The sequence below is a fragment of the Cervus elaphus genome, chromosome X, assembly GCF_910594005.1.
Source record: "Cervus elaphus chromosome X, mCerEla1.1, whole genome shotgun sequence".
In the NCBI taxonomy this organism is placed as follows: Eukaryota; Metazoa; Chordata; class Mammalia; order Artiodactyla; family Cervidae; genus Cervus; species Cervus elaphus.
The window spans coordinates 174,671,854-174,960,211 of NC_057848.1; the positions used below are offsets into that span (position 1 = coordinate 174,671,854).

Consider the following 288,358-nt stretch of genomic DNA (forward strand, 5'->3'; position numbering starts at 1 on the left):
TGCTATCCAAAAGTCTACAAGCAATAAATGCTGGAGAGGGTGTGGAGAAAAGGGAACCCTCTTACACTGTTGGTGGGAATGCAAACTAGTACAGCCGCTATGGAGAACAGTGTGGAGATTCCTTAAAAAACTGGAAATAGAACTGCCATATGACCCAGCAATTCCACTTCTGGGCATACACACTGAGGAAACCAGATCTGAAAGAGACACGTGCACCCCAATGTTCATCGCAGCACTGTTTATAATAGCCAGGACATGGAAGCAACCTAGATGCCCATCAGCAGATGAATGGATAAGGAAGCTGTGGTACATATACACCATGGAATATTACTCAGCCATTAAAAAGAATTCATTTGAACCAGTCCTAATGAGATGGATGAAACTGGAGCCTATTACACAGAGAGAAGTAAGCCAGAAAGAAAAACACCAATACAGTATACTATTGCATGTATATGGAATTTAGAAAGACAGTAACAATGATCCTATATGTGAGACAGCAAAAGAAACACAGATATAAAGAACAGACTTTTGGACTCAGTGGGAGAAGGCGAATGTGGGATGGTTTGAGAGAATCACATGGAAACATGTATATTACCATCTGTGAAATGGATCACCAGTCCAGGTTCAATGAATGAGACAGGATGCTCAGGGCTGGTGCACTGGGATGACCCTGAGGGATGGGATGGGGAGGGAGGTGGGAGGGGGGATCGGGATGGGGAACACATGTACACCCATTGCTGATTCATGTCAATGTATGGAAAAAAACACTACAATATTGTAAAGTCATTAGCCTCCAATTATAATAAATAAATTAATTTTAAAAAATAAAATAAAATTGGATCTCACACACACACAAATACTGGAGTGGGTTGCCACTTCCTCCTCCAGGAGATCTTCCCAACCCACGGATCAAACCTGCGGTGCCTCTTCTATATCCTGCATTGGGAAATGGATTCTTCCCCACCAGCGCCACCTGGGAAGCCCCATCTTTGTAACAATGGTTGGTTCTATGTCATATCCTTTAATAGATATGGAAACACTTTGACCTTTGCTTTTTCTTTTATGACTGTAACTTTTTTCTCACACCACAAGGTTTCCAACGCTCACCCACGATGTCGCATGTTTCAGCACTTTATTCCCTCCTGGAGAAGGCTTTCTGCACTGGGCAGGCTCCAAGTCAGGTCAAAAACAGACAAATTAACCGCCCCTTAGGAATGAGGATTTGCTCAAGGCCGGGCTGACCTTTCCTTCTGCTCCCTGCTAGGGAAGCTGGGGGCTGTTGTTTTTCCAGACTGCAGAATGTTGGATTGGCTTCAGCAAGTTACAATGCTCCCGAGACCACCGTTTTTACCGAGATCCAACCACTTTGCAGGAATAAAAGCTGCCTGGATTGCGGCAAGCCTTTGGTTAATTTCCAGATTCACGCCGAAGTTATTTCTGACGACTTTTTCCAGCTGTCTCACTGATTTTACGGCGAAGGGAAATTATGCTGGTCCTTACTTAGCCATTTTCACCTCTGTCAACTTGATTGCTTTCACTGATAAAACTTTATGAAATAGATGGTGACACTGGCCACAGGTTTTCCCTCCCTCGTATGCATGTCCTGATGTCAATCTGTAATTAGTCCCCGTGACCGCTGAAATCTCCGGATGAACCTTCTGCCTCTGGATATGGCCATGGAACTTGTTTGCAATGGAAAGTAGTATCCACACAGCCCCAGAGACTTGCAACGTATCTGCACCCAGGGTTGCCCTCGCCCACGGATGTTGAAACCACTGGGTCGGACCAGGCTTGAGGACAAGCCTGGAGCAGCCTCCTTTCTGGAGAATGAGGGGGCCACATGGAGAGGGGACCCCCCCCCCGAAGGTTCCCACCATCACAGGTGAAGTTATAATAAGTCAGTCACCTCAGCTATTCATCCACCAATTACAGATGCCGGAGCCAAGATCCGGGTAGACCGTTCTAGACAGGAAATAGCCACCCAGCGCAGCCTGAATATATGTCAACATCGGGGGCTAAATAAATGAGTATTGCATGAAGCTGGTAAGTTCTGCGATGGCATGACAGACACAGAGGACCTTGATACACTTTGTCTGTTCATCATCTTCACTCTTTACCCCTATGAAAATAAACACCTACACCCCCGAGGGAAAAAAATGTTACCATTCAGGCAGCCTATCTTGCAACTTCTGATCCAGGCATGACTATGGGAACTTCTAAAGCATCCTGACTACAACTGTATCTGAAGGTGGTAAGGATGCCTGAAGCTTGGGGTTGAGGTCACGGAGGGGTCAGTATTACAGTCTTTCTACTTCCGTGTTTTGTTTGCAATCTTCCACCCTACAATGCTTTTTTTTTTTCTTTTAAATAAGGTTAGCAATTGCCTTGCACTCTCTGTATCCTGTGTTTCCATTTGGAATAACGTCAATGAGACTGAATTTTAAAATGTCAGTGTTCACCCAGTGCCTCTCTCAAGAAACATATTACACTATTTCATTCTAAGCTTTCCTTTCACATTTCTGAGGTTTCAAAGGGCAGATTGAAAGCATTTTCCTGTCAACATGAGCCCCCTGCAATCCCATGCAAGTTATAAATAAATGATCCTTAGTAATATCACATGTAATGTAAAAAAAAATTCAGTAGGGACAGTCTGCTCTGAGTTCATGTCATATTTTGTGTTTGATGGAAATGTCTTGCTTTGCTAACACCTAAGATAATGGCTGGAAAGACTGAAGGCAGGAGGAGAAGGGGATGACAGAGAATAAGATGGTTTGATGGCATCACCGACTCAACAGACATGAGTTTGAGCAAGCTCCAGGAGTTGGTGATGGACAGGGAAGCCTGGTGTGCTGCAGTCCATGGGGTTGCAAAGAGTCAGACACACCTGAGTGACTGAACAACAAGATATTGGCATCTAAAGTGGACCACATGATAATCAGAGGGTTGAGTTCTGTGTTGGAAAGAACCCTCTATTTCTCTGCCAAGATAAGAGAAAATGTAGGGCAATGTGATTAACTCCCCACATTGGCAAATCCATATTTTATGGTTCAGGAAAATATTCTTCCACCAACTAGGGAATGGCTTAAAGTACTATTTCAGTTTGCATTTGTCCTTATAAACTACAATTAAAACAGCAGGAAAGATACATCAGAATGGGTTTTAATGTGGTCCTGCTGAAAACACTTCCTAATTAGGTAATCTTCTCTTATTAGAAGAATTAAAATGTATTCTTCGAAATTGTGTTTGATCATAACGGTGCCTTAAAATTCAGTACCCACTGACACCATTTTCCATTCTCAGGCACTGGAGTGACTTACATCATGGAAATTGAATTATTTTATGTTGGAATTCAGTCTTTAAAATTTGTGATTTAGAGTCCCATTCATTCACTTGGTCAAAACCCTTTTCTTCCATGAAAGTGAAAAGTTAGAGTGAAAGTCACTCAGTCCTGTCTGACTCTTTGTGACCCCATGGACTGTATAGTCCATGGAATTCTCCAGGCCAGAATACTGGAGTGGGTAGCCTTTCCCTTCTCCAGGGGATCTTCCCAGCCCCGGGATCAAACCCAGGTCTCCTGAATTGCAGGCAGATTCTTTACCAGCTGAGCTACAAATGTCTGTGATTACGCTCCAAAACGGAGAAATGAGAAACCCAGCCAGGGAGATAAGTCTAGATGGACACAGGAGGACAGGGCTTGCTCCATGCTACTGTGGAATGTTTCAAATTGGACGGGCAATGCCAAGTATATATGGCGCTCCCAGAGTGGGCGTTAAAAGAGCTGCCAAAGTGAAAAAGTGTTAGTTGCTCAGTCATGTCCAAGTCTTTGGGACCCCATAGATAGCCCAACAGGCTCTGCTGTCCACGGAATTCTCCAGGCAAGAATACTGGAGTGGGTTGCCATTTCCTCCTCCAGGGGATCTTCCTGACCCAGGGCCTGAGCCCAGGCCTCCCGCATTGCAGGCGGAGTCTTTACCAGCCGAGCCAGAAGGGAAGCCCAAGAATACTGGAGTGGGTTGCCATTCCCTTCTCCAGGGGATCTTCCCAACTCAGGGATCGAACCCGCGTCTCCCACACTGCAGGCAGATTCTTTACCATCTGAGCCATCAGGGAAGGCCAACACAGCCTCCAGGGCTGCTAGCAAGCCCGGTTTTGTCACGGCCATCAATTTCTAGAAAGGGCAGCTTGCCTTCCAGCTGTTAGGACTCCTGCTTGTGGCGGCTGGATCTCATAAAAAAGATAATCCAAAGGCCCTGTCACTTCCTAGGAAAAATCACCACATCTTCAGAAGGGATGTCTTGCATTTCTAGGAAATAACCGGGCCGCGGAGACACATAGAGGCCATCTTCTGCAGAGACGTATGTATTTTTAGAGCAAGGTAAGTGATGATGTGACGCTGGACCCCCTGCACGTTCCAGATGTAGGAGACACTGAGGGGTGATGGGCAGAGATTCTGGCTGCTCTGTCTGCCCCGGCGTGAAACACTTGTGTGGGTAGGCGCATTCATCAAGCGCTTTCTCCTGCATTCTCTAGGGTCACCGAAGACGGACAATTACGGGGTAATTGCCACGCTGCGACCCATGGCGACTTTGGTCCTCCAACCTCGAGTTTATCATCTTTCAAGGGGAACGCGCCATAAACAGAAGTGGGGATGATGAAGCTTTGCTTCAACATCCAACAATAATCTTCCTGTCGCTTTCCACCCCCTCTCCCGCTGGAAGACGTTAAGTCACTGTCTCATTTCCGCTTGGCCGTTCTCTTCGAACTGTCATCCTTGTTGAATTTAAGCTACTATACACAGGCAGAACCATTTATAGTCCCGGAAAACCTCTACCATTGCTGTGATGGAAATTGAACACTATGGCTTTAAATAATTTTTTTTTTTCCTAACACGAGTTGCCCTTTAAAACATCGCCATGGGAAAACAATACCATTATATAATTTTTATTTATTTTTTGCACCAGAATTCACTGAACAGTCTTGGGCTGAAAATAAAAAGGGCAGACAATACAAAGGAGAAAAGGTCAGAAGGGGGTTTACTGGCATTTAAACTAATAATAGTAGGATGCAAATAAATATCACTGTTTTGACTACGTGTTCTTTTTACTTTAAACACAGTGTCAAAAAATTTTAACATACAATTAAAGAAGGTTAAACATTTTGAACACATTGAAAAGGGCACCCAATGTAGGGTTTGTTATTATCATTAAAGCAGAGACACTGAACTTGTACAATCCTTGCCAAGTTTCCATGTGATGTAACACGTTACCCAGTGATTTTTTTTTTTTTACCTCCATGATGCCCATGCAGGAAAGATTAGGAAATGTGTACATTTCTGAAGATACAGCCAACCTAAATGTTAATTTTTGTGCTTTTTAAAAATTTGTTTGTTTTGTCCTCCTGGCCCAAAGCCATTCTCGTTTTTCCTCTCCTCTAATGACCTAAAATATCTTTCTAAGCCTGCGTAAGCCTCAACTATTCCAGTGTCCAAAATGTCCCAAGATTCCCTAGGACATAATCTCTAAGGGGGGAAAAAAGAAATGAGAGATGAAGTATTTAGGAAAATGTAATCATTATTCCTTTGCAGAAACAGAGGGGTGACATGAGTTAGTCAAAAAGAACATATTTAAAGAGGCAGTGGTGACTTTTAAACCCTCGGGCACTCAAGGAACAAAAGGATTATTCCTGGCTCACCCTAGACGGGCTTCCCTGGGGGCTCAGACGGTAGCAAACACACCTGCCAATGCAGGAGACCTAGGTTCGAGCCCTGGGTTGGGAAGATCCCCTGGAGAAGGAAATGGCAACCCACGGCAGTCTTCTTGCCTGCAGAATCCCGTGTGGACAGAGGAGCCTGGCGGGCTACAGTCCACGGGGTTGCAAAGAGTCGGACACGAGTGAGTGACTAACACCTTCACCCTAGATGGTCACCATGGGTCCTCTGAGGCTCCATTTGGTGTCATCTTCACCCAGTGGCCCAACCTCTATCTGAGGTGCTGGAAATTTCTATGCTAGCAACAGACCCTGCAGGTCTCAACTAACAAGGGCCATTTCTTCCAACACACAAGGTCACTACGTCTGATGACCATGGATCAAGCCACAGGTCTTTAGAAATCATCACAGTTCTGGTTGTATCGCAATAAATGCACACACACAAAACCACATGCCTATTTCCTTGAATGCAATAAACCAGCTCCACCGGTCTGATCTCTGTGTTAATGAGCAGGACCCTCACACCATTTCCTTCACTCCGGAAGTGACTCGGGTCTCTATGCTAGCTCATGGATTCGACGCCTGGCTTGAATTCACGCAATGCTCTCCAGTCCTCATTGTCAGGCCAATCAAAATAACAAGTTCTAGCGATGACTTACGTATCCAGCTCCTTCTACACCACAGGCTAACCAAGGCTGCCATGTATGGTGGCTCGGGTTGCGCACTGAACAAACAGGAAACAATGCTTCCTATGGCGGCGTGTGCATGTCACCCCTGGAGTTATGCAGTAGGCAGCACACACAGTCATACATGGAGACGGTGAAAATCTGTCCATTTACTTTTTACAACAAAAACATCATGGCATAAATCTGAGCATAAAGCCTATCTACATCCTACTTTTTGTACATTTCCTCTTCTGTAACAAGACAATCATAACATCTGATAGAGATGTGCGTGTGTGTGTGCTGAGTCAGTCATGTCCGACTCTTTGCAACCCCATGAACTGTAGCCCACCAGGCTCCTCTGTCCATGGGATTCTCCAGGCAAGAATACTGGAATCGGTTGCCATTCCCTTCTCCAGGGGATCTTCCAGAACCTGGGATCAAACTCGTGTCTCCTGAATTGCAGGTGGCTTCTTTACCACCAGCACCAGCTGGGAAGCCCCTGATGGAGACGTCGTGAAGATTCCAAGTCCATGAGCCCACAGAAGCACTCGGAATCAGGCCTGGGATGAAGGAGTCGAACCAAACATTGTTCCACAGGCCAGCTTAACAGAGCAACGCGTGGGCTCCTGGGACTTTTCCCACTTCACCTTCAGGGAGACGAAATATGCTGTGGAAACTCACTTATCTCTGCTTCTGATGGTACAGCTGGGAACACGTCTCCCTGATACAAGCTCTAATGGATGAGCTGTCTGATGACTCTCTCTCTCAGCAGCCGCCGACCCGACGCTTTTGATGAAATGCCACGAGTGCCCTTTTCAGAATTATCTGAGACTCTTAACTTCTCCCAACCTTTCCATATGGCACTTGTCACCTTTGCTGAGAGGCACTACACGACGCCGCTTTCCAGTCTGGCTGCAGAAATGCTCCTCAGATTTTAACACGGAACTGATGCTTTGCGTAAACTGAATGTTTTCGAGGCTGACTTTTAAAGGAAAGCACAGGAAACAGGCATCTCGTGGCTTAATTGGATATATTAAACACAAGCTACATGGCACTATTTCAAAGGTTGCTGAAAGAAGTTGTCGCAAAAACATTACATCATCTTTTGATCTTTTTTCAAAGGACAAAAATCTGATCAACAAAAACTAAAATATGACATTCACTGGACTCTTTCACATAGGCATGGGAAATATTTTTGAAGGCGTTTCGAAAGTGATAAGGTTTGCAGGGAATTAAAAAAACAATATTCCCTGCAGGACACCTGGTCCTGTCTAAAACTTTCATCAGACCTTTGGTCCAGAAGACATTTGGTCCAGAAGACGTCTGGTCCACACCAAAAAGTTCTTGAAATTCGGTCCTATTGAAAATGTCCACAAGCAGGTGTGGTCCACGCTAAATGATTTTGGATGGGACGAAACATCAAGGACCTTTTGGTGTAGACTGAGAAGCCTCCACGGGCATTTTGAAAAGGACTAAATATATAACCAATCATCAAGGACCTTTTGAGGGCTGCCCTGGTGGTCCAGCGGTTAAGAATTCACCTGCCAGTTTGCAGGGGACACGGGTTCAATCCCTGGTCCAGGAAGATCCCATATCCTGCACAGCAGCCAAGCCCGTGGGGCCACAATTCCTGAGGTCCGTGTGCGGCTCCAGCTGGCGCCCCACCATGAGAGAAGGCGGTGCAATAAGAAGCTTCCACGCCACAACGAGAGAGTCGCCCCCAACCTCGGCAACCAGGGCCAGGCTGCAGGCAGCCGCGAAGACCCTGCATGGCCAAAAATAAAAGCAGAAAATTTAAAGAGAAACTGTTGGCACGAATCAAATGTCCTATGAACACTGTGGACAGGACCAAATCTGAACATTCTGCTAACTAGAATCTTTTATAAACAATGGCCGAGTCCCTTTGGTTCACCCCAAACTATCACAACATTGTCAACTGGCTACACCTCCATAGAAAGTTTTAAAAAAAAAAGCCTTTTAAAAACGTATTCATTATGGAGTAGGAAATGGCAAACCCACTCCAGTATTCTGCCTGGAAAATTCCACGGGCATAGGAGCTTGACAGGCTACAGTCCACGGGGTCACAAAGAATTGGACACATCTGAGCGACTGAGACACACATCCAAGGAGAAGTAAAGGATATTTGACAAGAGATGGGACACCATTCTCAAGTAAAGTGAATCTCTTTAAATAAAATATACCCATTAGAAGATTTTGCTATTAGAAATAGCATCTCTCCTAAGCATAGATAATATCTTTTGAAATCTGCTATCTTCCTGTAATCAATGAAGCTAAATGTCATATTCCACCACGAGAAAGAATCTCGATGTTTAATTCATCATCCAATTGTCAGCTGTGTAAAGAAGCCAACTGTGTTTCTCACTCACTGAGACAGTAGTTGCAGAATCAGTCCTCCGTTCTGGGCCGTAGGCAGGTGGTGGTAATGCGCAGTGAATTTTTAAGTTTCTCTTTCCCACCTTCTTTGGGGTCGCAAAGAGTTGGACACAACTGAGTGACTGAACTGAACTCCCACCTTCTAAGGGTTGAAAGCCTTTAAAGAATTAAGGCATATTCCATACATCCTTGTCCATTCATCTGTCAGTGACATTGAAGATTCTGTCTACATCAGCTTATACTATCAATAACGTTGCAATGAATACGGTTGTGCAGGTATCTCTTTGAGATCCTGATTTCAATTTTGGGGCAAAATCCCCCAGAAGGGAGACGGCTGGATCATATGGTACTTCTATTTTTAATGTCTTGAGGAGCCTCCATAATGTTTTTGGGGGCTTCCCTGGTGGCTCAGCCGTAAAGAATCCACCTGCAATTCAGGAGATGCAGAAGACTTGAGTTCCATCCCTGGGTCAGGATCAGGAGATCCAGGAGACTCAGATTCCATCCCTGGGTTGGGAAGATCCCCTGGAGGAGATCCCACTCCAGTATGCTCACCTGGAGAATCCCACGGATAGAGGAGCCTGGTGGGCTACAGTCCATGGAACCACAAAGAGTCAGACGCAACGAAAAGCGACTGATCACACACCCACACTGTTTTTCATAGCAGTTACATCAATTTGCATTCCCACCAACAGTGTAGAGGGTTGCAATTTCTCGATAACCTTGCCAAGACTAGTTGCTTTTAAAAAAAAAATAATAGACACACTTGAACTTTAAAAATGAGGGAACTCTTGCGGTCAACAACAACATGGATGGATCTTAGTGGGGGCAGATGCTAAGTGAACTAAGTCACAGCAGGACAGACACTGCGTGGTCCCACGTGTATGAGGAAGCGCGCAGAGGCAGAGAGCAGAATTACGGTTTGCCAAGGGTTCACGAGTTTGAGCAAGCTCCAGGAGTTGGTGATGGAGAGGGAGGTCTGGCGTGCTGCAGTCCAAGCAAGCTCCAGGAGTTGATGATGGAGAGGGAGGTCTGGAGTGCTGCAGTCCATGGGGTCGCAAAGAGTCGGTCAGGACTGAGCAACTGGACTGAACTGAACTGAACTGTTGGAGGGGTGAGGAGAAGGGGGAGTTTCCAACAACAGATACAAAGTTTCAGTTGTGCAAAACGAATAAATGCTAGCCATCCACTGTACAATTCTCTGCCTGCGGTTAACAAGATTGTATCCTCTCCTGCAAAATCTAGGAGGGCAGATCTCATGTAGAGCATCGTTCCCATCATAAAGTCAAAATTAAAAAGAAAAATTCATGCACAGGCTTCTATTCAAAGCAATACGAGTAAATTGGAAAATAAAAGTCTTTCTGCAATCCACGTTTTCAAAAAAGTGTCAGGTTGATATAATGTGGCCATGCAGGCATGCTCAGTCGCTCAGTTGTGACCGAGTCTCTGAGACCCCATGAACTGTGCCCGCCGGGCTCCTCTGTCCATGGGATTCTCCAGGCCAGAATACTGGAGCGGGTTGCCATGCCCTCCTCCAGGGTGTCTTCCCGACCCAGGGATCGAACCCAGGTCTCCCGCATTGCAGGCAGATTCTATACCAGCTGTGCCACCAGGGAAGCCAAGCTAGTTTATTAGTTGAGACGAGGAACTCCAGCTGCTGTTATACTGACGACCTCCAAATCTCAGTGTCTTCAAAATAAAAAAGGCAGATCTTTAAAAAAAAAAAAAAGGTTGGTTATTTGGCTGCACTGGGTCCTAGTGGCAGTGTGTGGGATCGTCCGTCTTCATTGTGGCGATGCTGGATTGTTTAGCTGAAGCATGTCGGATTCTAGTTTCCGGAGCAGGGATCAAACCCAGGCCCCCTGCATTGGGAACTCGGAGACTTGGCCACTGGCCCACCCAGGGAGGTCCCCAGAGAAGATTAGATCTTGTTCACGTCTCAGTCTTCTGTTGATGGGGGAAACCAAGGTTTCTCCAGAGCTGCCCCAGGTGGTGACTCAGGAGATCCAGGCTATTTCACCACCATCATCGAATCACCCCCCTCCCCTCTTAGGACCATCTCAGAATCCTTACCTGGGTGTTCTGCATTCAGTAGCTACAAATAGAGCACGCTGTGGGAAACGTGCTGGCCGGGCCTGAGTGCCTCAGTGGCCCCGAAGATAAAAGAAAGTGGAGAAAATCTTCTTGCCCGATACCCAGTCTCACGATGACGCCGTACCTGAGACAGTTTCTGCTTCAAGCGCAGTTACAGAGGGGTCCCATCCACCCAAGCAAATGCCATGGCTTTGTGTGTGACTGAATCTTGCACCCTGTGTTACATTTAGACAACATCAATTTCAACAGGCAACTCAAAGTTCGTATTTATAAAAACATATTCATTGAAAATTTTTGTTTATTATGAAATCAATCAAAACCATGGACTGAATATATTCTTGGTATCATGGAGATGGTTACAATGCAGTTACATGAAAAAAATTATAATACAACAGGCTATAATTCATTTTTGTAACATACATCTGTGTGCATGTGTAATGTGTGTATGAAAGTGAAAGAAAGTGAAAGTGAAGTTGCTCAGTCGTGTCCGACTCTCTGCGACCCCATGGACTGTAGCCTACCAGGCTTCTCTGTCTGTCCATGGGATTTTCCAGGCAAGAGTACTGGAGTGGGTTGCCATTTCCCCCTCCAGGGGGATCTTCCGGACCCAGGGATTGAACCCAGGTCTCCCTCATTGTAGGCAGACGCTTTTACCGTCTAAGCCACCAGGGAAGTCCAGTGATTGTGGGTATAAAGTCTTAAAGATACACTCAAAAAATACCTGTGGTATTTTCTGCTTGACGGTCAGGTTAAAAGTGATTCTTTCTCTTTGCTTGTGTGTATGCTGTATTTTTCTACAACTAAATATTTTCTTGTAATAAAAAACACTTGCAGATAAATATAAGCAAGGGCCTAAAGATAGCTAACTCTTTCTTAGGACTTATAACATGCCAGGCATAGTGGCTGTGATCCCATTGAATTTACTACAAGCCTTTCATTGGAAATTGACCAGCAGCTGTAGCAATACGCAAGCGTGACGTGGCCTTGGAACCCAAGAGATGGCCAGGGCGTCCACACTACCCTCTCATCATGGAAGTCAGGGGCTACCTTATTTCTCATCCACCCCTCCCCGGAGCCTCTGACATTCCATAAAGATTTACCAAACTGAAACCCCATTCCCCATTACTTAACGTCAAACATAGTAAACACCCCGCCAGGCTCCTCTGTCCATGGGATTCTCCAGGCAAGAACACTGGAGTGGGTTGCTATTTCCTTCTCCAGGGGAATCTTCCCGACCCTGGAATGGAACCCGGGTCTCCCTCATTTAGGCAGACTCTTGACCAGCCGAACACTCCGCACGCTTGCTGAACTGAGCCCCATGGAAAACCAAGCAGGAGAGAATTTTTAATTGCCAAGGAAAAGTTTATTTTCATTCCAAGTTAACATGACAATGAGGTTCTGGGAAACCTTCATAGATGCGATCACATCACAGATCGCATTGTTCAGACACGTGACAAATACTTTGCCTGTTTCTTCCGTGGATGTCCTTTAGGGCCTCCTGACATGTGTTCCCCTTCCTGAAGCCTTCATCACCTCTGATACATCGGTCATGATTGTGCTTTTCATGCAGCGTTTATGATGCTGTCAAATCATGCCTGTCAACAGGTCACTGTTAGCTTAAGCTTTTAACGTCTGTGAAATGCTAGAAATATATATTTTTTTTTCGGAAAGAATTTGTTGAAAGCTTCCAAACCCACAAAGAACAGGACATACAAGAGATCACACCAGTGGGGATTCAAATTTCCTGTTGTGCATTCCAAGCCAAACTTTCAGGTGCTAAGTGGTAATTATGATTATTACAAAGAAACTGGATTTTTCAAATACACTGAAACATAATGGAGATGTAAGTTATTTTGAGGCAAATACTTAAAAGCTCATTGTGAACCTGGAGGTAGATGTATCCTTTGTTGGCTGTTACCGGTGTACAGATTAAACAATCAATGCTATACAAAGCTGTGTGTTAACAACATCTGTAAAAGTCCTTCCACTGATTTCAGCCTCAAACACAATGTTCTGACATCATAAAATGTCTTGTATCCATGTGCATTGACCGTGTCCAACTCTAAGCAAATATGATCGTCTTAACACGTAAGTTGGTGCCAGTGGCTTTAGATATGTTTTGCGTGATAACCGCAATAATTCTAACACACTAGTAACATGCTCATGCATTCTGTCATGAGAGTATTGCCTAAAACAACATGACATGCTTTTGGCAAATTACTGGAATGAGAAATCTGAATTAAGAACCCTGCTTGCTTTCCAACTCTGAACCATTCCCAGGGAGGCGGAAGGAATCATTTGTCTTTCTTTAAGATGAAGAAAGATTTGCAATCTGAAATAACAGGCTCCTGGTTCATCCACCTCATTAGAACTCACGGAAATGCATTCCTTTTTTATAGGTGAGTAATATTCCGCTGTGTATATGTACCAAGTGAAGTAAGTCAGAAAGAGAAAGACAAAGACTGTACATGAACGCGTTTATATGGGACTTAGAAAGATGGTATCGATGAGCCTACATGCAGGGCAGCAAAGGAGACACAGATGTAAAGAACAGACTTTTGGACTCTGGGAGAAGGGGAGGGTGGGATGGTTTGCGAGGGCAGCGCTGAAACATGTATATTACCATATGTGAAACAGAGGACCAGGGCAAGTTCGATGCATGAAGCAGGGCACTCAAAGCCGGTACTCTGGGACAACCCAGAGGGATGGGGTGAGGAGGGAAGTGGGAGGGGGGTTCGGGATGGGGGATACATGGTCACCCGTGGCTGATTCATCGGGATGTATTGCAAAAACCACCACAATATGGTGAAGTCATTATCCTCCAACTGAAATAAATTAACTAATTTAAAAAAAAATTCTGAAATAGCAGACCGTAAGGAGGAGCTCGGGAGATGCTGTCGGAGCTTAGACGCTGTTCAGCGGGGACAAAGGCCCGAAGGCAGACAAAGACTGTCAGAGAGCCTGAGATGCGCTTACACACATTTTTCTCCAAAGTGCCCGGACAGCAGGGTCCATGCGTCCGGGGGTGGGGGGTGCAGAGTATTCCACTGACCCGCACTCCCGTGGGATCGAGAAAACCCCTGAGCCAAGAGCAGAGAGACGCTGAGACATGTTCGCTACAGAGATGAAAGAGGCCGTTGGACCACAGCTCCCGTGTACAGACGAGTGAACGAATCCACATCACGTCGCTGGAGCGCCTATACTGTCTGAAGGTCACCTAGGTATTCTCCACTCAGGGGAACTCTTTGCCCAGAAGGACCTGGTGCTCCAGACTTGGGAGCTCTCTCCAGCTGTGCCCCCTGTCTCCCAGTCTCCTCCGTGACCCCGTGAGGCCTCCTCCCTGCATTCTTGAGGTCGCAGGAAATGGAATTCAAACGGAAGCGTGCATGTCGCGACCGACTTGAGGCACAGATACTGCTTACCCGCAGGGTCAGGCCAACAAAACCCAAGGACGGGCATGGACCACCATTCTCTCGTCATGAAATTCGGCATCGAGATGTCACGGGTAGGTGTGCAAGAGCTCAAGATGTCATGGGTGTGGGCCGTGGACTGCTCATGTCTGATTGCTTGTGTCTTGTGGGTATGGGTGGTGGACTGCTCATGTCTGATTGCTAGTCTCTTCAGGGGTATGGGTCGTGGAGTGCTTATGTCTGATAGCACTTATGTCTTCGTGGGTATCTTCGTGGGTAGTGTCTTTGTGGGTATGGGTCATGGATTTATTATGTCTGATTGCTAGTCTCTTCATGGGTGTGGGCCATGGACTGCTTATGTCTGATTGCTTGTGTCTTCAATGGGTATGGGTCATGGACTGCTTATATCTGATGGCTTGTGTCTTCATGGGTATGGGTGGTGGACTGCTCATGTCTGATTGCTAGTCTCTTCATGGTATGGGTCGTGGAGTGCTTATATCTGATGGCTTGTGTCTTGTGGGTATGGGTGGTGGACTGCTCATGTCTGATTGCTAGTCTCTTCATGGGTATGGGTCGTGGACTGCTTATGTCTGATAGCACTTATGTCTTCGTGGGTATGTCTTCATGGGTAGTGTCTTCATGGGTATGGGTCGTGGACTGCTTATGTCTGATAGCACTTATGTCTTCGTGGGTATGTCTTCATGGGTAGTGTCTTCATGGGTATGGGTCGTGGACTGCTTATGTCTGATAGCACTTATGTCTTCGTGGGTATGTCTTCATGGGTAGTGTCTTCGTGGGTATGGGTCGTGGACTGCTCATGTCTGATAGCTTGTGTCTCCACGGGTGTGGGTCATGGATTGCTTATGTCTGTTTGCTAGTGTCTTTGTGGGTATGGGTCGTGGACTGCTTATGTCTGATTATTCGTGTCTTCACGGGCATGGGTCATGGACTCCTTATGTCTGACTGCTCGTGGCTTCATGGGTATGGGTCGTGGACTGCTCATGTCTGATTGCTAGTGTCTCCATGGGTATGGGTCATGGATTGCTTATGTCTGTTTGCTAGTGTCTTCATGGGTATGGGTCATGGATTGCTTATGTCTGTTTGCTAGTGTCTCCATGGGTATGGGTCATGGACTGCTTATGTCTGATTGCTAGTGCCTTCGTGGGTATGGGTCATGGACTGCTCATGTCTGATAGCTTGTGTCTCCATGGGTATGGGTCGTGGACTGCTTATGTCTGATTGCTAGTGCCTTCGTGGGTATGGGTCATGGACTGCTCATGTCTGATAGCTTGTGTCTCCATGGGTATGGGTCGTGGACTGCTTATGTCTGATTGCTTCTGTCTCCACGGGTGTGGGTCATGGATTGCTTATGTCTGATGGCTTGTGTCTTAATGGGCACGGGTCGTGGACCGCTTATATCTGATGGCTCGTGTCTTTGTGGGCATGGGTCATGGACTGCTTATGTCTCATAGCTTGTGTCTCCGCCACCCCAAACCCCCCACCCGTGTGAAATAGCATAATCTCACACAGCAATAATTCTGAATTCTGTTAGAGGGGATTTCTTGGACTGCAGAATCACTGAAGTAGGACTTTTAGTTCAGAAACGCCGTTCACCCAAGGGACAGCAGAAGCCAAACAGCGTGCTACAAATGACGGGCTGGAGACATACGGACCGGAGAGGTGTGTCTCAGCCTCGACCTTCCCTGACAGAGCTCACCAAAATGCACTCACACTAACCACATCTGTGAGCCTCTGTTGCCTCTCCTTCAACACTGATAAGCTTCTAAATATTGCAGACTTCTCGAAGAAAGACACATATCCATGCACAAACATGGATCGCATGAAGAGTACTTCATACGTATTTGCAAGTAACACTGACGGTAATCGCCTTTCAGTCACCAGAAGACGGCAACTTAACCATCATCCGTGATTGGGCAAGATGCCCTTTTACTCAGGGTAAAAAAGTGGCCCATGTTAGAGTTCAGTAAACACTTAACATTTGGTTGGCTCTCATGCGAGGCTCTCTAGGGGAAACCCTGGTGGCCAGGGCATCAAGTCATCTGTGGAGTAAGCGCCGCCTCCAGCCGTAGGTCACGCTGTCTGAGAGGCCAGCAGCTCATCTGTGCCCCTTCCTGCCCTCCAGCCGCACGGACGTTGGACACTCAATGCCCATTCGTCCGTCCACGTGAACAGTTGGCCTCGGAAGACGTAACTAACATGCATGTCTCTGTTTATTGCAAACGTTGATTTCCTCCCCCCCACCCCCCGGGGGGACAGGTGTGTGTGTGTGTGTGTGTGGAGGGGGGTCTTGAGGGAGCATCCAGGTGTGTGGGAAGGAGGGAGGCAGCCAGGGCTTCATTCCCCCAGTGTCGATCCTGGGCGCTCATCCCTGATGCTGCTGGCGGGGCGCCCCCTCCCCACCCCACGCACCCCCAGACGCTGCGATAACGGCTATGGTCTCCGTCTCCCGTCCTGCTTCTCCCGGTCGCACTTGCAGGACAGCCCTGATGACGAGCAGCAGAGCTGCAGCCACGGCTTCCAGATCACGTTCCCCAGGGACAGCTGGTTGGGGACGTCCTGCAGGGTCTGGACGTGGCGGGCCACCGCCTCCTGCATGGCCGCCAGGATCTCCTGGAACCGCGGCTCCGACGCCGGGGTTAACGGGTGTCTCTCCCGGGGGTCTCTGGAAATCTCAAACAGCAGGGGTGGGTCGTGGTAGGTGACATACTCCCCGCTGCATAAACACACCTGGGTGTGAAAGCATCCGTTGGAGCCCTCGGGGAAGAACTTGGGGGTGAAGAAAAAGGCTTTCCAGATGGACGTGCCTGTGAAGGGACAAGCACAGAAGCGGCTATGGTGGGGACAGGGTCATCAGAGTCACCCCAAAGACAGCGTGCACCGGAAAACCACCCTTCCGCTTCAAGAAGGCAGAGACTCAGTTACGGATGGACTGGATTTATCACACTTAAGACTCAAAAAAGAGTAAGCATCATAGCTAAAAGGAACAAAGAAAAAGCAAGAAAACATGCATTGTTATCTAACTGCCAAGGAGGAGAAGACAAAGCTTGATTAGGCAATAGCTGTTAAAATGCAAAAACTGATTTTTTTTGGACCTCGCCTCTAGGGGGAGCCCCAAAGCTGCAACCACTGAAGCCGTGGGCCCAAGAGCCCACAATGAGACAGGCCCCCGCAATGAGAAACCCACACAGCCCACTAGAGAAAGCCCCCGCACAGCAACAAAGACCCAGGGCAGCCAGAAATAAATAAAATTAAAAAGTTTAAAAAACGTAAGTTCTTTGTTCCATTTGTTGCTGTTCTTCAGTCGCTTGGGCGTGTCTGACTCTTTGCGACCCCACGGACTGCAGCACACCAGGCCTCTCTGTCCATCACCAACTCCCCGAGCTTGCTCAAACTCCTGTCCATTGAGTCGGTGATGCCATCCAAGCATCTCATCCTCTGTCACCCCCTTCTCCTGCCCTCAATCTTTCCCAGCATCAGGGTCTCTTCCAATGACTAAATAGCCAATATTAAAATTTCAGGAAAAAAAAATTGATTCACAAACAAATAATTGTGAAATGATTGATTTACTGTTTATCCTACGATGCTATGAGCTTCTGAGAGCTGGCTCTGATAGAGATCTAGAAACTCCTTTCTACCCCTTCTGGGTAGAAAAAGGTGGCAGAGTTAATGTGTATAAACCAAGTGGAATTAGGTTCAGACTGAAAATGTCCTTTTCCGCCTTATTCTTCCAGCTTTTTTAATAGAAAACCATAGAGACTGTCCCCCTAGAAAGCACCACACACCTACTTAATTCACTCTGATCATCTGTTTGTGTCATGGAAACGGTGGTTTTGTAATTGCATGTATTGAGTGCTCACCCACGGATTCAAATGCAAAATAATTTAATGGACAACGGAAGACAATTAACACGGGTGTCCACATTCTCCTCAAACACCCCCTGGCCCCAGACAGGCATATCCGAGGGTGAGTAAGGATAAATATTCCCTGAAGGAGGGCATGGCAACCCACTCCAGTATTCTCAGCTGGAGAATCTCATGGACAGATGATCCTGGTGGGCTACAGTCCATGGGGTCACACAGGATCTGACATGACTGGGCACACACACACACACAGGTTTAAGGACCAGTCAGTAAATAAATCTCAGGCATCCTCACAGGGAGCAGACAGGTAGCTAGGACAAGCGTAGAACTAAGAACTAACTTTTCTAAAAATTTTTTTGGTATGCCATCGAGGCGTCTGCCTTTATATCACCCAATCTGGATTTTTAAAACCTTCTTATAAAAAGATACATTGTGCATTCTCTGTATAATTTCTTGAGACCACTGTGGATCTGCTCAAATGCATTTTATTACACGTGCCAGGCTCCACTGTCCTCAGAGTTTTCTAGGCAAGAATATACTGGAGTGGGTTGAAATGCCCTCCTCCAGGGGATCTTCCTGACCCAGGGACTGAACCTGCATCTCTTGCCATCTCCTTCACTGGCAGGCAGATTCTTTACCACTGTGCCACCTGGGAAACCCTAGGTTTATAAGATATGAAGCCTTAGTTCAGGGTCTGTTGTGTTGTTCACCAGGAAACCAAGAACTGATAGTCAAAGGTGTCATTTCAACAGAAAGCAGGCACCTACTGTCACCTTGCATTTCTAATATGTCTATTTAATCCTGTTTTTCAAATTTATTTTGATGGTGCATTTCATCTGGGATTTCTCCATATACTACTAAAAAATTGTTGAGTTAAAAAAAAATTCTTTTGTTTATGGTTAAAATTCCAGTGTACTCTGAAAAGGGTTGTTTTCTGTCTCTGTCACAGATAAATATTTTGACCACCACGGAATCTTAAACTCGGCTACAATTGAGATCCAATGACTAGAGAGAGGAATTAAACTTTACAGTGAGAACACAGGGAAACTACAGGCAGCATTTTTTCAAAAACAAAAGTATTCTACGTAGTGATGGGAACAATAATTTGAATTCGGTTTAAATGATGCGTTAAAATTTAAGAGAAACTGAAAGTCGCTCGGTCGTGTCTGACTCTTTGCGACCCAATGGACTACACACAGGCCATAAAATTCTCCAGGCCAGAATACTGGAGTGGGTAACCTTTCCTTTCTCCAGGGGGTCTTCCCAACCCAGGGATCGAAGCCAGGTCTCCCGCATTGCAGGCAGATTCTTTACCAGCTGAGCCACAAGGGAAGCCCAAAATTTAAGAGAGTTATAGTTAAGCCACAAAGATGTTAGTGACTTATTACAGTTGCAGACGGTAAAGAATCTGCCTGCCGTGAGGGAGACCTGGGTTCAACCTCTAGGTTGGGAAGATCCCCTGGAGGAGGAAATGGCAACCCACTCCCGTATTCTTGCTGGGAGAATCCCATGGACAAAGGAGCCTGGCAGGCTACAGTCCACGGGGTCACACAGAGTTGGACACGACTGAGCACCTAACACTTTCACAGGTTAAAAAAAAAAAAAAAGTGACTCACTTTCTTTTCATTCACAAGAAAAGAAAGCTTCTGGTCCTTTGACAAAGTGGCAAATAGAATTTAACTGAGAACAGCCTGACTCCTGAGCTGGATCCCGAATTCAGCACTTTCCAAGCTTCAAATAAGCTGTGGTGCTCTGAGATTCCCTGGGGCTCTGAGGGGCGTGTAAAGCCCAGAACAGGCACCGCTGTCGTGATCACAGTCACTTTCAGGGACTCGGCCACAAGAAAGAGTCCCGAGGTCCCCTGGCAGACAAGCCTCGAGAATGAGCACTCGGGGTCCCCAGGAACAAACAGGGGGACGATGCAAAGCCCACTGGGCTGTCCACGGAGGCATCAGAAGAACATTCTGCAGATTAAAGATGCTTAATCCCTCCTAACAGATGCCAGTCTGCTTTGCAAACCACATCCCCTTTCATGCAAGGATTCTTGTGGGTCTAGACCATGTCCTGGGGACACATCCTTTGTTCTGAGCTTGGAACAGGGGTATTGTCTTGCTGGCTCATTGAATACAATCCGCACTGCCAGGAGACTCTTTACCTTCTGGGCCACCAAGGGAACCCCTCTTTGAATGTAAAGCTGCCAGCAATCTAAGGAGACCACTGCTTTCCCGCTGGTCTTCAACCTGTGACCACTGCAATACAAGTCTTAAGACACTTTTTTCCACCCCCACCACCTTCAGCATTCTTAAAGAACACGAACAACAACATTGAAAGGGCTTCCACACACTGGCTCTTAATTTATCACTCAGATGTAGATGGCCCTTGATGAATGCGGTTTAACTGCCTGTCTTGGCAAGATTAATTTTGTCTGCGTGGGGGACTCTGGGTCTGTATCATAGCAGCCAAATATAGTCATTTGGGGGTTGAGGTCTTAGCAGCGTTTCCCACTACAAGCTGCCACCTTGGAGTGCTTCAAGAGGCGTTGCAGGACTTCCCTGGCGGCTCAGTGGTAAAGACTCCACCTGCCAAGGCCGGGGACACGGGTTGGATCCCTGATCTGGGAAGATTCCCACGTGCCTCGGGGCAACCAAGCCCGGTAGCCGCAACTTCTGAGGCCACGTGCTGCAGCTACTGAGGCCCACACACCCAAAAGCCTGTGCTCCCCAAGAGAAAAGCGGGCACCTAAACAAGAGAGCAGCCCTTGCAGCAAAGAAGACCCAGCACAGACAAAAAATAAAGAAAATAAAATTATCTTTAAAAGAAGCATTTCAAAGACGTCTCTGTTTCCCCCAACTGTGAGCCACCCATACCGTCCCCTGGGACCCTGAGCTGACCCCCTCAGTAATCTTGATGTCATCTACTGAACGTGTTACAGGGAAGGGCGGGCTTCGATTCCTCCTTGCATCTGTTTCTTTGCCTTTAACCTTTGCTCTCCATTGCTCTGATTATTCTACTCATTCATTGGAAGGACTGTTGCTGAAGCTGAAGCTCCAACACTTTGGCTACCTAAAGCAAAGAGCCACCTCATTGGAAAAGACCCTGATGCTGGGAAAGACTGAAGGCAGGAGGAGATGGGGACGACAGAGGATGAGATGGTTGGATGGCATCATCGACTTGATGGACATGAGTTTGAACAAGCTTCGGGAGATGGTGAAGGACAGGGAAGCCTGGCGTGCCGCAGTCCATGGGGTCACAAAGAGTCGGACACGACTGAGCGACTGAACTGAACTGAACTGATGTTAGTTCAGCCTCAGTCTGCAATACGCTGTAGCTGACCTTTCAGATTTAACTTCTGATCTTCAGATAAAGAAGGGTATCCAACCAAGACCCACTGGAATGATTAGTGAAGACAAAAACCAGCTCAGCCTGGCTTATGCCGTTTAATTCCTAAGACAAAAGTAGCTCTAATTAGAACGTTCTCTCTTCTACCCACTCCCGTATCCTTGCCTGGAGAATCCCCTGGACAGAGGAGCCTGGCGGGTTACAATCCATGGGGTCACAAAGAGTTGGAGACGACTTAACTGCAGCAGCTACTTTACAGACTTATATTCATCTTCTCAGAACTCTGCCCCAGAATACCAGAGCCAAAAACATTTACCAGTCTCTTAAGACACATTTGACCATAAAATCCAGTTGTCATTACATTGACTTTATACTAACATGGATGGCTAAGTCAAAACTTAAAGCCACACTTTTTGGATACACGCTGAACAGGATATTTAAGCTCAAAATTCCCATCATCACGTAATCAAAGTCATCCGCGTTCTAATAATGCTTTTTGTGAGTGCTTCTAAAACGTAATGGGAATAATGATCTCAGATGATGATCAAGTTAAGCCATTCAATGCGCTGAGACAACTAAATTACAGAATCATTAGAATTATAGAATTATTCAATTATAGAGAAGACATTGTACATAAAAGCTGAAAGGGATTCACGTTTTAAAAGAGGAGACAGTGTTCTGGCTCTAATGTTTTGGAAAAATGAGCTTTTAACAAGTCTGGAATTGTAATAAGTAGTGAAAGTGTCACTAGCTCAGTCATGTCCGACTCTTTGCGACCCCGTGGGCTGTAGCCCGCCAGGTTCCTCTGTCCATGGGGATTCTCCAGGCAAGAATACTGAAGTGGGTTGCTATTTCCCTCTCCATGGGGATCTTCCTGACTCTGGGATCCAACCCAGGTCTCCTGCATTGCAGGCAGAGTCTTTACCGTCTGAGCTGCCAGGGAAGCCCATATACATCATCCTTTTTAAAACCAGTGCTCACTCTTAGGGGAAAAAAAAAAAATGAAGAATTCTCATCACATCAATGTGCTAAGACAACCAAGTTACAGAATCATTAGAATTATAGAATTGTTCAATTATTATAGAGAAGACATTGTATATAAAAGCCGATAGGGATTCATATTTTAAGAGTAGAAACAGCATTCTGGCCCTAATATTCAATTATAGAGAAGACATTGTATATAAAAGCTGAAAGGGATTCATGTTTTAGAAGAGTAGAAACAGCATTCTGGCTGTAATGCTTTGGAAAAAATAAGTATTTAACAAGGCAATGAAAGTGTCAGTCGCTCAGTTGTGTCCAATTCTTTGCAACCCCATGGACTGCAGCCCACCAGGCTCCTCTGTCCATGGGATTCTCCAGGCCGGAATACTGGACTGGGGTGCCATTCCCTTCTCCAGGGGGATCTTCCCGACCCAGGGATCGAACGCAGGTCTCCTGCATTATAGGTGAACCCTTCACTGTCTGAGCCACCAGGGCAATGTAAGGCATCCAACCTCATCAAGGCAAACATGAGTTGGATCTCCCCAGCGCTGCCGCTCCATTCTAGTAGACGGGTTCCAGTGTCCTGCTGGAAAGCTGCGGCTTCTCTGAGCGAGGAACACGGTCGACATCTGCTGTGTTGGCCAGTTGCCATGGTGTAGACACTCCCAAGGCTGACTTCCAGGTAGGAACGTGTCCCCCGCAAGCTGGTGAGATTCCTCAGCCATCCGGGGCTGGCTCCAGCTCACTGCGGCCCTGGCCCTATATTTAGAAACCCTGATCCTAAATGTCTCTCTCCTTTTCTAACCAGGTATCTGGAACTCAAGATACTTTGGAGCTCAAGGTAGCAATACTCTAGCCTCTAAGAATTACAGAAAGCATCCTCCAGGTGGTGATGACCACAGTCTGCTACAAGCATAGATCTCAGAAGACGCAAGCCCATCTCTTCTAAACAGTACTAGTTCAACATCTGTGAATTGCCCACACTCTCCTACTAACATGGATCTGAGATGATCCAAGTGACGTCCTCCAACTAGGACTGGTTTAAGTTCTATGCTAACCCACAGTCTCTTGCTGATACAGATCTGAAAGTGAAAACACAGCGGGACCTTAAGGTCCTCAGCCTGCCTTTTGTCTGTGGAAAGCCTTGTGCCAAAGAATAACTTTAGTCAGTAGAAGTGAGAACAGGCAGAGACCAAGGAAGACAGTCCCAGGAGACCAAATAATGACAGTGTAGTTATGCAGTAAATTCAAGCAAATTCAAGGAAAGCTCAAAGGGTTTATGGAGAAGGGAATGGCAACCCACTCCAGTATTCCTGCCGGGAGAATCTCATGGACAGAGGAGCGTGGCGGGCTACAGTCCATGGGGTGGCAAAGAGTCGGACACGAATGAAGTGACTGAGTGCCAAAGGCTATATAGATAATATTCTGAGCCAGGTTTCATGAGCTGTTTTATAGATACTGAAGTCCCCACCAGGGGGAAGACGTTAACTCCATGACGACCAGACTACAGCCATGCCCTAACCTGCCCTAATTCCCAGAACTGGCCTCTAAGAAATGGAAACCAATCAACCCTGGGACTGAAGACTGTGCTCTGTTCTGCTAGGTCATCTCAGCCCTGTCTGACCCTTGGCGACCCCCTGGACTGTAGCCCTCCAAACTTCTCTGTCCGTGGCATTCTCCAGGCAAGAATCCTGGAGGGGGCTGCCATGCCCTCCTCCAGGGGATCTCCCCCACCTAGGGCTCGAACCCACGTCTCTTATGCGTCCTGCATTGGCAGGTGGGTTATTTACTGCTAGCACCACTGGCGCTAGTGGGACTGAAAGATGAGCTGTACTGAAAAGAATCAAGATGGTACTGATCAGACCACCCACGATCAGTTTCAAGATGACCGGCAGGGCTGACTGTGCTGTTTCTGCAAGGAACCGCCCCTCCCTCTGTCTATAAAAGCTTTTACATTCTGACTGTCGGGGGGAGGGGGGAGCAAGGAGTCAGCCTTTGGACATATGTCCACTCCCCCTCTGGCTAAGAGCATCCCAAATAAAGCAAACTCTTCCTTCCCACCACCCTGCCCTCTTCAGGGGCTTTTGGGCGTCCAGCAGCCAGACCCCACTTTCGGTTACGAGATGATCTAAGCCTTCTCTTCCAACGAGGACTCACGCAGTACTAGTAATCCTCACGGGCAAGGGACACTTCCTGAAACAAGTCTGCATTCCCGGCTGTTTGCCCAGCCGGCAGCACCCGCCGTCACCTAAGAGGCCAGCAGCTCCCGGGCAGAGAACTCAGTATATTTTGCCCACCTACAGGTGTCCAGTCCAGCCTAGCAGGGGGCCACGTGGTAGATGCTCAGTAAATACGTGTAGAACAAATAAGCAGACACGGATACTGAGCAAACAGCTCCAGGGAGACCCGAGGGACAGCCACAGCGGCCACGATCCCCAAAGGAGATGAGAGACGGATTAAAAAAAAAGAAACCCATGATTTCCTCAGACCGGTTGACTAGATGGATGATTCCCGCATCGAAAGACTTGTCATTTTCCCTCCTCTGTCGCTGCCTCGAGGCAGAAAGACAGTGATGAGCTGCATAACAGGAAATGTCCCTTGTGTCTGTCTTAGCAGCAAATCTGATCCCCGGGCCTGCTGCCTCTCAGCATCTGGGTCTGTTTTTCTCTCACTGACCCCTATTTTCTGCCCCTTCCTGTTTATTCCTCCACATAACTGTGTTTCCCCAGCCCCTGAGCCGATATGTTCCTTCCGGCCCCTGTAAGTGGAGGCGGCTGGCTTTACTTATATGCAATTCGGCAAGGTTCAGGACGCAACGCCATCCGTCTTTAAACAGCCAAGAGCCCCGGAAACTTGGTTCTCTACGGTTCTTTCGGGCTCGGCATAAAAGGAAGCGGGAACGTGGACACACTGCTACGTTTAAGACGCATAACTGACAAGGACCTACTGAATAGCATGGACAATTCCACTCAGTATTATGCAGCAAGCTACATGGGGAAAGCATGTGAAAAAGAACAGATACGTGTATATGCGTCACTGAATCATTTGGCTGAATACCGGAAGCTAAGGTAACACTGTTCATCAAGTATACCTCAACATGAAACAAAAAGCAAAAAAAAAAAAAAAAAACGGAGATGGGGAGGACCATATCTCTCATTTATGAGATGGCTCAGATTTAAAATAAATGGTTGGATGGCATCACCAATTCAATGGACATGAGTCTGAGTAGACTCCAGGGGTTGGTGATGGACAGGGAGGCCTGGCGTGCTGCAGTCCATGGGGTCGCAAAGAAATCGGACACGACTGAGTGACTGAACTGAACTGAACTGACTCAGATTTAAATGCTGCCAGCTGTCTAGTCTCACCAAGTCATGTCCGACTCTTTGCGACCCCATGGACTGCAGCCCGCCAGGCTCCTCTGTCCCTGGGATTTCCCAGGCAAGTGTACTGGAGTGGGTTGTCATTTTTCCTCCTCCAAAAACGCTGCCAATTAACCTAAAAAAGAGACAGCGTGCCTATGGACGTTAGGAGGGATGGACACATGGATGAGTTAGGTAAATAGGGTCCTTCCAAGCCTAGAATTGTGGGCATGTGGTTTTGCTACATTCGTCTTCCAGAAGTTGACACAAGGAAGTCATACAGATTTAAAGTAGGAAATCTTCCAGAAGTTATCTCAGGGAACTCTTCCAGATTTAAAGTATAAACTTTCCAGGGTAAACCTGGTCTGATTTCTATGGACAAAGGAAGGGTCACAATCTCCCACTTGAAAAATAATGGAACAGCTGCTCTGTAAATGCTGTAAATGCTGTAAACATCGGCTGGGTGACGAGGATGGGGTCAGGACTGCACTGAAATCTGGTATGAGAATCCCCTGAACTTAAGAATGAGCCATCAGCTGGCAGTGTGGTGACAAGATGCTCTGGGAGAATCTCGCATCTGGGAGCAGAACCCAAAACATGCTAGAGAAAAAGGGAGCTTCATTCCCTCTCTCAAGAGGCACCTGAGAGTCTAAATCAGCATCGACCTCTAAGATATACAACAGGGGTATAATAGGTGCTGGGTTCCCACAGATGCCTAGGCATCTCAGTGATGGTTTTGCTTCAGTCACTGTCGCGTCCGACTCTCTGTGACCCCACGGACTGCAGCACGCCAGGCCTCCCCGTCCATCACCTACTCCCAGAGTCTGCTCAAACTCATGTCCATCAAGTCAGTGATGCCATCCAACCGTCTCATCCTCTGCCGTCCCCTTCTCCTCCCGCCTTCAATCTTTCCCAGCATCAGGGCCTTTTCTAAAGAGTCAGTTCTTTGCATCACGTGTCCACGGTACTGGAGCTTCAGCTTCAGCATCAAGTCCTTCCAATGAATCTTCAGGGCCGACTTCCTTCAGGATGGACTGGTTGGATCTCCTTGGGCTGTAATTTTATGTTTGCGTGTATGAAAACCAGATGCGGGACTATCACTACACGTATGATCCTCGCTTGGCTCCGCCTGGTCCTTCAGGCTTGTTAGAAACGCACCCGTTGGGACTTCCCTGGTGGTTTAGTGGTTAAAAATCTGCCTGGCCATGCAGGAGACGCAGGTTTGATCACTGGTCTGGGAAGATCCCACTTGCCGTGGAACAACTGAACCTGTGTGCCTCAGCTATTGAGCCTCTGCTCGACAGCCAAGGAGCCACAATTATTGAGCCCACGGGCCGCAACCAGTGAAGCCTGAGCGCCCTACAGCCGGTGCTCTGCAAGAAGAGAACCCACTGCAATCAGAAGCCTGCAAACTGTGAGCGGAGCGTGGCCCCTGCTCGCCGAAACTAGGGAACGCCCCCGCAAAGCAACAGCGACCCAGCGCCACCAAAAACACATACCTGAACAAAGAAGAATTTTTTTTTTTTTTAAAGAAGAATTTTTAATAAAAGGAAATGTACTTTTCTATCTGCTGTCGGCAGACCCCAAAGTATCCAGTACATCTTGTCACTGACACAGACATAAAACACACCTGGTCTGGAAACCACGATGCTGTCAACGCATCTGAGCGTTGTCTTAAACATCTATGGCTAGCAGACACACACAGAGAATCTGTGACCGAGCAGATCGACAGATCGGCGGGTCGTGACCCGCCCGCTGCCTATGAGGCTCAGCGGACAAGGTCAGCTTGTTAAAGCCACCCAGCACCGGTGCAAAGCTAGAAGACCGCAGGCAGGGGAGATGGCATTTCAGGGGCATCGCGGGAGGTGGGTAAGCATTAGCCAGGAAGGAATAGAAAGTCGCTCTCAGCAGAGGGAACCGCCATCAGGGACAGGCCATGCCAGAGCAGAGGGGCTGTTGGGCAGAAACTCAGACGGAAGGTCGGACCAGGAGACGCAGCTGGCGGAGCAGCAAGAAAGGAGCTTCAGAACCCTGCCGATCACCTGGCGCGTCCTCTGTCCCCACAGGAGGAAGGAGCCAGCAAGCACTGGCATAGAGCTGGGTGACCGCCCTGGTCTGCCGAGACAAGCGGGCTAACCAGCAGGCTCGAGAGAAGAAAGTAGGGAGAGGAGGAAGGGAAAACCAAACCAAGCGTCTCTGGAGGGGATCTCGCGAGAGCAATGCCCTCTTGCGGTTTTCTTCTCTTCCCCTGCCCCTCTCTGATGCCACGCAGCCCTCGAGGCAAGGCAGGGAAGGATACCCGGGAGGAGAGCCGCGTCTACTCACCGTTGGGGGGGTTCCAGCGGACGGCGTTCAGCTGGGAGTTGCAGTAGTGGAAGAGAAACTCATGCTCCGACCGCTGGGTCTGCCCCTGCAGCAAGGGCATCAGGTCCCGGCCGTCGATGATCCTGGGGGGTGGAGCAGGCGGGGCGTCAGGTGGCCACGTCCGCCGGGAGGGCTCAGACACCCTGGCGACCGGGCTGCCCCTCAGTGCACGAAGGCGAGATGGGGCTACAACGTGGCCGTTCTGCAAGGAACGCTGAGAACACCGACTGGCCATCCCCGGGCGTCGTAGGCCGTGTTAGGGAGGCAGGTCAGCTCTGCTCAGGCGTGAACTAACTCCACCCTCAAAGCAACACTGTGAGTGGGGACCAGCGTCACCCTGGGATCATGATACAGAGACACACGGTGATTCGCCCAATGTCAAGAGTGTCACACGTCCATGGGGCGGACCCACTCACGGGCATATACTCCGAAAAAAATCCCTAATTCAAAAAGACACAGGCACCCTAGTCTTCACCACAATACTACTCACAATAGCCAGGATGTGCAAGCAACCCAGATGTCCATCGACAGAAGAACTGATAAAGAAGATGCGCTACATATATACAATGGAATATTACTCAGCCATGGAAAAGAACAAAAGTGCATCATGTACAGAGATGTGGACAGACCCAGTGTCTGTCATACAGAGTGAAGTAAGTCAGAAAGAGAAAAACACTGTATATGAAGGCACATATACGGAAGCGAGAAGGATGGTACTGGTGAGCCTATGTGCAAAGCGGAAACAGAGGTGCAGATGTAGAGACCAGACGTGCGGACGTGGTAGGGGAAGAAGGGGGTGGGAAGACCTTCTACTAGTTCTGCACCCACTTTTCTGCTTATTGCCTTGGCCGTTTATTCAAAAACTCCAGATCTGCTGAAAATAAGAATTTCTGACAATCTGTGTGTAAGAAAAAGATAATATATATAGCATGGGGCAACTTCCACTCAATAGACTTCAATGAAAACAAAGTTCTAAGTCCCAATGAAGTGATCTGCAAATAATGATGATGATGATATTAAATATCCCAAGGATGGAAATATACCTACACACATTTACATACTATATATACACAACAGGTATGTTTATGCTCTCAAAGGTAAATATATCTCTTCTACGACTATGCCAAAAGGTGGAACTTACCAGATGGCAAGTGATAACTGTATAGAGTGGGTGAGGAGCAAAATAAGACTATTTGGAGGTTTGCTGTTTATTCGCTAGGTCATGTCCGACTCTCTGCGACCCCATGGACTGTAGCCCGCCAGGCTCCTCTGTCCATGGGATTCTCCAGGCAACAATACCAGAGTGGGTTGCCACTTCCTACTCTAGGGGATCTTCCCGACCCGGGGATCAGACCTATGTCTCCTGCATTGGCAGGCAGATTCTTCACCACTGAGCCATGTGGGAAGTCCCTTTTGGAGGTTAAGTAAAGGAAAAAAAAGTCTAAACTTCTGTTTTGACTGAAACATACATTAACACCCACTAGAGAAATGGAAGGCATTGATCCTATGCCTTGATACTAGGCACTGATTCACTGACACCAAAACCTGGGGCAGAAAGATACCCGCAAAGGGTGAGATAGTTGCACTTGAGGATTTTCTTTCTCTGATTAAAAACACTCCCAAGACAAACATCATAATGATAATGCTTATATGTGGAATCTTTAAAAAAAAAAAGAAAAAAGGCACAAATGAACTTATCTACAAAGCAGAAATAGAGTCACAGATGTAGAAAACGAACCTATAGCCAGCAAAGAGGGGAAGCGGGGGAGGGATACATTGGAAGACTAGTATTGACAGACAGACACTACCATAAACAAGAGGGAAAGAAAGTGAAAGTCGCTCAGTCGTCTCTCTGGCTCTTTGCGACTGTACAGTCCATGGAATTCCCCAGGCCAGAATACTGGAGTGGGCAGCCTTTCCCTTCTCCAGGGGCTCTTCCTGACCCAGGGGTCGAACCCAGGTCTCCCACATTGCAGGTGGCTTCTTTACCAGCTGAGCCACCAAGGAAGCCCAAGAATACAGGAGTGGGGAGCCTATCCCTTCTCCAGAAGATCTTCCCGAGCCAGGAATCAAACCACGGTCTCCTGCATTGCAGGCAGATTCTTAACCAACTGAGCTATCAGGGAAGCCATATATAAAACGGATACTAATAAGGACCTATGGTATAGGACAGGGCAGTCAACTCAATACCCTGTAATAATCTGTATGGGAAAGGAATCTGAAAAAGAATAGATAACACCGCTGGCTCCCTGGTAAAGAATCCACCTGAAATGCATGAGACGTGGGAGACTCGGGTTCCATCCCTGAGTCTGAAGATCCCCCAGAGGAGGAAATGGCAACCCACTCCAGTATTCCTGCCTGGAGAACCCCATGGACAGAGGGGCCTGGCGGGCTGCAGTCCACGGGATTGCAGAGAGTCGGACATGACTCAAGCGACTGACCACACACCACACATGCATAAACGAATCACTTTGCTATGCAGCATAAACTAACGCAACACTGTAAATGAACGACACTCCAACAACGTTTTTAAAAAAAAAAACCCAACACTCTATGTCTCTCCTCTCCTACTATGAGAAATTGGAACTTTGAAAAAAAAATACTTATTTTAATCGGAGGCTAATGACTTTACGATACTGTAGTGGTTTTTGCCATACGTTGACATGAGTCAGCCATGGGTGTAGATGTGTTCCCCATCCTGAACCCCCCTTCCACCTCCCTCCCCATCCCACCTCTCTGGGTCATCCCAGTGCACCAGCCCTGAGTACCCTGTATCATGCATCGAACCTGGACTGGGGATCTCTTTCACCTATGATAATATACATATTTCAAAGCTGTTCTCTCAAATCATCCCACCCTCACCTGCTCCCATAGAGTCCACAAGTGTGTTCTATACATCTGTGTCTCTGGCTGCCTTGCATATAGGGTCGTCCTTACTTGCTCATATAATTTGGGTGAGCACTCTTGATAGGCCCGATGTCCCTCAGGCTTTTTGTTTCTTTCTTTCTTTTTTGGTGGTGCCTTTTGGTGTCACTAAAAGCCTCATAAAGTAATTATAGCCTTGCTGCTGGGTGCCCGTCCGGCACCCACCCTGAATGATCCATCACGCGCTGTGCCAAAGTCCACAGGACTGAAAATACTCCATTATCGTTAAGTTAAAAATAAGAACAAAAGACAGAATTGGCTCGCTTTCAGAGCCTGCTTGCTAGTTGCCATGAGAGGAACAGGGTAGACAGACAATTCTATCCGAAAGCTGCGTGTGTTCTGAATACCGTTTCTATGCTGAAATGGCAGGTATTGCGACATTTCCACAAAGACTCAGTCCTTAAGACTGCAAGTGAAAGCCACTGAGTCGTGCCTGACTCTCTGCGACCCCATGGACTGTATCCATGAGATTCTCCAGGCCAGAACACTGGAGTGGGGAGCCGTTCCCTTCTCCAGGGGATCTTCACAACCCAGGGATCGAACCTGGGTCTCCCGCGTTGCAGGCGGATTCTTTACCAGCTGAGCCACAGGGGAAGCCCGTCCTTAAGACTATGAGATCCTAAAGACGTGGAACAGAAGCAAGGGATGAGGAGAAAGGAGGAGAGCAGAGGACTGGAGCATGAAAAACTCTGGGCTAAAAATTCTGAGGCTGAGATGGACCCCAGCTCTGTCCATCACCTTTATGTCCACATGGAGATAAGGCCTTTCCATGAAGGTTCAAGACTGGCAACGGATCTCCTTTTCTCCCAACCAATCTCTACCTCCCTTTTTTTATTTTATTCTTTTACAAAAAATCTTTTATTTTTATACTGCAGAACAGTCAGTGAACAATGTTGTGATAGTTTGCAGGTGAACACCGCAGGACCTCAGCCACACAGCCGTGTGTCCACGTCCATCCCAGACTCCCTAACCATCCCTTCCCTCATCCTTCCCCCTGGGAACCATAAGGTTATTACAGAGTACTGAGCAGAGTTCCCTGTGCTGTCCAGCAGGTCCTTGCTGGTTCTCCATGTGAAATACAGCAGTGTGTCCATGTCCATCCCAAACTCCCTGACTATCCCTTCCCCCATCCTTCCCCCCGGTGACCATAAGGTTATTACAGAGTATTGAGCAGAGTTCCCCGTGCTGTCCAGCAGGTCCTTGCTGGTTCTCCATGTTAAATACAGCAGTGTGTACACGTCCATCCCAGACTCCCTGACTATCCCTTCCCCCATCCTTCCCCCTGGTGACCATAAGGTTATTACAGAGTATTGAGCAGAGTTCCCTGTGCTGTCCAGCAGGTCCTTGCTGGTTCTCCATGGTAAATACAGCAGTGTGTCCATGTCCATCCCAGACTCCCTGACTATCCCTTCCCCCATCCTTCCCCCTGGTGACCATAAGGTTATTACAGAGTATTGAGCAGACTTCCCTGTGCTGTCCAGCAGGTCCTTGCTGGTTCTCCATGGTAAATACAGCAGTGTGTCCACGTCCATCCCAGACTCCCTGACTATCCCTTCCCCCTGGGAACCATAAGCTAAGGCTGTGGATCTGTTTCTGTTTTGTAAGGAAATTCATTAGTTTCATTTCTTTCTATAACACATTCCACATACAAGGCATGCCATACGATATTTCTCCTTCTCTATCTGACTTACCTCACTCAGTATGAGAATCCCCAGGTCCACCCATGTTGCTGCAAATGGTGTTATTCTACCAATGTTTCTGGAAGCTGTGTGTCAACATATGCCCACAAAACTCAGTGCTTAAGAACCATTTTCTTAAGATCAGTATCTCATGACTAAACTGGGCCTTGATCCTACAAAGGGGGACTTAAGGATAAAAAGAAGTCTCCAAGTCTCAGAAACTTCCTTTCTTACTTCCAAGCAATAGATTTAAGTTTTTTATTTTTTTTTTTAAAGGAGAGAACCAAGGTCTGTTTTGCAACCTTCTTTTTCCTTGCAATGCAGAGAGAGGTCTCATTTTTAATTTTTTTTTTATATCCTGCATCTAACGTGCTCTTTCCTGGAAGCAGGTAATAAATCACACGGTGATGGAAACCACCGTTGAACACTGCTGCAGAAATATGGCTTGTCAAAAAAAGGCTCATTTCTGCCATGAAAAATGGAAAGTGATTCGACTGAGCTAAACTTTTAAACAGTGTCTGAGCTATCAAAATAGTTGGGATGGCTGGAATGGAAATGTTCCTACAACATCACGTTTCGTGGCAGAGTGGCCCGTACACTCTCAAAGTCACACACAGCATCGCCATTCCATTCAGTTCAGTTCAGTTGCTCAGTCGTGTCTGACTCTTTGTGACCCCATGGACTGCAGCACACCAGGCCTCCCTGTCCATCACCAACTCCCGGAGTTTACTAGGGAAGCCTAGCTGTAGGTACATCCCCTTTTTATGGATTTCCTTCCCACTCAGGAAACCAAACAGCGTCGAGTAGAGTTCCCTGCATTACAGTAGGCTCCCGTGAGTTATCTATTTTACACACAGCATCAGTAGTGGAGGGGCTTCCCAGGTGGCTCAGTGGTAAAATGTAGGAGACAACAGGTTGATCCCTGAGTCGGGAAGATCCCCTGGAGGAGGAAATGGCAACCAGCTCCAGTCTCCTTGCCTGGAGACTCCCAGGGACACAGGAGCCTGGCGGGCTACAGTCCGTAGGGCTGAGAAAGTTGGACACGACATGAACAATAACAGTCAACAGTGTGTATGTCTCAATCCTAATCTCCCAATTCATTCCACCCTCCCGTCCCCCCTTGACAAACCACACATTAGTTCTCTACATCTTTCTCCCGATCCCTGCCTTGCCAACGGGTGCACCTAGCTCTCGGGGCCTATGTCTTATATCAACAAAGAGAGACGGTCCTCCCTTTATTTCGAGAATCAGCTTATCGGAAGACCAGGGGGAAAGGATTTTTCTGCACGTGCCGGGGTGACGGCCACAGGTAAGCTATGGCACCAAAAGCAAACACACCCCTCAAGTAGGCCTGGGGGGCGGGGAGATTCACTGTGGATGGGAGTCCCATACAAGGCACATCTCGGGCTGAATTAGAGAAACCTCACGGCAGAGACTCAGCCACACAACAGTCTCTCTGTGTAACCCCGGGATCACTGCTCTTTGTAGCTAAGTAGAAAGCCTGCCTGGAAGGGCTTTCCATTTCTCACCGAGCTAGGGTTGATCAGGAGAGGTATCTACCAGACATGAGATGCTTCTTCACAACGACAAGGCTGTCCTTGCCCTTCCAGAGGGTCTTGTGAACAAAATACCCTCTCGTGCGACAAAACGTATGGAAAAATGCCAGGGCGCTTCATTAAGTGATTGTCCCGTGGCCTGGGTCCAACCCTCTGAATGTGCTTTTTCTCCTAAGAAAGGTCCCTTTAACATTTCTCAAGTGGGCACTCAGGAACGCTGATTCCCATCCATCAGTAGCGGGAAAGAGTTCTAAAGAGGAAACAGGTTGTTTTCTAAAGAGGAAACATCCCGGTGTCTGCTTTATAGATGGAGATGGATAAATAGGGGGCTTCCCTGGGGGCCCAGACTGTAAAGAATCTGCCCGCAGTGCAGGGGACCTGGGTTCAGTCCCCGGGTCGGGAAAATCTCCTGGAGAAGGGCATGGCAGCCCACTCCAGTATTCCTGCCTGGAGACTCCCATGGACAGAGGAGCCGATCGGGCCACAGACCACAGGCATGCAAAGAGTCGGACACGACTGAAGAGACTGGATAAATAGAAGAATGGATAAATAGAAGAATATTATCCAGTTGTCATTATTGAAAAGTTGTAATGAGGTTTTCCTGATAACAGTGACATCTAAGAGGGACCTCCACCCAGACACAACGTCATTGGGTTGAGTAAGACCATCAGCGGATGAAAGCCGTAGGAAGAACCTCCAATATTCAGAAAGGGCCCTACTGACGAAACTGGCTCACGCAGAAAAGACTTGGGTCTGATTAACAGGGGTGCGGGCTGGCTTCCTCCATCAACGGGCACGTGTGAGGAAGCCAGGATGACTTCCATCACCCTCAGGTTGGGGTGGGGAGGAGGTGCCAGCAGGGAGATTTCCCTTTAAGAATCTCCCTCTTTGCCTCTGGACTTCTGCCTTCCCTGGCCTCTTCCCAGTGAGATGGAAAACCATTTAAAGATGCTGTGAGAGCCCGTGGTATGTCCCTGGTGGTCCAATGATTAAAAATCCACCTTGCAATGACCTTGCAAAATGGGTTTGAACCCCAGGGACACGGGTTCGATCCCTGGTTGGAAAACTAATATCACATACGCCTTCAAGCAACTAACCCACATGCCACAAGTAGAATCCACAAGTCACAATTAGAGAGTCTGCACACTGCACCGGAAGATCCCACAACACGCAGTGGAGATCCTGAGGGCCCCAACTATGACCCGATGAGGCTAAAAAAACACTATGAGAGAAAAGAGCAGGGATGATATGATATCATGAGCCAAAGAATTGATGCTTCTGAACTGTGGTGCTGGAGAAGACTCTTGAGAGTCCCTGGGACTGCAAGGAGATCCACCCAGTCCATCCTAAAGGAAATCAGTCCTGAATGTTCATTGGAAGGACTGATGCTGAAGCTGAAACTCCAGTCCTTTGGCCACCTGATGGGAAGAGGTGCCTTACTGGAAAAGACCCTGATGCTGGGAAAGATTGAAGGCGGGAGGAGAAGGGGGCGACAGAGGATGAGACGGTTGGATGGCATCACCGACTCAATGGACATGAGTTTGAGCAAACTCTGGGAGCTGGTGATGGACAGGGAGGCCTGGCGTGCTGCAGTCCATGGGGTCGCAAAGAGTCAGACAGGACTCAGCGGCTGAACAAGAACAGCAATCGGAACAGTCTGTGTGCACTGTTCCTAATACTATTCACATTTATACGGAGGGCAAGAACCAGGGCTAAAGAGCAGATAAAAGAAGCGGGGAGACTTCTGACTGTCTATGAGAAAAAAACGTTTGGGACTTCCCTGGCAGTCCAGTGGTTAAGACTCCATGCTTCCACTGCAGGGGGCCATGGGTTCGATCCCTGGTCAGGGAACTAAAAATTCCTTACTCTGCAGAGAGTGGAGAAATAGATAAAATCTCTTTAAAAAAAAAAAAAAAGAGTTTTGATGAGTTCCCACTGCTGAGTTTTCCATCATTAGAGGAAAGGCAGAATAGTGTGACGGGAGGGTAAGATCATCGAAGCCCTCCTTCAGCCTTCAAAGTGATGACCGTCTAACCCCCAGTGGAGATTAAATGTGGAAGCTGCAATAACTCTTTTTCCCTATGGTGGGCGAAGCATAAAGGACAAGTATTCATGCCTCTCCACTCTGCACGTGCCGACGCTTTCCATTTTCACATCAACCCATTTGGCAGCATTCAAGGCTGAACCCGTTTGCAGGAGAAGAAACCAAGGCCCAGGAAGTTCGGGGCTTTGAAGCTGTTAAAACAGCCAAGATGCGAAGCCCTGCATGCAGTACGGCTCCAGGATCTCTGTTCTTCTCCGGAGCACCAGCTGCTCTCCAGGTGTGGTCCAGACACCCACGGGCATTCCCTGAGATCTATCAGGAGGTCTACCAGCTGAAACGATCTCCATGGCGATTCAAAACATTCTTTGATCTCTTGCATCACTGGTCTTTCACGAGTTCATGGAGGGTCTCTCCCCGGAGGCTCCGTCATCACTCTGCCAGCTGACTCAATGTCTGCTTGGGCGCTCTTGCGTTTAAAGACTCTGATTTGAAGATTTGAGTACTAATATGGCAAACATAGATGGATGCCACCCACAGAGGCAGAAGCACCTTTGGGTTCCTCGATCAGTGAAGTGTTTGTGAGGGTCTTGAGACCAGAACTCCATGAAAACAGTTAATCAGCGTGCCTCACTTGGAACTCTGCAGATGGGTCATAACACATAAGAAGGGCTACACTCTATAATTTAGCCTTTCTCATTTGTGTGTGTATATTTGTGTCTGTGTGTGATGCGTGGGCACACTTCTGGCAGAAGGTATACCCAATGTAGAAATTTGGAAAAAGGAAAAAAAGGGTAAGAGTGAACCAAGCTTGTACACAAAGGAGCTGAGCAAACCTCCGCCTGGACTCAGCTCTGGCCGAGCTGTTCTTTTTGTCCCTAGTTTTCCAGTCTCCGCTGGGTTTCCCCTGGCAGCTGAATTTAAACCTGATTTGTGGCCTGTGCACCCCCATCGCCTGCCACCTGACTAATGAAAACAATTAATCAGCACGCCTCACTCAGAGCTCTTTGGATGGGTCATAACACTTAAGGAGAAACCGTCGGCGATGTCACCGGAAGCTGTATTTAAATGGAAGAGAAAGACGTTTCATTTAGAACCTGCGAGATGAAGACGTGCTGGGGAAACAGGCCTGATGGAGGAGCCAGATCCCTTTCTCGGTGCTCCTGCAGCAAAGAGCCGCTGGGTGGGGCTGGGAGGAGGCGTGTGTGATGAGAGGAGGGGGCTTACTCTGTCCAGCTGCCCTGCTGCAAGCCGATGAGACAGAGAGAGACAGAGGGAGAGAAAATCCATCGTATGCCAAAAAGAGGGAAGCTCAGCTAAAGAATGCAATTCCATTCCTCGGCATGTACCATACACTCCATGGAATTCTCCAGGCCAGAATACCAGAGTGGGTAGCCGTTCCCTTCTCCAGGGGAATCTTCCCAACTCAGGGATGGAACCCCGGTCTCCCACATAGCAGGCGGATTCCTTACCAGCTGAGTCGCCAGGGAAGCCCATCGCAATGGTAAAAGACACATGTGCCCCGATGTTCACTGCAGCATTATTAACAACAGCTGGGACATGGAAGGAACCCAGCTGTCCATCAACAGGTGAATGGATAAAGAAGAAGTGGGACGTGCATATGATGGAATATTACTCAGTCATGGGAAAGAAACAAAACTGATCTTTCCTAGAGACGTGGATGGACCCAGGGACTAGAAGAAATTAAGTCAGCTGATACGAATACCAGATATGAATGCATATATGGAATCCAGAAAAATGGTAGAGAGGAACCCATTTGCAGGGAAGAGATAGAGACACACACAAGCGGGAGGAGATGATAGGATGAATTGAGAGGGCAGGGGGCTCAGCTCAGGGCTCTGTGATAACTTCAAGGGGAGGGATGGGAGGCGAGAGGGAAGCTCAAGAGGGAGGGGATATGTGTATCCTTATAGCCGATTCACGCTGTGGGAAAGCAGAAACCAACACACTGTCATAGAGCAATTATTCGCCAATTTAAATAATGCAGATCCAACATGACAGGGGAAATAAATTTTAAATGAAAGAACGCAAAACAAAACAAAGACGCGGAGCATCCAGCCCCATCAGGCCTCGGACTTGGTTTCCCCTGGGATAACAGGATGGACAGAGCCGTGCTTAAGTTGCTGGACCCACCACAGTCACCAGGGAAGCCCAAGAAGACAGGAGTGGGTAGCCTATCCCTTCTGCAGGGGATCGTCCCAGCCCAGGAACCAAACCAGGGCCTCCTGCATTGCAGGCGGATTCGAGAAGACTGGAGTGGGTAGCCTATCCCCTTCTCCAGGGGATCTTCCCAGCCCAGGAATCGAACCAGGGTCTCCCGCATTGCAGGTGGATTCTTTACCAGCTGAGGCAGCAGGGAAGCCCCTTAACCCACCAGTTATCTTCCATAAGTGGCCATAAGTGGCAGGCAGCCTGCCACGGAGCAGGTGATAAAGAGCTCCCTGGCCTGCAAAACCTAAGTGACAGCATCGCAGGGAGCCGGGAGTCAGGGTACCTGTCTTGAGGCAGAGGAGACCCCGCGAGTTTGGCGACCGTGGGAAAGATGTCCATGTTGCTGGTGGGCTGGTCAATCTCCAGGCCGGCCGGGATCACGCCCGGCCACCGCACGATGCCGGGGACCCGGATGCCTCCTTCCCAGTTGTTGGCTTTTCCCCCTGGAACGCAGAAGGAGACGCGTCAAGGAGATCTGTCTTTCCAACACTCGCCCTGGGGCGGCCAGTCTGGAAGAACCAAGTGCTTTGATGACAGGGATGGGACGAGAATCTCCTAGTTATCTGCGGCTTCCCCGGGGGCTCGAGTGGGAAAGAACCCGCCTCCCAAAGCAGGAGACACAGGTTCCGTCCCTGGTCAGCGAAGATCCGACTTGCCTTAGAGCAACTAAGCCCGTGAGCCACAAGTATCGAGCCCCTGCTTAAAGCCCGCGGGGCCGGAATGACTGAGCCCCTGAGCTGCAGCTACTGACATCCGAGTGTCCTGGAGCCCGCGCTCCGAAACAGGAGAAGCCACTGCAGTGAAGTCTGAGCGGCAAGGAGAGAACAGCCCGCAGTCTCCAAGCTAGAGAAAAGCCCGGGTACCCATGAAGACCCAGACGGCCAAAAATAAGGAAAATTACTAAAAACTACATTGTGCCTGTTGTGATGAAAAATATATATGTTAAGTTATATATCATTATAAAATATGCAATATATATAACGTATAATTGTATACTGGACATATATAAAGTTATCTGTAATTATATATAAACTATTTGTTTAATATATTCATATATATAAATTATAAAATATATAGCTATATATAATTATAATAGTTATACATAAAGTCATATTAATGATAATCTATAACATGATATATATTTATATATAAATTATAAAGTATACAGTTATCTATAATTATAAAATAAATTATGTTTAATATATATTCATATATAAATTATAAAATAGTTATCTATAATTATAATATAGTTATATATAATATATAAAGTCATACATAATGATAATATATAAAATTATATATAATTTACATACAAATTATAAAGTATATAAAGTTATCTATAATTATAATATATATGAATTATATATTTAATATATTCATATATAAAATTATAACATAGTTATACATTAATTTTATATAAGTTCAGTTCAGTCGCTCAGTCGTGTCCGACTCTTTGCGATCCCATGAATCGCAACACGCCAGGCCTCCCTGTCCATCACCAGCTCCCATAAAGTCATATATAATTCTAACATTCGGTTCAGTTCAGTGGCTCAGTCGTGTCAGACTCTTTGCGACCCCAAGAATCGCAGCACGCCAGGCCTCCCCGTCCATCACCAACTCCCGGAGTTTACTCAAACTCATGTCCATTGCGTTGGTGATGCCATCCAAACATCTCATCCTCTGTTGTCCCCTTCTCCTCCCGCCTTCAATCTTTCCCAGCATCAGGGTCTTTTCCAATGAATCAGTTATTCACATCAGGTGGCCAAATGACTGGAGTTTCAGCTTCAACATCAGTCCTTCCAATGAATATTTAGGACTGATCTCCTTTAGGATGGACTGGTTGGATCTCCTTGCAGTCCAAGGGACTCTCAAGAGTCTTCTCAACACCACAGTTCAAAAGCATCCATTCTTTGGCTAGTATACATAATATATATATAAAATATAATATACTATATATACTATGTATAATAATATATAATACATTATAACATATGTTTTGTGTATACACACACACACACATATATATACACCCACATATATATATATACACATACATACATATATATATATATAGGGTTGGCCGAAAAGTTTGTTCAAGTTCTCCATATGATGTCACGGAAAACTCAAACTTATCCAGTGAAGTTGCTCAGTCGTGTCTGATTCTTTGTGATCCCATGGACTGTAGCCTACCAGGCTCCTCCATCTATGGAATTTCCCAGGCAAGAGTATTGGAGTGGGTTGCCATTTTCTTCTCCAGGGGATCTTCCCGACCCAGGGATCGAACCCAGGTTCCCCGCAAATGTTTCAGCCAACCCAATATATATGGCATGGTCACTACATGCATGACACATGGCCAGCACTGCATGGTGGATATGAGTGATGACTCTGTAACCAGGGACGGTGAAATCTTGCAGCAACCAAGACTGACAAAAGAAGACTGAGAACAATGACTCTGAGGTCACGGGGTTCCAATTCCATTTCTAGTTTTTACCACCGGCGGAAGGCAGGATAATGTTGCCCCTGTATGCTGCATGTTTAGTCACTCAGCCGTGTCCAGCTCTTTGCAACCCTACGGACTGTAGCCTGCCAGGCTCCTCTGCCCATGGAATTTTGCAGGCAAGAATACTGGAGGGGGCTGCCATTTCCTCCTCCCCAGGATCTTCCCCACCCAGGGAGCAAACACGTGTCTCCTGCGTCTCCTGCATTGGCAGACGGGTTCTTTAACATAGCGCCACTTGGGAAGCTCAACAGAACTCCCATATGTCTCCAAATGGAACCTGGGGATATGGCTCCTTATATGACAAAAGGAGAGTCTATTCCAGGCTCTGTGAGTGGGTCGAATACAATCTCATTTTGAGGGTCTTTCTAAGGGAAAGAGAGAGGCGGGGGTGTTGGTGTCAGAGCTGTCGTGAGAGAGGTTTCAGGATGCTACGTGACGAGCTGTGAGGATGCAGAGAGCTGCCCCAAGCCAAGGGACGCAGCTGGTCTCTGGCCACTGGAAGAGGCAAGGAAGTAGGCGTTGCTGAGAGCGTTCACGAAGGAAGGCGGCTCTGCCAACGCCCTGATTTCAGCCCTCGTGGACCCATTCTGGACATCGGACCTGCAGAACCACAAGGTCATCCACTTGGGTTGCTCGGAACCACCAAAGCAGTGGTGACTTGTTAAGGCAGACCCAGGAAATGGAAATACGGGTTCTGTGCCCGTGGGCACTCGGATCAACCGTGCCGGGCTGCATGTTGCAAACACAGAAGATGTGAGTATTCCACGGGACGAGGACCCCCAGCCTGGAAGGCAGGCGAGCACCAACAGCGGCGTTTTCATCAGAGTTAGAGTCAGTCGCTCAGTCCACTCTCTGTGACCCCGTGGGCTGCAGCCCACCAGGCTCCTCTGTCCATGGGATTCTCCAGGCCAGAATACTGGAGTGGGCTGCCATTTCCTTCTCCAGTGGGGGATCTTCCCAATCCAGGGATCGAACCTGGGTCGTCCTGCATTGCAGGCAGATTCTTTACCACTAGTGCTACCTGGGAAGCGATTCGAAAGTAACTAAGCAGAGCATGAAAGAGCTAACAGGGGGGGCTGCAGGGAGGAGCCGGGAGTGGGTCAGAATGTCCCCAGAAGACGCTCACCAAGGCCTCCCGCTCACAGATCCCGGGGAAGGCAGACAGAAATACAGCAGCCTTGGGCTCAGAGAGGCCAGGGCTACTGGGTCCCTCTGGCAGAGAACACGGGGATGGATGGAAAAACAGACACACTACTTCACCCCACCCCATCCCCCAGAGTAGTGCCTGTTTAAAACATGCTGTGCATAACTGGGGGTCAAGAACAAGCCCAGAAAATGCCTCTTGCCTGGGGGAACACGGGCTCTAAATCAACAACCTTTGCGTTGGCTAGAGAAGGAGAAAGAGGGTTAGCAGAGCAAGGCGGGGCGGGGTGGGGTGTTGTAAGGAAGATACAAGAAAAAAAAAAAGAGGTGATGGAGGCTGGATTCATTCTTCCTGAAAACGCCCAAACAGAGGAAAGAGCACAGTCTAAATTTAAAACCCTGGTCGAGTCACTGTCAAATGCGCACGTTTAACATCCTGCTGGTCCTCGGTCCTGATGGGGAATCACAAACGGATGGTGACTGAGACAGTCTTTCTGCAAAATTCCCCCACCATTCACTCTGAGACTCTTGTTAGGAAGAGCTGTCTCCAAACCCGCCTTCCATTCCCGTCTTCGTCGAATGCTGCCACCCCGCAGGTCCAGTGCCTCTGAGTGGCAGGAGCGTATGCCTGTTACTCTTTTGCCTCATCTGGGCACAGAGTTGTACGAAGTATTCCATTTGTCATTTTGTTCCCTCCTCTTAGGCATCCCCCTGCCTAGATAACACTGCTTCCCTGGGTTGAGGTGAACCAGAAGGAAGCAGAGGCTTCCCTTGTGGCCCAGCGCCAAAGAACGCACCCGTCAATGCCTCTCAAGAGTGCCCGCCCGAATTAAATGACCGAGCTAAAGCTCCAGTGTCTCAATTTCTCACAGCAGGAGGGGACAGGCATAGAGCATTGGGTATTTAAAAAAAAAAAAAAACTGTTATTGGAGGGTAGTTCATTTAGAATATCGTGTTAGTTTCTGATTCACACCAAAGTGATTTGTCTATACACACATATATCTATTCTTTTTCAGATTCTTTTCCCACTTAGGGTATTACAGAGGATTGAGTCAAGTTCCTGTCCTATACAGGAGGTCCTTATTGGTATCTCTTTTATATTTAATAGTGTAATAGTGTGTATGTGGGTTTTCTAGGTGGTGCTAGTGGTAAGGAACACAGCTGCCAGTGAAGGAGACTTAAGAAATGTGGTTTTGATCCATGGGTCAGGAAGATCCCCTGGAGGAGGGCGTGGCAACCCAGTCTAGTATTCTTGCCTGGAGAATGCCGTGGACAGAGGAGGCTGGCGGGCTACAGTCCACGGGGGTCACAAAGAGTGGGACACAATTTAGCAACTAAACAACAACAAGGAAACATATGACAAGTGTAATTAACCCAAGCAGCATCTCACCCAAGATGCTCTAGCTTCCATTCTCCTCGATGCATTCATCCAAGAGACTAAAAGGCCACCAGATAGAGATGGGACAGGGCACAGAACTGCCCAGCTTCTATCAAAGTATTATCCACCGCCCAACAGGCCAAAAATAAAGAACAGTTGTCTGCTCACGTCACTGACGAAGAGGAAAGGTGAAGACCTGCGGAACACCCTTAAAATAACTGACCTGGTTTGAAAAGTTGAAGGTGACAATTGAAGCCAGACATCAAACAGCAAAATCATCTGAGCCAAGGGTTGGCACGTGTTCTCTCTCAAGAGCCGGGCCAGGGCCGGGGACAGTGGCGGGGGGCGGCGGGGGGGGTGCTATTTCATGGAGTGTCATTGATTTGCCCAAGTTCTCAGAAGCCAACTCAGAAACAGCAGGGCCAGACTCCAGCCAATGAGGATGGCTTTATTTCAGGAAATCCTGGTCTACCAAATCAGCCATCAGACTGGATCTGGCTCAACTACCATAGTTCGTTGAGCATCGCTCCTTTCTTTTTTTTTTTTTTTAAATAATTAGAATATAGTTAATTTACAATGTTGTATTAGTTTCAGGCATACGGCAAAGTGATTCGGTTATACATAATCCAGTATAAGCATTATCCTTTGCAATCTCTACAAAGATCAGTCTTCCTTCTACATGTTAGATCTCATTTCCCACGATCTTCTTGGAAACCTAACATCCTCATTGATTCCAATTATCTTCACTACACCTGTGTGCTAAGTCGCTTCAGTTGTGTCTGACTCCATGTGACCCCATGCACTGTAGCCCACCAGGCTCTTCTGCCCATGGGATTCTCCAGGCAAGAACACTGGAGTGGGTTGCCATTTCCTTCTCCAATGCATGAAAGTGAAAAGTGAAAGTGAAGTCGTTCAGTCGTGTCTGACTCTTAGAGACCCAATGGACTGCAGCCTACCAGGCTCCTCCGTCCATGGGATTTTTCCAGGCAAGAATACTGGAGTGGGGTGCCATTGCCCTCTCCTTCAGTCGCTAAGTTGTGTCCAACTCTCTGCAACCCCATGGACTGCAGCACACCAGGCCCCCTGTCCTTTATTATCTCCTGGAGTTTGCTCAAACTCATGTCCATTGAGTCAGTGATGGCATCCAACCATCTTATCCTGTCATGCCCTTTCTCCTCTTGCCCTCAATCTTTCCCAGCATCAGGGTATTTCCCAATGAGTCAGCTCTTTGCTTCAGGTGGCCAAAGTCTTGGAGCTTCAGCTTCAGCATCGGTCCTTCCAGTGAGTACTCAGGATTGATTTCCTTTAGGACTGACTGGTTTGATCTCCTTGCAGTCCAAGTGGGCCTCAGGAAAGTATTGCTATGAACAAAGCTAGTGGAGCTGATGGAATTCCGGCTGAAGTGGACTATTTGTCAGCATCCATTTCTGCAGACCACATTCTTCCCTGGACCACTTTCTCTCCTGGTTATCTCTCATTTTTTTCCCTGTCACTCTCTCTGTTGTCTCCTTTGTTGGATTATCTACCATCTCACCTTCTATATTCAACACATCTTCTTATTCCAAATGATCTCATATACCTCTCCATACAACCTAATATGGGTCTCTGCCCAGGAGTCCCAAGTCCTCAAGGGAACCTCTACCTATCCAATCCCACCAGCCAAAAACCATAATGATGGTTTGATGGTTGATGTCTTCTTCTCCCTCAAACCCCATATCCAATCCATTGCCACTATCAGTGGATTTTCCAACACAATCATTCTTCCGTTCCCTTCTTCAATGAGTTAAACCATTGATCCTTTGGTTTCCCTGGAATCTCAGTTGGTAAAGAATCCACCTGCAATGCAGGAGAACTGGGTTCGATCTCTGGGTCAGGAAGATTTCCCTGGAGAAGGAAAGGCTACCCACTCCGGTATTCTGGCCTGGAGAATTCCATGGACTGTATAGTCCACGGGGTCACAAAGAGTGGGACATGACTGAGCGACTTTCACTTTCACTGAAACCCAAGCTCAAGTGTTTTTTCATTTACGTATTCACTCAAAAATCATTCCTTTTTAAACATTTATTTGTATTTATTTACTTATTTATTTGACCACACCAGATCTTAGTTGCAGCATGCAACCTCTTTGGTTTCGACATGTGGGGTCTAGTTCCCTGACCAGGGATCAAACCCGAACCCCCTGCATTGGGAGCTCAGAGTCTTAGCCACTGGACCAGCAGGGAAGTCCCTCGAAAACCATTTCCTGCATGTCAGGCACTGCTCTGGGTTCTGGGGATCCAGGCGATGTGGGTAGAATGCATCTGCCAACAGCGGTCTTGCACTCTGGCAGTTACATAACCGTCAACCCTGCCCTCACCAAGGGCACTCAGGAGACAGTCTGCACACACAGCCTTTGAAATCACTGTGACGCCCTCCACAACGCTCCTACAAGGACGATCCTATCACTCCAGATCTAAAGGCAGGGAACCGAGGCTCTGCCCAGGAGTCCTAAGTCCTCAAGGAACTGAGTCTCTATCCACCCGGTCACACCAGCCAAAAGCATGAGATGTTTTGTATTACTCCTCAATTCATCCTTATCCTCACTCCTTCAGCGTTTCCTTATACCAGATTTGGGTGATATTCTTGGGCTCCCATTTTAACTACTACCCAAATGGAAATAACTGCATACATACATACATACATATATACATATATACATATGTGTGTGTATACACACACACAATTTGTTTCTTTCCATCCATTCATCCAACTATATCTATCCATCCATCTATATTTATCTATCCATTCATTGATCTATATCTGCCTATCCATCCACATCCATCTATTATCCATCTATATCTATCCATCCATCTATATCTATCTATCCATTCATTGATCTATATCTGCCTATCCATCCACCTCTATTATCTATCTATATCTATCCATCCACCTATATCTATCCATCCATCTATATCTATATATCCATTCATCGATATATATATACCTATCCATCCATATCTATTATCTATCTATATCAACCCATCTATCTATATCTATCCATCCATCTATATCTATCTCTCCATTCATTGATCTATATCTACCTATCCATCTGTATCTATCTATAATCTATCTACATCAACCCATCTGTCTATATCTATCTATCCATCCATCCACCTATATCTATTCATCCATCTATATCTATCTATCCATTCATTGATCTATATCTACCTATCTGTCCATATCTATTTATCTATCTATATCTACCCATCCATCTATATCTATCTATCCATTCATCTGTATCTACCTATCCAACCATATCTATTTACCTATTATCTATCTATATCTATCCATCCATCCATCTATATCTATCCATCCATCTATATGTATCTATTCATGCATTGATCTACATGTACTTGTCAGTCCATATCTATTTACCTATTATCTATCTATATCTACTCATTCATCTAATCCATCCATCCATCTATACGTATTCATGTATCTATAAATGTCTATCCATTCATTGATCTATATCTACCTATCCATCTATCTATTATCCTTCCATCTATATCTACCCATTCATCTATATCTACCCATCCATCTATATCTATCCATTCATTGATCTATACCTACCTATCCATCCATATCTATCAATTATCTATCTGTATCAACCCATCTATCTATATCTATCTGTCCATACATCCACCTATATCTATCCACCCATCTATATCTATCTCTCCATTCATTGATCTATACTTACCTATCCACCCATATCTATTTATCTATTATCCATCTATCTATCTTTATCTACCCATCTATATCTATCTATCCATCCATCTATATCTATCCATCCATCTCTATCTATCCATTCATTGATCTATATCTACCTATCCATCCATATCCATTTATCTACTATCTATCTATATCGACCCATCCATCTATATCTATCCATCCAGCTATATCTATCCATTCATCAATCTATACCTACCTATCCATCCACATCTATCTATCTATTATCTATCTACCTCTATCCATCCATCCATCAATCTATCTGTATCTATCCATCCGACTATATGTGTCTATCCATGCATTGATCTATATCTACCTATCAGTCCATATCTATGTATCTATTATCTATCTATCTATATCTACCCATTCATCTAATCCATCCATCCATCTATATATACCCATCTATCTATAAATGTCTATCCACTCATCAATCTGTATCTACCTATCCATATCTATCTATTACCTTTCTATCTATATCTACCCATTGATCTCTATCTATCCATCCATCCATCTATATGTATGCATCCATCCATCTATATCCATCTATGCACCCATATGTATCTATTTATCCATCTACCCACCCATCCATCCCCATCTATCCATTCTATTGGACGCATTAACGGGGATGCAGGACACCTCTCCTCGGCTATATCACACAATAGCCCTTGTTCACAATTTCATCTCCAGCAACACTGAGCTGCCTTTTCGCTCCCCAGAAGCATCTCGTTTCTGCCTGGAATGAACTTTCCACCTCTCCTCCCTGCCAGCCAACACTCCCACACATCAGCCTGCAAAAGGCCAACGTCTCCCGGGAGGTTCTCTCAATTCCCAGGTTAGGTGAACAGCCTCCGCTGGTCCCTTCTCAGCGCTTCCTGTCTAGTTTCTTATCTGACACCATGTCGTTAGAGCTCCATCTCAACAGAAGAATGTGATGCCATGATGTCTTAGAAGCTGCCCCGTGCCTAGCGTGCTGTGTGGACTCAATAAATGCACTCTTGTCAGCGGAATTTAACTGAAGGAGTGACCTGCTAAGCGGGGATAACATATGAGCTTCTTTCAAGGAGGAAAATCCCAGGGAACTCTTAGCACTCAAGTCCTGCCAGTAGCGAGACCGGCCAGCACTGCCCACTCTCAGGAAGCTGATGAAACTATTTGCCAAAATCTGAATGGGGCTTCCCTGGTGGCTCAGACAGTAAAGACTCTGCCTACAATGCAGGAAACCCAGGTTCAATCCCTGGGTGGGGAAGATCCCCTGGAGGAGGAAATAGCAACCCACTCCAGTATTCTTGCCTGGAGAATCCCCACGGACAGAGGAGCCTGGAGGGCTACAGTCCACGGACTGAATGATGAACCTGAATGTAACCACCTCCCAATAAACTACCAGAGCTTCTTGCTCTTATTTTTTTTTTTCCCCAATGAAAGTATCCATTGCTCTGAAAGCTATGTGACTGTATGAGGCAAAGAGATGCCAAACTCGGTGACTTCTACCTAAGAAGCTACTCAGAAGCAGTCTGGACCAAGAAATCAGAGGCAAGGAGTCCATCAGCTCCTTGCGGAATGTGCCCTTCAACGTTCAGCAATGGCAGGAGCTTCCATCCAGGACTCAGGAAGTTTGGAAAGCCTCCTCTCTGGCACACACAGGAAAACGTGATTCTCAGCCCCCACCCCTGCCAACCCATGTTTCTGCAGATGCTATCGACAGAGTTAATCCATCCACCCCACTGGCATTTATTACCTGCCTTTAGGCAGGGTAGAAGGGAGGTGGGGGTTGACGGGGGAGCCTCCTGCTGGGTGACCTTGACTTTGGAGAGGAACAAAACCAAAGTGAGAGCCAGGAATATGATGCTCTCAATCCAAGACTTCGGGGAATTTTCAACTAGGAGGAAGGGACTGGAAACTCTAAACTCTAAGACGATCTTAGGTTATTCTGGTCCCAGCTAAGGGAGAAGACTTTAGGGGAAAGGTGAAAATGAGTTTACAAATATTATCTGTTGGGCAGGGTGGGAAGTAAAGCGAACGCTTCTGCACTGTTGGTGGGAATATAAAAGCTGGTGTAGCCACTGTGGAAAACAGCATTCAGTTCAGTTGCTCAGTTGTGTCTGACTCTTTGTGACCCCATGGACTGTAGCACGCCAGGCTCCCCTGTCCATCACCAGCTCCCGGAGCTTGCTCAAACTCATGTCCATCAAGTGGGTGATGCCATCCAACCATCTCACCCTCTGTCGACCCCTTCTCCTCCCACCTTGGAGGTTCCTTAAAAAACTAAAAATAGAGCCATCCTAGGATCCAGCAAGTCAACTCCTGGGCATACATCCAGAGAAAACTAAAGATATATGTACCCCTATGTTCATAGCAGCACTCTTCACAATAGCTAAGACATGTAAACAACCTAAATATGCACCAACAGGTCAGTGGATAAACAAAATGTGGTACATGTATACGATGGAATATTACTCAGCCATAAAAAAGAATGAGATGACGCCATTTGCACCAACTTGGATCAACCTAGAGATGACCATATTAACTGAAGTAAGCCAGACAGAGACAAACAAAATATGATATTACTTACATATGGAATTAAAAATATGGCACAAATGAACTCATCTATGAAACAGAAATGGACTCACAGACATATTAAAACAAAAACAAAAAACGAAACTTATATTTACCAAAGAGGGAAGGTGGGGAGGAATAAATTAGGACTTTGGGGTTAACAGGCACATACTCCTACATATAAAATAGATAATCAACAAGGACTTACTATATAGGCCAGGGAACTCTACTCTAAATATTCAGTAATAATCTATAGGGAAAACCATCTGAAACAAAATAGATATACACATGTGTATAACTGAATCACGTTGCTATACATTTGAAACTAACAGAAGATTGTAAACCGACTATGTGTGTGCTCAGTTGCTTTGGCGTGGCTGACGCTTTGTGACCCCGTGGACGCTAGCCTGCCAGGCTCCTGTGTCCATGGGATTTCCCAGGCAAGAGTACTGGAGTGGGTTGCCATGCCCTCCTCCACTAATCCAATGATATTTCAGTTTTAAAAAAGAATGACTAGTAGTGACACTATCCCCTCAAACCCATAATATTAATTTTTTAAAATGCAGACTACAGCAGGATCTAGTGTTCCTCTGATCTTAAAAGGGATTGGCTGTTGAAATCTGGTAAAGTGATTCGATCACAGCCATTCTATCAAGGTAGACCAGTGAGACAGATCTGACTGGGGAATACCAGGGGATCACTGAGCTTAAACAGTATAGATCTTTCTGAGCAGTTCTGATTAAGATGTGAAATCAGTATTGTTCAGAAAAAGATGCTCTTTTGATCAATGAGTTTAAATGGCGTGATTCCCCTGTGTTTGCACAGATCACAGGAATGCATGTGACTTCACAGCTTTAGGAAACAAGCTGTCTTGACCTTGAGAAGTCATCAAAGACAAGTTCTTGACCTTTTTTTTGCCATTTCCCATAGATAAAAGAAAGTAAAATCTTTTACTTCTTTATTTTCTTTTTTTGAGAGCATGATATAGTAACCATGTTTCAGGTGAACTTGATTTCAACTAAACTTGACAAAGGGATAATGCTTTGCAATAGAGTAGTGACTACCGTATTAATACCGTGTCACACATCGATGGTATTTCTAGGAGTCAAGAAAAGCATTTCTAACACATCCAATACGTTTAACGCTGGAGAGGATGTGGACGAAACAGAACCCTCTTGCACTGTCGGTGGAACTGTAAATTGATGACAGCCACTACGCAGAAGAGTATGGAGATTCCTTAAAAAACTAGGAATTGAACCACCATACAACCCAACAGGGCCCCTACTGGACATATGCCCTGAAAAAACCATAATTGAAAGAGACGCATGTACCCCTAATGTCCTGAGAGTCCCTTGGACGGCAAGGAGATCAAACCAGTCCATCCCAAAGGAAATCACGCCTGAATATTCATCGGAAGAACTGATGCTGAAGCGTCAAGACTTTGGCCACCTGAGGCAAAGAGCTGACTCATTGGAAAAGAAGACCCTGATGCTGGGAAGAACTGAGGGCAGGAGGAGAAGAGGGCGACAGGGGATGAGACGGTTGGACGGCATCACCAGCTCAGTGGACATGAGTTTGAGCAAACCCTGGGAGACAGTGAAGGACAGGGAAGCCCGGCATGCTGCGGTCCAGGGGGTCGCAAAGAGTCGGACACGACTCAGCAGCTGAACAACAGAGTTCGCGGCAGCCCGTTTGACAACAGCTAGGACGTGGGAGCGGCCCAGATGTCCGCCGACAGATGACTGGACACAGAAACCGTGGTACTGTGGAATGTGTACTCAACTATAAGAAAAGAACGCATCTGAGTCGGTCCTAACGAGGTGGGTGAAGCTAGAGCCTATGGGGCGCAGTGAAGTAAGGCAGAAAGGAAAAGATAAATATATTAACGCACGTATATGGGATCTAGAAAGATGGTACTGATGAACCTATCTGCAGAGCAGTAACAGAGAACAGGCTTGTGGACACCGTGGGGGAAGGAGAGGGTGGGATGATTTGTGAGAACAGCATAGAAACACATACAGTACGGTGTTTAAAATAGATAGGAACTTGCTCTGTGACTCGGGGACTTCAAGCCAGTGCTCTGCGTCCACCTCGACGGGTGGGATGGGGTGGGAGGGAGGTTCCAGGGGGAGGGGACGTCTGTACGCCTGTGGCTGGCTCGTGTTGATGCGTGGCAGACACCGACACAGCGTCGTAAAGCAATAATCGTCCAGGTGAAAAAGAAGACAGGGAGCATCAGTGAGCACGCCTTGCAGACTATATGAAAACCGCAAGCCCACAGGCATCTCTCAGACCTTGGACCCTCTCTTTCTGACCCAGCCTCACCATCCACTTGTGTTTCTGAACACTCAGCTAGCATCACGAAATCCCAGTACACCCTCCCCCTTCTCTGCTCCATCCGGCTTTCTCAGAGTCATCAGCTGGGGGTCCTCTGTCCCCAAACGGGGGCTCCGTCCCACCATGTCTATGAGTTTCTTAAATAATGTATCACCTGCTCGCCAGTTCTATTACTGTGATTTATGTACACAGCTCAGCAACAGCCGCTAAGCTGCTTTGGAACCTAAAGGACCCTCTTCGGGATGCTGGAGGTTGGGGGGGGCTAGCACATGAAATTCGGTCTGTGACTGCATCTCAAGAGAGGCTACCATCTATTGAAATAACAAAAACAACTTTCTGCACACAGCCCATAACCTCGTGGAAACAAGGAAAAAGCAACTCATCATCTAACATAACTCATCATCTAACATAGGAATATAAGCTTCCAACTTCTCCTCACTTTAAATTAAGAGCGAATACAGGAGGGCTGGCTGGATCATTTTACTAAAGAGTTCCTGGAGGGCTTTGCTGGTGGTTCAGCGGGGGCTAAGAAAACGTGCTCCCAAAGCAGGGGGCCCAGGTTTGATTCCTGGTCAGAGATGTAGATCCCCCATGCCACAACTAAGAAAGAGATCATATGAAAAAGTTAAAGTGTTGGTCGCTCAGTCGTGTCCGACTCTTTGCGACCCCATGGACTGTAGCCCACTGGGCTCCTCTGTCCGTGGGATTTCTCCAGGCAAGAATACTGGAGTGGCTTGCCATTTCCACCTCCAGGGGATCTTCCCCACCCAAGAATTGAATCCGCATCTCCAAGTCTCTGGTTTGGCAGACAGATTCTTTACCACTGAGCTACCTGGGGAAGCCCAAATACATAAATAAATATGCATATTAAAAAAAAGAACAGGACTAAGGTCCTCCAAGGTCCAGAAGAAGGTGAGTGAGGGCTGAGCCGGGGTGCCCAGAGATGATAACATGGGCACTGCCCACCCGAACACATTTCTTACCTTTGTAGATTCCGTTACTGCCTCTGTGAACTTCATCTTTGATGGTCACCTCTTCTATATGAGCTCCTTGGTCCGAGGAGAAGTAGACCAGGGTGTTATCAGTCAATTTCAACTCATCAAGGACATCCAAGATCTGCCCTGGAGGGGAGGAAAACACTCCACGTTAAAACAGCGCGAGCTTTACAAAAGAAACAGAGACCATTTGCCCTTGTGCACTCGTCTGGGAATTGGTGATGCTGAGGAGGAGAGAGTCTGAAACGCCGAGTGCTCCCGCCCATGCGGATTCTAACACGGGATGCACCATAACCAGAAGGACCAACAGTGGCTGGGCACTCGCCAGAGACAAGGAGACAGGTGAGTCACGGAATTAAGTATCATCTGTAAGCATCGTTTGAACCTCTAGGCATGGTGGGGCGATCCTCCAGGGAGACTCGACAAAGGATTCTAGAAGAACCAGGCTCACGGATCATAAGCCCTTTGGAGGAAGATGCTAGCAGACAGAGGGAAGACTATTGCAATCATCGGCTGGCCTTGGTCTTGAGGTCATGAAAAAGTCTACTAGATGCCATCAATATGTGCTAAAACACGATCTTTGTTTTTCTCCTTTGAAATTACTTTACTCTGTATAAGAGACTCGAGGTTCATCCCCATTACTACAAATGACCCAATCTTGTTCCTTTTTCATGGCTGAGTAATATTCCACTGTATATATATATGCAGCATGACTTCTTAATCCATTTGCCCGGAGGAGTCAGATGAGGGGGTGGGGAGGAGGTTCAAGAGGAAGGGGATGTATGTATACAGACAGCTGACACGTTGTACAGTATAAACTAACTCATCGTTGTAAAGCAATCATTCTCCAATTAAAGAAAAAGAAGTCTACTAGCTTTCCTCATCGACTGGGAAAAAACTAAACCATCAGTGGTCCTCTTATATGAGGAAACATCTCTATAGATACTTTTAGATGAAGGACCTTTCTAAGAGTTACCATAGATACCCAGGTCTAAAACTGCCCATCATGAGAAATCCATTTTCCTCACGCTTTCCTTCTTCTTGTCCTCATCTTGTTTCCCCAAACTTTATGTTCTAGACTAACCCTAACATATTGTTGTTGCTATTTAGTCGCTAAGCGGTGTCCAATTCTTTGCGACCTCATGGACTGTAACCCGCCAGGCTCCTCCGTCCATGGGATTCTCCAGGCAAGAGTACTGGAGTGGGTTGCCGTTCCCTTCTCCAGGGGATCTGCCCCACCTGGGGATCAAACCCGAGTCTCCTGCATTACAGGCAGATCCTCTCCTGTCTGAGCCAGCAGGGATGCCTAGGAGGTCGCAGACACAGAAGAAAGAGTGAAGTCTGATTCCAAAACCCAGACTCGCAAAGCCAGCACAGCTTAGCAGATGAACAGACCCGTGGATGGCATGGTATGACAGCTTCTCTGGTCATCACATTCATCCAGGAAGATGGGAAGTAAGTACAGAGCAGGGATGAAACTACATCAGACATGACTTCACTAACCGGTAGAGGTGGACCCAGGACACGTGGCACTGGACTGCACTTTTCTCTCTTTATACCTCAAATTTTTCATAAGAAAAAAAACAAAACAGAAGCGAGCTGAAGATGGAAGAATGGGCTGAAATACACCCTCTCTGATTAGGAAGCTCTTGTCTGGGCTTCCCTCATAAGTCACTTGGTAAAGAATCTGCCTGCAATGCGGGAGACCTGGGTTCGATCCCTGGGTTGGGATGAGCCCCTGGAGAAGAGAAAGGCTACCCACTCTGGCATTCTGGCCTGGAGTATCCCATGGACTGTATAGCCCATGGGGTCGCAGAGAGTCGGACACAACTGAGTGACTTTCACTCAACTCACTCATCTGCTCTCAAATCAGAAGAAAAGATGGTCAGACTAGAGGTATCTAACTTATAATTTCCACCGAGATCCCGTATAGTCCCATGAGGCTAGCTTCATTTGGTCAATGCATCCAGGTATCTATACTGTGAGGTATTAAAGGGTCTGAGTTGGTTTTCTGAGGTCTGCTAAGAGCTTTAAATGCTTCTCAGGTGGCTAAGCCATAAAGAATCTGCCTGCCAATGTATGAGACGTGGGTTCGATCCTTGGGCCGGGAAGATCCCCTGGAGAAGGAAATGGCAACCCACTCCAGTGTTCTGGCCTGGGAGAATCCCACAGACAGAGGAGCCTGGCGGACTGCAGTCCATGGGGTCGCAAACAGGCGGACACGACTTAGGAACTAAACAGCAAGCACAAAGAGTATTTAGACCTCATCTCTGCCTCTTCCATTTGCACCCAACAAGCTTACAAGAAAGCCTACAGGTTCCTTCCCTTAGTGCCCACGGAGGGGTTCAAACTGTACCAGCTCCTACCCACATGCAGGAACCCACATCCAGGAGCCAGCTTCTATCCCCCATGACGACTTATTCATCTCCTTTTTCCCATCTTCCGCAAGCCATCTTCACACTGGCCTAGCAGCTACCCTGCTCTGCCCAGAAAGTCTCATCAAGTGGGAGTTACAACCCTGTCCATATCGTCTTGGTGTGGCTCAAGGATCACTCATGTCGAAAGGGGACCCACATTTTGGGGTGAGGTCCAGTTCGTCAGTGTAGGATAATCATAACGGGAACTCTACAAGGACACGGGGCATCCTTGGCAGCAGAAGTAACAATTGAGGAGGCTTCCCTGGTGGTCCAGGGGCTAAGTGACTCAGTGGTGAAGAATCCGCCTGCAAGGCAGGAGACTCGGGTTTGATCCCTGGGTCGGGAAGGTCTCCTGGAGGAAGGAAATGGCAACCCACTGCAGGATTCTTGCCTGGAGAATCCCCATGGACAGAGGAGCCTGGCGGGCTGCAGTCCGTGGGGTCGCAAAAGAGTCGGACAGGCCTGAGCGACTAAATCACCACCACCCAGTGGCCGACACTCCACGCTCCCGATGCAGGGGGCCCGGGTTCCACCCCGGATGAGGGAACGGGAGCCCATCGGCCGCAACTGAGAGTTCAGAGGTCACAACGGGAGACCCCCACAGGCCACAGTGAACACCAGCCAACCCTGTGACCTCGCGTGCGGCAACTAAGATCCTACTCAGCCAAGTAAATAAATATTAAAAAAAAAAAGACAATATCCAAATATGGGTAATCGGCCAAATAAATAAATATTAAAAAAAGACAATAACTGATTATGGGTAATCGGCCAAATAAATATTAAAAAAAGACAATAACTAAATATGGGTAATTGGCCAAATAAATATTAAAAAAAAGACAATAACTGAATATGGGTAATTGGCCAAATAAATAAATTTTTTTAAATATTTTTAAAAAAAGACAATAACCGAATATGGGTAATGGGTCAAATAAATAAATATTTTTAAAAAAAGACAATAACCAAATATAAGTAATCGGCCAAATAAATAAATGCTAAAAAAAGACAACAACTGAATATGGGTAAGCCTATCCAGCAGACAGATCACGCCCCGCCGTGGAGTCAGGCCCTCCACCCTGGGGCTGCACCCTCACTGATTTCATCCAAATAAAGGAGGTAAAAAGCTACAGAGTCCACCCTCTGCGGAGGTGGCAGACATGATTTCCAAAGCAAAAGCAACATCTAACTCATCTGTCACCAGACAAATTTTTGCTATCTGATTGCAACGGGCTAGAGGCCGTTCAATCTCTCTCAGTGCTTCATCCCGTATGATAAACATTCCTGGAAGCCGCGCCGCGGAGAGGAATGTCATCCTCAGGATCAAAGGATAAGACGTGCAGGACTGTCTCAGCGAGTTATCTCCCGTGATCAGTCACTGCCAGGCAGACATTTATTGGGCTGTGCTTTGGTTCAGCTCCGCAAACCACCTGTGCCCCCGGGGATTGGGGTGATTGGACTCTGACACTAACTTAAGGCTCATCACTTTGCGAATGCTAATTAGTTTAATGAGCTCACACAGGAAGGAGCAACAAGGCAGAGATATAACCCCCACGTACACTCTGACAGAGACGGAAATGGCAACCCACTGCGGTGCTCTTGCCTGGAGAATCCCAGGGATGGGGGAGCCTGGTGGGCTGCCGTCTATGGGGTTGCAGAGTTGGACATGACTGATGTGTCTTAGCAGCAGCAGCAGAATACACTCTGGAGGAAGAGGGCCCCTTTGGGGGCCTTTCCTGGTGGCTCGTTGGGAAAGAATCTGCTGGTCAATGCCTTGGATCCCTGGCCTGGGTCTGATCCCTGATCCAAGAAGATCCCGCATGCCGAGGGGCAACAAAGACCGTGTACCACACTACTGAGCCTGCGCCCTAAAGCCCTGGAGCTGCAACTCTTGCATCCCATGCAACCTACAGACCGTGCTCCAAAACTAGAGAAGCCACCGCAATGAGAAGCCCACACCCCACAACTCGAGGGCAGCCCCCTCTCCCTGCAACTAGAGAAAAGCCCGTGCAGCGACGGAGGAAAGAACTGCAGAGAGAATGTTTTAAAAAAATTTACAAAAAAAAAAAAAAGCAAACAACAAAAGACGAATGCCCCTTTGGGTGCATATAAAAATTTGTAAGTATTAATAAAATGACACAGATCAGCGTTTCACTTCCTTGTACTGTAACTGGTATTTGCAAAAGGGCATACAACCATGCACCTCTGTTTCAAACAAAAGTATTCTTGAATATACATATATAGAAGTACCTTAGTATAAAGAAAAATGCTATGAAGAAATATCTTTTTGAAAAATGCAGCTTCCGTGACAACAAAATATTTAAATATTTAAAAATATTTACAGCTTGTTTATTTATAGTTGACAAAACCTTGGAAATAATCACCTTGGCCATATCCCCAGGTTCCATTTGGAGACATATGATCCCAGAGACCCCTGGTTGACCGCTGCCTTTCCTCAAGGCAGCTACATCCCCCCCTGCTATCGCCGCCGCCCCTGTGTTTATGGAACACGCAGGAGGAGTGGGTGCCTGGGTGCTCAGTCATGTCTGACTCTCTGCGACCCCGTGGACTGTAGCCTGCCAGGCTCCTCGGTCCATGGGATTCTCCAGGCAAGAATACTGGAGTGGGTTGCCACGCCCTCCTCCAGGGGATCTTCCCGACCTGGGGTCTTTCTAAGGGAAAGAGAGAGGCTGTTTTCAAACCCAGACTACCCAGCTGCCGCACTCACCACACACAATCCTTCTACTAAAATATATCTCACGTCTTCCCTCATCTTCACACTCCTCCCTAGATATCTCCTCCAAACTCCAATATTTCAAACGACCATGATTTCCTTTGCCCCTATCCATTCTTTCGATCCATCGCCTAGAGTGACAACTTGATCATTTTCATGGAAAGGACCGTATGCCACTTGGCTGGGGTTAAGGATCCCAGAAAAGCTAGCTGATGCTCCCATGCATGGATACCTGAAGAAGCATCACGTTTCTGATTCTCTTTCAGTTCTTTTTCCCCCTGAAAGAGGCACCCTCGAATCTCATACTATTTAGGTCTTAAATGCCAGAATCTCATTCGAAAAGCCCATTAGCCGTTAGATGTTTCTTGACACTGATCCTATAAAGGTCTAACATATTTCTCGTCTAAAAAAATTCTGCAGTGAAATCTCCTGTGGGAACAAACGCCGCTGTATTATTCTTGCTTTCAGACCCACATGCTGCAAGTCAGAGGTCTGCAAATATTATCTTTCAGAGGTTCTCAAGGTATAATGATACCAATTTATATGGGATGATAGTTCTGAATTACCGGTGGAGGGCTGCAGGAGAGCGTATAAATGAAATGTTTTATTTCCAAAGCTTCCCCACATTCTTCCTGAAAATGAAACAAATACAGAAAACAAGCCATTTTCAAGAGCACTTTGTTATCTAACTGGAGACAGCAAGATTGAGTGTATCAGGGGAAAAAAAAAAAAAGAGGGCTTGCTGACGAGGGTTCGGTCATTTTAAAGCAGAAATCTGGAAGGTGTGAAAATGACGGTCCCTCCTCCCACAAGTGTGAACACAGGTTGAAAGAAGCCTCGGTTCTGGAGAGTTTGTTCCTTCCACTGATTCACGCCACAAGCAAGAGTCATGTCACATTCCGCTGTGATGAGTAAAGTGAGATAGACGGTGTTCCAGTCCTGGGGAAGAATCCTAGGTCTTGCCTGAGATGGAGGTGCCATCATGGGAGAATTAACTGTTCAGGGTCTGGCTTCCAGGTCCCAAGTCCTGGGTCCCTGGTTTGCTCACTGCAGTTCTTGACCTCCGAGTGGGTGCTGAGAGCGTGCTAAGTCACGTCCAAATCTCTGTGACCTTATGGGCTGCAGCCCTCCAGACTCCTCGGTCCATGGGATTCTCCAGGCAAGAATACTGGAGTGGGTTGCCACGCCCTCCTCCAGGGGATCTTCCCGACCCGGGGATCGAACCCAGGTTTTCCTGCCTTGGCAGGTGCGTTCTTTACCGCTAGCGCCACCCGGAAAGCCCCTCTAAGTTGGAGGTCATAATATATAACGGTAGATGGTTGCCATGAGCGATGACAGAGAACTGCATCGCAAACTCTTAACCCAGGACTCTGAGTACTCAATGCAGCTGACCTCTTCTTACAGTGGAGTTAGAAGTCAAAGTCAAGCCATCAGCTTGCCTGACATCAAAACTACAACGAGGTACTACCTCCTACAGGCCACAAGGGCCATCATTAAAAAGTCTACAAATGTTAGAGGGGTTGTGGAGAAACGGGAACCCTTCAACGCCACTGGTGGGAATGTAAGTTGGTGCAGAACAGTACGGAGGTTCCTTTAAAAACTAAAAACAGAGTTCCCGTGTGATTCTGCAATCACACGCCTGGGCATATATCCAGAGAAAACCATAATTCAAAAAACATACATGCACCCCAATGCTCACAGCAGCAATACGTGCAATAACCAAGAATGGGAAGCAACCTACAGGTCCAGGGAGACAGGAATGGATAAAGAAGAGGAGGAACACATAGAGAATGGAATATTACTCAGCCATAAAAAAAGAACAAAATAATGCCACCTGCAGCAACATGAATGGACCTCAAGCTTGCCATACTGAGTGAAGTTAAAGAAAGATCGACATCATATGATATCGCTTTACGTGGAATGCAAAAAATGATACAAATGAGTTCATCCGTAAAACAGAAATAGACTCACAGACACAGAAAACCCACTTGTAGCTACCAAAGGGTTGGGAGAAGGGATAAATTGTGAATTTGAAATTAAAAGATACACACTACTTTACATGAAGCAGATAAACCGCAAGGACCTACTGTGTAGCACAGGGAACTATATTCAATATCTTGTAACCATCTGTAACAGAAAAGAAATCTGAAGAAGTTGTGTGTGTCTCTATAAAACTGAATCACTTTGCTGGATACCCGAGATGTTGTAAACCAACAATTACTTCAAAAAAAAAATTTTTTTTTTAATCAACAAGGCTTGCTAATTCAGCAAATCTGGCTTTTCTCTCGTTTCCTATAAGGTGGGTCGATTCAGGCAAAATATGGAAACAAAAATGCCGTGACGTCACTATGCACCCTTCTGGAGACACCGAGCTCTTTAAGGAAAGGGATTATCTCCTGAAGCAGATGCCCACCATGAATAATTGAGAATTTCCACCTACTCACTGTAATTCAGGGAACACAGGAAACGCTAAAAAGTTCCCCTAAAACTATTTCAGTAAGTCACTCCTGTGATCAACAGGTCAATGATGGAATGCAAATGTCCCCAAAGAGGGTAGGATCTGAAGATAAATAAGAGAGCAACTACTAATAATTCCAGCAGCTGGTGATGGCTACAACTCTCTGCAGGGCTTGCGGAAACACTAGATGTTGTTTCAGGGAGCAAGCTTCACCCTGTGGTCTGATGCACCCCTGAATCAGTTGCCTAGAGAGACAAATCATGCTGTCATTGACCCTACAAAGCCAATCCTTCGTTTTCTCGGGTTCCTTCCTGTCTGAGTCCACACTGTCTCCAGGAAATTCATCCTTATCCTGGGTTGCCCCTGGTTGCTATGATTACATGGCGATTTCCTCTCTTAAGCCCATCTCTGCCCTCATCCCAACTCTACTGTGAGACGGATCCCCTCCTCCAGCATATGTTCTCCACCACTTGGGATGCTTCCAAGGCTCTGCTTAGCCATCTTCTCCGATTAACAATAAATTCTGTGTTTCTCCCCCCCCTCCACCTCCCCAGGGTGCTGCACTCGCTGGAAATGATTTGAATGACTCCTATCAGTCCTCATTCTCAGCGAGCACACCCGTGTTTTTGCTCATGTACACAACAGCAGCATCACCATGTCTTTTCAGCGGCGTCGCATGTGTGAGTCTGGGGGGAAACCGAAGTCAACATGCCCGTGGGTCGGAGGAAGGCTCTGCAGTCAGTGTCTGTGGCCGTCGCCTCCCCGGGAGGATAAGCGTCACAGAGAACTGGTTGACCTGGGCATCGGGCGCTCAGACAAGCAGGCAGTCGTTTGTTTCAAAGGGCAGCTCTCGGAGGCACACAGGTCTCCCCACGTTTGATGTAGCTATACCTCTGTATCTGCTGGTCTTCACTGGGTTGCAGAGAAGAAAGCCTGCATCTCGTTTGCTCTGTGCAAACGGCCACCGATTGAACTTGCCAGGGGAGGTTATCCCAGCTTTGTGATGGAGACTGACATTGCCCACTGGTCCAGGGGCCGCTTTCTATGGTCCAAGCCGGAGCAGAACTCTAGAAAGGGATCGGCCAGAACTTCTCCAGCAATGGGAGAGAGGACCCTTACACTTCCCACCTGAGCTGGGCTGTGAGCAGTGCACGTCCAGAGGCAATGGACAGTGAACGACCAAGGAAACCAAGCTTTTCAGAAGGCTCTTTTTCTATGATGCCCTTCACACTATCCCTATTCATTTTCTTTTCAAACTTTAAACTTTTTTATTTTGCATTGTTGTTCAGTCGCTAAGTCATGTCCAACTCTTTGAAACCCCATGGACTGCAGCACGCCAGGCCTCCCTGTCCATCACCAACTCCCGGAGCTTGCTCAAACTCATGCCCATCGAGTTAGTGATGCCATCCAACCATCTCATCCTCTGTCATCCCCTTCTCCTCCCGCCCTCAATCTTTCCCAGCATTGGGGTCTTTTCCAATGAGTCAGCTCTTCACATCAGGCGGCCAAAGTATGGGAGCATTTGGGGCACAGTCAGTTAACAATGTTGTGATAGTTTCTGGTGAACAGAGAAGGGACTCAATCACATATATATATACATACACATACATGTATCTATTCTCCCCTAAACCCTCCTTTCATCCAGGTTGTCAGATAACATTGACCTACCCATTTTTCTAATCTCAGGACTAGATTTTTTTTTTCCCTTTGGCATTGGATTGGACCATCTGTAAAGCTGAGGATACAAAATGGAAAATAATGCCTCTGTTTGCAGACAGCTTTACATTAATCACAGGTTCAACTCCTCCTCACCACTCAGTAAAACCTGGACATGCTGGGACTTCCTTGGTGGTCCAGTGGCTAAGACACCACACTCCCAGTGCAGGGGGCCTGGGTTCGATTCCTGGTCAGGGAACTAGATCGCACATGCCACAGTTAAGAGTCTGTATGCCACAACCAAAGACCCTGCATGCTACAAAAGAGTTTGCATGCCTTAACAAAAGACCCTGTGTGCTACAAAATAGTTTGCATGCCACAACAAAAGATCCTGCTTGCTAAAACTAAGATCTGGTGCAGTCAAATAAATAAATATGTATAAAAAAAAAAAGTGGGTACATTGACTACCATCCCACCAAGGTCCTCTCTTATGTCCAAGTGACCACCTCCAGCTCGCTGCCCGCAGTTCCTGAAATGTTCATCTAACTCTGGGGTGACACGCTGCATTCATGGGGATAGGTCAAGCTCTCAGAAGCAATTCAATTCTGTCCCTAAGATCCTGAACACCAAAGCCACGGGCAGAAGGGCTCTGCAGGAAATGTGAGGTCCAGAGTGAACATTTCAAATAGAAGAGGAAATAGTGACAGTGATGTAAAAACCCACAAGATGGTCCAAATACCTGCCTCCTTTTCCATCACGGACATTTTTTTTTTTCCTCATCCATGACTTTTCTACTCAATATAATGTGGGTATATGTACATTTTCAGCAAACATGCTCCACCCAATCTGTGAAAGGGAGAGCAATCATAATAGCAATAGTAATAATAAAAATAATAATAGCAGCTAGCATTGATCGAGCACTTGTTGCATTCTAGGCACTGTGCTAACTCTTTTAAATATGTGATTTCATTTCATCTGATTAATTCAACTCATTCAAGCAGGTGTTAACACATGGACACAGGAGGATGTTCTTTATGTCTGTAATGAATTTGTTACACTGTTGCTTCTGTGTTATGGTTTGGTTTCTTGGCCTGGAGGCATGTGAGATCCTAGCTCCCTGACCAGGGATTGAACTCCCACCCCGAGCAATGGAACACAAAAATCTTACCCACTGAAACCGCCCCCCCCAGGGGAAGTCCACATGCATGGGAATTATTGCTTTTGACTTTTTGGCAAGCGTGCATTGGGTGTCACGACTCCAAAGCAACACGTATTCAAATCTGCTCCTCACCCCTAATTTTGATCTCACCTTTCAAATACAGACCCTGGTCCTCAGCGGAATACCATGTAAACATTGCTTTCACTCCATCTCTCAGATCCTAGCTTATCTTTTCTTGCTACGCCTAGACATATTTGATGAGCAAATCACATGTGCTCATCGGAAGAGGCTGAGGGAGAAGGCAGTGTTATACAGGGCACCCCTGTGATACCCAACATGCACACCCTGTTATTTTCTGCATCTGTTTAATTTTTTCTGTTTTTTTTTTCAGTTGGAGGATAATTTGCTTTACAGGTTGTTGTACAAGTTTCTGCTGTAGAACAAAGTGAATGAGCCATATGTAAACATATACCCCCTCCCTTGTTATTCTTCCTCCCACACCCCCCATCCCAACTCTCTAGGTCATCCCAGAACCCCGAGCTGAGCTCCCGGCGTTATAAAGCAGCTTCCAACCAGCGCTCTATTTTACGCATGGCCGTATATATACATGTCAGTGCCACTCTCTCAAATCGTCCCACCCTCTCCTTCCCCCTGCTACGTCCACAAGTCTGTTCTCTACATCTCTGTCTCTGTTCCTGCCCTGGAAATAGGCTCAGCAGTATCATTTCTCTACATTCCATATACATGTGTGTGCGTGTGAGTTAACATACAACATTTGCTCTTCTCTGGCTGACTTATTGCACTCTGTACGACAGAGTCTAGGTCCATCCACATTCCACACCTGACTCAAATTCTTTCCTTTTCATGGCTGAATAATATGCCACTGTATATATATGTACCACAACTTCGTTATCCATTCATTTGTCTGTGGACATCTAGGTTGCCGCCATGTCCGGGATACTGCAAAGAATACAGACATCTCTAGAGCGTGTGAGACAAAGTCAAGAATGCAGGGATGGATGAACTCTGTCCAGGATAAAGGAGCTGGAGGAAAACCGTTGGAGGCCATTGGTCCAAAGAGTCTTAGAGATAAGCCACAGCTGGAGAGGAGGCAAGTCTCCTTTCTCAATTAATTCAACAAACTAGAAACCTTTTCTGCTTACAGAGAAGCAGTGTAGGCTAGTGGTGCCCGGGCAGTCTTCCACAAGTCACTGAACCTCTCTAAACGTCACTTCCTCACCGGTAAGGATGATAAAAGTCTCTTAGAACACCATTGTGAGGCCTCCACTACACTATCCGTGTGAGACGTTGGATAAGTGACTGCTGCTGCTAAGTCACTTCAGTCTTGTCCGACTCTGTGTGACCCGGTAGACGGCAGCCCAGCAGGCTCCACCGTCCCTGGGATTCTCCAGGCAAGAACAGTGGAGTGGGTAGATAAGTGACTAGCATATACCAATTTTAGATTTTAGCTATTGTGAGTCAATCAACATTTACTATTCTTGTGATAGCTGTTGTTGTTCTGGAGCCAGAAATTTCATTAATCCTGTTTGACTCAATTGGGCAACTTGATTCCTCAATAATGTATGGTGTTATCTTCTTTAGGGAAATGATTTTGTGGAACAGTGTTAAAACATACTCCTTTTAATTTGAGATGTAAATTCAACTTAAGATAATATCCAACCAGGGCTCAAGAACATAAAAATTAAGCTTCGGGCTTTGCAAAAAAAAAAAAAAAAAAAAAATGGTAACGTGATTACAGAGTTTATGAAACCCAGAGGTTAACGATTTATAGGATAAATTAATTTGGAGAATGAAAATCAATATTCTACATAGTGAATTTCTAACTAAACCTTATGGCCAAAAGTCTATAACTTTTCATGGCTGAAAGTATTAACAGACTTCAACTGTTCCTGTCCCAGGGCTCTCTCCCCGTCTTAACTGCCTGACTCTGTACTGTCTGCATGTCTAACCTGAGGCTACAAAAAACTGAATCTTTCTGAAGAAGATTACTGTTTTGTCACAAATACTGGAAACTCACACAGGAAGGGAAGATAACTTGAAAACATACATAAATTTTGTATATAAAATTTATGTTTTACATATATATATATATTATGTGCTTCCTTGCATGCATGCTAAGTCGTGTCTGACTCTTTGTGATTCTATCGACTGTAGCTCACCAAGCTCCTCCGTCTATGGGATTCTCCAGGCAGGACTGTTGGAGTGAGTTGCCATTCCCTTCTCCAAGGGATCTTCCTGACCCAGAGATCGAACCCATGTCTCTTACACCCTCTGCATCTGCAGGCAGGTTTTTTTTTTTTTTATCACTAGTGCCACCTGGGAAGCATATATATATATATACATCTCCAGTGGTCAAGTATGGATGTGAGAACTGGACTATAAAGAAAGCTGAGCGCCAAAGAATGGATGCTTTGGAACTGTGGTGTTGGAGAAGACTCTTGAGAGTCCCTTGGACTGCAAGGAGATCCAACCAGTCCATCCTAAAGGAAATGAGTCCTGAGTGTTCACTGGAAGGACTGATGCTGAAACTGAAACTCCAATACTCTGGCTACCTGAAGGGAAGAACTGGACTCACTGGAAAAGACCCTGAGGCTGGGAAAGATTGAGGGGAGGAGAAGAAGGAGACTACAGAGGATGAGATGGTTGGGTGGCATCACTGACTCGATGGACATGGGTTTGGGTAAACTCTGGGAGTTGGTAATGGACAGGGAGGCCTGGTATGCTGCAGTCCATGGGGTCACAGAGAGTTGGACATGACTGAGCATCTGAACTGAACTGATATGTACTATATATATATACACACACACACATATATATGTATATATATATATATGTAAGCAGATACATTTTGCTACCCTATCATTTGATTTTCTGATATCTTAATTTATATGAAGCTTTCCAGATGTGCATACCTCATAGGCATATAAAGTCAAGAATAGATTAATAGAGAAAAATTGCAGTTTGGCAGATAAAAAGATTCATTTGCAGGAGCAAACACTGAAAATGAATGCCATTGGTACAGATGGCCAAGAGGCACACGAGAAGATGCTCAACATCACAAATTATCAGAGAGGCACAGATCAACACTCTTAATGACGCATCCCCTCACACTGCTCAGAATGGCCACCATCAAGAAGTCCACAAATAACAAATGCTGGAGAGTGTGGAGTAGAGAACCCTCCTACACTGCTGGTGGGAATGTAAATTGGTTCAGTCACTATGGAGAACACTATGGATGTTCCTTAAAGAACTTAACATACAGCTACTGTGTGACCCAGCAGTCCCACTCCTGGGGGGATACATCCAGAGAAAACCACAATTTGAAAAGATACGTACTCCCCAGCGGTCATTTTTGTTTCTTTAGCGGCTCAGTCATGTCTGACTCTCTGCAACCCCAGGGACTGTAGCCTGCCAGGCTCCTCTGTCCCTGGAATTCTCTAGGCAAGAAGCAGTACTTATAATAGCTAGGACATGTGTGCTAAGTCACTTCAATCATTTCCAACTCTGTGCGACGCTATGGACCATAGCCCCCCAGGCTCCTCTGTCCATGGGATTCTCCAGGCAAGAACACTGGAGTGGGTTACCATAGCCCTCCTCCAGGAGATCTTCCGAACCCGAGGATCAAACCCACGTCTTCTGTGCCTCTTGCCCTGGCAGGCAGGTTCTTTACCACTATCTAGGACGTGGAGGCTACCCAAATGTCCATCGACAGATGAGAGGACAAAGGAAAGAAGAAGAGGTGGTCCATATATACACAGCAGGAATGGCACTCTGCCACACACACATACAAAAAGACTGAAATAATGCCATTTGCAAGCAACACGGATGGCCCTAGAGATTCTCACACTAAGTGAAGTAAATCAGACAGAGGAAGACCAGTATCATACGATATCACTTGTACGTGAGGTCCAACAGAGAAAGACCAATATCATGTGATATCACTCATATGTGAGGCCCGACAGAGAAAGACCAATATCATGTGATATCACTCATATGTGAGGTCTGACAGAGAAAGACCAATCTCATGTGATATCACTTGTACGTGAAATCTACGAAAACAACACAAATGAACTTGTCTAGGAAAACAGAGACAGACTCACTGAAATAGAGGACAGACTTCTGCGTGCCGAGGGGGAGGAGGGGCAGGGGGAGGAACGGGCTGGGAGTTTGGGATCAGCAGAGGCAAACTATTTTATATAAGACGGATAAACAAGAAGGCCCTAGTGTACAACAGAGGGATTGTACTCAGTATCCTGTGACAAACCATAATGGGAAAAGACATGAAAAAAAATATATACACACACACACACATATATATATGTATATATATGCAAGTAGAACAGCATCAATTTGTTGTATGGCAGAAATTAACCCAATACCATAAATTAACCATACTTCAATAAAAAAACAAATCAGGAAAAGGACAAATAAAAATGTATGGAGAAGGACTTTATGGAAATAAGTTCCTTGATGACCCGGCTTGGCCCATTTTTCTACTGCTTGGGAAATTAAAAAAAAAAAAAAAAAAGTCAATCCCCTGAAAAAAAAAAAAAAAAAAAAAAAAAAGACTTTCCAAAAATGTCTCAGAGAAGTCAGTCCCCTGTAAAGAGACTTTCCCTCCCAAACGCATGATGTGTAGTTCTGTGCGTGCACGCTCAGGCGAGTACACACACACACACACTCACGCAGGTGAGTGTGCATTCTGCCCTGGAGTCATCACCAGCCACAACACCTCTGGCTGGTCACAACTGCATGCATACGGTCCTGCTCACAGGTTCCCTTTCCTTCAACCCAATCGAAGGGACCACAGTGATGCCTGACCCAGCCTGGCTCCGGAGTGCAAGAACTTTTTTGTTTTCGCACACAAGCATCCCCGTGTGGGGTGAGCCATCAAAGAGCAGAAGCATGTCCTCTATTAGGACCCAGAGGCACTCCCTCTATTCCAAAGTCGACAGCAATGCCCTTTCTGGAACCCTCCTCTCTACCCACCACCCCCACCCCACCCCGCCCCCGGCTTAATTAGAAAGCAACACCAAGCAACAACGCAAAGGCCACGTTGTTGAGACAAGGCAAAATGACTTTTCTCAAAGTCAGCGCTCGAAGCTTCCGAGGTCGGCAAAGATGCTCATTTCTTGTAGCTTTCTCTCTTCCGAGCGCACGGCTTATTTACTTGCCGGAAATCAGATGCACACACGCATAAATAAGGTGGTTGTTACCGATGAGATCTGGCAGGCAGGTGGTGGGGTGTTGACAGAGGTAGGTGACGGGCAATTCTGCCTTCAAATGATCACCGTTAAAAGGCTCAAAATGCCGTAATGCTGCCATTTTCGCTCTCTTCTGGCTACTGTCTTACTTCCGAGTGAAAAAAAAATATATTATGACAACAATGTTCCTTCCCTAACAGTTTTGTGTGAACTGGAAACATGAACGTGTTGCCCACATCACAGTCTGTCACGGCCGACTCCCAAGAAGAGTGTGCAGGTGAATGCCACTGAGCGTTCATTTTAAAATCAAAGGAACTGATAAAACAGGCAAACGCCTCCTTAGAGTCGACGGGTGGGTCTGATGTCAGTGACCTTAATGAACGGAATTTTGTGTTAACTGCAGCAAGCACTCGAAAAAACTCCAGAAACAACGGAGTTTTGTTTTGAGTTTTCTGCATCACTCATATCTGGGGTACCCGATGGACAAGATCCATTTTGGAGGGAGAAAGGAGTTTGTTTATGGAAACAGGCTACTTGAAGACCTCACCTCTCTTTTCTTCCACTGCTTGGGAGCAAATAAAGTGACTGACACAGTCCTCTGTAAAGAGGCTTTGCTGCCAAATGCTTCCATGCTAACTGAAGAGTGTAAAGTCAGGGGCTTCTCTGACTGGTGGCCCAGAGGTCGAGACTCTGCACTTCCAATGCCAGGGGTGGCCCAGAGGTCGAGACTCTGCACTTCCAATGCCAGGGGTGGCCCAGAGGTCGAGACTCTGCACTTCCAATGCCAGGGGTGGCCCAGAGGTCGAGACTCTGCACTTCCAGTGCCAGGGGTATGGGTTCAAAGTCTGGTTGGAGAACTAAGATCCACATGCTAAACAGTGTGGTCAAAAATTATTGTTGTTCAGTCGCTCAGTCGTGTCCGACTCTTTTTGACCCCACGGACTGCATCATGCCAGGCTTCCCTGTCCTTGTCTGTCTGAGCAGGCACATATATGTCTGTGTGTGTGTGTCTGGGTGTGCATATACAACTAAGTCACTTTGCTTTATAGCAGAAATTAACACAACATTGTAAATCACCTATGTGGTGGTTTAGTGGCAAAGTTGTGTCCAAATCTTGCGACCTCACTGACTATAGAGCACACCAGGCTCCTCTGTCCATGGGATTCTCCAGGCAAGAAAACTGGAGTGGGTTGCCATTTCCTTCCACTTCAATAAAATTAAAATAAATAAAGGTATCCTCCGGTAACACGATCCCATTTATTATTTTCCAGAAGCCTTGCATTTCGAAATCTCGCAGTAAGCTCTCCCAAATGTCCCAACAACACATTTCCTTAAGTTTCTTTGGCACACGTCCTAAAGCTTAGTCTCTATGTTTGGAAACTGAACAGGGGATCTTTTTTTTAATCCTGCCTTTTTATTAGATCTATTTGACAGCCGTGGAAGGAAAATTGGACATCGGTGGGTCTGTATTAGTCATTTTGTTACAGGGCACAGGTTGTCCTCGCCTCCTAAATGTTTTCTTGAAGTTCTGAAACCTCATTATGTATCTTGCAATTCAGGTAAACAGTGGCCTGTAATGGAAAACAGGTTCATCTCTCTCCTGTCTAGATCTGCTTGAATAAAAAGCCTGCTCATTAGGCAGAGGTTTCTGTAATGCCAGACCCTGTCAAAAGTGCCGGCGAGGATGTTTTCTGCAGCCTCTGTTTCCTGATTATCTGGGTAACCAGAGATGATGGCGATTGCAACAGAGGTCATAGTCTATCTATCATAGAGCTAAGCTGCCATCCCGAGCACATATCCAAGATTTGATACTCTGGAATCAACTGGTGCATTTACTTTAAAAAAAAAAATTCAGTTTCCACTTTGGGTATTTAGAATCCCACGGAACTTACTGAATTAAAAGCAAATTTTTACAAACTCAGGCTTTTTTTTTTTTAGGGTGTGTTACTAAGGATACACAGGAGGAGAAACTTTTTTTTTTTACCTTTTTTGTCTGGATTTTGTTTTTCAAAGTCCTTTTTTAAAATGAGCATGAGCACTGTTATATCAACAATTATTTTAAAACATCTTACACATCAGATTAAGACTTTAAAAATAGACTTTCAACAGCTACAGTTTTATAAGCATTTTTACTTGGTATCTTTCAAATTTAGGAAGAGAAAGTTAATGCAAAAGGACAAGTGTAAACACGTACCTCTCTCTCTTCCCCTCAGAGAACTTAAAAGTCTTTCGAAAATTCCAAAAGGGAATTTTTCAATAAAGGAGAGTATCAGTGAGAAGATAAGGTCCAATTTGTTGCTTGAGTTGAGTTTTAACGACCGTGTCATTGATCGTTCGAGAGTCAGAAAGAAAAAGTGCTTGCCGAATATTTAAAATACGTTTTGTAACGTAATCTTAGAGGTATGATAAGCAGAGGAGAACTCGTGAAAAATTCAGCCGTTGTAGTTCCTTACTACAGGAGGACGGGGCTTGTGAAATGTTCTGACTCCACTTGATAAATAATAGATTTTTTGTTGTTGTTTAATTTTTTTAAAAAATGAAAGAAAACTGCCTGACCTCTTTAGGAATCAACGTGTGCGTGCATGCTAAGTCACTTCAGTCGTGTCCGACTCCTGCAAACCCATGGACTATAGCCCGCCGGGCTCCTCTGTCCATGGGATTCTATAGGCAAGAATACTGGAGTGGGTTGCCATTCCTTTCTCCAGGGGATCTTCCCAACCCAGGGATCGAATCTGTGTCTCTTATGTCTCCTGCATTGGTAGGCAGGTTCTTTATCACTAGCACCACCTGGGAAGCCCTAGGAATCAACACAGTAACTTTCAAAAAAAAAGACGCCTTCTTTCAGTACAAACTATCGTGCACAAAGTAAGGTATAAAGATGTATCTCACATCATGGGGAATGTATGAAATATTTTATAATAACTATAAATGGAGTATAACCTTTCAAAACTGTCACTGATGACTACATGGTACACTTGCAACTGATATTGTATATCAACTACATTTCAGTAAAAAATTAAATTAAATAAAAAAAATAATAGAGTTATCCTGTTTCACCCATCCTAGCAACATGTTATCCATGTGTTCCTCCCCCAAAGCTTTGCTGCTGGGGAATTACTTAGGGTTGAAAATCAGACTTGGCAACAGAGCCGCAACTGCCCAAAGGCTTCCCCAGAAAGTGTGTCCTGCTGAAACGGTGAGGCAGGCCACTGGCCACATATGGGGACTGGTCCCTAAACCTCTCCAGAGTCAACTGCACCTCCATCCAGACATTCATTCATTCCTCCTTCCTCCGGGTCATTTCAAAACCACTTGGAAGAATCTTAACTCCCTTGGTGCTATTCCTCAGTTGCTAAGTCACGTCCAACTCTTTGCGACCCCACGGACTGCAGCACGCCAGGCCTCCCTGTCCATCACCAACTCCCGGAGCTTGCTCAGATTCATGTCCATCGAGTCAGTGATGCCACCCAGCCATCTCATCCTCTGTTGTCCCCTTCTCCTCCTGCCTTCAATCTTTCCCAGCACTGGGGTCTTCTCACATAAGTCAGCTCTTCGCATCAGGTGGCCAAAGGACTGGACTTTCAGCTTCAGCATCAGTCCTTCCAATGAACACCCAGGACTGATTTCCTTTAGGATGGACTGGTTGGATCTCCTTGCAGTCTAAGGGACTCTCAAGAGTCTTCTCCAACACCACAGTTCGAAAGCATTGATTCTTCCAAGCTCAGCCGTCTTTATGGTCCAAACCTCGCATCCGTACATGACCACTGGAAAAACCACAGCTTAAGACTGTACAGACCTTAACTCCCTTGGGAACCCCTACATTCCGTTAAGCCAAGGTCTTATCATATATTAGGCACACAATGGCATGTATTAAAGGTGATGACCCTTTTCCTGTGTCTTGCTGAGGACTGCACACCATTCTGATGGAAAAGGAACACTGCCCTGACCGCTGACATCACAAAGGGAGGGGACACGTGTGAAGGCAAGAGCAGGTGCAGGGCACGCCCTTCGCAGACAGAGACCGTGATCAGTAGAACACTGCCCACCTCTCAAACTGCATGGTGGTGTTAAGAGTTTCAGGATTTCGGCCACCCTTGTGGACGTTTACTGCCAGCCGCCTCGCATCGGAGCTTCCCTGGGGGCTTAGTGGTACAGGATCCACCTGCTATAAGAGATGTTGGGTTCCCATCTCTGGGTCGGGAAGACTCCCCTCGAGGAGGAAATGGCAGCCCACTCCAGTCTTCTGGCCTGGAGAATCCCATGGACAGAGGAGCCTGGCGGGCTACAGTCCATGGGGTCACAAAGAGTCCGACAAAGACTTAACATCTAAACATCGACACCAACCCGTTGTGTAGAGTTTACACCGTATGTCTGCGGTCCGTCCTTTCTGGGTCGTAATGACAATACAAGCAACAGCGATCACACAGCTGAGAATAAAGCTGTCCAAGCTCCATAGTGTGGGGTGAGATTGGCCGTGGCGGACCATTAAATAAGAAAGGATCTTTTATGAATATGCTTTTACGGGTATGGAGAAACTCGCAGAGGGGAAAGGTATGCTCTGTATAGTTACGCTGTGTCCAAACATTTAGAAAGAAAACACCCTAAACTTTAGAGCATTTTAGAGTCTAAAGGACGGAGCTCCAGCCTGTCTGCTTGATGGCTTCTAGCTCAGCCTCCCATGGTGCTTGAGGCGTTTCTTTTAAGCCGATACCTCCCTGTCATTTTATTACACAATCACCCAGACTCCCCTTCTCGGTGAGAGAGAGAGAGGGTCTTCCTGGAAAGAAGCCATATTCTTCAAAATGCTCAGAGGTATTGAGTTTGTAAAACAACAGAAACATCCTGAGCCATGAATGTAATGGCTTAAGGGGAGGATTTTATTTTGGGGGCAAAAAAAAAAAAAATCGAAGAAAACAACCACCTATTAATATGATACCAGGGTGTACTGTAGATCTCAAAGATTCAAAAAACATGCTTCATTTTACTCACGACGGGTGAATAGCAGAAAAACACTGGAAGTTAGACTTGTTTTTAATGAGTGAGGGTAGGAATATGTGTTGATGTAATTAAATAAAAAGTAATCAATACGTGTGATGATACTAGCAAAAGCCTGCTTGCCAGCCAAGACACGTCAGAGAGCTGGATACAAAACTGCATACATTAACATACAACACTCATTAAAGAGATAAAATATTCTACTGGCTCGCACTACGAAGGACTATTCTACTGATTTACACTACTAAGGTGTGGAAAATGTAAACTAATTTACATGCAACATTTTAAGAAGCAAAAATGAAAGAAGGTGGGCTTGTATGAGCTGTATGTCAAAGCCCTGAGTATAATGAATTCTTCTTACCGATCCCATTAGGCAGAATGTTCTGGCTGCCTTTCTTTTTCCCAGTTCGTGTTCATCATTTGACTCACTTGTGCTATCCGGGAGCATTACAGAGAAGGCTAGAAAGAAACTCAGAAGTTGCTTCGTCTGAACTCATCAGTCACAGAGATTTAAGACATCTGTCAAGTTCACACAGATAGGGGAAGAGCTAGAAGCTAGAATAGGGCTGCAGTCACCTTGTCCAAAAGACGATGCTCCTCCCAAGGTTTAAATGAAACAACGAGACAAAAGCTGTTCTTGTCATCGTCACGGTCGGTGACCCTCACCAGGTTCCGTGTGCTCGTGACGCAAAGCAAGAAAGAAAACTCTACAGCCACGTTCTAGAGGATCTCCTAAACACCTCGATGAGAAAAACGCTGAATTCAGGGTACAGCAAGGAAACGAAGGACGACAGAAGGGGCAAAAGAGGGGAAAAAAAAAGGAAATGTGGCGAAAATCTTGAGCAGCCTGTTGACGGTGCCGCTGACTCACTTTTGTCCAATTTTGTGCAGAAGGAGCCAACGCCCTGAGCACCCGAGACATGGCTGGAGCACGCAGGGACTGAATGAGAAGTTCAGAACTCGCGGATTTTCAGTCCCTCTGATTTACCCACACACTGTGGCCTCCCCTGCACTGTGAAGAAAAGGCCGGAGGCTGCTTAGCTGTGCAAGAGAAAAGCGCAGGCGTGCACACTCAGCCGTGTCCAGCTCTGCAACCCTCTGGACTGCAGCCCGCCAGGCTCCTCTGACCACGGGATTTCCCAGGCAAGAATACTGGAGCGGGTCGCCATTGCCTCCTCCAGGGGGTTCCTCCCGCTCCAAGGATCAAACCCAGGTCTCCCGTGTCTCCCTGCATTGCAGGCGGATTCTTCAGCCGCTGAGCCATCAGGAAAGTCCCAAGAGAAAGCGCAGTCAACATGATTTCATGTCGAGGTGCAAGGCACAGTTTACACAGAAACCCCTCAGGGACTTCCCTGGAGGTCCGGTGGTAAAGAATCTGCCTTCCGATGCAGGGGACACGCAGGTTTCGATCCCCCGGTTGGGGGACTAAGATCCCACATGCCGTGGAGCAACTGAGGCCACTCGCTGCAACTACTGCGTCTCCACACCCACAACTAGAAAATCCACGCACTATAACAACAACAACAAAAAAATCCCAGATGACACAGCTGAGATCGCAAGGGTCACAAGGGAGACCCGATGCAGCCAAGTGAAACACACATTGAAAAAATATCTTCTGGAAAGGAAAAATTCACTAGCAAGTCTCTCGGGCTGCTCCGGAAAACAAGCCACGTCTCTCAGGAAATAGGGTAACCCGTTTAGGGAGGAGGGACAGAGAGAGAGACAGGGAACCCCCGCCATCCTTGTAGAAGCAGCAAGAAAGACACAAGCCGGAGGAGAAGGAGACACAGGGAGGGCTAATAGGATCCCCAGAAGAAGACGACCTCAAGGCCACCGCAGCGAGACTGTCCACAGCGGTAACTGCGGGGCCAGCCTTCTGTCTCCCAAACCTGCCCTGTACCCCACTGTGCTGGAGACAAGGGGCTGCTCAGATTCAACTGCTGAAAGAGTCAGCGGTGGGAATCCCCCGGCGGTCCAGGGATTAAGAATCCGCCTTCCCGTGCAGGGAGGGGACTCGGGTTCAATCCCTGGCCGGGGAATGAAGATGCCATGTGCCACGGGGCAACGAAGCCAGCATGCAGCAACTGCTGACCCCAAGCTCCACACTCCTCGCTCCGAAAGGTTCCTGCTGCTGCTGCTAAGTCGCTTCAGTCGTGTCCGATTCTATGCGACCCCACAGATGGCAGCCCACCAGGCTCCCCCGTCCCTGGGATTCTCCAGGCAAGAACACTGGAGTGGGCTGCCATTTCCTTCTCCAGTGCATGAAAGTGAAAAGTGAAAGTGAAGTCGCTCAGTCGTGTCCGACTACTCGAGACCCCATGGACTTCAGCCCACCAGGCTCCTCCATCCATGGGATTTCCCAGGCAAGAGTACTGGAGTGGGGTGCCATTGCCCTCTCCGAAAGGTTACTGAAGGCATCGCAATGAGATGCCCGTGACCCTCAATTAGGGAGCAGCCCTCACTCGCCCAGCAATGAAGACCCAGAGCAGCCAAAAATTAAAATAAATACATAAAAAGAGCGTAACGGGAGGAACGAATAAATGTTGACTCTTTGTCCTTCATTCATCTCTTTGATCACCAGCCCACAGACCCAGACTCCCTGGCGCTGTATCCGTCGGCAACCTCAACCACACCGGGGTTAAGATGCTTTTAATATGCTGGTTGTGGGATGATCTGAGAAAACAGCATCGAAACATGTATATTATCAAGTGTGAAACAGATCGCCAGTCCAGGTTGGATGCATGAGACAGGGTGCTCAGGGCTGGTGCACTGGGATGACCCGGAGGGATGGGATGGGGAGGGAGGTGGGAGGGGGGATCGGGATGGGGAACACATGTACACCCATGGCTGATTCATGTCCATGTATGGCAAAAACCACTACATTATTGTAAAGTCATCAGCCTCCAACTAATAAAAGTAATTGGGGGAAAAAATATATATATACTGTTTACCTGTTGTTTGATCCCTGAGTTGCGAAGATCCCCTGGAGGAGGAAATTGGCTACCCACTCCAGTATTCTTGCCTGGAGAATCCCCCGGATGGAGGAGCCTGGTGGGCTACAGTCCATGGGGTCGCAAAGAGTCGGACACAACTGAGCGACTGACACTTTCACTTTACCCGCCACACTTAGTGTTTGGTGACTTTTTTTTTGGAACACAGAAAACAAAGCAAAAAAAAAGAAGCACGTGCCGTCTCTGATGGTATCAGACACACAGGCAGACTCTCAGCAGAAATAAGCTAGGAGGCAGGAAAAGTCTCAGCCATGTCTGACGTGCAGACTGAAGACCCGGGAAGCCCACAGACGGAAGATGCAGGGATACATACCAACGCTCCAATCCATCTCCTCAGCGGCATCCCCATAGGCGCCGTGTTTACTTTTGCCGGCAAAGTTCTTCGAAGAGAAGAGAGCCGTGTGCACGTGGAGGAAAGACATGACAAGCAGGAAAGGGGTCTTGGCATTGCTGGAAAAAAAAAAAAAGTCAAGGGCAAAATAAACACGTTCGATGCCGTTTGTTATTGCTGTTTAATCCTGAAAGTGAAAACGCTTATTCCCTTGATTAAAAAAAAAAAAGAAGGGAAATATCCAGCTTGCAAAAATAAAATCAGACTGTGAGGATTTCCCCCCCTTAGTTAAAAAAAAAGAAGAAGAGAAATATCCAGCTTGCAAAAGTAAAATCAGACTGTGAGGATTTCCCCCACCTTGGTTAAAAAAAAGAAGAAGGGAAATATCCAGCTTGCAAAAGTGAAAAATCAAATGTGAGGATTTCCCCCCTGGGTTAAAAGTGGAAGAGAAATATCCAGCTTGCAAAAATGAAATCCAACCGTGAGGATTTCCCCCTTGGGAACAGAGGTATCATCAGTGGAGCCTGGGGAATGTAGGCTGGACAGATCAGTCATTCTGCCCTGCTCACATCCTCGGGTGTGATGGACAGCTTGCTTGCTGGGAAGAACAAAGATCCCCTGGACACAGGAGAGGCAACCCACTCCAGTATTCTTGCCTGGAGAATCCCATGGACAGAGGAGCCTGGCGGGCTACAGTCCATTGGGTTGCAAGAGTTGGATATGTCTGAGCGACTAAATTACCCACTCTGGTATTCTGGCCTGGAGAATTCCACGGACTGCACAATCCATGGGGCTGCAAAGAGTTGGACAAGACTGAGTGACTTGCACTTTCTTTTAGAAACCTATGCTCAGCTGTCCTTTCAGAGAGATGGCAGGAAAAGACCCTCACAGTCCCATCTCTCTTCCTCTCTATGACCTTGAAAACTAAATGAACAATTGAGCAAGCTGGCAGGAGGGAGTTCTCCCCATAACAGCTTCACTCCATTTTTTTTTTTTATTAGCTGAAGCACTTCAGTAAACAACTCTTTTGAAAATTTATTGCGTCCAGCCACGAAGGCTGTGTGAAGAGACAGAACTTTTCGGCTGCTACACGCCCTCTATTTGTTACAAATACAGAAGGCGGCTCTCTGCACCTTGCCAGCAACCCAGGATCATGCCAATCTCAGAATCACAAATATTTACACCCTGTCCTCAGGCGGGAGTGAAATCCAGGCAGGAAGGCAGCTACAGTGTAATTCTTTTCCTGCCCGGCACAAAGGTCTTGCATAGTTTATTCGTCTTTTGAGAAAGTGTCAATCGTGTCCCACTCTCCCACTCTGCAACCTCATGGACCATAGCCCGCCAGGCTCCTCTGTCCATGGGATTCTCCAGGCAAGAATGCTGGAGTGGGTTGCCATTTCCTCCTCCAGGGGATCTTCCCGGCCCAGGGATCAAACTCGTGTCTTCCTGTGTCTCCTGCATTACAGGCAGATTCCCTACCTGCTGATTCATCCCGCTGAAATTTGTTGACATAGTCACTACGTCATGTCCGACTCTTTCAACCCCATGGACTGTATGCAGCCCACCAGGCTCCTCTGTCCATGGGCTTCTCCAGGCAAGAATACTGGAGTGGGCTGCCATGCCCTCCTCCAGGGGATCTTCCCGACCCAGGGATTGAACCTGGGTCTCCCGCATTTCGGGCAGTTTCTTTACCATCTGAGCCACCAGGCAAAGCAACCTCTTCTGAGAGTCTGAGCTTTATTAATCACTGAGCGTTCCCATTTGTATCAGCATCGGGAATAATCGGAATGCAAATACAGATGTCTACTCATTGGAAAAGACCCTGATGCTGGGAGGGATTGGGGGCAGGAGGAGAAGGGGACGACAGAGGATGAGATGGCTGGATGGCATCACCGACTCGGTGGACATGAGTCTGGGTGGACTCTGGGAGCTGGTGATGGACAGGGAGGCCTGGCGTGCTGCAATTCATGGGGTCGCAAAGAGTCGGACACGACTGAGCAACTGAACTGACTGACTGACTGATGAATGGCTTCCGAAGGCCATCAAAAGCTGGCAATCGGACTAAGGTATAAACCAAGAGATGGTAAAGGACAGGGAAGCCTGGCGTGCTGCATGGGGTCGCAAAGAGTCGGACACGGCTGAGCGACTGAACCACAACCATAAACCAGACAGCGATAACAACAGCCAGCCAGCCGGAGTTCAGGTGACCAACACTCTCTGCACTTGCAGATGGACACGTCCCATTGTTCATTTCATCCACTGAAGCCTCTGGCAACTAACTCTGCCCACGCGGCACCAGGCACTCAGAATATAAAGCCAGGATGGACCATGCCCTGCCATCGGCCACCCAAAGTCCAGAGGAGGCCATTCAGAGTTGGTTGGTCTGAGCTGCTTAAAGTGCTGTGACCGATCGTATCAGACGATGGATACAGACGAGGAGCGTGACCTTCAAGCTGGCGGTGGGCAGAACCCACTCCTGGAGAGATCGTGCAAAGTTCCTGCCGTGCGTCAGTGTGTGCGAGCGCTTTCCATAAATCTGCCAGTGTCTGAGCCACGACCCCCCAAGCCTTGCTGTTCAGATACGGAAGTGGTCGATGGCGGAGACATAACCCGAGCTCTTCAAAGCATGGTTTCCCAGGCTCTTCATTCCAACACACCTCAGAATACACTTTTAACAGATTTTTTTTTTTTGATGTGGACAATTTTTAATGTCTTTATTGACTTTGCTACAATATTGCTTCTGATTTATGTTGTGATTTTTTTTTCTCCTGGTCACGGAGCATGTGGGATCAGCGGTCCCTGACCAGGGATCTCACCCCACACCCCTTGGCTTGGAAGGCAAAGTCTTAACCACTAGAAAACTGTTGAGTTTTTAAAACCAAAAATTATCTATATAGATTTTTACACTGCCTGAAGGATACCACTAATGGGGCTTCCCAGTGGCAACAGGGGTAAAGAATCTGCCTGCAACGCAGGAGACCCGGGTTGGATCCCTGGGTGGGGAAGATCCCCTGGAGGAGGGCATGGCAGCCCACCCCAGTATTCCTGCCTGGAGAATCCCATGGACAGAGGAGCCTGGTGGGCTGCAGTCCACGGGGCCACAGAGTCGGTCATGACTGAGTGGCCACATGCGCAAACACACACACACACTCTTATAGGAAGCCCAATACTTGAGGAGCAAACCCTGCCAACAATTTAAACTCCCCAGCTTTTTTACATCTTTATACCGCTTTCATGTTTTTCAGAGTAGCACACGCCATTTTCAGAACCGCAGAACAATGAAGATACATGTTAAACATAAAAAGGAAGACAGGATGGACTACCCTGGTGATCCAGGTGATTAAGAACTCCATGCTTCCAATGCAAACAGTTTGGGTTCAATCCCTGGTCAGGCAACTAAGATACCTTCTGCTAGATGGTGCACCCAAAAACTAAAAGTTAAAAATAATAATAATAATTTTAAAAAAAATGAGGACAGGAAAACCAGGCCAGCCACCTCTTCCCCACAAAAACAGAGGGAGAAGATACAGATCCCTGGGTCTCAAGGTCAGCCTGTGTAACGAGATTTCAGATAATGCTCTGATTTTCAGTTCTGCGGGCGTCCCTCCACCTACAACAAGAACCTTAGCTTCCCCAGAACGGTCTCATCTGTCAACTGTCCCGACGGGTTCTGTCTGTGAGAGGACCCTTTCACAGACAGCCCTGCCTGCGACTCTGTATTATTCCTACAGATCAGGGGTCCCCAGCATCCAGGGTCTAGTGCCTGATGATCTGAGGTAGAGCCGACGCAATCACAATAGAAATAAACTACACAATGAAGGAAACACGCGTGAGGCATCCGCAAACCACTCTACGGCCCCCAGTCCCTGGAAAAACTGTCTTCCATGAAACCGGCCCCCGGGGGGCGGAAAAGGTTTGGGGACTGCTGCAATAGAGCCTATATGGCTTTGCACCCACAAGTAGACTCTGAGGACTCGACTATGGACATCATCCATGATGGGGCTGACCCTGGCATGCCCATCTGAACCTCAAAGTGCCGGAGTTCAGCCATAGGTGCCCACTTCCGCCCCCAGAACACAGCGGTGGAAAATCCTTTGATGTTTCCGGTTTTAAATCACCCGGCATTCATTTGTTAAGTATTCTAACCCAGAGACTGGAAGGTATCGAACGTCTGTTGAAAACCAAAAAAAAAAAAAAGTCAAATGTCTTTATGCTTCAGGCAATAGGAAAGAAAGTCTTAGTCGCTAAGTCCTGGCTGACTCTCTGCGATCCCCATGGACTGTAGCCCGCCAGGCTCCTCTGTCCCTGGGATGCGCCAGGCAAGAAGACTGGAGTGGGCTGCAACGCCCTTCTCCAGGGGAGCTTCCCCACCCAAGGACTGAACCCAGGTCTCCCACATTGCAGGCGGATTCTTCACCACTTGGGAAAGAAGTAGCCATTGAAACTGTTGCAAGAGGCCAGTTGATAGTAAGAAGCGTGAGTTCCAAATGCTTCCTCTGGTTTTACTTTTTCTTCTCCTCCTGTTTCTGCTTCATCTTCTTGATTTTTTTTTCCTTCTCCTCCTTCTTCTCTTCCTTCTTCTTGTCTCCCACTTCCTCCTCTTCCTCTTGTTTCTTGTCATCTTCTTCTGCCTCCTCCAAGTCTTACCCGAGGCCCCTTGGGTCCCTGGGCAGAGAAGACGGACTCACGACAAACTGATTAGAGTCACTGTCCACTCTCAGCTCCCCTCCTTCCTCTCTGGAGGAGGCCCTGGTTAAGTGGATGCAAGGGTCCTCACAGGCTGTCTCTGGGGACATTGCAGGTGAGGACCACATAGCCCGCGGGTTCATCATGACTTGCTCTGGAAGCAGCGAGAGGCACTATGGTTGAGTGAAGGATGCCAACCACTCAAGAGGGCCCTAAAAGGTTTGGGGTGCATGGGTACAGCAGAGTGTAGGGGCGTAGGCCCTTGGATGGATCGTCCCAGGAAAACACACAAGACAAGTAGCATCTACCTTACTGAAACAAGACACCTCAGTTCAGTTCAGTCGCTCAGTCCTGTCCGACTCTTTGTGACCCGATGGGCCTCCCTGTCCTTCACCAACTCCCGCAGTTTACTCAAACTCATGTCCATCGAGTCGGTGAGGCCATCCAACCATCTCATCCTCTGTTGTCCCCTTCTCCTCCCGCCTTCAATCTTTTCCAGCATCAGGGTCTTTTCAAATGAGTCAGCTCTTTGCATCAGGTGGCCAAAAGTATTGGAGTTTCAGCTTCAACATCAGTCCTTCCAGTGAATATTCATGACTGATTTCCTTTAGGATGGACTGGTTGGATCTCCTTGAAGTCCAAGGGACTCTCAAGAGTCTTCTCAACACCACAGTTCAAAAGAATCAATTCTTCGGCGTTCAGCTTTCTTCACAGTTCAACTCTCATATCCATACATGACCACTGGAAAAACCATAGCCTTGACTAGATGGACCTTTGTTGGCAAAGTAACAAGAGAAGTCTTTATTTATTTACCCACTTCTGTTGCTTCGCTGATAGCTCAGCTGGTTAAGAATCCACCTGCAATGTGGGAGACCTGGGTTTGATCCCTGGGTTAGGAAGATCCCCTGGAGAAGGAAAAGGCTACCCACTCCAGGATTCTGGCCTGGAGAATTCCATGAGCTGTATACTCCATGGGGTCGCAACGAGTTGGACATGCCTGGGCAACTTTCACTTTCCACTTCCAAACACATGTGTGTATGTCCCCGTGTGTTGCCCTTAACCTTGCGTCTGATTGACTCTTCTCTCCGTGAATTAAAATCAATATGGCCCCTCTTCCTTTTTGGCTAACATTCTTATTTAAACTAATAAAATCATCCCAAGATCCCTCTGCTCCAAAGAAGCGGCCACACAAGACATATCCGGAAATGAGCTTCAGTGAAAATGGTTAGTATACATTTTACCTCTCATTAATACACTTTAAAGATATATATATATAAAATCAATGAAAATGGTTAGTATATATTTTACTTCTCATTATATACTTTATAATCAATGAAAATGGTTAGGATGTATTTTACTACTCATTATACACTTTAAATATTTATATAATCAATGAAAATGGTTAGGATGTATTTTACTTCTGATATATCTTTAGCGTATATAACGAGAAGTAAAATTTATCCTAACCATTTTCACTGAAGCTCATTTTCAGATATGTCTTGTGTTTCATAAAACATATATACAAAGAGACAGGTATATAGATATTTATGTAGATATAGCTGAGATATTTTATATGTCTGAGATTTCTGTCTCTCGGACAGATGATTTATGTCTCTCCACATATAGATATCTGTGCTGTGCTGTGCTAAATTGTTTAATCTTTGTCCGACTCTCTGTGACCCCCATGGACTGTAGCCCACCAGGCTCCTCTGTCTATGGGCTTCTCCAGGCAAGAATACGGGAGTGGGTTGCCATGCCGTCCTCCAGGGGATCTTCCCAAACCAGGGACTGAACCTGCAAACACTTACGTCTCCTGTACCGGCAGGCAGGTTCTTTTCCACTAGCACCACCTAGGAAGCCCTAAGGACTGGACTATAAACATGAGCTTATCAAAGAATTCCCAGGTGTGGTCCCCTTTTGGGGACTGGGACCTGGCCTCATCCATTTGGAGCAGGGGTGTTGAATTTTGTCGGGTGTTGAATTCTTCCAAATAATCCACACTCAGACCTTGTTGGAAAGTCTGCAGTCACTGCAGAAGCAGAGAAGGCATCAAGCGTGTTACAGGCCACTCGGGAGAGCCCTCAGCGAGTTAGATGTGCGCTTTAATCCTCTATGGACCGTGTGCTTGTGTGGCTTTGGCTATCACTCTCAACTTCTGAGCCTCAGATTCCTCCACAAGAAGACCTCTGGTCCCTCATCTCCCAGCATCGTTTTGTACCAGGTAAGAGGTGAGGGAGGGGACTTCCCCTGGCGGTCCAGTGACTAACACTCCGCATTTCCAATGCAGGGGGGCTGGGTTTGTTTGCTGCTTGGTCAGGGAACTATATCCCACACGCTGCAACTAAGAGTGTGCATGACTCAACTAAAGATCACATGCCCCAACTAAAGATCGAAGATGCTATGTGCCTCAACTAAGACCTGGTCCAGCCAAAAAAATTATAATCAAAAAAAAGAGGTGATGGGTATGAAATGTGCCCTAGAATATGTGTATATGCACAGCGCCTGATGTGTAACTAACCAGTATCTACTAAAAACTGAACATGCCCCTAGGTGGGCACCCAACCTCGATCTATTTTATACACCACGGAACAGAGTCATAACCGGGTAGAAACCTACAATGAATGAAGGACCCTTCTTCAGGACAGGTAAGGAGAGTTAAGGATCTCTAAGAAATCTACAAGTCACTCCTGCCTGTCAGAGCAACGAGGATTTCTTGTTAATTAAGTTAAGTGTGTTTTGGGTTTCCCTGGTGGCTCGGTGGTAAAGAATCCACTGCAGGAGGTGCAAGAGACCAACTGAGTTTGATCCCTGGATTTGGAAGAGCCCCTGGAGAAGGGAATGGCAACCCACTCCAGGACTCTTGCCTGGAGAATCCCATGGACAGAGGACGCCAGTGGGCTATATAGCCCGTGGGGTTGCAAAGAGTCGGACACAGCTAAGCAACAGAATGAAAACAAAATGTGTTATGATGACCTGTGACTTATCAAGCTGAAAACATATGGTGTGGGACTTCCCTCGCGGTCCTGTAGTTAAGAATCCATCTTTGAAAGCCGGAGACATGGGTTGGATCCCCGGTCAGGGAACTAAGATCCCACAGGCTGCGGAGCAACTAAGGTCCACAAGTACCCAGCTCACCCAACACAAGGAAAGATCCCACATGCCACAACTAAGGCGCAAGGCGGCCAAAAAAAAAACCACACAAAACAACACACAAAGAGCTGATAAACTACGTCCCTAACAGGAGAAGCATCTTCCCAAGACAAATTCTATCCCTAAAAGAGTAAGTTAGGGTGAGGGGTCGTGAAGTGCATGGTTATATATTCCACAGCATCACTCTCCTCGACTTGGAAACACATGTTTGTAACGCAGGGGCACGACTCACCTGGGACCATCACAAACCCATGAAAGCATCAGCCCCTGGCGCCCCTGTCATCAGAGGCTTCACATCTCAAGTCAGCATCTCGAAAACAAACGCTTGACTATAAATCATTGGAAGGACTGATGCTGAAGCTGAAACTCCAATCCTTTGTCCACCTGATGGGAAGAGCTGACTCACTGGAAAAGACCCTGATGCTGGGAAGGATTGAGGGCAGGAGGAGAAGGGGACAACAGAGGGTGAGATGGTTGGATGGCATCACCAACTCGATAGGCATGAGTTTGAGCAAGCTCCGGGAGTTGGTGATGAACAGGGAGGCCTGGCGTGCTGCGGTCTCTGGGGTCGCAAAGAGTCGGACACAACGGAGTGACAGAACCGAACTGACTGACTGATAAATCATTCCAGCCATAAGGCTCAGAGAGAGAATATAAATTTTAGCAATGAAAGTGTGAATCATTTTCCTCATAGCCTTTGACGAATGGAACCCAGGGCAAGTTGTATACCCACAAACTGTCCTTTACATCAATGCATGGAAAGAAGGCACTGGGGTCGATCGGAAAATTTGGACTCAAAAGAATCTGAATAAATTTCGCAAACACTGTCTGTGCTAGTATGTTATCCTTCTGTTACTGACTAGCCCTGAATATACATGTCATAAAGGTAGTTGTTCAGTTGTGAAGTCGTGTCCTATCCTTTGCGACCCCATGGACTGCAGCCCACCACACTCCTCCGTCCATGGGATTTTCCAGGCAAGAATACTGGAGTGAGTTCCCATTTTCTTCTCCAGGGGATCTTCCCGACCCAGGGATTGAACCCATGTCTCCTACATAGGCAGGCAGATTGTTTACCACTGAGCCAACACAGAAGCCCCATAAAGGTGGTAAGAGCTGCCTAAATTTGTCAGGATATTCTGGTGAAAGAAATAACACATTTATGTGCCTTCAGATCCTTGAAAAAAGTTTTTATAAATGTGGTAGTGTCACCACTCATTATGGTTCTCTGGTGCCATATTAAGACGATTCTCTCAAGATTCTTAAATCCAACAATTCAGCAAAGCAATTAGATATCTTCTCTAATAGAGAGAACCATGTTACCCAAAAGTGGTTTTACCTAGATGCTTCTTTTTTACTGCAATAATAACTTTTATTGGGACATAACTTTATTAGACTTATTATGGTCATTGTTTCGTAACGTATTTAAATGGAAAATCACCATGTTGTACGCCTGACACTTAGCATTATATTGTATAACTATATTTCAAAATTAATTTTAAAAGGTTTTAATGAATACAGCTCAGAGAGAAAAAAGAAATTAAAAAAAAATGAGAAAGCAGCTAACCTAGATGCTTTTTAAATCTTTCAGTCTTCAGATAATGCACATGAGAAGTTTCTTATGAAGGGCACCATGGCACAGACATGGCAGGTTTTTCACTAATATTACTCCAACATGGGCAACAGGTATTTGGGTTCATTTGGGTTTTTCATTAAGATGTCACTATACAGTCCATAGAATTCTCCACGCCAGAATACTGGAGCGGGTAGCCATTTCCTTCTCCAGGGGAATCTTCCCAACCCAGGGATGGAACCCAGGTCTCCCACATTGCAGGCGGATTCTTTACCGTCTGAGCCACAAGGGAAGCCCAAGAATACTGGAGTGGGTAGCCTATCCCTTCTGCAGCAGATCTTCCCGACCCAGGAATCCAAGTGGGGTCTCCTGCATTGCAGGTGGATTCTTTACCAACTGAGCTATCAGGGAAGCCTAAGATGTCACAGAAAAATCCAAAATGAACTTTCTGGCCAAACTGATGCATTGGAATCACCCCCTTTGAAGAAAAAACCCTTTAAAAATAACTCAGTACCCACAACCACCAACTATGGTTTTGCTAGAATATCCTACATGTTGAGTTCTGGAAGAAAATTGCAGAAACCTCAGTAAAACCAAGATAAACTGGTTGGACAACTAACTATTAGAGAAATGTAAACTCAAACTGCAATGAGGTACTTACCTGATGCCAGTCAGAACAGCCAGCATCAAAAAGTCTACAAACAGAGACTTCCCTGGTGGTCTAGTGGTTAAGACTCTGTGCCTCCAATGCAGGAGGTGTGGGTTTGATCCCCGGTCGGGAAACTTATATCCCACATGCCATGCAGCATGGCAAAAAGTTAAACAGACAAACAAAAAGTCTACAAATAATAAATGCAGGAGAGGGTGTGGAGAAAGGCAACCCCCCTACACTGTTGGTGGGAATGTGAATTTGTGCAGCCGCCACTATGGAGAACAATATGGGCATTCCTTTAAAAAAAATTAAAAATAAAACTATCACATGATCCAGAAATGTCACTCGTGGGCATGGTTTTCTGGACAAACCCATCATTATAAAAGATATATGCACCTTAATGTTTATAGCAGTGCTATTTAGAAAAGCCAAGATATGGAAATAACCTAAATGTCCATCCACAGAGGAACTGGTAATATGGAAATATTACTCAGCCATAAAAAGGAATGAAATAATGCCATTAGTAGCAACATGGATGGACCTAGAGAAGATCATACTTAGTGAAGTTAAGTCAGACAGAAAAAGACAAATATGATATGATATCACTTGTGAAATCTAAAAAAAAACAGTGCAAGTGAACTTATTTACAAAACAGAAATAGTCTGAAGGACATAGAAAACAAATGCATGGTTGGTTACAAAGCAGAAAGTGGGGGGGGGGCGGAAATTAGGAGTTTGGGATTAACAGATACACACTCTACCACATATGAAATAGATAATCAACAAGGACCTACTGCCCACAGCACAGGTGACTATATTCAATTATAATAAACCTATAATGGAAAAGAATCTATAAAGTATTATCTATCTATATGTTACATACAAAATTGAATCACTTTGCCATGCCCCTGAAACTAAGACAACATTGCAAATCAACTCTACTTCAATTTAAAAGTAAATAAAATGTAAAAAGTTTAAAAAGATAAACTGGCTGAGGTTCAATACCCTCAGGCTAATCAAATGTTTTTTGATCCCCTCTCAAGATCATACGCTGAGGAATCCATTAAAATTCCTTCTAGTCGTATGAATATTCACGTATCATATAGTTTCAATCATCTGTGTCAAAATACCAGGTGCTGCAAAAGAGTGACTCACCCTGGAAGTTGAGTGTCATTCCTGAAACCTGTCATTTTATAAGGAGCAGTGTAACATTCATCTCCTCCCAGCAGGTTTCTGGGAGATTTCCGGTGAGTAGAGACGGACACGGAGAAGGCAATGGCACCCCACTCCAGTACCCTTGCCTGGAAAATTCCATGGACGGAGGAGCCTGGTGGGCTGCAGTCCATGGGATCGCTAAGAGTTGGACACAACTGAGCGACTTCACTTTCCCTTTTCACTTTCGTGCATTGGAGAAGGAAACGGCAACCCACTCGTGTTCTTGCCTGGAGAGTCCCAGGGACGGGGGAGCCTGTTGGGCTGTCGTCCATGGGGTCACACAGAGTCAGACACAACTGAAGCCACTTAGCAGCAGCAGCAGAGACAGACATGAGAAGGTTTCACTGTTTCAGCAAGTTTTTCAAGCAAGAGCCTGTTGTATTTTGGCTGAAATGTGTAGGTCTGACACCCCCAGAGTACCACTCTACTTCAGAACGGCCTTTCTCTTATTTATAAAATAGTGTAAGGTTAACCCAGGAGATAATAAGAGCTTCGTCAGCCATGCAGACTGGGACTCCTTGCTGAGTCACGATATTAATTCAGTGTCACGACCAGATCATTGTTTGAGAAAATGAAAACGGAATCAGGTAGAAAGCATCAGAAGCAATCCCTCTGAGAAGAAGCAACTGCTTTCGGGAAAGGTTTGTTTCAGCTAAACATCTACATGTGAGACCTCTTACGGGATGATAGTGTAAAACGCACGTCTTCCAAAGTTCAAAAGCTTTTGCTGCCTTCTAGAAAAATGTAGCCTGGGAGTCGCAAAGAGTTGGACCTGTGTGTTAGTCACTCAGTTGTGGCCAACTCTTTGCGACCCCGTGGACTGTAGCCCACCAGGCTCCTCTGTCCGTGGGATTCTCCAGGCAGGAATGCTGGAGTGGGTGGCCATGCCCTCCTCCAGGGGAATGTTCCCCCAAATAGTTGGACACAGCTGAGCAACTAACACTTCCACTTTCTATTTCAGGCAGCTTAACAAGAGGAGAAACTTTCCCTAAGAGGAGAAACCCACAGAGGAACTTCCCTGGAGGTCCAGTGGTTAACAACTCTCCTGCAAATGCAGGGGGGTGCAAGAGATGCCGGTTCTATCGCTGGTAAGGAGACCACAAGCCTCGTGGCAACCGAGCCCCTGAGCAACAACTACTGAGCCTGGGACCTATAGCCCGCGATCTGTAACAAAGAGAAACCACAGCACCACAACCAAGGAAAAGCTCGCTCTCCACAACAGAGCGCTAGCACAGGCATAAAAAAAAAAAAAAAAAAAGTATGGCAAAAACCACTACAAGGTTGTAAAGTAATTAGCCTCTAATTAAAATTAATTAATTAGTTAAAAATAAAAAAGGTGAAATGTTTGACTTTCACAGTGAGTTTCCATCTTTCTCTCTCAGAATGTCCCCTAAAGTTTCAAAGCCAACAGAACAATTCTGTTTTTCACAGCAAGAGTTCCTGAGAGAGGGGGCTTCCCAGGTGAGGCAATGGTAAAGAATCCACCCATCAAAGCAGGAGACCCGGGTTCGATCCCTGGGTGGGGAAGATCCCCTGGAGGAGGAAATGGCAATCCGCTCCAGTACTCTTGTCTGGAGAATCCCACGGACAGAGGAGCCTGGTGGGCTACAGTCCATGGCGTCGCAAAGAGTCGGACACGACTGAGCACACGTACACATTCATTTGCACAGGATGGGGTGGGGGGGGGTGGTGGCGGAATCTGCCAAAGCGACCCTGGCAGGATGGAGCCCACAGCATTGCAACTCCCAAGCCCCGCCTCGGTCAGTTGAGTCGCTCAGTCGTGTCTGACTCTTTGCAACCCCATGAACTGCAGCACGCCAGGCCTCCCTGTCCCTCACCAACGCCCGGCGCTTGCTCAAACTCACGCCCATCGCGTTAGGGACGCCATCCAACCACCTCATCCTCTGTCGTCCCCTTCTCCTCCCGCCTTCCATCTTGCCCAGCATCAGGATCCCTTCCCCGACATACACACACCCCTTTGCAAAGCATGCCCTCTCATGCCCTTTGGAGACATCCCCCCGGCAAGCACAGGCGCTTGGAATCGTGGCTCGCCGGGCACCTTGGTCCCCCGCCGTCCCCCCTCTACCTCCGCCCAGACCGCCGAGACCGCACCGCCCGCGCGCCCTGGGCACCGTCGGGCCGGCAGAGGCGACGCACCGACGTAAGAAGCGTGCGGCGTCCGCCGTGAGCCTCTGCGTGAGGTTGTCGTAGGACAGGGGCTGTTGCGTGACGTCACGGTTCCGCATCAGGAAGCAGTTGAGCGGCCGGAAGTAGTACATGAAGCCCAGCAGGAGGCCGATGAGCAGGGCGGCCAGGAGGAGGAGGCCGAGGAAGACGCAGCGGGGCGTCCGGATGAGCCCCACCCACTTGAGCGAGGCCAGGGTCAGCAGGGCCACGGTGATGAGCCTCAGGGGCACGAAGACCAGCAGCCGGATGGCCGGGGCGAACACGGTGCCTCCCCTCGGCTTGCAGTCACGCAGGTTGGTCAAGGGCAGCCCGTGGAAGTAGTCGAAGCCGTGGCTGGTCGGGTGGTGACAGAAGTCGCCGCGGTCGTGGCAGCTGATGCCCAGGTGCCACTTGCCTGAGGGGACAGACCACAGGGGCGGCGAGCTTAGAGCCAGCGGAAACCCCCGCCCTCGGGGCCCAGCTCAGCTTCGGACGCCTGTGGGCTGACACCCGCTAGGGCCTCTCTGCGCGACCGTCAAGATACATCTGTTCGATCCCGTTCACCTCCATTTCCCTAAACGGTCTAGGGTAGTGCCACCAGAAAACAAGAGGCGATTTGGGGACTGGAGAAAAAAAAAAAGCCCCAAGACCAACAGCTTGCATCCTTCATGTTGCTGAGTCCTTAAGTCGTGTCCGACTCTTGGGGACCCCGTGGACCAGTAGCCCACCAGGCTCCTCTGTCCATGGGATTCTCCAGGCAAGGATACTGGAGCAGGTTGTCATTTCCTTCTCCAGGGCATCTTCCCAACCCACGGATCAAACCTGGGTCTCAAATCTCCTGCACTGGCAGGCGGATTATTTTACCACTCAGCCACTAGGGAAGCCCCATATACTTCTTAGGCAGGAGGGAAAAACTACATAAGAAAACACCAATGTTTTTTTGGGACAGGTTTTTTGTGTTTTCTTTTGTTATTTTTAAGTATTCTCTTTTCTTCTGACATGTTGTTTAGTCCCTAAGTCATGTCCAGCTCTTTGCAACCCCATGGACTGTAGCCTACCAGGCTCCTCTATCCATGGGATTCTCCAGGCAAGAATACTGGAGTGGGTTGCCATGCCCTCTTCCAGGGGATCTTCCCGACCCAGAGATCGAACCCCCATCTCTTACATCTCCTGCAGTAGCAGGTGGGTTCTTTACCATCAGGGCCACCATGGAAGCCCTTTTTGGACATGGACCACTTTCAGAGACTTTATTGATTACAATACTGCTGCTGGTTTAGCTTTTTGGCCATGAGGTATATGGGATCTCAGCCCTTCGACCAGGGATCTGACCTCTCCGATCTCAGCTCTCACACCCTCTGCGTTGGAAACAGAAGTTCTAACCACTGGACAACCTGGGGCATCCCACAGGTGTTTTTTTTTTTTTAAGGACATTTCCTTAAAAGGAAAGTCTTAGAACAAGTTGACTTTCTCCCTTAATAACCCCCGAGGAAGGAGTAAATCGTACTCACAAGTCAGTAATTATTTTAAACACCTCTAAACATTTCTTGTAACATGTGAAGTGCATCAGTAAATTAGTGAGAGCCTCACACAAGAGACAAAGTGATGGTGGCTTTATGATAAGATGTGGGAAGGAAGGGAAGGGTCATTTTGCTCCCATGAGGTTTTCCATGATTTGTCTGATGACCTATGTAGACCCAAGCTTATCAAGGGAAAGGGGAAAAGGATTCATTTCCTATCAAGGGAATAAAATCAGTGAGAATGTCAAATGAGAAACATTCAGATGCAATTTTATTACTGCCGTGTAAGATGAAAATCTTTATCAATAGTATGTTGTGGGGGTGTGTGTGTGTGTGCGGTGGTGTTTGCTGTGTGTGCACAACTGCATTTTTTTGTTATCTAGCATATATTTCAACTTTCTGCCTCTGCGTCTTATCCATCCAACATCCAACATGCATTCATTAACCATCCACCATTCATTCATGCATCCAGTCACTCACCCACTGACCCACTCACCCTTTCATCTACCTTTCATCCAGCCAGTCAGCATCCTCTGTTCATCCACCCACCCATCCATCCACCCATCTATGGATTCATTGTTCATCCTTCCATCTGATATCCATCGTCCACCTACCATCCATCCAATCCAGCATCCACCATCCATCTACCATCCATCCATCATCCATCCACCATCCACCTACCATCCATCATTCATCCACCCAGCGTCCATCCACCCATGTAACATCTACTGTCCATCCATCCATCCATCCATACATACAGTATCCAGCATCCGTCTACCATCTACCATCCATCCATCATCCATCTACCGTCTTCCATCTACCCTCCATCCATCCATCTATCCATCCGGTATCCACTATCCATCTACCATCCATCCATCATCCATCCACTCACCATCCATCCGTCTATCCACCTAGTATCCACCATTCTTGTACCATCTACCATTCATCCATCATCATCTACCATCAATCCATCCTCCATCCACCCACCATCCATCCATCCATCTATCCAGCATCCACCATCCATCCATAATCTATCTACCATCTACCACCCACCCATCCATCCATCCAGTATCCACCATCTGTCTACCATCTACCACCCACCCATCCATCCATCCAGTATCCACCATCTGTCTACCATCTACCACCCACCCATCCATCCATCCAGTATCCACCATCTGTCTACCATCTACCACCCACCCATCCATCCATCCAGTATCCACCATCTGTCTACCATCTACCATCCATCCATTATCCATCCATCCATTATCCATCTGCTTTCTACCATCCAGCATCCATTCATCCACCACCCATCCATCAGCATCTACCATTCATCCATTCATCCAGTAGCCATCATCCATGTACCATTTATCCATCATCCACCCGCCATCTACCATCCATCATCCATCCATCCACTGTCCATCCGTCAGCATCCACCATTCATCCATTTATCTAGTATCCATCATCCACCTATCATCCATCCATTATGTATCCATGCATCCACCCACCGTCCACCCAGCATCCATCCATCTATGCAGTATCCACCATCTACCTACCATCCACCCATCCAGTATCCGCCACTCACCCACCATCCATCCATCATCCATCCACCTCTCCACCAATCCACCATCCATCTATCCATCCAGCATTCATCCATCCATCCAGCATCCACAATTCATCTATCAGCCATTCACCCATCATCCACCTCATCTACTGAGCTACCTCTCCCTGTCTCTATCCCCTAACTCAACTATCCTTCCATCTGTCCATTTGTCCATCTGTCACTCCATCTGTGTGTCTATCATTATCTACCTATCATCCATCCATCCATCCATCGACGCACATAGACACAGACACATAAATAAGGAGACGCATGCACACATTCAAACAGTGCACACAGATGCCTGCTGTTTTGATTTAGAGTTGAAATGGGTTCTTCCCTGTCTACAGTTGTGCAAATTCTATCAGCCATGTCATCCTGAAGATGGCTGCAGGCATGCCCTCCCCACTCTCCCAACGACCCTGCCCAGACCCTCAGTCCCCACACCCGGCTGCCCATACCTATCAGAGCTGTGGAATAGCCTTGATCCTTCAGAAGCTTGGCGAACGTAATCTCACTGGGGGGCAGTCCTCCAGAAGAGGCCGAGAAGACGAAAACTCCCACTCGGGACCGAGATGCCATTCCTGAGCCAGGAGAACACTACCGTTAAGACGGGGAGGACCGTTAGGACTGGGAGGAGGAGGAGGAGGACCGCGGTGCGGGAGCTGGGGGGCGTTACCTGAGCGGACGGGGTACCGGCCGGTCATGAAGGCCGCCCTGCTGGGCGTGCACAGGGGCGATGCGGCCAGGTGTTGTGTGAGCTTCACGCCCCCTCTGGCCAGGCGGTCGATATTGGGAGTCCTGGAACAGAGACCCCCATCACGACCTTAAGAGAGCTTCTTCGGGGGCTCTGTACAGTGAATCACTTCTCAGTAACCCAGGGAAATAGAGCCGTGTGTGTTGGTGGGCAGGGGATGACAGAGGATGAGACGGTTGGATGGCATCACCGACTCAACGGGCATCAGTTTGAGCAGACTCTGGGATTCAGTGATGGACAGGGAAGCCTGGCGTGCTGCAGTCCGTGGGGTCGCAGAGAGTCTGACACGACTGAGCGGCCGAACCACAGCACGTGGTGGCAAGGAGGGAAGGAAAGGGAGGGGACAGAGCACCGTGGCTCTGAGTCATGGGAAAACCACAGTGAGGACTCCACGATTGGGGTCAGCCCTCTGGGGGGACCTCACTCGCCCAGGGCTCTGAGCTTCCGGTTTAGGAGGGAGAAGCCGAGTCCTGAGGATGGGCTGCTGGGACAAGGCGGGTAGAGATGTTTCAAGGTCTCTCTCTCTCCGTCTCAGCTATCCCCCCCAGTTGCCTCCGCATTCCCCCCCCCCCACCAGTCACCTCTGTACCCCACAACGAGAAAGCTCTGGGGGCAGCCTGACTCTCCTCTTCCCAACCACAGCCAAAGAGAGGCTCTTAAGGAGTTTTCATCAGTCTCTGCCTGGAGGCTCAGACGGTAAAGAATCTGCCTGCAATGCGGGAAACCTGGATTCCATCCCTGGGTCTGCAAGATCCCCTGGAGAAAGGGAAGGGCAACCCACTCCAGTCTTCTTGGCTGGAGAATCCCGAGGACAGAGGAGCCTGGCTGGGCTACAGTCCACGGGGTCGCAAAGAGTCGGACACGACTGAGCGACTCACACTTTCACTTTTCCAGGGAGAAGGGGTTGACGGGACCCCCAGGAGCAAGGAAGCAAGGGCTCCAGGTGCATCTACCAGGGAACTAGGGTGAACTGCCCGGGGTTCACAGAGTCCAGGGCAAAGCTGGAAACAGGTCAGGCCATGAGTCCCTCACACCCTCTGTGGATTCCCGGGTTTTCATGCCGAGGTGATGCTCACGTAGGGGTTCACCTCGAGGATGAGGCACTGCGCGCGACAAGCCATTCTGTGGCCTTTTCTCCAGGCAGGTCGTGGCCCCGTCACCACGGGAAATCACGCCAGACTTCCCCGGCATGGGGAGGTGGAGTTCCCACGGGACTGGGCCCACACTGAGTGGTTATCCCATATCTTTGTAGAGAAGCCCTGGCCCCTGCCACTCTGCCCATCTTCTAGACTTCAGTCGTGACCGTACGTGGGGCCCCCTGTGGTCTTCCTGTCCTGTGGGAGGAGCCTGCTCCATCAGTAGGATGTCTCTCTATCGCCCCATCTCAGCAGCTGCCATCACAGCATAAAAGGACGATGTGATTAACTGCACTCCCTGGCCTGTGGGATGGGGCATGTTATCTCCTTCACAGCGGCCCCACCCTCCATGCTTAAGTGCCCAGAGGCCAGTCATGTAACAGTGAAAGTGAAAGTGAAAGTTGCTCAGTCTGTCCGATTCTTTGTGACCCCATAGACTATACAGGCCATGGGATTCTCCAGGCCAGAATACTGGAGTGGGTAGCCTTTCCCTTCTCCAGGGGATCTTCCTGACCCGGGGATGGAACCCAGGTCTCCTGCATCGCAGGCAGGTTCTTTACCAGCTGAGCTACCAGGGAAACCCAACAATACTGGAGTGGGTAGCCTATCCCTTCTCCAGCGAATCTTCCTGACCCAGGGATCAAACTGGGGTCTGCTGCATTGCAGGCGGATTCTTGACCAGCTGAGTTATCAGGGAAGCCCGTGTGAAAATGCATACCTCAGTGGGGAAGATCGTTGTGCTGCTCTGTCATCTCAAACTCCTCTCCCATTTATTAGTTTACTTTATGCATTTAATTGTCAAGATTTCCACTTGGCCTCTGCCTTATATTACAAGATGCTGAGAATACTGAAATCGTATGTTTCACTCGTGCCTAGATTGGCTACTGAGAAATCTATTTGGGGGTGTGATATTATAAAATGAAGCATGTCATTCAGAAAGAGCTGGGTGAGGGGAGGGATGAATTAGGAATTTGGGATTAGCAGACATCCACTGTAAAACAGATAAATAACAAGGAGGTCCTGTGTAGTCTAGGGAACTATATTCAATTTCTTGTAACAAACGATAATGGAAAAGAAATGGAAAACAGAATATACACATATGTAAAGAAGATATGTATGTGTGTGTATATCGGCTTCCCAGGTGGCGCTACTGGTAAAGAATCTGCCTGCAATACAGGACACATAAGAGACAAAGGTTCAGTCCCTGGGTCGAGAAGATCCCCTGGAGAAGGAGACGGCAACCCACTCCAGTATTCTTGCCTGGGAAATCCCGTGGACAGAGGAGCCTGGCGGGTTACAGTCCATGGGGTTGTAAAGACTCAGACATGGTTGAACAACTTAGCACACAGCACACACACGTGTGTGTGTATATACGCTCATACAATATTCTGGATCAACTGTACTTCAATTAAAAAGAATTGGATGCTAATATGGAGAAGAAGACAGATTTAGGGTATTATTATGAATTTGTTATTATGAATTCTTATCTATGACTGGATAGCCCTTTTCTTCCTTGTGATAACTGGCAGACAGTGAACTTTAAAGACTTGATTGCAACTTTTTAAATTAAGACTCCTTAGTAGGGTCAGTTGCATATTACATTAGTAAATTTTAGGAATGTCACGTCTAATAGTATATCTAATATGAACTGTTGTTGTTCAGTCGTTAAGTTGTGTCCGACTCTTCCAGTCCGCCAGGGAATTCCCTACAAGGGTTAAGAAGACGAAGCTCCTGCTTTTCGTGACCTCAGAGCACCGTGGTTTACATGACTCAAGGACAGTCTTCGTTTTCACTGTCTACACATAGCCACAGAGGAAAGCATGCAGCAGGCGGGGAGGGTGGGCTTTGCATGACTCCCCGTGGCCTGTGCTCCACGAACGCCCACTGCCTGTCCCGGGGCGGCCAGCCCGTGCAGGGGCCCCTGTGTTTTACCCAGAGCCGCACCTGAGAGTTTTGTTGCCATAGCAACCAGGGTCCCCGATGCCCAGGTCGTCAGCCATCAGCAGGACGAAGTTGGGCTTTGACGCCACCTGGCTGTGGGCCTCGCAGAGGAACAGCAGCAGAAGCAGAAGGGTCATCATGTCCCTGCAAAGGGCGAGGGCGAGAGAGTCGTGAAGGACGCCGGCGGGAGGGACCACTCCCCTTCTCTGGGATTCTCCCTTCTCCCCCTCCCCCTCGAGGAAAGGGTACTGTCCACCCACCCGCCCCGGACGGTACAGGATCCAAAGCAACACAGACGTCACATGCGTGCTAAGTCGCTTCAGTCGTGTCCGATTCTCTGCAACCCCGTGGACGGCAGCCCGCCAGGCTCCTCTGTCCACGGGATTCTCCAGGGAAGAATCCTGGAGAGGGTTGCCGTGCCCTCCTCCAGGGGGTTTTCTCCAGCACAGGGGCTGAACCCGAGTGTCTGACGTCTCCTGCGTCGGAGCCGCCTGGGAAGCCTGAGACATCACCGTAGAAAGAACGGCATCCCCTCTGCCCTGTGTGTTTCCACAACAAACACACATTGCCTTCTCCCTGCATAGCACTGACCTCTCCTTCCCACCTCAAACCAAAACACAGGCTCGCTCTGGGAAAATGAAAACACAGTCATCTCGTGCTGAAAAGTGAAAACAATCATCTCTTTAAGGCAGGCTCTGTCATCAGCTAAACATTCCCTGCTCTGCACTGGGAAAAAAAAAAGAAAAAAAAACAACCAGGCATTTCAGGATAATCCACTTGTCGATGTCAACTCCTCTCTAAAATCAGCCGCGATGGTCGACTGTCAGTGGGGCAGCTTTTAAAAGGGAAATGTGTAGACATGGGTGTGTCGCAAACCGTTCCAAGTTCAAGGAAGGCCGTGTTCATTGCCTGGGGCAGCATTGGGTGGTAAGAGGTGGCAGCGAACACAGTGGAAGGAGGGAATTCATCACACCCCGCAACGGAAGATCCCACACGCCACGGCAAAGACCCCGGCACCAGCAAATAAATAAATGTAAAAACACAGCTTTAAAGGAACCGTGTCTCCTAACTTCTGTATACCTATGGGATAACATATACAAACGAGAGCTCGGAAACAATTCTGTAATTGTCCGCCTCCCTTTAGAGCATCTCTCACTCTGTCTTTACGACTCGGTCACCTTTAGGTAGAACAAAGAGGTTCTACCTTTATGTAGAACAAAGAGTGTTCTACCTAAATGCCCATCGACAGAGGAACGGATAAAGAAGTCGTGGTACATATACGGGATGGAATACTACTCAGCCATGCAGAGGGACGCATTTGAGTCAGTTCTCACGAGGTGGATGAACCCAGAGCCGGTTAGACAGAGTGAAGGGAGTCAGAAAGAGAAAGACAAACACCATATATTAAGGCATTATATACGTGGAACGTAGAAGACGGCGCTGATGAACATATGTGCAGGACCGCAATGGAGATGCGGACACGGAGAACAGACTCGTGGCCACGGTGAAGGGCAAGGAGAAGGTGGGAATCAAAGAGAGAATAGCACTGACGTATCCACATTGTCATATGTAAAACAGACAGCCAGGGGGAATTTGCTGTCTGATTCAGGGAGCTCAAACCCATGCTCTCTGACAACCTAGAGGGGCAGGATCAGGCGGGAGGTGGGAGGCAGGTTCAAGAGGGAGGGGACGTATGTATACCTACGGCTCACTCATGTGGATATGTGGTAGAAACCAACACAATATTGTAAAGCAATTATCCCCCAATTAAAACTAAATTAAGACCAAAAAAAAGAATGTCTGAAAGTTTATCTTTCTTAATAGTCACTTACGATCCCACTGCATGAAAACTATTACCATAATAACCAGAACTGATTTTTCACCCACACACATGGAGTAGAACAGGTGTTCCTAAAGATGTTTCAAACTATGAAAAGAGTTAGTTGATAAAAGTACTTAAAATGAAATAAAAGTGCTCTAAAATATTAAGAGTGTATAGCACATTAATTTTTGAAAAACAGCAAACTATCCTCCCTAAAAAAAAATATTTTTCTGAACAACCTTCATTTAGCAAAGAAGAAAAGCAAAGTTTTTTTTGAGAACGTAGCTATTTCTAAAACTGAATTATTCTGCAGCAGAGAGACAAAAGAACATTTTCATAACTAAAGATGTAATTACATCGAACCTGTTCATTACAAGAAAATTAACACTGCTCTGACATAATGGAAAACTTTGCCACAGCAACCAACAAGTTCCTGATCTCTTTGCCAGATGCAGAAAAGTTTTACTGGAAACAGAGAAAAACCTACACCGCAAACTGTCCTTTGTTTAGAAGCGATGATGTTTTGTTCAGTTTGAGCCACGTATCATCAATGATATTTCATCAAGTGTCATCTACATAGATGACCTCTTTTAAAGTCATGAAGAAAAACTGTCTGACATTAGGGCAGCAAAAATCCCATCTGAATATGTGGTCTTTTTAAAATATTTTTTTTAATATGGACACCTTTAAAAGTTTTTATTGAATTTGTTACAACGTTGCTTCTGTTTTATGTTTTGGATTTTTGGCAGCAAGGCATGTGTGATCTTCCCTCCCTGATAGGGATCCAACACACACCCCCTGCAGTGGAAGGTGAAGTCTCAACCACTGGATCACCAGGGAAGTCTCTGAAAATGTGTTTTAATAGCTGTTTTTAGAGACTTAGATATATATATATATATTTAGACTGCTTTTGGTTTTTTAACGAAGCATAGTCAAAGCTGTGGTTTTTTCCACTGGTCATGTATGGATGTGAGAGTTGGACCATAAAGGAGGCTGAATGCCAAAGAATTGATGCTTCTGAACTGTGGTGTTGGAGAAGACTCTTGAGAGTCCCTTGGACTGCAAGGAGATCAAACCAGTCCATCCTAAGGGAAATCGGTCCTGAATATTCACTGGAAGGACTGATGCAGAAGCTGAAACTCCAATCCTTTGGCCACCTGATGCGAACAGCTGACTCATTGGAAAAGACCCTGATGCTGGGAAAGATTGAGGGCAGGAGGAGAAGGGGATGACAGAGGATGAGATGGTTGGATGGCATCACTGACTCAATAGACTTGAGTTTGAGCAGACTCCGGGAGTTGGTGATGGACAGGGAGGCCTAGCGGGCTGCAGTCCTTGGGGTCCCAAAGAGTCAAACATGACTTAGCGACTGAACAACAACAAATAGGTGGAATGTTAATTAAAAAAAAAAAAGATACAAATGGGCTTATTTGCTTAGATTTCTAACATGCAGTATGAAGGAACAGGCCAACATTTGTAGGCTAGTTGGAGAGAATGAAAATGCATAATGAGAAAACAACAGAATATGAAGCATAAGCTTTGTAGCAGAAGAGAAAGGGAGGGATTTGGAAAAGGCTTGACATTCTTTTTTTTTTTTTAAGTTTTTTTTTTTTTTTTATTTGTACCACTTTTACAGTCATGAGGGATAAATGCTCCCTGACCAGGAATTAAATCTGTACACCCATGCACCAGAAGGTAAAGTCTTAACCACTGGATCACCAGGGCAAGTCCGGTGACATTCTTATTTCCCGTGATACTGTCATCTGTGCTGTGAATATCAGACAGCCTCTGGGAACAACCTAAAACTGTTAGTGAGAACAACCTAAAGGTTTCACCTGGAGGTTGAGAGGCATGCAACGCAGGCCACGTTTTGAGAAGAGAAAGAGGAACATCATTTGACCTAACTAGCATCAGGGTTTCCCAGGTTGGATCAGCGGTAAAGAACCCACCTGCCAATGCAGGAGACGTGGGAGACCCGGGTTCGATCCCTGGGTCAGGAAGACCCCCTGGAGGAAGGCATGGCAACCCACTCCGGGATTCTTGCCTGGAGAATCCCACGGACGGAGGAACCCCGGCGGGCTACAGTCCACGGGGTCGCAAAGAGTCGGACATGACTGAGCACGCCCAGGATCGGGGCCAAGCTTGATGGCTGTAACAACCCGATTAGGTCATGAGCCAAAGACGGCTCCAAACAAGCAGGATGCGTGCTGAGTGCCAGGCCAGCTGCCACTCCCAACCCCACACTCCGGCAAAGCCAGCGAACCCCTCCCCATTGCAGCCATTTCATACAAACGATCCTTAGTCCGGCCATCCGTCCAGGCAGGATGGGGGTGCCCCCCCCCTCCCCAGCTCTCACAGATTCACTGCTGTTCTTTTCGAGATTATGAGCAAGTACAGAGAACTCCTCCTATAAGCAGAATGCAAAGGCCTTTAAAAACAAAAATGCTTTGGTAGTTAAGATAGTGTGTGCAGCTGAGAGGCATGGTCTAACCACAGTCAGGATATTCTCCCAGGTATAACTTCCAGCCAGAGGACATGTTTGTTGTTGACTCACTCAGTTGTGTCCAACTCTTCGAGACCCCATGGACTGTAGCCCCTCCAGGATGCTCAGTCCATGGGATTCTCCAGGCAAGAACACTGGAGTGGGTCGCCATGCCCTCCTCCAGGGGATCTTCCCGACCCACAGATTGAACCCATGTCTCCTCCACTGCAGGCGGGTTCTTTACCACGGAGGCATCGGGAAAGCCCAGCCAAATTTAACCAGGTTAAACTTGTCCAAAGTGATGGAACGACCACATCATTGATTGTGAGTCTGCCCAGAGCCCTCCTCGAGGCGTGTGGGAACGGTGAGCTGGCCTGACACCGACAACTAGACAATGGTCTCCTCCAGCAAACAATCCTGTGTGTTCAGATGTGTGCACAGCCTTCCCTGGCTCAGAAGGTAAAGAGTCTACCTGCCATGTGGGCGATCTGGGTTCACTCACAGGGTCGGGAAGATCCACTGGAGGAGGAAATGGCAACCACTCCAGTGTTCTTGCCTGGAGAATCCCATGGACATGGGAGCCTGGCAGGTTACAGTCCATGGGGTTGCACAGCCGGACACTGTGGGCTACAGTCCACAGGGTTGCACAGTTGGACATGACTGCATTGACTTAGCAGGCACTCAGATAGTCTTCTCCAGTCCTCCGCCTGCCCATGCTGCCTGCGTTTGCTCATGTCATGGAAATGTTTGAGGACCCCACCAAGAGAAACCACATATGTCTGCAGAGGTAATTTGAGTGCAGTGTGGTAGCTGTTATTTTTCTGAATTAAAAACACAACTCCTGAATAATGCAGAAAAATCAATCAGGAGGTCTTAAAAATGTGCTTCCTTTTCGTGTGGGAACAGGTGTCATTTTTAATAAAAATGTTAAGCTATGAAAATGGATTACAGGAAAAGAATATGAATTCGCTTGCCAAACCCACCCTGATGAATTATCCTCTCTGATAACTCAATATGTCTGCATCGTAGATCAGATAATAAGTACATTCACAACATTTTTCAGCCTAACTCTGGTTAGTTCTTCAACCTAGAATTTATATTCTACTCAATAGAGGGACACCCTTGCCTTTTCTCTAGTGCTCTTGGATTCTATAGTTCTGTGTTTACTTGCAGTGGAAAAGAAAAGCTTGAATGACTGATAAATGGGACAAGATGCTTTAATCACCGCATTAGGATGAAATATTTGCAATAGCCATTTTTATTAAAATAATGGACCAGGACTTCCTTGGTGCTCCAGCAGTGAAGAATCTGCCTTCCAGGGGCTTCTTGGGTGGCTCGCGGTAACGAATCTGCCTGCCAAGGCAGGAGACAGGGGCTCAATCCCTGGTCTGGGAGGATCCCACATGCCTCAGAGCAACAAGGCCCGTGTGCCAAAACTACTGAAGCCCACACGCCCTAGAGCCGATGCTCGGCCACAGGAGACGCCACGACAATGGGAAGCCCAGGCAACACAAAGAAGAGTAGACCCTGCTCGCCAAAACTAGAGAAAGCCCAGCCACAGCAGTGAAGACTCAACGCAACCACAATCAAAGTCAGTTCAGTTCAGTCGCTCAGTCGTGTCCGACTCTCTGCGACCCCATGGACCACAGCACGCCAGGCCTCCCTGTCCTTCACCATCTCCCAGAGTTTACCCAACTTAGGTCCATTGAGTCGGTGTTACCACCCAACCATCTCATCCTCTGTCATCCCCTTCTCCTCCTGCCTTCAATCATTCCCAGCATCAGAGTCTTTTCCAATGAGTCAGTTCTTCATATCAGGTGGCCAAAGGATTGGAGTTTCAGCTTCGGCATCAGTCCTTCCAATTAGTATTCAGGACTGCAGTCCTTGGGACTACAGGACTTTTCTCCTTGCAGTCCAAAGGACTCTCAAGAGCCTTCTCCAACACCACAGTTCAAAAGCATAAATTCTTCAGTGCTCAGCTTTTGTTACGGTCCAACTCTAACATCCATACATGACTACTTTGAAAGCTATGAAAAACCACAGCTTTGACTAGACGGAACTTTGTCGGCAAAGCAATGTTTCTGCTTTTTAATATGCTGTCTAGGTTGGTCATAGCTTTTCTTCCAAGGAGCAAGCATCTTTTAATTTCACGGCTGCAGTCACCATCTGCAGTGATTTTGGAGCCCAAGAAAATAAAGTCTCTCACTGTTCCCAAGGATAAATGAGTTTCATCTAAATAAAAGTAAGACCCAGATTGGCTCTGGTCTTTTTCTTTAATATTTTTAAAGTCTTCATTGAATTTGCTACAGTGTTGCTTCTGTTTTATGTTTTGGTTTTTTGGCCAGGAGGCATGTGGGATCTTACACCCCAACCACAGATCAAACCCACGTCCTCTGCTCTGGAAGACTAAATCTCAACCTCTGGACCACCAGGGGAAGTCCCTGGCTTTGATCTTTGAGTAATCACATCAAACAGCAGAAGACAAGCAACAGCTGCAAAATCCAGAAGCAAAGTGATTTCCGAACCAGACTTTTAAACAAGCCAAGTTACGGGGGCCAGAGCTGCATGGGTCCATGAACAGGGCCCATATACTCATTGCGGGCCAATGGTTTGCAATTCAGGAGGATGCTCTCTGCTTTCAAGAAAGCTGCTACCCAGGGTGGGGAGAGAGCGGTCTTGCACCAGCTGACCACACTTGCAGTTGTTGCTTTCTCATGAATGAGATCCTCCCCGGAGGAGAACAACTGGATGCAGATGTCATACTGAGGTTGGGGGAACGTTGAAACACTATTAACAATACGTGAAATAGGGACTTCCCTGGTGGTCCAGTGGTTAAGCATCTGCCTGCCAATGCAGGGGACCACGGCTCTGATTCCTAGACAGGACAAGATCCCACACTTGTCATTCTCCTCCATTCGCTCAGTCGTGTCTGACTCTCTGTGACCCCATGAACTGCAGCACGCCAGGCCTCCCTGTCCATCACCATCTCCTGGAGTTTACCCAAACTCATGTCCATCGAGTCAGCAATACCATCCAACCATCTCATCCTCGTGATAGATAAGTACCTGCTATTCTAGACCAACATGAAGTCACAGGTATAAAACCCAAAGAGGGATCTTTAAAGAGAAGCTATTCCATAAATGGTAAACTGGGGAGCAAGTTTGAAGGCCACGAGAAAGTCCAGCCTCGCCACATTTTATTTACAATGCTGTTAGTTTCTGTCTATAATGAAGAGTATGTATACATACGTCCCTTCCCTCTTGAACCCCTCCCTTCCCCCCATCCACCCCTCGAGGTCATCACAGACCGCCGAGTTGAGCTCCCTGTGCCTCACAGAGGCTTCCCACTGGCTGTCTATTTTACACACAGTCATCTGTATGTCAATGTCTCTCAAGTTCATCCCACCCTCTCCTTCCTGGGGTCCACAAGTCCATTCGACATCCGCATCTCTATTCTTGCCCTGCAAACGGGTTCATCTGCAGCACTGTTTTAGACTCTACACGCGTGTGTTAATACAAAAACATTTGCTTTTCTCTTTCTCAGTTCTGATGTCTATTTTAAAAAGCAAAACCCACAACTAACTCAGGAAACAGCCTCTACTCGTGATTGTAAACATACATTAGCTTATGCATTTGATCAGCCCCCCATCCTGACTATCAGACTGCAGCGATGAATAAACTTGAAAGATGACTAAAAGCAACAGGCTCCCCATCCATCTGATATGAAATATTACACAGTTAAATGCACTCAGCAAAACCCGTCAGGCTCTGGAAACAAACTGCCAAAAAAAAAAAAAATCAAAGAGCTGGAGAATAATGTACAGTTAATAAAAATTTCAAATTCTAAGGAACAACACATGTTTTAAGTTATGAAAGCAGGGGATTAGGAAAACATAAAATGAACTGGTAAATTTCCATTATGCTTTCAAATCCAGAGGGGATTTTAATAAAAATAGAGAAACAAAGCACTGTAGCGAAAAGCAATATAGAGATGCCATTAAAGCTGATACATAGTAATATCATGGTGGAGCTTAAAATAGTATTATACCAACTGCTCATTGGCAATAGATTACATAATTCTAAAACCCGAACACTGCACTCCTAAAATTATAAAATCTAACTACAGACATTTTATTGCTATCAAGGCCTTCCAACCTTTTATAGAGAAAAGGAAAGAATTACAGGCTGTTGTATACATTATTTTCTGGTTTCAAATAGGACATTTTATACCTGAAACAGTATCATAGACTATCTTACCATATGATTCACCTCTAAAATGCAGACTTTAACATGTGCTTCATATGGGGAAAAAAAAATCAAAATAAGCAGAACATCTGACATGCAGTATAAATATTGGAGCTGCAACAGCTGTCCAGTGTCTGTCACTGAAACACCTAATAAAATAGATGCAGTGGAAAATTGCACAAAATCCCAGGAACTTAGTTTAAAATTGTGCTTCATTCTTTACAGGGATAAAAAAAAAAAAAAGAATAAAAGGCACTTGCTTGTGCCAGGTAGCTCTGTTTCTCTTCCGGAATCTCAGGTAGCCAAGTTGGGGGTAATATTTAACAGGTATGGCGTTTCATCACATCTGGCCAACAGGAAGACTGAGAAATCCCAGATCACAGGTAAAGATCATTGCTTACAGTGTGTGAGTTAGAGGCCAAATCAATCAGGATGGAAACTTTTTTTTTTTTTTTTTAACAATGAAACCTTCTTAGTGGATTAAAATCCAATGGGAGGATTGATATAGTGGAGAAGGAAATGGCAACCCACTCCAGCACTCTTGCCTGGAAAATCCCATGGATGGGCTGGTAGGCTACAGTCCATGGGGTCGCAACGAGTTGGACACACCTGAGCGACTTCACTGTCTTTCACTTGATAGAGCAGAGGAACCATTTTTTTTTTCATCCATGTATTAAAAAAAAATTTCTTTGACTGCACCGAATCTTCATTGCAGCATGCGTTATCTTTACATTGTGGCATGTAGGGTCTTAGTTCCTTGACTGGGGATCGAACCCGAGACCCCTGCATTGGAAGCATGGAGTCTTAGTCACCAGATCACCAGGGAAGTCCCAGGGTAAGGTCTTGAAGCTGGGACTCAGAGCAATGGGTTCAACAAGAATTCAATAATTATTTACTAATTGTCTACAAGGCACCCTGCATTGCCGGAGCACCGTAAGTGAGCCCTGTATGTTTCCTCTGCTTACGGTGGTGGTTTAGTCGCTCAGTCGTGTCTGACTCTTTGCGACCTCAGAGGCTATACAGTCCATGGAATTCTCCAGGCCAGAATACTGGAGTCAGTAGCCGTTTCCTTCTCCAGGGGATCTTCCCACCCCAGGGATCGAACCCAGGTCTCTTGCATTGCAAGCGGATTCTTGACCAGCTGAGCCACCAGGGAACCCCAAGAATGCTGGAGTGGGTAGCCTATCCCTTCTACAGGGGGTCTTCCCGAGCCAGGAATCGAATAGGGGTCTCCTGCCTTGCAGGCAGATTCTTTACCAACTGAGCTATCAGGGAAGCCATGACATATGTACACTTGTGGCTAATTCATGTTGATGTATGGCAGAAGTCAAAGCAATACTGCAAAGCAATTATTCATTAATTAAAATAAACATTAAAAATATATATGGGGGGGAAAACGGGGCCTGAGGAGCACGGAGGGTGTGGGGAGCCGGATCAGAGAGACCGTTCCAGCCATGGTTCTGGAATTCCACCTGCCTTCCATGGGAAAGGCATTTGGAGCGCTCTAGCAGGGCCAGTTAAGGACAGGGAGGCCTGGCGTGCTGCAGTCCACGGGGTCACAAAGAGTCGGACACGACTGAGCGACCGAACAACGAACAGGGCCAGGGGTAGGATCAGAGCTGGGCCCTGAGAACGTCCCCCGCCAGGGTGCTGGGAAAGGTGGTGATGGACGTAGACAGGTCACTGGAGGCATGGGTGCTACATCCGGGAGATGAAGCCGGCTCAGCCGCAGGCGTGACCGGTCCAGAGGGAGAGACAGGGGGCAGCTAGGAAGATGACCCAGGGGCTGTGGGGGTTTTCTTTTTTTAACATTATAGAGGGTTGCTGTTCTTGCTGTTCAACCACCAAGTCGTGTCCGACTCTTTGCGACCCCAGGGACTGCAGCACACCAGGCCTCCCTGTCCATCACCAACTCCCGGAGCTTGCTCAAACTCATATCCCTCGAGTCGGTGATGCCCTCCAACCATCCCATCCTCTGTCATCCTCTTCTCCTCCCGCCTTCAATCTTTCCCAGCATCAGGGTCTCTTTTGATGAATCGACTGTTGGAAGGAGCGATGCTGGAGAGGAGGCTCCAATTCTTAGGCCCCCTGATGCGAACAGCCGACATGAGAAAGCTTTGTGTCTAAACGCAATTTTTTCCGAGATGATCCCTGTGGCTAGACAGTCATGCCACTAAAGAAATCTCGGCTAGGACACAGGGGAGGCTACAGAGTTCGCCTGTCTCTATGTAAATAACTGAGCAGGCACCAGTCGTAAACGACAAACAGGTGGAAAAATCAGGAGCCGCTCTTTTTGTTTTATTGTCTTCATCATCTCTAGAGCCACAGGGATCTGGTTTCGCCAAGGACCACCCAGCACCACACTGCAGATGTGATGGCCTGAAAGAGGACCAGAACACCATGGCCAGCACAGGCTCCCCAGAGCCAGGGAAAGGAGGACACACAACATACACCTCTTATGATTGGTCCTCGGTAAAATTTTATAAACCAAAAAATCAGTGTAACAAAACCACGTGTTCAAACAGGAGCAACAAAATAAAGCTTCATATGCATTCCCCCCCCCAAAAAATCTTTAACACATTTTTTTCCAACTCTACAAAATAGTTGAAACAGTTTGCTATCCCATGGACTATACAGTTTAGTCCTTCAAACACAGGTTGAGTCCTTCACTTAGGATGGTTAAGTTTAAGTGTTGCCACATTTGGTTGCTTGCTTTCCGTGTCCATGTGTACACATGCATGTATACATACAGATGCAACTATGCATTCATCATACAGAGGAGGAAATGGCAACCCACTCCAGCATTCTTGCCTGGAAAACCCCATGGACAGAGGAGTCTGGCAGGCTACAGTCCGTGGGGTTGCAGAGTCGGATATGACTGAGTGACTGACCACATGCATACACCATATATTTTTTCTGCATCACAAGACATTAAAAGGATAGGATTTCCCTTGTGGCTCAGCTGGTGAAGAATCTGCCTGCAATGCAGGAGACCCCGGTTCAATCCCTGGGTTGGGAAGATCCCCTGGAGAAGGGAAAGGCTACCCCCTCCAGTATTCTTCGGCTTCCCTTGTGGCTCAGCTGGTAAAGAATCCACCCACAATGCGGGAGACCTGGGTTCCATCCCTGGTTTGGGAAAATCCCCTGGAGAAGGGAAAAGCTACCCACTCCAGTATTCTGGCCTGGAGAATTCCATAGTCCATGGGGTAGCAAAGAGTCAGACACAACTGAACGATTTTCACTTTCAAGGCGTGCACTCGTATTTGTGTGCCGTGATGTTTCAGAGTGAGCTGCATACACAGTGGAACTTTGCCCCCCAAGTATTTTGGTCTGGGTCTCCTAGGGCAGGGGTCCCCAACCCCAGGCCATGCAGCTACTGTGCTCCGTGATGAGTGAGGAAGCAGGCCTCAGAGCAGAGGGTGAGTGGCAGGTGAGTGCCCCAAGCTTCATCTGTATTCACAGCCACTCCCCCACTGTTCACGTTAACGCCAGAGTTCCGCCTCAGGACAGATCACTGGTGAGCTTAGATTCTTAATGGAGCACAACACGCTTTGGGTGTGACCGTCTTCCATCACCCCCAGATGGGACCTCTTAGCTGCAGGAAAACAGGCTCAGAGTTCCCACAGATTCTCCATTATGCTGAGTTGGATCTTTATTGCATTATGTATCATGATGTAATAATAATGGAAATAAAGTGTACAATAAATGTAATGCCCTTGAATCATCCCCAAAACATCCCTCACCCTGTGTCCATGGAAAAAACTATCTTCCCACGAAACCAGTTCCTGATGCCAAAAAGGCTGGAGACCATTGTCTTATTAAACTAAGGATAGCTTCTCCCCCACCACAATACAATAAAAACCGTTAAGAGGAGCACTGATTCCATCAGCAAACCTACACTGTCCCCAAATACTTGTACCACTTGGCTCTTTTCTTTCCCAATCCTGGAATCGTTCAAGATTCAGGTATCATTATGCTTCTGGGTCTTTTGAGATCTGGAACAGTCCCCCCACCCCCAACTTTTCTTGGTTGTTTTTTTTTCGTGACATTTGACTTTTGGGGGAAGAATTCATGTCGCTTGTCTTAGACGACGCAGTACGTTCTGGGTTAGTCTGCTTAGTACTCTGAGCAGATTCAGGTTGAACCTTTTTGGCAGAGACATTACACCATTTTTTTTTAAACTAATACATATTTTTAAAACTTATCTATTTATTTTTGGTCGTGCCGGGTCTTCGTCCCACAAGGGTTTTCTCTACTGGTGGCGAGCGGGGGCTACTCTCTAGTTGCGGGGTGTGGGCTTATTATTGGGTTTCCCTGGTGGCTCAGTTGGTGAAGAATCCGTCTGCAATGAGGGAGATCTGGGTTCGATCCCTGGGTCGGGAAGATCTCCTGGAGGAGGGCATGGCAACCCACTCCAGTATTCTTGCCTGCAGAATCCCCAAGGACAGAGGAGCCTGGCGGGCTACAGTCCACGGGGTCGCAGAGAGTCGGACACGACTGACCACAGCCCGGCACAGCCTTTCCATTGCAGCGGCTCCTCTTGTTGTGGACCTCGGGCTCTGGGACATCCTGGCTTCAGTAGTCTCGGCACGTGGGCTCCGGAGCAGAGAGACCCAGTCGTTGTGGAGCGCAGGGCTTTGTTGCTCCGAGGCATGTGGGATCTTCTCGGACCAGGGAGCCAACCCATGTCTCCTGAACGGGCATGTAGATTCTTTACCACTGAGCCGCCAGGGAAAACCTACACCAGTTGCTCAGGGCCATTCTTCTCAATTCACATCAAGAGGGCTGCGATAACAAGGTGTCCCACTCTTGGGGGTCTCTTGGTTAGGAGTGCAGCCTCCAGATTGCTCTATTTTATGTTCCACTGTCCCTCTTCATGGACCTGCTCCATCACTTTTTTTCTGAGACACAGAATACAGTCACTGTAATTTTTTGTTGTTTTGGGATTATCTTGACACCCAAATGTGCTTAAGATCATGGATATTTGCTGCCATCAAATATCCTTATTAAGGATTTACAGTCCACTTGAAGAACCTTTTCATCATCATCAAAGGATTAAAGAGAAAAAAGAAAAAAACGATTTGACTATCCCACCAGATAGTTAGGCAGAATAAGCAACAGACTGCTGGCAGGTCTGGTCAAATAAAATGACATCGCATTAAAAGAAGATTCGTTTTTCTCCTCTTTTTTTAGTTCATAAGAAAACTTCAATGTCTCTAATAAATCTTTTTTTTTTTTTTTTGGATGGAAAATAAATTAGAAAGAGGAGAGACAAGATCAAAGCATTTCCTGGATTATCAAAGTCTTCATCCACTTAAAGGAGAGGGACGTTTTTATATAGAAGAACCCCAAACACTGGATTTTGAAGTACACTGAAATACCCGGTGAGGGGACTTCCCTTCGGGGTGGGGGTGGGGGTCCAATTTTTAAGACTCTGTGCTTCCCTTGCAGGGCACGCAGGTTCCATCTCTGGCCGAGGAACTAAGCTCCGACATACCCTGCGGCGTGGCCAAATACCCCTCAAGGATGCCTTTATGTTGGTAAGATAGAATGGATATTGTTATTAGGTATTTAGGAAGAGGTATTTTAATCCCCAGTGAAAGATTCTCACTTTGCATCAGAACATTCAAAACAGGATAATGCATTGTCATATTAGTTTATCATGAATTAATTATGAGTCTTTTTCAGCTGCACATTTTTAATTAGCTACCAACTCTGTGAAATTTTTTTTTTTCCCAAGCTCGGCTAGCTGCGTCCAAAGAATGTCAATCTCCTTCTAGACTAAAACAATAATAATTTAAAAAAAAAATCTCAAAGCATTTCCTTGCAAAACGTACCGCTGTTTTCCAGAAGAATGAAAATAAAACTCTTACCTAGCAGGTACCTAAGGCTTTGGAAGCTGGGTTGGAAATCAAAGCCGGCTCCCACATTAACAACACGCTGAGAAAATAAAGTATCCTTTAAAAAAAATCCTCCAAAAGTTGGTTTCTCAAAGGGGAAAGGAACCCAAGATCCTTTTAAAGAACAAATCACAGAAATAACAATAGAAAATGAATCTGTTAAGCCGCTCAGCATTAAGAAGGAACACAAGCCCAGACTCGAAGCCTCTGCGGATGTTTCCTCTATGACCAGAAAACCTCTGCTTCGGGGGTTTAAATTTAATACAAAAAAAAAAAAAGTTCCTAAAAGGTCATTGTCTTTTTCTACTCTTTAATTTGGATTCTAACTCTAATCCCTCAAAGTAAAATACCAGTGACTATTTTAGGAAGAAAGAAGATTTAGTTTCCTGTTGCATGAATCGAGGTTTCTCCACTTAGCGGTCCTGACATGGGAGGCTGGGGGAACAAGTGACTGTGGGCTGTCTGTGCATTTCCAGAAGGGTGACCAGCATTTCCGCTTCCACCACACTGACGCCAGGAGCCGAGCCCCTCCACACTTATGAAACCCAAAACACCCCCAGTTCAGTTCAGTTCGGTCGCTCAGTCGTCTCTGACTCTTTGCAACCCCATGGACTGCAGCACGCCAGGCCTCCCTGTCCATCACCAACTCCTGGAGTTTACCCAAAGTCATGTCCATCGAGGTGGTGATGCCATCCAACCATCTCATCCTCTGTCGTCCCCTTCTCCTCCTGCCCTCAATCTCTCCCAGCATCGGGGTCTTTTCCAATGAGTCAGCTCTTTGCATCGGGTGGCTAAAGGATTGGAGTTTCAGGTTCAGCATCAGTCCTTCCAATGAACACCCAGGACTGATCTCCTTTAGGATGGACTGGTTGGATCTCCTTGCAGTCCAAGGGACTCTCAAGAGTCTTCTCCAACACCACAGTTCAAAAGCATCAATTCTTCGAATACATCCCCCAGACATTGCAAAATTCCCTTGGGGTAGCCTCCTCCTGCCTCTTGCCTTTTTTTTTTCATGCTCTGCCCAACTCCTACTCATCCACAGGAGTCGGCTGAGGGGCCACCTCCTCAGGGAAGCCCCCCTGTGATTTACACACTCTAAAGCAGTTGCCCCACGGTTGAGGAATCCTGGCACTGCTCCCTATCCTCCCCAGAGGAATTGTCACTATTTGCCATAGTCTGTCTGTTTGGTTTTCTTTTCTGAGGTTATCTTGTCCTTTGCATAGCCTCGAAGGCTCAAGAGGGTAGGAAGATCTTTTTCTCATAGCGGGTCCTCTGCAAATATTTTCCCAGTAGAGCTGGGCTCACAGACCAAGGAAAATGGGACTATGTCCCTGTCTGGTTTTGGAGCCAACTAAGAAGGTTTCCATATTTTTAAAAGGTTGAAAAAAGAACGTTTTTTGCGACACATTAAAAGAACGTGAAATTCATATTTCCAGGTCCACAAGCAAAGTCAAAAAATACTGCAACACTCGTTCACTTACTTATTATCCGTCTGCCCCATGCTACGAGGTCCAAGTCGAGCGGTTGTGCCAAGATTGCTTGGCATGAAAACCTGAAAATGTTTTACTATCTGGCTGTCTGTAGGGAAGGTTTTCCAATAGCTGGTCTGGAACCCCCACGTGAAATGAAAATGAACTCAAAGAGAGTCAAATCAATGGTTTTGAACACACTATAGAACATGCATGTGTGTGTGTGTGTGTGTGTGCCCGCCCGCGTGCATGATAAATTCCTTCAGTTGTGTCCGACTCTTTGAGACCCTAGGGACCGTAGCCTCCTGCAAGGCTTCTCTGTCCATGGGATTCTCCAGGCAAGAACACTGGAGTGGGTTGCCATGTCCTTCTCCAGGGGATCTTCCGGACCCAGGGATGGAACCCATGTCTCCTTGTCTCCTGCATTGCAAGACAATTCTTTACCCATTGAGCTACCTGGGAAGAGCACATACATACACACACACACACCACACACTTGTATATGTATATGTATGTATGTATATATGTGTACACACACACACCCCACACACATACACTTGTATATGTATATGTACATATGTATATACACACACACAGACACACACACACCACACACTTGTATATGTATATGTATGTATGTATATATGTGTACACACACACACATACACACACACACCACACACTTGTATATGTATATGTATGTATGTATATATGTGTACACACACACACCCCACACACATACACTTGTATATGTATATGTATGTATGTATATACACACACAGACACACACACCACACACTTGTATATGTATGTGTATGTATGTATATATGTGTACACACACACACATACACACACACCACACACTTGTATATGTATATGTATGTATGATTACACACACACACAGACACACACACCACACACTTGTATGTGTATGTATGTATGTATGTATACACACACACACACGCACCACACACTTGTATATGTATATGTATGTATGTATATATGTGTACACACACACACATACACACACACACCACACACTTGTATATGTATATGTATGTATGTATATATGTGTACACACACACATTTGTATATGTATATGTATGTATATATACACACACACACACGCGCGCCACACACTTGTATATATATATGTATGTATGTATATATGTGTACACAACCCCCACAAACACACTTGTATATGTATATGTACGTATGTATATATATACACACACACACATGTATATGTATGTGTATATATATACACACACATATGTATACACACACACCACACACTTGTATATGTATGTATGTATATATGTGTACACACACACACTTGTATATGTATATGTGTGTATGTGTACATATGTGTACATACACACACACCACACTTGTATATGTATGTGTGTGTATATGTGTACACACACACACCACACACTTACAAACACACATACACACATATGCATATATATACATATTCCAATCTAAATACATATACATTGGGCTTCCCTGGTGGTTCAGTGGGTAATGACTCTACCTGAAGTGCAGAAGACGGGGGTTCGATCCCAGGGTTGGGAAGCTCTCCTGGAGAAGGAAATGGCTACCCACTCCAGAATTCTTGCCTGGAGAGTCCCATGGACAGAGGAGCCTGGCGGGCGATAGTCCATGGCATCACAAGCGTTGGATACAACTTAGCAACTAAAGTACCACCATACACATGCACATACATCTGATATATATGCACATACATACATATATATACACACATATATGATATATATACATATAATATATATATATATGATACATTTTATTGTACACTTGAAACGAAAGTGAAAATCGCTCAGTCATGTCCAACTCTTTGTGACCCCATGGACTACACAGTCCATGGAATTTTCCAGGCCAGAATCCTAGAGTGGGTAGCCTTTCCCTTCTCCAGGGGATCTCCCCAACCCAGGGATGGAACCCTGGTCTCCCGCACTGCAGGCAGATTCTTTACCAGCTGAGCCACTAAAACAACATTGTAGACCAATCATATTCCATTAAAAAAATTAAAAGTTTAAAAAATTTTAAAATAAAATGAATTTTTTCTTTCATTTAAAAAGCAAAGCATGGGAATGATGTGATGTCAGCGCTGACCCTTCACCTCCGCCAGGCACGGTCAGCTCTCCTGACCCTTCACCCTCACACTATGTCCCCAAATTAAGATCACAAGGACGTGAATTTCAATAACTGGGTGAGTCCCCCTGGGAGCCAGCAAAGATCCAATTCATCACAATCCTCTCTCACGCCCACACCTGATATTTACAGAAAACAGATTGAGGAGATCAGCATGGAAGGACTCTGACCACTTTATTTGCCACTTTATGAAGATGAACAAGAAAAAGAACAAACAGGTCTCAAGGGAATAAGTCGCCACGCCTTTATGAAGAGGAATAAACAGATCTAACGGGATTAAGTCACAATGCCTTTCAGGGCGGTGATGCCCGCAGGAACCAGACCCGTAGAGGGAAAACAAGCGGAGGGAAGTCTCACAGCCCATGCTCAGAGGGCGCTTTGCAGAATAACAGCGGGATTTTCTGAGCCACGGCAATTTTGCCCCACGTGGGTCACTAGACAATACCTAGAGGCATTCCTGAAACTTAGACGTGGAGCAGGAAGTACTATTGGTACCCAGCGGGCAGAGGGCACAGATGTTGCTAAATATCGTATGAAGCACAGGACAGACGCCCCTGCCACAAAGAACGAGGTGTTCTCACTCATCGCTAGTGCCAAGGTGGAAAAACTGCATCAGACGATTGGTCCGGTAATCATTTAACCGGCTCTGACGCTAGAGACTCACAGGAAAAAAAAAAAAAAGGGGATTGGAAGAGGGTCATACCTACTTTGTTCAAATGACCCACAGCCAGTGATGACTGAGACTCTGCCTGTGTGTACACACTCAGTTGTGTCCGACTCTTTTTTGACCCCATGAACTATAGCCCGCCAGGCTCCTCTGTCCATGGGATTCTCTAGGCAAGAATACTGGAGTGGGTTGCCATTTCCTCCTCCAGGGGAATCTTCCCCACCCGGGGATCAAACCCGGGTCTCCTGCATTGGCAGGTGGCTTCTTTACCAGTAAGCTACCCGGGAAGCCCCCCAGGTATGCGTACAGGTGTTTTACTTATTTTGAATTGCTACATCTCATGTTTTCCTTAGAGATAGGAAGTACCCAGGGTGTTGACATCCTCACACAATTTAATTTACCACTATACGAATACACTGTAACTATTATAGCACTTGTCTTCATGTAACCCACGGGGAGAGATACGCATACATTTTTCTGCAGGAATATTAACACCTTTGATGACTGACTGCTGCCCCCGCCCCTCTGCTGGTGGGTGTCCTATGAGATCTCGAAAAGGCACATGTTGGCTTTCTAAAATATGCATAACTCAATTCCAAAGTACTGCTGGCTCCAGGGACTTCAGGTAAGAAACTGTGTGTATCAATAGTCAGGATGTGTGAGAGCTTGTAATACCCAGGACTGTGAAAATCCTGGGAGTTTAATCAGACCCAGTGCCACACTGTCATTATGTGTCAACATCTGGAATGAACAGATCAGATAGCCGCATTCCTAAGTCACAGAAGTCCCTTCCAAAGCAAAAGCCACGTGGTGTCTCCCCGTTTCGCACGGCAGAGACTCAGTCATGTGGCTGAGAAGTTGGGTCGATTTCAAATCCACAGTAGATTTCACTACGATTAGAATAGAATATTAGAATAGAATAGAATAGAATAGAAATCCACTATGATTTCAGGGCATGCATGTCTGCTCAGTCAATTCTATCGTGCCCGACTCTGTGATCCCATGCACTGGAGCCCGCCAGGCTCCTCTGTGCATGGGATTCTCCAGGCAAGAATACTGGAGTGGGTTGCCATTCCCTTCTCCAGGGGATCTTCCCAACCCAGGAATGGAACCCACGTCTCCTGCATTGGCAAGTGGATTCTTTACCAATACGCCACCTGGGAGGCCCTAACAATGTCCAATATAATCATCTGTAAATCCTGCAACTGTTGAATCTATGATCATCATCTGTAAAGTCTTCAATTATTGAATGTATCATCATCTGTACACCCTTCAATTACTAAGTTTATGAATATCTGTAAGCCTTCAATGATTGAGTCTATGACCATTTGTAACCCTTCAATTATTGACATCATCATCGTCTATAAATCCTGCAATTTTTAAGTGTATCATCACCTAAACCCTTCAACTATTTAATCTATTGTCATTTGTAAACCCACCTCATCAGAGGATGAAATGATTGGATGGTATCACCGACTCAGTGGAGGTGAGTTTGAGTAAATTCCCGGAGTTGGTGACTGACAGGGAGGCCTGGTGTGCTGCAGTCCATGCGGTTGCAAAAAGTCGGACATGACTGAGTGATGAACTGAACTGAACTATAACCACTTCAATTATTTAATCTTTGCTCATTTGTTCAGTTCAGTTCGGTTGAAATTAGAAGTCGCTTGCTCCTTGGAAGGAAAGCTATGACAAACCTAGACAGCATGTTAAAAAGCAGAGACATTACTTTGCCAACAAAGGTCCTTCTAGTCAAAGCTATGGTTTTTCCAGTGGTCATGTATGGATGTGAGAGTTGGACTGTGAAGAAAGCTGAGCGCAGAAGATTTGATGCTTTTGAACTGTTGTGTTGGAGAAGACTCTTGAGAGTCTCTTGAACTGCAAGGAGATCCAACCAGTTCATCCCAAAGGAAATCATTCCTGAATATTCATTGGAAGGACTGATGGTGAAGCTGAAACTCCAATCCTTTGGCCACCTGATGTGAAGAACTGACTCTTTGGCAAAGACCCTGATGCTGGGAAAGATTGAAGGCGGGAGGAGAAGGGGACGACAGAGGATGAGATGGTTGGATGGCATCACCGACTCCATGGACATGGGTTTGAGTGAGCTCCGGGAGTTGGTGATGGACAGGGAGGCCTGGCGTGCTGTGGTCCATGGGGTCGCAAAGAGTCGGACACAACTGAGTGACGGAACTGACTGACAGTCCCAGATGTCCCTAGTGGTAAAGAACCCGCCTGTCGATGAAGGAGATGTAGAGATACGCGGTTGGATCCCTGAGTCGGGAAGATCCCCTGGAGAAGGGAATGGCCATCAATCCAGCCTTCCGGCCTGGAGAATCCCATGGACAGAGGGGCCTGGTGGGCTACATCTACAGATCGCAAAGAGTCGGACACGACTGAAGTGACTGAGCACGCACATCACATCAGGCTCCATCTGTTACCAGGGAAACCAGGCCCCTCAGCTTAACAACCATCGCCCTTTAACAAACTAGCAGGTGGAGACATTCTGGCCAACGGGGCGGGCATGGCGCATGTCCGATCACGTGAGTAGCGTGTCCACAAAGCAGTGACTGGTCCAGCAGGGGACACGCAGCCAGCCAGAGAACAGCCATGCTGAGTGGCCTGGCGGGGCACGCAGGTAAGCGGCATCCAACTCGTGAGAACAATCTGTCAACCTTGGAATGTCGATTTTAAAATGTGGTTTAGAGGCAGACTCATAATTACTTGGTTTCAGCGTAGAAGTATTAATCTAGGATACTGGGAGAATTTATGGAGTGTGCCAGCTACCCTAGATTAATAATTTTACATTGAAAGCAACTGACAAATGACCTAACGCTCGATCAGGAAAGACTGAGGGCGGGAGGAGAAGGGGACGACAGAGGATGAGATGGTTGGATGGCATCACCGCCTCAATGGAGATGAGTTTGAGCAAACTCCAGGGAGACGGCGAAGGACGTGTATGCCTGGCGTGCTGCTGGGGTCGCAAAGAGTCAGACACGGCTTGGTGCCTAAACAAGAACAACAACGCTCATTACTGCCTGCTTCCTGAAAGTGTAGCCACATTCATTACATCACCCGCTGGCTTTAGGCTTTACAGCTCAGGATAGTTGATCTCATATTGTAGGGATTTCCGTGGCGATCCCGCAGTTAAGATTGTGTGCTTCCATTGCCGGGGACACAGGTTCGATCCCAGGTTGGGGAACTAAAGTCCCATATGATACACAGCGGTGCCAAAAAAAAAAAAATATTCAAACTGTAGCCTGGGAACTTTGCAGAATATGAGTACTGTGGCTCAAACTGAAGGAACAGACTCTATAGCATCTGTGACTTAAAATCATAAGATTTTATGTCAAGAACTGACTCCTTGGAAAAGACCCTGATGCTGGGAGAGACTGAAGGCAGGAAGAGAAGGGGACGACAGAGGATGAAATGGTTGGATGGCATCACCAACTGAATGGACATGAGTTTGAGCAAGCTCCAGGAGTTGGTGATGGACAGGGAAGCCTAGCGTGCTGCAGTCCATGGGGCCATAAAGGGTCTGACACGACTGAGCGACTGAACTGAACTGTGACTTAAAATCCAAAGAGCTCAGTTTATAGGTGAGAGCACGGATGCCCATGAAGGATGAGTGCCTGACCCAGCGTCACACAGGAAGCCAGCTGACACCGTGTAAAATCCGAGGTCTCCAGACCCTAGTTCTGGGTCATCCACATGGCATTATTTGCCTCTCTACAGGATGAACATTTCTACCTGTTGATAAGCAGTCAACCTTGGCAGCCAAGGGTAACTTATGTCACGGGCCTGTGTTTGCCAGGAGGTGACTTTAACAAGACTGCAAGATAACCTTTCTGGGTGTTTCACCTAAGGCATGTCTAAGCATTAAAGGGAGAGAGCTGAGTCAAATCTGTCAACATCCATTGGTTGGCCAATTGATTTGCTTGTTTGCGTAGAGTTGTCAGAGGCCAAGTTTCCTGCTAGGATCCTATGAACAGAGAAGCCTGGCGGGCTACAGTCCATGGGGTCCCACAGAGTTGGACACAACTGAAGTGACTTAGCTAGCACACAGGCACGCATGCATGCCTGAAACGAGTAACTGTGAATCTATGGATTCGATGGGGGTGGTGGTGGGTGGATCTGTAATGGTGGGAACCACAAAGGACTCTTAGTTCATGTTAGTAAATCTCCTGCAACCCCATGGACCCACCAGGCGAAACTGTCCATGGGATTTCCCCAAGCCAGAAGACTGGAGTGGGTTGCCATTTCCTCCTCCAGGGGATCTTCCTGACCCCGGGATCAAACCCAGGTCTCTTGAGTCTCCTGCATAAGCAGGTGGATTCTATACCAGTATCACCACCTGGGGTTCCCTTGCTAGTGATTCAAACAACACGCACTGCCAAAGACAGCTCAGGATGTGAGGCAATCCTTTGCCATGGAACAAGTGAGCATTTCCACGTGATGGTCTCAAAGAAAGTCATTACCACCGTCTGAAATTAGATGCATAAGGTGCATAGATACATGAATCCAGGTGGGGCAGCCAAAGCATCTGATGTTAAAAGCTTTGGAACTTTGAAAAGACAGATGCTGTTTTAGTGGATTTTTACCTTCCTAAGGATTAGGTCTGAGGCATTGGGTCTGCTATCCTGTCAAAGTGCACAGAAAATGCCTGGGTAGACTTGGAAACTAGAGCACCATCCTTTTTTTTTTTTTTTTCTTTCAGCTGTACCAAATGGCATCTACTTGCAATGGGGGAGACCTGGGTTTGATCCCTGGGTCGGGACGATCCCCTGGAGGAGGGAATGGCAACCTGCTCCAGTATTCTTGCCTAGAAAATTCCATGGATGGAGGAGCCTAGTGGGCTTACAGTCCATGGGGTCCCAAAGAGTCGGACACGACTGAGCGACTCCACTTTCACCTTAAGTGTTTGGATGAGTTTGTTTGGGCTTTTTGGTCTTCCTGACATGACATTTCTCTGCCACTTGCCCAGCCTCCCAAACATTCCCTTTCAAAGTTTGGCGTCTTCTTTTTCTACACCGGCTTCCTACTCTCTCCCTTCCCCACTGGGATCTTTAAGGATTTGTGATTGCCATGGCAGACATTCATGTCTGAGTCCATTCTAATGCTTGAATCATTTCTTTCTCCCAGCCCCTGGCCGGGAGATAAAATCTATTTTTATCTGAACGACTCTAAACCTCAGGGCACATGTTGACCGTTCACTATTTCACATGTTTAAGAGAGTCAGGTCACTTCCTCCCGAGAATTTCTATCACTACGCTTCACCAACCAATTCTTCCTAGTTTATCACAGTCAATTTCCAGAGCAATATTTTTATCTGCTGGAAGAAGTTTCCAGAAAGAAGAGATGTTTATCAGATACTAAGCTTTCAGCTGGGCAAGACTTCCAGCGGATGTCCGTGAGCTAAATTTTCAGATTACCAAAGTTCCAGATACGTCGGGCTCCTGTGCCAATTTTTATTACCTAGAGGTAAGAACTCATTAATCACAGTCTGGACCCGGCCTGGGTATCTATTGTATATTTCCAAATTACATCACTTCACCTTTTCTCTCTTTTGAAAATCCTTACCAAATAATGACTTCCCTGGTGGCTCAGATGGTAAAGAATCTGCCTGCAAGTGCAGGAGACTTGGTTTCGATCCCTGGGCTGGGAAGACACCCTGGAGAAGGAAACAGCAACCCACTCCAGTCTTCTTGCCTGGAGAATCCCACAGACAGAGGAGCCTGGCGGGCTATAGTTCCTTTGGGGTCGCAAAGAGTCAGATACGCCTGAGTGACTAACACTTCCACTGTGATCAAATAACACCCAATCCTGCTTCTATGTGCAGATTTAGAGTTTCAGTCTCTAATAAATAAACTATGCAAGCTGCCCATATTCAGTGTATTTTCCCTTAATCCTACTATTAGCTGTGCCTATTGAAATAATCATCAAAGTGAAAGTGAAGGTTGCTCACTCATGTCCGACTCTTTGCAACCCCATGGACTATACAGTCCCTGGAATTCTGGAGTGGGGAGCCTTTCCCTCCTCCAGGGGATCTTCCCAACCCAGGGATCGAACCCAGGTCTCCCGCACTGCAGGCAGATTCTTTAGCAGCTGAGCCACAAGGGAAGCCCTGGAATAATCACACACGTATTCAAAGGACCACAGTCTGAGTATACAAACAGTGATCATCTTGTTGACAAATCATGGCTTCCCTGGTGGCTCAGACGGCTTGGATATCTCTCACTTGTTTATAAGGGAAATGGGTCTAGAGGACCTAAGTCCAGGAAAGCGTTGTATACGCCTTTCCTTTGGAAGTGAGCACAACTAGAGGGAGCAATTTGGAGAAGACAGTGAAAGTGGCACAAGAGGGGTCAGACGATTTAGTGTGAAGGCAGACAAGACAAGCATTGCAAACAGTGAGGGGCGAGCGGGTTGACGGGACTCAAAGGTTTCATTTCCTCACGCCCGAGCGGTTAGTTCTGGGACCTTGTAAGACAAGGATTATAAGGTCACGTCGTAGAGTGATATAATCTGATGCCTGTCGACGTGTGATGACGGAGGTCCAAGAAATACGGTGAAACGGAGAAAAATACGACTTTTTAAAAACAAACTCAGGCAAGGGGTGGCGGTGGGGGTTTAAAGAAATGGGCGTTAAAGGATCTCGCTGGGGTGATGAAAAGGCTCTAAAAGTGATTTGTGTGATATATGAAATGTGGTGAATGCACGACTTGGTAATTTAATAAAAACCAATGAATGGTACAAGTGGTTGAATTTCAGAATATGTAAAGTGAAAAGTGTGAGTCGCTCAGTCGTGTCCAACTCTTTGTGACCCCATGGACTATAGCCCGCCAGACTCTTCTGTCCATGGGATTCTCCACGCAAGAATACTGGAGTGGGTTGCCATTCTCTTCTCCAGGGGATCTTCTCTGACCCAGGGATCGAACCCGCGTCTCTCGAATTGCAGGCAGATTCTTTACCGTCCAAGCCATCAGAGAAACCCTCATAATATGTAAAATATCCCTTGAAAAAGTTGTAAACACCTATCATATCATTTAAAGAAAAATGATGCAGGTGGAAATAAAATACATATAAATATATATACATCTATGTAAACTCAGAACAGCGTGTCCTCGTGTGCCCAGCGTAAATTGAACAAGGTGGTTGCACTTTCACACGTTTTATCATTTTTCTCTTTTCCGTGTGTGCGTGCTAAGTCGCTTTAGTCGTGTCCGACTCTGGGTGACCCCGTGGACCATAGCCCGCCAGATTCCTCTGTCCATGGGAGTCTCCAGGCAAGAACACTGGAGTGGGTTGCCAAGCCCTCCTCCAAGGGATCTTCCCCACCCAGGGATCAAGCCTGCGTCTCTTATGGCTCCTGCATTGGCAGGCGGGTTCTTTCCCGCCAGTGCCACCTGGGAAGCCCTTCTGTCTTTCTGCTAAACGTGAACTTCTGGGTGTGAGGCAGGTGTATCTCCTGATGTTCCCCGTGGGGACACGTCTGCTCGGGCGGACCTTCTGCAGCATCTCTCGGAGGCAGCGCCGTCAGGATGGGGAATGAACACGCCTGAGGGAAGCCAAGGTCTCTGGAGAGGTCAACAGTGCAAGGGCAGAAACGTAAGAGGGTAAAGCAAACGGGCTTTGACTCGCGGAGTAAACTAACAGGACAGAGTGTGGGGAATGGCCCAGATCAGGTGCTCGGGGCCGAGTTCACCAGTGACTGGGCTCATGGAGGCCTTTGAGACTTTGCACATGGTGTGGGCACGGTGGCTCAAAGGCACGTGGGTTTCCGGAGGGCAAGCACAGTGCTTTTCGTCGCCCCTGTTTTAAACCAGTACCCGATACTCTCTTTATGGATAGTCCAAAGTCATGATTTATAGTAAGCTCTCCAAAGACAGCAGTATCTTCAAGACTGAAAGGGAAAGTCGCTCAGTTGTGTCCGACTCTATTTGACCCCATGGACGATACCGTCCATGGGATTCTCCAGGCCAGAATACTGGAGTGGATAGCCCTTCCCTTCTCCAGGGGATCTTCCCAACCCAGGGATCGAACCCAGGTCTCCCACATTGCAGACGGATTCTTCACCAGCTGAGCCACCAGAGAAGCCCATGCTCAAGATTATTTCCATGGAATCAGGCAAGTCTTTGAATCAAAGTAGGTTTTAGTTACTGAAACCCTGCCAAGGGTGGATGATAATTCTTTCCAGTTGAATTTAAACTCAATGATTAGGAAAGCCCCAATGACTGAACAGGTAAAGAATCCACTTGCAATCCAGGAGATGTGGGTTCGATCCCTGGGTCGGGAAGATCCCCTGGAGAAGGGAAAGGCTACCCACTCCAGTATTCTTGCCTGGAGAATCCCATGGACAGAGGAGCCTGGCAGGCAACACTTCATGGGGTCAGAAAGAGTCGGACACAACTGAGCTCGCGCGCACACACACACACACACACACACACACACAACACACACACACACCATATGGTTTGTGGATGGTCGTGTTGGTAGACATGTTTTTATGAATGAAGCAATGGCAAATCTGCTTTGCTTTTCAACTGCATGGAAAGAAATTCATTTCCAGAATGTTTGTTCTTCCAGCAGCCTAGGAAGAAGCCACAGCATGCATCTTTTGCAAGAAAAGCAGAAGTGTTTTCTACTAGAGATGATGATGAAGCTGAGAATGCAGTGAATTTTGTGCTTCAGGCAAAATTCTCCTGGGACGGCACTGATGCCATAGGGGAATACAGGTTTGGTGAAGAGGGAAATCATAAGTCTTACTGAAAAATGTAGGAAAGTCTGTGAATACACGTAACTGTGGGCAGCATCGTGAGCAAACTGATAAATAATCAACTGTCACATTTGTGCATGCGTGCGTGCTCAGTCACTTAAGTCGTGTCCAAGTCTTTGTGACCCCATGGACTATAACCCACCAGGCTCCTCTGTCCATGAGATTCTCCAAGCAAGGATACTGGAGTGGGTTACCATGCCCTCCTCCAGGGTATCTGTCCAACCCAGGGATTGAACCCGCATCTCCTGTGTCTCCTGCGTTGCAGGCGGATTCTTTACCACTGAGCCACCTGGGAAGCCCTGTCGCATTCAAAGGAAAACGCAAAAGGACCACAGACATGGTTCAGAATACCTCTGACACGTAGTTATCACAGGTCTAAATGGACTTGCCTCTCCAATGTAGCTCACCAGCTGAACCAAAGAAAAACAAAGTATAACTTCATGCAGAAGGTTCATTCAGCTTAAAAGATGCAAAAGCAAAGAAATCATAGGAACGGCCATCCCATCTGAAAACTCTGGTGGCAGCTACGTTCAGAGGTGGCTGGGAATGTTTGCAATTGCCGTAACTCTTATTTTTACTTATTTTTAAAATTGGAGTAAAGTTGCTTTACATGGTGTGTTAGTTTCTGCTGTCTAAGAATATGTATCACCTACATGAAGACATACATGCCCCCCTCTTGAGCCTCTGGCCCCAGCCCCCAGTGAAATTCCTGAATTTTTAAAAGAAGGCCACCCAAAGTCCCCACATTGATTCTTCCAATGACTCTGATGCTATATGGAATTAGGTACCATGTATATTCTACATATCCCATTGTACCTGGGAGGCTTCATTTCCTTAGCTAGAAGCCCTCTTTTGGCTGAAAATAATATGTAGGTGGTCACCCAGCCTCTTTCACGCTATTACGTTTGATAAAATCTGTAGTCTTGTCATTTGCCCACTGGACCCAAGGTGGAGGGTGGAAACGAGAGTTGGAAGAGAGATGGAGATCACTGTAGTCAACCCAAAGATAAATGGTCCTGATATAACTGGAATTTGAATGTTCATACAGTGAAGAGCCTTTGCTGACAAAGGTCCATGTAGTCAAAGCTATGGTGTTTCCAGTAATCATGTATGGAGGTGAGAGGTGGACCATAAAGAAGGCTGAGCGCCGAAGAGCTGATGCTTTGAACTGTGGTGTTGGAGAAGACTCTTGAGAGTCCCTTGGACTGCCAAGGAGATCCAACCAGTCCATCCTAAAGGAAATCAAGACTGAATACTCATTGGAAGGACTGATACTGAAGCTCCAATACTTTGGCCACCTAATGCAAAGAGCCGACATATTGGAAAAGTCCCTGATGCTGGGCAAGATTGAAGGCGGGAGAAGGGGGTGACAGGGGATGAGATGGTTGGATGGCATCACCGACTCGATGGACGTGAGTTTGAGTAAATTCTGGGAGTTGGTGAAGGACAGGGAGCCCTGGCGTGCTGCGGTCCATGGGGTCTCTAAGAGTCAGACACGACTGAGCAACTGAACTGGAGAAGGGGGGTGACAGAGGATGAGATGGTTGGATAGCATCTCCAACTCAATGGACATGAGTTTAAGTAAATTCCGGGAGATGGTGATGGACAGGGCCGCCTGGCGTGCTGCGGTCCATGGGGTTGCAAAGAGTCACACACGACTGAGCGACTGAACCACAACAGCAAAGGTGATGGGTCACTGGTTCCATCTGCTGGACTTCAGAACCTTCAACTGTGTCCCTAGACCGAGGCCGGCTGGTCTGGGAGTGACAGACTGTGGGTGGAGGGCAGAGAGAGAGGCCCGTGACCTGTGCTGGAGATCAGGCAGACGGTGGGAGGGTCTCAGGAGACCTTGTTCGCTCATGGCTCCATGGCCCACTTCAAGGTCAGGAGCAGACTCTGCTCAGCGACTCACAGGGTCCTGGGATCACCGCCCCCACCTGGAACACCGGCCGCCCCACCCAAGGACGACTCCCACCCGGGAATCATCCTGAGGGATTTTTCAGGCCTGTCTGCAGCCAGCAGGACAGGTCTGATGACCTGCTTGGACCCGCGGGTCTGCCCGAGGCGTGGCCATCATTCCATGACCTTGCCCTGGGTCTCAGGGGGACCCGTTTCTGAGCTCCTTCCTCCTTGTATTACACCCAAGCCTTGGCAGTTCTGCCTTTCCCAACAGGCTGCAGGGAAGACAGAAACCAGTCTTCCAGAGGCTCCCGATCCAGAGGCTTGGCCAAGCCCCCTCTCCTGGGGAAAAGGCATCTCCTTCGAGGCAAGTTCTGACCGGAGATGCTGTCATTTTATGTCTCTGGGTTGCTCAGTCAAATCAGTGAGAACCCTTCAACAGGAGGACCTCAACAATGAACAGAGTGTGAAAAATTGAAACTTCGAGTCGAGGGGCCTCCCTGGTGGTTCGGGGTGAAAATTTTGCCTTCCAGTGTGACTCAGGGGCTCCGGGACAACCTAGAGGGATGGGATGGGGAGGGAGGTGGGAGGGGGGGTTCAAGAGGGAGGGGACATTGTGTATAGGTCTCACTGATTCATGCTGATGTTTGGCAGAAACCAACAAAAGTCTGTAAAGCAATTATCCTTCAATTAAAAATACATAAATTTAAAATTAAAAATAAATAAATAAATAAAAAGATGTTGCCTTTCTATGCCGGGGATGTGGGTTCAGTCCCAGGATGGAGAGCTAAGATCCCACCTGTTTCACAGACCAAAAAATAAATAAATAAATGAAGCAGAAAGAGCGTTGTAACAAGCCCCATAAAGACTTAAAAACAACAACAGCAGCTTGAGATGGGAAACAGAACAGCAGTTGCTCGGAAAGTGAAATACAGAATGGCCACGTGAGCCGGCCAGCCCACTGCCGCACGCACCTCTGCTCTCTCAAAGACATCTGTGTGCCCCGGGTTCACGGCGGCAGGCTTCCCAAGAGGCGAAATGCGAAAGCCACCTGCACGCTCATCGACAGAGAAAGAGGTGAACAGAAGGAAGTTCAGCCGTGAGACGCAGTAGGGTCCAGCCACGAAAAGGAACGGTGTCGCACAATGCGCTGCTGCTGCTAAGTCGCTTCAGTCGTGTCCGACTCTGTGCGACCCCACAGACGGCAGCCCGCCAGGCTCCCCCATCCCTGGGATTCTCCGGGCAAGAACACTGGAGTGGGTTGCCATTGCCATCTCCAATGCATGCATGCACACTCAGTTGCTTCAGTCGGGTCCGACTCTGTGCGACCCCATAGATGGCAGCCCACCAGGCTCCTCCATCCCTGGGATTCTCCAGGCAAGAACACTGCAGTGGGTTGCCACTTCCTTCAGGAAGACCTCAAAAAGCCAGGAACGTGGGGAGAGAAGGCAGACACAAAAGGCCACCTATGGCACGTGATTCCTCGTATGGAAAATGTCCAAAATGAGGATGGGGCACGCATGCACACTCACGGCTGATTCATCTCAATGTATGGACAAAAACAACTACAATATTGTAAAGTAATTAGCCTCAATTAAAATAACTTTTAAAAAAAAGAAAAAATGTCCAAAATGAGTGAATCCCTGGACCCAGAAAGGAAACAAGGGGTACAGGCTAAAAAGGGGTAACTCAAACCAGGGTTCTGCAACAACCTAGAGGCATGGGAAAGGGTTGGAGGTGGGAGAGAGGGAACATATGCATACCGATGACGGATTCAGGTGGATGCATGGCAGAGACCAACACACTGTCAAGCAGTTATCCTTCGATTAAAACATAAATACACTTAGAACAAAGGGAAAGCAGACTGCGTTGGGGGGATGACTCCCAGAGGGTACGGGGTTTTGGGAGGGAATGATGAAAACAGTCTAGAACTAGACAGAAGTAGCAATGCAAGAAAGTGGTTCTGAATTAAGATGCTCCAGAATGGTTCACTGCTTCAGTCCCAGGTCAGGGAACTGACATCCCTCAAACTGTGTCTTGTGGCCAAAAAAAAAAATTTTTGTTTTAATCAGTTTATTTATTTTAATTGGAGGCTAATTACTTTACAATATTGTGGTGGTTTTTACCATACACTGACATGAATCAGCCACGGGTGTACATGTGTTCCCCATCCGGAACCCCCCCCCCGCCCCGCCACCTCCCTCCCCATGACATTTAAAAAAAAAAAAAAGGTTAACTGTATGTTAGGTGAATTTCACCGCCCCCCCTCACCCCCCCCCCGCCCCCGCCCTCCCGCCCCGGGCTTTTGATACAAAGAATTTAACAAAGAAACACACGGGGCTTCCCTGGGTGGCTCCGTGGTAAAGAATCCGCCTGCCAATGCAGGGGACACAGGTTCGATCCCTGATCCAGGAGGATCCCCCGTGCCGTGGAGCAACCAAGCCCCTGTACCACAGCTACTGATCCCACACGCCACAGCTACTGAAGTCCACACACCCTCCAGCCTGCACTCCAGAACAAGAGAAGCCACCACATTGAGAAGCCTGAGCTCCAAAACTAGAGAGGAGCCCTGGGTCTCTGCAACAAAAGAAAGCCCGTGAAACAACACAGACGCAGCACAGCCGGAAACTATAATATCATTAAATAAGTGAAGAAATAAAAGAAACATCAAACTGAAGTTTAAAGAAAAAAGAAAAATACCACCAAGCTTTCTAATACCACAAGCATGATATTACATCCTGGAATGGAGATTTGGGCCAATGCCAAAGCCCCACTGGGAGTGCTTACAGGATGGGAGGTCACAGCTGGTGGCGATCTGAACCCACCAGCCTGGACCAGGGACCAGACAGACTCGGGTCCAGGGAACATTCTGAGAAGCACAGAAGGATCGGACTACTCAGAAGATAGTGCAATGAGACTTTCTGATCAATAAGAGAACAGTTTCAGATATAAGACCTGGCTGGACTGAACTTGATGGCGGGGTGGGGGCGGCAAGGCTGACCAGGTAGCCAGGCTCATAGTGGAAGGAGACTGCTGGGGTCCCCTGGGTTGTGGGAGGCAGGGTCCTTTTGTTCACAGAGACCGCATCAAGCCTGTCTGTTGTTCAGTCGCTCAGTCGTGTCCGGCTCTTTGCTACCCCATGGACTGCAGCACGCCAGGCCTCCCTGTCCATCACCATCTCCCGGAGTTTACTCAAACTCACGTCCATTGAGTCAGTGATGCCATCCAACCATCTCATCCTCTGTCGTCCCCTTCTCCTCCTGCCCTCAATCTTTCCCAGCATCGGGGTGTTTTCAAATGAATCAGTTCTTCACATCAGATGGCCAAAGGATTGGAGTTCAGCATCAGTCCTTCCAATGAATATTTAGGACTGATTTCCTTTAGGATGGACTGGTTTGATCTCCTTGCAGTCCAAGGGACTCTCAAGAGTCTCCTCCAACATCACACTTTGAAAGCATCTGGTCTTTCCTGCTCATCTCCTCTCTCTTCAGAGTGGCCACCCCAGCACCACACATGTTTATGAATAAGATGAAGACCGAGCTTCAGTGAGTAAGAGGAGATTCTGGTATAACACTATGGCATCTTCAATTATTTACTGGATTTCTCATTCCTTTATCAATATCAAATGTAAGTAAACAATGCTAAAATGAGCTAGTCGATTCTGAAGTTGAAGCTCCAATACTTCAGGCACCTGATGCGAAGAACTGAGTCATTGGAAAAAGGCCCTGATGTTGGGAAAGATTGAAGGTGGGAGGAGAAGGGGACGACAGAAGATGAGATGGTTGGATGGCATCACTGACGCGATGGACATGAGTTTGAGTAAACTCTGGGAGATGGTGATGGACAGGGAGGCCTGGTGTGCTGCAGTCCATGGGGTCGCAAAGAGTCGGACATGACCGAGCAACTGAACAATGACAACATCATTCATTTTTGCCTATACATCCCTTTCTCCAAAAGACTGTGTGTAACTAGGCTCTTGGGGTCTCAGCATGCATCTTGTAAATCCTATTGAGGTTTCCGAGGTCCTCCCAGAAAAAGGAAATCCATCATAGGCAGGATTCTAAGATGACCTCTATGACTTCCACCTCCTGGTACGCACACCTTTGTATGATTCTCTCCTCTTGAGTATGTGCATGTGAGCGGGGGCACCTAAGATGTTCTTCTAATCAATAGGGCATGGAAAAAGGGAAGGGACGTGACTGAGGTCCTCTAGTCAATTGTCTTTGTATGACTCAAAGAGGAGATTGGTGGGGGTGGGCCTGGCCTCCTCAGTGGAGCCCTTGGAAACAGACCCCAAGCCTCAGAAGAGGTGCTGGCCTGTTGGCACTCATGGGACAGTCATGGTGTGAAATGCCTGCAGGGATGGTGGATCCCTAGGAGTGAGGAGCCCACAACCACAGGGGACTGGATTCTGCCAAAATGCTGAGCGAGCTCAGAACGGAATCCCAAGCTTCTGATGGACACACACCCTGGCCACCGTTTTGCAACCCTGTAAAGAACCGTGAGCAGAGAAGCCAGCCATGTCGTGTACCGACACTTGATCTGCAGACCTGGAGATGATCCGTGGATCTTGTTCTAAGCTGTTACATTTAATGTGGTCACTGGATGGGTCAAAACATCCACTCCCAAATGTACATAAATGGTAATAACACGCTTGCATTTAACCAGGATGCAAAACCAACAATTCACAGACATAGTGGCCGCCTCTGTCAGCAACCACACACAGCTGTTTTAGTCACTCAGTCGTGTCCGACTCTTTGTGACCCCAGGGCCGTAACCTGCCAGGCTCCTCTATCCACGGGATTCTCCAGGCAAGAGTACTGGAGTGGGTTGCCATGCCCTCCTCCGGGGGATCCTCCCAACCCAGGGATCGAACCTCCGTCTCCTGCAATGCATGCAGTAGTGATGAGTCAAGTCAATTGGACTTACAAAGAATTCTCAACTTGTATTTCAAGCAAGCATGCCTGCCCCCCTGGACTCCCCCTTTGACTCTGTGACCCTCCCTCCCACCCCCTGGAAATGAAAAAAGTCCTTTTCTGGGTTTGCGCGAGGGAGATCACGGAGTTTCGGTCACTTGCAACCCAAAACCGTCTGCATGTGCAGCCGTAGCAGCTCTTGACATGCGTGACTTCCACCTCCTTGATTGCTGAACTCATCACCTGCACTCACTGGCAGTCAGAAAAGTTCCTGGAATCCCGTGCGTGTTGCCGAGTATACTGAGTCTGCCTCGGGATATGTACATTACATGATGTGACCCAGAACGCCCAGGAAGGTGAGTGGTTTTTGACACCCTTTGGATGAGTCAGCCGTGGGACATGTGACAAAACATTTTTGGGGTGGAAAAACTCTTGGCCCCAACACTCTCTATAGAATATAGTTTTTTTTTGTTTTTTGTCCACAGCCCCAAAACAGGATCCTGGGCTTCCTTGGTGGCTCAGTGGTAAAGAATCCCCCCACCAGTGCAGGAGTATTCAGCCCTTGAGTCGGGACGATCCCGTGGAGGAGGAAATGGCAACCCACTCCAGTATTCTTGCCTGGAGAATCCCATGGACAGAAGAGCCTGGTGGGCTACCGTCCACGGGGTAGCAGAGAATCAGACCCAGCTGAGTGACTGCCAACAACACCGAGTATAAGGTTGAACACACAGGACAACGTCCCACCTAGAACAAGGATGGTCAAGTCAGGGTGACTTTGTTTTCCAGGGACCATGGGCCATGGTGTGGACACGTTTCTGGTTGTCACAGCTGTGGGCGTTGCTCCTGGCATCCAGTGGGTAGACGCCAGGGATGCAAATGAATATCCCACAATGTACTGAGCGTAAAGAATGCTGTGGCCCAGTCATCAAGACAGTATGGTACTGGCACAAAGACAGAAATATAGATCAATGGAACAGAATAGAAAGCCCAGAGATAAATCCACGAACCTATGGACACCTTATCTTCGACAAAGGAGGCAAGGATATACAATGGAAAAAAGACAACCTCTTCAACAAGTGGTGCTGGGAAAACTGGTCAACCACTTGTAAAAGAATAAAACTAGAACACTTTCTAACACCATACACAAAAATAAATTCAAAATGGATTAAAGATCTAAATGTAAGACCAGAAACTATAAAACTCCTAGAGGAGAACATAGGAAAAACACTCTCTGACATGAATCACAGCAGGATCCTCTATGACCCACCTCCCAGAATATTGGAAATAAAAGCAAAAATAAACAAATGGGACCTAATGAAACTTAAAAGCTTTTGCACTACAAAGGAAACTATAAGCAAGGTGAAAAGACAGCCCTCAGATTGGGAGAAAATAATAGCAAATGAAGCAACAGACAAAGGATTAATCTCAAAAATATACAAGCAACTCCTGAAGCTCAATTCCAGAAAAATAAATAACCCAATCAAAAAATGGGCCAAAGAACTAAACAGACATTTCTCCAAAGAAGACATAGAGATGGCTAGCAAACACATGAAAAGATGCTCAACATCACTCATTATCAGAGAAATGCAAATCAAAACCACAATGAGGTACCATTACACGCCAGTCAGGATGGCTGCTATCCAAAAGTCTACAAGCAATAAATGCTGGAGAGGGTGTGGAGAAAAGGGAACCCTCTTACACTGTTGGTGTGAATGCAAACTAGTACAGCCACTATGGAGAACAGTGTGGAGATTCCTTAAAAAACTGGAAATAGAACTGCCATATGACCCAGCAATCCCACTTCTGGGCATACACACCGAGGAAACCAGATCTGAAAGAGACACGTGCACCCCAATGTTCATCGCAGCACTGTTTATAGTAGCCAGGACATGGAAGCAACCTAGATGCCCATCAGCAGACGAATGGATAAGGAAGCTGTGGTACATATACACCATGGAATATTACTCAGCTGTTAAAAAGAATGCATTTGAATCAGTTCTAATGAGATGGATGAAACTGGAGCCCATTATACAGAGTGAAGTAAGCCAGAAAGATAAACACCAATACAGTATACTAACACATATATATGGAATTTAGAAAGATGGTAACGATAACCCTATATGCAAAACAGAAAAAGAGACACAGAAGTACAGAGCAGACTTTTGGACTCTGTGGGAGAAGGCGAGGGTGGGATGTTTTGAGAGAACAGCATCGAAACATGTATATTATCTATAGTGAAACAGATCACCAGCCCAGGTTGGATGCATGAGACAAGTGCTCGGGCCTGGTGCACTGGGAAGACCCAGAGGGATGGGGTGGAGAGGGAGGTGGGAGGGGGGGGATCGGGATGGGGAATACATGTAAATCCATGGCTGATTCATGTCAATATATGACAAAAACCACTACAATATTGTAAAGTAATTAGCCTCCAACTAATAAAAATAAATGGAAAAAAAAAAAAAAAAGAATGCTGTGGCTGCAGGCGTCATCCGTGCCAAGGCTGGAGAACCCTACTCTCGGGCCAACCCTTTGTCTTACTAATTCTTAAAGGCTTTTTCTTGACCAACGGTTGTCAACAAGGGGCGACTCTGCAGTCCTTTCCCAACGCCCAGCCCGCGGAGACAGTGGTGATACCTGGAGTCATTGTGGTTGTTACAAGCAGGCTTATGCCCTCAGCATCTGCTGGACGGTGTCCAAGGATGAGACAACGAAACATCCGACAACGCGCAAGACCCGTTCCACGACAAAGAATTCCGCAGCCCCACACGTCAGCTGCACTCAGGCTGGGAAATCCTGACCCAGAGGCAGACAAGCTCGCCAAAGGACAACCGTCCTTTCTTCTTAATGAACCAAAAATGGACTTGCTCCTTTTTCTTATGGAATCACATAGCTGGCCTTTCTAAGGTCAGGACAGGCCTTTCGCTTTCAATATCAGCTTGGGCCCTTATAACCCTGTCAGTCTATTTGAGTAAAGAATGCTTTGCCTTTCAGGCACACAGGTTGGGGGCAGGGGCCAGAAGCTGTTCGCTGCTGGACCCAGGGTCCAAGGGGCACAGCTGTTCTGCCCAGTTTTTCTGGCCACATTTAGGTTTCTGAGCATTTTCATATCATCGCAAAGCTTTAGACTATAGAAAACTACTGAGGTTTTAAGTAGTAAAAGCGGCTTCTAAGGGTATATGGGAGCATAGGATGGCACAATAAATGGGTAAAAGCCCACCTAATACAAACACCATCGGATGTTCATCGTCACCACGGGCTAAAAGGCACCTGCTGGCAATTGCCATTCCTGGTCCACGGTCCTGACATGCCAACACGTGAGGCCAGGTGGGTTTTAGAATTCAGAACTGTTTGGGTTTAAGAAGGTCGTGGCTTTTATTAAAAAAAAACAAAACTGATTTATTAAAATGATTCAAAGCCACTCCCCGCCCCCTTCCGAGCTGAACTGTCTTCAGGACAGTTTACGGCACGCATAACGCAGAGAGTAGTTTTCTACAGTGACGCATTCATCTTCACACCATCAACACCATTTAACAACAAGCAAAGGCTGTAACTGGCTGAGACCATGTTCACCGAACATTATGGTGATCATTTCAGAATAGGTACGGTGTATCAAATCATTACGCTGTTCATCAGAACCGTATACAATGTGAGAGGTCAACAATACATGAGTAAAACTAAAATTATCTATTCATTTGCCATTTAATAAAGAGGGAATATATATACATATGTTTATTCACCATTACTTTCATATATACTGGAGAAAGAAATGGCAACCCACTCCAGTAATCTTGCCTGGAGAATTCCATGGACAGAGGAGCCTGGTGGGCTACAGTCTGTGGGGTCACAAAGAGTCTGACATAACTGAGCGACTAATGTTATTTATTATTTAGAACTGTATATTCACCATTACCTTCCTATACATAGATATCTATATCTATATATTCACCATTACCATTACCTTCATATAACTATAATGTATCTATATGTATATATTCACCATTACCTTCATATATATAGATATATCTATATGTATATATTCACCAGTACCTTTACATATTTAGATATAATGTATCTATATATATATTCACCACTACCTTCATATCTATATATATTCAGCATTACCTTCACATATATAGAGATGTAATGCATCTATATATGTATATATTCACCAGTACTTTTATATACATAAATATATCTATGTATATATTCACCATTACCATCACATATATAGATATAATGTATCTACATATGTATATATTCACCATTACCATCATATATAGATACAATATATCTATATATGTATATATTCACCATTACTATCACATATATAGACATAACATATCTGTATATGTATATATTCACCATTACTATCACATATATAGACATATCTGTATATGTATATATTCACCATTACCATGATATATATAGATAAAATTTATTTATATATGCATATATTCACTATTAACTTCACATATACAGATACAATATATCTTCAAATATATCACGTAATTCACACACATTTTTATTTTTTGGCCACACCACACAGCTTGTGGGACCTTCAATCCCCAACCAGGGAACTGGGGGAACACTTGCCCCCTACACTGGAAGTGTGGAGTCTTAACCACCGGCCTGCCAGGGAAGTCTCAGCGTACACCTTTAGTGAAGGTTTGGACCACACCCCGCCATCACACATTAATAGTTCCGCAGTCGTAAACACAAGAGATCTGGGCATTCTCTCGGATAAAGAAAGAGTATTCGGCGCCACATCAGCTTCACATTCCTGGATTCAGAACGAGCATTGCTGCCAAACAAGCTGTGGAAACACTGGGCTTCCAGTCTTGGCCTGTCCTTCCTGGTTACGGACAAACGGCTGGAAGTGGGAGCGCAGAGCTTGGGGAGAAGAAGGTGAAGTAGGCAGGTGCTGGCCAGGCCCGCCTAGGCTGCAGAGCATCCTGGCCCATCCCGAGAACTGATGCAACCCCAGGGTTCCGTCCTCCTCTGTGACGGAGGTGGCAGGCAGGGACCCAAGAAACCTTGGCCCAGTGACTCAGCTCGGGCAAGCCGGGACATGCTCCAGCAGAAACGACGCGCTGCCAGGAAACCTGGGGAAGACTTGCCAACAGCACACCAGGGCCGTCTTCCGGCTTCTATCATAGACCCCGGGTGCTACTTCTCATCTCCGATTTAGAAGGTCTAACGAGGGGGTGCTGTGCCTCCCCGGGAAGCCTTCGGCAGCGTCTGGAGATATACCGGACCGGGCGGAGGTACGCAATGCTGTCTCTAAGTGGGAGGTTCTAAACCTCCTACAGGGCATGGGACAACCCCATATCAAAGGGACATGCGGCCCCAAACATCACCAGCGCTCAGACGGACGACTCCTGCTCTACCCCGAAGCTCTTCATTATCTCATGAAGAAGAGTTGATGGACAATGTTGTGTTCATTTCAGGAGTATTGCAGAGTGATCCAGGGTTATTGCAGGTTACATTCTGCCAGAGGTTATTGCAATGACCCATATAATGACTTATGGTAGGTTATTATAATGGCCATAATTCCCTATGCTATACAGTAAATCCTTATTGCTTATCTATTTTGTATATAGTACTGTGTCTCCACGAATCCTATACCCCTGATTTGTCCCTCCCTATGTCTCTCTCCCCTTTATTTGCTAAATCGCTTCAGTCGTGTCCAACTCTTTTCCGCCCTTACGGACACTAGGCCGTCAGTCGCCCGTGTCCACAGGGATCCTCCAGTGAAGAATCCTGGGGTAGGTTGCCGTGCCCTGCTACAGGGGATTTTCCCAACCCAGGGATCGAACCTGGGTCTCTGGAGAAGGAAACGGCCACCCACTCCAGTCTTATTCCTCGGAGAATTCCGTGGACGGGGAGCCTGGTGGGCTACAGTCCATGGAGTCACAAAGAGTCAAGCACGACTGAGTAACTCACACAACACATCTCTCTCCCCTTGAGTAACAGTTTATGTGTCTATTTCTGTTTTGTATACATATTCATTTGTATTAGTTTTAAGATTCCATATACAAGTGGCACACAGTATTTGTCTTTCCCTGTCTGACTTATCGCTAAAGAGTAAGACCCTCTATGTGCATCCATGTTTTTGCAATTTTATCCTCTATTTATGGCTGAGTAATATTCTGTTGTGTATATGTACCACATATTCTTAATCCAGTTGTCTGTGGGTGGGCACTTCCAACAGACATGCTTCCACGTTTTAGGTATTGTAAACAGTGTCTGGTGAAGCTGAAACTCCAATCCTTTGGCCACCTGATGCAAAGAACGGGCTCATTGGAAAAGACCCTGATGCTGGGAAAGATTGAAGGCGGGCGGAGAAGGGGACAACAGAGGATGAGATGGCTGGATGGCATCACCGACTCAATGGACATGAATCTGAGTAAACTCCGGGAGTTGGTAATGGACAGGGAGGCCTGGCGTGCTGCAGTCCATGGGGTCGCAAAGAGCTGGACACGACTGAGTGACCGAACTGACTGAAATTGTGCCTTGTGCATTGTTAAATGCTGATTCTCCGTCAGTGGTTATCACCTGGAGCTAAAGCAACAAGGCAAAACACCTGGAGACATTTCTGCTTGTTGCAACTTGAGAGGCGGTCTGAAATCAGCACGGAGCATGTAAGATGCTAAACATCCTCAATGCACACGGCAGTCCCTACAGCAAAGCGTCTTCCAGGGTTGCAGCTGAGAAACCCTGGGGCAGACAAATGAACTGTAAAGGAGAGCCCCCGGCCCCCGGCCAAACTCTCCAGCCAAGACTGTAGCCAAGACAACCCCTCTCCTGGAAACACGAAGAGGAACACTGACTCTGGGACCCATCTGCTGTGACCTGGGGGCTTTCCACCAGAATTGAAAGTCCATGGGACTTCCCTGGTGGTCCAGCGGCTAAGACTCCGCACTCCCAACGCAGGGGAACCCGGGTTCCATCCCTGGTTGGGAAACTAGATTCCACGTGCCACAGCTAAAGATCCTGCGTGCTGCAGCTGAGACCCAACGGAGCCAAATACGTAAATAAAAATGTTTATTTAAAAAAAGGAGAACAGCAAATCCAGCTGCTGCTCTAGCTGAGCCCAGCGGTGTGTCTGGCCCTATACTTCCTGTTCACGATGAGTGTCTAATGACCGCTGACGTCAGCTCTTGCAGTCTTTACAAGGTTTTTATTTTCCATCTCGGACAACCCTGGAGCTCACACGGCACGTGTGTTTCATCATCGCTCCCTCTTTTTTATTACCTGGATCCTGGGGTGCTGGGAGAGAGCGTGCTGAGTCAGTGACCGAGTTTTTCAGGGCTAACATCCAAACAAGGCAGGGAGTTTAACCAGCAGACAAGCGCCTCACAAAACAGCGGAGGTGGTGATGGGTCTGGCGAACACGGCTTGGAGTTTTTACCCACAACTTCTTTTAAAAATTATCATCTCATTTTTAAGATCTTTTTTTTTTTGATGTGGACCATTTTAAAGTCTTTATTGAATTTGTTTTTTTTGCCGAGATTCCTGTGGGAACTTAAGTTTCCTGATCAGGGATCTAACCTGCAACCCCCTGCATTGGAAGGTAAAGTCTTCATCATTGGGTCACCAGGGAAGTCCCTATTCACCATCTTTTTAAAAAAATTTTTATTCATTTCTAAAAAAATTCTACCAGTTTATGGCTACCAACCCATCTCCCTCCACCCTCATGGACGCATGCTCAGTCATGTAACCCCACAGACTGCAGCCCGCCAGGCTCCTCTGTCTATGGACCTTTCCAGGCAAGAATACTGGAGTGGGCTGCCATTTCTTTCTCCGATTTATTGTTCATTGGAAGATAACTGGTTTATGATGTTGTGTTGGTTTCTGCCACATATCGACACGAATCAGTCACAGGTATACACATGTCCCCTGCCTCTTGAAACTCCCTCCCACCTCCCACCCCATCCCACCCCTCGAGGTCATCACGAAGCACCAGGTTTGAGCTCCCAGCACCATATAGCAAATTCCCACTGGGTATCTATTTTGCACATGGTAGCGTATGGGTTTCAGTGAGACTCCATCCATCCATCCCTCCGACTCCTTTCCAGAGACCACAGTCTGTTCTCCACGTCTGCGTCTCCATTACTGTTCTGCAAATAGGCTCATCAGTACCATCTTTCTAGGTTCCGTATATGTAAGCTGATATTTGCTTTTTCTCTTTCTGACTTACTTCACTCTGTACAATAGGCTCTAGGTTCATCGACCTCATCACAATGGACTCAAATGTCTTCCTTTTCATGGCTGAGTAATATTCCACTGTGTATGTGCACCACAATTTTTTATCCATCCATCTGTCGATGGGCATCTAGGTTGCTTCCATGTCCTAGCTACTGTGACTTCCCCGGTGGCTCAGATGATAAAGCGTCTGCCTACAGTGTGGGAGACCCAGGTTTGATCCCTGGGTGGGGAAGATCCCCTGGAGAAGGAAATAGCAACCCACCCCAGTACTCTTGCCTGGAAAATCTTATGGACAGAGGAGGCTGGTAGGTTACAGTCCATGGGGTTGCAAAGAGTCAGACATGACTGAGCGACTTCACTTCTTCTTCCTAGCTACTGTAAATAGTGTTTTGAGGAACACTGCCCAGCCACAATCTTTTAGAGACAGTTTCTGGAGAAGGAAATGGCAACCCACTCCAGTACTCTTGCCTGGAAAATTCCATGGGCAGAGGAGCCTGGTAGGCTACAGTCCATGGGGTGGCTTTAAAGAGTAGGACACGACTGAGCAACTTAAAAAAAAATAAAAATAAAAGGGGGAAAAAAGAGAAGAAGAAAAAAAAAGACAGTTTCATTCAACCTTTTAAGGGATCCCTGCCAGATACTGTTTACCCTTTAAATACAAGTAGAGGGACACATTTTTTTCTCTCTTCTTTTATCTCTGAAAGCTTTTACACTTCTGAGTCCTGATAGCATCAGTTGTCACGTTACAATCTCATTATAAAGGAATATGGGGCAATATCTCAGTTGGCAAATAGGAATGTCCCTGCAAACACCAATTCACAGGAATAATCTCTCGGGTATCCTCACGTGGTTAGTGAACACACAGAGTGTGTTGGCAAATAATGATGACACAGAGGAATCTTTCAATAAAACAGCCTCACCATTTTCAGTGACATCATCTTAGATGACAAGCATTTCTATCAGTCCCTCTAATTCAATGTGCAAGGGACAGCAGACAGGAGAAAAACTGAGGGAGACAGGAAGTATGTTGACCCCCAGATAAGAAGAAAAGCAAGAAGTGGACATCTTAATTCATTCTGATTATTTGTTCACAAGAGAGACATGAAGCGTCAGGCTGAATGGGGTTCACATGCATTTCTCAGCCTCTATCTCTGGGAGAAAAAGCACATATTTGGTTGGCTCATAATAAGGAGGTTACGTGTGGCATACATTGCCAAGAACACATCGTCCCAAATGCTGATTTTCTGTAACTGATAGACATGCACAGAAAAAAAATGGTTGATTTCTGAACTGCAAATGCATTCCCTGTTTAACCCAGCTCCTTTATATAGACAGACGACACAGCCAAACCCTGGAGTAATAAACAGCACGTCCAAAAACACAACCATTGCAGCCAAAAAGAACCCAAGACGAAACTGTCCTGAGGACACATTGATCGACGCGCAAGCCTCTTAATTAGGAAACATGGTTCTTTGCCATTTCTCAGGACGCGGATTCAAGTGGTTCATGGCAGACTTATTCATATATTTAAGAAAGAAAAACAGATGTAAAGTGGAAAAAAGAAAAAAAGAAAAAGCAAGAAAATAGTGGACCTGCTATTCATTCTGCCTCCAAATTGTTTTGGAAAAAGCAAGCAGTTGCTTTTCCAAAGCAAGCTGAGAATGAAATCAGTCTTTCACAGAATCTGTTTCAGGGCACATGAGTCTTGTTTATATTCCTTGTATCGAACTCAGAGGCAGTGGTTCTGATATTATGGTTGGCAAGGCTAATTGTTTACGTGTCTCTCTTGAGATAAACTATAGCACAAAACGTACCTCTCTGCTCACTTCCTTTTCGAGTTCTTCCTCCTGAGCTCTCCACTACTCTTTTCTTTTTTAACTTTTAAAAATTATTTATTTGTCCATGCGAAGCGACATGGGGACTATCAGTTCCCTGACCAGGGATTGAACTCACTCCCCTTGCCTTGGAAGCACGGAATCTCAACCACTGAACCGCCAGGATGTCTAGTCACTGTTCTTTTTACCAAACTCGTGTTTAGGGCTTTCATCCAGAAAGAAAGACAAAAGGATGAATTGGCAATTGATTCCCTCTCCCACCAGACCTCCTTGTTTCAGAGCAAAAACAAATGACTACATATCAGATAAACCACTGCAGGTGGCTCTGCGGGTTTCTTCAAAAGGTAACACTCTTTTTTTTTTTGCAAGGTAACGCTTTCATTACTCCCACTCCAGATGGTTCAGAAATCTCTGTCTCATCCTTTGGCCACCTGATGCAAAGAGCCGACCTATTGAAAAAGACCCTGATGCTGGGAAAGATTGAGGGCAAAAAGGAGAAGGGGGCACAGAGGATGAGATGGCTGGATGGTATCACCGACTCGACGGACATGTTCAGTTCAGTTCAGTCGCTCGGTCGTGTCTGACTCTTTGCGACCCCATGAACCACAGCATGCCAGGCCTCCCTATCCATCACCAACTCCTGGAGTCCACCCAAACCCATGTCCAACTGCGGGAGGCACTGGAAGACAGAGAAGCCTGGTGTGCTGCCGTCCATGGGGTCACAAAGAGTCAGAGACAACTTAGCTACTGAACAACAACAACGAGACCGTCGACTTAATATAATCAAGTCGTGACCTGTAGGCTATTTCACTATCCCATAAAAGGAACAAAACAGGAAACTGTAGACGCCCTTTGAAGCTCTGCCCTAAAGTCCCTATTGCCAGGAGCCGTTTTCAGTCATCATTTATCTGAATCGCTTGGCAGTCGAGAAGCGGGTTGGGGGGGGCTGCGGAAACAAATGAATGCAACTCACCAAGCTATTCACGGTGAAACAGACAAGGTACCCGGACTTGATTGCAGGACCTCACGCAGCTTCTCCAACTGACCGCACGGGCCGACACCCCTGGGGCCCCCTGCCTGCCCGGCTTCTGAAGAGGCACCGCACGGCCCCGGGGAAGTTATAGGGAATCGTCACCCGGCTGTAAAGTCATCCCCGGACAACCGGTGAATCTCTCATAAAAAAGTTATCTCGGCGCACCTGAGTCTCCCTAACGCCCGAGTGCCTCATGCATAAATCAGAAGAGGAGTTGGGCTTGCTGGCCTCAGTCGTCACGCCCCGGGGTGGGGGGGAAAGGAATCAAAAGGACGCGACGGTCATCTCGGAGGACGTTTATGCAGCGCACTTCGGAGGTGCGCTAGGGCTGGCCCACGGCTGACAGGCATACCCCGGGTGTGGGTGGAGAAGGGGCGTGCGGAAAGGCAGTGGGGTGGGGGCGCTTGCAGGGACCACTGACCACCCGGTGGTCCCCAGTGCAGGGTTGGGGGGTGACAGGTGAGGGCGGGCACACAGCCTGCTCCATGCACAGCGTGTAGGAAACCATTCCCACCTCCCTGCCCATTGCCCCATATGCCGCACACGGAACCCCGAGGAATGCATTCCCCACCGACACCCTGGGTGAGGATGCTCAGCCAGGTCACTCACCCGCCCACCACGAACCTCGTGGGCAGGGTGGCAAGCACCAGAGAGGAAGTGAGCCCCAGACGCCCCTGCCCACACGTCTGGGGGAACATTTCTGCCCATCACAAGACAGCTCGCCCCTGTGTCTCTCTGGGGGCTTCCCTGGTGGCTCAGAGGTAGAGAACCTGCCTGGCCAGTGCAGGAGATGCAGGAGACTCAGGTTCGATCCCTGGGTGGGGAAGATCCCCTGGAGAAGGAAATGACAACCCACTCTAGTACTCTTGCCTGGAGAATCCCACGGACAGAGGAGGCCTGGCGGGCTGCAGACCATGGGGTCGCAAAGAGTCAGACACCACTGAAGCGGCTTAGCACGCACGTCTCTTTTCTCTATTTATTTGGCTCTGCCAGGTCTTCCTTGCGACACACAGAAGCATCTGCCTTAGTCGCCGTCATGCGGGATGTAGTTCCCTGACCTGGGATTGAACCCAGGCCTCCCGCATCGGGAGCGTGGAGTCTCAGTCACTGGACCACCAGGGAAGTCCATACCCACCGTGTCTCTCTTCCTATCATCATTTTCTATTGTTTAGGTTTAAGGGAAAAAAAGACTAACTCTGTCTTTGTTTTCATGATTCCACATCTATAAATAAAACATCAGTTTTAATTAATTTGCATGCCCCGGGCATTTGGCGGGTACTCCTATAATTAATACCCAAGGCAGCGGCTGCTGACAGGTTTCCCGTTCTTTATGGAAACCCAGGAATGACAGTAAGGTGAAGCCTGAAAAAAAAAAAAAAGATTTGAGCCTGAATAAGCATGACCCGGCTTCTGCAGTGGCTCAGTGGGCAAGAATCCGCCTGCAATGCAGGAGACGTGGGTTCGATCCCGGGATCGGGAAGATCCCCTGGAGGAGGGCATGGCAACCCACTCCAGTCTTTCTTGCCTGGAGAATCCCATGGACAGAGGAGCCTGCTGGGCTACGGTCCATGGAGTTGCAGAGTCAGACATGACCGAAGCAACGTAGCACGCACGCATGCATACATGACCCAGACATCATCCAAAGCTGACATTTGGTCTTTGGGGTGGGGGGGATGTCTCTATAAAACTTACTGGTCGGAGAGATGGTTCAAAGCGTGGCGTGGAGGTCACGATTCCAGCAAACCCTGTTGATGTTTGTGGTCGCAGACTGCTGTAAAGGTCAGACCACAATGCCTTTAGATTCTAAAACCCCTGGCTTAATTCTGGGGTAAGTCAGTTAGCCATCCATTCAGGTGCCGTCTTAGTGGTCCGAGGCCCCGGAGAGAACGAGGAAGGAGCCTCTGGTATCCTCATGGATCATTCCCTACCCTTATAGGTGCTCTTGGGTCTCTCCCAGCAAGGAATATGAAGGGAGAGACGACGTAAAAGGGCAGACCACACCCCTACGACCCCGTAGTGCCCAGAGATGGCTCCAGGCCTCTGGACGCTGACCCGCCCTCGGAAGAGCCTTGGGACAAATTCTTGGGACCTGTCCCAGCAAGTTTCCTCCCCAGCGGCAATTCCAGAGCCTGACGGTGGGTCCCTCTCATCTGGAGTCTCTCCCACCCCCAGGAGCAGAAATCCCAATGGCTGCAAGATCTTGGCTCTGCCCGTCGTCAGGGGTCACCGAGGTCAGCATCTCTGAGCATCTGGGCCAGCCCAGCTTTTACCAGCGCATCCCCCTGCTTGGTCCCTCAGGCAGGAATCAGCTTCTCAGGGCCCCAGAGCTCCAGCCTGAGGTCCCACCCTCTCTAAGGGGCCTCTCTGAGTCCTCACAGGGCAGAGGTAAAGCAAAGACTCGCCCCCACTCTCATACACACCGGGAGAGTCGGTTCAGTTCAGTCGCTCAGTCGTGTCCAACTCTTTGTGATCCCGTGGACTGCAGCACACCAGGCCTCCCTGTCCATCACCAACTCCTAGAGTTTATACAAACTCATGTCCATCGAGTCGGTGATGCCATCCAACCATCTCATCCTCTGTCGTCCCCTTCTCCTCCTGCCTTCAGTCTTTCCCAGCATCAGGGACTTTTCCAATAAGTCGATTCTTCACAGCAGGTGGCCAAAATATTGGAGTTTCAGCTTCAACATCTGTCCTTCCAATGAATATTCAGGACTGACTTCCTTTCGGATGGACTGGTTGGATCTCCTTGCTGTCCAAGGGACTCTCAAGACTCTTCTCCAGCACCACAGTTCAGAGCATCAATTCTTTGCTGCTCAGGTTTCTTTATAGTCCAACTCTCACATCCATACGTGACTACAGAAAAAACACACCGGAAAGGCAGGATTCTAATACCAAAGAAAGCTGTTATCTTCTCTCTCTCTTTTAAAATTCATTTATTTATTTTCAGTGGAGGCTGATTACTTTATAACATTGTGGTGGTTTTTGCCGTACATTGACATGAATCAGCCATGGGTGTACGCCCCAGCAATCCCACGGCTGGGCGTACACAGTGAGGAGAGCAGCCTTGAAAGAGACACGCGTCCCCCAGTGTTCATCGCAGCCCTCTTTACAACAGCTAGGCTGTTCTTTTCCGCTCCTGCTGCCAGAACACAGAGCCCACCGAGGTTTTGGCTGCCTGCATTAACTATTCCTCCAGGACTTTATTCTTTTTTTTTGCCCCTCAGCCAGCCCTTACTACCCTGCTACCATAAACTAGAGGGTTTACTACCCTGCTACCATAAACTAGAGGGTGCTACCCTCCCCACCCCAAGGATTTATTTTATTGAATGGAAGGCAGACTTGAAGTCAGGCCCCAGGCTACCCGTATGACTTCAGAAAAGTATACGAGCAGCCCTGAGCAGTGGTTGGCTCTTCTCCTGCATTCAAGGCGAGGTTCCTCACCAGATAGAGAACCAGGGTGCAGTGCATGGAAGGTAAATAGAGGCTCCTTCAGGGCCAGTTTTGGGGGGCCCCCCTGGTGGCTCAGACAATAAGGAATCTGCCTGCTAATGGAGGAGCCCCGGGTACAATCCCGGGGTCCAGAAGATCCCCTGGAGGAGAAAATGGCAACCCACTCCAGAATTCTTGCCTGGAGAATCCCCATGGACAGAGAAGCCTGGTGGGCTACGGTCCTGTGGGATCCCAGAGAGTCAGACAAGGCTGAGCAACTGACTCTTGGACCAGTTTTAGAGACTGGAAGTGAAAAGATTGCACCTGAACTGTGGAAGCCACTGTGCTCTGAGGTCAGGAAGAACAGAGGCTTTGTGTTATTCACCGTTGCAGGGAATTCCCTGGCGGTCCAGGAGTCGACTCCCTGTCCTGAAGGCAAGGGATGCGAGTTTGATCCCCAGTCGGGGAAGTAAGATCCCACATTCCAGGTACCTTCCAAACCCCACCCCCCGCCCCCGGCAGAACAGAAACCCTTGTAGAGGCCTAGAAATGGAATTGTTCAAGGCGGAACCTCGGGGTGTTCCACGCCTGTCTCACCACACTGATCACCGGGGGAACCCTCAAGCTGAAACCGGACACGCCTTCCCGCTTGGGACTCAGCAGAGGAGAGTCCAGCGGACAAACAGCTGAGGGCAGTCTGCCCACCCGAGGGCAGTCAGCCAAAGACTGGCAAGCCAAGACTCCTTCTCCAAGACCGAACCGAGGCTTGGCCCTGAGGGCGTTGAGTGGAGGAACTGGAATCTCAGGGCAAATCAGGCGGCTGGGGCCAGGGCGACTGGACATTCATGGGAGGTTCCTCTCGTGAGTCGGACGGGGGGCTGGAACCTCAGGATCCACTGGGCGGCTGCCTTATGATTATCTACAAGCAGTTTCTGTTCTCTCTGTATGCCTGGGACCAAGTGGCCACATTCCCGGGGTACGTGTTCTGCTGAGAATTTCAGGATGGGCTCAGCGAATCTTCGGCAGGCCAGCGCCACCTCCAAAAGCCCAGGAATGTTCACGAGTATATACAGAAGGGATAGAAAACCAGGTCCTGTGATACAAGAGAAGGGGGAAAAGAATACAGGTGTCTAACTGAGTCACCTTGCCGTACCGCAGAGATTAACACGACCCTGTAAATCAAGGATACTTCACGGAAACGTATAAAAGGAAAGCCCAGAAACGTGAACAAGTACATATACAAGGGATAAACAACAAGCTCCTGTGATACAAGAGAAGGGGAAAAGAAGACATGTGTGTAACTGAATCAGTTTGCTGTACAATGAAGTAAGCTTCATTGAAATGTATAAAAGTAAAGCCCGGAACTGTGAATGAGCATATAGAGGATGGATAAACAACAAGGTTCTACTATAGTAGGACCTCTACAGAGCATAGGGAACGCTATTCAATACCCCGTGATAAAAGAGAAAGGAAAATTACAGCAATAGAGAGACCAAGATCCTGACGCTGGGAAAGATTGAGGGCGGGAGGAGAAGGGGACGACAGAGGATGAGATGGTTGGATGGCATCACCGACTTAACGGACATGAGTTTGGGTAAACTCCGGGAGTTGGTGATGGACAGGGAGGCCTGGTGTGCTGCGGTCCATGGGGTCGCAAAGAGTCGGACGCGACCAAGTGACTGAACTGACTGAATGGAGAAACAGACATAGAGAATAGTCTTATGGACATGGGGAGAGGGGAGGAGAGGGTGAGACACATGGAGAGAGTAACATGGAGACTTACATGACCGTATGTAAAACACATAGCCAGCGGGAATTTGCTGAATGTCTCAGGAAACTCAAACAGGGGCTCTCTACCAACCGGGGTGTGGGATGGGCAGGGAGATGGGAGGGAAGTTCGACAGGGAGGGGATATATGTATACCGATGGCTGACTCATGCTGAGGTTTGACAGAAAACAGCAAAATTCTGTAAAACAATTATCCTTCAATTAAAAAGGTAAATTAATTTAAATTAAAAAAAGAGAATGGAAAAATGTATATATATATATGTCTAAGTGAGTCACTTTGCTGTACATCAGAGATTAACACAACACTGTAAATCAAGTAAGCTTCAGTAAAAAGTATAAAACGAAAGCCCAGAAATGCTAACTATTATACACAGGAGGACTAAACAGCAAGATGCCACTGTATAGACCAGGGAACTCTATTCGATACCCTGTGATAAAGGATAATGGAAAAAGAAGACTCAAAAGAATTTATATGCATAACTGCATCACTTCGTTGTATAGCAGAAGTTAACACAACACTGTAAATCAGCTCTAGCTCACTAAAAAAAAAAAAAATATATATATATATATATATATATATATATATATATATATATAAAAGGAAGCCCAGAAATGCTAACTATTATACACAGGATGAGTAAACAACAAGGTCCCATTGCATAGCACAGGGAACTCTATTTGTATCTGTGATAAATCATAACGAAAAAGAATATTAAAAAAAAAAAGAATGGAGGGCCTCCTTGCTGGCTCAGACAGTACAGAACCCACCTGCAATGAAGGAGACCCGGTTCTATCCCCGGTTCGGGAAGATCTCCTGGAGAAGAAAATGACAACCCACTCCAGTATTCTTGCCTGGAGAATGCCACGAACAGAGGAGCCTGGTGGGCTATGGTCCCTGGGGTCGCAGAGAGTTGGGCATAACTAACACTTGCACCTTTTTTCCATACATATGTGTAACTGAATTACCATGCCGTATGGCAGAAATTAATACCACCCTGTAAATAGACTCTAGTACAGTAAAAAATATGAAAATAAAAATAAAGCCCAGAATGCTAGAATATGACAACCACTGTTACATCTCTAAGTCATGTCCGACTTCTTGCAACCCCCATGGACCGTAGCCCGCCAGGCTCCTCCGTCCATGGGATTCTCCAAGCAAGAATACTGGAGTGGGTTGCCATTTCCTTCTCCAGGGGATCTTCCTGACCCAGAGATCGGACCCGGGTCTCCTGCATTGCAGGCAGATTCTTTACCAACTGAGCTACGTCTTGAGACCCTCCATGGAGACTAAAGGGAGGTTCTCGTGGAGCAAAGAGCAGAACACACGTGGACCCCACTCACTGACTCATTCCTCTGAGGCCACATGTAACACGGACCAGAGCTGAACAACAGAGGGAGACATAAAAAATCTGAGTCAATTCAAGGTTGCTGCTCTCGGTTATTTACGGTTTTTAATTATCAAGCACGACCGGTTTCTTCACGAGCCGGGCTAATCGCAGTCTTGTCCTTGATATACTGCTTTCGGGGACTTGAAGGTATTATGGCTTTATTATCAAACCCCAAATCAAGTCCCAGTAAATCACCTTCCTTTGCGTGGCATTCCCGTGACTCCAAGAGGGGAGGGGGTCACAGGGATTGATCGCCACGGAGGTTCTTTCAGGGGAGACGGGGCTGGAATAGATGCTTTTTTTAAACGTTCTTCTTTATCCATTCATATACGGGCTGGCTGCCCACAAACATATTTGATTGAAATGTGTCCACAAAGGAACAAAATACATTTAGTGTAACTGTTTGATCCATCCCATCCACTGAAGCTGGAACAACTCTCTTTACACAAACACCCTTTGTATTACACGTACACCAAATTATACAGAAAGAATGTTCACCTACATTTCTTTTCCTTTTTTTTTTTTTGGCTGTGCTGGGTCTTCATTGCTACTCTGGCTTTTCCCTAGCTGTGTTGAGTGGGGTCTGCTCTCTAGTTGCAAGGTGTGGGCTTCTCATTACGGTGGCTTTTCTTGTTGCAAAGCACAGACTCTAACGTTCACAGACTGCAGAAGTTGTGGCTCCCGGGGTCTAGAACACAGGCTCAGCGGCGCATGGGCTGAGTTACCCAGGGGCATGTGGGATCTTCCTGAACCAGCGGCTGAACCCGTGTCTTCTGCATTGACCCATGGATTCTTTATCACTGAGCCACCGGGGAAGCCCACAACCTGTTTCTTAAGGCAACACACACGTCTATTTATCAATAATATGATGTTCATACATAGGCAAATTAAGTATGTGTACATGATATGCCTGACCTTTCCTCTTGCTTTTCTTATACCCACATCCATGCATAATTATTCATTGGAAGGACTGATGCTGAAGCTGAAGCTCCAATACTTTGGCCACCTGATGCAAAGAACTGACTCATTGGAAAAGACCCTGATGCTGGGAAAGATTGAAGGCAGGAGGAGAAGGGGACGACAGAGGATGAGATGGTTGGATGGCATCACTGACTCAATGGACATGAGTTTGAGTAAACTCCGGGAGTTGGTGATGAACAGGGAAGCCTGGCGTGCATAGGGTTGCAAAGAGTCGGACACGACTGAGCGAATGAACTGAACTGATACCACAAAAGAATGTGTGTCTTTGTAAGTTTAAATTTTATGTAAAGATAATGCCTCAAGTTGCTTAAAATCACACACACAACTCGATTCCTTACATATGTCACATAAATGTGTGTGTCTGTCTATATATACACACATCCCATTTTCAAGATCCTTAAACTCTTTACCCTTTGAGCTACTTCAGGATCTGTCTGTACAATTTACTATGCAAATTTATGCTTACTTTAATGCTCTGGGTACCACAGTGACTTGCCAGGATGCTAAGTTCATTCTCAATGATTGCTTTAGGACAATCTGGTCGAGAGAGCTGGAGGGTCCCAGTGGACCCCAAGCATACCAGTAGTCTGGCATTTCTGAAAGCACGTTCTTGGTGCAGGGTGGGGGAGGGAACAGAGGTCCAACTCAATGGGAAGTTAACAGAGGTTACTTTCTTGTTAAAGGGAGTGTGTGATATGTTTGGGAAATGCTAGGTTTAAAGAAAAAAAAAAACGAGAGAAGAGTATCCTGGACCTCAAGTATGAAGCATTTTGAGTGGACAAGGGGCTTGTGGATTTCCGAGGGACTGTACAAGCTGCCCTACTTTTTCCAGGCTTGTGTTATCTTAGGGAAGGAGAGGAGGCGACCAGCAGCCTGCTTTCCACTACTGTCTTTCTGCTGTCTGCTTCACGGTGGTCTGCTTGGTCAGGCTAAACAGGACAAAAACTGCCTTTCTGGGCGAGCCTGGGCTAAGAGTTACTTAGTCGGACACTGTGCTGCTGCTATTATAGGTTAACATTCAAATGGCAGATGGAAAAAAACCAAATGTTTCTTCATTTGGTTTATTTTGGGGGCCTTTCTTTTTCCTTTTTTTCTTACAGTTTTTTTTTTTTTTTTTGCTGGTGGTCTCCAGGATAGACAGATAGATAGAGGGAGGGAGGGGTGGATGGATAGATAGACTGACATAGATGAATGGACGGATAGATAGATATGACAATATGACAGAGCGATAGAGAGATGGATAGATAGACTGGATGGATAGATACAGGGATAGAGGGATGGATGGATACAAAGTTAGATAAACAGACACAGGTGGACAGATGCATGGATGATACACAAGTAGATAGATAGATATGATAGAATAGACAGATGGATAGATAAACAGACAGACATAGATGGATGGATAGATAGATAGATTAATGGATGTAGAGAAAGAGATGGACAGGATTGATGGATGGATAGATGGATGGACAAATGGATGGATGGATGGATAGATGGATGGATGGACGTATGGATGGATAGATGGATGGATGGATGGATGATGGATGGACGTATGGATGAATGGGTGGATGGATGATGGATGGATGGATAGATGGATGGATGGATGGACAGATGGATGGATGGATAGATAGATGCATGGATGGATAGATGGATGGATGGATGGAAGTATGGATGGATGGATAAATAGATGGATGGATGATTGATGTGATAGAGGGATAGACAGATAGATAGATAGATAGGTAGATAGATATGATAGAGGGATAGATGGATGGATAGAGAGATGGAGAGATGGATACACACACAGACAGAATCATGAATGCATTTGATTTTCTCATCAGTCATCTATGAGGGATGTGGTTTTGACTATCCACAGCAGAAGAAACCTCAAAAACACAGACAATATAAAAAGAGATAGTTCTGCCTGTTGGTTCCTTGAGAAGAAGCAAGACGGCCACTCTCCCTGGACTCAACTGATTTCCTGTTTTTTTCATAAAATCATCACAAGCCAAGATTCTCATATGTCTGCCCACCACACGCACCACGGGGCTTGGGGGTAGGTCAGTGGCCAAGATCCCTTTGGAAATCTGGGTGAAATGCAGATACTGGTTCAGGTGGGCTGGGTAGGGCCTGGGGGCTCTTCATTTTTGGCAAGGTCCCAGACGGTGCTGATGCCGCTGGTCTGTGGACCACTTTTGCCATTTACCACTGCGAGGAGGAAACGGAGCCCTCTCTCTGGTAGGCAGGTCTCCTGGGTGGTAGTCTGACAGCAAAGACGGTCAAGACGAATGACCTTCCTGCAAAAATACCCACCGCACCCAGGAGGAAAAAACCACAAGTGGTACACGCAGCCATCCACACCAGGCATCCCTCCCAGAGCTCCCTGGGCTGGAGACAAATAGAGGGGAGCGGAACCATGGTCCCTACTGCCCTGCCAGCTACGTACAGAAGCCAGAGCTTGCTTCTTTTTTCTTTGTAGTAAAGGACTACATAGCATATTTAGTTGAGTGGGGGCTTCCAAGAAGGCTCAGTGGTCAAGAATCTGCCTGCCAATGCCGGAGATGCAAGAGATGTGGGTTCGATCCCTGGGGCAGGAATATCCCCTGGAGGAGGAAATGGCAAACCAGTCCAGTGTTGTTGCCTGGAGAATCCCATGGACAGAGGAGCCTTGTGGGGCTACAGTCTATGGAGTCACCTAGAGTTGGACTCTACTGAGCACGCATGCAGGTCTAGTTGAGCACCTACTATGCACCAGGATGTGGCGGCAGAGGGAATCTTTCTCCTGAGCTTGCTGATGGTAGGTATGGGGCTCAGACATAGCTATATAAACTGCCCATTTAAGCAATGGAGAATCACAGCTCTGAACTGCTAAGGTAGAGCTCAGAGATCACATGGAGTATGTAAATAAGGAGATCTTGCCTTCAGGCAGGTGAGAGAGGCATTCCTTTAAAAAAAAAAATTATTGATGTATTTGGCTGCTGTGAGTCTTAGTTGCAGCAGGCAGGATCCTCACTACGGCATGCGAACTCTTAGCTGCAGCCCGTGGGATCTAGTTCCCTGACCAGGGATGGAACTGGGGCCCGCCTACATTGCGAGCATGGAGTCTTAGCCACTGGACCACCAGGGAAGTCCTAAAGCCAGAGCTTTTAGTTTCCCCCCTTGTCACAGTAGGATCCCCGCGTGGGCCCATCCTGACGCTGAACGTGATGTGGAAACCCGTCTCCTCGGGCTGGAGGAAGCGGGGGGCAAGGCTCGTGAGCCCCCCAGGGCTGGAGCAGAGCAGACTCTACAGGCGCCCACCCGCCCAGAGCTGCTGGGACCACCGGACTCCAGTCTGCCGGGCCACCAATCTCCGCTGAGCGGTACCCACGCCTTGCAGACGCGTGAAGACAAACGATGCGGCAGAGGCAGGTGACGCATGGCGAGACGGACGGCTCAAGCAAACCGGCAACCAGACAGACAGACCCTAGTTCTCCAGGAGTTGAGTGACCACGGCCAGTTCCCGTCAGCTTCCTTATCTGGCGTCTGGCTAAGGAAAGGGGTTAATTAGCAGGACACTTAACTGGGTTTTACAAGCGTGGAAGGACACGTTGTCTAAGCCACAAAATGAGCATGTTGTTGTCAGGAAGGTGTTGTAAAAATGAATCAGTGAAATGGTTCAGCTCTACAGGGAGCATATCTTTTTTTTTTTTTTCTCTAATGCCTCTTGAGTCCCAGACTGAGAACTCTTTGAATCGGGTCAAGGATTCTTGGAGTCAAGGGACATGAGGAGGCTGATTGCATATGCAGGGTGGAACTTCTGAGCTGCTGCTCTGAGTTCTTGTTTCAGTAGGTTCCTGGGATTCCATGTACATATGACTCCATACATGTGTGTGCATGTGTGTATGCATAGACAGACAGAAATACAGATAGATGGAGAGATAAATGGATAGATGGATAGTTAGAATATAGATGGATGGATAGATAGATGGATGCATGGATATAGGTGGATGGATAGATAGAAATATGGATGGACAGATAAGACAGGAGGAGGAGACTCGAGTTCAATCCCTGGGTCGGAAAGATCCCTGGAGGAGGAAATGGCAACCCACTCCAGTATTCTTGCCAGGAGAATCCCATGCACAGAGGAGCCTGGCAGGCTACCGTCCATGGGGTCGCAAAGAGTTGGACACGACTGACAGTCGGAGCGACTGACACATGCCCAGACGGTTGGGTGGACAGATAAACGGATCAACAGAAGACGGATGGATGAGGAGATGGATAAAGGATGGATGGATGAACAGATAAATGCATAGATGGATACATAGATAGAAGATGGATGGATTGATACACGGATAGAGAAGGATGGATACACAGACGTATGGGTGGATACATAGGAGGATGGATGGATGGATGGATGGCTAGATAAATGGATAGACAGAAGATGTATGGATAGATGCACAGATAGAAGTGGACAGATAGAAGGATGGATGGATGGATGGATGGACGGATAGATAGTGGCTAGATCTATAGGACTGATAGATGGATGGATTGATGACCAGACATACAAGAGGTATGTCTGTATGGCATATGTCATTTAGACAGTGGAGACAAGGAAGGCTGCTACATATCCTACAAGGCCCAGAAACAATCCTCCTGCCACTGAAAATTATCCTATTATTTTGCCAGGGCCGCCATAACGAAGTACCAGAGGCTGGCTGGCTTTTCAGTAACAGACTTGAGTGTGTCCTCTCCCCGTCCTGGAGGCTGGACGTTCACGATCCAGGTGCGGGCAGGCCTGGTTCCTCCCGAGGCCTCCCTCCTGGGCGTGTCAACAGCCATCTGCTCCCTGAGTCCCCACGTGGCCGTCCGCGCCGTGTGTGTCTGTGAGCCGACCTCCTCTTCTTATAAGGACCCCGGTCCTGCGGGACCAGGGCCCACCCTAGTGACCTCCTGTTATCTTCATCCCGACCTCTTTAAAGGTCTCCAAACACGGCCACATTTGGAGGTCCCGGATGTCCAACCAGGGCTCCCAAGCTGAATTTGAGGGCACAGAATTCAGTGCGTAATGACCTTTCTGCCCCAAATATGTACAGTGTTGAGGTGTGTGTGTAGGGGGATCCCTGAACTCTGGGTACACAGGTGAGTGGTCTCTGCACAGTTCCCAAACCTCGACTCACCATGTCTTTCTCTGTGTCTCTTACCTGCGTGCTCCAGGCCGTGGGGCCACCTGCTCCAAAGGCCACCCCTGGTGTCATATCAGCCCACATAGCCCCTGAGGCCAGAGGTCTGCAGCACAACCTGCATTTCCTGTCGTCGGGGGCAGAGACGTCAGCCTCAGGCACCTGCCCCTAACGACATATTCCCTGCCTGAAAGGCCTGCAGGGGCGGGCTCACGCCTGTCACGCTTTCTCTGCCTCCCCTAGGCTGGATGGTCTCCTAACTCTGCAGGATTGGGTGGGAGCTCAAGGAAGGCTGGCGGCGGGTCCCCATAAAAACCTGCGGGGGAAACGCTCCCTGCCTGAAACCGGGTAACCTGCAGTCACGCCAGGACAGCCTGGTCACTCTACGTAGGACAGAAGTAAGCAGAGAACCTGGGTTACCGACTTTTTTTTTAAAGAACAGAAGATGATATTCTATGATGGACAGAATGTTCGAGTCCCCTTAAAACTCCTAGCTGGAAGCCGTAACCCCCAGTGAGCTAGGATTTGGAGGTGGGATCTTTGAGCGTTTGCTTGTAATTTTCTTTATTTTTTTAAGCTCATTTAGAGCATTTTTTTAAACTTTTTATTTTGTATTGTGGTATAGCTGATTAAGAAATGCTGTGACAGTTTGATTGAAGTATGTGTGTCTGCTCAGTCGCTCAGACCCCCATGGACTGTAGCCCGCCAGGCTCCTCTATCCATGGAATTTTCCAGGCAAGCATACCGGAGTGGGTGAGGGTTAGGATAGTTGAATTAAAATGCTGTGTTAATTTCTGCTGTACATCAAACTGACTCACTTATACACATATATGAATACATTCTTTTTTTCATATTCTCTTCCATGACGGTTTATCACAGGATATTGAATATAGGTCGTTGGGCTATACATTAGGGCCTTGCTGTTTATCCACAGGAGTTTAGTTCTGCTATCTGCTCCGATTGCAGGGTTTTCAAGGGGAAAACCAGCCCCTCCCAGTTAGCTGCTTTGCCAAAGTCACCTTATTAACATAACGAAAGACACCTTGGAGAAACAATTCTCCAACACCACTGGGGTGTCTATATCCACAACTCAATTCTGATCTATCTACTGGGAGACAGCATTGGATCCCACAGTGTAAGGGCTCCATCCCACCAAACTGCCCCCCACCCAACCCCACCTCCTTCAGGAATCAATCGAAAGTCCAGGTAGTCACCTGTCCTTCTGACTGACCAGCTTTAGGATGCAAGTTTCTGCAACCACCTCCTTGAGTTTCATTTCCTACAGTGGCTCACAGAACTCAGGAAAACAGGTGACTTTCGTGTTCACCGGTTTATCATAAATGGATACGACTGTGGAACAGCCAGGGACGCACCGGGGAAGGATATGGAGATATGGGGAAAGGACACGGAGATCCCACACCCTCTCCAGGGAACCACCGTCCTGTCACCTCCACGGGGCTCACTGACCCACAAGCTCGTCTGCGGTTTTTATGGAGGCTTCATTATGTGGGTGTTCTGATTATACCATTGGCCATGGGTGGTTGGCTCAACCTCCAGCCCCTCACACTTCCGTGGACGCTGGGGGTGAAACTGAACATTTTGAGGCTCTCATGAGAAAATCGATTTGGGGCTTTCCCCGGTGGCTCGGTGGTAAAGAATCTGCCTGACCATGCAGGGCACATGTGTTCGATCTCTGGTTCGGAAAGATCCCACACGCTGAAAGTAACTGAGCCTGCAGTGACCCAGAGCTGCAATTACTGAAACCCAGGTACCCTAAGGCCTGTGCTCTGCAACAAAAGAATTCACTGCATTGAGAAGCCTGGACCCCACAACTAGAGAGTGGCCCCTGCTTGTCTCAACTAGAGAAAAGCCCACCTGGCAACAAAGACCCAGCACAGCCAAAAATAATTAAATAAAATTAAAAAAAAAAAAGAGAGAGCAAATTGGTTCCCCTGGCAACCAGTCCCCACAATTAGCTGCTTTGCAAGAGTCACCTTATTAACATAACAAAAGACACCTTTATCTCTTTCCTCACTTAAGAAATTGCAAGGGCTTCAGGAGCTGCCCGAAATGGAACTAAGACCAAACACGTATTTCTTAAAACTCCCAGGGAAGTAATTAGGCTTGGATGAGGTCCTGAGAGTGGTTCAGTTCAGTTCAATCGCTCAGTTGTGTCCGACTCTTTGCGACCCCATGGACTGCAGCACGCCAGGCCTCCCTGTCCTTCACCAACTCCTGGAGTTTACTCAAACTCATGCCCAATGAGTCAGTGACGCCGTCCAACCATCTGATCTTCTGTTACCCCCTTCTCTTCCTGCCCTCAATCTTTCCCAGCATCAGGGTCTTTCCCAAATAATATATGTTTATGTATATCCACACTTTACATGTATGTATATACATACCTTATGTATACATGGATATACTTTATGTATATTTCTATCTATCCATACATAAGGGCTTCCCTCGATGGCTCAGAGACTACAATGCAGGAAACGCAAGACATGCCGGTTGGATTCCTGGGTAGGGAAGATTCCCGGGAGGAGGCAAATGGCCACTCTAGTATTCTTGCCTGAAAAATCCCATGGATAGCGGAGCCTGGCAGGCTACAGTCCAAAGGGTCACAAAGGGTTAGACACGACTGAGCGACTGAGCACGCAGCACATACAAAATACATATTTTATATATACAACAGATATGCTATTCTATACATATATACAAAGACATCAAAGTTCCACTCAAGACATCGGTACTTTGGGACTTCCCTGGCAGTCCACTGATTGAGACCTTTGCCTTCCAATGCAGGGTGGGTGTGGGTCTGATCCCTGGTCAGCAAGCTAAGATCCCACCTGCCTTGGGGCCAAAAAACCAGAATGTAAACAACAGAAACGATATTGTAACAAAATCAGTAAAGACTTAAAAAATGGTCCACATTAAAAAAAAGGGGTTTAGGGTGGGGGAATGCATGTACACCTGTGGCTGATTCATATCAATGTATGGCAAAAACCACCACAATGTTGTAAAGTAATTAGCCTCCAATTAAAATAAATAAATTTAAAAGTATTCTCCAAAAAAAAAAAAAAGATATTAGTACTCTGATGCCTGTCTTCCATCTCCTATACCTTAAACTTTCAAGCTGCTCCCCTGTGAGTTCTCCAGCTAAAGGACTGTCAAGCATGGAACCCTTGCACCTGGAGAGGGCACGCTGGCATCTCCCAAACTCACCACAAAGTCCACCTGCTCCTGCCAGTAGCAGCCCCAGATGTTTTTTGCGTCTCGAATCAACAAAGCCCTTTCGGACTCGGCTCAGCCGCTGTGATGCGCTGTGATGCTCTGTCTGTGGAACCTGCAGGTCGGGCCTCACCCGTCAACCTCACGCTTGCTAGGATCAGGGCAGACAAGAGCTACGGAAGGAAACTGCAGGCCCGCTGAGGGTCATCTGCAGGGCTGGCACGGCTTCCAGAGAAAACCTGGCTTCTACACAGCTCTCCAAATACCACACACAAAAGGAAGCGTACAGCCGGAAGAAGCAAGACAGCAAGATAAGGAAGTTAATGTAAACTGGGACTGTGGGCTTCCCTGCTGGTCCACTGGGGAAGAACCCGCCAACCCGCCTTGCAACGCAGGGGACACCCGTTCAATCTCTGGTCTGGGAAGATCCCACATGCGGCGAGGCAACTAAGCTCATGGGCCACAACTCCTGAGCACAACTACCAAAGCTGGCACGCCTACAGCCCTACAAGAGAAGCCACCTCAAGGACAAGCCTGTGCACTGCCATGAGAGAGTAGCTCTCGTGAAGCAATGAAGACCCGGCATAGTCAGTAAACAATTTTTAAAAAAAGACACAAGGTGATAGCCTATGTAGAGAGGACTTCCCTGGTGGCTCAGACGGTAAAGCGTCTGGCTACAATGCGGGAAATCCCTGGGGTGGGAAGATCCCCCTGGAGAAGGAAATGGCAACCAGCTCCAGTATTGCCTGGATAATCCCATGGACTGAGCAGCCTGGTGGGCTGTAGTCCATGGGGTTGCAAAGAGTCGGACACGACTAAGCGACTTCACTTCACTCACATATGTGTATGTATGTATACATTTAGGGGGGAATCCCAGGTGGCGCCGTGGTAAAGAACCCACCTGCCAATGCAGGAGACGCGGGTTCGATCCCTAGGTGGGAAACATTCCCCTGGAGGAGGAAAATGGCGACCTACTCTAGAATTCTTGCCTGGAGAATTCCAAGGACAGAGGAGCCTGGCGGTCCTTGGGGTTGCAAAGAGTCGGACACAACTCAGGGACTCAACAGCAACAAACAGCATCTAATGACATGTATAGTAACCACTTGAATAGAACACATTTTCCTGTTTTTTTTCCCCCGTCGAGCTTGTGGCAAAGACGCGTGACTCAGTTTTCTTGTGGTTGTTGATGTTTTGAGGCATCTTCCATTGTGGGCAAGAGACCTTTCTGAAGGGTGTGGAAAAGAAGACTTTAAAAAAAGAAAAAAATGACTTGAGCCATGTTTTCAAGCCTTGTGGGAGACGTTTCCCAATGTATCTAATCTGCAACTGCACTGCCCTGAGATTTTGCCCGCTTAGCTTCGGTGAAAGGGGAACTCCCCTCTGCCAGCACATTGGTTTCCTGTAAGTGAACAAACTGGATTGTCTGCCCAGACGTGCCCAGGGTTGCAGTGGCTGAAACAGGGCAAGGGGGACCCTCCAAGTATCTCTGTGCCAGGGTATCTGACACCTTCATCACCTGCATCTATGTGTTTGCTTATTTTTGCAGCATATCATCATGAAACTTCAAAACCCAGGCAACTCCATAAGCACATTCTAAGGAGCCCCCTTTCCCTAACACTGAGCTTTCCTATAGCTTCCGCCTTACCCTTGCTGTTTCCAATTCTTAACCCTGGCATTGGAGCTTTTTTTTTTTTTTTTCCTTTCCCTTTTGAAAACACTCCTTTTGTCTAAGGAATCAACAAAGTTGTTAGAACCAGAGAAGAAGAGTAACTCTCTCATTTGTGTGTCCATTTATGTTTCCAAAAATGGAAAGAAGCCGAGCAAGAATTCTAAAGGGTCCAACAGGTGAGCCCAGGCAGACAGGAGACCCCCAGTATTTGCGGAATAACTGTGTTCCAGGTTGAACTGTGTCCCTGTCAAAAAACAAAAACAAAAACAAAAACCCTGCATAGGAGGGACTTGCGCAGTGGTCCAGTGGCTAAGACTCCCTGCCTCAATGCTTGGGACCTGGGTTTGATCCCTAGGTGGGGAGGATCCCCTGGAAGACGGAAATGGCAACCTGCTCCAGTGTTCTTGCCTGGAGAACACCATGGACAGAGAAGCCTGGCGGGCCACAGTCCACGGGATCACAGAGTCAGACAGGACCGAAGCTGCTGAGCATGCATGCACACAGGAAACTGGATTCCGCCTGTTGGAAACGCAAGATCTCACATGCTGCAACTAAAAAAAGCAAGATGCCACAACGAAGACTGAAGATCCCACAGGCTGCAACTAAGACCCAGAAGAGCCAAATAAATAACTATAATGAACATTAAAAAAATAATAGTGTAGGAGTCCTAACCACCGGTACCTCGGTGTGACTTTACCTGACGAGAAGGTCTTGACATGGGTAATTAAATTAGAATGTGGTCATGAGTCTGGGTGGCAATCCTGGATGACTGGTGTCCTTATAAAAAGGGGAATGTGGACATGGAAACAGATGCATGGAGAGAAGATATGATGATGAGATAAAGAGATAAGATGGCTATGGAGGAGCCAAGGAGAGAGGCCTGGAACCAACTCTTTCCTCAGAAGGCGTTAACCCTGTCTACCCTCTGATCCTGGGCTTCTGGCCTTCAGAACTGGGAGGCACTAACTTCGTGTCGTTGCGTCTACCCACTTGGTGGTCCTTCCATACAGCAGCCTCACACATTTGGAGGAGAAGGAAAATGGCAACCCACTTCAGTACTCTTGCCTAGAGAATCCTGTGGACAGAGCAGCCTGGTGGGCTGCCGTCTATGGGGTCTCACAGAGTCTGACATGACAGTGACTGAACTGAACAGCTTGCCCTGGCTTGCACCATGTAACACTTTCGTTTCATGCACAAGGAAAGGAAGGCACAGAGGTTTAATGCGGATGTGTGCTAAACCAAGGTGTCTGAGTGCCCAGTTTACACACTTCACCAGAAATACAATGCTCACATTTCAAAGTCTCTGCAGCTTTCTTATATCTGCCTCTTGAAAGATCCTATCTTTATGTTTAAACATGCATTTGAAAACGAAAATTGCTCAGTCCTCTCCTGACTCCTTGCAACCCCATGCACTGTAGCCTGCCAGGCTCCTCTGTCTGTGGACTTCTCCAGACCTGGACACTGGAAGTGGTAGCCATTCCCCTCTCCAAGGGATCTTCCCAACCCAGGGATCGAACCCAGGTCTTCCACATTGCAGGGGGATTCTTCACCAGCTGAGCCACCAGGGAAGCCCAAGTATACTGGAGTGGGTAGCCTTTCCCTTCTCCAGGGGAATCTTCCCAACCCAGGGACTGAATCCAGGTCTCCCACATTGCAGGCGGATTCTTTACCATCTGAGCCATCCTGGAAGCCCATTTGCCAACATGCATTTACAACACCAGCTAACAATAAATGGAAATGGGTTGGTGGAAGGTTATTTCTGAGAGTGGGAAGAAAAAAAAAGAAATGCTGCTTTTCAGCTTGCGTTCAGAAAGTTTGGGGGCGAGGGTGAAGAAAACTCAGTAATCAAAGGCAGATGGGACACACAAAGCAAAAACGGCAAGGCATTTAAGACGTCTGCCAATGGACTTTCCTGGTGGCTCAGACCACCTAGTGTCTGCCTACAATGCGGGAGACCCAGGTTCAATCCCTGGCTTGGGAAGATCTCCTGGAGAAGGAAATGGCAACCCACTCCAGTATTCTTGCCTGGAAAATCCCATGGGTGGAGGAGTCTGGTAGGCCACAGTCCATGGGGCCACAAAGAGTTGGGCAGGACTGAACTACCTCACTTTCTATTCTGGCTGCTTACCAACTGAGCTATCAGGGAAGACAATGAGTCCCTTGGACTGCAAGAAGATCCAACCAGTCCACCCTAGAGGAAACTAGTCCTGAATATTCATTGAAAGGACTGATGCTGAAGCTGAAGCTCCAGTCCTTTGGCCACCTAATGCGAAGAGCTGACTCACTGGAAAAGACCCTGATGCTGGAAAAGATTGAAGGTAGGAGGAGAAGGGGACGACAGAGGATGAGATGGCTGGATGGCATCACCGACTCAACGGACATGAGTTTGAGTAAGGTCTTCCCTCCTAGCTCAGTCGGTAAAGAATCTATCTGCAGTGCAGGAGACGTGGGTTCAACCCCTGGGTCGGGAATATCCCCTGGAGAAGGAAATGGTAACCTACTCCAGTGTTCTTGCCTGGAGAATTCCATGGACAGAGGGAGCCTGGTGGGCTGCAGTCCATGGGGTCGCAAACACTACGGCACGACTGAGCGACTAACTACTTTGACAACACACTTTCTGAGTAAGCTCCAGGAGCTGGTGATGGACGGGGAAGCCTGGCTGTGCTGCAGTCCATGGGGGTCGCAGAGAGTCGGGACACGACTGAGCGACTAAATTGAACCGAACCGATTCTGGCTCTCTGCTATCAGACTTCGGCTGCGGATTTGCTCTGGGAGATATACCAACCAGGGTTGCTCGGGGATACAGGCGCCAAGGAGGGGGACCCGCGCGCCATTGCTCAATCTCCCTGCGAAGCCCGAGGTGGGGGGTGGGGGCGGATATAAACTGAAGGGGAAACTTGCCAAGAGTTTGGAGACAGGCGCTCCGGGGCCCGGGCCGAAGCCCCCGGGGAGGGGGACCCCATGATTAAGGCCACCGTGTTGCCCATGTACTTGGTGGCTCTGAAGAGAGAAGCACCTCAGGCGCGGTTGTCCCTCCGCGCCCTCCCTCCCTCCTCAGGCGCGTTCCAAATTCGAGCCGTACGCGCTGGCCCCCGGACTAGGGACGCGGCTCTGCTCGGGCCCGTCACTGAACCTTCCGGCCAGTTTTCACGAGCGCGAAGTGAGTCGGTCTGGCGGACGCGGACAGGAGGCCCAGGGCGCGCGCGCCCGCGTCTCGGGAGCTGCGCGAGGAGGCCGGCAGCGCGCATCCGCCGAGCGGCTGTGGGGCTCAGAGCGCGCGCGGGCCGCGCGAGGAGGTGAGAGGCGCGCGTGCGCAGAGCGCCCAGTGCACGGGCCGGCCGCAGCGCGCGTGCGCCGGAGCAGCTTCGGGGGCGCGGGCGCGAGGAGGAGGGGGAGGGGAGGGAAGGGAAGGGAAGGCCCGGGGACGCGCATGCGCAGAACAGCTCAGGGGGGCGTGCGCTGGGTCGAAAGAAGGGAGGCCAGAGCGCGCGTGCGTGTGCAGGAGCAGCCCGTGGCTGGGGGATGGGGGCACGGGAGCGAGGAGGCGGCCTGGGGGCCGCGCGTGCGCAGAACGGCTCGGGGCGCGCGGGGCAGGCCGGGAGCGCGCCTGCTGGCGCCTCCTCCCCGCCCTCCCCCTATCCCCCGCCCACCCCGCGAGTCAGCAGAGAAACGGCGGCACAATGGCGGCGCCCGTACCCCCTCCTCGTCCCGTCACCCACCTGCTTTTTGACATGGACGGCCTCCTTCTGGGTGGGTAGTTTGCGGCCGCCTCCCGCCAGGGCTGCCTGGGGATTGGCCGGAGGGGAAAAGCAGGCCCTCAGCGCCGGGGTCGGGGGGCCACGACCGACCGATTGGTGTGAGGAGACCCCTCGGTCACCTCAGGCGGGTCGCTCGCCCGGGGCTGCAGTGTAGACGGCTCCCAGGGCACTTCCGGCGGCCGCGCCGCGCTTGGGGGGCTGGCGCGCTCAGGGACCACCGTGCTGGCTGTGGAGTTTCTTGGTGAGGTCCCCCACCCCAGAGGCCACGAGCGCTGCGCGCAGCAATCCTGCCTCAGTTTCCCCATCTGCGCCCCGACCTCCAGGGGGCCCTGCCGGCGCCCTGCCCTCTGAGGTGCACTCACCTAGTTGGTAGCATCCTACAGGCAGGGCATGGTCCTCCATCCGCCTATTTGGGGGTGGGGTGGGGGCGCGGTAGCCTCTGCCGACGTCTGCAGGCGTTTGGGGGTGACCTAGCCGGAAGGCGGGAGTGTGATCCAAGCCGGGTTACTGCTGAAGCTCGCTCTCTCGCAGTGCACGGGACCGCTCCACGGCCACTGCAAACGCTCCTGATCCCCAGTGTCTTGTGTGGAGGAGGAGGTGATGGTAGTGGTGGAGCCCTGCTCAGAGGTCCGACTGGACCGAGGGATTCCCAGCACGGACATCCGAGCGGGCAGCCGCTTTGCAGTGCGGTGCCCGGGTCCCCACCCCGCCGGTGCCCAATCAGAATCTGCATTTTTTTTAACCCAAGTGCCGGAAAGTTGCAGATGCACACAGCGCCCAGGGTTTGGAGTGGTTTAGCAATCCCGCGCACCCGCTCCGAATTTGTCCTGCAGTGGCTTGGTGGTAGGTGTGAACTACACCAACCGAATTCATAGCAGGATTCATAGAAAGCACTCCCTTTTTACAACTCAAGAGCCAACTAACTGCCCTGAGCGCAGCTTACAGCTTGGGCCATTTTTTCCATACCGGTGCCAAGTGTTACACAACGTTAGGAATCATGTTTCTGACTTCAGTCTCCATAATGTTTCCCAGAACTGTACAAATGTGTACATACTTTATGTAGACTATTGACTTGGTGGAGGTGTGTGTACTTTTAATGTGTGTGTGTGTGTGTGATAGTCATTCAGCCATCTCCGACTCTGCAACTCCATGGACTGTAGCCCGCCAGGCTCCCTCTGTCCATGGGGATTCTCCAGGCAAGAACACTGGAGTGGGTTGCCATTTCCTTTTCCAGGGGGGATCTTCCCTGCCCAGGGGTCGAACCCCAGTCTCCTGCATTACAAGCAGATTCTTTAGCGTCTGAGCCACCAGGTAAGACTTTCATGTACTTCACTGCTTCCTCTCATGAAATCCTGCAGCGTGGGAGAACATATTTGTGTTGACTAACTGAAAGCAAAAGATTGCACGGCTCAGAGAGGTTAAGTGACTTGCCCAAGGTCACACAGCTAATAAGGAACAGAGCTGAGAAATGGTTACAGATCGATCTAGTTCTAAATATAAGTACTGTACTCATCCTAAGGAGGGTGAGTGTGACCTTGCCCCTGTGATCATGTAACTTGGTTCAGTAATGGGGCTGTTTTTTTTTAAAGGCACACAAAAAGCAGTCTCTCATTTCTTTTCACGGACCCAGGGCTTCCCAGGTGGCTCAGCAATAAAGGATCCGCCTGCAGTGCAGGAGACTCATGAGATGTGGGTTGGATCCCTGGGTGGGGAAGATCCCCTGGAGGAAGGTATGGCATACCCACTCTGAGAAATCCCATAGACAGAGGAGCCTGGCGGACTACAGTCCATCAGGTTGCAAACAGTCGGACGTGACTGAGCAACTTAGCACATAGAGTAGCACAGAATTGTAAACCAGTGAATTCCTAAGGGAGAAAAATAAGTTCCTGTCGAGATCACTGACTGGATAGAACAGTGTATGCAGCTACTAAACCTGATATGACTCAATTTCAAAAAGACCTCTGGGATTCATAAGTATAATTTGTGGACATGAGTTTTCCTGCCCAGGTGGTCAAGTTAAATTGTCAAATAAATGCTTTACCCTCTAATGACAGGTCTAGAGAACATGTTTTGGGAGTCTTATGAATTTTAATGCAGACTGAGGTGTCTCATTAAAGTTAAATTTCTTAAACTTGTAAATGAGCTTGGTGCTTCATCCCCACTCGAGACAGACATACGTGTTCCCTGGAGCCATGAATGTGACTTCTGTGGTGGTAATTGCAGGGGTAGTTATCAACCAGGGGCTTCCCTGGTGGCTCAGCTGGTAAAGAATCTGCCTGCAATGTGGGAGACCTGGGTGAGGAAGATCCCCTGGCGAAGGGAAAGGCTACCCACTCCAGTATTCTGACCTGGAGAATTCCAGGGACTGTGTAGTCCTTGGGGTTGCACAGAGTCAGACAGGACTGAGCAACTTTCAGTTATCAACAAGAGTCTCCAGTTCGCTAGTTAAGGCAAGTGGAGTGATTTGTCAAGCGTTGGCCTGGCAGTTGTGTTACCCAGTCTTCTGAACAAGTCAGAGAAGCAAGGATTAGGGGCCTTTGGGAACACAAGACCCTTTCCTCCTTTTTACCTCATACTGCCCCGACTTCCTGGAGGTGGTAAGGCCTTGCAGAACTTTCTCGGAAATGCGCCTTTGGTTATTCTGTCACTTTTTAGAAACATCTGGTATAAAACACCAGTTTCCAGAATGCAGTACTTTACTCCCTTTAATCTGCTTGATTATACCTGTTCTAGGGCTTCCCTGGTGGCTCAGTCAGTAAAGAATCTGCTTGCACGGCGGGAGACCTGCATTCGATCCCTGACTTGGGAAGGTCCCTTAGAGGAGGGCATAGCAACCCACTCCAGTATTCTTGTCTGGAGAATCCCATGGACAGAGGAGCCTGGTGGGCTACAATCCATGGGGTGGCAAAGAGTCGGACAGGACTGAGCGAGTAAGCACATACCTGTTCTAATTTTCCAGGGCCTGACTTCAGTTAGTCTGTTGTTTGCGTAACAATGCGTCATCAGTTAATAATAAGTTCTTTTTCCGTCTGCCCGCTTTTCAGAATTCCAAATGCATTTCCCCAGGGTGTATCTGTTTGTCCCTGTATCCCCAGTACTTGAATTTTCCAAGAAGTGCAACAGAAAACAGTGAGTTGGGTGAGGAGTTCTTAGAGAAGGGCGAAGCTTGTGGACAATGAGGAAGTCTGGAGATTCTTGCAGGAATGCTGACAAGAACACCAGGCTTACTTTATAGTGCTTTTGAAGTGTTTGCTGCTGTTGTCTTTTCAGTCTTTGGAATTCGATTTTTGTTGACACAGGTAACAATTATCTGTGAGCTAGGTAGTAATTTTGGCCCTCAAATGCTATTTAGACACAGAGACAGAGGGGACTGAGATTGTTTATGATCAAGGATATGATTTTGAAGGAAGAAGATACAAGTATTAAATACTCAGCTCCTGAACAGGAAAGATTTTCTTGTTGATTAAATAAGTGAAGTTGCTTAATGACTTTAGGAGCACAGGAGGTTCTCTTTAAGAGAGAGGAAAATTGGTGGTCCAGAGTTCTGCAGTCTGCTAGGAGTAGGACCATGTAAGATGTTCTTAGAGCCACATTAACAAAGGAAAAAGACTCAGAGGAAGTGAGCATGAATAGAAGCTTTTTCTGTCTTAACACATCCACAATATTGTTACTCAACACATGATCAATAAAAAAAATCAGTGAGGTAGTTTACCTTCATTATTGTTACCTAGCCTTTGAAATCTGTGTGTATTGGACACTCAGAACGCATCTCCACACAAACTAGCCAGGTTTCCAGGCTTTACTGGCCACATTTGGCCAGGGCCTACCTTGTTGGATGACCCAGGTGCAGGGTTTTAGGAAGCAATTTATTGATGATTGCTGTTGATAACAGGACCAGGTGGAGGGTGGATGTTAAGCATATTGAGAATTAGGAATTCTGCGATGTGTAAAATGTGGTATACATAAAAAATGCTTTTTAGGAGTCTGATGCAGTAATTATAATCCTTAAAAAGTCAACCTTAGGAATATAACTTATTTTCAAATTCTTAAAAATAAATCAGAGAAATAAATAAATAAATCAGAGAAATAATAATGTGATAGATGGATGAGGGAATATATGATTATTTGCAGTGTTGATTATAACTGACCGTGTCTCCATAAACACACAGATATTGCAGGATTTTTTATTTATTTATTTTTAATCCCACAACATGTGAGATCCTTGGCCCAGTGGTAAAGAACCCTCCTGCCAACGGAGGAGATGTCGGAGATGCAGGTTCAGTCCCTGAGTTAGAAAGATTCACCTGGAGGAGGAAACGGCAACCCGCTCCAGTATTCTGGAGAATCCCTTGGACAGAGGAGCCTGGTGGGCTGCAGTCCACAGGGGGCTTAAAGAGTGGGTCGAAACTGAGCGCCACGTGTGGGGTCCTCGATTCCTAACCAGGGACTGAACCTGCACGCCCCGAGTCAGAAATACCGCTTTTAACCACTGGACCACCAGGAAGGTCCCAAGATTGCAGGATTTTGAGCGGTGATACCTGGCTTCTGATTCACCGTCACATCGAGGAGCAGATGCCCTGTTGTGTACCTGTTTGCACTCCCAGGCTTCGTCCCTGCGCAGTAGTGGCCCTTGAGATGGTGTCGGAGCGCCCGGTTCCCTGGCTGCCTCTGGGTGACGGCAGGGCCTCTGTGGAGCCCAGCAGCTCACAGCCGTGCCCACACTCAGCAGCTCGGAGTCCCCTGCCGCCTGTCATCCTGTGATTCACGTCCCCTACGCCAGCTTCTTGAGACGCCAGAGCTTCCACACAGCGGATGACAGAGTCTTCTTAGATGGCTTTAGCACATCCCAGGGCGCTCCGAAGGTCAAGAATCTGCCTGCAGTGCAGGAGACATGGGTTCAGTCCCTGGGTCGGGAAGATCCCTCGGGGAAGGAAATGGCAACACTCTCCAGTGTTCTTGCCTGGAGAATCCCAGGGACAGAGGAGCCTGGCGGGCTATAGTCCACAGGATCAGCAAGAGTCAGACACGACTGAGCAACCAAAGGGCGGGCGAGGGTACCAACAGACCGTGTTGCTTGGCGGAGAAAATCCGTCAGGGATAAGAAAGGACTGTAGAGGGGACCAAGGTGCGTAAACTCAGGCCTGTTAAGCTGTGCTTCCTGACAGTCCCAGACCTCGTCCACCTTCAGCGTGTGCCTGCCGTTAGCAGTTCCCATCCACCACAGCGGCTCCCGTCTCTAGGATAACTGGGAAGAGGGTGAGATCAACATTGCAGAACTCTGCAGGTCGACGGCAGTTTGGTCCAGCTGGCAGCACAGCTAAAACACTCAGCGGGTTTCTGCCAGAGCAGCTGCAGAGTGTCTTTGCCTTGCTTTCTCCTGGCTTCCTTCTCCTCCTTGTGGTGTGCTTTCCTCTGGAATCTCAGCAGCCAAAACCAGTACAGTCACGGCAGAGGAGTCATCGTTTTTCCTCCCAGTCTGTTTTTCCCTCCTTCTCCTTGGAAAAAGCTGTGTGTTGGGGATTCTTTGGTCCCTTTAGTCTTTATGATGATTCTCTCCTTTCTCTGTTTAAGTTCCTTTTTTTTTTTTTTCTTACATTTTGTAAGCTGCTATAATTTATCAGTTACATCGTGTCATTCTTCATGGGTAGGCCAAGATTTAATGCAATGGAAAAGAGCAAGGCAAATAATGCCCCCAAGAAACGTCTGCCGAGAGCACTTGTTACACAGAGGTGCCCGTGTTTGCCGTGTTTGAAAAGCGATGGATATGAAGCCTGAGGTCAGAAGGTGCCATGGGGTTTGGGTTACATTAGAACATAAAGATCTCACCGTCAGCTGTATGCGAATACTGGCATCCCAGGTGGCGATAATGGTAGAGAACACGCCTGCCAGTGCAGGAGACATAAGAGACACGGGTTCGATCCCTGGGCCGGGAAGATCCCCTGGAGGAGAGCACGGCAACCCATTCCAGTATTCTCGCCTGGAGAAACCCGTGGACAGAGGAGCCTGGAGGTCTGTCATAGACTTGTAAAGACTTAGACAGAACTGAAGCGATGTAGCGCGCACAGTGTATTAAAAGCTTCCTAGAATTGTGTTAAAATGGGCGGCGAGAGCCGTGCTGGTGTTACAGAACACATTTCTGTGGCTTAAAATTGCCTCCCGGCTGTCTAAGGAGAATTTTCTTGAACACATAATGATTATGAACGCACTCACATTTCTGTTTCTTGAGCAGAAATGCTTAAGACGTGTTCTCCCACTTTTGGTCTTTGCAGAGGTGGATGACCATCTCATCCCAGCAGCTCTCAAGTTGCCCTCTGAGCATTTGTCAGGTTTATCCCCGATTTCCTTTAGGGTCTGGCTCCCTCACTCCCTTTGCTGTGATGCCTGCGGTCAGCAGCTTAGCGTCTGCGCACAGGGTACCTATGCAGAGGGGGGCCCACGCCTGTGCTGAGGGCGGTCTGCTCCGCGCCCTGGCCTGGCAGGCGGCTCCATCGGCCTGCTTCCTGCCCCTGGGCTGGGCAGTCGATGGCCCTTAACTCGCCTCCCTAGGCCTAGAGGCCAGGAACAGATCTAGAGGCACAGTGGGGTCTGCTTGACACCTGCTAGCCTGTCCAGTCAATGTGAGATGGGGACACATGATCATAGCTTGCATGTATGTGTGTGTGTGTGTGTGTGTGTGTGTGCGCACGCTAAGTTGGTTCAGTCGTGCCCGACTCTTTGCCACCCCGTGGACTGTAGCCCGCCAGGCTCTGTCCTTGGGAGTCTTCAGGGTGGGTTGCCATGCCCTCCTCCAGGACGTCTTCCCGACCCAGGGATTGAACCTGTGCCTCTCTTGTCTTCTGCATTGGCAGGTGGGTTAAAAATTCATAAAGGATAGTTGGGAGGATGGGCTCTGGGTAGGTTGGTTTGCATGTCAAAGGCACCCTCGTTCACATGCGAAAGACAGCTTCCTACTATCTCCAGGAATTAACTAGCCTTGGGAGGGGCAGTCTCTTCCCCTTGGTCAGCAAGTCAGAGTATCAAAAATACTCTCCTGTACTAGTTCTCCATCCCCTTCCTTGTCTTTTTCCCACTGTGTGCTTAGAGCTGGGCCCCGGGATCTCTGAAGACATTTGTGCACCACATTTTCTTTGGGTGGAGTCTTTTTTTTTTTTTAATTTATGTTTATTTGGAGGATAACCGCTTTACAGTGTTGTGTTGGTTTCTGCCATACATCAGTATGAATCAGCCGTCTGTTCAGTTCAGTTGCTCAGTCGTGTCCGACTCTCTGTGACCCGTGGACCACAGCACACCAGGCCTCCCTGTCCATCACCAACTCCCGGAGTTCACCCAAACCCATGTCCATCGAGTCGATGATGCCATCCAACCACCTCATCCTCTGTCGTCCCCTTCTCCTGCCCCCAATCCCTCCCAGCATCAGGGTCTTTTCCAAGGAGTCAGCTCCTCACATCAGGTGGACAAAGGATTGGACCGTCAGCTTGAGCCGTGTGTGTACATGTGTCCCCTCCCTCTTGAGCCTCCCTCGCACCCCCACCCCACCCCCTAGGGGACCCCAGAGCCCCGAGCTGAGCTCCCAGTGCTCTGGAGCAGCTGCCCACTGTTTCACGCGTGAGAGTGTGTGTGTGTCCATGCTGCGCTCTCCACTCGTCCCGCCTTCTGCCTCCCACGCCGGTCCACGGGTCTGTTCTCTACTGAGCAGCTCTATTCCTGCCCTGCAAATGGGTTCCTCAGTACAGGTTTTCTAGATTCCCTATTTATTCGGTAATACAGGACACTTGCTATTCTCTTCCTGACTTGCTTCACCCTGTATGACAGGCTCTCAGTTCACCCGAATCACTACAAATGACTCAGTTTTGTTTCTTTTTATCACTGAGTAGTATTTGGTTGTATATACATATGCGCGCGTGTGTGTGTGTGTGTGTGTATCACGTCTTCTTTATCCGTTCACGTGTCACTGAACATCTAGGTGGCTTCCATGTCCTAGCTGCTATAAATAGTGCTGCGGTGAACACTGGTGTACTTTGCACTACGGTTTTCTCAGAAGCATATGCTCAGTACTGGGCTTGCCGGGTCACACGGTAGTTTTTAGTCCTAGCTGTTTAAGGAGTCTCTGTACTGTTTTCCATATTGGCTGTATCAATCTTCATTCCCATCTTTTGGTGGAATCTTGAACAGCAGCTGGTATTTAGTTAAGAGGTCACATTCAAAAAAAAAGAGAAGCTTCCTACATGTCCTCCTGAAGGAGCCCCCCAGCGATACCTGCGGCTCACGAGGTGTGCCGGCCAGACCTGGTGACGGCCGTGTCCCTCGGGAACCCAGCAGCCCCGGGCGGACGTCTCTCCGCGGACGTCTGCCGCTGCAGGCCCGGGCTGGTCTCATCTCTCACTCCCCGCGGGGGAGGGAAACCTCAGGTTGGAGCTCGAGCTGGAGACAAGAATGACGTGGATTTAAAAGCAGTTCTGGCAGTGCTGGGCCAGTGCTGTCCCGGGCGTGAGGGCCCTGCGGCTGCCTTTTCACAGGTCCACAGGGTTCTCTGTCCGTGTTCACCACGGTTTCATTGTCTTGGAAACCTTTCTGCTCCTGCTTTAAGGAAAGGGGATCACTTGGTTATCGAAGAAACGCTTTGTGCCAGCAAGGTGTTACTTGGCGTTTTCTTCCGGCTGCAAACAATCCATTTCAGTTGGTCCCTGGTACATTCCAGTTTCTTCTCTGCCTCGGTTATTTCCCTTATTTATCTTAAAAGCATTTCCTTTGGTTACATTGACAGCGTGTGTTTTTTTGCCTGACAACTATGTATAATCAAGGCCGACTTCAAGTACAGCTGAGATACTGTCCTTTGCCACCATGTGTTTTGAGTTTGGCAGTGACAGCTTGATGACCATGCATCAGCTTTGCAAGTGGTATGTGGAGGTGACTGGCTCTGCAGAGGGGGAGTTCTAGTCGAATTTGAGGTGTCTTTGGAGAAACCATCGAGCTGCCTGGAGAACCCAGAGAAAACCAAGCCCGCTGTCTCCTCCTGGGTCGTTTCAGCAAGCATCTCAGTGGGTGGCCTTGGGCCGACTTAGAACGACTGCCAGGCAACTCTCACTGGTACAGGACATGCTTCCTGGGCTTCCCAGGGGGCACTAGTGGTAAAGAACCCACCTGCCAATGCAGGAGATACAATGGATGCAGGTTTGATCCCTGGGTCGGGAAGATCCTCTAGAGGAGGGCATGGCAAGTCAAGTATTCTTGCCTGGAGAATCTCAAGGACGGAGGAGGCTGGCAGACTATAGTCCATGGGGTGCAAAGAGTCCGACACAGCTGAAGTGACTGAGCACGCGCACATCCAGCTCAGAGACCGCGTAGCTGACTCCTAGTCTTTGTCTCACTCGATGAGGGTCCCTCTCAGGACCACCTGTGCTCGCTGAACGTGTTAGCAGTCACCTGGAGGAAGCCTGCTTCCTCCCTTCACCCCGGGTACCTGCTCTCCCTGCCGACTTGGTGCTGTTCCGAGTCCTCAGGCGTTCTCCCAGCAGCAGAGCCTGCTCCCACCTTTGTCATCTCAGGCATGTCTCAGATGGGGCGGGACCCTCCTGGGCCTTCAGAGGCTCATCACCACACAAGAACAGTCAGATCCAAGACGGCCTGCTAGCCGACAACACGGCCCTCAGTGCACTGGTTTTTTTTTTTTTTTAAATTGCCGTTGTTGTCTTTCAAATTAATTAATTTTATTTTTGGCTGTGCTGGGTCTTCATTGCTGTGAGGGCTGTTCTCTAGCTGTGCCAGGCGGGGGCTGTTCTCTAGCTGTGAACAAGCATGGTATATTCTCTAGCTGTGACAGGCGGGGGCTGTTGTCTAGTTGTGCACGTGCTTCTCTTTACATTGCTTCTCTGTCGCACACTGTGGGATCTGGGGCATGTGGGCTCTGTAGTTGTGGCTCGCAGGCTCAGCTGTTACACGGCATGTGGGAGTCCTCCGGGTCCAGGGATCAAACCCATGTGCCCTGCATTGCACGCTGGCCTCTCTTCCCCTGGGCCACCTGGGAAACCCTTGTGCAGTGTTTAATGCGACTTTGCAAAAGAGCTTTAGTTGTCTGAATATGATACAGCCCTTCTTCATAGCATTTCTGTCTGTTATGAGATCAGGTAAAGGCATGTCCTCCCTTGGTGAGCAGATGGCATGCGTGTGAACTTAACAGCTTCGTGTAGCTGCACCTGTGATACTGAGTAACCGGTGCAGGGTGTCTGTCTTGACGTTTATAACATCGTGTCTGGTGTTGGGCTGGAGAGAGAGTCAGGCCCTGAACTGGAGGGGGTCTTTTCACACCGGCCTCTTCCTCAGTGCCCTGGCTCGGGGTGACTGTGCAGTACTCTGCAGGCATCGGTGTCCTTCCCATCCAGGAGCGAAGTGGTCTTCCTGTTCAAGCTGATGCCCCCACATGGGCTCAGCCCTGGCCCTTCCTTCCTCAAGGGAGGGAAGGTTTGCCTTTTCTTCTGACGGTCACCGGCTCCTTCTCCTGCTGCGTCTAATTCTTCTGTTGTTGTTTAGTCGCTCAGTCGTGTCCAACTCTTTGCCACCTCATGGACTGTGGCCCACCAGGGTCCTTGGTCCATGGGATTCTCCAGGCTAGAATCCTGCAGTGGGTTGCCATTGCCTTCTCCAGGGGATCTTCCCGGCCCAGGGATTGAACCCACATCTCCCGCACTGGCAGGCGGCTTCTTTCCCACGGAACCACCAGGGAAGCCCAGTGCTCTAGATTCTCACTGAAACACAATCTCCCTGCTCTCTTGTTCCGTCCTGCCTGCCAGCTTTCCGCCCCCAACGCAGGAACGTAGTTGGGATGCAGGGAACAGTGACTTCAGAGTGGCCGGCTTGGTGCTGTTCACTCACTCAGTCGTGACTGACTCTTTGCGAGCCCACGGGCTGCAGCTCACAAGGCCTCCCTGTCCATCACTGCCTCCCAGAGCGTGCGCAGACTCACATCCATTGAGTCAATGTGTGGCCGGCGTCTTTCCCTGTCTTTCCAGGACTTGGGGCTTCCTGGCCGCTGCTGCCCAGCCCTGTCCTGCACTTCTCATCTGCCTGTCCTCCTCTGTCCGTGTTCAGGGGCCTGGCCTTGGCCGTGGACCCCTTCCTGGCGATATCTCACAGACGTGTGGCCTCGAGGAGCCTTCTGCTCTACATGTCTGCAACCCTGTGGGTGCCCTCGCCTCCCTTTCAGCTCTGCCCACACTTCCCAGTGCCCACGGGCACCCCACCCAGAGGCCACCCCCAAGACCCAGGTTTCACGCCGAAGCCAGACCAGTCTGCCATGCTACGCTCCCCATGAGCCATTTGTGGCCTTCCTGTCTTCTGATCCTCTGCTCTCTCTTCCTGACATCATGTCCTTCCTGTTGGCCAAAGATGCACGGCCAAGCTGGTGTCTTCAGGCCCTGCATCTCCCTCCTTGGGTGACAGTGTTTCCCGGGAGCCTTCCCCGTGAACCCTGCCCGCCTCAGCCGGTCCCCTGGCAGGGAGCCAGGCACGCTGTTCCTGCCCATCTTCCAGCATTTCGCGGCTCCAGGGACCTCACCTTGGGGACAGAGCCTGACCGGCGTCGCCCCCCGCCTCTTCCACAGCCTGAGAGAAGAGAGGCAGCTATTTAGACTCTCGTGTGCTCGGGGCAGGTGTGTCCCCCCAGACACATTGGTGGCGGCAGGTGAGTGTCGGTGCTCACGTGGCTGAGACGGTGTGAGGATGAAGGAGGCTTTGCCCAGAGGACCCACCCCAGCAAGAGTTTTCCCCCCAAGGGCCCCTGCTTTGCCTTCTCAGAGGGATCTGCACAGAAGCGGGTCCCTGAACACTTGACGTGAGGAAGGGCGTCCGGGCCCATAAAAATAGCCTTTGACTCTACCTGTCGTGGTGCATCTGACTTGCCTTCCCGTGTCCTGGCTTTGTGAGAGTGTCTGTGTGTGTGTGTGTGTGTGTTTATAACACAAACACGTAAGTCATCTCTGAGTCTGCCAGGTGCAGCGGACAAGCGTGTTCCTCCCAGAAGCCCGAGCCGTAGCTCAGCCCTCATCTGGTTCAGCCAGTCTGAGAGCGACCTGATAAAAGCATGCAAAGTCTGACCCCGAGTGATTTCGGGCCACTTCCACCCCCCACCCCCCCACCCAGGAGGAACTGTGGCCTGAAGCTGGCAGCCTGGAGCCAACCCGCCCAGTCGGGGAGGCTGCTTGGAGACAGGGCTTTTTGTTGAGACGGCATTTAAGGTCACCATGACAGCCAGGGCGGTCTGGGGGAGAGACGGTCAGGGCCTCGCCTCGCTTGCTGAGCCTCACGGTCTTCCAGAGCAGGCCCACCGGATGCCAGGTGCCCAGGCCAGTTCAGGGAAGGACATACCACTCAGCTGACTCAGTTTCCCTGGGAGCCGGGGGCGGGAAGCCAGTTGCAGTTCAGCTTGCCTCTCGGGACACCGGACTCGTCCTGAGCAGGCCTGTGGGAGGCCTTCCCTGGTGGCTCAGCCGATAAGGAATCCGCGAGTAAAGTGGGAGACCTGGGTTCCATCCCTGGGTCCGGCGGATCCCCTGGAGGAGGGCGTGGCGACCCACTCCAGTATTCCGGCCTGGAGAATCCCATGGATGGGGCAGCCTGACGGGCGACAGTCCACGGGCTCGCAGAGAGTCACACGCGACTCGAGTGTCTGAGCACACCGCCGGGGGCTGTGGGGGCCAGCTGGGCGGCGGTCAGGAAGGGGGCACCACGTGCAAATGTGCACACGCCGAGGGTGGGGAAGAGCCGTGGCCGCCGTGCACTGAGCCCAGAGGCCTCAGGAAGGGCTTCCGGGGCGCAGTCCGCCTCGTGCCAGACCCAGGAACGTAGGCCTCACCTCCTGCCTGCCACCCGGCCCTGCAGGTGCAGGGTGTCAACGCAGGGCAGAGCCCTGGTCGGGGGCGAGCGAGCCCGCGAGGCTGGGACCTGCCTAGGGGCTGTTGCAACCGTTCCGGAGAGTGAGGCAACGCACACACACTCTTGGTAGGCCCTCGGGGATCCCCGTGGGCCCTGCCGTCTCACCGGACGCGTTCCTGACCTCTGCTCACGTCATCCTGCCTTGGTGTGCACACTGGCGTGTTCAGGAAGGGCCTCAAATAATCCAGGCGGCCAGTTGTCAAGTAACCTGAGCATGTTTTCCCCAGGTGTGAGTGTCACAGGCGGAAGCTAGATGCCCAGCCTCTTGTTCAGCAAACCCGCCCCGCACCTGCCTGGCTGCCGTGTGTCCACCGCCGCCCGCCTGCCTCCTCCTGATCACGGGGAGCTCCGTCCTGGGAGGGCAGGGTGCATTCCTCTGCCCTGGGCAGCAGCTCTGCCTCTCAAGTGCCCACAGGTTCCCCTTCTTACCCCCTGCTCTTACACACACACACACACACACACACAGGTTCCCCTTCTTACCCCCTGCTCTTACACACACACACACACACACACACACACAGACACACACACACACACACACACACCGTGTCACGGAGGCGTCATGTTACTGAGGAGGCTTCCTGTGTGCCGAGTTGGCTCCTGGGCTCCTGGACACTGGGTTTTAATGTTCCCTGGTGGCTCAGCCTGCAATGCAGGAGACCTGGGTTTGATTCCTGGGCTGGGAAGATCCCCTGGAGAAGGGAACAGCTACCCAGTCCAGGATTCTGGCCTGAAGAATTCATGGACTATAGTCCATGGGGTTGGCTGGGAGGCTCTAGAGAGACGGGATATATGTTTGCATACGGCTGATTTACATTGTTGTAGGCAGAAACTAACACAGTACTGTAAAGCAGTTATGTATATTTCAATTAAAAAAAAACTATCAACTCTTAAAGTTTCAAAATCATACTTGCCCCTTAAACAGTTTTGCTTATTCTGTTGAGAAATCTGGTAGATATTAACCATCACTATTAAGAGGCTATTGATGATATTTGACTCCGCTTACACGTTTTTTTCATCAGCATAAACACCCTGATGCTTGTGACCCTCCATTTATCTAAGGTCTTCCTGAAAAATTTTTCTTGCTCTGTCATATTTGCTTTGGTGGTTCTTCACTGCCGTGTGGGCTTTTCTCTAGTTGCGGTCAGAGGGCTTCTTCTCACAGAGGCTTCTCTCGTTGTGGAGCAGAGACTCTAGGTGAGCGGGCTTCAGTAGTTGCAGTGGACTGGGTCATTTGCCTTCAGCATGTGGGGTCTACCCAGACCAGGGATCGAACCCTGTCCCCTGTATTGGCTGGCAGATTCTTTACCTCCATACTCCTCAGGAAGTCCCAAATACTTAATTTGTGCTTGTTCTGTTGATAGCTCTGATATTAACCATCACTGGTTAGATGGTTAGATATTAACCATCACTGTTAAGAGGCCGCGATAGTGTTTGACTCTGATTACAGATTTTTTAATCCACTTAACACACCTTTCTGCTTGTGAAGCTCTGTTTTTAAAGCTAGTGTGTTTTATTTCCCGGTTCAGTACTTCCCTTTTCTGAATTAACACACACATCCTTTCTGAATAGCCAGCGATCACTTTAAGACCTAATACATGAAATTTATAAAACGGATGAGCATCAAGTCCACTTAACTTTTCCAGTAGAGTTCCAACAATGTCATCTTTGTGGAAATTATTTGACTGTGCACCGTCTTAGTTGTGACGTGGTGGAGTCTTTAATTGAAGCCCGTGGGATCTTAGTTCCCCAACCAGGGATCAAACCTGGGCCCCCTGCTTTGCGAGCACAGAGTCTTAGCCACTGGACAACAAGGGAAGTCCCCTGATAATATTGTCTTAAATGGCAGGTGAAAATTAGTAATCTCAGTGTGTATTTCAAAGTTTATTTATAGCATTGTTGCCCCAATAGGCCACATTCCATTAGAGTACACAGAAGAAAATGATAAATAATGTGCAAAAAACTTACTCCACATTTACATGTCTGTCAGTGTTTCAGGAGTTCAGAGGTGCCTGCCTGGAAACCCTTTTCCCACCCAGCTGATTAGATTTTTGCATTTCTTGGCATTTATGAGTGTTTTCCACATAAATCCCATAATCTTTGAACCTGACGAGAATTCTGCATTTGTTCAGTAGATTTCCCAGGTCCGTGCAGGTCCCGGGGGCAGGGCCATGAAAACGATATGTGAATGGCTGAAGGATTTCTTTCATGTCCTGTGTCTGACTTGGAGTAACACCGCGTAAGGCTGTATACCCATGGGAGTCAGAAAATGAGCCTTAATTGTGCATCTGAGGAGCCTCTGCCTGTCCCTAGAGGACACCTCTGGGTCCTCGGAGCTCCAGACCAAAAGGCACTTACGTTTGAGAACAGGGTGGGCACTTGTGTCTCCTTGTCTCTCAGAGCCCCTGAGGTGGGGGGACTTGGACTGGTGAGCTCCGCCTCCTGTGGTCTGGACTGGTGAGTTTCTACCTGTGTTGACCGATCTCTGCCTCCTGTGGTCACAAAGGCTGCGCTCTGCTTGGAAAGGGAAGGGACGCTTGACTGCTTTTTTGTCTTTGCAGAAATGCTGGGGTAGAGGTAAATGAAGTCTGAGATGTAGGAACCAATTTTCATTATGTGAGCAGATGTTCTTGAAAAGAATATTGACCCTTATTTCCTGGGGTCCGTCTCTAGTCCCTTCATATAAAGAACAAGACACAGAAAGATATTTTTCATCGGTTGCCCTTGCCTTTGATGAGGAGGGCATGGCAACCCTCTGCAGTATTCTTGCCTAGAGAATGCCATGGACAGAGGAGCCTGGCGGGCCACAGTCCACGGGGTCGCAAAGAGTCAGACATGAGTGAGGTGGCTTAGCACGCACGCCTCATACACACACACACCTTGCCTTTGACAGAAATGCTGCGTAGATGAAGATCAGTAACTCAGAGTTGTGGGCTGCAGTGCGTGCCACCAAAATTCGTATTTTGAATCCCTGACCCCCAGGGCCTCAGAATGGGGCTATACTTGGAGTCCAGGTCTTTCCAAGGTAGGTAGGTAAAATAAGGACATTAGGCTGGATCCTGACCCCTTAGGTGGAGAAGGGACTGGCAGCCCTCTCCAGTGTTCTTGCCTGGAGAATCCCATGGCCGGAGGAGCCTGGCGGGCTACAGTCCCTGGGGTTGCAGGAGTCAGACACGACTGAGCGACTCACACACACAACTTTGACCCCTTAGGACTGGTCCTTGTAAGAAAAGACCAGCACAGAGACACACAGAGGGACAAATGTGGGCTGACACAGGGAGGAGATGGCTGTCTCTACACCCAGGAGAGAGGCCTCAGGGGCAACCAGTGCTCTCCACACCTGGATCTCCGGTTTCCAGCCTCCAGGGCTGCGGGAAAGTAACTTCCTGTTGAAGCCCCCCAGCCTGCGACGCGTTGTCATGGCAGCCGCAGCAAGCGAGTCCCCCTGGAAATGTAAGGTGTTTGGTGCGGGAAGGGGTCGAGGGAGCTGCCCCGGCGTCTGACAGATCTCCCAGGCAGACTGCGGCCAGGGAGGTACCCCGTGGACGCCCAGCGCCGTGCAGTCAGTAGCTGAGACACCAGGATTACTGCCGTATGATTTCCTCCAGCCTTACTCCTGTCATCGCTTCCCAGTTGAGCTGTCTGACAGTTCTCCACCCCAGCCACACGTAAGTCAACGGAAGCGCACATAACAGCTAAAGAAATAACGCCGGTGACACAATGGCTTGTGTGCTTTCAAAGGAGAAGAATTGCCTCCTTTTTTTAACCTCTTTCCATTTCAGTGCTCTTCCTGGATTCCACAGTGCTTTGCATTGTTCTAAATTAAAAGTGCTTTTGGCGCTGCCTCCATACCAATGCATACACCACGGGTGATACAGTCCGTGGGGAATTCAATCCACTGTACCCACAGGAAGGATAAAAATGTAGGGGTAACAGGAGCAGCCGCTGAAGGAAGGTCTTGCAAAGAAGTGGAAGCTGTTCATCTGGGTGGGAAAGGAGGGCTCTAAAAAACTGTGTGTCTCTGGGTTTCAGGGTGAAGTGTTTCAAATGACTCCTGAGCTAGCAGGGGTTGATGGATAGACCCATCTCAACACATGAATTTCAGGGCAACACCTGAAAGAACTCCTGTTCTTCTGCAACTTTTGCTTTTTCAGACCCACTTCCGTGGCAGCCTCCACGTTCTTCTTTTGTTTTTGGCTCTGCCGGATCTTTGTGTCGTGTACAGACTTTCTCCACTTGCAGCGAGCGGGGGCTACTCCCTAGTTGCGGTGTGCGGGCTTCTCATTGCGGTGGCTCCTCTTATCACAGAGCATATGGGCTCTAGGACAGGCAGCCTTCAGTAGTTCACGACTACAGACCCAGTAGTGGTGGGTCCCCAGTTCTAGAGTGCCGGCTCAGTTGTGGCTCTTGCTGTGTTTCTGCTCATCTGTCTCTTATAAGGACCCTGGCATTGGATTTAGGGCTACCCTCAGCCAGGAGGACCTCATCTCAGACCCTTCACTTCATCACGTCTGCAAAGACTGTGATGTTTCCAGAGAAAAACCAACCCCCTTGTGAGTTTCCAGAATGGTGTTCAGTGCTCTTCGCATGTCACTTCTTCTGGTGCTCATCAGACTCCTCCAGGTGAGGGCAGTGAGGAAGGTGAGGTTGCCTAGGAAGAAACGGAGGGTGGAGGCGAGTGACTCAGGGCTGTGGTCCCCCAGGAGACATCAGTGACCTGGCGAGTGGTAGAGGTTTCCCCTGAAAACAGGGGTGTCTTTCCCAGTATTACAGTTCATAACAGGAAGTTGAAACCACCCAGGTGTCCATGGATGGGTGGCTGAATGGATCAGTGGGTGGATGGGTGGACAAGTGGGTGGATGGATGGATTAGTGGGTAGATGGGTGGATAAGTGGGTGGGTGGGTGGATGGATGGATGTATTGATGCATTGATGTGTGTGTGGTTGAATGGCTGAATGGATTAGTGGGTGCATGGGTGGATGGATGGATGGGTGGAAGAGTAGGTGGGTGGATGGATTAGTGGATTTTAGGGTGTGTGTTAGTTGCCTGGATCTGCTGTAACAAAATGCCACAAACTCCCTGGTTTGAAAAACAACCCAGATGCCCTTTCTCATGGTTGTGGGGGTCAGAAGTCCAAGAGCAGTGTTCCTGGGCTGAAGTTGAGGGCTGGTTCCCTCTGTGGGCTCCAGGGCAGAGTCTTGTCGTATCCCACATTCCTTCCTTATCTTCAGATCCTTCAGTGCTTCACCTCTAACCATCCTTTTTTTTCTATTACAGACATTTACAGCCATCCACTTCCCTCTAAGCACTGCTTTTATTATACCCCATACCTTTTGGTGTGTTGCCTTTGTATTCTCCTTCCTCCCAACCCATCTTATAATTCCCTTGTAATTTTACCTTTTCACCACTCACCATTTAGGTGTGTATTTGTTTAACTTCCCCAAAGTTGTGAATTTCCCAGGCTCTGCTTCTGTGAGTGAGATTTCTCATTCTGTTGATCAGGGAGATACTCGGCATGATTTTGATCCTCTGTGAATTTATTGAGCCTTGTTTAGTGGCCTAGCTTATCGTCTTTTCTGGTGAATGCTCCTTTCTGAATGTGAGAAGAATGAATTTTTTTTGTCATGTTTGGGTGGAGCATTTCCATAGTGTCATAAAATTCAGTTGGTTCATGGTATTTAAGTAGTTCAGTTGTATGCAGCAGTAGTTACCTATAGTATTTAACTAGAGTTTTACCTATGGAGTTTTAAATCCAGTCTTGTGTTCCTTGTGAATTTTCAGTCCAGCTGTTCTGTCCATCGTTGACAATGTGTCATTAAAAGTTCCCAGCTACTGGGGTTGACATGGATTTCTTCCCTCAGTTTGGTCAGTTTTTGTTTTAGGTGTTTGTGACTTTGTTGTAACTTTCTTACATGATTATAGTTGTTGCATCTTCTTCGTTAAATTAGCCCTGGGTCCTTATAAAATGCTTCTGTCGAGCTTTTGTTTGTTTATAGTAGAAACATTTGTCTTAAGTCTGCTTTGTTGGACGTGGCCAGCGTGGCTTTCTTTGGTCACCGTGTGCATTTAATATCTTCATCCTGTTGCTTTCAACCTTTTCGCACTTTTCAACCTTTGGCACATGGTGAAGTGTGTCTTGTAGACAGTATATAATTAGATCATGTGGTTTTTCATTTTTAATCCATTCTGCCAGTCTTTACTTTTTCAGTTCAGTTCAGTCGCTCAGTTGTGTCCGACTCTTTGCGACCCCATGAACCGCAGCACACCAGGCCTCCCTGTCCATCACCAACTCCTGGAGTCCACCCAAACCCGTGTCCATCGAGTCGATGATGCCATCCAACCATCTCATCCTCTGTTGTCCCCTTCTCCTCCTGCCCTCAATCTTTCCCAGCATCAGGGTCTTTTCCAATGAGTCAGCTCTTCGCATCAGGTATCCAATGTATTGGAGTTTCACCTTCAACATCAGTCCTTCCAGTGAACACCCAGGACTGATGTCCTTTAGGATGGACTGGTTGGATCTCCTTGCAGTCCAAGGGACTCTGAACAGTCTACTCCAACACCACATTTCAAAAGCATCAATTCTTTGGCGCTCAGCTTTCTTTATAGTCTAACTCTCACATCCATACATGACCACTGGAAAAACCATAGCCTTGACTAGACGGACCTTTGTTGGCAAAGTAATGTCTCTGCTTTTTAATATGCTGTCTAGGTTGGTCATAACTTTCCTTCCAAGGAGTAAGCATCTTTTAATTTCATTGCAGCAATCACCATCTGCAGTGATTTTGGAGCCCAGAAACATAAAGTCAGCCACTGTTTCCACTGTTTGCCCATCTATCTGCCATGAAGTGATGGGACTGGATGCCATGATGTTAGTTTTCTGAATGTTGAGCTTTAAGCCAACTTTTTCACTCTCCTCTTTCACTTTCATCAAGAGGCTCTTTAGTTCTTCTTCACTTTCTGCCATAAAGGTGGTGTCATCTGCATGTCTGAGGTTATTGATATTTCTCCCGGCAAACTTGATTCTAGCTTGTGCTTCCTCTAGCCCAGCGTTTGTCATGATGTACTCTGCATCTAAGTTAAATAAGCAGGGTGACAATATACAGCCTTGATGTACTCCTTTTCCTATTTGGAACTAGTCTGTTGTTCCATGTCCGGTTCTAACTGTTGCTTCCTGACCTGCGTACAGGTTTCTCAAGAGGTTGGTCAGGTGGTCTGGTATGCCCATCTCTTTCAGAATTTTCCACAGTTTCTTGTGATCCAGACAATCAAAGGCTTTGGCATAGTCAATACAGCAGAAATAGATGTTTACATTTAACCTTTTACATATAATGCCACTATTGATAAAAGATTTACATATATGGTTATCTTATTTGTTTTCTCTTTTTTTTTGTCACAAGGCATCAATCTGTGTTTATTAACTCGCATTCTGCTGTAGAGAAGACTTTCCTTCGTCCACATTTATTTTTTTATTGCAGTGTTAGTTCACTGGCAGTATTGTTTCAGATGTACAGCATAGTGATCTGATAATTGTATAGATTGCACTCTGTAAAGTTATAAAATATTGTATTTCCTGTGCTGCACTTTACCTTCTTGTAGCTTATTTATTTTACCACTAGTAGTGAACACCTCTCAGTCCCCTTCATCCACCTTGTGTCTCCCCCACCCCTCTCCCCTGTGGTAGAAGTAGTGTGTAGTTCTCTGAACTGTGTGTCTGTTTCTGCTTCATATTAGTTTGAAATCTGGCCGTTTGCAACAACACTGGTGGATGTAGAAGGTAAATCAAAGAAGGACACATCCTGTATGTTTCCATGTATCTGTGGAATCCAAAAAAGAAACAGATCTATGTCTTTTCCTTTCCTTCCCCTTTCCTCCATCACCGTCTTCTATTATGGTAAATAGGTATTTTCTTGTGTACATTTTAGCTGTTTATTTCTCTGACCTTTTTTATTTTTTAGTTATTTCCTTAGTGGTTGCTCTGTGTATTACAGTTACCAACTTATACCATCTAGTGTGCATTAATACCAGTGTAATTTAAATAGTATATGAAAACTTGGCTCCTATGTATCTCCTTTCCTACCCTTCTTTGTGGTGTTATTGTCCTAAAGATGACGTCTTTACACATGATGTATATTGTATCTTTATATATGTTATGTGCCCATCGACACAGATTTGTAATTATAAATTTATGCAGTTGTCGTTTAAATCAGATTGAAAAAATGATCCACAAACAAACAACAAATTTATCTTGTCTTTTAAGTCCCCCAAGGGCAAAAATCACCCTGATTATAAGTCATCACTTTAAGGATTGGAAAAAAAAAAAAAGTGTTATCACATCACCATCTATCAGCTCATTTTAAAGTAACTTTGCATAATTTAGAAACATTGCCAAGGAAATTGTTGAATTGGTGATTGGCTAATGAATCAAGAGTGTAAAACACACTGCATACTTAACTGTTTGCAAATCTTGCCTGCTGATCTTTTCCAAAACAAAAGATACAGTAAAAATTTGCTATGATTCTTGGGTTGAATGCCACCATCAAGTTAAAACTTTGGTCTGATAAGTTCTATTCAAGTATAGAAAATACTGTTGACTGAGCTTCACTGACCTAATGGACGTGAGTTTGAGTAAACTCCGGGAGTTGGTGATGGACAGGGAGGCCTGGCGTGCTGCAGTCCATGGGGTCGTGAAGAGTCGGACACGACTGAGCGACTGAACTGAACTGAACTGAACTGAGCAGAGGAATAGATACAAAAACCATGAGTTGACTCTAGTAGTAGTTTCAGTTTGACCTTCTGAGAAGCCTTTCTGGAGAAATCATTGACTGTCGGTTGATTCGCTATTGCTGTTTTTTGTGGGCTGCATGGTTGGGGGGGGGTCACGTACTCTGAATGTATTCTTACACTGTACCTTCTGAATATACTTTGGTGTGTAAGTTGGTGGTCGGAACCCACACCTGAGCCCGCCATGGGGGCCCAGTCTTTTTCATATGCCGCAAGTCTAAGGATGGCAACATTCCCGAGTCCTCCCCTCTCTTGCCTAGCCGCTGTCCTCAGACCCGCTGTGGCCCCTCACGAAATGATGTGCTGATGGACTTTCTTAAACTTTATTATGTATTATGAGAAAAAGAGAAAATAATTCTTGACTCATACCCACACCTGTTAAAGGAAGTAGTTGAGAGTGCCACTGACCATACTAATGCTAATCAAAAGATTAGCATCAAAAAATGCTAATCAACAGTTTCTCCTGAGAAAAGATCACTCGGTTAAATCATTACCAATCGTCATTTAAAAGAGTTGCGTTTATTGTTACTCCTTCGCAGTTGGAAACTGGCTAGCTTTCAGCCACAAGAAACAGTCCATCAAACCCTTAAATGCTTGTCCTCAAAGCCTCCGAGAGCAAGCAAGCTCCTAATTTGAAGCAAATATTACCGGGCCTCGTCATTTCACGCTTGTTAACTACTCATTTCAGTCTCTTCCATTCCTAAACACAAGGAAGTTGCTGGCTCTTGCAGGCAAGTGCGTCGGTAGAGGTTAAACCGCACAGACTAGACAGGCTTCTCCCGTCTCTTCCGTGTGTGCAGACAACACGCAGTGCCGGCGGCCCCGAGAGGGAACACCAGAGTGTCCCCAGGCGTGGCCACGAGCGCTGTCTGGTGGAGGCAGCCTCTGTGACCTCCCCATCCTGTTTTCTCTCTCTGCGCCCCAGAACGCCCAGCCCCTCTCTCTGTGGCGTCTACTGCGCCATCTGCCACCATTCCAAGGTCTGAGAGGACTTCCTCAACTCCCAGGGCCTTGGGGTCAGCACAGGGCTACGTATCCCTGGGTCTCAGTGGAGAAAAATACCCTGATGCACATACTGCCTTTTCAGTCGCGCGTTCTGCAAAGCCTGCTCTACCTTCCCAGCTGACTCTTCCCTTTGTGGTTTTGGTCAACAAAGTCAGTGAGCTTTTCAGTCGCAGTCACCATTGTTTAGTAAGTTGCTCAGTCGTGTCCAACTCTCTGCGGCCCGTGGACTGCAGCATGCCAGGCTTCCGTGTCCTAAATCATCTCCCGGACTTTGCTCAGACTCATGTCCGTTGAGTCCGCGATGCCATCCGGATGTAGAAGCGGGATTTAGAAAAGGCAGAGTAACCAGAGATCAAATCGCCAACATCTGTTGGGTCATAGAGAAAGCAAGAGAATTCCAGAAACACATCTACTTCTTACTTCATTGAGTATGTTAAACCATTTGACTGCAATCTCTGAGTTACATATTTAACCTCGCAAGAATGTTTGTGTCTCATTTATGCTGTTTCAGTGCGTCTCACGGAACAGGTACCTGATACACCTCTGTGTATTTATTACTTGGCGGGGAGAGGTGAATGGAGCTAGCTAGGGAGTGGGGGTCCTGCCACCGGCTGGGAACACGCGAGGGTTGGCTTGTGGAGGTCAGGTCGCTGCAAGGAGACAGGGATCACGGGGTTGGGCACACAGGATTCTGTGCCTGTTTCTTAACAAATATTTGTGGAGCTACTCTGATGTGCTGGGAACATGTGATAGATACTTTTGTGAATGGATTCCCAATGGGTACCCCCCCCTTTTTTTTTTGTGGAACATTTGGAACAAGGAACTCTCTAACTTCTCAGATCATATGGCCCTTGCCATTGCAGGACCTGTGTGTGAGCTGTGGTGGACGGGAGAAAGCAGAACTCGTAACTGCCTCTTAACACACAGAGGATCCCTAACCTCCTTCCTCTTAACTCACAGAGGATCCCTACCCACCCTCCTGTTAACTCACAGATGATCCCTAACTGCTCTCCTGTTAACTCACAGAGAATCCCTAGCTGCCTTCCTCTTAACTCACAGATGATCCCTAACTGCCTTCTTCTTAATTCATAGATGATCCCTAACTGCCCTCCTCTTAATTCATAGATGATCCCTAACTGCCCTCCTCTTAATTCATAGATGATCCCTAACTGCCCTCCTCTTAATTCATAGATGATCCCTAACTGCCTTCCTCTTAATTCATAGATGATCCCTAACTGCCTTCCCCTTTACTCACAGATGATCCCTAACTGCCTTCTTCTTGATTCATAGATGATCCCTAACTGCCTTCCTCTTAATTCAAAAATGATCCCTAACTGCCTTCCTCTTAATTCATAGATGATCCCTAACTGCCTTCCTCTTAATTCATAGATGATCCCTAGCCTCCCTTCTGTTAACTCCCAGATGATCCCTAACTGCCTTCTTAATTCATAGATGTTCCCTAACTGCCTTCCTGTTAATTCATAGATGATCCCTAACCTCCCTCCTGTTAACTCCCAGGTGATCCCTAACAACCTTCCTCTTGACTCACAGATGATCCCTAACTGCCTTCCTCTTAACTCACAGGTGACCCCTAACCACCTTCTTTTAACTCACAGAGGACCCCTAGCTGCCTTCCTCTTAACTCACAGTTCAGTTCAGTCGCTCAGTCGGGTCTGACTCTTTGTGACCCCATGGACTGCAGCACACCAGGCTTCCCTGTCCATCTCCAACTCCTGGAATTTGCTCAAACTCATGTCCATTAAGTCGGTGATGCCATCCAACCATCTCATCCTCTGTCGTCCCCTTCTCCCACCTTCAGTCTTTCCCAGCATCAGGGTCTTTTCCAAAGAGTCATTTCTTCGAATCAGGTGGTCAAAGTATTGGAGCTTCAGCATCAGTCCTTCAATGAATATTCAGGACTGATTTCCTTTAGGATGGACTGGTTGGATCTCCTTGCTGTTGCCTTCCTGTTAACTCACAGCAGATCCCTAACTGCCTTCCTCTTGACTCCCAGAGGATCCCTAACGTCCCTCTGCAGAGGTGATGCTTCACCCCCTAGGGGCTCCAGCCGGTGAGGCTGGGCCCGGCACTTTGCTCAGGGCTCTGCACAGATTCCCCGCTCAGGTGACACAGACACCCAGTAGGCGTATCCTTGTTCTTGCACCCCCAGCGTACACATAGGTTAGCCGAGGCCCAGCTGGGCCCTGAACACAGGTCCCCAGCTCCCCGCCGCTGGTCAGCCGCAGAGCAGGGCCTCCAACCCAGACTGCCGGCCCCCACCTGAGTCCTCGGGAGCACCCTGGCCTGCGGGCAGAGGCTGCTCCCTGTGGCCCCCATCCCCCTGGCAGAAAACACAGGTCGGGGACGGAGGCCGAGGACATACCTGCTTCCTCCAGGCGTGGTTCGGAGAGGAAGATGGGGTGTGCAGAGAAAGCAGGTCTTACCCTGCACGCTGGTAACTGAGCGTCTGCTTGAGGTGTTTTGCTATAAAACAACGCAAGTCCCGGTCGTCCAACTGAATTATAAGTGGAGAACTACCCTCCCTCCTTCCCGTCTTCATAGGATAAAACACAAACTGATACCGTTCTCAGAGGCCGGGATAAATACGTGTAAATACGTCCTCTGTGATCAGAGCTGGACTCAGTACCGTGCAGTGATGGAACCTCAGCCCCAGACCAAGTGGAGAGCAGCTCCAGGCGTGCTGAGGCCTTTTGTGGTAACAGCTCCATGCCCCTGAAGGTCAGTGCGTGCACACCCCACCAGCTGGGGGCCCAGCCTGCAGCTCGCGAGAGTACATGTGGGGTTTTCTGGCACACTGGGGGAGGGGAGCGCCCTGTGTGGCTGTGGCTCGTTGCAAACCACGCGTGAGCGTCCCGTGAAAGATAACCCAGGAGCCAGGTGCAGAGCTCGGGGCTTCGGAGGCCGTGTGTGCATGGGACAGTGGGGCGCAGCTACTGCACGCTGCTTCCCTTGAGTTATTTTTTCACTTTTATTTTTTAATGATCTTATTTAGTGCTGGCCGTGCTGGGTCTTCCTTGCTCCGTGGGCTCTTCTGTAGTCATGGTGAACACGGGCTGCTCTCTAGTTGTGGTGCTCAGGTTTCTCCTGTCTCTGTTGCCGAGCGCGGGCTCTGGGACCTTGGGCTTCCGTAGTGGGGGCGCACGTGGGTTCAGTACTCAAGGCTCACGGGCCCCAGAGCAGAGGCTCAGGAGTTGTAGCGCACAGGCTGAGTCGTTCCACGGCATACGGGATCCTCTCAGACCAGGGATCCAACCCGTTTCTCTGGCGTTGGCAGGGGGACTCTACCGCTGAGCCACCAGGAAAAAGACTGACTTCATTGGAGAAGTCCCTGATGCTGGGAAAGATTGGAGGCAGGAAGAGAAGGGGACGACGGTTGATGGTTGGATGGCATCACGGACTCGATGGACATGAGTTTGGGTAAACTCCGGGAGTTGGTGATGGACAGGGAGGCCTGGTGTGCTGCGGTTCATGGGGTCGCAAAGAGTCAGACACGACTGAGCAACTGAACACCACCACCACCAGGGAAGCCCAGTGCTTCCTTTTATTTTAGCTTCTGGGAGAACTTTCCCCTTTGAAGAACTTTCCCCTTTCATTGATTGTACGCTGTCATCCACTGGTGTACTCTTTGCCAGATCTGAGGCGTTTTAGCAATGTGTTGAGATCCTTGCTTATCTCACCGAAGGTTTTCATCTAAATTGTGAAGAAGCGTTAAGTGACTGCACAGTCTTCTACAGATTCATAATCCCACTGTTCTGGTCCTTTTAAGTGAAAAGCACCAGCTTTAAAGAAACACCGTGTCACGCGTTTTAAAAGAATATAGCTCTTTTCCGTCTTTGGAATTTGTCTTTTCTCATGCTCATTTCTTCTTCCTCCTGTGCTTGGCTCATGGCAAGTCCCGAGCGGTGCTCCGCGCCCAACCTCTGCTGTTTTTCTTGGCACTCTGCGTGCTTTCCAGACCCAGCGATCGTTCCTCAGTCGCTCGGTGCCTGCAATGTCTCGTCAGTCTCTCTCTCCCAGCTGCTGGAAGAAAAGTGTTCACAGGAAGAAAGTAGAGTATACACAGGCTGCCTGCCAGGCCCTGCCTCTCCACGCCTGCAGAGCCCTCCCGGTCCTGGGGGAAGCAGGATGTGAGCAAGCATTTGATACGGACTCCTCATTGTCCCCCTGAGGCATGGGCCAGCCCTGCCCTCTCTGCTGGGACTTCTTCAGGGAGAGGACAGGCAGGGGGGGCTCTGGAAGAAATCTGAGCCTCTCAGGTTATGATGCAAACACTGGCTTCCTCCGCCAAGGAGTCCAGGAAGAATTAAGTCTCACCTTCTTTTGTCCCAGAAAGGAAACCACAGCAGGGATCTGTCACCCAACCCCTGGGTCATGCCTGAGCAAGGGCAGGCAGGTGTGTACCAGGATGGAGGGCTGAGAGCTGCTTGGTAAGTGTCAGTGATAGTCGCTCAGTTGTGCCCGACTCATTGCAACCCCATGGACTGCGACCCACCAGGCTCCTCTGTCCTGAGATTTTCCAGGCAGAGATACTTGAGTGGGTCGCCATTTCCTTCTCCAGGGGAATCTTCCCAACCCAGAGATCGAACCCAGGTCTCCTGCATTGCAGGTGGATTCTTTACCGACTGAGCTACAAGGGATCTGCTTGTGTGTCTCTTACGGTGCCCCCCCCATCCCTCACCGTCTCCCCAAATCCAGCCCATGGTAGAAAAGTGAGGACCTAGATAGTTAAAGCATTGAAGATGAGTTTGTACTTGATATGCAGCAATATGTGGTTTCGCCTTCAAAAGCAGAGGAGAAAGCAAAGCCCTTCTCTGCTGCTGCTCCTTGTCCAAGGCTAGGTCCTGCCGCCATGTGGCCAAGTGTCCAGGGCCCCTTTCTAGGAAGCGGGCTGCAGGCAGGGAGGACCAACCAGAGCATAGCAGGTGAGGAAGGGCGGGTCAGCTGCCTGGAGATGCTGATGAGGGCTGGGGGAGAGGGGGTGGTCTCCTGGGACCGAGCCCTTTGACACAAAGTGTAGAAATCAAGTTACCTTGCAAGGAAACCCTGCTGCTGCACGATCGCTGGTGGTGGGTGGTGGAAACGGAGAACACGGGACTTGTGCCTTCTTCCTGGGAGCTGCGGGCGGGAGTCTGTGCTCACATGGGAGCGTCCTTCAGAGCCGCACGTGTGTCCACACGCTCCCGCCGGGAGGGATTCCAGGGGGCGCAGAGCACTCCGACGGTCCCTCGCGGTGGAGGCCCTGCACGCAGACTGCAGCATGCACACTCGGGGTGCTCCATCAGGACGCCAAGTCTCGGTAGTGGTCAGGCTCAGTGGAACGTGCCTGTCAACGGAAAAGACACTTGAACCATGACGCAGACATTTCTGGGCTTCCCTGGTGGGTCAGCGGTTAAGAATCCGCCTGCAGTGTGGGAGACGAAGGTTCGATCCCTGGGTCTGGAGGGTCCCCTGGAGGAGGAAATGGCAACCCACTCCAGTATTCTTTTTTTGGTTGTTGTTTTCCTAAATAATTTATTTTTGTCTGTACCGGCTCTTCCTCACTGTGTAGGCTTTTCTCTAGTTGCGGAGAGCGGGGCCTACTGTGTAGATGCGGTGTGTGGGCTCTATTTTCCGGGGCACAGGCTCCAGAGCACGCAGGCTTCAGTAGTTACGGCACAGGGCTCCGTAGTTACAGCTCCCGGGCTCTGCAGCCCAGTCTCCGTCAGGGCTTTAGTGGCTCCGAGGCAGGTGGGAATCTTCCCCAGTCGGGGCTCGAACCCATGTCCCCCACATTGGCAGGCGTATTCTTTCACCACTGAGCCGCCAGGGAGACCCCCACTCCAGGATTCTTGCCTGGAGAATCCCACAGACAGAGGGGCCTGGCGGGCTGCGGTCCGTGGGAGCGCGGTATTGGATGCAACTGCGCCCAGACAGCCTTCCTTTCCCTCCCACCCTGTAAGGTTCCAGAGCAGCAGAGGGCAGGCCGCCAGGGCACCGTGTGGTCCTCCGATCCCACCAGCGTCCCCTGCACATCCACAGGCCGCCCCGCCCCCCACCCCGCCAGAGCTGTCTGCCCGGAACGCGGGCTCTGCGCGCTGTGAACACATCCCTCAACGCCGCTGTGTCTCTGCCCCCTCGTCTCCGCAGATACCGAGCGGCTCTACTCGGTCGTCTTTGAGGACATCTGTGGGCGCTATGGGAAGAAGTACAGCTGGGACGTGAAGTCGCTGGTGATGGGCAAGAAGGCGCTGGAGGCGGCCCAGCTGATCAGAGACACGCTGCAGCTCCCGATGTCCGCGGAGGAGCTGGTGGAGGTGAGCCAGGCCAAGCTGAAGGAGGTCTTCCCTACAGCCGCGCTCATGCCAGGTGAGGTCTCCGGAGCGCGCTCGGGGCTCTGAGCGGCCGCTCTCAGCCTGCAGCCGGGCGCGCTATCGTTCTCCTCTGCCCTGATAACCTCTCGGAAGATCCCCTTCCCAGTAAGGCTCCGAGGGACTCGTTAGCGACTTTGGAGGATGCTGGCACGTGCTGTGGGCTTTCGCGGGTGGCCCAGTGGAAGGGAACCTGCCCGTCGGTGCAGCGAACTTAGGTTCAGTTCCGGGCCGGGAAGATCCCCTGGAGGAGGCTTGGCCACCCACTCCAGTGTTCTTGCCTGGAAAATTCCACAGACAGAGGAGCCTGGCGGGCCACAGTTCAGGGGCTCACAAAAGAGCTGGATGTGACTCAGTGACTAAGCAGTAACAGCATCATGTGCTTGTCATTTTTAAGCTTTCTTAACATACATTCTTCTCTCGCTTTCCTGAGGTCTGAAAACATTTGCATTTTGTTTGTCTCAGTGTGACCTAGAGATCACATTCCTGAGAGAATTGCTTCCCAGTTTCAAATAGGTGGACTTTGCTTTTCACAATCAGATAGCGAATTCATGTTTCACCAGCTATGCAAACTTGAGCATGTCGATGATAGGCAAGCAGCTAAATCTCCCTAAATAAGTTTAAAAAAAAAAACTTATTTTAAGAGTTAAAGGTGTAATTCAGTTCTAACATGTCTGTTTGTGTGGCCTTTACTTGTTTTCCTTTGAGAGGAAAGATGACTTTTCTCCCCTGGGGCTTGTTAGCTGAAGATGGAACAACAGAACTGCCTGCTATTTCTTACTATAAGTGAGAAGGTCAAGAATGTTCTAGGTTACAGGGACAAAAATGGCATAAAAATGGAGTGTTATTTTAAGATTCTTCTAGGAAGAAAGGTGAATTCCTCAGTCTTTAGAATCCCTGGTGCTCAGGGAGAAAAAAGTTTATAGTCACAGCAGTAATTTTGGATTCAAAATGGTGTTAACATGAGTCATAGTCATTTTTGAAACATGTGTAATTATCTACGTTTATACATATATCCAGAGGGGCAGATTGAATATCCCCTGGAACGAGTGAATTTCCTGGAAAGGGCCCTGCTATTACTGCTGCGTGGTGTTATAAAGAAACCGTGTGGGCTGTTCTTGGATCACACACACACACACACACACACACACACACACACACACACACACCCACCCCTGTACATTACACATACATACACATGAATGCCACACACATGTTACACACACGCAAATATTTGTCACACACAAACACGTCACATGTATGTCACACATATACACATGTATGTCACAGAGATACACACACGCACACACACGTACCTCAGCATATGAGCACAAACACCATGATACACACTCCCTTCACCAGCTGCCTTTCTGGGCCGTTTGCACACGTTGGAATGCTAACAAGCGTTAATGATGGAAGCACGGCTATTAATCAGTGTCACAGGAAGCACTTAGCTAAAAGTTTACCAGCAACAGCATCCATCTCTCTCCACCTTGTACCTCGAGGAGCTGGAACTGTGTCCCCAGTAAACCCTAACTTCCATCCCTTCCTCTGTCTCTCTCTCCGGCTCCGGGGACCTACCCTTCTGCTTTCTGTCTCTGTGAATTTGAACTACTCTCGGTATCTCACATGGCACTAGTGTTAAACAGCCCACCTACCAGTGCAGGAGACGCGGGTTCAGTCGGTGGGTCAGGAAGATCCCCTGGAGAAGGGAACAGCAAACCCACTCCAGGATTCTTGCCTGGGGAACCCCATGCACAGAGGAGCCTGGCGGGCTACAGCCCATGGGGTCACACAGGGTCAGACCTCACTGAGTGAGCACGCACACACAGGTGTCTCACACAGTATTTGTCCTTTTGTGACTGACCTCGAGGTTCATCAGTGCTTTGATTTCACATGTTGTAGCATGTGACAGGATTCTCTGCCTTTGAAGACAGAATCATACTCTGTTGTATGGATGGGCCTCACTTAGCTTATCTCTTCATCTGTCAGTGAATACTTGGGTTGCTTCTGCCTCTTGGCTACTGTGAAAACCACTGCTGTGAACATGTGTATACAAATACCTCTTTAAGACCTTGCTTTTATTTATTTTTTGGGGGGTACAGTCCCAGAAGTGCAATTATCAAATGATAAGGTGATTCTCTTTAGTGTTTTGAGGGTCCCCCCGACTGTCTTGTATATTGGCTGTGTCGTTTTATTCTGCCTCCAGCAGTCCACCAGGGTTCAAGTTTCTCCACATTCTCACCAACTCTGGTTAGTTTCTCTCTCTTTTTGATAGTAAACGTCCTAATGTGTGTGAAGCCATTATCTCTTGGTTTTGAATTTCTTGAATAATTGATGACATAGAGCGTTGTTTCCTGCTGTTAGCCATTTGTGTGTCTTCTTTGGAGAAATGTTTATTCAAGTCCTTTGCCCATTTTTTGATAGTTTTTTTTTTTTTCTTGTTGAGTCCTAGGAATTCTTCATATAATAAATTCTAGATACCACTTATCAGCTAGGTGGTTTGTAGGTATTTCCTCCCGTTTCAAAGGTTGCTTCTTCACTGTGTTGAGTGTGTCCCTTGATATCCAGAACTTTTTAAGTTTGATGTACTCCCATTGACTATTCCTGCTCTTGCTTGTGTTTTTAGTATCATATCCAAGAGTTAAAAAAAAATTCCTGTGTCGTAATGCTTTCTTTCTGTTTTCTTTTAGGAATTTTGTAGTTTTAGCTCTTACCTTTAGGCCTTTAATCCATATTATATTAACTTTTGTATATGGTAGAAGGGTCCAGCTTTATTCTTTCCATTTGGATATCCATGTTCCCAAACACACTTTCTTGAAGAGACTTTCCTTTTCTCTGTTGAGTAGTCTTGGGCGCCTTGTTGAAAGGTCACCTGGGCATTATACCTGTGAAGAGTTATTTCCAGGCTCTCTATTCGATTCCATTGGTCTATATGTCTGTCTTTATGTCAGCACCAGACTGTTTTAATTACCGTACCTTTGTAATGTGTTTTGAAACCTGGAAGTGTGAGATTCTCCAAGTTTGTTCTTCTTTTCCAAGATAGTTTATGTCTATTCAGGTTCCACTGAGAGTCCATATAAATGTTGGCATTGATTTCTGTATTTCAACAAAAAGTGCCGTTGGGATTTTGGTATGGATTCCTCTGAATCTGTAGACCACTTTGTGTACTATGGGCACAATAAAAGTTAGATCTTCTGGCCCATGGATATGGGATGTCTTTCCAATTTATGTCTTCTGTCGTTTATTCTACCAGTATTTTGTAGTTTCAGCATTAGAGGTCTTTCACCTTCTTTTATTTCTCTTTGACATAGTTGTAAGTGGATTTGTTCAAATGTTCTTTTCAGATTTTTCATTGTTCGTGTGTAGAAATGCGACTGGCTTTTGTATGCTGATTTTTATCACCTGCAGTTTTGCTGAAGTTTATTAATAGCACTAGTAGTCTTATGTATATGTGTGGAATCTTTAGAGTTTTCTACCTTTAAGACCATTTCACGTGCAAACAGATGACTTCACTTCTTCCTTTCCGGTGTGGATGTCTTTTGTTTCTTTTCCTTGCCTCGTTGCTCTGGCTAGGACTTACAGAGCTGTGTGAAATAAACGCAACAAGAGAAAGCATTGTTTTCTTGTTTACGATCGCAGAGAAAGCTTTCAGCCTTTTAACACTGAGTATGATGTTAGCTATGGAATTTTCATATATGGCTTTTATTATGTCGAGGTCCTTTTCTTTTATTCCCAGTCTGAGTGTTTATATCATGAAAGGGTGTTGAGTTTTTTCCAAATGCTTTTTCTGCATCAGCTGAGACGATCCTTTGGGTTTTGTTCTTCATTTTGTTAATATGGCGTCTCGCGTTGATTTTTTTTTTGTATGTTGAACCATCCTTAAGACTCCAGGAATAAATCCCTCTTCTTCACGGTGTAGAAGGATCCTCTTAACATGCTATTCAAATAAGTTTGCTAGTATCTTGTTGAGTGTGTTTGCCTCAGTTTCTGTCGTTTCTTTGTTTGGCTTTGGTGCCCTGGTAATGCTGGCCTGAGAGGATGAGTTTGGGAGTGTATCGTCCTCTTTTAATTGTGGGGAAGAGTTTGAGTACTATTTGTGCTAATTCTTTACAGTCTGGTGGAGTTCTCTGGAGAATCCATTTGGTCCCGTTTTCCTTGTTGGACGGCTTCTGATGACTGAATTAATCTCCGTAATACTTAGAGGTTTGAACAGACTTTGTTTTTGCTTTGATCTCGATAGCTTGTATATTTCTAGCAATTCATCTGTTTCTTTCAGGCTATTCACTGTGTTTGCTTACAGGTTTTCACATTATTCTCTTTGAATCCCTTTTATTTTTGTGCCATTGGTTTTAATGTACTCGCTTTCATTTCTAGTTGTATTTATGAGTCTGGTTTTGTGTTTTTTTTTTCCCTCACTAATCCAGCTAAGTCTATATCATTCATATTTGACATGGAGTCTCTTTCATTAACATACAAAGCACCCTTGATGGTTTAGGCACACAAATATCCTCTTCTTTTTCTACCCAAGCCTTTCCAAGTGGTTTTCCTTCCAGAATTTTGGTGTTTTTTTCTAAGATATGCCTGAGACATGGTGGTAGTGGTTTAGGCGCTGAGTTGTATCTGACTCTTGGAGAGCCCCATGGCTTATAACCCACAGCTTATAACCAGGCTCCTCTGTCAATGGGCCTTCCCAGGCAAGAACCCTGAAGTGGGTTGCCATTTCCTTCTCCAGGGGATCTTCCCAACCCCGGGGTCCAATCCATGTCTCCTGCTCAGCAGGCAGATTCTTCCCTGCGAAGCCACCAGGGAAACCCATACTTGAGATATATTCTACTACAGTTCCAAGAAAATGATGTCTTATGCAGCTAGCCTGGTAGTCTGGCCGGAATGCCAACAAGTCTATATCATGAAGGCTGCTTGGTGATCCAGTCCATGTAGTATCCTCTTCTTCTCTTTCCCAGTGACCAGGTATCATTTAAATGATACCCAATCCTGTAATCACTGAAGAGAACTGAGCCCCAAAACCAGCTCCAGCACAGAAATGAGGCAAGAACTTGTTCTTCCTAGACAGTTCAGTCCTGCTGAAGTTGCCCGGAAGACTCTTCTTTGTCTCTGCATGTATCACATGCCAGTCACAGACACAGGAAGGACAGAGCTCTAGTTTCTACTCAGAAAGACATGCTGCACCCCCGAGTTCCCATCTATGCCACCTTCCCCCCATCACCTCTTTCACGTGATCCAAAGCTGAGTTCCACCACAGAGCTGACCTCCCTACCATGGAGTCCGGGGAGTGGTGACCATAGCCAGAAAAAGTGCCCACTGCCCTCTCTGCAGATCCAGGTGTCCCTCTTGTCCTCTTTGTCCGCTTTGATTTCGTCATGCAGCTGAGGAAGGTAGAGTTGGGGCCCTTGACTTCCGTTTCTTTTCCTTCTGCAGGTGTTTACTGGTGGGGCATTTTCGGCTGGGTCAAGGCACCTTGAGCCCATGAGAGAAAGGAGCCTGTCTGTAGAGAGGGTGTTATTATGAATTCTGTATCCTTCATTTTGGAGGATGAAATGGCAGCCCACTCCAGCATCCTTGCCTGGAGAATCCCCACAGACAGGCGGGCTGCAGTCCATGGGGTCGCAGAGTCGGACACGACTGAGCGACTAACACAGACGTCCTTCATTCTGATGCCGCAGCTCTGCCTTCAGGTGAGCGCTGTGGCCCAGCTGGTCCTTAGTGCGGAAGCGAGGGCAGGTTGCCAGGGAAACAGGCCCCACCATAGTGATGCGGGAGGTCTGCCTGGCCCGTCACCAGGGTGACCGGCTCCCCTAATTGTGAGGTGGGCATGGCTCTGCCTGGGTCCCGCCTCACCGAGGGTCGGGCTGGCCCGTGCGGCTTGGAGGCCAGGCACGGGTGACTTGATTACCTTCTCATGAGCTGTGGACACCTTTCTTTCTTTATTTTTTTTTTTTTAATTTATTTTTTTGTCATACATTGATATGAATCAGCCATAGATTTTCTTTAAAATGGGCCGTGTGTACTGCCCCGTGACATGGACCCCTCGGGAGCGCAGGTCCACCTCCACCTTGGAGTGTTGCCTGTGTGTCGCCCATGGGGACAGGTCCAAGGTGGAGATGAGTCTGACCCGAACTGGTCCTTGCTGGGGCTTGGAAGTACTTTTTTTTTTAAACTTTTTATTTTATATTGAGGTATAGAAGATTAACAATATTATGACAGTTTCACGTGGACAGTGAAGGCACTCAGCCATACATGTGCATGTATCCATTCTCCCCCAAACTCCCCTCCCATCCAGGCTGCTACATGACATTGACCAGTGTTCCCTGTGCTGGACAGCAGGTCCTTGCTGGTTCTCCATGATAAACACAACAGTGTGCCCATGTCCATCCCAGACTCCCTGACTATCCCTTCCCCCATCTTTCCCCCCTGGTGACTGAAAGGTTATTACAGAGTATTGAGCAGAATTCCCTGTGCTGGACAGCAGGTCCTTGCTGGTTCTCCATGTTAAATACAGCAGTGTGTCCGTGTCCATCCTAAACTTCCTAACTATCCCTTCCTGCCATCAGGACAGAAGTACTTCGTTCAGTATGTCCTGTAAGCATTTACCACATCCCTTAGTGATGAAATATAGAATGTAAGTCAGCCAAGGGTCTAATTATTTTCTGAGAATAGACATCTTAACTGTGGCAAAAGTTTTTGACAAAAAGAAATACTGAAATGTATCTGGTTTTACATAGGAAAAATTTTGACACGAATGTAAGGAAACTGTCAGAACAGTGTTCCCCATGAAGGGTGCTGGTAACCTCCGGTGTATTTTCTTTTTAATTATTGTTTTTTAGTTTTAAAAATTACCTCTTTAGTTTTGGCTACGCTAGGTCTTCGTTGCTGTGAATGGGCTTTGTCTAGCGGAGGCGAGCCTAGGCTACTGATTTTGATGCGTGAGATTCTTACTGCGGTGGCTTCTCTTGTTGATAAGCACGAGCTCTAGGCCATAGCTGTCTCACAGCCTGTGAGGTCTTTTCTTCCTAGCCAGGGCTAGAACCTATGACCCCTGCACTGGGAGGTGGGTTTGTAACCCCTGGAGCACCAGGAAAGTTCACCTCCACTGTCTTGTGGAGCAGATAGCTTCCGTCACAGGTTCTTGGAGATACATGACGGGAATGTGTTTGGGCATCATTTAAGCAGGAGAAAGTTGGTTTGGAAAGCCAGTAAATAAAGTCGGTGGTTTTTAATGGTGTGAAGTCCCCGAGAAGGTCTCCTGTTGCCATGGCTCTCTGCTCTTCCTGCTCTTTTTCCCTGGGGGTGGGGGTGTGGGGGGATTTCCCACGGAAAAGCCCAGGACGTGACTCTAGGGCCTCTGGAGGAGACTGGGACAAGGCCCCGCCCAGGACTGCTGGCCCGTGTACACTGCCCTGTGATACGGGCCCCTCAGGAGCATGGGTCCACCTCCACCGTGGAGTGTTGCCTGGGTGTTGCCCGTGGGGACAGGTCCCAGGTGGAGACAGGTCTGACCTGGGCAGGTCCTTGCCGGGTCTTGGAAGTTACTCACGCCAGGACAGGCTCGGAAGTCACTCACGCTCCTCTCCGGGAGCGCCCTAAAGACTACAACGCAGCCACCCAGCAGGCAGCATTTTCCCTGGGGGCCGCCCTGGGCCCAGTCCACCCAAGCCCCTTTCTCCTTGGCCAGGCACCCGAGCCTCATGTCTGTTTCCACCCGTCTGCCTTTCGCTTTTCTGTTTTGTTCTTCATTTGTCTTGCGCCTTTAGTCCCCCATGGCCGTCAGCTGGCATGACCATCTCCCGCCAGCGCACTTTGTGAATATGCCTTCCACCATCCTGGCAAGAAGGCACTCACTTTCTCAGGGTGTCTCTGTAACTTCCCCCTTCCTTTACTTAATCGTTATGTGCACCTGCTGCTGAGCGGGTGCTCAGGGAGACGCAAAAGAAAGGTCTCCTTCTCCAAGCAGTCCATAATCAAGGTAGGACACACGCATCTCAGTTCAGTTCAGTCACTCAGTCGTGTCTGACTCTTTGCGACCCTGTGGACTGCAGCACTCTCCTTTGCGACCCTGTGGACTGCAGCACTCCAGGCCTCCCTGTGCATCACCATCTCCCGGAGCTTGCTCAAACTCATGTCCATTGAGTCGTAGAGTTGACTAAAATGTCTTCATCTTTTTTTTCTTATACATAAATAAATTTCAGTTCTTATCAGGTCAGTTCAGTCGCTCAGTCGTGTCTGACTTCTTGTTAAAACCACGCACCTTATAGTCTGTGGGATTCTCCAGGCCGGAATATTGGAGTGGGTAGCCGTGGGAATCTTCCCAACCCAGGGATGGAACCCAGGTCTCCCGCATTGCAGGAGGATTCTTTACCAGCTGAGCCCCCAGGGAGGCCCCATTACTTACTGTTGAACAGGGATTCCCAGGTGGTGCTAGTGGTAAAGAACCTTCCTGCCAGGTTCAATCCCTGGGTGGGGAAGATCGCCTGGAGAAGGAAATGGCAGCCCACTCCAGTATTCTTGCCTGCAGCATCCCATGGACAGAGGAGCCTGGTGGGCTACAGTCCCTGGGGCTGCAAAGAGTCACATACAACTGAATTGGCTTAGCACGCACACACTGTTTAGCCATTCAGGGTGCCTCCCTCCAGACCATTTCTTAGGATACCTCTGTGATGCATATGTACACACTCACACACACACACACACATCCCTTAAAGGAATAAAAAAAAATAAATTTCACCACCATCCAAAGCAAGTAAACACGTGATGCACAGAATGAAAATCCTGAAATATTTAAATTACATTGCTTGGCCGTTTTCATAGGAAGTGACAGGTGTTAAGGCAGTGAGAGCTTTTTTTTTTGGCTTGTATATGAGGTGAGTCTCCTTTAAGAGCCTGAGGAGTGTCAGGGTCTAGCTGAGAGCCAAGTCCTCCGTGTGTTCTCACATGTGCCTGCGTGTCAGCCTCGGGTCATCTTAGCACAAGCACTGTACAGGCGATGCTCTGCATTCCTGCGAGGTGTGAGTGACCCGCCCAGAGACGCTCGGAGCTGCCCTCTGACTGGTAGGGGCTCCAGTCTGCAGAGCCGCCCTGTGTCCAGGGCAGGATTTGGAGAACAGGCCCGTCAAAGGCAACGACCCCTCACAGGAAGAGTCCCCTTCCAGGCTGTGCCACGCCCCAGAGCCTGAAATTTCCACCCGCCCCACTCTTTTTAAAATTTTTTTCTTTTTGTTCCCATTTATTTTTATTAGTTGGAGGCTAATTACTTTACAATACTGTAGTGGTTTTTGCCATACATTGACATGAATCAGCCATGGATTTACATGTATTCCCCATCCCAATCCCCCCCTCCCACCTTCCTCTCCACCCGATCCCTCTGGGTCTTCCCAGTGCACCAGGCCCGAGCACTTGTCTCATGCATCCAACCTGGGCTGGTGATCTGTTTCACTATAGATAATATACATGTTTCAATGCTGTTCTCTCGAAACATCCTACCCTCACCTTCTCCCACAGACTCCAAAAGTCTGTTCTGTACATCTGTGTCTCTTTTTCTGTTTTGCATATAGGATCATTGTTACCATCTTTCTAAATTCCATATATATGCGTTAGTATACTGTATTGGTCTTTATCTTAACTGGCTTACTTCACTCTGTATAATGGGCTCCAGTTTCATCCATCTCATTAGAACTGATTCAAATGAATTCTTTTTAACAGCTGAGTAATATTCCATGGTGTATATGTACCACAGCTTCCTTATCCATTCGTCTGCTGATGGGCATCTAGGTTGCTTCCATGTCCTGGCTATTATAAACAGTGCTGCGATGAACATTGGGGTGCACGTGTCTCTTTCAGATCTGGTTTCCTCAGTGTGTATGCCCAGAAGTGGGATTGCTGGGTCATATGGCAGTCCTATTTCCAGTTTTTTAAGGAATCTCCACACTGTTCTCCATAGTGGCTGTACTAGTTTGCATTCCCACCAACAGTTTAAGAGGGTTCCCTTTTCTCCACACCCTCTCTGGCATTTATTGCTTGTAGACTTTTGGATAGCAGCCATCCTGACTGGTGTGTAATGGTACCTCATTGTGGTTTTGATTTGCATTTCTCTGATAATGAGTGATGTTGAGCATCTTTTCATGTGTTTGTTAGCCATCTGTATGTCTTCTTTGGAGAAATGTCTGTTTAGTTCTTGGGCCCATTTTTTGATTGGGTCATGAATTTTTCTGGAATTGAGCTTCAGGAGTTGCTTGTATATTTTTGAGATTAATCCTTTGTCTGTTGCTTCATTTGCTATTATTTTCTCCCATTCTGAAGGCTGTCTTTTCACCTTGTTTATAGTTTCCTTTGTAGTGCAAAAGCTTTTAAGTTTCATTAGGTCCCATTTGTTTTTTTTTTGCTTTTGTTTCCAATATTCTGGGAGGTGTGTCATAGAGGATCCTGCTGTGATTCATGTCAGAGAGTGTTTTGCCTATGTTCTCCTCTTGGAGTTTTATAGTTTCTGGTCTTACATTTAGATCTTTAATCCATTTTGAGTTTATTTTTGTGTATGGTGTTAGAAAGTGTTCTAGTTTCATTCTTTTACAAGTGGTTGACCAGTGTTCCCAGCACCACTTGTTAAAGAGGTTGTCTTTTTTCCATTGTATATCCTTGCCTCCTTTGTCGAAGATAAGATGTCCATAGGTACGTGGATTTATCTCTGGGCTTTCTATTCTGTTCCACTGATCTATATTTCTGTCTTTGTGCCAGTACCATACTGTCTTGATGACTGTGGCTTTGTAGTAGAGTCTGAAGTCAGGCAGGTTGATTCCTCCAGTTCCATTCTTCTTTCTCAAGATTGCTTTGGCTATTTGAGGTTTTTTGTATTTCCATACAAATTGTGAAATTATTTGTTCTAGTTCTGTGAAGAATACCGTTGGTAGCTTGATAGGGATTGCATTGAATCTATAGATTGCTTTGGGTAGTATAGCCATTTTCACAATATTGATTCTTCCAATCCATGAACATGGTATGTTTCTCCATCTATTTGTGTCCTCTTTTATTTCTTTCATCAGTGTTTTATAGTTTTCTATGTATAGGTCTTTTGTTTCTTTAGGTAGATATACTCCTAAGTATTTTATTCTTTTTGTTGCAATGGTGCATGGTATTGTTTCCTTAATTTCTCTTTGTTTTCTCATTGATAGTGTATAGGAATGCAAGGCATTTCTGTGTATTAATTTTATATCCTGCAACTTTACTATATTCATTGATTAGCTCTAGTAATTTTCTGGAAGAGTCTTTAGGGTTTTCTATGTAGAGGATCATGTCATCTGCAAACAGCGAGAGTCTCACTTCTTCTTTTCCTATCTGGATTCCTTTTACTTCTTTTTCTGCTCTGATTGCTGTGGCCAAAACTTCCAACACTATGTTGAATAGTAGTGGTGAGAGTGGGCACCGTTGTCTTGTTCCTGAATTTAGGGGAAATGCTTTCAATTTTTCACCATTGAGGGTGATGCTTGCTGTGGGTTTGTCATATATAGCTTTTATTATGTTGAGTTATGTTCCTTCTATTCCTGCTTTCTGGAGAGTTTTAATCATAAATGGGTGTTGAATTTTGTCAAAGGCTCTTTCTGCATCTATTGAGATAATCATATTTTTTTATCTTTCAATTTTTTAATGTGGTGTATTACACTGATTGATTTGCGGACATTAAAGAATCCTTGCATTCCTGGGATAAAGCCCACTTGGTCATGATGTATGATTTTTTAAATATGTTGTTGGATTCTGCTTGCTAGAATTTTGTTACGGATTTTTGCATCTATGTTCATCAGTGATATTGGCCTGTAGTTTTCTTATTTTGTGGCATCTTTGTCTGGTTTTGGAGTTAGGGTGATGGTGGCCTCATAGAATGAGTTTGGAAGCTTACCTTCTTCTGCAATTTTCTGGAAGAGTTTGAGGAAGATAGGTGTTAGCTTTTCTCTAAATTTTTGGTAGAATTCAGCTGTGAAGCCATCTGGTCCTGGGCTTTTGTTTGCTGGAAGATTTCTGATTACAGTTTTGATTTCCTTGCTTGTGATGGGTCTGTTAAGATCTTCTATTTCTCTCTGGTTCAGTTTTGGAAAGTTATACTTTTCTAAGAATTTGTCCATTTCTTCCAAGTTGTCCATTTTATTGGCATAGAGCTGCTGGTAGTAGTCTCTGATGATTCTTTGTATTTCAGTGTTGTCTGTTGTGATCTCTCCATTTTCATTTCTAATTTTGTTAATTTGGTTCTTCTCTCTTCGTTTCTTAATGAGTCTTGCTAATGGTTTGTCAATTCTGTTTACTTTTTCAAAAAACCAGCTTTTAGCTTTGTTGATTTTTGCTATGGTCTCTTTAGTTTCTTTTGCGTTTATTTCTGCGCTAATTTTTAAGATTTCTTTCCTTCTGCTAACCCTGGGGTACTTCATTTCTTCCTTCTCTAATTGCTTTAGGTGTAGAGTTAGGTTATTTATTTGGCTTTTTTCTTGTTTCTTGAAGTAAGCCTGTAATGCTATGAACCTTCCCCTTAGCACTGCTTTTACAGTGTCCCATAGGTTTTGGGTTGTTGTGTTTTCATTTTCATTCATTTCTATGCATATTTTGATTTCTTTTTTGATTTTTCTATGATTTATTGGTTATTCAGAAGCATGTTATTTAGCCTCCATATGTTTGAATTTTTAATAAATTTTTTCCTGTAATTCAGATCTAATCTTACTGCTCTGTGGTCAGAAAAGATGACTGGAATGATTTCAATTTTTTTGAATTTCCCAAGGCTAGATTTATGGCCCAGGATGTGATCTATTCTGGAGAAAGTTCCGTGTGCACTTGAGAAAAAGGTGAAGTTGATTGTTTTGGGGTGAAATGTCCTATAGATATCAATTAGGTCTAGCTGGTCAATTATGTCATTTAAAGTCTGTGTTTCCTTGTTAATTTTCTGTTTAGTTGATCTATCCATAGTTGTGAGTGGGGTATTAAAGTCTCCCACTATTATTGTGTTACTATTAATTTCCTATTTCATACTCATTAGCGTTTGCCTTACATATTGCGGTGCTCCTATGTTGGGTGCATATATATTTATAATTGTTATATCTTCTTCTTGGATTGATCCTTTGATCATTATGTAGTGTCCTTCTTTGTCTCTTTTCACAGCCTTCATTTTAAAGTCTATTTTATCTGATATGAGTATTGCGACTCCTGCTTTCTTTTGTTCTCCGTTTGCGTGAAATATTTTTTTCCAGCCCTTCACTTTTAGTCTGTATGTGTCTCTTGTTTTGAGGTGGGTCTCTTGTAGACAGCATATATAGAGGTCTTGTTTTTCTTTCCATTCAGCCAGTCTTTGTCTTTTGGTTGGGGCATTCAACCCATTTACATTTAAGGTAATTATTGATAGGTATGGTCCTGTTGGCATTTACTTTGTTGTTTGGCGTTCACGTTTATAGAACCTTTCTGTCTTTCCTATATAGAGAAGATCCTTTAGCATTTGTTGAAGAGCTGGTTTGGTGGTGCTGAGTTCTCTTAGCTTTTGCTTGTCTGTAAAGCTTTTGAATTCTCCTTCATATCTGAATGAGATCCTTGCTGGGTACAGTAATCTAGGTTGTAGGTTATTCTCTTTCATTACTTTCAGTATGTCCTGCCATGCCCTTCTGGCCTCAAGAGTTTCTATTGATAGATCAGCTGTTATCCTTATGGGAATCCCTTTGTGTATTATGTGTTGTTTCTCCCTTGCTGCTTTTAATGTTTGTTCTTTGTGTTTGATCTTTGTTAATTTGATTAATATGTGTCTTGGGGTGTTTCGCCTTGGGTTTATCCTGTTTGGGACTCTCTGGGTTTCTTGGGCCTGTGTAACTATTTCCTTCCCCATTTTAGGGAAGTTTTCAGCTATTATCTCCTCGAGTATTTTCTCATGGCCTTTCTTTTTGTCTTCTTCTGCTGGGACTCCTATGATTCGAATGTTGGGGCATTTCACATTGTCCCAGAGGTCCCTGAGGTTGTCCTCATTTCTTTTGATTCTTTTTTCTTTTTCCCTCTCTGCTTCATTTATTTCCACCATTTTATCTTCTTCCTCACTTACCCTATCTTCTGTCTCCGTTATTCTACTCTTGGTTCCCTCCAGAGTGTTTTTGATCTCATTTATTGCATTATTCATTTTTAATTGACTCTTTTTTTATTTCTTCTAGGTCCTTATTAAACATTTCTTGCATCTTCTCAGTCTTTGTGTCCAGGCTATCTGTAAGTCCATTTTGTTTTCAAGATTTTGGATCATTTTTATTATCATTATTCTAAATTCTTTTTCAGGTAGATTCCCTATCTCCTCCTCTTTTGTTTGACTTGGTGGGCATTTTTCATGTTCCTTTACCTGTTGGGTATTTCTCTGCCTTTTCATCTTGTTTAGATTGCAGTGTCTGGAGTGGCCTTTCTGTATTCTGGAGGTCTGTGGTTCCTTTTTATTGTGGAGGTTTCTCCCAGTGGGTGGCGCTGGGTGTGTAGCTTGTCGAGGTTTGCTGGTTAGAGAAGCTTGTGTCGGTGTTCTGGTGGGTGGAGCTGGATTTCTTCTCTCTTGAGTGCAATGGAATGTCCAGTAGTGAGTTTTGAGATGGGTATATGGGTTTGGTGTGACTTTGGGCAGCCTGTATGTTGACGCTCAGGGCTATTTTCCTGTGTTGCTGGATAATTTGCGTGGTATGTCTTACTCTGGAACTTATTGGCTCTTGGGTGGTGGTTGGTTTCAGTGTAGGTATGGAGGCTTTTGGATGATCTCTTACTACTTAACCTTCCCTGTAGTCAGGAGTTTTCTGGTGTTCTCAGGTTTTGGGCTTAAGTCTCCTGCCTCTGGATTTCAGTCGTATTCTTCCAGTAGCCTCAAGACTTCTCCAACTATGCAGCACTGATAATAAAACTTCTAGGTTAGTGGTGAAAAGATTCTCCCCCGTGAGGGACACCCAGAGAGGTTCACAGAGTTACATGAAGAAGAGGAGAGGGAGGAGGGAGATAGAGATGAGCAGGAGGAGAAAAAGGGGGACTCAAGAGGAGAGAGACAAATCTACGCAGTTGTCTGTTCCCAGAGTGCTCTCCGTAGCCCAGACACCCACAAAGATTCACAGAATTGGATTGGGAAGAGAAGGGGGATGGAGGAAATAGAGGTGTTCTCAGGTAGAAAAAGGAGAGTCAAAAGGGGGAGAGAGTAATCATCACACTCCTGAGTAAAAATGGGTACTGAATATTGGATTCTTAAATGTCCAAAATTGATATCATATACTGAAAAACAAAGATTAAAAATCTAGAGTAGAGGTTAGACTCTTAAAAATACAATATTAAAACAAAAACACAAAAAATTTAAGAAATATATATGAAGTTTGGTTTAAAAATAGGGCTGCCTTTTTTTTTGCAAGGTTATAGTGAAATAAAAATGAAAATTAAGGATTAATAGAGGATTTTAAAAAAAATAAGAGAAAAAAAATTAAAAAAATTTTTTAAATTAAAAACATAGTAAAAATATATGAAAATGGAAGTTAAGGAGTAATAGAGGAGTAATAGGGAATTTTAAAAGAAAATAAAAGAAAAAATAAAAATTAAAAAAAAAAGAAAAAAATTTTTTTAATTAAACAAACAAACAAACAAAAAATGTAAATATATATCTGGGAATTTCTTTGGAGCTGTTGCGGTCAGTGTGGGTTCGGTTCAGTTTCAGATAGCTCCTCGTTCCAGCTACACTTCTCGATATCTACAGGCCCCTTCCGGTGTAGTCGGTGTTACCTACAGGGCTTTTAATCTGTTGCCCCTGTCACTTCTGAAGCTGTTCCCTTTGTGTATTTGGCCTCTGTTTGCAGGTCTCTTCAGTGCCTAATTTCCGCCCTGACACAGGCGGGCGGAGGTGGTCTCTTGTTCAGGTTTGCTGGTTCAGTCCTGCTGCGGGGAGGGAGGGGCGCTGCAGACAAATGTCACTGGCGGGTGTGGGGAGCACTCGCCGTGTTCCGGCCACACTGGCTTTGCCCCCGCTCATGGGTGTGTGCTGTGGTGGGGAGAGGGGGAAGGGGCACTGCAGACAGATATCGCTGTGTGTGTGGGTAGCTCTCACAGTGTTCTGGCCACACTGGGTTTGCCCCCGCTCACGGGTGTGTGCTCTCCCCGTCTACACTGCTCAGGCTCCCGGCTGCTCTATATGGAGCGGGCCCTGAGTTGCGAGCGGTTCCAGTTTTTGGGTATTCCACAAAAGCGCGGACTCAGTTGTGCCTGCGTTTTTTGCCTTCCCCGCCTGGAGCAACTCAGGCAGCCAGGAGCTTGACGGGCCCACTCTCCCCGGGTGTGGTGCGCCTTGTCCCCTCTGCGGGCCCAGCCTCAGTTTCCGCGCGGGACAGTCGGGTGCGTGCGCCTTGTGTCTGGTCTCTAGCGACCCTCCCGGCAGATGTCAACCATCCAGAATCTCAGGAAGTCTTTGGTTAGAAACTGGGAGCCTGTTTGCAGTTTGGTAGGGGATGCCGTCTCTGGGGCTGACTTTGCCCCTTTCCCCTCCCCCCTGCCTCCTGCCTCCGGCAGGGGATGGGCCAGTCCGCTGCCGGCTAGCTCTTCTCTGGGATCGCTCAGTTCTTCCTTTGTTCTGCGAACAGGCCCGCCTTTGTTCTGCGAACCGGCCCGCAGCCTGTTCGGGCTGGTTAATTTTCTCTCTCTCTCCTGCTATCCCACAGTTTAAGTTGCTATCTCAAGTTAGCTCCCTCCGATTGCCCTCAGGGCATTCAGGCCCAGTCCTTGCCCTAAGCAATGCTGCCCGCTCCTCTCCGTTCGGCCCCCACTTGCTGGTGGTGGATGCGGGCGTCTGGGGTACTTTTCTGCTTTTAGGCACGTCATCTGTGGGTTTTATTTATTTTTCCTCCCGGTTAGGTTGCCCTCCAAGATTCAAAAACTTCCCCTAGACCCGCCAATGAGAGGGTTTGCTGGTGTTTGGAAACTTTCTCTATTAAGACTCCCTTCCCGGGATGGGTCTCCGTCCCTAGCTCTTTTGTCTCTCTTTTTACCTTTTATATTTTGTCCTACCTCCTTTCAAAGACGATGGGCTGCTTTTCTGGGCACCTGATGTCTTCTGCTAGCGGCCAGAAGTTGTTTTGTGAAGTTTGCTCAGCTTTCAAATGTTCTTTTGATGAATTTGTGGGGGAGAAAGTGGTCTCCCTGTCCTTTTCCTCCACCGTCTTAGCTCCTCCTCCACCCGCCCCACTCTTGAGGGTGACTTCCCTGGTGGCTCAGACGATAAATGATCCTGCCTGCAATGCGGGAACCCTGGGTCACAAAGATCCACCGTTGAGGTCGTGCCAGTGGTGAGGAACCCCCCCCACTGCCATTGCAGGAGATGAAAGAGACCCGGGTTCAATCCCTGGTTCGGGAAGATCCCTTGAAGCAGGGAATGACTACCCGCTGCAGTATTCTTGCCTGGAGAATCCCAGGGACAGAGGAGCCTGGTGGGCTGCAGTCCATGGGGCCGCAAAGAGTCAGACGCCACAGTTGGAAGCAGAATGGCCCTCAGAGTGAGCCAGCAGGAGGTTATCCCCTTTACCTGCCCTGGAATGAGCTCGAGCTTGTGGCCTGTGGTCATGCCATTCCAAAGTGGCCGATTAGAAATCCGTAGTGAGGTTAAAATGCAGGCATTGCTCAGCGTGCCCTTTGAAGGGGCACAAGTGTCAGCTCGGATGTTGTTTCGGGGGGCTCCGAAGAGCTCCGGTACCAGAGTCCTTCTGTCACAGTACAGAGAGGAGTTCAGAGAGAGCAAAGTGGTGCATAAGATGTGGTTAATTAGAATAAGAGGCCTGTGAGGCTTACAAGCAGGTGGATGTGACTTGCCACGCCCCGAGAACTTGGTGGGCCACAGTTGTATAATCAAAAGAAAAGTAGGGAGGAGGAGGAGACCACCTTTTTCCTCATTCTTGAGTAGATGTCAGGCTTCCATCATCAGCTCCTCCTCCAGGTTGGGCAGGGGAGTTTTCTTGTCTTGCATGGTCAAGCTAGTTCACGAGGTATTGTCTGTTCATGTGTGGAGAGCATGACTAAATCTCTGAGCTCACTGGGCGGGACGCAGGCCTCACGCCACCAGCCTTTTATTGTGAGGGGGCAAGTCTCCTGCTTCCGTCCCATGCTTTTGCCGCTCAGTTCCAATCCTCTGCCCACCTGATGGGAAGAACTGACCCATTGGAAAAGACCCTGATGCTGGGAAAGACTGAAGGTGGGAGGAGAAGGGGACGGCAGAGGATGAGATGGCTGGATGGCATCACCGACTCGATGGACATGAGTTTGAGTAAACTCCAGGAGATGGTGATGGACAGGGAGGCCTGGCGTGCTGCAGTCCATGGGGTCGCAAAGAGTCCGACACGACTGAGTGACTGAACTGAGTAAAGCCTGCCTGGTTTTGTGGTTAAGCAGCTCTCCTTTTGTGAGTGATCATTTAACCTGCAGGGTCTCCCATATTTTTTGTACTTGCTCTTCCAGCTTCTGGGGGCTCCAGGTGTCTGTCCCTGGGCTAGTGGCCGCCTCTCTCCACCTTCACATGGCTTCTCCTCTGTGCCCGTTGCCCCTTCTTCTCTTGTGAGGACACCAGTTACTAAGGGCCTCAGTTGCTGTGTTAGGAACGTCTGTGGGTCTCTCCGAGTTCATATAGTTGAGGTCCTGACCCGCGGTGTTACTGCATTTGGAGGTGACCCAGTTGAGGGGTGGTGAGCTCATGAGGGTGGCGCCCCAGGAATGGGATTAGCACCCTTCTGCGAGAGGCCCCGCAGGGCTCGCTCACCCCCCCAACCTGCCCACATCAGGACCCAAGGCAGGTGGCCGTGAGCCAGAAAGAGGGCCTGCTCAGGAGACCCTGGGCATCTGGGCGCCTTGGTCTCAATGGCAGCCTGCAGACCTGTGAGAAACAGATTCCCGTGTTTACACAGCAGCCAGGCCGGTGGGGCCGCGTGACAACAGCTGGAGCAGAGGAAGGCAGACGTCACTGGGTTCACGCGTGCGTTGCTCAGGCTCTCTCTTTCCAACCCCCATGGACCGTAGCCCGCCAGGCTCCTCTGTCCATGGGGTTCTCCAGGCAAGAATACTGCAGTGGGTTGGCATTTTCTTCTTCAGGGGAATCTTCCCGACCCAGGGATCCAACCTGAATCTCCCGTGTCTCCCGCATTGGCAGGCAGATTCTTAACCGCCGCGCCAACTGGGAAGTCCCACTGGGTTTAGGGCTGACCCTAAATCCATGCTGATCTCATTCTGAAGGTCCTTCATCACCTCTGCACAGACCCTCATTGTCCCAGCTCAGCTCAATTCAGAAGCCCCAGGGGTGAGGACCTCACCTCTGCACAGACCCTCACTGTCCCAGGTCAGTTCACGTTCAGAAACCTCAGAGGTGAGGACCCCATGTCTGCACAGACCCATGTCCCAGGTCAGTTCACGGTCAGAAACCTCAGAGGAGAGGACCCCACGTCTGCACAGACCCATGTCCCAGGTCAGTTCACGGTCAGAAACCCCAGGGGTGAGGACCTCACCTCTGCTCAGACCCATGTCCCAGGTCAGTTCACATTCAGAAGCATCAAGAGTGAGGACCTCACATCTGCACAGACCCATGTCCCAGGTCAGTTCATGGTCAGAAGCCCCAGGGGTGAGGACCTCACCTCTGCTCGACCCACTTCCTAGGTCAGTTCACAGTCAGAAGCATCAGGAGTGAGGACCTCACCTCTGCTCAGAGCCATGTCCCAGGTCAGTTCACAGTCAGAAGCATTAGGGGTGAGGACCTCACCTCTACACAGACCCTCATTGTCCCGGGTCAGTTCACGGTCAGAAGCCCCAGGGGTGAGGGCCTCACCTCCCTTTCGGGGCCCGCCACTGGACCCACTGGCGTCCCCTGTGACCTGTGCCTCCACATGACAGCCAGTCACCCCCCAGGCAGTGGTAAGGCCACCATCCAGGAGGAGTGGTCTCCCTTCCACACGCGGGCTGCGAGGAGGAGGGATCGAGCCTCGTGTCCAGCAATGCTCGGGTTGGAGGTCCGGGCCGGTGAAGCCCGTGCCAGGACGGCGTGGTGTCTGCTTTCCCCCCCCCCCCCCGTGGCTCCGTCCGCTGAACGCTCACCCCGCCGCCTCCCCGCAGGACTCTGGACTCCGCGGCTGCTCTGCGGGTCCCGGGATGCGTGCCGAGCCCATCCCTGGGCGGCGTCTCCTCCCGCCACGTCCTCTCTGCTCCCAGCCACAACGCGTCTCCCAGTTCAGGTGAAGTGTCACAAAGGACTCCTGAGCTAGCCAGGGGGCTGCTGGGTACAGCCCCCCAGCACCTGAGTTCTAGGCAGCAGCTGAGAGAACCCGTGTCCCGTCGACCTCTTCTGCATGCTTCCGTGTTCAGACCCACTTGCCTGGCTCTTGCGTGTGCAGACCCACTTGCCTGGCTCTTGCGTGTTCAGACCCACTTGCCTGGCTCTTGCGTGTGCAGACCCACTTGCCTGGCTCTTCCGTGTTCAGACCCACTTGCCTGGCTCTTCCGTGTTCAGACCCACTTGCCTGGCTCTTGCGTGTGCAGACCCACTTGCCTGGCTCTTGCGTGTGCAGACCCACTTGCCTGGCTCTTGCGTGTTCAGACCCACTTGCCTGGCTCTTCCGTGTTCAGACCCACTTGCCTGGCTCTTGCGTGTTCAGACCCACTTGCCTGGCTCTTGCGTGTGCAGACCCACTTGCCTGGCTCTTCCGTGTTCAGACCCACTTGCCTGGCTCTTGCGTGTGCAGACCCACTTTCTGGGCAGCCTCCGTGTCTCTCCTCACCAGCCCGAGGCCTCTCGGCTGAAGTCGAACAGAAACACCTCTCAGCATCCCTGATCCTCAGCGTTTCTTCTCCCCTTCCCTGTAGATCACTCCTGGGAGTGCTCATTCTTTGTAGCAAGAGCGATCTGTCTGTGCCCAGCCGTGAAACCCAGTTGAGCACCTCGAGGTTACCAGCTGTCTGCTGGCTGGGTGTCATTTATGTACCTAATTAATGAGCTTCTGTGCAGGACAGAAGTCCCATCATGTTTCTAGTCTTCTACGTCTCAGAGAGACTGAGAAAAAGTCAGTGTACAATATTTAAAGGACAAAAGTTTTTGAAGGAATCGGGCAGTAGTGTGTTAATGTCAGGAGATTTGCGTGACTGATGAGTGACTGTAACCTAAATTTGATGCATCGGTGGCAACCAGGGCTGCTACCATCTCGTGGGGCCTTACCTTGCCGTGTGAGCCTTTATGGGCGGGACCTTTTACAGGCTTTCCTTCACAGCATCACCACCAGGAACCCTAATCGTTGCTATATGACAGGACAGAACCGAGCCCCAGAGATGGGGTCGACTTGCCACAGGCTGTGGTCAGCCTCCCTGTCTCCGGGCTCATGTGTGTGTCCATCTCAGACATCTTCATGGAGCTCGTCTGATTTTAAAAGAGTCGTTCCCGGACTCCCCTGGGGTTCCAGTGGTTAGGAATCCTCCTTCCAGTACAGGAGCCACGGGTTTGCTCCCTGGTCTGGGAAGTAAGTTCCCATGTGCCGTGGGCCAGCTAAACCAGGGCAATGCAGCTATGGAGGAAGTCTGCACACTGCAACAGAGATCCTGCGTGCCGTGACTAATATAAATATTAGTCAAAAATAAATACAGCCAAAAATAAATGCATCAATAAAAGCTATAAATCTTAAAAAAAAAAAATTGTCATCCAAAAACGTTTTCATTCATTCCCCTGTGGATAAAAATGTTGACTATATTCCAATATAGGCTTCCTTGTATGTATTTATTTTGGTATAGTATTGCACCGTTATGTTAGTGCATTACAAAGTATTCACAGAACGAGAAGTATTTGAAGGATGAGCTAAAATGACATCAACTATGTTTAAATTTTTATAATCAATAGCATCAGAGAACTCTTCCAGCAAAATTTCTTTTTCGAGTAGGTTTTCAAGGAAAGCGTATATTTAAATTTGCTCCAATGTTTAGTATGTTGGTTTCCTATTGGGTCATACAACTTGAACCTTTTATTTTAGATGCATATCATGTTGATATTCAGTTTTAATCACCACATCCAGGGCAAGATGATTATTGGATGTGTATTTGTCATAGGCATTCTTTCATCCTTTTAATTCACCAGTTCCATGAAGGTTTTTTATGGAAATTTAGCTAATGTAATTCTACATATTGGTCGTTAGTTGTTGCAAGCTAATTGAATAGTGTGGCTTTTTAATATTTTGAAATAACAGGTTCCAACCCCATAGCAACTCTTCAAGTAGAATTCTTTCATTGTGGTTGTAAGTTGGCTTCAGTGTGAGGTTAAGTGTGTGTGTTCACAAGACATGTGGGTCTGTAATTTTTTGTATGCCTTTCTCCAGCTTCGGTATCAGAAAAGTGCTGGTCTCAAAAAAAGCAAGTTGGGAAATAAGTGTTCCCTGTGATTTTCTGAGGTTTCCTTAGAATTGGCATTGTTTCATCCTGGGATGTTTGGTTAAGTTTGCCAGTGAGGGCGTGCGGTGCTAAGTCTGGGACGGTTCTTAGCTACAGATTCAGTCTCTTTCCCATGGATCTAGGGCTAATTACATTATCGCTATGTTCCTGAGTGAGCTGGCAAAGATCTCTTCCAAAGAACTTCTTTCTTTTCGAAATAACTTGTCCATTTCCTCTACGTTGTCAAATTTATTGGCAGCTCCCCAGGTTTGCTCTGATAGTAGTAGAGCTTTAGTCACTCAGTTGTGTAGAACTTTTTGAGACCTCGTGGACTGTGGCCCACCAGGCGATTTCTCCGTCCATGGAATTTCCCAGGCAAGAATACCGCAGTGGGTTGCCATTCTCCTCCTCCAGGGGATCTTCCCAACCCAGGGATCAATCCAGCATCTCCTGTGTCTCCTGCATTGCAGGTGGATTCTTTTATTTTTAGTTCTTTAAATTTATTATTTTGAATTGAAGGATAATTCCTTTACAATAATATTTTTATTCCCGCCTTACATCCACATGAATCAGTCACGGTGTACATGTGTCCCCTCCCTCTTGAACTCCCCTCCCACCTCCCACCCCACGCCTCCCCTGAAGGTTGTCACAGAGCCCCAGGTTGAGTTCTGTGACTCATCCAGCAAATTCCCCCCGGCTGTCTGTTTTACATACGGTCATGTATGTGTTTCCATGCTCCTCTGTCTATTCCTCCCACCCTCTCCCTCTCCCACTGTGTCCACAAGCCTGCTCTCTGTGTCTGCGTCTGCACTGCTGCCCTGCAAATAGTTCATCAGTACCATCTTTCTAGAGGCCCACGCATGTGTGTTAATATACGATAATTTCTTCTCTTTCTGACTGACTTCCCTCTGTATAAGAGACTCCAGGTTCATCCACCTCATCAGAACTGACTAAAACGTGTTCCTTTGTATGGCTGAGTAATATTCCACCGTGTGCATGTACCACGGCTTCTTTATCCATCCATCTGTGGATGGACATCCAGGTTCCTTCCCGTCCTAGCTATTGTCTGTAGATAGTGCTCAGGTGGATCCTTTACCCGCTGAGCCGCAGGGAGGCCCTCGCTCCGTCAGGGCTGGCGAGCAGAGCACCGGCAGTCCCAGCACAGTCGCCTCTGGTCCTCTGGGAAGGGCCATCCCCGTGCCCTGAACTGCTTTCCCACGTTGGTGTTGAGTGCAGATGGCCCCGTGCTGACATCCCCGCCCCGTGAGGACAGCGATGAGATCAGAGGAGGCTGCAGGCTTGGGGGGGCGCGGGCTGCCCGAGGCCTGCCCACGCCACCCCAGACGGTCTCCCCCTCCCCCTGCCCCAGGCGTGGAGAAGCTGATCTGCCACCTGCGCAAGCACGATGTGCCGTGCGCCGTGGCCACCAGCTCGGGGACGGCGTCCTTCCAGCTGAAGACCAGCCGCCACCAGGACTTCTTCGGCCTCTTCCACCACGTGGTGCTGGGCGACGACCCGGAGGTGCGGAGCGGGAAGCCGGAGCCGGACATCTTCCTGGCCTGTGCGCGCCGCTTTTCTCCGGCTCCTCCCGCCGACAAGGTACGCGGCGCGGCTGGGAACGGGGGAGACACCCGGTGCGGGTCGGGGGGCTCTCGATGTCCACGCAGACGGCTGCTGCATGGCTCCTGAGACTGGGGTGAGGGCACTGCGGCAGAGGGGGCGCCGTGCCCGGGGACGGCCCTTCACTTCGTTGGGGGGGAGCGCGGCTGCCCCGAGGCACCCACCAGACAGAACCGCCCGGGGCGCCCGGGTGGGTCCCGGGGCGCCTGGACCTGACCAAGCGCTGCCGACGGGCCCCGTGCGGGGAGGGGCCTTCAGTGACGCGGGTCTCCCGCGTCCTCGTTTGTGACGCGCACGTGCAGCGCCGTTCGGCGATTGTGACGTCAGTCAGCCACCCTCGCCGCCCCTCTGCCTGCGCGCTTCTCGGAGATACTTGGTCACCGCCGAGCTGGTGCCCGCGAGGGCCCTGGGTTTTCCCTGAGCGGTCGCCAGGCTTCTGTGTGTTTCTCCCGCTGGAAGGGGCTGCAGGGGGAGCTCCACCTTGCATCATGCAGGGTCCCCTGTGGGGAGGGGAGGCGGTGTCTGAGCCTGGGGGAGGCTGTCGGCGAGCGGTGGTGCCTCGTGGCGCACCGGGGCTGCCGAGGTGCGGGGCGGAGCCTCGGCTGTCCGCAGGTGCAGATTCCGGAGCATCCGGGGGCTTCTCCAGAGGCGTTGCTCCTGGTGACCCCCGGTGTCCTCGCCAGGCAGGGCGTGTATCCAGTGGGGGTGATGGCGTTCCCAGCTGGTTCCTGGATCCTGGGTCGGGTGCCTTGTGAGGGACTGGAGCAGGGAAGAGCGTTTCCCTGGAAGGTCTTCTCACTGTTGTGGCCTCTCTCTAACCAGTGAGCCGGTGATGGGACCCAGCCTGGTGCCACAGAAATCACAGCCCCACGACTGTTACTCCAAAACCGGCCTCCGGAGGCAGCTGAGATGGGGGAGTGTTCTTGAATGACCTGCTTTTGAGGTTCAGAACCTGACTTGCTGCCTTCAACCTGTAACGGCAGTCGAAACACAGAACCTCTTCCCCCCACTGGGTCTCCCGTGATTCAATATACCTACGACGTGAGCTCCCTAGAGTCAGTGCAGACCTCGGGTTCTGGGCTCAGGCCACCCCCACCCCCCACCCCCGGACGTACCCCACTTCACACGCCAGTCACGAACGGAGGCATCCGGGCCACTCACAGTTCTCCCTGGCCGATCCCAAGCTTGGGGATCCCACAGAGCCCCCTACCTCCACAGTTGTAATTCACTAGAATGACGCAGAAGTCAGGAAGATGCTGTGCTTGCCTTCACTGGCTTACCTTAAGAATGCAACTCATCGAAAGTCCCCTGGCAGCCCAGTGGCTAAGACTTGGGGCTCCCAGAGCAGGGGGCCTGGGTTCGCTCCCTGGTCAGGGAACTGGGTCCCACATCGCCGTCATTAGGAGTCTGCATGCCACAGCCAGAGAGCGAAGCTTCTGCCTGCCACAGCTAAGAGGCAGTGCAGCCAAATACACATTTATAAACAGCCCAGGAGCCCTGCAGAGGAAGAGCTGTGTGGGGCAAGGGGTCGGTGGCTGGCCTGCTGGAGCACTCAGCCTACTGGGGTGCACCAGCCTCCAGCACCCGCCTTTCTCCAGCTCCAAGGGCCTCCTTGTTTGCCAGGGGTCTTTGTGGAGGCTCCATTGCCTCGGTGAATTCACTGGTCCTTGGTAAATCAATGCATCCTGCTGGCCCTGGAGATGAGGGGGTGATTTACAAGTAGCACCCTCCAATCAGGGCTTGGGGTGGGACACAACCAGGAGCCCATCAGCAACCCCCCCCCCACCCCGCGTCCTGAATCCATCTCCTGCCCCAGGATACTCAGGCATGCTTGAAAGGGGATTTACTATGAATGACACGGAAAATGAGCTCACTGCCCAGGACGTGTCAAGGGTTTTAGGAGCTCTGTGCGGGAAAGTTAAAGTAGGGCTTCCCTGGCGGCTCAGACGGTAAAGAATCTGCCTGCAATGCAGGTGACCCGGGTTCCATCCCTGGGTCGGGAAGATTCCCCTGGAAAAGAGAATGGCTACCCACTCCCCACTCGAGTATTCTGGCCTGGAGAATCCCATGGATAGAGAAGACTGGCGGATACCAGGGGCAAAGGCCAATATTTTTATTTTTTATTACATTGCAACCGAAAGCATCATTGAGTGTCAGTGACGGACAGTGATTCACATACACGGCGAGTTCAGCTCAGTACTGGACGCGGCCCCGCCGCTAAGCGTCAGAGTCGGAGCTAAATCAGCCGCAGGGCTGGCGGGGCAGGGGCTGGGGGCCGTGCGGCTCTGCTGCTTCCGTCAGGACGTGTGTGTGTGTCCGCGGGCTCGGCGTCCCGCTACAGCTTCCACACAGATGGGTTCTTTTCCCTAAGAACTATACCACCGCCCACACTTAATGTCGAGGCCTTCGGGTGATAAAGCGGCTTCTAGAAGGGCCGCCTCCTGTACGCGCTGCAGGTTGCTGTTGATCAGCCTGGCGCAGCGAGGCCCCCCCCCCCCCCCCCCCCCCCCCGGCAGACTGGTCCCTCCCGGGGCGGCTCCCAGCAGGAGCACTGTCTTCAGTCCTTCCTGGCAGCTGAGAGGACAAGATGCTGGCCCGTCACCTCCTGAATCGTGTGGCCGCGGGAGTGCAGAGAGGAGGCCGCTGCCTGCCTGCCTCCGCCTCTAGGCAGCCCTTCCTTCGCCGGGCACCCTGTTCACGGAAACACGGTGTCTACAGGTTTGCGACTGTGTGCGCAAGCAGCGTTTACGAGACCACGTTGCTGGCTTTGTGTGACGACAGTTGCAGCGAAAGCGTGGATGGGGAGGGGGGCGCGGGCTGGGGTTGGGGCTCCAGCCTGCAGGACAGGAGCTCCACCGTCCCTGTTGCCCGCCCTGACGGCGTTCGCTTCAGATGCGTCAGAGGAAGATGAGCGCGCGCCTGGCCTGGGCATAATCCAGCTCTTCCGGTGTTCCTCCGCCAGTTCCGCCAGTTCCCCCTGTTCCGCACCCACGTCTGTTCATGCAGGTGTTCGTCCTGCAGAGGGAAACCTCTCTTGTCCCGTTTCCTACACAAATAACAGCTGATGCGTTTCTGTTTTCCCCTGGGGACGTGCCGCTTGTGGTAAGAAGGCCCGTGTTGACAGGCTCCTGGGTGTGCCCCGCCCCGCGGCCCAGTCACTCCGTACTGGACTTTGGCTCCCGAGTGCAGGGGCTTCCCAGGTGGCTGAGTGGTAAGGAATCCGCCAGCAATGCAGGAGACCTAAGAGATGCAGGTTTGATCCCTGGGTCGGGAAGATTCCCTGGAGTAGGGCATGGCCACCGACTCAGTATTCTTGCCTGGGAAATCCCATGGACAGAGGAGCCTGGCGGGCTACAGCCCTTGGGGTCGGAGAGTTGGACACGACCGAGTGGCTTAGCACCTGAATCCGGGAAGCGGGTGCAGAGAGGCCCGTGGAGACACGACAGAGCTCTTAGGTCGCGTCTGGCTGCTCTGTCTCTGACGCAGTGCAGGCGCCAGCACGCGGGGGTGGCGAGCCTCGGAGTTCAAGGGCGTTTCACGCGATGATTAAGTCCCCGCAGAGAGTCAGGGCGCCAGCGCGAATTTACGGTGTTGCGCGCGTCACCGAGTGAACTCGGTGCAGGGTACTAATAAGGAAGCAGTAAAGCGCAGGTAGTGTAAAAGGGGGATTTACCGCCAAACACTGGTTACAGCCTCACTCGGAGGGAATGCCTCACGGCGCTGGCATTCCTTGTTTTCACTGAAACTGTTTTCTCCCAGCCTGCCCCCTCTATCATTCTTCTGTGCTTAAAATATGCAGTCATACCAAGTCCCGGTGGCATCTTCTGTGACCTTTTCCTGTATGCTCTTAGGTTCCGCGTCTGGGGCGTGTCAACTATACGGACAGAAAGCATCAGCCACAGAAAACACAGGTTTCTCTCTGCATAAGAACAAGGCACTGCACAGGAAATACGATTCAAGGAGACATTTAGAACCTGGGGTTTATATACCATCTTAATAGGGCTTGGGGAGAAAAAAAGGGGCACTTCTGGGAGAACAAGATATCTTTCAGGAACATAAATGGGCTCTTAGGAGAACAGATGGGACATACAGTAGTTATATGGCAGCGTCTGTTTGGGTGATTTCTTACCCAGGTGCTCACCTGTGCAGGCTTCCGTTTAGTCATAAAAGTCGACGTTCCTGGGTTGTGAAAATCCTAGGGAGAGGCTTCATGGTGGTAGAATTTCTTTCTCTTTGTATACCTATTTTTTTGAGGTATAGTTGACTTACAGTGTTTCAGCTGCATGGTGAGGTGATTCACCTATACATATGCACACATATATTTTGAGATTATTTTCCACTGCAGGTTATTATAAGATATTGACTATAGTTCCCTGTGCTATACAGTAAACCTTTGTTGCCTGTTGCATGTGTATTTTTTTTTTAAATTAGAAATCTAGCACTCTATTAATACTAAGTCAAACGAGTGGAATCGAAATGTCAAATTTTTTAGTTAGGCCCAAATTCCTGAGTTTTCTACAATATATGTTGTATTTATACACTATTTTGTTGTATCTGTTGTATTATAATACACTATTTATATATGTGTATACCGAAGCTTGTCTACTATGCTTGATAAAGACTTGAGAAAGAACATCAGAAAAAAAAAGAGAGAGAGATGGATAGGTTGGAAAATATAAATGAAATGGCAGTGAATGTGAAACAGAAAAAATGAAACAAACTGGGTAAAAGTATAAGATCATCTTGTAGTCCAGTCGTTTTCAAACGTGGCAGCTCACCAGAAACATATCTGGAGCTTTGGAGAAAAGCAAGCAGTACCTTGGCATTTGTATTTTTTAAAATAATTCGAATTTAATTCTGACAACCATATGGATTTTTAAAAGTGATTACAGGTGTTTCTATTAAATGATTTTTTTGTGATACAGTTTTGACAATACAGAATCATATTATTTTCCTGTTGACCGATGATGAGACAGTGGTATTCAGTGAGTAATAGTTATGTAATCAAAATAGTGAAAGATGTTTGTCAGTTTCCACAGTCCATAGCCGAACGAAAAAAAGTAAAAGATCATTACGGTTGCAAGCCGTAATGGTAACACGATTAACCTAACTATATAAAATAATTACATACAATGGGCGGGGGGGGGGGGTCAGGCAGAGTGATGTAGAAAGTGGAAGTGCATACATGAGCTCGAAAAGCCCCTCAAGAGTAGTCAGTCAGCACCTTCGATATTTTCCAAGCACCCCTTCACCTCCGCAGAATGGAACAAGCAGAACTGAGGTACCGGTTTGATCTGCCCAGCCAGTCCGTGTCTTTTGGTTGGAGTGTAGCTCAGTTGGTGAAGAATCCGACGGCAATGCAGGAGGCCCTGGATCCATTCCTGGGCCGGGACAATCTGCTGGAGAAGGGATAGGCTACCCACTCCAGCTTGCCTGGTGGCTCAGCTGGTAAAGAATCCACCTGTAATGCGGGAGACCTGAATTCAATCCCTTGGTTGGGAAGATCCCCTGGAGAAGAGAAAGGCTACCCACTCCAGTATTCTGGCCTGGAGAATTCCACGTATAGTCCATGGGGTCGCAAAGAGTCAGACACGACAGCAACTTTCACTTTTCACTTGGTGCACTTAATTCACTTACTTTTAAGGTAATTTCACTTTTCACTTGGTGCATGTAATTCATCTACACTTAAGGTAATTATCGAAATACATGATCCTGTTAGCATTTTCATAATTGTGTAGGGTTTATTTTCTGTAGGTCTTCTCTATGGAGGAAACACAAGAGGAGGAAGGGACCTACTGATTTTTTAAATCTTTGGCGCTCGTGGCATGGGGTGTGGGATCTTAGTTCCCCCACCAGCGATGGAACCTATGCTCCCTGCATCAGTACCGCTGCCCCACTAGGGAAGTGGAATTCTTCAGGGAGCCTTTCAGGGCTTTAAGCCCATTGAGATGGTAGAGTCTGCCTGCAATGCAAGAGCCCCGGGTATGACCCCCTGGAGGAGGGCACGGCAACCCACCCCAGGATCCCTGCCTGGAGACTCCCATGGACAGAGGAGCCTGGCGGGCTGCAGCCCGTGGGGTCACAGAGTCGGACACAGACACACGAGTGACACTCACACAGGGAGCCTCTCTTTGAGGAATCTGAGGAGGCTTTAGAAAAGAGCCTCTTCCCACTGCTGTGGATTCTCAGGTGTCTTCAGCTCAGAAGAATCCCTGGGCCCCTGTGGCGAGTTCTGGGCCTCCTTTACCCCCGAGGGAGTCCCTGTTTTTCTTTTTTTCCTCTCCAACCCCACCCCTTGTCACCTTCCTGCTTCCTCTCCCCTGACATTCAGCATCTGGCTGCCCAGCAGGAAGGCCTCTGCTCCATGAGCTCTGCATTTCTGAAGGCCCTCAAGTCCTACTCCATCCCGAGAGGTCTTAACTCCCCCATGGCTTCAGGGAGTCCTGCCTTCCAGGAACCCTTGGTCTGGCTCCCACGCTAACCAGCTGGTCCCGTGCTGGCCCCGGGGGGCCTCCCGGGCTCTGTGATACCTGCGTTGGATCCCACCTGCATCCTCCCCAGCTGAGTGGTCCCAGTGACCTCCTGAACAGGAGGCCCTTACCCCTCGCATCTCCCCCAGACCCGCTGCACTGCCTCCCCCTGCCAGCAGCCCTGCGGAGATCAAAGGCCACGCTCCGTGGCCCTCCGGATGGCAGGGTGACTTAGGCAGCGCTTAGTCCTGGGCGCTCCCAGTTGCCACGAAGACACGGGCTCCCCTGGGACTTCCCTGGCGGTCCAGTGGTCCAGAACATTGCCTTCCGGTGTGTGGGTTTGATGCCTGGTTGGGGAACGAAGATTCACACCTGCCTGAAGGCCCAAAACCGAACACATAGACAGAAGCAATGTTTACCAGGCCTTCAAAATGGTCCATGTGGAAAAAAAAACATCTTAAAGAAATGGGCCACCTACAGTCCATAGGCCTGGAATGCATAGCAAACAATGCTGTGTAATTACATTATTTAAAGATACAATGACCCACTCTCAGCTGTCCGAGATGGAACAATGGGAGAGATCTAACTCTCCTGGATAGGAGATATGACATATACCTCCTACACACACTTCTGCTCACGTCATCTGGGTAGGTGTTCATGTTCACATCCAGTATGGCTGTGTGTGTGTATGTGTGTGTGTTTGTTAGTCTGACTCTTGGGACCCTGTGATGGACTAAAACCCGGCAGGCTCCTCTGTCCATGGGATTCTCCAAGGCAGCAATACTGGAGTGGGTTGCCATTTCCTTCTCCAGCGGATCTTCCCGACCCAGGGATCAAACCCTGCATTGGCAGGCGGGTTCTTTAACCACTGAGCCACCCAGGAAGCCCCTCAAGTGTCGCCAGTCGTCACATTTGATATATTTCAAGCCCCTCGACCTCCACGGAATGGAACAAGGAAATCCAATGGCAGCCCCATCTCCCTTCGTGGGGATCTTTAAGCAGTCTCACTTGAGTTCCAGCACAAAGAACCTCTTCCTACACCCCTGGTTTTGCCTGTGGAATGTGTGTAAACCACAGCTGTGATCATGGTGCTATGGTCTTATTTCCAGTTCAGTCCGCCTGGCTTCCCACAGGACCCCATCAAGTGTATACCCTTTCACCCCCGTCACTTTCTCCCTTACTGGTTCCTGCAGAGTTCCAACTTAGCTTCTTCCTGCGTGAGTGAAAGTGAAAGTCACTCAGTCATGTCCGACTCTTGATGACCCCAAGGGCTATACAGTCCACGGAATTCTCCAGGGCAGAATGCTGGAGTGGGTAGCCTTTCCCTTCTCCAGGGGATCTTTTCAATACAGGGATCGAACCCAGGTGTCCCACATTGCAGGTGGATTCTTTACCAGCTGAGCCACCAGGGACAAGTGTATAATGGGCGGGGAAGGGGTGGGAGTCACCCTATAGGGTAAAAAAAAAAATCTGAATGCAAAGACTTATTAGGGTGTGACAATGAACAAAATGCCTGAGAAACATTGGATCAGTTGTACACTGGGTTAAACCACTTCGGTGGACGCAAGCTTGGACGAACTCCCGGAGATGGTGATGGACAGAGAGGCCCGGCGGGCTGCCGTCCATGGGGTCGGCAACAATCAGACACGACTTGGCGACTCAGCGATAGCAACAACAAAGAGTCAGCTCATACTGAATTGTTGTTCAGTCGCTAAATGTGGTATGGGGGCTCTCCAGGTGGCTCGGGTAGAGAACCTGCCCGCCAGTGAAGGAGCCTCGGATTTGATTCATGGGTTGGGAAGATCCCCTGGAGGAGGGGGATGGCAACCCACTGCAGTATTCTGGCCTGGAGAAGCCCACGGACAGAGGAGCCTGGTGGGCAGCAGTCCAGGGGGTCGCAGAAAGTTGGACACGCCTGAGTGTGCATGAGCACACGTTTCCTTCCCCACCAGGCTCTCTGTGCACGGCGTGTGCAGGCAGAGTGGGAAAATCCCCTCCGCGGGTCCGTCCCGCGATAACCCCGTTTGCGGCCGAAGCCTGCTGGGGAAGCGCGGCCAAAGGCAGGCGGAAGGAGGCGTGGGCCGGCTCCCCTGGCGTCTGCGAGAGCTGCCTCACCCGGCCAGCACGTGTTTCCTCCGCGCAGACCGCAGCCGGCTGCCATCTGAGCCGTCCCCGGGCGCCTCTTCCTCTGAGAAGGTGCTCGGTGGGGCTTGACGCACAGCTCGCCCCGGGCGTGTGGTCACAGTGTGCTCGGGCGGCCGGAGAGCAGGAGCGCAGGCTGGGGTGGGGGTGTGGGGGCTGCAACAGCAAGCAGCCCTGAGCCGGGGTCCGGCGCAGGGGGCGCTGCTCAGGGCGTCCTGCTCCCTCCTGTGTCCTCACGGGGGCGGTCCTCTGGGGGCGAGGAGGGCGGGCGGACAGAATGACTTCCCCGTCGTCTTCTTGGAGGGCCCCCCACCCTCTCTGATGAGGGCCTCTTGGGACTCAGTCATCTGAAAGGTCTTCCAGGGACTCCGTCTCCAGGTCCACTGGGTGACAGGCTTTAGCCCTGGACCTTGCAAAACACGGTTCAGCCGGTCGTGTGTATTCGGACGCCTTAGCCACCTACGGGGTGATCGTCAAGGCCAGCTCTCAACACGGGAGGTCAGTGGGGGCCTTGGGTCAGCGCTGTGGGTCACCAGTACCCCACAAAAGGCCGAGGGAGCCACCTCCGCTCACACCAAGCCCACCTTCTCTGATGCTCACACACCTCTGCTCACACCCAGGCATCTCGGATCACACCCAGCCCACCTCCTCTGACCCTCACACACCTCTGCTCACACGCAGCCATCTCTAATCACACCCAGCTCTCTCCTCTCACACTCAGTCCACCTCCTCTGACACTCACCCACCTCTGCTCACACGCAGCCATCTCTGATCACACCCAACCCATCTCCGCTCACAGCCAGCCCCCTCCTCTCATACTTAGCTGCCTCAGCTCACACGCAGCCCCCTCTGCTCACAGCCAGCCCAGGGCACAGGCAGGCCTGTCTTGTCTCTGCCTGGCCCTCCCTAGTGCCCTCAAACCCAGGCTGTCAGGAAGCAGACTCTCCTCCCCTCTGCCATAACGGTGACCCCGGTGCCCTCCTCGTCAGAAAGCCTGGACTCCCCTTCGCCTCAACAGGGGCTGTGTCGTCCATCAGACCCCACGTTGCCGCTGAAGGACTTCCCTGATCCCATCCACTGTCCCTTCTGTCCACCACCATCACACAGAGATTCTGTTGCATGCATCTTCATCGTCCGCACGTGGACCGTCTTAGTCCTGAGATGCTCGTCTCTAAGGGACCTCCTGAGTCCCCGGAGGCTCAGACGAGCAGCCGGGCGAAGCTTGTGGACCAGCCCAGAGGCGCTCCCGCCGAGTCTGAGCGTCTCTGAAGGAGCAGGCTCGCCACGTGCAGGTGCTCAGCCCCTGAGACGCTTCGCTGCCCCTCCCCAGTCGTTCCTTGCAAATGTCATCCCTTCTAAATTAAACCCCTCTGGCTGCAGTTTAATTAAGCTCATCTGTTCTCCTGGAGATGAAATCCAGATATATTGGAGCCCTCAGCCTGGTGAAGGGAAAAGAACACCGGATTCTGGAGACCCGGGCGCCTTCCCTAAACGCTGTGACCCGCCTGCCACTGTGACCTTCAGCTCACCTCTGAGCCTCGGTTGGTGCGGGTCCCTCACCGAGGATGGTGACAGGAGAGTGCTGGCCGGCTTCCGTCCTCCCGTGTAACGCTCTGCGGCCCCTGTGTGGCTCTGAGTCCCGAGCGGGGCCCTCGGCCCCCACCCCAGATGTAGCAGGCGCTGCTCATGTGCCCGCTGTCTGCCTGGCACCATAGCGGGTGGGCTGCCTCTCCTGCAGACCCACCTGGTTACAGCCACACACACGCTGTGAGAGGAGTGTTCCTGACCAGCCACTGCCCAAGACTCTTGGAAGTGTGTTCCACGGTGCCTGCTATGGGTGCCGAGCTCCAAACATCACCCCCGTAGGTTAAAGGTTTGTATCTGTCGTGGTTTGTGTGCAGGCTGGAAAAGACGTTCCAGACCTAGACTATTTCAGAGTCGAGTTTGTTAGAGCGGAAGACACTGTCAGAACAGTGGCTCACGGGAGAGCCGAGGATGTCAAAGGTCGGTAGTCGCTGTTTGCAGCCTCAGGACAAAGCTGATTCCTGCTGGGGGGTGGTATTAGGTGACTGGTTATTAGGGCGTTACAGGGTGAATGTTTTATCTAATACAGAGTCGGGGAATGACTGGTGTAGCTCAGGGGGCCTCACGTCAACAGTTGCTATGGAGCTTGGTCTGTTCTGGATGACCCGGGTCCACACAGGGCTCCACACCTGTGACCTGGGTACAGGGCTGCCCAGTATCCACGGGGTGTCAGGGCCAGGGCGTGAGGTGCAGGGGGAGCGGGGGAAGGGCGTTCTGCGCCCCCAGCCTCTCCACCTGCTGCAGCAACCTCACGACCCTCGCCTTAGTTACCGGGAGGGTCTCTCCGCAGAGACCTATGTGCATGTCATCCAGAGTCACATTTTCCAAGTAGGTGTGACTGAGATTTAGGTCACTTGCGACCCGTCAAGGCAGAGTTGGCAGGGCTGGGCAGGTCACTGAGGGAGCAGCGAAGTGACGGAAAGGAAGGAGGGAAGTGAAGGTCAACACCTGCTAGCTGGCGTGGTGGCTGGAAACCGCCGGCAGGCACTGAGGGACTTGCCAGGAAAGCACGTGTGTGTGTGCTCAGCTGCTCAGCCGTGCACGCGTCCTCCTTTTGTTGGTGTAAGGCGTGAGTTGTATTGCTTTGACTTGTGTCTTTCAGTGGTTTTGTGACCCTTAAGTCCTGTGATTCCTGGGCAGACTCTTTCCGGGTAACTTTCAGAGATCTGTTCTTTGATTTCAATACCTAGGCAGGCCGTGCAGGAATCATGCATGGAGTGTGCACACTTCTCGTCCCTGGCTACCTTTCCACTATGAGTAGTCCTGACAAGACCGTTCGGTCTTAGGCAGCGCTCCCTAGCCTTGTGGTCACCAGGGCCCAGTTTCATGGAAGACGGTTTTTCCTTACACTGGAGCAGGGGGGCTGGTTTGGAGACGACTCAAGCGCATTTTCCATTTACTGTGTGTGTGATTTCTATGATCATGACAGCTCCACCTCAGAGCATCAGGTCTGGGCACCCCTGGTCTCAGGAAACAAAGAAAGCAGAGAATAGTGAGCATGTGAAAGCCGCCTGGGGCATTTTGACTGCCGCTTCACAATCCAGTCGTCATTCTGGGTTGCAGTCTCGCCGCTTCTAAGAAGGCAGGGAAAGCTCACGATTCCAGCTACCGTGGAACGCCCGAGAAGCCGGTTCCGTCCCCGTGCAGCCGGCGCTGGGGTTTGTGGGCACCCAGAGCAGCGCTGCTGCTGGTTCTCAGCAGGATTGGGGCTGTGTGTTTTCTGTCCTGCGGCGAACTGCTCTGTTGGGCTTGTGTGAGGGCTAGGCCTGGGCTGAGATGCCGGGGGGCCCCGTTTCCCATAAACCACACACCCCACTGCGCACCCGCTGCCGTGTTTCCTTCCACAGTCCCCTCATACACCATCCAGTGGACCGGCCGGTTCCGTGACCCAACACAAGCGCGTGTGCCTGGCACACAGTGAGGCCAGGCAGGGCTGAAACGTCAGGGTTTGGAGCTAAGAAAGGTTTACTGCAGGGCCAGCGAGGAGATGGGTGGCTCACCCTCCCCCGCCACAAGACCCCAGACTCCCTGAAGGGTTTCAGCAAAGCATTTTAAAGGCAAGAGAAGGGAGGCATGCTTGGTTATGACCAAGTTCTGGGTGCAGAAATCCTTGGTTCTAGTAATAACATTATAAGACGGGTTTTTACCTCTGTAAGAATGGAAAGACGTCAGCCCTTTGAACGTCAGAGCCTTGAGAATGGCTTTCCTGTGTATTTCAGGCTAGGGGCTTCCCTGGTGGGGCTAGTGGTAAAGAATCCGCCCGCCAATGCAGCAGACTCGGGGTTTGATCCCTGGGTCAGGAAGATCCCCTGGGGAAGGGAATGGCAACCCACTCCAGTATTCTTGCCTAGAGAATCCCATGGACAGAGGAGCCTGGTGGGCTACAGTCCGTGGGGTCGGCAAGAGTCGGACACAACTGAGTGCGCGCGGGCGCACACGCACACACACACACACACACAGACCACGAAGTCGGACACAACTGAGTATGCGCGCGCACACACACACACACACACACCACGACCACACACACACACACACACACACCCCATGACTGCTTTTGCCCTTTGAGGACAGTCAGCATCCCAAGTGGATGGGCGCGCATGCCCCAGCCTGTCGGCTCGACTTTTCCCTGAGTCATTTCGAGGACGCAGCCGGACTCACTCTCCGGATGCACTCCCGCTGGCCCTCTTGCTAACAAGCCCCATGGGTCCCCTGCCCCCGTGGACACTGGGACTGGCCTCCCTGACCCCCGCCCCCCTTTCCTCTGCAGCCCGCGTGCTGAGCATCGTGGTTCATGTCTCCTTGGGAATCGGGGCGGTTCCTTCCAGAATTAGGCAGGGACAAATGGTGCATGGAAAAGAGAAAGCCTACAGAAAGAGCGAAACTTCCGGAAGCAGGGTGTCTGCCATGCTTCCCGGCTCGGTGCTCTAAACATCCGCACAAGCTTTAAGTCCGCGTCAGTCCGCCGTTTGCTGCTGCAGCATCAAGGGCGCGTGCACATTTCTCTGCGTTTAATGTATCGCCTTCGCGGGCTTGTGGACGGGCCGTCAGGTGTGAAGCACTGTCCACTCTTCTCGGAAAAGGACAATGTCCTGGGCCCCTGCTTTGCTCCGTGACCCCGTTTCTGACCCTCCGCTCTCTCCTCACTCCCGCCCACATGCTCGTAGGAAGGAGCCTCTCACAAATGCACCATCTAAGCTGTTTTCATAACTCGAGCCAAACACCGTGAGGCCAAGGAATCAGCTAACATCTCTTCCTCGGCCCCTCCGAAAGGTCCCAGGGGGCCCGCACCACGCTTCAGAACCCTCGTGGTCTCAGAAACAAAACGCCAGTTGACGTTTCAGTGCCTGTGCAGGTCCCGAATAAAACCCTAAGGAGGCTGAGGATCCAGGCGGGTCGTATCCTGAAAAGGCAGGGAGGGAAACAGCAGCGGCAGGAAGCGCCCGGCTCAGATGGGCAGACCGCCCTGGGCGGCCTGAGCGGAGTCCCCGCTGTCTAAGCGGGAAGGCGTCTCCGCACGGCCGGGGCGGAGAGCCGGAGTCCCCGCTGTCTGAGGGGGAAGGTGTCCGCTCCTGGCCGGGGTGGAGTGTCGGTGTGTTGTGTGTATCATATGTGTTGTGTGTATTGTGGGTGTGTTGTGTGTGTTGTGTGTATCGTGTGTTGTGTGTGTGTTGGGTGTGTTGTGTGTGTGTTGTGTGTATTGTGGGTGTGTTGTGTGTGCTATGTGTGTGTTGTGTGTATCGTGTGTGTTGTGTGTATTGTGGGTGTGTTGTGTTTTGCATGTGTTGTGTGTGTTGTGTGTGTGTTGTGTGTATCATGTGTGTTGTGTGTATTGTGGGTGTGTTGTGTGTGCTGTCTGTTGTGTGTATCATGTGTTGGGTGTATTTTGGGTGTGTTGTGTGTACTGGGTGTGTTGTGTGTTGTGTGTGTGTTGTGTGTGTTGTGTACTGGGTGTGTTGTGTGTATTTTGCATGTGTTGGGCGTGTTGTGGGTGTGTTATGTGTTGTGTATTGGGTGTGTTGTGTGTACTGTGTATCGTGTGTGTTGTGTGTATTTTGGGTGTGTTGGGTGTGTTGCGTTGTGTGTGTTGGGTGTGTTGTGGGTGTGTTGTGTGTGTTGTGTATTGGGTGTGTTGTGTGTACTGTGTATCGTGTGTTGTGTGTATTTTGGGTGTGTTGTGTGTGTGGGGTGTGTTGTGTGTGTTGTGTATTGGGTGTGTTGTGTGTATTGTGTGTGTATCGTGTGTGTTGTGTGTATTTTGGGTGTGTTGGGTGTGTTGTGGGTGTGTTGTGGGTGTTGTGTATTGGGTGTGTTGTGTGTACTGTGTATCGTGTCTGTTGTGTGTATTTTGGGTGTGTTGGGTGTGTGGGGTGTGTTGTGTTGTGTATGTTGTGTGTATTGTGGATGTGTTTACTGGGTATCATGTGTGTTGTGTGTATTGCGGGTGTGTTGGTTGTGTGTACTGGGTATCATGTGTGTTGTGTGTATTGCGGGTGTGTTGTGTGTACTGTGTGTTGGGTGTGGTGTATATTGTGGGTGTGTTGTGTGTACTGTGTGTATCGTGTGTTGTGTATTGTGGCAAGTGTGTGGGTGTTGGGTGTGCTGTATGTGTTGTGTGTATTGCGGGTGTGTTGTGTGTATCGTGGGTGTGTTGTATGTACCGTGTGTGTTGTGTTGTGTATTGCGGGTGTGTTGTGTGTATTGTGGGTGTGTTTGTGTTGTGTGTATTGCGGGTGTGTTGTGTGTGTTGGGTGTGTTGCGGGTATGGTGTGTGTACTGTGTATCGTGTGTTGTGTGTATTTTGTGTGTGTTGTGTGTATCATGGGTGTGTGGTGTGTGTTGGGTGTGTTGTGTATTGCGGGTGTGTTGTGTGTATTGTGGGTGTGTTTGTGTTGTGTGTATTGCGGGTGTGTTGTGTGTACTGTGTGTACCGTGTGTGTTGTGTGTACTGTGAGTGTGTGCCGTGTGTGTGCTGTGAGCACTGCGGTGTCCACCCCCGGGGTGCTGGGGCCGCGGTGCGGAAGGCGCCCAGGAGAGCGTCTCAGTGGAGCAGGGCGCAGCCCTCCTGACGGCCGCGCGGCTGTGGCCCCCGCAGACAGCCGCTCGCTCGCTCGCTGTAGAGGGCGCGGCAGCCCCGCAGTAGGGCTGCCGGGGCTCCGGGGGAAGGAGCCGCCTGCAGCGCAGCGGACGCGGTCCGTCCCTGGGCCGGGAGAGCCCTGGAGGAGGGCAGCCCGCTCCCGTGTTCTTGCCTGAGAGTCCCACGGCAGAGGAGCCTGGCGGCCTGCAGTCCGCGGGGTCAGGAGTCAGGCATGACCGAGCCGTCGTCACTCACTTCCGAGGGGGCCGCGGGGTCAGGAGTCAGGCATTTCAAGGGGAGGCCTTCCCTGGTGGCTCAGGTGGTAGAGTCCGCCTGTCAATTCATGAGACGTCGGTTCGATCCCTGGGTCAGGAAGATCCGTTGAAGAAGTGAATGGCAACCCACTCCAGGATTCTGAGAGTCCTACGGACAGAGGAGCCTGGCGGGCTGCAGTCCACGGGGTCACAGAGAGTCGGACACGACTGAGGGAGCACGCACGCGCGCTCTCACCTCCAGTGTGGAGCTCCAGGGGCGCAGGGAGACTTTGCCAGGAGCATGTGCTCCCGGGAGGGAAGCGGGTGTGAGGCTGACGGCCTGCTGACCCCCGGGCAGGCTCCGTCTCTCACTCGGAGCGCGGACTGATGGGAACCTGGCGTGGGCGCCGGTCTCAGGATGGCGCGCGGGGGAGCTCGCTGACCTCCGGGGTACAGACGCCCCAGCCTCCAGGCGGTGCCTGAGCAAGCCGGGACGGGTACCGGGCCCCGACGCTCGGGCTTGGTGTTCAGGCAGTTCCCGAGGCATGCCCTGCACGCCCCGGGGCTGGGCTCCTCACCTACCCGGCGTGACGTTTAATGAGCACACCGCTGCTCCTGACACGTGGCCAGCGGTGAGGTCTGTACGCCTCACCCGCATGCTTTTTTCTTCCAGTTCACAGCCTCCTCCCGTGGCTGGCACGGTCCAACAGAACCGCTTCTGAACGATTCCAGGAAAATAAATTGGTGAGCCTAGAACCCGGGCTCCCCGCTGAGCTCTGCCAGCGTTCGGTGCCACTGCGGGGCTGAGAGCGATGGGCCAGCCCGCCGCACGGTGCCAGGGCAGGCTGCGCTCGGATGAGGGGCGTGCCGGCCCCCTCCACCCCTCTCACGGGTGATGGAGCGGGCAGCCCCCCGTCCACACCCTTCATGGGTCCCGCAGAACTCCAGCCGTGCCCACAGGCGGACTCAGCCGCCGGCCACGGGGACCGTGCCCACCCAGGCGAGACGCGTGAGTACCGACAGGGACCACTCAACCCTCTTTTTTTTCCCCCTCCGTCGCCCCGCAGTGCCTGGTCTTCGAGGACGCGCCCAACGGGGTGGAGGCGGCCCTCGCCGCCGGGATGCAGGTGGTCATGGTCCCCGACGGAAACCTGAACCCAGACCTGACCTCCAAGGCCACCCTCGTGCTGGGTTCCCTGCAGGACTTCCAGCCCGAGCTGTTCGGCCTGCCGCCCTACGACTGAGCCGGCGCCCGCGCCCCACCCCGGGGGCCCCCGCCAGGAGAGGGCCCGGGGGACTCCCGGAGGAGCTGGAGGGAAGCCCCGCGCCCAGACCTCCCCTGGGTGCGGCCTTCAGCCTTCTCAGTCCGTGGAGGGCCGGGCCCACGCTCTCCATGGCGGCGCAAACTCCCACTTGACACGCAGACGGCAGACCCAGCCCAGAACACAAGATGGAAAATTCTCACTGGAATAATCGTGTTTAGTATCTGAATGATTTAGCTTCACGTCCTTTATCTTCTTTGGTGTTCTCAACCCTGGCTGGCAACTGTAAAATATGTATGCATATATGTATGTGCTTATATGTATATATATGTAGGTACATATTTATATATATTTATAGACATCGAGTACTGTATCAGTCTTCAGTGTTTTTTGGTCTTCAGGGGCAATAGCAACTGATACAAGTGAGGTGGTCATTCTGTTTGTAATCTGACTGGGAAATTCACATCACAGATGAGCTTTTAATAAGTGACTCTCTTTATCAGCAGACGTTGGCATTCTTCCTGTGTCCTTCAAAGCGCTCTGGACCTGTGGTCAGAGCCCATGACCGCTATCCATTGTTTGCTGTCGGTGTGAACATCATTGTAGCCTGAGTCTTACATCGAGGTGCATATGCACGTTCGAGAACATTTTCTACCTCAGAAAAATCATTTCCTTTAAGATCATTTATTTTTCTAATACGCTCTTTGGTACAGATAGAATTGAACTAGACAATGCAGTCTTGGTACCACCAAGAACCCATTTGGGGAACAATTTACCAAACATTACCGTCTGGCGATTAACCCCTTCTAATAGATTTCCTCCAGAAACCTGGCACGCTGCAGTCCATGGGGTCGCAAGGAGTCGGACACAAGTTAGCAACTCAACAACAACAGACTTCCTCAGCTTTTCACGATGGGAACATCATTGAAAATGAGAATAATATAATCATGGGGTGTTCCTACTGGGTGCCCCCCCACCCCCAAGTATTCTCTGTTACTGATTGTCATTAAGCTGATTTTCAACTCTGTAAGGTCTTAGAAAAATGATAGAGATGTGTGTGCCTGCAATGATTGTTCGTGATTATTTCTGGCCTTTGACCAGTTTTGCACCATTTCAGCTAATTGATCTCAATATTTCTTCATGGCCCATATACGTGTCTGTTCTTTGAATGCTCCCTAAAATCGCTTGTAACATCTTACTGTTCCCCTCACCAGTTAGTTTCATTGAATAAAAGTTTTGACACTTGTTTCTGTATTATTTGTATGTGAGTATGATTTTATCATTCTCTTTTAAAAAAAAAATTCATATTCCAGGGACTTCCCTAATGGTCCACTTCACCATCCCGTGCTGGGGGTGTCACTTCAATCCCTGGTTGGGGCGCTAAAAAATCCAAAACAGCACAGAAGCTATATTGTAACAAGCTCAATAAAGACTTAAAAAAATTATCCTCTAACAAATGTAAAACATAACTGTGACTGACTTTTTTTTTTAAGCCACAAACAGTATTAACACTGTAAGATGACATTTGCATATGTAGATTTTTTAAGTTCTTATTGAAATGTACTTGTTTTACAATGTTGTATTAGCCTCAGGTGTTCAGCAAACTGATCTGGTGATATACATGTATTTATTCGTTTTCCGATTGTTTCCTATTGTAGGTTATTCCAGAATATTGAGTAGAGTTCCTTGTGCCGTACAGGTACGTCCTTGTTATCTATTTTATATACAGTAGGCATTTACATATGATAAGTGAACCAAGCTTTCTTTGCACAGAGCAGATAAAGGTTCTCAGGGAAATGGTCACTTAACTTCATTTGTAAGTGATCACATTCTTCCCACATATTTGCATTTTGTGAATAATAAGGTCGTTTCTATCATTTGTCTTAGGTTGCACATATAAATGATATCAGACGGTATTTGTCTGTCTCTGACTTCCTTCACTTAGTACGATCATCTCTGGGTCCACCCAAGTTGCTGTAAATGGCAAGTCTTTGCATCTCTTATTAGACATGAGACCATGGGAAACATGCCATTAAATACATTTACTCACTGAGAACCTCGTCAAAGAGGTGGTGAGTTCATATATTACACAGAGGCATTTAAAATGACTTGTTTTCAAAATCCGCTTTGCGGAAGAACTGGCTTGCATTCCACATTCAGAGTCGTGTGGTCAGATAAGGATAGATATTTATTGTAAAGAATGCCTATTTCTCTGTTACCCGAGTCCATTGGTGGTATGCTCACTGTTCTGTTTCCAAGTTAGAAAAAGAAGGATTCCTCTTTTAGTACCTTTTCATCACCATTCCAGAAATTCTAGTCAATGAACTGAATGCTGAAGTGTTCATTGCTCAGCTGTGTCTGAGTCTTTGTGACCCCAGGGACTGTAGCCCGCCAGGCTCCTCTGTCCATGGGATTCTCCAGGCCAGAACACTGGAGTGGGTTGCTATTCCCTTCTCCAGGGGATCTTCCCGACCCAGGGATCGAACTTGGGTCTTCTGCATCGGCAGGCAGATTCCTTACTGCTGAGCCATCTGGGAAGCCCGAAACTGCTGCTTTTTACCCCCTGTAAGTCTTAACGTCTTGAGGAGACGAGTTGAGGCACAATTAAGTTTTGTAACTTGTGAGGCCAGTGCTGGGTTTGACTCTTAAAGGTTAACACTCAGGGCAAAACTCCAGAAAACGTCATCATTCCCCACACTGTTAACCGTGAGCCGCAGGGAAACACATAGGAATTTTTTGGTAATTAAACTATCAAGGATGTTTGGCATTGCATCACCATTGTCCGGGTGCAGAACTGACTCATATTTACTTATTTCATCGTGGGCCCACGCTGTTTAAGGCAGCCCACAGAACACACTCTTGCCTTATTAGCTGCACCATCCTTTAAATATATATATATTATTATTTTTTTTTTAATCTGGACCATTTTTTAAAGTCTGTTGAAATTTGTCACAACATTGTTTCTGTTTTACGCTCTGCGTTTTTGACCACGAAGCCTGTGGGATCCTAGTTCCCCAGCCAGGAATTGAACCCACGCCTCCTGCCCTTGCAAGGCGGAGTCTTCACCCCGGGACCCCCGGGGAAGTCCCTGAATCATCCATTTTTATTTAAGGAGAATATTTTCCCTACACACGTTTTGAGATGCCCACTGATGGAGAAAATGTGAAGCCTCTTGAATGCCAGCTCTTCCCTCTGCCTCCCACGGCTCCCTCGTGACTGCGGTCTTCAGGATTCTCGAGTTCACCTCCGGGAGGCTGTGAAATGTCAGTCTCGAGTGCTCGCTCTTGGGAAACGCCAGGCCCCCGGGTGATGAGCTGTTTGTTCTCTGCTGATCCCCTCACTAACACGCAGTCATATTGATGAGGCGAGCTGTTGGCCGGTCCAAGGCTGGATCTGACGTGGCGACGACGCGTGTGTGTTTTTAGCATCCCTGCGGGGTTCCTACTGGTCATCTACTGCTAGGCTCACGGTCCCTTGAGAAGAGCGCCCAGTTGTTTAGTGGCTCAGACACGTCCGACTCTTTCGCGACCCCCCTGTGGACTGTAGCCCGCCAGGCTCCTTTGTCTGTGAGATTTCCCAGGCAGGAATACTGGGGTAGGTTGCCATTTCCTTCACCAGGAGGATCTTCCTGAGCCAAGGATCGAACCTGTGTCTCCTGGTTACTCTTAGGGCAGGTTTTTAACCTCTTCTCGAGGACTGGGATCTGAGGTTTTTTCACCCAGCTCTCCTTTCTCTAACGGTACTTTTTTTTTTTTTTTTTTTTTATTTTTAATTGGAGGATAGTAGCTTTCCAATGCTGTGTTGGTTTCTGCCGAGCAACAAACCGAATCAGCTACATGTTTACCTATACCTATTTCCCCTCCCTCTTAAGCTTCCCTCCCACTCTCCCACCCCACCCCTCCAGCTCATCACAGAGCTGTGGGCTGAGGTCCCTGTGCTATCCTGCCCTTTCCCACTAGCTAGCTCTCTTACGCATATGCGTAGTGTATATGGGTCAGTGCTATTCGACTTCTCATTTTTGTGCCTCTATTCCTCTGCAAACCGCAGTTTGTCCCTATGACTGTCCTGACGAACCCTCCCCACCACCGCCCCCTCCCCCTCACACCGTCCAACGAGAGCTTGGCTCCCGGGTTTGGGGATGAAGGGAACTCGGCCTTGAGCCTGTTGGCTGCAGGGTCCCCAGAATGCTGCTGAAGGTGTCGGAGAGAAGCCGCTCCGGTCTGGTGAGAGTCCCTGTGGATTCACGGGCCGCCCACTCTCCTCCTGTTAGCTGCGGACGCACACCTTCCTTTCTCTGCCCAGAACTCCTTGGAAGCAGTAGCTCAAAGTATATCCCAGAAGTTTGTGGGCTAGATAACTCACAGCACCTGCTGGCTTTTGTTTCCCAGCAGTGGTAGACCAGATGGATGTGATCTGACTTCCATGCAATGTGGAACTTAATAGGAGGCATATAATAAGGACCCACAGAAATTGCAAATTGCTACACGCTGCCAGGCAGAAGAACAGTGTCTTAGGGATAACAGTGGTGGGCACCTCATTTAAGTCGGGGCCTGTAGGGTCCATGAGAGGGCCTCAATATAGAAGCGGTATTTAAGACTGAGTCAGGAGGCAGTGCAAGTTAACTTGGCCAGTTTCTTAAGAACTTACTAAACAGAGACATGAATGCGTCTTTTGTTGCCTGTCTGGAGTGTCTCAGTGTTCACTTAACAAATTGCCAGCCACAGGTGTTAGTTTCTGCCAGAATCACCTGGTCAATAAATGTGTTAAAAAGCAAAACAGAGATCGACCATACGTTCCTCAGCATTTCCAGTCTTGGGTGAGTACTCAAGAGAGATGAGAAAGTTTGTCCAGACAGAAACTTGCACGCAGATATTCACTGCAGCGCCATTCGTAATAGTCAAAAGGAAGAAACCCCAGGAGCCATCCAAAGAGGAGGGCTTGGTGGGAGCTGGCTCTGTGATAAGGTCCGAGATTCCAGTGTTATTCGTACCTTTTAACCAACACCCAAACATTTCTCTAATAACCTCACATAAAAGGAGCTTCACGTATGTGGAACAAGTTCCGTCATTTGGACAAGAGACGGCTAGAGATCTCAAACAGGGATTTAAGTCTGCAAGATGAATTGATTAACTCAGTCCATTTTCTAATGTTAAACACATGCGTTTTTAAATGTAAGTCACTGGGCCTTCCCTGGTGGTCCAGTGGCTGAGACTCCATGTTCCCAGTGCTGGGGGGCCCATGTTCGATCCCTGACCTGGGAGCTAGATCCCAGATGCCACAGCTAAAGAACATTCGTTGCTGGATGCCACAGCAAAGACCCTGCCTGCTGCAGCTAACACCCAATGCAGCCAAATAAATACACATTGAGTAAAAGAGGAAATATCACTCAGCTACATGGCAACAAGTGTTGTCAGGAACCAACGGAAGGGACAAAGTAAAAAGAGGAGGAACTCAAATCACTTCATGGTTTATATTCCATTTCCAGTGACCCAGTGGTCCTGTGATGGTGTGTCGAGGTACGCCAGAGCCTGGCTTAGGAAGTGCAGAGCTTTGGGAGAATCTGGGTCCTAACAGATGAAAAGGTGTCTGGTGAAGACTGGTCAGAAGGAAGTGATTGCAGCATCATAATGGCAAAAGTCCCGGGACTTCCCTGGTGGTTCAGTGGTTAAGAATCTATATCTTGCAGTTCAGAGGACATGGGTTCCATCCCTGTCTGGGGAACTAAGATCCCACATGCCATGGGGCAACCAAGCCTGTGCCCCACAATCAGAGAGTCTGTGTGCTCCATAAACAAAAGGTCCCACATGATCCAGTGAAGACGCTGTGTGCTGCAACTAGGACCCGACTCGACCAGAGAAAGAAATAAGGAGCAAAAGTCCGCCTCGAAATACTGCCAGGAGACCAAGGACCATCTGGACAAAGAGGTGGACACGCAGTCTGTGTACCTGTGCTTGGACAGGCAGAGCTCCGGGGGCCAGACTGGAGAAGGGGAAGGGGAAGGGCTTGATGCCACGAGGGGAGACGACGCTTGAGAAACTTGACTGATCGGGGGAGCCAAGACACGGGGCTGTCCCTCCAGGAGAAAAGCAAGCCTGGGGAGAACCTTCTGTCTCTTGTAGTTTTCTGTGGACTGAATGGTTCAAAGGGAGTAGAAAGAGAAGGAGGTGCTTTGTAACCCCAGACGGTACAGAGTTGTGCAAGGGAATCTTACTTTGATCCTAAATGGAAGGAGGACCCCTGGCCGGTGGGCAGGGTGGAAATGTCTCTTTCCAAAGTTGAGGCTGCAGATGGAAGGGGGAGGACTTGAGAACAGGCTGACATAAGGGAGGGCAAGCAGAGAGGAAAGGACTCCTGAGTGGTTGGCATTTCCCCCCGAAAGTGCATCTAATCCCGCAAATCCAGCACGGCCCAGTCACTAAAGGTCTCAGACTGTGTCCTCCCAGCTCACCGCACCAGATGTCTGTTTACAACTTGCCGAGGAGGCAACCACCGGCTTGTGTGAGTCAGGCCCCCGACAAACACTCCTGAGCCCGCATCTTGCTCCCTGCAGTGAACCAGGCTGGTCCTGCCCTTGTTCAAGTCCTTAACAAATACTCCTGAGCCCTCATGTCTCTCCCTGCCCTGAACCAGGCTGGGTCCTGCCCTTGTTCAAGCCCCGACAAACACTCCTGAGCCCGCATCTTGCTCCCTGCAGTGAACCAGGCTGGTCCTGCCCTTGTTCAAGTCCTTAACAAATACTCCTGAGCCCTCATGTCTCTCCCTGCCCTGAACCAGGCTGGGTCCTGCCCTTGTTCAAGCCCCGACAAACACTCCTGAGCCCGCATCTTGCTCCCTGCAGTGAACCAGGCTGGTCCTGCCCTGTTCAAGCCCCCGACAAACACTCCTGAGCTCGCATCTTGCTCCCTGCAATGAAGCAGGCTGATTTCTGCCCTTGTTCAAGTCCTTAACAAATACTCCTGAGCCCTCATGTCTCTCCCTGTCCTGAACCAGGCTGGGTCCTACCCTTGTTCAAACCACCGACAAACACTTCTGAGCCCGCATCTCTCTCCCTGGACTGAACCAGGCTGGGTCCCGCCCTTGTTCAAGCCCCGACAAACACTCCTGAGCCCGCATCTCTCTCCCTGCCCTGAACCAGGCTGGGTCCTGCCCTGTTCAAGCCCCAACAAACACTTTTGAGCCCGCATCTCTCTCCCCAGACTGAACCAGGCTGGGTCCTGCCCTTGTCTCTCCACGCAGAGCTCCACAGTGACTCCCCACATAGCCTGTGATTCCCCTTGTGAAAATACAGAAGCCCTGGAGAACATAAGTTCCCCATCCCACCCCTTCTATCAGAGTGCTCCCTCCTGGCTTTTGGCCGAGAACCACTAATAAGAGGGAATGACATTTTGAGGAACTGCTAATAAGAGGGAATCCCATTTTGATTTTTGATGAAAAATCACATTAAAAAAATTTTTTTTTACTTTTTTTATTGAAGGATAATTGCTTTACAGAATTTTGCTCTTTTCTGTCAAACCTCCACATGAATCAGCCGTAGGTATACATATCTCCCTTCCCTTTTGAACCTCCCTCCCACCTCCCTCCCCATCCCACACCTCTCGTTTGACACAGAGCCCCTGTTTGAGTTTCCTAAGCCATACAGCAAATCCCCGTTAGCTATCTATGTTACATATGGTAATGTATGTCTCCATGTTACTATTTCCATACATCTCACCCTCTCCTCCCTTCTCCCCATGTCCATAAGTGTATTCTCTATGTCTGTTTCTCCACTCCTGCCCTGTAAATAGATTCTTCAGTACCATCTTTTAGATTCCATACATATGTGTTAGAATGCGATATTTATCTCTTTCTGACTTACTTCACTCTATATAATAGTTTCTAGGTGCATCCACCTCATTAGAACGGACTCAAAGGCTTTCCTTTTAATGGCTGAGTGATATTCCATGGTGTATATGTACCACAACTTCTTTGTCTGTTCATCACATTTTGATGACATAGACAGGCTTTTGAGTCGGAAGCGGTAGAGGAGGAAGGTCTGGGTGGCGACTTCCTGGAACCATGGAGGAAATTTCCAAACTAACACTGTTAGTTTGGTTTAGTTTAGTTTGCACTTCCCTATTTTAGTGAAGTGCAAGATTGCTCAGTCACGTCCGACTCTTGGCGACCCCATGGACTGTACAGTCCATGGCATTCTCCAGGCCAGAACACTGGAGGGGGTAGCCTTTCCCTTCTCCAGGGGGTCTTCCCAACCCAGGGATCGAACCCAGGTCTCCTGCATTGCAGGTGGATTCTTTACCAGCTGAGCCACAAGGGAAGGCCACACACTATTTTAAGAGAGTTCCAAAATAAAGTTACAACTGTGAGATTAATTCTCAAATAAGCCGTGGTGATGACTGGCTGAGTTTATGCCCTCCTTAAAAAAAAAAAAATTGTCTACTGACAGCTGACCGTGGGCATCCACGGCCTCCCTGAGTGCCAGCTCCTTTTATTGAATTACCGGGTGCAGGAGGCAAGGCTGCCTCCACCCTGGGCAGCGAGAAGGCCGCGGCATCAGGTTGGGAAAGGAAGTGTCCCTGGGCGCTGGAGCGGCAGTGCAGGGCAGCACATGGCATTCATCTTCTCTAACCCTCTTGTGAGGGTCCTTGCCCAGGGCACTGCGTCCTTCCGTATCCACCCCCGCGGCAGCAGCATTCAGCTGACTTCTCAGGGCGGGGCCAAGATGGGACTAAGCCAACTCCCAGGACATGCTCCAAGCTCTGGGGTGACATGGATGCCCGCATCGGGGCGGGGGGGGGGGGGGGGTCTGAAGATGGAAGCGGTGCCCGCTGGACCGCTTTTCCTGGGCAGCTAGAGACGGGGCTGGTTTTACAGACCTGCTTCATGAAAGACTCTGTCTCCAGACTGACGTTCACGGTGGGGTTGCAAACCCAGAGGGCAGACAGTCAGTCTTCAGAACTTCTCTCCTTCCTGAGTGCGCACCCTCTTTTGGACAAAAGATTGACACAGTAGATGTCTGTGTTGGCTGGTGTTGGCTGGACCCCAACCCCTAACCTTCCCTGTGAGCTTCAGAGGGTCTGAGCTCACAGGGAGAAATTGACATACACCTTCTAGGACTGGAATGGCCGGTTTTCCGAATCGTAACCCAAATCCCATGGTGGCCTGAAGGACATTGAGAAGAGAAATGTCATTCTGGGCTGTTTTCTCCAGTTACCAGACTCACAGTTTAATGAGAAAAATGCCAGTGTCATGCCCCCAAAGTTAGTCACTCAGTCGGTCGTGTCCAATTCTCTGTGACCCCATGCACCAGGCTCCTCTGTCCATGGGATTCTCTAGGCAAGAATACTGGAGCGGTTTGCCGTTTCCTCCTCCAGGCGATCTTCCCGGCCCAAAGAAAGAACCAGGGTCTCCCACACTGCAGGCAGATTCTTTCTTGTCTCAGCCACCAGCCTACACTTATGCACAACAGCACTCATGAATGGAACTCACCCCTGGAGCGTCATTTCCAAATCAACATCGTTACACACTATTTCAAGAAAGTTCCAAAATAAACATATATATATATATCAGATTAATTCTCAGATAAGCTGTGGTAATGGCTGACTCAGATATGCACTTCTTTAAAAAAATAAATGTCTACTCTAAACATTCAAAAGAAAACTTCCTGCATGAAGAAGGAAAGGGCAGTCAGAGGAAAACAGAGCTCCTCATGGGATATGGAGCTCAGACTTGAATATAGGGTTCATTTCTCCTTTAAGGCTATGATGTTTTTCTTCTAAAGTGGCCCTGTTTCCGTTGACCGCAAGTTTATTATAATATGAAGTTACTGAATCAGGTGTATTAATTCCCGCACCACCAGAGTGGTATACATTCGGGGAATTCTGTTTGTTTTTCAGCGTTGAATGGTTTCCCTACCCACTGAGCAGGAGGAACCCCCTCTCCTTCTAAAACCTTTTATTTTGTTGAAATAAGTCAGCTGCTACAGGAAGAGGTATCAAAACCAATATCTGTCTTTAATCTCTTTTTAAAAAATCCACACATTTCACCTCCCTCTTCACTGTGTCTAAAAGGTGATCTTAAACCCTGAAGATGTGGAGACACCCCTGCATGTGGCACTCCTGGGGACTCCCGAGGACGATTTCCACGTCAACTCTGAATCCTTCCCCTGTCGCCTCCGTAACTCCCCTGCGGTTTCCTGTTAATATCTGCTGTGTTCATCGGGGCTGCAGACTTTTTGCTCAGCAGCATGTTGAGCTCAGACAGAAAGTGCTTTCCACAGAGAAAACTGGAAGGGAAGACAGAAAATAGAAATTATCGTAGGAAGGGGAATAAATAATGTATACACACCTGCATTTCTATATAGCTCTTCTATATATCTGTCTATCTGCCTGCCTATTTCTATTGTCTGTCTGTCCATCTCTCTATCTATCTGTCATCTACCTGTTTTTTTTTATCTATCTACCTGTTTCTATCATATATATCTCCCTGTTTCTATCATCTATTATCTCCCTTCTATCATCTATATCTCCTTGTTTCTATTGTCTATTATCTCCCTACTTCTATCATCTATATCTCCCTGCTTTTATAACCTGTTATCTCCCTGTTTCTATCATCTATATCTCCCTGCTTCTATCATCTATTATCTCCCTTCTTCTATCATCTATATCTCCCTTCTTCTATCATCTATATCTTCCTGCTTCTATCATCTATATCTCCCTGCTTCTATCATCTATTATCTCCCTTCTTCTATCATCTATTATCTCCCTGTTTCTATCATTTATTATCTCCCTGTTTCTATCATCTATATCTCCCTGCTTCTATCATCTATTATCTCCCTGTTTCTATCATCTATATCTCCCTGCTTCTATCATCTATTATCTCCCTGTTTATATCCTCTATTATCTCCCTTCTTCTGTCATCTATATCTCCCTGCTTCTATCATCTATTATCTCCCTGTTTCTATCATTTATTATCTCCCTGTTTCTATCATCTATATCTCCCTGCTTCTATCATCTATTATCTCCCTGTTTCTATCATCTATATCTCCCTGCTTCTATCATCTATTATCTCCCTGTTTATATCCTCTATTATCTCCCTGTTTCTATCATCTATATCTCCCTGCTTCTATCATCTATTATCTCCCTGTTTCTATCATCTATTATCTCCCTGTTTCTATCATCTATATCTCCCTGTTTCTATCATCTATATCTCCCTGTTTCTATCATCTATCTATCTATCTATCCCATCTTATTAACATCTGACTTCAGTGTGGTGTGTCTGTTACAGTTGATGAGCCACTATTCTTACCTGATTATACAGTAAAGCCCACAGTTTATAACCACCTGTGCTCTGCCTAACCCCTCCCCTCTTCCTTAACCCCTGGCAATCAAAGACTTTTGTTTTTTTACCATCCTTGTTGTTTTTTGTTGTTCAATCACTAAGTCATGTCCGAATCTTTGTGACCCCACAAACTGCAGCACGCCAGGCCTCCCTGTCCATCACCAACTCCCAGAACTTTCTCAAACACATGTCCATCGAGTCAGTGATGCCATCCAACCACCTCATCCTCTGTCATCCCCTTCTCCTCCTGCCCTCAATCTTTCCCAGCATCAGGGTCTTTTCCAATGAGTCGGCTCTTCTCATCAGATGGCCAAAGGATTGGAGCTTCAGCTTCAGCATCCGTCAATTCAGCCGCTTAGTTGCCTCCAACTCTTTGCGGCCCCATGGACCACAGCACGCCAGGCTTCCCTATCCATCACCAACTCCCAGAGCTTGCTCAAACTCATGTCCATTGAGTCGGTGATGCCATCCAACCATCTCATCCTCTGTTGTCCCCTTCTCCTGCCTTCAATCTTTCTTTTCCATTGGGGTCTTTTCCAATGAGTCAGCTATTGGCATCAAGTGGCCAAAGTATTGGAGTTCATCAGTCCTTCCAATGAATCTTCAGGCTTGATTTTCCTTAGGATTGACTGGCTTGATTTCCTTGCAGTCCAAGGGACTCTCAAGAGGCCTCTCCAACACCACAGTTCAAAAGCATCCATTCTTCGTTGCTCAGCTTTCTTCACAGTCCAACTCTCACATCCATACATGACCACTGGAAAAACCATAGCCTTGACTAGACGGACCTTTGTTGGCAAAGTAATGTCTCTGCTTTTCAATATGCTGTCTAGGTTGGTCCTAGCTTTTCTTCCAAGCAGTAAGCGTCTTTTAATTTCATGGCTGCAATCACTACCTGCAGTGATTTTGGAGCCCAGAAAAGTAAAGTCAGCCTCTGTTTCCACTGTTTCCCCATCTATTTGCCATGGAGTGATGGGACCGGATGCCATGATCTTAGTTTTCTGAATGTTGAGTTCTAAGCCAACTTTTTCACTCTCCTCTTTCACTTTCATCAAGAGGCTCTTTAGTTCCTCTTCACTTTCTGCCATAAGGGTGGTATCATCTGCATATCTGAGGTTATTGATATTTCTCCCAGCAATCTTGATTCCAGCTTGTGCTTCTTCCAGGCCAGCGTTTCTCATGATGTACTCTGCATATAAGTTAAATAAGCAGAGTGACAATATACAGCCTTGATGTACTCCTTTTCTTATTTGGAACCAGTCTGTTGTTCCATGTCTGATTCTAACTGTTGTTTCTTGACCTGTATACAGATTTCTCAGGAGGCAGGTCAGGTGGTCTGGTATTCCCATCTCTTTAAGAATTTTCCACAGTTTGTTGTCACTGACACAGTCAAAGGCTTTGGCATAATCAATAAAGCAGAAGTAGATTATTTTCTAGTCTCTCTTGCTTTTTCGATGATCCAACAGATGTTGGCAATCTGATCTCTGGTTCCTCTGCCTTTTCTAAATCCAGCTTGAACATCTGGAAGTTCACAGTTCACATACTATTGAAGCCTGGCTTGGAGAATTTTGAGCATTACTTTGCTAGCATGTGAGATGAGTGCAATTGTGCAGTAGTTTGAATATTCTTTGGCGTTGCCTTTCTTTGGGATTTGAATGAAAACTGACCTTTTCCAGGCCTGTGGTCACTGCTGAGTTTCCCAAATTTCCTGGCATACTGAGTGTAGCATTTTAATAGCATCATCTTTTAGGATTTGAAATAGCTCAACTGAGATTCCATCACATCCACTAGCTTTTTTCATAGTGATGCTTCCTAAGGCCCACTTGACTTCACATTCCAGGGTGTCTGGCTCTAGGTGAGTGATCACACCATCGTGATTATCTGGGTCATGAAGGTCTTTTTGTATAGTTCTTCTGTGTATTCTTGCCACCTCTTCTTAATATCTTCTGCTCTGTAAGGTCCCTACCATTTCTGTCCTTTATTGAGCCCATCTTTGCATGAAATGTTCCCTTGGTATCTCTGATTTTCTTGAAGAGATCTCTAGTTGTTCCCCATTCTGTTGTTTTCCTCTATTTCTTTGCATTGATTGCTGAGGAAGGCTTTCTTTTTTTTTTTTTAATTTTTATTTTATTATTTTTTTAAACTTATTTTTTTCCATTTATTTTTATTAGTTGGAGGCTAATTACTTTACAGTATTGTAGTGGGTTTTGTCATACGTTGACATGAATCAGCCATGGATTTACATGAATTCCCCATCCCGATCCCCCCTCCCACCCCCTCTCTCCCCAATCCCTCTGAGTCTTCCCAGTGCACCAGGCCCGAGCACTTGTCTCATGCATCCAACCTGGGCTGGTGATCTGTTTCACCCTTGATAATATACATGTTTCAATGCTGTTCTCTCGAAACATCCCACCCTCGCCTTCTCCCACAGAGTCCAAAAGTCTGTTCTGTACATCTGTGTCTTTTTGCATATAGGGTTATCATTACCATCTTTCTAAATTCCATATGTATGTGTTAGTATGCTGTAATGTTCTTTATCTTTCTGGCTTACTTCACTCTGTATAATGGGCTCCAGTTTCATCCATCTCATTAGAACTGATTCAAATGAATTCTTTTTAATGGCTGAGTAATATTCCATGGTGTATGTATATACCACAGCTTCCTTATCCATTCATCTGCTGATGGGCATCTAGGTTGCTTCCATGTCCTGGCTGTTATAAATAGTGCTGCGATGAACATTGGGGTGCACGTGTCTCTTTCAGATCTGGTTTCCTCGGTGTGTATGCCCAGAAGTGGGATTGCTGGGTCATATGGCAGTTCTATTTCCAGTTTTTTAAGGAATCTCCACACTGTTCTCCATAGTGGCTGTACTAGTTTGCATTCCCACCAACAGTGTAAGAGGGTTCCCTTTTCTCCACACCCTCTCCAGCATTTATTGCTTGTAGACTTTTGGATAGCAGCCATCCTGACTGGCGTGTAATGGTACCTCATTGTGGTTTTGATTTACATTTCTCTGATAATGAGTGATGTTGAGCATCTTTTCATGTGTTTGTTAGCCATCTGTATATCTTCTTTGGAGAAATGTCTGTTAAGTTCTTTGGCCCATTTTTTGATTGGGTCATTTATTTTCCTGGAATTGAGCTGCAAGAGTTGCTTGTATATTTTTGAGATTAATCCTTTGTCTGTTGCTTCATTTGCTATTATTTTCTCCCAATCTGAGGGCTGTCTTTTCACCTTGCTTATAGTTTCCTTTGTTGTGCAAAAGCTTTTAAGTTTCATTAGGTCCCATTTGTTTATTTTTGCTTTTATTTCCAATATTCTGGGAGGTGGGTCATAGAGGATCCTGCTGTGATTCATGTCAGAGAGTGTTTTTCCTATGTTCTCCTCTAGGAGTTTTATAGTTTCTGGTCTTACATTTAGATCTTTAATCCATTTTGAGTTTATTTTTGTGTATGGTGTTAGAAAGTGTTCTAGTTTTATTCTTTTACAAGTGGTTGACCAGTTTTCCCAGCACCACTTGTTGAAGAGGTTGTCTTTTTTCCATTGTATATCCTTGCCTCCTTTGTCGAAGATAAGGTGTCCATAGGTTCGTGGATTTATCTCTGGGCTTTCTATTCTGTTCCATTGATCTATATTTCTGTCTTTGTGCCAGTACCATACTGTCTTGATGACTGTGGCTTTGTAGTAGAGTCTGAAGTCAGGCAGGTTGATTCCTCCAGTTCCATTCTTCTTTCTCAAGATTACTTTGGCTATTCGAGGTTTTTTGTATTTCCATACAAATTGTGAAATTCTTTGTTCTAGTTCTGTGAAGAATACCGTTGGTAGCTTGATAGGGATTGCATTGAATCTATAGATTGCTTTGGGTAGAATAGCCATTTTGACAATATTGATTCTTCCAATCCATGAACACGGTATGTTTCTCCATCTATTTGTGTCCTCTTTGATTTCTTTCATCAGTGTTTTATAGTTTTCTATGTATAGGTCTTTTGTTTCTTTAGGTAGATATACTCCTAAGTATTTTATTCTTTTTGTTGCAATGGTGAATGGTATTGTTTCCTTAATTTCTCTTTCTGTTTTCTCATTGTTAGTGTATAGGAATGCAAGGGATTTCTGTGTGTTAATTTTATATCCTGCAATTTTACTATATTCATTGATTAGCTCTAGTAATTTTCTGGTAGAGTCTTTAGGGTTTTCTATGTAGAGGATCATGTCATCTGCAAATAGCGAGAGTTTCACTTCTTCTTTTCCTATCTGGATTCCTTTTACTTCTTTTTCTGCTCTGATTGCTATGGCCAAAACTTCCAAAACTATGTTGAATAGTAGTGGTGAGAGTGGGCACCCTTGTCTTGTTCCTGATTTCAGGGGAAATGCTTTCAATTTTTCACCATTGAGGGTAATGCTTGCTGTGGGTTTGTCATATGTAGCTTTTATTATGTTGAGGTATGTTCCTTCTATTCCTGCTTTCTGGAGAGTTTTAATCATAAATGGGTGTTGAATTTTGTCAAAGGCTTTTTCTGCATCTATTGAGATAATCATATGGTTTTTATCTTTCAATGTGTTAATGTGGTGTATTACATTGATTGATTTGCGGACATTAAAGAATCCTTGCATTCCTGGGATAAAGCCCACTTGGTCATGGTGTATGATTTTTTAAATATGTTGTTGGATTCTGTTTGCTAGAATTTTGTTAATGGATTTTTGCATCTATGTTCATCAGTGATATTGGCCTGTAGTTTTCTTTTTTTGTGGCATCTTTGTCTGGTTTTGGAGTTAGGGTGATGGTGGCCTCATAGAATGAGTTTGGAAGCTTACCTTCTTCTGCAATTTTCTGGAAGAGTTTGAGTAAGATAGGTGTTAGCTTTTCTCTAAATTTTTGGTAGAATTCAGCTGTGAAGCCATCTGGTCCTGGGCTTTTGTTTGCTGGAAGATTTCTGATTACAGTTTTGATTTCCTTGCTTGTGATGGGTCTGTTAAGACCTTCTATTTCTCTCTGGTTCAGTTTTGGAAAGTTATACTTCTCTAAGAATTTGCCCAATTCTTCCAAGTTGTCCATTTTATTGGCATAGAGCTGCTAGTAGTAGTCTCTGATGATTCTTTGTATTTCAGTGTTGTCTGTTGTGATCTCTCCATTTTCATTTCTAATTTTGTTAATTTGGTTCTTCTCTCTTTGTTTCCTAATGAGTCTTGCTAATGGTTTGTCAATTCTGTTTATTTTTTCAAAAAACCAGCTTTTAGCTTTGTTGATTTTTGCTATGGTCTCTTTAGTTTCTTTTGCATTTACTTCTGCCCTAATTTTTAAGATTTCTTTCCTTCAACTAATCCTGGGGTTCTTCATTTCTTCCTTCTCTAATTGCTTTAGGTGTAGAGTTAGGTTATTTATTTGAATTTTTTCTTGTTTCTTGAGGTAAGCCTGTAATGCTATGAACCTTCCCCTTAGCACTGCTTTTACAGTGTCCCATAGGTTTTGGGTTGTTGTGTTTTCATTTTCATTCATTTCTATGCATATTTTGATTTCTTTTTTGATTTCTTCTGTGATTTGTTGGTTATTCAGAAGCATGTTATTTAGCCTCCATATGTTTGAATTTTTAATAAATTTTTTCCTGTAATTCAGATCTAATCTTACTGCTCTGTGGTCAGAAAAGATGACTGGAATGATTTCAATATTTTTTTGAATTTTCCAAGACCAGATTTATGGCCCAGGATGTGATCTATTCTGGAGAAGGTTCCGTGTGCACTTGAGAAAAAGGTGAAGTTGATTGTTTTGGGGTGAAATGTCCTATAGATATCAATTAGGTCTAGCTGGTCAATTATGTCATTTAAAGTCTGTGTTTCCTTGTTAATTTTCTGTTTAGTTGATCTATCCATAGTTGTGAGTGGGGTATTAAAGTCTCCCACTATTATTGTGTTACTATTAATTTCCTATTTCATACTCGTTAGCGTTTGCCTTACATATTGCGGTGCTCCTATGTTGGGTGCATATATATTTATAATTGTTATATCTTCTTCTTGGATTGATCCTTTGATCATTATGTAGTGTCCTTCTTTGTCTCTTTTCACAGCCTTCATTTTAAAGTCTATTTTATCTGATATGAGTATTGCGACTCCTGCTTTCTTTTGTTCTCCGTTTGCGTGAAATATTTTTTTCCAGCCCTTCACTTTTAGTCTGTATGTGTCCCTTGTTTTGAGGTAGGTCTCTTGTAGACAGCATATATAGGGGTCTTGTTTTTGTATCCATTCAGCCAGTCTTTGTCTTTTGGTTGGGGCATTCAACCCATTTACATTTAAGGTGATTATTGATAGGTGTGGTCCCGTTGTCATTTACTTTGTTGTTTTGGGTTCACGTTTATACAGCCTTTCTGTGTTTCCTGTCTAGAGAAGATCCTTTAGCATTTGTTGAAGAGCTGGTTTGGTGGTGCTGAATTCTCTCAGCTTTTGCTTGTCTGTGAAGCTTTTGAATTCTCCTTCATATCTGAATGAGATCCTGGCTGTGTACAGTAATCTAGGTTGTAGGTTATTCTCTTTCATTACTTTAAGTATGTCCTGCCATGCCCTTCTGGCCTGGAGGGTTTCTATTGATAGATCAGCTGTTATCATTATGGGAATCCTTTTGTGTATTATTTGTTGTTTCTCCCTTGCTGCTTTTAATGTTTGTTCTTTGTGTTTGATCTTTGTTAATTTGATTAATATGTGTCTTGGGGTGTTTCGCCTTGGGTTTATCCTGTTTGGGACTCTCTGGGTTTCTTGGACTTGGGTGGCTATTTCCTTCCCCATTTTAGGGAAGTTTTCAGCTATTATCTCCTCGAGTATTTTCTCATGGCCTTTCTTTTTGTCTTCTTCTGCTGGGACTCCTATGATTCGAATGTTGGGGCATTTCACATTGTCCCAGAGGTCCCTGAGGTTGTCCTCATTTCTTTTGATTCTTTTTTCTTTTTCCCTCTCTGCTTCGTTGATTTCCACCATTTTATCTTCTACCTCACTTATCCTATCTTCTGCCTCCGTTATTCTACTCTTGGTTCCCTCCAGAGTGTTTTTGATCTCATTTATTGCATTATTCATTTTTAATTGACTCTTTTTTATTTCTTCTAGGTCCTTATTTAACATTTCTTGGATCTTCTCAATCTTTGTCTCCAGGCTATTTATCTGTAACTCCATTTTGTTTTCAAGATTTTGGATCATTTTTATTATCATTATTCTAAATTCTTTTTCAGGTAGATTCCTTATCTCCTCCTCTTTTGTTTGACTTGGTGGGCATTTTTCATGTTCCTTTACCTGTTTGGTATTTCTCTGCCTTTTCATCTTGTTTAGATTGCTGTGTCTGGAGTGGGCTTTCTGTATTCTGGAGGTCTGTGGTTCCTTTTTATTGTGGACGTTTCACCCAGTGGGTGGGTTGGACAATTGGCTTGTCAAGGTTTCCTGGTTAGGGAAGCTTGCGTCGGTGTTCTGGTGCGTGGAACTGGATTTCTTCTCTCTGGAGTGCAATAGAGTGCCCAGTAATGAGTTTTGAGATGGGTCTATGTGTTAGGTGTGACCTTGGGCACCCTGTATGTTGACGCTCAGGGCTATGTTCCTGCATTGCTTGAGAATTTGTGTGGTATGTCTTGTTCTGGAACTTATTGGCTCTTGGGTGGTGGTTGGTTTCAGTGTAGGTATGGAGGCTTTTGGATAGTCTCTTATTACTTAATGTTCCATGTAGTCAGGAGTTTTCTGGTGTTCTCAGGTTTTGGGCTTAAGCCTCCTGCCTCTGGATTTCAGTTTTATTCTTCCAGTAGTCTCAAGACTTCTCCAACTAAACAGCACTGATAATAAAACTTCTAGGTTAATGGTGGAAAGATTCTACCCTGTGAGGGACACCCAGAGAGGTTCACAGAGTTACATGAAAAAGAGGGGAGGGAGGAGGGAGATAGAGATGAGCAGGAGGAGAAAAGGGGGACTCAAGAGGAGAGAGACAGATCTACGCAGTTGTCTGCTCCCAGAGTGTTCTCTGTAGCCCAGACACCCACAAAGATTTACAGAATTGGATTGGGAAGAGAAGGGGAAAGGAGGAAATAGAGGTGTTCTGAGTTAGAAAACGGAGAGTCAAGATTGGGAGAGAGTAATCAACACACTCCTGAATAAAAATGGGAACTGAATATTGGATTCTTAAATGTCCACAATTTATATCACATCCTGAAAAACAAAGATTAAAAATCTAGAGTAGAGGTTAGACTCTTAAAAATACAATATTAAAAACAAAAACAAAAAATTTTAGAAATATATATGAAGTTTGGTTTAAAAATAGGGCTTCTCTTTTTTTTTTTGCAAGGTTATAGTGACATGAAAATGAAAATTAAGAAGTAGTAGAGGAGTAATAGAGGACTTTAAAAGGAAATAAGAGAAAAAGAAAAAAAAAAGAAAAAAGATAAAAGAAAAAGAAAAAAACAAGAAAAAACATTTTTTTCCTAATTATAAAAATCGTAAAAATCTATGAAAATGAAAGTTAAGGAGTAATGGGGGAGTGATAGGGAATTTTAAAAGAAAATAACAGAGAAAAAGTAAAAAAGAAAAAAAAGTAAAAATATATCTAGGAATTTCTCTGGAGCTATTGCGGTCAGTGTGGGTTCGGCTCAGTTTCAGATAGCTCCTCGTTCCAGCTTACACTTCTCGATAACTACAGGCCCCTTCCAGTGTAGTCGGTGTTTTCTACAGGGATTTAAATCTGTTGCACCGGTCCCTTCTGAAGCGGTTCCCTTTGTTTATTTGGCTTCTGTTTGCCGGTCTCTTCAGAGCCTCATTTCCGCCCTGACACAGGCGGGCGGAGGTGGACTCTTGTTCAGGTTCCCTAGTTCCGTCGCGCTGCGGGGAGCGGGGGGCGCTGTTCTCCCTGTCTACGCTGCTCAGGCTCCTGGCTGCTCTATATGGAGTCTGCCCTGAGTTGCGTGTGGTTCCAGTTTTCGGGTACTCCACAAAAGCGCGGACTCGGTTGCGCCTGCGTTTTGTGCCTTCCCCGCCCGAGCAGCTCAGGCAGCCAGGAGCTTGACTGGCGCACTCTCCCCAGGTGCGGCGCGCCTTCTCCCTTCCTTGTCCCCAGCCCCAGTCCCCGCCCGTGATGGTCAGGTGTGTTCGCCCTTTGTCTAGTTGCGACCCTCCCGGCGGATGTCGACCATCCAGAATCTCAGGAGGTCTTTGGTTAGAAACTGGAGGCCTGTTTGCAGTGGGGTAGGGGATGCGGTCCTTGGGGCCGAGCCTGCCCCTTTCCCCTCCCCCCTGCCTCCAGCCTCTGGCGGGGCTGGGCTGGTCCGCAGCCCGCTAGCTCCTCTGGACTTGCTCGGTCCCTTTGTTCTGTGAACGGCCGGCAGTGTGTTCGGGCCGGTTAATTTTCTCTCTTTTGCTATCCCACAGTTTAAGTTGGTAACTCACAAAAACTCCCTCCGATTGTCCTCAGGGCACTCAGGCCTGGTCCTTACCCTCAGCAATGCCGCCCGCTCCTCTCCGTTCCGCCCCTACTTGCTGGTGGTGGGTGCAGGCGTCTGAGGTACTTTTCTGCTGGGAGTTGCTTTTAGGCACATAATCTGTGGGTTTTATTTATTTTTCCCCTCCCAGTCAGGTTGCCCTCTGAGATTCAAAAACTTCCCCCAGACCCGCCAGTGCGAGGGTTTCCTGGTGTTTGGAAACTTCCTCTATTAAGACTCCCTTCCTGGGGCAGATCTCCATCCTTAGCTCTTTTGTCTCTCTTTTTATCTTTTATATTTTGTCCTACTTCCTTTTGAAGACAATGGGCTGCTTTTCTGGGCGCCTGATGACCTCAGCTAGCGATCAGAAGTTGTTTTGTGAAGTTTGCTCTGCGTTCAATTGTTCTTTCGATGAATTTGTAGGGGAGAAAGTGGTCTCCCCTTCCTATTCCTCCACCATGTTGGCTCTGCCCAAGGAAGGCTTTCTTATCTCTCCTTGCTATTCTCTGGAACTTGCATTCAGAGGGGTATATCTTTCCTTTTCTCCTTTGCCTTTAGCTGTTCTTTTTTCAGCTATTTGTAAGGTGTCCTCAGACAACCATTTGGCCTTTTTGCATTCCTTTTCCATGGGGATGGTCTTGATCCCTGTCTCCTGTACAATGTCACAAACGTCCGTCCATAGTTCATCAGGCCCTCTGTCTATCAGATCTAGATTTTATTTCTCACTTCCACTGTATAATCATAAGGGATCTGATGTAGGTCATACCTGAATGGTCTAGTGGTTTTCTCTGCTTTCTTCAATTTAAGTCTGAATTTGGCAGTGTAAGGAATTCATGATCTGAGCCACAGTCGGCTCCCGATCTTGTTTTTGCTGACTGTATAGAGCTTCTCCATCTTTGGCTGCAAAGAATGTAATCAAATTGATTTCGGGGGTTGACCATCTGGTAATGTCCATGTGTAGAGTGTTCTCTTGTGTTATTGGAAGAGGATGTTTGCTGTGACCAGTGCGTTCTCTTGGCAAAACTCTTTTAGCCTTTGCCTGGCTTCATTCTGTACCCCAAGGCCAAATTTGCCTATTACTCCAGGTGTCTCTTGACTTCCTACTTTTGCATTCCAGTCCCCTAAGATGAAAGGGACATCTTCTTTGGCTGTTAGTTCTAGAAGAAGCGTCAGTCTTCCTGATGAATATTCAGCGTTGGTTTCCTTTGGGGTTGACTGGTTGGATCTCCCTGCTGTCCAAGGGACTGTCAAGAGTCTTCTCCAGGACCACTGCAGTTTGAAAGAATCAGTGCTTTGGCATTCAGACTTCTATAGTTTTCACTTTTCTAGAAAGTCATCTAGTTGAACGATACTGTGCTGTACCTCTTCACACTGTCTTCATTCACTTGGCCGTGTGCATTGTAAGGTTCTAAAGATTTTTAAAACAAAGTACTCTGTTTAAATCAAGAGCAATTCAGGAATCATACATGTTTTCCATAACTGTAAACTGGACTGACTCGATTTGTCTAAATTCAACGTGAGGGCCACTAGTTCTGTAACCATTATGCACCAGTGTGGTTATATCTGATATTTAATGCCTGTCTCATTTCACCTATGCATTATTTGCATTTTTATGCATTCATTCCACACTCATGTATTCATAAAGCCCTTTCTTGAAAGGAGCTTACAATTACTTTTATTACAAATGCCATTACAAGCAGGAGCTTACAACTGTTTTTTATTACAAATGTCATTACAAGCAGTAGCTCATATACGTGTACGTTTTTATCTAAAGAAGTCAGAAAATCTACATGCCAATGTTCAGTTCAGTTCAGTTGCTCAGTCGTGTCCGACTCTTTGTGACCCCATGAACCACAGCATGCCAGGCCTCCCTGTCCATCACTAACTCCCAGAGTTTACTCAAACTCATGTCCATTGAGTCGGTGATGCCATCCAACCATCTCCTCCTCTGTCGTCCCCTTATCCTCCTGCCTTCAATCTTTCCCAGCATCAGGGTCTTTTCCAATGGGTCAGCTCTTCACATCAGGTGGCCAGAGTACAAGACTTTCAGCTTCAACATCAGTCCTTCCAAAGAACACATACATGCCAATGAACTCTGATTAAAATTCAAAAATTAGGGTGTCCTGGGAGGTTTTGTGTGCTGCATTTCATGTGCGTTCATGTTTAAAGAGTCTTTTATTCTGAACATATTTAATCGTGCCATCTATCAGAGTAGTTTTCAACTCTGAGTTTGCCTTGTCCTAAGGACATTCATCTCCCCTATTTCAGACTTCCAAAGTAGTGTGCCAGGAACAAAATTGCTAAGTACCCCGGGGGACTTCCCTGGCAGTCCAGTGGTTAAGACTTTGCCTCCCAATGCAGGAGGTGCAGGTTAACTGCCGGTCAGGGAGCTAAGATTCCCCCATGCCTCCTGGCCAAACCTCCCCTCCCCACCCCCACAGAACATAAAAGAACAGAAACAGTATTGTAACAAGGGGCTTCCCTGGTAGCTCAGACTGTAAAGAATCCACCTGCAATGAGGGAGACCTGGGTTCGATCCCTGGGTTGGGAAGATTTCCCCAGAGGAGGGCATGGCAATCTACTCCAGTAATCTTGCCTGGAGAATCCCATGGACACAGGAGCCTGGTGGGCTATAGTCCATGGGGGTCGCAAAGAGTCAGAGACTCAAAAGTGTCAGACACGACTGAGCGACTAAGCACACAGCACATTGTAACAAACGAAATAAAGGTTTAAGTAAAAGAAATACTTGTAGCCCCGCCCTCCAAATAGCCTAGTTGAATCCATCAAGAGAGCATCATATTTTGACATCTAATAACTTCCTAATCAGAAAAAGGATTTACCCCCTCACAAAGTTAAAACACATTCTCCAGCGGTAGAGAATTAGTCCTGCTGATGTAAGAAATGAGAATCCCAGTTGGACGTTTCGCGTTTTCGTGAGCAGCAGAGTGTCAGCCCGTTGGACGGGAGCTGTTTCATTTTATGTCTCCCAGCCCTGGGTCCAGAAATGTGATTTTGAAGATTAAAAAAAAAAAAAAAAGGGAGGGAGGGTGAGGACATGGCCAATAGTGTAATCATTACAGTTCTGCACATATGTGTGTGTGTGTGTGTGTGTGTGTGTGTGTGTGTGTGTGTGTATTTTATGGTTTAGTTGCTAAGTTGTGTCCAAGTCCTTTGCGACCCCATGGACTGTAGTCCACCAGGCTCCTCTGTTGATGGGATTTCCCAGGCAAGAATACTGGAGGGGGTTGCCATTTCCTTCTCTGGTGGAAGAAATACACATGTATAGTTCTGAGAGCTTCCATAATACAGACCTGCCACTTCAGTGTGAGAACAGGTGGTCTGTGTGGTCTGAACCCCTGAGGATTTATGGTGGGAGTCTGACACATGCTAATTTAGAACCTCAACAGGAATCCCCATTCAGAGAAGGTGCCTGGACTCTGTTCCTGTTCACGTTGAACTCAATGACATGGGGACTTCCTTGGTGCCCCAGTGGTTAACACTTTGGCTTCTAACACAGGGGGTTGTAGGTTTGATCCCTGGAAAGCTAAGATGCCACGTGCCTCACCACCAAAAAACCAGAACATAGGCAACAGAAGCAATATTGTAACACCAATCAATAAAGACTTTAGGAACGGTTCACATCAAAAAAAAAATCTTGATAAAAAGAAAAATGAACCACACGGCCCCCCATCTTGAAGATTGATGATGTAAAACAATTAAGCAAAAGCATCTATTTGCTTACCTAAGAATTCTGAAGTTTTTATAGTGAAAAGTGCTAAATCTGTTTTCAAGGTTGACACAGGATATTTATCACTTTACACCTCATGGTCTTTCTATGATGAATTGACCTAATTTCTGTGCATTGAAGATTTAGTATGATTTACCTTTTTAAATAAAGGGAAGGCAAAGCTTGTCTCCCCCTGGGATTCAGAGATGCTGGTGTCTCTTGAAAATAGGGTATTTGAAAGTCGGGGAGACCTGTGAACGTTCTGGGTCCATCCCAACCACAAGATACCCCGTTCACCAAGAAGTTAGGGATCGGTAAAGTCAGCGCCAGGTGGGATGAAGCAATGTGTTCAAGGCTGTCCAGCGGGGAGTTTTTGGTATACTTCCGAGATGATAACCATCTGCCACCACTCACAGTGACTTTTCTTTCTTCTGTATTTTATGCCGTCGGGCTCAGAGACATGGAAACACCTTGGACCATCCTTCTAACTCACTGAAGAGTGCATGACAAATGTAGACAGAAGCTTGGCTTAGAAAAGACTTCATGGTGGTCCAGGGCCACTGCCCATTCTCAGCGATGCTGCCTTGAAGCCAGCAAAATCTCTCCTTCTCAACACTCTAGTACATCTCCCCATCTCATCACAATATATCCGCGAACACGAATCAGCATTCCCATAAGTGATTTAATTTATATCGTTTCAAAAGGCAGTAAAACCAAAGTACTAAACTAGGTTTTGTTTAGGAAGGCATTCATTATTTTCAAAGAGCAGAAACAGTTGAATCCACAAAAAAGCAGGCTATGAATTATCTTTCCAGGAGGAGAGGAAGCGCTTTTGGTGGAGACAGAACACATGGGGGTAGGAAAATTTCTGGGGGTGCTGCTGTGTTTAAATTTTCACCCTGGGTGGCGGTTACACAGTTATTGGCCTTAATGTTATTCCTCAGACTGTGTGTATACTGGTTTTAGGGGCTTCCCACGTGGCGCTCGTGGCAGGAGACGCAAGCGATGCCAGTTCGATCCCAGGGGCGGGAAGATCCCCTGGAGAAGGAAATGGCAACCCACTACATTATTCGTGCCTGGAGAATCCCATGGACAGAGGAGCCTGGTGGGCTACAGTCCACAGAGTCGCAAAGAGTCGGACACGACTGAGCGACTTCACTTTCTTTCTATGCATTGTTTATAGGTTGAAAGACTAAATATTTAAGGTTTTTTATTTTTCATGAGTTGATCTGTAGTTTTAACATGATCCCTACCATAATCCTAAAAGGCTTCTTTCTTTGAAGCTGGATAATATCCAGCTGATCTCAAACCCATGAGTGAGTGAGTGAGTGAGGTCGCTCAGTCGTGTCCGACTCTTTGCGACCCCGTGGACCAACCAGGCTCCTCCCTCCGTGGGATTCTCCAGGCAAGAATACTGGAGTGGGTTGCCATTTCCTTCTCCAGGGGATCTTCCCGACCCACGGATCGAACCCAGGTCTCCCTCACTGCAGGCAGACGCTTTAACCTCTGAGCCACCAGGGAAGCCCAAACCCACAGTGAAATTCAAAACACCCAGAATAGCCGAATCACTTTGGGGAAAAAAAGAGAATAAGCTTGAATGACTTAACACTGCCTGATTTCAAGAGGTATCATAAAGCTGCAGTAATCAAGAGAGTGTTGTATTGGCGTTAAGTTAGTAGATCAGTGGAATCGATAGGGCTTTCTTGGTGGCTCAGACAGCCCTCTCAATAATATTCAGTAAGGCTCTAAGATAATCATGTCTTTTGACACCTCTGCACTAAGGACTCCTCTCAGTATGGATCAAACATCTATAGACTTGGACCCTGCGCTTGCAAATACGATTAGCCATAGATCGATAAAATAATAGAGGAGTCTTCTCCTTTATCACGACAGAAGCAGGGTAGAAGAATGGCCTGAAGCTGAGGAGGTGGTGTCCACAGTCCATTTGGTTGATTTTATGTGTGTTTTGAATGCTGAAAATAAACCCAAGGAACCCTGAGAGAGACAGCAGAGAAAAGGATTCTGCAGATGGAATGGTAAAACCACTTGGGCAAAGGAGGCTTCGGTCTTTAATTCTGTTGTTTAATTGTGCATAAAATCAGCCCTATTATATTGTCCTCAAAATTAGGCAGAACCCCACCCTTCACCTGCTTCTGGGACTTTTGCAGCAAGTATCCCCCCCCCAAAAAAAATGAGGTGTTCATGAGCATTCGGTGCATGTGATGATCCAGCAAGGATCTCCAAAACTACACCCAGCCATCACGGCTTCCGTTTTGACACCATGAGTACAAAATTGCTGGCCGCCATAATAAATCACAGAGACGTGATTGAACAGGTGTCTGTCTGGTTGTGTATGATTTTCAGCAAATCTGCAACTTGAAACTGTTTACCTTAGACATTCCAAACATAGGAGGTTAAACAGTGGTTCATGACAATTAACACAAAACACATCTCCCCAGCACTGTTAAGTAATTGGCGTGGCATTTTGACACAGTGTAAGACGGTCCAGGGGCTTCCCTGGTAGCTGAGATGGTGAAGAATCTGCCTGCAATGTGGGAGACCCTGGTTCGATTCCTGGGTCGGGAAGATTCCCCTGGAGAAGGGATGGGCTACCCACTCCAGTATTCTTGGGCTTCTCTGGTGGCTCAGCTGGTCAAGAATCCATCCGCCTGCCATGTGGGAGATCTGGCCCTGAAGGAGGGCATGGGAACCCACTCCAGTATTCTTGCCCAGAGAACCCCATGGACAGAGGAGCCTGGCGGACTATAGTCCACGGGGTTGCAAAGAGTCGGACACGCCTGAGCGACTAAGCACAGTACCCACAAGGGGGTAGAGGGTGAATTAAAGGCATTCGCATGGGGACAGAATCCCTTTTTGCCTCCGAGGGTCTCTGGTCTGTCTGTAGCACAAGCCCTTCCAGCCAGTGATTTCTAGGTTGCCAAGGAATTAGATCCCACTTAAGCTGGCCCTTTGAGTTCACTCTTCTTCCTTTTTGAGGTTGCACCAGTAATAGCAAAACTGACATTTCCACACAGCTGCCGTTGAAATAAAAGGCAGTGCATAACTTCCGTAAGGAAAGGATCCTTATTGGAACCGAATACCCTTTGAAGCTAGCAGAGATGAAGGCAGCGGCCTTGGGACTTCCCCGGTGGCCCAGGCTCCCAAATGCAGGGGTCCGGGGTTCGATGGGAAAACTGGATCCCACGTGCTGCAGCTTAGAGTTCACGTGTGGCTGCTAAAGATCCCCCATGGCGCAGCCAAAGAAATACATTTTTTAAAACAAGAAAATGCTGGTCCTTTTGATGGACTTGGGAGGAAAAAAAAAATTATTGGATTATTTCTCGGGCTTCTCTGCACGTCAGAGTTGGTTTGCCTCAAATGTGACCCGAGCTAAGACAGGCAGTAAGGCTGCCCAGGTTTACTTAGATCAGCGGAACAGTTCAGCAGCATTCTCCATAACCGTGCCGTTCAGCCGGACTCACACCGAGGCTGCATCAATGAAAGCCTCCGGTTCTTTCTCCAGAGAACCACGGTGATGGCTCATCGTGAGCCATGAGCGGTTCTCACTGCCTTACCTTCATCCCTTGCCTCCCGCCTGAGAAGGTCTACTGAACCACTGAGACCAGAGGTCTTCACCCTTTGGTCTCCACCAAAGGTCTTCACCCCATCCCCCATGAATTCAGCACTGCCATGGACATCTGCAAGGCACCTTTCTGTGTGACAGCGTGCCCATAACACACACACATGCTTCCACCTTCGTGAAGGCTTAAGATAGCACCTACTTCTCCCCACCAATTCCCACATCAGACAGCTCTCCGCCAGCAGGAGCCAGGTCCTTGCCCAAAGTGATAAAAAGGGAGATGCTCCAATGGCGGGAAGGACTTTCCCTGGGGGTGCTAGTGGTAAAGAATCCGCCTGCCTGTGCAGGAGATGTGGAAGACTTAGATTCGATCCCTGGGTCTGAAAGATCCCCTGGAGGAGGGCATGGCAACCCCCTCCAGTAGTCTTGCCTAGAGAATCCCATGGACAGAGGAGCCTGGCGGGCTGTAGTCCCTGGGGTCGCAAAGAGTTCAGTTCAGTTCAGTCGCTCAGTCGTGTCTGACTCTTTGCGACTCCATGAATCACAGCACGCCAGGCCTCCCTGTCCATCACCAACTCCCGGACTTTACTCAAACTCATGTCCATGAGTTGGTGATGCCATCCAACCATCTCATCCTCTGTCATCCCCTTCTCCTCCTGCCTTCAATCTTTCCCAGCATCAGGGTCTTTTCCAGTGAGTCAGTTCTTTGCATCAGGTGGCCAGAGTATTGAAGTTTCAGCTTTAGCATCAGTCCTTCCAATGCAAATTCAGGACTGATTTCCTTTAGGATGGACTGGTAGGATCTCCTTGCAGTCCAAGGGAGTCTCAAGAGTCTTCTCTAACACCACAGATCAAAAGCATCAGTTTTTCGGCCCTCAGCTTTCTTTATAGTCCAACTCTCACGTCCATACATGACCACTAGAAAAACCGTAGCTTTGACTAAACGGACCTTTGTTGGCAAAGTAATGTCTCTGCTTTTTAATACGCTGTCTACGTTGGGCACAGCTTTTCTTCCAAGGATCAACTGTCTTTTAATTTCAGTATTTTTGTCTTATGAGTCCATGGGATTCTCTTCTTGTGACCACCAGCATCTCTAGAGAGGTCGCAGGAACCTAGGGCTGAGCTCGATACGGCTCTGAGGTTCTGTTGCTTTGACCTTGGCCAATATTTTTTTTGTCTTTTCTAGCCGCCAAGTGGTATTCTGCTCAAATAAGCATCTTACCTTTATAAAAGCGTTAAGCATCACGTTTTTATCTTTTGAAAATAATGATACTCTCAAGGTAGAAGAAGACCACATGCCTGTTTGGTTCCACGGTTAACTGACGACATAACCAGGGCGGAAATGAGTGCATGTGGCCTGGTCTGTAAAAGAGGAGTTTTTGTTTTCTTTAGTTCCTCTCCAGCACTTGGCTTTTCTCCAAAGTGCTGAGATCTCAGAAAAGCACCTGTTCCGTTTCTCAGATTATCTTTGAGGTGTAATACCTGAAAGATGTTTAGCCTAATACACCAAAAGTGTGCTCATGGTGCATTTATCAGTAAAAGTTCAATTATATTATTTTCCTTATTTGCAGTTATATAGATTTAAATGGTGTGTGTGTGTGTGTGTGTTAGTCACTCAGTCTTGTCCGACTCTTCACGACCCCACGGACTGTAGCCCACCAGGCTCCTCTGTCCATAGGATTCTCCAGGCAAGAATACTGGAATGGGTTGCCATGCCCTCCTCCAGGGGATCTTCCCAACTGAGGGATCGAACCAGTGTCTCCCACATTGCAGGAAGATTCTTTACCAGCTGAGCCACAAGGGAAGCCCAAGAACACTGGAGTGGGTAGCCTATCCCTTCTCCAGGGGATCTTCCCCACCCAGGGATCGAACCGGAGTCTCCTGCATTGCAGGCAGATTCTTTCCCATCTGAGCCACCAGGGCAGAACCATATACATTTAAACTGATGCAGAAAAGGTAAAGTGAATATTCCACATTTACTCCTGTCTACTTCTCTCTTGGGGGAAAACAAAATGATCGGGTTTGTACCCTAAAGGCTTACCTGGCTTTGGTGTGTGTGCAGGTGGGCGTATATAAAATAGATTGTGGGTCGTATCCAATTTTAGGAGGAAAGCTTAAGGAACCTCGGCCGCCAAGGCCAAAAAAAGACTTGGTTTTCCCGCAGTTGCTCAGCAGGTAAAATGAAATCTGTTCTCACTGCCTGCAGCCCTGCCGGCAAAGGCTTTTTAACAGAAAGCAAACTCCACGTACGACAGCAGCTAGGATGTAGAACCAAGCGGGCTTTTGCAGTGTTCCCGAGCCCCGGGGTCCCCTCTTCGGGGGCCGGGGGCGGGATACTTGGGCCAGAGAAGGGAAGTTTGATGATAAATCCCAGGGGGCCTCTGCCGCGCTTTGTGATCCACACTAATTTTCTGCTCTTAGCCGCCTTCAAAGCAAGAGCCTTCGGTGTCTAATTATGCCTGGCCCTTCCCAAAACAGTGTGAGTGCCGCTTTTCAAACAGAACCGCAGTACATGGTTTGCTCTATTAGCTTGCCCTGCAGGGGAAGTGGTGTCCTGGAGCCTCAGAAATAACGCTGCATCCTCAGCAATATGAAAGGAAAACGCGTGCTCACGCAGTCGCTGCCTGGGTGAAGCGGGGGGCTGATACAGAGGGCTTGGGGCGGGCGAGCTGCTCAGTCGCTCAGTCGTGTCCGACTCTCGGCGACCCTTTGGACGGTAGCCCTCCAGGCGCCTCTGTCCATGGGGATTCTCCAGGCAGGAACGCTGGAGTGGGTTGCCACGCCCTCCTCCAGGGGATCTTGCCGACCCAGGGGTCGAACCCGGGCGTCCTGCATCCGCAGGCAGACTCTTTACCAGTCTGGGCCACCAGGGGAGCCTGCTCGGGGCAGGAGACGCGGGCCGTGTGTACGACTTAACATCCAGAGGCTGTACGGGGGCGGCGTGGCAGCCAGCCTATCAGCTGCGGGCCCGGCAGAAGTCACAACCCGAGGTGGTGCTGGGTGGTGGGTGGTGGGTTCGACCTGAGAAGGGCACCGCGGGGGTGCCCTTGGCGGGGAAGTGCCAATCGTTGTCAGACGCCTTTAGAACGTGGACACTACACCCTGGACTGCCGTGAGGTCCAAGTGCCAAGGGCCAGGGTTTGTGCAGGCCGACGCTTGCTCCTCGGATGCACGGTATTTGTCTCCAGCGTGTTCTCCAGGGTGTCCCTCCGCCCATACACTGAAAATAAAGCACACTCAGTCCCTGGCCCCAGGGGCCATCCTGGGGATGGTTGACTATCGGTCCCTATCAGTACCATCCACCTCAGAGGTGCCCCCGGGGCAGAGGAGACACGCTTTTCACCCCCTCCTCCCCAGGCCCGGAAAGCGTCCACCAGCACTCTCTGGGGTTGGCAGGCACCTAAGGACGAGGCTGCGGAACCACTCTCTATTACATTGTCTTGATGGGGAAGTGAGGAAAGGTTTCAGAGTGGAATCCAGTCCGTGTTGATCTGACTACTGAAACGGGAGGATGAGACAACAGGAGGATTTGTAACTTGAGCTTCTCAGCCTGTTTTTTCCTTCTTTCAGTTCAGTTCACTTGCTCAGTCGTGTCCGACTCTTTGTGACCCCATGGACTACAGCACGCCAGGCCTCCCTGTCCATCACCGACTCTAGTGTTTACTCAAACTCATGCCCATCGAGTCAGTGATGCCATCCAACCATCTCATCCTCTGTCATCCCCTTCTCCTCCCGCCTTCAATCTTTCCCAGCATCAGGGTCTTTTCAAATGAGTCAGCTCTTCGCATCAGGTGGCCAAAGGATTGGAGTTTCAGCTTTAGCATCAGTCCTTCTAATGCAAATTCGGGACTGATTTCCTTTAGGATGGACTGGTTGGATCTCCTTGGATGCAGTCCAAGGTAATCTCAAGAGTCTTCTCCAACAGCACAGTTCGAAAGCATCAATTCTTTGGCGCTCAGCTTTCTTTATAGTCCGCAACGCTCACATCCATACATGACCACTGGAAAAACCATAGCCTTGACTAGATGGACCTTTGTTGACAAAGTAATGACTCTGCTTTTTAATGTGCTGTCTAGGTTGGTCATAGCTTTCTTCCAAGGAGCAGGCATCTTTTAATTTCATGGCTGCAGTCACCATCTGCAGTGATTTTGGAGCCCAGAAAAATAAAGTCAGCCGCTGTTTCCACTGTTTTTCCATCTATTTGCCATGAAGTGATGGGACCGGATGCCATGATCTTTTCCTTCTTTATTGAGGTATGATTGACACATAATATTGTGTAAGTTTAAAAACGGAACCGTGTTATGACCTGATTCACTTATACATTGTAAAATGGCTACCACCGTAGAGTTAGCTAACACCTGCATCGCTTCACATACTTTTAATTTCTTTTTGGAGGCTTCCTAGGTGGCTCAGGGGATAAAGAATCCACCTGCAATGCAAAAGATGTAGGAGGTGTGATTTTGATCCCTGGGTGAGGAAGATGCCCTGGAGAAGGGCATGGCAACCCACTCCAGTGTTCTTGCCTGGAGAATCCCATGGACAGAGGAGCCTGGCGGGCTACAGTCCATGGGGTCACAAAGAGTCGGACACGGCTGAAGTGAGGGAGCATCATTTCCGTCCATGTCCTTGGTGGTGAGACCGTTTAAGATTTATGGCCTTTGCAGTGTTCATGTAGACAAGACGGTGTTGTTGACTGTGGTCCGCCATGCATCACGTCCCTGGAATTTGTTCCCCTTACAGCTTTTTCTCTGGTTCTCTGTCACTAACATCTCTGCGTTTCCAATCCCAGCCCCCAGCCCCTGGGGACCACCACTCTGCTGTCTGTTTCTAAGAGTCCGGATTTTTTTTTTTTTTTAATTGAAGGATAATGGCTTTACAGAATTGTGTTGGTTTCTGCCAGACATTACCATGGATCAGCCATGGATATACATGTGTCCCCTCCCTCTTGAACCCCCCTCCCACCTCCCTCCCCATCCCACCCGTCTAGGTTGTCACCGAGCCCTGGTTTCAGTTCCGTGAGCCACACAGCAAATTCCCACTGGCTGTCTGATTTTACATATGACAATGCATGTTTCCATGGTCCTCTTTCCATACATCCCATCCCACATATGAGGTCACACAGTATTTCTCTTTCTATCAGTTCGTTTGGCATCGTGCCCTCAAGGTGCATCTAATTTGTTGCCAACGGCAGCATTTCGTTCTTACGGCTGAATAACATTTCTGTGTGTGTGTAGTTTATGTCTGTGTGTGTCTGTGTGTGTAGGGGGAGGTACCTTTGTCCCTTTTCCCATAGACGGACATCTAGGTTGTCTCCACATCTTGGCCATTGCGGATAAATCTGTATTGAACACAACTGCAGACTTCTTCGAGATCTTGTTTTCATTTCCTGTGAAAATATGCCCGGGAGTGGAGTTGCTGAGCCATATGGTAGTTCTAATTTTAAATATTTTGAGGAACCCTCCTCCTGTTTTACACGGTGGCTGCACGAATTTGCGTTCCTGCCCATAGTATGTAAGGATTCCCTTTTCTCTGCATCCTCACCAGCACTTTTTTTTTTGCTTTGTTTTGGGTTTTTTGTCTTTTTGATGATGGCCATCTCGGCTCAGACAGTCAAGAATCAGCCTGCAGTGTGGGAAGCCCAGGTTCAGTCCCTGGGCTGGGAAGATCCCCTGGAGAAGGAAATGGCAACCCACTCCAGTCTTCTTGCCTGGAGAATCCCATGGACAGAGGAGCCTGGCAGGCTACAGTCCATGAGGTTGCGAAGAGTCGGACACGACTGAGCGACTTTCGCTTTCATCCTGAGAGGTGTGAGGTCGTATCTCCCTGAGGCTTTGACTTGCATCTCCCTGTTGATTTTCCTGTCCTCGTTGGCCATGTGTATTTCTTCTCTGGAACTCACTGTCTGTTCCCGTCCCCACCCACCAAAGGTACATGATTTACGGCTTGTGGACAGGCGCGCCCCCTAGTGGCAGCTTGGGGATTACATGACCGTCTTCACCATGACCCAAGTCTTAAGGTTTCCTTTGTGTATTTCCCTTGGGGCGTCCCCGGTGGCTGCGTGGTCAAGAATCCACCTGCCACTGCAGGACACCCAGGAGACACCGGTTCGAAGATCCCCCGGAAAAAGGAATGACCAGCTTGTTGTCATTCTTGCCTGGAAAATGCCATACACAGAGGAGAGGGTTGCCATCGAGGGGGTCGCAGAGTCGGACATGACTGAGCACCCCAAAGGAGGGAAGTGGTAATTTAGCCATATCCTATGTCACCTCTGAGGACAGACGTGGGACCCGTGGGTAAAAGTTACAGGAAGCCACACTTTGGTTTTTTATTGTGAGAAAGCCTAGTTTTCAAATAGCTACTCATTACCAGTGGGAGTCACAATTTGTGAAGTCTTGACTTCCCATTCCTGGACATATCCTAGACCTCTGGGTACCCCAAGACGGGTTAAATGCCTCAGAGTTGCTTTAGATACTTTTACTTTACTCCGTTCTGCCTCTAAAATGTTCTGTGTATCTGTATTTCCAGTCTTCCACTCTAGGTTGTCAGTCTTTTTAAGGACAGAGATTATTCATGTCTTACTCACCTTTGTATTCCTCGCATTCAGGGTATAGCAGCATTACTGGAAAAAAATTTCCTTGATTGGAAACAGGAGCTGTTAAGTTGTGTGTGGTGGGGGGTGCGTACTAGTCGAGAGGTAATGTTTCATTGGTTGTGGGCATGGTTTCCAGCTAAAACACCCTGGATGAGACCACAGCCAGCCCTCTTGTCTTAGATCAGCTTAGCTTGATGGCGACCCCCTGCAAAGCTGAGGACCCAGAAATGTACTCCCCAGAAACACATTCGCTAACCCAGTATTACCAGAACACCACCTTTGATCTGAAGGTAACAGAGTAAACCAACACCTACTCGCTTACCCTAATTTTCCACCCTCTCATTTCATTTCTTCTGGCTGTTGGCTTAGGCCCTTGAAATGTATCTCAGATTGACTGGCTTCCATATGCTGGGAATGGAAACTTGGTTTGAAAGATCACTCCATTCTGTCACTTGGAAAAAAAATCAGCCCCAAGCTTAGTCATCAGTGGGCAGGATGGCTGCCTGACCTGTGGAATTCTGCAGCCCAATTCTGTCAATGCAGAGGGAGCCCCTGTTATAAGTGGGTCAGGAATTTCCCAGCGTCTTTTTACTTCTCTGTCTCAGACGTATCCTGAAGACCAACCAAGAACAGGTCTTATGAGTTGTACTTTAGTCTCAATCTCTGAGGACTCAAGCATTTCATTCTGCACCCCCTTGATAATCCAGTCCTCGTTTACAAACGTATAGAGGAAAAGTCAGTCCCTCTGTACATCTCTGCTTCTCTGTCTCACACACACGGCTCTCTGTCTCTGTCTCTGTCTCTCCCGCTCTCTCTCTCTCTCTCTCTCACACACACACACACACACACACACACACACATCTGTCTTTACCAATGAAGTTTCCCTATTTTGCTGAATGCCTAATATTAATACATCTAGCAGAAGACGCCTTTGAGATTAACAAAGGTCTTTGAAGGTGAAAGTCACTCAGTCGTGTCCGACTCTGCAACCCGATGGACTACACAGTCCATGGAATTCTCCAGGCCAGAGTACCAGAGTGGGTAGCCTTTCCCTTCTCCAGGGGATCTTCCACAATTCAGGGATTGAACCCAGGTCTCCCGCATTGCAGGCAGATTCTTTACCAGCTGAGCCACAAGGGAAGCCCAGGAATACTGGAGTGGGTAGCCTTTCCCTTCTCCAGTGGGTCTTCCTGACCCAGGCATCGAACCGGGGTCTCCTGCACTGCAGGCAGATTCTTTATCAGCTGAGCTAACAGAGAAGCCCAACAAAGGCCATTGCATTTTTAAAAATTAAATGTAGTTGGTTTACAAATTATGTTAGTTTCAGGTGTATAGCATAGTGATTCTCGGTTTTTTTTTTTTCAGATTATATTCAATTAGAGGTTATTACAAGATACTAGGGATAATTCCCTCTGTTCTGCAGTAGATGCTGGTTGCTTATATAGCTTATATATATTAGTTTATGTCTATTAATCCCATGCTGCTAATTCCCAGCACTCAGTGGTAACCAGTAATGTTTTGTATGTCTGAGACTGTTTTGCATATACATTCATTTGTGTTATTTGTTACTCCACACATTAAGTGGTATCATACGACATCTGTCTTTCTCTGACATTTCACTAAACATAATATTCTCTAGGTCTCTCCACATTGCTGCAAATGGTAATATTTCATTCTTTTTATGGCTGAATAATATTTTGTTTTGTATATATATGCATGGCTTCCCTGGTGACTCAGACAGTAGAGAATCTGCCTACAGTGCAGGAGACCCGAGGTCAATGCCTGGGTCAGGAAGATCCCCCGGAGAAGGACATGGCAACTCACTCCAGTCTTCTTGCCTGGAGAATCCCATGGACAGAGGAGCCTGGTGGGCTACAGTCCATGGGGTTGCAAAGAGTCAGACATAACTGAGTGACTAAGACATATATATTTATGTATATGTATACACACACACACATATATACATCCACACACACACACGTCTTCCTAATTCAGTTCTCTGTTGCTGGGCTCTGGGGTTGCTTCCTTGTCTTGGCCACCGGGAAGAGAGTTGCTATGAACATCGGGGGGCAGGTGTCTTTGCCAATTAGAGTGTTCTCCAGACGTGTGCCCAGGAGTGGGCTTGCCGGATCACATGATAAACTCTATTTTTTTTTAGTGTTTTTATAACACCTCCGTACTGTTCTACAGAGCGGCTGCCCCAATTTCCATTCCTGCACCAACAGTGTGGGAGGGTCCCCTTTCCTCCCCAGCCCCCCCCTCAACTCGTCCAATGTTTGTTATTTGTAGGAAAGGTCATCACAGGTAAAGAAAGTTGGAGGCTGGGCTCCTTCTGTGGAACCTTCTCCACGCCCAAGGCCGTGGCGTCAGCAGGAGCTCCCGTGGGTGTGCAGGTCTGAATTACACTCTTCCTTGGCCTTCCGTACACCGCCTGGCTCCACCGGCTTTGTGCACCTTCTCTACTCTCCCCGCCACCGCGTGTCCCTCCAGCTGGACGGCCACCTCCGCGGGGCCATCTGCTGACCTCCGAGTCCCTCCCGGCGCCCAGAGCTTCCTGCCCAAACTGGCAGTCACTTGCCTGCCCCCCCAAACTCCATGAAGCAGAACATCTTTTCCTCCAAACCCTGGGTAGTGGCTCTCGGAGCGGAGAACCTCTGCCTGTCTCGCAGAGCGAAGTAGATCTCTCTGAACCAGAGTTATCAGGGAACACATGTCCAGGGGCTACAGATAGGAGCTTTTAGAAGACAAATCCTTGTCGGTTTCAAAAAGATAAACATCTCCGGAGCCCGCTAATCATCTTTATGGAGCACCTAACTGCCAGAAGCTCAGAGCTTTCTTCTCCCGTAATCGCATAACGGCTGGCATCAAAACGTTACTCCCGAGATGGCTAAGGGGTGTCTATTACCCTCATTTTTCCACAAAGGAAACCGAGATAAAAGGTTTAAGTGGTTTTGCCCAGAGGGACAGAGAAGAATTAGAAGTAGCGTCAGAGATAACAGGAGAAATGCTCGGTTTAGACTTGGGTTATATTAGAGGACTTTGTGAAATAAATAAATGCTTTGATACGTATATATATTTGTATGTATAAATCTCTCTCACCATCTCTCTCTCTCTCTCACACACACACACACACACACAGATACATTTATTCCCCAGGTGGTCGAATATGCTTGATGTTGCAATACTCACTCTGAAGACATAAACTGTTGTTGTTAATCACTAAATCTCATCCTTCTCTTTTGTGACCCCGTGGACTGCAGCCCACCAGGCTCCTCTGTCCATGGGCTTTCCCAGGCAAGAATACTGGAGTGAGTTGCCATGCCCTCCTCCAGGGGATCTTTCCTGAGCCGGGGATCGAACCCCCGTCTCCTGCATTGCAGGCAGATTCTTTACCACGGCACCCTCTGGGAAGCTCAAGATGCATATTACCTGGATGAAAATCCCTGTGTCCCTCTATTTTGTTTTAGACTGAGAGTCCACTTTCCTCTAAGTTGCAGATTCTTGGGAAACAGACCATAGCAATCTAGTCCTAACAACGGTACATCCAAGTTAGGTTTCTGTTTCATTACTTTCAAGGACACCTCTTTCTGCTTCTCCCTCTCAGAAACTTCACAGAACCACAGATTAAAAACAATAAAATGTTAATGGTTCTATAACGATAGTCTTCTTGACCTGCTTGGTATGAAGCTACATTCTAAACCCTTCAACCAAAGTTCAGATTGCTCCGTTCCTTCTAAATTATTTATATTCACTGCCCCAAGTGATATTTTCAATGTTTCAGGACCACAGTGTCAGGTTATTTGGGCAATAACCTTGGAATGCAAGACTTGTCCTTAGGCATGATTTTTTTTTTTCCATTGTCATTTTAAGGCATGGGTTTATTTTATTTCATTTTCAAGCTTGGGTCATGGTGAAGAAAGAACACTATTTTAATGTTTATCTCCCTTGTTATTACTCTGGGTCCAGAATTTCCAAGAAACAGTAGTACAAATAACGGGGTTATGTAAGCATTTTCTCTTTCCTCCAGTGGATAAAAAAACAGAAATCAAAAACTGTTTTTAATGGAGTGTACAGACAAAATATGCTGTTGGCATAGCTGTCTGGTGTTGACACAGATGACAACATATTTCTGAGTCTTGCCAGGATCATGTAAATATTCCTTGAACTAAATTTAAGCTGTGCCAACATGAAGGCAACACCAGATAAGATTGGAGACACTTGGTGAAGAAGTGACTCACTCCCTTGGGATTCTTTTTGAAAGATACTTCTTTTTTTTTTTTTAATTGAGTTATCATAATTTCATTGTACTTCTGAAGTCCTTGCCTAGTTATCAGCCTTTGGCATTTAGACATCTGTCCGAGGTTTCAAGGAATAAGATAATTATTCATTAATGATAAAATCGCCACAGTCCTTTAAAACCTAGCAGCTCCGTGGCGACCTTCACTTAATCCACCATGGAGATTAAAGAACTAATCCTGAAGTCTGTCTGCAGAGTCAGCCCCAGAGCGGGCGTCAGGTCTAAGACCTATTCACCTGTTTCTTTGCCAGGCGATTTGCCTGAAGGGGGAAATGGGGGAATAATCGAAGGTAAGCCCACCTCCCCCCCACCCCTCCGCTCACTCTGCTTCTGTGGCTGAATCTCTTGACATGGACAAAGGAGGTGGGTAACACAGGATTCTTCTCAGATGCTCCGTCACTGTTGGGATGAACAGGGGGTGGCCTCCTGGTAGCATCTCCAAGGCCTCATTGCCGTGAGGACTGTTGAGTAATGAAAGGGTGTTTGCCAAGTGAACGGTGCTGATGACATTCTGTCTCTGGTGTCATAAAAGCAGAGGTGCTGTGTGTGTCTGCACGGCTGTGTGTACTCGTGTAGGACGCTGCACACCTTCCCAGTGATGCTGTGCAGATGCTTTCCCAAGACCAAGCTGGGACTGGAGGATCTGACCCTTAGCCTCTGGAGATCTCCCCTCTTGGCCGTGATACCCTGCTCTGCCTTCTGCTGACCAGCTCTTAGAGGGCGACCACGGCGTGTTCGAATCACCTCTCTCCAATTTAAGGCAGTGTCATCCCGTCTCAGCCTGCTCCTGTGTCTGACTCCCTCCTGCGTGGGCTCCTCACTGTCGTTGGATTAAATATCCCCATGTCTGAGAACAGACTGGGCAGTGCGCTTGCCCTTGGGGTCTCTGCGACTTCCTGAGAAATCCACACTCCATCTTGTACAGGGCATTCGAGATGTCCCCTTCGTGGTCAGAGTTAGGCTCACATTTCCACATCTTCCGTTTGACTCAGGTACACAGACCCTTGCTGAACCATCACTCATGTTTAAAGATACGCCTCAACTCAGCAACCAAAAAGTAAACAACCTGATTTTAAAAAAAAACGGGGGCCAAAGGGCTTCCCTGGTGGCTCAGTGATGAAGAATCTGCCTGCCAATGCATGGGACACGGTTTTGATCCCTGGTCCAGGACGATCCCACAATCCTTGGGGCAGTTAAGACTGTCTCCTCTAGAGCCTGGGAGAGGCCATGACTTGTGAGCGCATGAGACCTAGACCCTATGCTTCACAACAAGAAAAGTCACTGGAGTGAGAATCCCACGGACCATAGCTAGAGAGTAGCCCCCACTCGCTGCTACTAGAGGAAAGGCCTGGCAGCAAGGAGGAGCCATCACAGCCCCAAATAAATAAGTACATCAAACAACTTTTTTCTTAAAAATGGTCAAAGGACCTGAATAAACATTTCCTTAAAGTGCAACACAGAGATGGGCAGAAAGCTCATGAAAAGATGCTCTGTATCTCTAATCATCAGGGAGACGGACATCAAAGCCACAGGGAGATACCATCTCCCACTCAGGAGGATAGCTATGATCAAGAAAAAAATAATAGTGGTCACTTCGGTCAGGGATGTGGAAAAACTGAAACCCTTCTGCATTCAGTGGGAATGTACAATGGTACAGATGCTGTGGAAAACACTTTGGCTGTTCTTCAGAAAATTGCATTAGAATCACCACAAGATCCAGCACTTCTGAGTATTTTCCTAAAGGTGTGAAACGAGAGTTTCCAATATCAACATATCAACACTCATGTGAGACTTGGACCATAAAGAAAACTGACCACCAAAGAACTGATGCTTTTGAACTGTGGTGTTGGAGAAGACTCTTGAGAGTCCCTTGGACTGCAAGGAGATCCAACCAGTCCATCCTAAAGGAAATTAGTCCTGGGTGTTCATTGGAAGGACTGATGCTGAAGCTGAAACTCCAATACTTTGGCCATCTGATGCAAAGAGCTGACTCATTTGAAAAGACCCTGATGCTGGGAAAGATTGAGGGCAGGAGGAGAAGGGGATGACAGAGGATGAGATGGTTGGATGTCATCACTGACTCAACGGACATGAGTTTGAGCAGGCTCTGGGAGTTGGTGATGGACAAGGAGGCCTGGCATGCCGCGGTTCATGGGGTTGCAAAGAGTCAGACACGACTGAGCAACTGAGCTGAACTGTCCATAGCAGCTTTATTCAGGGGACTTCCCTGGTGGTCCAGTGGCTAAGACTCCATGCTCCCAGTGCAGGGGGCCTGAGTTCAGTCCCAGGTCAGGGAACTAGATCCCACACATTGCAACTAAGAATTCCCATGCCACAGCGAAAGATCCTGAGTGCTGCACCTAAGACCTGGTGTAACCCAAATGTCTATCAGTGGATAAACAAAAAAGCCAAGTGGGATATAGAAGCACTGTGGAATATGCTTCAGCCTTTAAAAAGGAAGGAGATTCTGACATATGCTAAAAATCTTTGAGGGTATGATGCTAAGTGAAATAAGCCGGTCCAAAAATAATGCTGTATGATTCCACTTATGTGAGATTCCCGGAGTAGTCATAGGGATAAAAGGATACTAGAACGGTGAGCATCCAGGGTTGGGCAGCGGGACTGGGGGGTTATTGTTTAATGAGGACAGAGTTTTAATTTTGTGAGATGAAAAGTATCCGAGAGATGGGTAATGTGGGTGACCACAAAACAGTGTGAGTATCCTTAATGCTTTTGAAGTGTAACCTGAAAAATGGTATGCATGTGTGTGTTAGTCACTCAGGCGTATCTGACTCTGTGTGACGCCGTGGACTGTCGTCCACGAGGCTCCTATGTCCATGGGATTCTCCAGGCAAGAATACTGAAGTGGATTGCCATTCCCTTCTCCAGGGGACCTTCCCCACAAAGGGATAGAACCTGGGTCTCCTGCACTGCAGGCAGATTCTTTACCATCTGAGCCACAGAGAACAAAGTCTATGATTTGTGTACATTAGCACATTTTAAAGAATTTAAAAAGATTCCTGCTCCACCCCGCTCCCCGCCAACCTTTTTCTTCCCTCCTCTCTCTGTGTAGAGTCCTCCCAACTCCTAAAGGTCTAGTTCAAACGTGACCCTCTCCACGAAACAGTCCTTTTTGCAAACAGCTGAATTGGAACAGTTCTTTCTCGGAGCGGCCATCAGGTCACAGAGGTTTCCATCACAGCCCTTGCCACGGAGGTCTGTATCTTATTAGTGAGTGCTGAGCTGGGTGGGTCAAGCTGACCACCCCAGGGGGAATGTTGTGGTTTCCTCCTCTTTGTATCTAGCAAAGGGACCCACACCCTAAACGCTCAGATTGAGTCATCTGACAGCTCTCTCCCTTTCTCTCTTTTTTGCCAGAACCTTGGGGAAGATACTGGAACTGTCCCTAGCGCTTATGAGACGTTGAGTCCTTCTGGAGTCGGGCCACACAGGGTGTCTCATTTAGCAATTTAAATTTTTTGGAAGGACCTCAAACTGGCGTGTGAAGCTATTTGAACGAGTCGAGATAAGCTTCTTTCCGGAGAAAGAGCTTTCCGACCTCTTAATCCTTCTTTCATACTCTAATCTTTAAATAACGTTTCCAGCAGTAATTCCATTTTCCCACACACGTCGCGGAAGATCTGGGTGTCATCCAAATATAAAATCACCGTTTGTCAAATATTATTAGGTTTCTGTTTAATATGGAGAAATAGATGTGTCAGGAGGCCAGATATAAGACATGTGGTTTATTAAAGGAAACCAAAGAGGAACCTGTATTTATGATCTTCACATGGTGGTAATTTGTATATGTTGTCCATGCAGTTGTGAAAAATGCGCTAAATGTTAGGGATGGATGCACAATTTTATCTCAGTCTTTGTTTATAAGTCTCTGTTTATTAATTGTTGCGAAGTCACAAGTAGCTTTCCCAGTATTTCCGCTTGGCTCCAACTTGATAGATCTAGCTCATGGTAAATATTTACTGTGGCTTTTTTTGTGTGTGTTTGAATAAGTGATTTTTAGAATCAGTGAAAAATGTCTTCTGGTCTTACCCCCCCCCCCCACTGTCATTATTTTTTGAAGAGAACTGGCCCAGTTCTTCAAATCGATTATCCCAAATCTCTTCCATCCCCTCCCATCGCTGTTTCCTGACATGCATTTGTTTATTGTTATGTGAATCCAAGGAACATCTTTCTGCATGGACCTGCTATCCCTGACCTCATATTTTAACATGCTCTTTTTTTAAAAAATTATTTTGAAATTTTAAAAATTTATTTAATTGTAATTGGAGGAGAGTTGCTTTACAAAGTCGTGTACTTTACAAAGTACGTCCCCATGAATCAGCCATCGGTGTACACGTGTCCCCTCCCTCGTGAACCTTCCTCCCGCCTCCCTCCCCATCCCGCCCCTCTAGGCTGTGACAGAGCCCTGGTTTGAGCTGCCTACGTCACGCAGCAAATCCCACTGGCTGTTTTGCACATGATACTGTAGATGTTTCGATGCTTCTCTGTCCATTTGTCCCACGTCTCCTTCCCCCATCCTGTGTCCAGGAATCTGTTCCCATTTCCTTTCCTTTGCTCTCAGGGGTTATACTGTGTGGTCTTGCTTCCAGTGCAAGATTTGGGTCTTACTAATTTGGGTCACCCGCAGACACACTCTCGTTCTGAGTTCTAAGGCTGACTCCCCTCCTGTTCTGTCTCTCCCATTCCTGGACACAACTGGCTTTCCCCTCACCGTGGGCTGACTGCACCTCTGTAGCCCATCCACTTGGACCCTGTCCGAGGCTACCATTTTCTGTCCTCCCAGGGAAACGAGAGAGTTCTGCAGCTGGGTGTCAATGACCCTGAATTCCCTTCGTTAGCCCGTCTTTAGCTAGTAAGAGTGCAAGAAAGAATCTCAGGGCTTCACACAAAATGTGCAGTTGGAGATAGCAACAGACTTGACGCTGGTGTGAACACCCATCGTTTCTTAAAACTGGTACTGATCTTCTTATTTTTTTTAACAGATGTATATTTTTTCAATTCTGTTTGGCTACGCCAGGTCCTAGTGGCAGAATGCATGATCTTTCGATTGTGGCCTGTGACCTCCTAGTTGCGACATGTGGGATCTAGTTCCTCCAACAGGGATCAAACCCACACCATGCCTCCTGCATTGGGACCATGGAGTCTTAGCCACTGGGACCACTGGTGAAGTCCCATAATTTTCTTCTCGTTCTTCACTTGTTCAGGAAACCGTGATGATTGTTCAAACCTTTCAGGATGTAACACATGTTACAGATGTTCTCTGCCTTTACACCCCCTTCCTATTTCATCCCCAAGCAAACAGAGGTGTGTGATGTTAGAAGCGTTAATATTGATTGATAGACTGACTCTCTCATCAGAATCGGGAAGTGAAAGGGAGCCATGGGTGAATAGTTAAACCAGACAAGGACCAACCAGCGTGTTCCCCAGCAAAGCCATCCAGTTAATTTCCTTAGCTGTGACCTCACTCAGCTCCCCGGAGACCAATTTCTAGATAGTCTAACCCGAAGTAGCTAAAGAAGTCGTAAAGCTTTATGGACAAAAGAAGCTATAAATCTTGGTTGCAGTGACTTTATCTCTGTGGGGACATACGCCAAAAAGTGCCTGGGAAGAAAACTGCGGCTAGCTCTTCACGTCCTCCAGGCTTAGTTGAACCTGACTGCCACCAGTGGGAAAAATGTAAGCGCGAACATCATAAGCGCAAACATAGTAATTCATTCATTCATTTGTCTAGGAACCTGCCACCCTACCCTCTGTGTTAGAATTTCCCAGTCTTGAGAGGGAAGACGGATAAACCAGCCATTACAGTATCCTGCAACGAGGGCTGTGTGTTTTTGTAAGCCAGCACTCATGGGGATTTGTTAAAGCAGCAGGAGGAAGCTAACACAGGTTGATGAAAGCTAATACAGATCTGCACTCTGGTGAAGAACATTAACACAGTCCAGACGGGAACAGTCAGGAATTCCAGGGCCACCCAGACTGGACCTCTGCCTGAGGGCTGAGATTAAGGCTGCAAAGGAAGCCCGGGCACCCACTGGGGTCAGAGATGTAGAGGCTTTCATGAAGCTTGGTGATGAGGATGGAGAGAAAAAGGCGAAGACACAGTTCACCTTGGGGCTGTAAGACTCCACCTTCCCTTGCAAGAGGCGCAGTTTCAATCCCCCGGTCAGGGGAGCTAAAAATCCCACATTCCCTGTGGCCAAAATAAACCAAAATATCAAAGAGAAGCAACATTGTAACACATTCAATAAAGACTTCAAAAACGCTCCACATCAAATAAACAAAAATCCTTTTAAAAAAAGAAATGATTTACATCAACACAATGGCCCTTTTCTACACCATCATTCCTCCAGGGTGGATACATAACAGTTAACCTTATTCTTGAAAAGAGGCTTTAGAAATAGACGCGTATTTCTGAGAGAAAAAGACAGAGTTTAAACCGCTGAAAATCTGGTAGTGTACCCCAATACATATACCTGTGAGTGCATGCTCAGCTGCTTCAGTCGGGTCTGACTCTGGGACCTCATGGACTGTATCCCACCAGGCTCCTCTGTCCATGGGATTCTCCAGGCAAGAATACTGGAGTGGGTTGCCATGCCCTCCTCCAGGGCACCTTCCCGGCCCAGGGGTCAAACCCACGTCTCCTGTGTCTTCCCCATTGCAAGCAATTCCTTACTGCTGAGCCTCCGGGGAAGCCCATGACAGGTGTCATCACAGGCAAACAGTTTCATGTCTTTATGTTCCCCTCGTCTGTAAAGGGGGTCAGTCCCACTTCCAAGGCCTGTATCTCAGGCTTCCTTGTGAATTGTACGCGGTGATACAGAAGCACACACTTTAGAAAAGCATGGCTGTTTGTTCCTTTTGCTTAGTAAGTAGCGTATCTAAGGCTAAAGGAGAAGTGAGAGAGGATTTTTCTAGTCATCTTATATATGTGTGAAGTGAAGTGAAAGTCGCTCAGTCGTGTCTAACTCTGAACCATATAGTGAACCATATAGTCCATGAAATTCCCCAGGCCAGAATACTGGATTGGGTAGCCTTTCCCTTCTCTAGGGGGTCTTCCCAACCCAGGGATTGAACCCAGGTCTCCCACATTTCAGGCAGATTCTTTACCAGCTGAGCCACCAGGGAAGGCCACTTATATATATAAAGATATGTAAAAGCCTTCGGGGGAAGTTCTCCCTAGGCTGGCCCCTCTAGAGATGGCCCCGTCCCAGGTGGAGATGCTGAGAGCGTTCTCTTCCCCCCGCCCCGCCGCAGCACCAGCCCAGGGGCCCTGCCACCTCACCTGGGCTTGTCTGTCCCTTGACACTCAGCTCCCGAGCCTGACGCCTCCACCCTCAGACCGCCCAGGAGCCCGGCGCTCAAACACACTCTCTCCCAGTCAGACTCTGATCGCGGCGAAACCTCCAGCGGAACACAGCTACCCCTGGGGCCCAAGAAAGCCAGAGAGACGTCGCCTTGCTCTTTAATAAAGGAGTCATAAACTGTCCCCTGCTGAAGGGACGCCCTTGAAAGCATGTTTAAAGGTGGAACTTCCCCAGCAGCTAGAAAAACAAGGGAGTTGCCGGGCGCTCTGCTCTGAACCTCACTTTCCCTTTCTGCTACTTCTGCAGTGACGTCTGGCTCTGAATTTAAGCGTCCTCTCTCGAGCCTTCCAACAGGACGTGCACTCTGGACGGCTGCCCAGCCCTCGAGGGTGATAAAGACAAGCAGATACGAAATACAAATGTCGAGGAGTCAGAAAAACAGTAAACTGGCCTCACGCTGTTTTTTCCCCTGCCTGCAATGGTCCCGAAAGCAGAGCTTCGTTTGCAGCCTCAGACCTGACGCAGGTCTGGCCTGTTGAACACCCTTCCCGAATCAGGGCTGGATTTGCACACCAGCTCTTCCTCAAGCTGGCAAAGCCCCACGTTCATCTGTTCCGCGAGCAAAATGAAATTAAGGGCTGCGGCATCTGCTCTGGGGGCCATCACTGTTTACGCAGAAACGTGAAAGACTGGAAATCACTGACAGAGGGGGGTAGGACGAGCAAATGCCGTGCAGGTCGGACTTGACGGAGTCAAACACGACAGAGGGCAGAAAGCCTGCGAGGTGCACGTTAACAGAGCCCGCACAGAAAAATGCAGAATCCACCCAGCCTAGAAGCAGCCTGAGGAACATCAGATGCACAGCAAGAAAGGACATCGGTCGTCCTCAGAGGCATCAGCTTAGGAAGGAGGCAGCCGTGGAAGGCAACCAGCTCCCGGGGTCGGAAATGAAAGACGTGGGGTTTCATTTTCCAGCTCGCCGTCGGTCATGTGAATATATATTTTTAAATTCATTTATTTTTGTCTGCCGTGGCTCTTCCTTGCTGCTCGAGGACTCTATCTGGTTGTTGCGAGTGGTGGCTGCCCTCCATTCTGTTGCTCGGGCTTCTCTTTCTGGCGGCTTCTCTTGTTGCGAACGCTAGGGCACGTGGGCTTCAGTAATCGTGGGGCACAGGCTTAGTTTTATGGGGGATCCTCCCTGACCAGGGTTCGAACACGTGTTCCCTGCCTTGGCAGGCGGATTCTTAAGCACTGGACCACCCAGGGAAGCCCTGCATGAATTTCTTAACATCCCTGGGTCTTCACTGCCAGAGGAATGCCTACCTTTGTTAATAGCTAGTTAATAGGTAGTTAATAGCTACCCCACAGGGCTGCCGGGCTGAGGTTATGTATGTGACAGCAAGTGGAATTTTCGGGTGGCTGGGTGGTAAAGAATCTGTCTGCCGAGGCAGGAGACGCGGGTTTGATCCCCGGGTCGGGAAGATCCCCTGGAGGAGGAAGTGGCAACCCACTCCAGTATTCTTGCCTGGAGAATTCCATGGACACAGGGGTTGCAAAGGGTTCGATGCGATTGGGCACACACACGTGTGATAGCAAGTAAGACAAATGGCTTAATAGCATTTATCAGATTTCACGACCCGTGGGAAACGTTTTAGCACGGAAGTCAGCAAACTGTGCCCAGTAGGGGGCCAAGTGCAGCCCACTGTCTGTTCTTTTACGCACCTGGTAGACATTTCGTCCTGTTTTGAATGTGCATAAAACATTGGGTGGGTATAAGACATTTGCTTCACCCCAAAGGGTCCTTGACACCTGTTCCTATTTGCTCCAGTCCCAAACATCCCTAAGATGATCATGGTGGTTTAGTCGTGTCTGACTCTTTGGGGGAATCTTCCCTGACCTGGGAACCCGAGTCTCCTGCATTGGCAGGCGGATTCTTTACCAGCAATGCCTCAAGGGGAATCGCCACCGTACTCGATATCAGAAAGACCCTTCGTCACTGAACACACACTGTACTTTCCCTCTGTGATGTGTGACACAGGCATGAATAAATATGTCAGTATTTATCTCTGTCCCCTTCTAGGTGCTGAGGCAAGTCCGTGAGGATAAGCAGTCTTAGTCTCTTTCATCAGTGCATTCTTTTTTTTTAATCAATTAATTTTTGTGGCAGTATAGTCGATTTACAGTGTTCCATTCGTTTCGGGTGTATGGCAAAGGGATTCATCGATGGTGCAGTGGTTAAGAATCTGCCTGCCGATGCAGGAGATGCAGGTTCTATCCCTGGGTGGGGAAGATTCCCCTAGAGGAGGAAATGGCCACCCCCTCCAGTGTTCCTGCCTGGAGAATCCCATGGACAGAGCAGCCTGGCGGGCTGCAGTCCACGGGGGTCACAAAGAGTCGGACACGAGTGAGGGATTGAACAGCAATAGCTGATTGACAGTGTTGTGTTCATTTCAGGGGTACAGCGAAGTGATGCACTCTGACATAGATAATTATCTATTTTTCTTGCAGCTTCTTTTTCATTAGCGACTGTTTTCATTAACTTATTTGTTATTAATCCATTAATTTTTAACTGGAGAAGAACAGTTTACAGTGTTAGGTTGGTTTCTGCTGTACCGTGATCTTCTTTTAAAAATGTTTACTGATTGATCTGTGTGTTTATTTGTTTTGGCTGCACTGAGTCTCTGCTGCTGTGAGGGCTTTTCTCTAGTTGTGGTGTGTGGGTGTCTCATTGCAGAGGCTTCTCTCTGATGCAGGGCACAGGCTCTTGGGAGTGTGGGCTTCAGTAGTTGAATCACTTGGGGTCAGTAGTTGTGGCACCTGGGCTTAGCTTCCCCAAGGAACATGCTGCTGCTGCTGCTAAGTCGCTTCAGTCGTGTCCGACTCTGTGCGACCCCACAGACGGCAGCCCGCCAGGCTCCCCCGTCCCTGGGATTCTCCAGGCAAGAACACTGGAGTGGGTTGCCATTTCCTTCTCCAGTGCATGAAAGTGAAAAGTGAAACTGAAGTCGCTCAGTCGTGTCCGACTCTTAGAGACCCCATGGACTGCAGCCCCGCAGGCTCCTCCGTCCATGGGATTCTCCAGGCAAGAGTACTGGAGTGGGGCGCCATTGCCTTCTCCTCCAAGGCACATGGGATCTTCCCAGACCCCGTGATCGAACCCGTATCTCCTGCATTGCCCACCATTGGCACCATTGAGCCACCAGGGAGATCCCTGGATCGTGGTATTCTTAATGGACGTTAATTCTTCATGTACAGCGATCGTAAGCATGTACTGAGCACCCCCTCAACCTCCTTGAATGAACTTTTTCGTTTTTGCTCAGGAAATCAGTGACTTCCCTACCTAGCGCAAAGTTTAAAAACACAAAACGCGATGAAAATAAATGAAGCTTTTCGTGTTAGGGAAAGGACATTGCAGGCTGCAGAGGGTAAAATGCGTATATCAGTGCAATATATGAAATGATTACGACCACTGAACACTGAGTTCCTAAAGCAGACGATTAGTAAATCGCATCAGGCTGCTAGGATACAAGTCACATTCTGTCCCCATGATGCATTCGGCGAGAAACCAGGAACAAAGAGATACATAGAAAACCCCCATAGAGAAATGTTAGGGCGCACGACCTAAAAAATGTGTGGGTCAAATGAGAACTCATAAAGGAAAGTGAAAATATAGATAAACAATAACAACGCCATGTACTTTTAAACGGGAGATACGACGAACCATTAATTGAGAGGGAAATTTAGAACTCTAAATGTTCATAGTAGGAGAGAAGTAGTGTGGAAATCCACGAAATGAGCATCTTAACAGAGGGAGCTAGGAAAAGAGCAGCAGATTAAACTTCACCAAATTACAAGAAAAATCAATTATTAAGACTGGAAAGCTCTTGGCAAGACTGACTAGGAGAGAGATGGGGAAGAGGAACGTGCAGAGTGAAGGTCGGGAGAGGAGAGGGGAACAGGTGCTGGTGGGGGGCTGGAGAACAAATATGAACTGTTTTTCAAGAGTAGAGCTGTTTCAGAGAGCAAAAAGGTAATAAAGTCACAGCATTTCCGGCCTTACAGCAGTCAACTGGAAACCTTCCCAATTCAAAATCCCAGAAAAAATGGAAATGACTCAAGAAGAAATAAACTATCAAAACTGTCAGTAGTTTAAAAAAAAAAAAAAGAAAGAAACAAGAAGCTTTCCACAAAGAAAGAACCAATGCCCTGGTGGTTTGGTATGTTCATTCTAACAAGCCACAAGTCAATTTCAAACCAGAGCAGCTCTTCCCGAGAACAGAAAAAATAAGAAACTGAACTCATTTTATGAAACTACCTAACTTTAATAACTAAATCATCCAAGGAGAATCAACCCTACTAAATTCAAGGACAGAATCTTGAATAGAATATCATCAAAGCAGTCCAGCAATGCGTAAAGAGTAATGTGAAAGTGAAAGTCGCTCAGTCGCGTCTGACTCTTTGTGACCCCACGGACTATAACGTCCATGGGATTCTCCAGGCCAGAATACTGGGAAGAGCCATTCCCTTCTCCAGGGGATCTTCCCAACCCAGGGATTGAACCCAGGTCTCCCACATTGCAGGTGGATTCTTTGCCAGCTGAATCATGAATAAATTAAGTTTTTCCTAGAAATACACACTTGGATTAACATTAGAAAGATCAACACATTTATTTCCGGGGGGGGGGGGGGAATCTGTATGATCACATTAAGAAATGAGGAAAAAATCATTTGATAAGGTTAGTATCTATTCCTGACTTACTTATAAAATAGATCCTTAGCAATTAAGGATAGAAAGTAACTTTCCTACACTGATAAATAATGCCTAGCAAAAGCCAAGTTGAAGCATCATATTTAATGCTGAAAAGTATTCCTGTTTAAGATGAGCAGTGAAAATGCTTTCTATGACAACCTACGTTCCGTTTTGTGTTGGTGGTACTAAAGGCCAGTAAGAAAAATATAAAAATGGAACGTACAAAGATTACAAAGGAAGGGGCAGTTATCCTTCACGGCATGTTCATTTTCTACCTTGAAAACCCCAAGTCTCAAAGACGATTTAGATAAATTATTAGAATCAGTGAGGTTTTATCAGTGTTGTTGGATACAACGTAAATATCTGCTATATGCTAGCAAGAACTAGACCACACACTTTCAGAAAATATCTTTCACAAAAGCCTGCAAAGTATAAAAAAATTAGCAATAAGTAGGAAGAAGAGTGATAGAAATACTTTATGAGGAAAATTGTAAAGTATACTGAAAGATACTAAAGCGAAAGGAAATGAAGAGTTACGATAACCGTGATACCAGTGTTACAGATGTGATTTGTGCCCTGAAATCATTGGTGAGGACCAGCCTGCAAAGCGGGAATCCCACCTTTACCTCGTCCTGGACCGTCAGTCACTCCTGGTTCTCAGCAGAGACCAAGCATCAGGGTCCACCTCTGACCCGAGGACTCATGGACGTGACTCATCGGGAAATGCTCAAAACTGTCCCTGACAAGGGGTGATGGAGCAGGAGACACCAGATGCCGTGTTTCATCCTTCATTAAGATGATTCTAAGAGCATGTGCCTTTGCATGCGGTTCACGGGATTCTACTTCCCTCCTCCAGTGGACCACATTGTGTCAGAACTCTCCACTATGACCCGTCCGTCTTGGGTGGCCCTGCACGACCACCTGGTAACTCATCGCTTCAATGAGTTACACGTGCCCCTTTGCCACGACAAGGCTGTGATCCAGGAAGGGGAAAAAAAAAGCAACCACATTTTAAACATTTACCCACAGACACTGCTGCAAGATCACAGCTACGCAACCAATATTTCACACCAAGGAACATCTCACCCGTGATGAGTTCAGTGACCTTATTTTCCGTCGATGCACATTTACCCCCTCAGGTTTCGTTCCTTGAAATAAGGCTTTTTGTGCCTGTAAAGCGAAGCCCAAGACAAGTGAGATGCCACTGTCTTTTATTTCCAACGCGGTGACAAGCCCATTTATCACTTTTATTTTTATCTGCAAGGATTTTGCAGAACAGACTTACTCACGATCTAGAACTCTATAATTAGCGATTTCACTCTGTTCCCTTCATCAATATGTCTAGGAAGGGGTGAGTCATTGAGAACAAAATATTTTTTTTTTTTTGTTAGTGTTATCTAGATCAGGGCGACGGAGGACACTGACTGAAGAACTGAACAAAATAAAAGGAGGCATGTTCCCAAAAACCCCACATGGTATTTATTTTGAAGTATTTTAATCACAGCATATTAATTTGTGAGGTCAAATGCTCCCTGATTCAGCTGCAGGAAGACATATTTTGAAAGATACCAGTTTTATGTAATGTGGAAAATTATTCCGTTATGTTTTATATGTTATAATGTTTTAAAACTGTAGCTATTAAGTAACAATATTAACCTGGAAGCAGCTCTCAACCATGAGGCTTCAGTCCTTGTTTGTTGTCTTAAAGGTTCTTTTCCTCTGCTTGTTCCTTGATGTGTGATCATGGCAGTGTCTGCGTTGAGCTGGCCCAAGTCTTTAACAAGCAATCCTAGTTAGCATTAAAGGGCTTCCCTGGTGCCTCAGTGGTAAAGAACCTCCCTGCCAGTGCAGGGGACCGAGGTTTGATTCCTGGGCGGGGAAGATCCCCTGGAGGAGGAAATGGCAACCCACTCCAGTACTCTTGCCTGGAGAATCCCATGGACAGAGGAGCCTGGCGGGGCTACAGTCCATGGGGTCGCAAAGAGTCAGACACCACTGAGCAACTAAGCAAAAAGCACTGTACCTATTTAGCATTATTTTGAGGTGTGAGACTGCACATCTAAGGTTCAGAGGTCACGAGGTTGGCCGATGGACTTGGGAATAGATTGAATGCAGACTGCTTTTTTAAGGGACAGGAAACCAAGGCTGTGGACCGCAGTTCACACTTGCAGCTGTATCAGAAGTCTTCCCTCTTTGCTCTGGGTGGTCTCATAGTAGTGACATAGCGTACCGTCCCTATGTAAAAATATTCCTTGGCTCTGATGGTCCAGAATAGACTGCGGAAACCTTTTTCCCCCATCTTTGGCTTTGGTATGTCTTCTCTGTTGTGTTTTTGTTGCCGTTGTTTTTAATTTTTATCATTTTGGCCACGCCAAACAGCATGTGGGATCTTAGTTCCCCGACCAGGGATTGAACCTCTGCCCCCTTGCAGTGGAAGCTTGGAGTCTTAAATCACTGGACCTCCAAAGAAGTCCTGTAGAGCCGTCTTTGTTTTTAATCTGGGAGGATCACTGTCATTTGTTCCTTTCTTAAATAATCAGCCTTTGATCAAACACCATTAACCAACATCTGACTTAAATGGAGTCAACCATTGCTGTTTTGTCATTCTTTGGTGGGGAGTTCAATCTGCACAAATTTATTTTTTTTTAAAGTGAAAACTAAAATTAAACTTACAATAACCTTCTTTATTTCACTAATTTTAATATCATACAGAAGAAAACAGATACCTGTTTCCATTGTCGATTCTGGTTCTTTTCCCTTTTCTTTGCAAAAGAACTTTCCACGGAATTGCGCGCCAAAGACGGAATTCAGCGTGAAGACTGTCTGGGGCTCCATGAAAGAGAGGACTGAAATGCCAAAAGGCCTTCAACATGACGAATTTCATGATGTATGGAGGGCCCCAGCATGCTGTAGATCTGGGCTCGCAGGGTAAGGAAGGCGGGCAGATTTTGTCTC

General features: G+C 47.9%; 2 protein-coding genes across 7 annotated transcripts; one reads left to right on the forward strand and one right to left on the reverse strand.

The window, feature by feature from the left end:
• Positions 1-13,555: 13,555 nt before the first annotated feature.
• On the reverse strand, positions 13,556-165,134 carry STS (steroid sulfatase). 4 transcript variants are annotated; one of them, XM_043895792.1, is made up of 10 exons: positions 164,852-165,134; positions 97,667-97,807; positions 94,509-94,630; positions 94,291-94,413; positions 90,707-91,130; positions 77,260-77,396; positions 53,286-53,423; positions 38,910-39,069; positions 28,155-28,276; positions 13,556-17,094 (listed from the first exon to the last, which is right to left on the reverse strand). In XM_043895792.1, the coding sequence occupies exons 1-10, from the start codon at positions 164,863-164,865 to the stop codon at positions 16,721-16,723; spliced, it is 1,755 nt and encodes a 584-aa protein (XP_043751727.1). In that variant the 5' UTR covers positions 164,866-165,134; the 3' UTR covers positions 13,556-16,720. The 4 variants fall into 4 exon arrangements, with proteins under 4 accessions (XP_043751727.1, XP_043751729.1, XP_043751728.1 ...); XM_043895794.1 differs by lacking the exon at positions 164,852-165,134 and adding an exon at positions 159,057-159,192; XM_043895793.1 differs by lacking the exon at positions 164,852-165,134 and adding an exon at positions 143,030-143,129.
• On the forward strand, positions 164,362-235,628 carry LOC122689400 (pseudouridine 5'-phosphatase). Of its 3 annotated transcripts, none has more exons than XM_043895797.1 (4): positions 164,362-164,481; positions 193,350-193,568; positions 217,335-217,564; positions 234,180-235,628. In XM_043895797.1, the coding sequence occupies exons 1-4, from the start codon at positions 164,412-164,414 to the stop codon at positions 234,354-234,356; spliced, it is 696 nt and encodes a 231-aa protein (XP_043751732.1). In that variant the 5' UTR covers positions 164,362-164,411; the 3' UTR covers positions 234,357-235,628. The 3 variants fall into 3 exon arrangements, with proteins under 3 accessions (XP_043751732.1, XP_043751734.1, XP_043751733.1); XM_043895798.1 differs by lacking the exon at positions 164,362-164,481 and adding an exon at positions 190,582-190,640; XM_043895799.1 differs by lacking the exon at positions 217,335-217,564.
• Positions 235,629-288,358: the final 52,730 nt, after the last annotated feature.

Excerpts from the sequence above, each read along its gene's own strand:
- STS (XM_043895792.1), bottom strand. Across the intron at positions 94,414-94,508 it reads CCGGTACCCCGTCCGCTCAG|GAATGGCATCTCGGTCCCGA; the intron begins GTAACGCCCCCC and ends CTCCTGGCTCAG. Across the intron at positions 39,070-53,285 it reads CAGTAACGGAATCTACAAAG|GGGGAAAAGCCAACAACTGG; the intron begins GTAAGAAATGTG and ends TCTGCGTTCCAG.
- LOC122689400 (XM_043895797.1), top strand. The coding sequence starts at position 164,412 with ATGGCGGCGCCCGTACCCCCTCCTCGTCCCGTCACCCACCTGCTTTTT. Across the intron at positions 164,482-193,349 it reads CATGGACGGCCTCCTTCTGG|ATACCGAGCGGCTCTACTCG; the intron begins GTGGGTAGTTTG and ends TCGTCTCCGCAG. Across the intron at positions 217,565-234,179 it reads CGGCTCCTCCCGCCGACAAG|TGCCTGGTCTTCGAGGACGC; the intron begins GTACGCGGCGCG and ends GTCGCCCCGCAG.